Raw genomic sequence first — 274663 nt, 5'->3', positions numbered from 1 at the left:
CCGTTCCCTTGCTGTGATCTTTCCCAAGCCTCCTCTTGGAACGAAAGTTCCCCACATTTCGTTGCACGCTATGTGGTTGGGAGGCTGGCTGGCATTTTTGCAGGATTTGCATATATTAGCCCTCATCCTAGTTCCAAGCAACTGTGGCCACCAGCGCGCGCGCACGCACGCACACACACCCACCCATGCCACTGCAATATTTTGGAAGGGATTTTGGGGGGGGGCGGGAATGATGTTTGAAATATTTTGACACTGCAGTGATAGATCAGTTATTGGTTTGTTTTGCTTTCAATGAGCATCACACTGAAACCGCCTCTTCATTTGCAGTGGCCACAGAAGGAGCCAGTGTGGCACAGCTCTTAGGCCCCTTCCACACATGCAGAATAATGAAGAAGAAGAAGAAGAAGAAGAAGAAGAAGAAGAAGAAGAAGAAGAAGAAGAAGAAGAAGAAGAAGAAGAAGAAGAAGAAGAAGAAGAAGAGGAGGAGGAGGAGGAGGAGGAGGAGGAGGAGGAGGAGGAGTTTGGATTTATATCCCCCCTTTCTCTCCTGTAGGAGACTCAAAGGAGCTCCTTGTCCTTCCCCCCTCACAACAAACACCCTGTGAGTGTCAGAATCTCGAACGTGGAAATAACAGAGACTGCAGAAATGTTCCAAAGTAGTTTATTCCAGGTAATGTGAAGAGTAACAATGGAAAGCAGGATCTGAGTTGGAAACTCATATCCAGGACCTATATCTCCTAGCCCCCCTGTTTCAGCCCCGGCCAAATGGCCGCTACAGTTTCTACTACATCTATTCTACAAAACATCAAAGGACATGGGAACCTTTCGCACCTCTTTTGAAGGCGGGCTGGAGCCCGGGAGTTATCAAGGAAAGGGAAGAGGGGAACAGGGAAACACATTCCACACACAGCGAGACAGGAAGGCACTGGCAGGCATTCCTGACAGTGAGGTGGGTGGGCTGAGAGAGCTCTGTAAAGCTGTGACTAGCCCAAGGTCACCCAGCTAGCCTGTGTGGGAGTGCACAGGCTAATCTCAGTTCCCCAGATAAGCCTCCACAGCTCAAGTGGCAGAGCTGGGAATCAAACCTGGTTCCTCCAGGTTTGCAATAATGCACTTTCAATCCACTTTCACAATTGTTTGCAAGTGGATTTGGCTATTCCACACAGTAAAATCCAGCTGCGAAGTGCATTGAAAGTGGATTGATAGTGCATTATTCTGCATGTGCAGAAGCAGCGAGGCAGCTAGGATCCAGGAGCCTAAAAGATGCGAGAGCCAGAACTAGATGAGATAGCAACCATGTGACTCTCTGCTGGCCACTGACGCCATTTAAGAAGAAAATTAATCATCCAAGGAGCAGCAGTGGCGTAGTGGCTAAGAGCAGGTGCACTCTGATCTGGAGGAACAGGGCTTGATTCCCCGCTCTGCCACTTGAGTTGTGGAGGCTTATCTGGGGAATTCAGGTTAGCCTGGGCACTCCCACACAGGCCAGCTGGGTGACCTTGGGCTAGTCACAGCTTTTCAGAGCTCTCTCAGCCCCATCCACCTCACAGGGCGTTTGTTGTGAGGGGGGAAGGGCAAGGAGATTGTAAGCCCCTTTGAGTCTCCTACAGGAGAGAAAGGGGGGATATAAATCCAAACTCCTCCTCCTCCTCTTCTTCTTCTTCTTCTTCTTCTTCTTCTTCTTCTTCTTCTTCTTCTATACATTGTGGCACTGTGCAGCAGCAACAGGCAATCTTGTCACCCTCTCCCCATCACCATGTTCATAAGGAGTTGAAAGACACACCCCTGTTGGTTCCACGCTTCAAAAACCACGAGGGGCAAGATTGCCTATTGCTGCAATGCTGCAGGCCCTATGCGAATCAAAAGCTGTTTTGGGTTCCCATTAAGGAGAAAGGCTGAGTATGAATGAAGTAAAATGAATAAGTAGTTTCACCATGCATAGCTGCAACTCTTGCAAATGATTTGCTGCTGTCCTGTATACTGGAAACAGCTAAGAAGGAACTCCACATCTTCAACAGTGACTTCCACACCAAGCATTCAGGTATTATTTTTCATTGTATTTTATTGTAAGTGAAAAAATAATTTAAACTCAATTAATTGTACACATGGCATGGTTGATAAGTTAAAGGATGCTGTGCCTCGCCTACAGAGGCGTAATGAGGTAAACTGGAGCCCTGGGCAAAACCTGAGTTTGATGCCCCCCATGGGCGGCGGAAGGAGACGGAGCTCCCTGTCCTCCTTCCCTGGTGGCTTGTGGCTTCCCCGCTCCCTGCCGGCTGAACTTAGTGTCATCAGGACAGTCTCCTGAAGATACCCTGAAATTTTGGTGTCACTTGTTTTAAAAATGCTGTTCTTTGTGTTTCATTGCTCCTGCACATGAAGCCTGCTGCGTTCCACCAAAAACATCATTTTTAAAGCTAGTGACACCAACATTTCAGGGTATCATCAGGAGACTGTCCTGATGACACCCCCTAAGTTTTATGAAGTTTGGTCCAGGGGGACCAAAGTCATGGACTCCCAAAAGGGGCGCCCCATCCCCCATTGTTTCCAATGGGAGCTAATGGAAGATAGGGGATGCCCTTTTGAGGGTCCATAACTTTGCCCCCCCCAAACCAAACTTCACCAAACTTGGAGGGTGTCATCAGTACAGTCTCCTGAAGACTCCCTGTGCCTTCAGAAATGGGCACACCACAGGCTGCACCAGAAATTCCCCATTGACATCAATGGAAAAAAATTAATGTAGAAGTAAGATTCTTGGGCAAATTTCTGGGCGTGCCTGTCAGGGGTGCAATTGTTAATCAAGCGACACCAAAATTTCAGGGTATCATCAGGAGACTGTCCTTATGACACCCCCAAGTTTGGTGAAGTTTGGTTCAGAGAGGCCAAAGTTATGGACCCTCAAAGGTGCAGCCCCCATCTCCTCAGCTCCCATTGGAAACAATGGGGGATAGGGGTTACCCCTTTGGGGGTCCATAACTTTGGACCACATGAACCAAACTTCACCAATTTTGGGGTGGTGTCATCAGGACAGTATCCTGATGATCCCCTGAAATTGTGGTGCCGATACCTCTAAAAATGCGCCCCCTGCAGGCTGAAACGCAAAAACACCAAAAAATAAAAACGCAGGAGCATGCCCTGCAAAATTCCTGACTGAGCCCTGGACAGCTGCCCATCTTGCCCAATGGACATCACGCTGCTGCTCGCCTAGCTGCCAGTTAAGAGGTAAATCATGAATTGCACAGCAGTTTACAAAAAGCCACATCTACAAGCCTATAGAAGCTCCCCCATTCCTTTTAATACATCCCGCGCTGAAGAACAAAGATATGAGAACGGGCACAAGTGGATTGGGACCCCAGCGTCCTCAACAGAAATCACTACTGTTGTTCGCCCCTTCCCACCCACAGCTTAATTTGGGGGGAATCCTGGCAAAAATTCAAGTGATCTGGAGGGGTGTTTCCAGCATCTCCATGAGAATGGTGTCAATTGCGGTGTCCCCGATCAGTTTGAAGAAACACAAGTGCTCCCCACACTTCAGCCCAATGGATCGCAGAGCAGGCAGCCGCAGGAGAAGCTTCGCAAACCTGAAGCGAGAGAGGCAGAAAATGCTGCAGTTAAGGGCTATGAGAAATGCCCGGGGGTGTTTCACAAAGGAAGGGCTCCACCTCGTCACCAGATCTGGGTTATGGCTGCCAACAGGCTGGGGGGAAAATGTCCCATGTTTAAAAGGTACAATCAGTTAGAGGCGGATTCCGCACGGGCCAAAAACAGCGGTGTGAAAACGGTGTAAACTCTTTTACAACATTTTAAACCATTTCACACCATTTATACGCTGTTTTCACATCGCTGTTTTTGACCCACGTGGAATTCGCCAGAGGTTGAAGGTTCTCAATGATTTTTTAACAAAGAAGAAACAGCAATACATGCAATAATTCGACTATGAATGTTGGTGTGTTGCATTTTAAGAAGAAGAAGAAGAAGAAGAAGAAGAAGAAGAAGAAGAAGAAGAAGAAGAAGAAGAAGAAGAAGAAGAAGAAGAAGAAGAAGAAGAAGAAGAAGAAGAAGAAGAGTTTGGATTTATATCCCCCCTTTCTTTCCTGTAGGAGACTCAAAGGGGCTTACAATCTCCTTGCCCTTCCCCCCTCACAACAAACACCCTGTGAGGTGGGTGGGGCTGAGAGAGCTCCGAGAAGCTGTGACTAGCCCAAGGTCACCCAGCTGGCATGTGTGGGAGTGTACAGGCTAATCTGAATTCCCCAGATAAGCCTCCACAGCTCAGGCGGCAGAGCTGGGAATCAAACCCGGTTCCTCCAGATTAGATACACGAGATCTTAACCTCCTACGCCACTGCTGCTCCTGTGTTCTTTTTAAAATATATATATATTTCTTAAAATATAAACATGAAATTGACCCAAAATTCTAAGGCACAAACTGCAGAACCATTATAAGACATCAAATATATACACTTAAAATTAATTCCTCATGCTAGATAGGAAAGTATTCCATTTTCTGAATTTACCAGACATTTGGCCATGTAGTAGACCAGTTTATGTATTGTAGACAAATGCATTCCATCCATTTGTCAAATCAATCCTCCCTCTTTGGGGTTATGTTCTTCTTCCAATTCTGAGTAAAAATTAGCCTTCCAAATGTTATGGCTTTAAGCGCAAATTCACCAACATCTCTGTACATCATTTTAACTGCTCTGCACCATTTTCATGCTTTCCTTCTGACATATTTTTTTCCTATGAAACTTTTTGAGATTTCACTCAGAAAGTTTTGGGGTTGGTTTTTAGGGGGAGGGAAGGTAGCAGGTGTCCCGCTGCATTTTGCGGAGGCCCTTGGACTATGTCTTATTAGAAAATCAGTGTAGGATTAAACAGCTTTCCGTGAATGAACTAATCAATTTAGCGGGCAGTAAAGAAAGAGACTTTGGGAAATCAGATTAGACAAGTGTGATAAAGCTGTATTTTCAGGAGTTTGCCGTGTTAGAAACAGCCATGCTAGTGTGTTTTTTTTTAAAACCCACCCAAATCAGCCAAAATAGTGCTTCAAAGGAGGAGGTGGTTGAAGTAACACAGAAAACTCAACTTTGAAATGATTTCCTTAAGTTTCAGAAGAAGAAGAAGCAAGCCTTTATTGGCATAGACAACAGTACAACAGTAATTAAAAAAACAGATTAAAAAGCATATACAATACAGATCGAAGGAAATCTACTGGCGTTTAGTAATTTCCAGGAGAAAGTCTGCCACTATCATACAGAGAGAAGGATCAGGGTTGTCCAATAAGTAGTGTAATCTAATTAAATCGGGGAGATGGGGTAAATGTAAAGGAGTAAGATTCACATACTTGGATCTGATTTCCTTGAATCTGAGACAGTGTAGTAAGTGGTGGGCCAGAGATTCAACTGAGCCATCGTTACATGGGCACAATCTTTTAGCCTTTTCTCGCTTATTAAATCTGCCATGTAACAAGATTTCCTTAAGTTACAGAATGGCTCCCCCCCACCCCGCCCCACATGTTGCGTTTCTGCAAATTGGCCAATAGAGGGAAGCAGTGCATTGCAATAAGAAATTGCAAGGAAGCATTCTTTTCCCAAGCAGATTCTTCATTCTGAAAAATTCCCTCTGTGCAGCTGCTTCAGCACTTGAGCCCTGCCTTCCCACCTAGAACCCCACAGTGGTGTTCTTTCATCTATTTCCCCTCAAGGAAGATTACTAACTATGGGAGAGGCTCTAAACCTTGGAGTGGGATAGGAAAATGTTTAGCAGGATTAAAAACAACCTCCTCCCGCTAAGCCATTGTACAACCTCCTCCCGCTAAGCCATTGTAAAGTTGGTCCTATCCACTTATTCTTGGAATTGGGTTATGGCCCAGTTCCATCTCCTAATAAGAACATTCTTTTGTTACCCTTTAAAGTGTCACTTCCTGTTTAATTTCGATGCTACAAACTGACATGGATGTCTGTCCCTTCTCCCTGGAGTTCATTTCAGTTTACCTTCCAGGTTGCTCTGGATATTTCTGCTTGGTATATGCCTCCAGAGCTGCGTACACTTTCTCCTGTAGCAATTCTACTTCTGCTGGACTGGATAGGCCTTTGGCATCTGGGGACAGAACGATAAAATACAACTCCATGCAGACGCAATACAACTTGGCCTGCAGACGCAAGACAGAAAACCACCCTCAGAGAAAACTGTGCAATCTTATTTTTAAGCAGCAGGGGGCACTGTCATCCTAGACATTTCAAAAGGGTGGGTCTAGGTCATGACATACCTGCGGTAACCCTCAAGTTTCCACTCCAACTACACTCAGGCAAACCCCACTGAATTCAAGGCTCTGGCCTCCTGCAGTTCCCACTGTCACTTCTCCAGTAAGGAAATCTCCCTCCCTTTTCACCCCACCCTCCACTTTTCCTTTCCTTTCACTACCTCTTGCTGTCTCCAGGCTATCAGGATGTTTGATAGCAAAAGCAGTTGCAAAGCTCATGGAAGACAAGAATATCAGAAGTCAGTGGAAAGCAACTTCCACAGGAACGAGCTGCAAATAATCCTAGTTATTCTTTGCTTGGGTTATAGGCCCAGGGCTCAGAGCTGCTAACTGAAGAGGCTATTATTTTCCCAGGCCTCAGTTACCCGGATTGAACAGGACGATGGCTCGGAGGCATCCCAGCTCTGATTTGTCCATCTGCATCTCTTTCATTTTGGACACCAGCTCAGTGAGGATTCTGCACACACAGGAGAAAGCAAGGGAGAGAAATGGTTCAAAGCAGTTTACAAAAGCTAAAAAAATCCAAAATAAAACAGCAAACCACAACACCCCCCCAATCCCTCTTACTCAACCCTTCTCAGGTGTTAAGAGCAGGTGTCCTTCAATCCAGGTTGGATTCCCTGGTCTGCCACTTGAGCTGTGGAGGCTTATCTGGTGAACCAGATTAGCTTGTGCACTCCAGCACATGCCAGCTGTGTGACCTTGGGCTAGTCACAGTTCTTCAGAGCTCACTCAGTCCCACCCACCTCACAGGGTGTTTCTTTGGGGGGGGGAGGAGATTGTAAGCACCTTTGAGTCTCCTTACAGGAGTGAAAGGGGGGATATAAATCCAACTCTCCTCCTCCTCTTCCTCTTCCTCTTCTGATCACAGGCTAGCAGGGCCCCCTGAAGATCTCCAAGAATCTTGGTACAATTGTTTTATACTGAGTCTGTCGCTCATGTGGAGGAGTGGGGAATCAACCCCCTTCCCCAGATTAGAGTCCGCCACTCTTAACCATTATACCATGATGGCTCCTAGTGGAATCAGCTAACTGGGCAGGTGTTGAGCTCCCCCTTACTGTAGTCTTTAAGCACTTGTCAGGGGTGCTCTAGGCTGATCCTGCATTAAGCAGGGGGTTGGACTAGATGGCCTGTATGGCCCCTTCCAACTCTATGATTCTGCGATTCTAAGTGACACGCTGTGTGTGAACATATCCTGAGATCTGAAGCCATTTTTTAAGTGCCAAGCTTTACAAATGACACTTAAAGCAGAGAAGCCATTGCGGAGATCTTCAACTTTCCCCCCTGTCATTTCTACATTTTAGAACACATTCCTTCCAGTACCACCCCCCACCACCCCAAGGGTTCCAAAAACTTGTCTGCCCAACCTCAGGTTTTATTCCACCAAAATACAAATCAGAATGTACCTAGGGGGGAGAATTCATGAGGGTAGAGGCAAGGATATTTTTTAAAAAACACCTGCCTGTCAAAAATTGAGCCCACCCCAGCACTGTGGGCGCTGCTCCGGTACACATGTAAGCCGGTGGCTAACAGGATACCATCCTGCACAGAGACAGAGCGATGGGAGAAAGATGCAATCAGCAGTTCATTCCGACCTGAAAAACAGAAGGTGGCAGTGACTGGTGGTGCTGGGAACCTTGGACAAACATTCCCTCTGGGGAACCGGCACATTTGAAGAAACATGAAAATTCAGAAAGGAAGGAAGAAAGAGAGAGAGAGAGAGAGAAAGAGAGAGAGAGAGTGAGAGAGAAGGGGTGAAAGTCAGCCCTAGTGGCCTTAGCAGGATCTATTTTTCCTTTTAGCATGGCCGGCGAACACAAATAGAACTCGCCGTTATTTTTTAGGAACTGTGCCCCCCTGCAGAAATCCAGATTCTCCCCCTTTGCTCAACTGGTAAAACTAGCAGGTCCTCCCAAAGGCGTATCTAGGGAAACTGTAGCCTGGTGCAAAATCTGAGTTTTCCATCCCCGCCCCGCCCCCATGGGCAGCCATCCCCCCCCCCCCCCATGACCAAACAACATTTTTGCACCAAGTCTTGAAGTCAGTGTATGGACCTGAGGGGAATGAGGAGGGGCAGGGGCACCCCCCACGTGACTAAATGGCAGCAGCCAGGAGACATTTGATCCCATATGTCCTTCTGGGTGGTACGCCCCTGCCCGTGTTGCAAGAGATTCCTGATATAAGTCAAATCAAGCAAAGGGAGAATTATGGATTTCGAGAGATGCTTTTCACTGATGCTGGAGCCCAAGACTTTACCAAGTAGGACCTGCAGGGACCCCTCCTGCTATGGTCTTTCTCTCTCAAGAGAACAAAATGACTTCCCTCAAAAGATACCAGTCCTAAGTAATTTTATGCCCCTAGTGTCCCCCTCCCACTGGCCATGGAAGCATGGCTGGCAGGCCTCCCACTATGGTAAGTCTCCCTCTGGCAACCCTCTTTGCCAACCATTGCTCAGAGCAGTGACAGGAGGCAGGAAATGAGCAACAATGGTAGCATCCGTGCATCACTTGTGGAGAAAACCCAGAAGTGATAAAGAGTAAGTCATGGAATTGTCCTTTTCTCCCCTGGTATAGCTCCTGTACCCAAAAGAATGCATGACTGGTAGAAATTCAGCAAATGAAGACATTCTTGGCAAGGACGTGATGCACAGGGCAAACTTTCTCATGGACCCAGCAGGCACCTGGCGCCCCCTACGTGATGACATGGAATGCACCCCGAGGCATGGATTACCCCTTGTCCCCATTAGTGGCACACGACTGGCTTTTCTACACTTATTTTTAGTAGTACTCAGCAACTATTTCAGTGCAACGTAACAAAAAACATTATTTTTTCTTGAGTACGGGCTGGATCTAGATTAAATTTCTACACAAGTCCCCTTTCTCACTACAGATCCCCCTCATGACATCACTGAGGGTGCCCTATCACTGACAAACAGCATTTCATGGAGGTCAATGGCTTGTAGTGGGAAGGGGGAAGTAGGAGAGTTCCATTCTGCCCCTGGAAAATATACACTGGATCAAGTTCCAGCCAATCAGGGATCACAGGGTCAATCAGATGCCCTCTGGTCATCTGATAACATGACACAACGCAGTCACAGTGAGGTTGTGCCTCGTTTCAGCTCAGCCTTAATTTATACTCGTAGTCAAGACTTAAGAGGCAACACCTATAAGGAAATGGTTTGCTTCAGCACTCATTATGAACCCGACCCAAGTCCTCCAGTGAATTAGTACAGTTTCAAGGAATAAGGGGAAAAGATCTGTACCTGCACGGAGAAGAATAAATTGGTCTTCCAGTGTCAGGTTGGAGAAGTGGGGGATCCGTTTGGCCCATTCCACTAGGGTGAACAGTTGCTTGTCAGCCCCGCGGCATATGTTAGTAACGGGGTAATGGGTCTAAAAAAGGAATGGGATGTTTGTCTTAGTCCAACCAGTCTCCATTTAGACTTGTTTCCCAAGTATTAACACGCAGCATCCCCCTTAAAATCATTGGAGATCCTGGGCCATTATGCATGGAGTGCTTTCCTCGAGGTTCTTCGCTCTGCAGTGGAGTCACAATAGGATCTCCTAACTTTTCTCCATTTACATGTGAGGAAGTGCCCCACTGCCTGCTGCACAGCTTAGCTGCCTCCACTTCCAGGATGCTCCTGATAGATCACAAGATTAAATTTGTTATATCGCTATTTTTCATATCTCTGTTGTGAAGGGCCGTTGTTATTTTTCGGGTGTTTTTTTTAAAGCCAGCCATTGATCCCCCAGAAATGCCTGCAAGGAGTAGGGGCGGGGTGGGGGGGGGGGGAGACCAGAAGGAGCAGAAGTTCCAAGGTCATGGAAAACAAAGGGGTTTGCCCATTCTCAGAAACCAGGTCATAAGTCTGAGAATGTCTGCAATTAAAACTCTGCCTCAAAGAAGATGTGAAGAAGAAGAAGAAGAAGAAGATGTTGATGATGATGATGATGATGATGAAGACGAAAGAAGGAGGAGGACGACAACGAGCAACTGACTGATTTCCCCAAGGTAATGCTTAAATGAGCCCCCCATGAATTTTGCAGAGTGAGTAGAAGCCTTCTGAGGTACTGCCAGTGATTCACAGCTCTGCTCCTGACTTGAGTTAACTTCTAATTTTTCAATAATAACAAGTGGGCCCAGCCACGCATTGCTGTGGCTCAATCTGGTGAAGTGGAAAAGAAAGAAAAGGGGAAGTGAACGGTTCGAACATGTGTCATGCGTGCTACAGTGTCACTTTGCAAAGGGGAGGGAGGGGCAAGAGGGGCCCTCCCTCTCCCCTCCCTCTCTCCCAGTTCCACTTACATGGCTTACCCACGTCCAAATCCACTCCCCTAGCGTTCCTAGCTTCACTCTGCTTCCAGGGTGGGGTGGACCATGTCCAGGAGTGGGCGGGACCCTGTCTCTCTTCTCCCTTCCCTATGCGAGGTAGATTACCTGCACAAGCTTAAAGACACAGCATGGGAGGCATGAGCTACGTTGTGTTCAAATTTCAGAGCATTTGGTCCAGCAAACCCCCGGACGCTCCCTCATCTTCCCCTTCCTCCGCTAGGTTGGGTGGCCATGTGCAGATGGCCCACCCCATCCCTTTCACTCCAGATGGCAGCGGAGATCTCAAGGCAACTGCAAGCAACAAAAGCTGAATTTTGCTGCACAAGTTAAAACTACACACTGTTAAGTGACTTGTACCGCTAGCCTAAGTCAGTGAAACCAAGACAACTTCCACACCAACAATTTCCCACACTTTAGCCACTTATCAGCTGAGGTTTTTCCCCCATATTTCCACATGATATCATCCTATACTTGCGCACAGGCTATTAACAGCCTCTTCTTTACACACCCACAGCTTTATTTTAAACCTGTGAAAAGGCAGCATCTTCTGTCCAGGATGCTTTTGGCAAGAACAGTTTCTTGGGTCTGAAGGGCAAAAGGAACAGCACTATTACAATTCTTTGTTGAAGAGCTAGACAGTTGCTCAGAATTACCCCTTTTGTTTGTTAGTGACTGCAAGGGGCCAGACAATTTGCATAACAGGAGAGAATTGCCTTCATTTTAAACAGAGAAGAGGGGATTGTTGGAGGCGCTGCAAATGCGAAGAGCGGTTTTTTAAACATTGCTAAAGATATTGCATATTCCTATCCAGCGCTACTCATGGTTGTTGTTTTTTGAAAAACAGAAGCAGATAACTTACAGCTCTGCTTTTATTTTAGGAAGAGAGCGGGGATTCAGAATCACATAGTCAAAGACCAGCAAAATTAATGGGGGCCGGAAGGAGTGGACTGTCAGAGATGTCTGCAAATTTGTTTAAGGTTGTTGTTTTTTTAAAAGAAGATATTATGTTATTTTTATGCAGAGCTGAATTACCCTTGCTCTTAAATTTTTTTAAACCAAATCAGGGTGGGCAGAGAATCCTCAGTGGGGAAGCTTCAATGCTAAAAATGGACAAAAAGAGACCAAAGAATGACCCTTATTGTATCTGGAATCTCCACTTAAAAGAGTGATTTTGCAAGAATTGCATCAGGAAGAAATCATCTTAGGAAATGGCCAGAAGCAACCCTGGAGTCAAACCAGAGCTTCATTAATGATTGACGGCGAGAAACCTAGCCAGGCATCTTCCACTCAAGTGGCAGAAGCGAGCTCCAAGTAAAAACAGGAAGTCCCACCCCAAAGCATCCCACCTACTGGAGTTGAAATCCAGCACTTGTTAATGTCGCTGTGAGGTTTCCAGGTTCTGGGCTCCACGCCCATTTCAGCTACCAAAAATCCTCTCCACGGGCATGTCTTCGAAATTGCACAGTGGGTGCTGCTTGCTGGGAGTCGAAGCCTCGGCTTCGTTTTCACCCCTCTCCCTGCTCCTCTGCCTCTCCTCCTGAACCGCTGGAAGGAGATTCAAAAATGCACAGTGTTGTACCCCAAGACCCTGGCCATTTACAGCACACACCTCCTACTCGTCTCCTAGGAAAGAAAACTCCTCTTCATTTCTTCCCTCCCTCCCATCCTATCCCAGAGATCCCTTCCTCTAGGAATCCCCAAAATGGCGCCTGATGAGGAGTTTCTTGGCCCCCACCTGCTTATTCTCCACCACCTTTTCCTCACAGCAAAGAGTCAATTCTGGAGTCCTTCAGAAGAGCCTAGGAGGGACAGCCTTTTAGTAACAGGTGCATCTTTGGAAAACCCTTGAGTTAGAACCAACCGCTGACATTTTTCGGGAGCCTCACAATGTTTTGTGAATGGCTCAAGCCCCCGTGGCAGCCATTTTGATGGGGCTGTCATGCCCTCTTCTTTGAAATTCCAAATTTGTCCATAGATTTAACAAGGCGGGGGGAACAAACTTCTCCTTCACAGTCTTCAACTGGCTTTGGGTGTGTGTGCAAAAGTTCACCTGGCTTAAATCAGAGCATTAACTACCTTCATCACCCCCAAAATTATGTAACTTGAACAAATATGCGTTATTTGGCTTATTTTGCACGAAGTGTTTTCATGGGCTGTTTGTCGGAAGTGAAGGGCTTTGTGCTGTCTTCTGCCTCAAGACAGAGGGGGTCTGATCAGTGAGCTAGATGGCTAGAAGGGGTCAGGATTCTCAGCATCTCTTCTCTACCGCTCTGATCCTATCTCTCTGATGTGTAGATTGCTTATCTCAGGGAACGTCCTTCCTTCCTGCTTCTCCTCCACTCTAACATTCTTGCACATACTCTTCCATCTTGAACCATGCGTGCAGAGAGATGCAGACCGCATCCCTCACCATCCAGCTAAATAGATTAGAACAGAGAACCTAATTCTCTGGTTTTCCATCCAGAATGGAGTTCACTAATAAAGACTCCTCTTATTAGTTAGAAACTATGAATTGGCCCTGACCTTCTTTTGTCACCAGCACGCACACAATGGATAAGCTCCATTGCCTTTTGCCTCTGTGCACTCTGCCGTAATGAGAAGGTATCTCTTGCTGGAGAAAGAATTGTCAACATTGTGGAAAGTGATGGGGAACTTTCTATGCCTTTGAATCCCCACTCCAAAAACTGGTAATTCCTGAGCCTCCCATCCTGACCCTGAGGCTGAAACATCTACTGCCCTCCTGCTTTCAAGCATTTCTTCACAGCCATGAGGGCTAGAAAGTTGTTCTTTTTTGAACAGAAAGCTAACATTCACACTCTGCTTTTTTCCCCTTTGCTCCTGCAGAATAATAGCATATAGACAAGTCACTGTCCTGGGTTTCCTTTAATTTTGCCTTGGTGTTAATGTCATACATACATATAAAGGAAACATTTCACCTGAATGTTCTCTTACTAACCCAAGAACCCAAGGACTCTGCTTGGAAGGAGAGTTTTAGTTCTACTGCTTACATCCTGCTCTCTCCCGCCAACAAGGAAAACTCAATGATCATATTGCCAGTGTGGAAAGGAACAGGATTACTGGGCCTTTCCCCACTCAAAGTGATCCCCTATACCCCATACGCTGCTCTCGAGTGTGTGGCGGCATCCCTAAGCGTATTGCCTTGAGGAGTCATCAACAGGTGCCGTTTTCTCCAAGCTAGCCAGGAGATGTATCATGCGCTGAGGGAACGCCCTTGAACAAGGACGGCAGCTTGTCGAGAACGCTGGCACCGGCTGTAGCGCCCTGTCTGGTAAGGGGAGTGTCAAGGACCAGTGATGCTGCAGCCAGAGAGTAAGCCGCACAGGGGCTTAAAATGTTAAAGGTGGGGAAAGGCCCACTGTTTTGCCAGCATTCTCCAGTCCCAAGAACTATAGTTGAACTTGCTCCCAACCAGTCTGAGACCTGTTCATTCGCTGCAGTGCTAGATTGAAAAGGGCAGGGATTCTGGGTCAGAGTTGGTCCAAACAGTTCTGAAAGGTCCAGTTAAGGACAGGTGCATATTCCTCCCCAGCTTCTCTTTTCCTCCGTACCTTCTCTTTTCATGCCCATTGCTAAGCATTTCTGGTAGCGGCAATACTGGCAGCGATTCCGCTGACATTTCTCAATCAGGCAGTTTTTGTTATCACGGCAGTTGTAGATAAGGTCCTTACTGATGGCCCGCTTGAAAAAGTTTTTGCATCCTCCACAGCTGTACTTACCCCATGCAGGTGCTTTTTCCACAAGTTTGGAAAGAAACCAGCAACCACGTAACAATCAATGTCTGGTTTGGAAATAAAGCAAACAGGAATTGGGGCAGGGGGACCTTTTCGCACTGAGAAACCCTCAGTCCAGAGTTTGGAAATGCCAAATTTTGCAGGCTTGTAGGGAGATCAAGAGAATCAGCTAAGACATTAGCCTCACGAAAAAAGCTTCAAAGCTAATTCCAAAGATTTGGGGAGACAGTACAACTGGAGGTTTTATGCAAAGGGGATGGACTAGGAAGCCAAAATGGTCCAGGGAAGAAAGTGTCATCATCTGCCCATGCGCTCCCTAACAAGGATTTGGGCAGACTGATGCTTGAAGATGTTTGCAGACAACATGCCACACCAACATCCGGAACCATTCACAGAATGAGGGTAGAAGCGTGGATTTGAGAATTTTCACATGCAGTGCTAGTCATATTTCTATCCCACCTCTCCAAATGTTTGATACGGCTTTCAGAATCCATAGCTTGGCAAATAAAAGGAAAAATAGTGAGAAAGGTGGATTTTTTAGGAGTTATGTTCAGACTGACTCAGCCCTCGCTTGTAGCAGCTGGAACCCTCAAACTATTCAGGTACACTCCAACTCCTAAAGTTTATTTTATTTATTATTAAATTTATCATTGAAATTTTATATACCGCCCTCCCTATATGAGGGGCTCAAGGGATTCACAACAAAGTTTAAAACATACCGATTTAAAAACATAATTTTAAGTAACTAATTACATAAAGGCAAGACCCATTTAAAAATGTGGATGGCGTCTGGCTACCCCCCTCCCCCCCTTTTAGTTTGAACTAAAAACCATCTTACTCTATAATTAAGCAGAGTGTTCCCAACGACGAACCAGAAAAAGTGAGGGCTGCTGGGAAGTGTAGTCCTCAGCAATCTGGGAGGGCCCAGATTCCAGCTCCTCTAGGAGGGACAAGAACTACACTTCCCAGCAGCCATTTGTCTCTATAGAGTGTAGTCCTCCCATGGTGTGGCTTTCTCCCTGGCATCCAATGAGTCTCGACAAAGGAAGAAGTGCAGAATATACTCCCCCTCCTCCCAAAGTTTGCTTCTAGGCTTGATTTACACAGGAACTGTAGAGAATCTACAGGGACTGAGAAAGAGACAGAATTCAGTTAGGAAGACCATGCTTATATAATGGGAAGTAGGTTGAGAGTGAGTGTGGAAAAGAGTAAGCATTATAGATAAGGAAGAGTACTAGGATAGAAATATTAATTACACTTAAAAGCAGAGGCCATTTAAAATGTGGATGGTCTGGCTACCCCCTCCCCCCCCCCTTTTAGTTTGAACTAAACCATCCTTACTCTATAAGGTAAGCAGAGTGAACTTTAGCGTGGGCTTAAGAAAAGTGAGGGGCTGCTGGGAGGTGTGAGGTCATCCAGCAATCTGGGAGGGCCCAAGGTCAGCTCAGGAGAGGGACAAGAACTACACTTCCCAGCAGCCATTGCTGTAGGAAGTCATAGTCCACTCCCCCCCCCCATGGTGTGTTTCTCCCTGGCATCAGCGAGTCTCGACAAGGAAAAAGTGCAGGAGGAAGCCATACTCCCCCTCCTCTCCCCAGTTTGCTTCTAAACGATTTGGGAGCACAGCCATCTACAGGGGACTGGGAAAAAGACAGAATTCCAGTTGAGCCATGTACATATAATAGGGAGTGGTTGAGAGGTAGGTGTGGGAAAAAAGTAAAGTATGGATAAGAAGAAATGTGTGGGAGATAAGGCACAAGAGTGTGTCAAAGAGCTTCGTGGCTGTGCCCCTCCAGATGTTATGGACTACAGCTCCCATCATCCCCTGCCAGCATGATGCTGGCAGGGGATGATGGGCTGTTCTTTATCTGGAGAACGAGTTTGATTCCTATCAGAATAAGACATACCCCAAGCACTTGTAATAGAGACAGGAAAATGTTTGTGACGTTTCTCCCAAAGATAGCATTTGTCTTTTTTTAAAAGATTCTGTTTTGGAATTCCAACAGTGACGAAGTTGGGTTTGGAGTTACCCTGAAGTGTCCTGTCCCACAAATTGCTGCACAGAATGTGTGTTTTGGTCAGGGGATTCTGGCCTTCAATGCCCGAGTACACTCACTCCATGGCTCCCCATCCCACATGTCGTTTGGCCCAGAAGGGTTTCCATATCTTCAAGAGTTGCTGAGTGGCAATTCATGGTGCCAATTGAGCTAAAGAAATAACATGCTCATAGAGGAAAAGCATCTGACAATGGCGATTTTTTACGCCAGCACCCCCAACATTTAGCACCGAGCAAAAGACCCCCATCCATCTTTGTTCTGCAAAGGCGGATAATATTCATCATTTTCATTTACTCATTTGTTTATACCCACTTTTCTCCCCAGTGAGGACCCAAGGGACTTATAATAGAAAAACTACAGTGGAAAAGAACTGGAAGAAAGACTTCTGAATATGAAACAGGCCACCTTCACTGCTAGCTGATCTTTCACACATGATCTTGAAATCCACCTTAAAGGGCCCCTAGGATTGTCCCTTTAAGGTGGATTTAAAAGGAGAATCTGGGCTCCCTAGTTTAACGCCACCATTAGAAAAGTGATGCTGCTGGCACAGAACATGGATTCGGCGGCATCCCACAGCGGCTGCTTATAGGACTGGGAAGTTTTCAGAAACTTCAGATGTTGCACGAGCTCCATGTTTCCCACAAGCTATATGCCTCTGCCCACTGAAGCAGAGGCCCGGCAGACGGAGGCCTGCCGTCCCTGGCCTCAGAGGAGCTACTTTTATAAGCACCTCTTTCCAGAGGCTAAGATCTCCCTCAGCTGAAGCCTTGCCTGGGACTTCTCTACTTATACTCATGCTCACTGCCAGGGTTCTCCTTAGCCATGCTAAAAAATCAATGGATTTGGTCGCTGGTAGAATTTTAAATGCAACTGCTAGGCAAGGCACAGAAGTTTCTTGTGTTCACCCTAAGGTACTGGGATCACTCCCGAGGGAGCTCCTGTGGCTGGCCCATTTCTGAACCAACCCCAAAGCCGTGCGCGCAAACTTAGATCGTGACCTCTCAAGAGCAAGATGCGATTCACTCCATCAGACTTCACTTCAGAGAGTTTCGCTTCTCATCCCTCAGCATGCAAATCAGTAGCATTGTTTCTTTCCTACGCCTTTCCTACTTTGGTTATGAACACATCTTGCTCTTCCACCCAAAGTATAACAACTTTACGCCCGAGCTTCTCACCTGGTAACGCTTGGCGCAGGGTTTGCTCTGGATCTCATACCAATGCAAAGAGATGATTCACTACCTCCAGTGATCCCAGATGATGGCTGGAGAATATAAGCGGAAATAAATGTAGCTCAAAATTTTTTACTTTCACAGACAATGGAGCCAGCCTATGTTCACAATATTTTTCAATATTTTCCATTTGGGATTGACTTTTTCCCCCACTTTTTTCCTTCTGTCCCATTATGTTGTATATGCCCTAATAAAGGTCTCCTGAGATCCTCCATCCATTTAAAAAAGAAATGGGGACACTGTGTTCAGAAAGATCACCTAAAAGATAGCTTGTGAAATAGCAAAGTGGTTAGCCCATGATAGTATTAATAACAAATCGGGTTTGCTCTACTGACCCATCAAGAAGAGTGCTTGAACTGGTGTTGCCTACCTGAGGGGCTAGAATGGACTGCCTAAAAGGTATGCCTGGTGGTGTGATGATGACAGGGGGAGCAGATTGTGATGCAACTGGCTTCAGAGATGTGTGATGAAGCTCTGGTAGGGGAGAGTTCAAGGTATAGGTCAGACCCCTATTGAGGTTGTTATTGGGGAGGAGTGGGCCCTTGAATCATTGGGGGGGGGTCTCAAGGGAGGGGGGCTGACCATCTATGGAGTGCCCTGTGGGAGGGAGCTTCGGTGCCAGATTTGCAGAAGATGAATTGGTGTGAACTGGAAGAATCTAGGAAGGAAAAGAAGAGGAAAGAGTGATTAAGCACAGCAGAAAGCTCAAAGAAACAGAGTTTTGGATTTTGCTATGTACTTTAGCCCAGTTCTAAACTAATCCATACAAATCCAATTAAATATAAAACAAGATATATCTAGGGAATTATATTAGGGAATAATGTATTAAGAGGAGTATTACTTAATGTTTAAAGAGACTATTTACTTGTTTTATTATCATAGTTGGGTAGAGTTTTTTTCTTAACTCTCCAGATTCAGCTAACTCGATGGGGAAGTTCGATACTTGACTACTATATTATTTGGAAAGGGAAACCTTAGAAAGAATTAATTTTATTAATTATTATTAAACCAAATAGAATAATGTAGGTAAGTTAGTGAATTGGTTAAATGATATATTAAATGTTCATTTCACTGACTTTTGTGTATTGTTTCTTACTGTATGATATACAATAAATCAATTAAAAAAACAATAATACAAATCTCAGGGGTGGTGCTGAAAGATTTTGCTTTCTTAAGATGAGAAAGCCTATTAGATTTTTTTTAAAATAATAAATGTTTATTGAAGTTGCAAATTACAAAGAAAACATACATTATATATCAGTTAAAATTTGACTTACAGCGAAAAAAGATACAGATAATATAAACCCCTACTGGGGATTGTCATCTTCACAATATACAACTTATTCAATTAAACTTAGATTTTAGGGTGACTCCTATTTAGATTTTAGGATCCAACTCTATATGGATCAGGTGCTAACTCTTTAAACATCCTAAGACTTCCCAAGAAGCAAAGAGCCCTTATATTAGGCAGGCTAAATTCTTTCCCCTCGTCGGTAACCACTGGAAGATTCCAGCATGTCCCATTTCGAGACAGATTATGTACCTGTGATAATGTACCAGGCACAATAGGCCATATTCTCCTGAACTGTCCTCTACCCAGTGGGCCTCACCTTCAGTTGATTAGACCTTTAGCAGATACCATCACATCCAGAACCGAAAGAGAACTTACCCAGTGCCTTGTAGCAGATCAGGCTGCGAAAATCCCCACTTCAGTTGCTACCCTTTTAGCCACTGCACAGAACAAGAGAGCTTACAAGGAACACGCTGACTAGGATTTATCAATCGGCAGGCGGATATGCTATAATTACTAGCTTTTTTAGTATATTAATGTTAACACTGGGATAGTCCATTTTGATCGTCTTCCCGTTATAATTTTCTTGTACTTGTTTCATTGGTTGTGATTTTTTTAATTCTATTAAAGGTCATTGAAACTGACATTTTAGGGTGCCTTTGGTTTATTTGCAAACAATACAAAGCCAGAGCATCCTGGAGGCAAAATAGTATACACATAATGACCTGTACAGAGATGCAGGGAGCAATGGTCTACTGAGTTCCTTCCAATTCTGGCTAAAACTCTCAGCTTTCATCATCTCTGTGGGCAATGCGGTGCCATAAAATGCTCAGCTGTCCTTGTGGGATTGTCCCTGTTTTTTATACAGCGCAGCCACTGAGGCAGCAGTTTGAAGAAAGGTGGGAGCGTCAAGATAAGATGGTGTGGGTTTTCCAGGTTGCACGGCCATGTTCCAGTACCATTTTCTCCTGACGCTTCGCCTGCATCTGTGCCTGGCATCTTCAGAAGATCTGGTGGTAGTAAAACAAGTGGAATATATATACCTGTGAAATACCCAGGGTGGGAGAAAGAAACATTTGCAATTGTTAAAAGTGTTAAAGGTGCATGGTTTCTGGGCTGAATGTCTGTGTTCTAGTAGCATTTTCTCCTGATGTTTTGCCTGCATCTGTGGCTGGCATCTTCAGAGGATCTGATGGTACTAAAGCAAGTGGAGTATATATACCTGTGGGATGTCCAGGGTGGGAGAAAGAACCATTTGGCTGTTAAAAAGTGTAAAGGTTGCCATTAGCAAGCTTGATTTCCCACCCAACACATGCAAATCATGCTTGCTAATTTCCCACCCTTTACACTTGTTAACAGCCAAATGGTTCTTTCTCCCGCCCTGGACATTCCACAGGTATATACAGTGGAACCTTGGTTTTCATTGGTAATCCGTCTGAAAAGAATTGATGAAAACCGAAACCGATGAAAACCAAGGCAAACTTTTCCATAGGAATCAATGTCAATCCAATTACTCCATTCTAGATTCCGACAGTCCAAAAGAGCAATACCCAAAGTACATTTTTTGAGGTGGAAGAAACATGAGTGTTTAATGCTGAAAACAGTGAAAACAGGCAGACAGGAACTACTAGGACCGAAACTTGGAGCCAGTGTGGACCAGTGTAAACTCCCAGAGGCCTGCTCCAAAGGAGTCTGACTTACAGTCACCTGGCTTTAGGATTTGTCACAGTAGAATAGGGCAAGACATTTATCGATGGAAACAGGTTGCAGATTCACATTTATAACTCTTTTGTCTGGTGAGATTTTATCCACAAACCCCTGCATCTTACTGCAAATGTGATGAAAACTGAGGCAAATCAGTGAAACCCAGGACAAATTTTTTCTATAGAAAAGATGGTAGAAATAAAACTAATGATGAAAACTGAAGGCTGAAGTAGAGAGAGCCAAGGAGTTCCACTGTATACTACACTTGCTTTACTACCATCAGATCCTCTGAAGATGCCAGCCACACATTTAAGGCCAAAGATGTGGGGAAAGATATACCTACTAAGAACACTTCATGGCCATACAGCCCAGAAACCACACAACATTTGAGTGATTAGATACTTTAGAAGCCTTCAACAAATACACACATGAAAGGTGCAGGTTTGAGAGAAGTCACAGTTTACATGTATTTAGGTGGAATTTCCCCATTTTAGAATTTGTATGTGACACTGTGAGTGAATAGCTTGGTTTACCTGTGCATTTAGAATTTACATTTTACAATCCATTTTAGTTGCTTCCTGCAGAATGCATGCCTAATGTCTGGGTGGTGTATTTCATTAAACATGAGTCTCTCGATTCTAGGTATTTTTTAAGTGCTGATAAGCCCAAATTTTGTTGCATTTTCATAGTTTCTTCCTTCCTGTTGAAACTGTCCATGTATTTGTGGATTTCAATGGCTTCTCCGTGCAGTCTGGCGTGGTGGCTATCAGAGTGGACCAGAATTTGTGTTTTCAAATAACATTCCCTGGTGTATCCAGCTTGGTTGCTACTATAGTTCATGATCTACTACTGCTGGATTTTTCCGTGGCTAAGATGTAGTCTGAAATGTCTTTCATGTTCTTTGATTCGTGTCTGGATGCTGTATTTCGTGGTCCCTATGTAGATTTGTCCACAGCTGCAAGGTATGTGGTAATCTCCTGAAGAAGTTAAAGTATCCCTCTTGTCCTTTGCTGAATGTACCATTTGTTGAATTTCCTTGGTAGGTCTAAAGATTGTTTGGAGGTTATGTTTCTTCATCAGTTTCCCTATTCGATCAGTGATTCCCTTGATGTATGGTTAAAACACTTCCCCTTTGGGTGATGGTTTATCCTCATTCCTGTTGTTTGTTATTGGTCTTGAACAGAGGTGGGATACAGCAGGTTCTCACAGGTTCCTGAGAGTAGGTTACTAATTATTTGTGTGTGCCGAGAGGGGGTTACTAATTGGTGATTTTGCCACGTGATTTTTGTCTTGAATTCGCCCCCTCCCTCTCTGCTCCCTCCAGCCAGTAGCATAGCGCCAGGGCAGAAGCAGTCCTAGCTTAAGGAGGGAATTCAAGTAGCCTGAGCCTGCATGCATTAGTTTTGCCGCCCATGGGACCCAGGCGCTTGGCAGCTGTGTCCCTTGCCACGGCTCCAGCCCAGCAATACCCGCCCCCAGGAATGCCCAGCCCGCCCCGTGCGTGCCCCGCCCAGCCCGAGCCCAAATTGGCCCTACTTGCTTCTGTTTAGAATCCCACCACCATGCTGAACCCTGCCTACTAAAATTTGCATCTGGATCCCACCCACTGGTCTTGAAAGCTCTTCTGGACATCTGCCCAGTAGGAGTAAACCATTTGACCCAGTAGGAGCCCAGTTTAGGTGATTCAGTTCATCTTGAAGGAGGTGGGGTTTGCAGACTCTTTTTGCAATCCACTGACCACCACCAAAATGTTTTATTGTATGGTTTCCCTTTTTTTGTTTTATCCCTGAGCTGAAGTTTTTATGCAGATATCTCGTCCCAGTGGTGGTAATTGTGTGTTTTTCTTGTGGACTGTAGAGGCCCAATTGTTTGGTTAAGGTTTTGCTTCGACTAAGACATCTAGAAATGAGTGCAGCTTTCCCCTCATTTTCTTTTTTCCTCCAATCTCTACTATGGAAAAGAAAATGAGGGGATAACTAACATTTCTAGAGCCGTCTTGGGTCATTCTGAAACCTAACTCTGAACAATCTAGACTTTCACACTTTAAGTAAAGATTAAGGGGCCAAGAATCCTATAGAAAGGTGAAGAAGAGTTGGTTTTTTATACCCCACTTTTCTCTAATCTAAGGAGTCTCAAAGAGGTTTACAATCATCATCACCTTGTGAGACAGGTGGGGCTAAGAGAGTTCTGAGAAAACTGTGATGAGCCCAAGTTCACCCATCAGGCTGCAAGTGGAGGGGGGGAATCGAATCTAGTTCTCCAGATTAGAGCCCACCTGCTCTTAACCCCTACACCACACTAGTGATATTAACTATTACTGAAAACCAACCTCTTAAACATGACATATGAAACCTGTGAATTTGTGTTTTGTGCAACAGTGTGCTTGTGTCAATTTCATTGTCATTCTGCTACACACAGTGATCATATATAGTTTCAACATCTTGCACATGTACAGGATATGTCAAGACAAAAGATGTATTTATTTGTTTGGTTTTTACCTCGCTCTTCTCCACTACAGTGGGCTCAAAGCAACTCACAACAGTATTAGAAGTTACAAAGTAATATGGAAAAAATAACAAAGCAACTAAAGGATTGGCAAGGAAAGAATTTATCTATTTCTAGGAGAATTATGGCACTAAAAATGTGTATGATGCCAAAACTCTTCTATCTATTTCTTACTTTACCATTAGAGATCAAGAAGAAACAGTTTGAAGAATGGGATGAGAAAATTAAATTATGGGTTTTTAATCAAAAGAAGCCAAGGGTTGATAGAACAGAGATAGATTCATATGTCTAAAACCTAATGGGATTTGGGGACTCCCAAAATTACAGAAGGAATATTATAAGAGGCATTCCAAATAAAAAGATTTGATGGGAATCCAAATAGATGAATAAAGATAGAATTGGATTAAGATTTGAGAAATGAGATAAAATCTGATAATATTGGTAGCTTTTTTGGGGAATATACTCAAAGTTTGTTTCAAAAACAGAAAGACAAAAGAAGCTAATAGAGGCCACCTCAAAGAAGTGATATTCGAGATTTTGGGAGGAAATGGAAAGGGAGATGGATGCTCAGGGATTCTGGACACAGGTGCCATTAGGGAGCATGGTCGGTAATTACAAGTGGGGAGGGAGGCCCAAGTAATAAGATTCTCTACATAGAGCAAGGACTACAAAAAAAGTAGCACATTTGTATAATGAAAGAAGGGAGGGAGGTTTATAACGTGTTCCTCATCTTATGGAGAAAGAGGAGTTACAGAGCACTGGTTAGTTACCTTAAAGAGGAATTTGAGGAAAAGATAAAAGTCTCCAGGATAGAGGAGTGAGATTGTATAATGAAAAATTGTATAAAAACATATATGATAGAAGAAAGGAAAGGAAAAAATGTTAGGGAGCTCTTTATATAAATGCATGATAGAGAGATCAAGAATTTGCCATGGGTAAAAGATTTTCTATAATGGAAAAAATAGCTTAACAAGATGGGAGTAAAAGACAACAGATTTTATAAAAGACAAATAATAGGACAATTATAAATACAAAAGATAAAATAATAGAGCAAATATCTGAATTGGAGGAAGAAACCCCAATATTAAAATGGTATAGAACACCAGAAACAGTTGTGTGCATATATGAGTAAAGGGACTCAAGCCAGTCTAAATGTTGGCATTGTGGGGATAAAAATGCACAGTTTATACCCATATGTGGTTCCTAGAGATGATATCCAGGAAAGGTTGAAAACCACCTGCTATCAGGAAAATGTTATAATGTATATGGAAAAATTTGTGAATGTAAAAATAAAGATAAATATAGATCCATTATTTATAGGCATACTGGGTTATACAATAGAACAAAGAAAGAGAATGCTATTTAAACTTATGATCAGAGCGGCCCATGCAGTAATAGCTTTAGGGTGGAAAGACAAAAGAATCTGGACAATACAGAAATGGTTGGAATATATATGGGAACAAATACAATTAGAAATTTTTGACATAATGTCAAGAAACCAAATATGGCAAGAAAAACAAAAAGATATGATATGGATCTGGACTGAATTCAAAGACTGGTTAAACGAAATTGGAATCACAGAAGAAAACTGGAAAAGAAGGTTAGAAAGAATGGACCTGCTGCTGCACATTTAAAGAAGAAAAAAAGAAGGGGGAGGGGGATAGAGGGGGTAAAAGGATATGGAGGATGAAATATAAAGATGTATAATATACATCTGTAACAATCCAAAATATCAATTAAAAAAAAACAGTATTAGAAGAATAAAACTACAATACATACAATTATAACAACACACTAAAACCTTTAAAGAGTTCACACATGTATTCATTGGTTTTGGTTTATCAGGCACCCTTCCTCATATGGGCTCACACAGTTATCTTGACAATCCTGCCTCCTTTCACTCCTGCAAACCCTTCCTACCACGAGCACATCCTCCTTTCTAAGCTGATTCTTCCCTCAGTTTTCCAAACTCCTAAGCAACGTTCCATAAAGCCTCAGTAGTCATCCCAATGACATGCCCCATTTCAATTAGATTTTCTTCAGCATTTAAAAATAAAACAGACATTCAGCAAGGATTTCAGTATGAATTTCTGAGAGCTGCTGCTCAATTTCTTGTATCTGTATAACATCCAATTTTATGTCCATCTTTGGGGAGCAGTGGTCTCTGTTGATGTTTAGTTCAAACTGGAGCACTCAAAGAACTCTAGTAAGTTTGTAAGACAGGACTTGCCTCTGCAAAAGCCATGCTGACTCTTCCTCAACAGGTCTTGCTTTTCTACTTGTTTAATAATTTTATCTTTAATGATAGATTCTACTAATTTACCAGGAACAGATGTCAAACTGACTGGCCTGCAATTTCCTGGGTCCCCCCTAGACCCTTTCTTAAAGATAATCCTCACAGTCATCCTCACTGGCCACTTGGTCTGGTTAGGACTTTCCATACTGTTCATTTGAGCTCATCATGGCAGGTAAGAAAGTCCTCCAAGGAGAGGTTCATGGACTTCTCTGCCCTTCCTGCAGACAGTCCCTCTGCCAATTGGGGGTGGAAGCCAGAGACAGAGACACAAATCCAGCATTCCTCCTCGTGTGGGGTTATGCCTTTGCTTTTTTTACAGAATGCAAAGCGATTAAAGAGGCCCATGTTTGCCTGCTCTGTTGTTTTCCTCTGCTTCCAGGCCAACCCTTTTTATACTGGATGGAGTTTTCCTTGGCCTTCTTGAGTGAGTCCTTATTTCTCAAAACTGTTAGCTTTTTTGGCTTCCACAGTTGCCATGTCTGGTATTTTACATGCGTATAGGTGACACCATAAGAGAGTTTTATTTTAGGTGTCCATGTCACCCTTCGGGGGTGTCCGGATTAGTTTTTCTTTCTTCCTGAGACAGAGCGAATGTGCATCATTCCAGTGCTCTAAGCGCTGCATTTTTCTTAGGTTGCCCCTTTGGAATCTGAGCCTCCTTTTGGAAGCTGGTGCTATCTCAGATGCCTCCTCCCCTCTACGGTGGAACCTTGTTGTGGGCCGGTATTTCCCAGTGGCTTCTGGTCTTCTGTAAATTAGTTTGTCATACCACTATGTGCCCCTAGAGCAGTGATGGCGAACCTTTTCAAGACAGAGTGCTCAAATTGCAACCGAAAACCCACTTATTTATTGCAAAGTGCCAACACGGAAATTTAGCCTGAATACTGAGGTTTTAGTTTAGAAAAAATGGTTGGCTCAGAGGCGTGCGTGACTCGGGAGTAAGCTTGGTGGTAGTCGTTGACTTTGCTTTGAAGCAACTATGCAATTCTTCAAACGGGTGAATCATGAACCTAGGAGGGTTTACTCAGAAGCAAGCCCCATTGCCAGCAACCAAGCTTACTCCCAGGTAAAGGACCACGCTTTAGTTAAAAATCAGTGGGGTTTAACAGCACTTAACATGGTTGCCTACACTGCTTCCCCAAAATTAGGACTTAGGTTTAATGCTAATAATCGAGCCCAGCAGCCCAGGGCAGCCTGGGGGGGGGGCATTCCCCCCATGATGAACTCTGTTTGCGCGTGCCCACAGAGAGGGCTCTGAGTGCCACCTCTGGCACCCGTGCCATAGGTTCGCCACCACTGCCCTAGAGCATTAGATCTACCTGACTTCACTCTTCTAGTTTAGTGCAAAAAATTCCACATGCTTGTGGCAAATGGCATAGTTATGTTTTCTTCATAGTTTTTTAAATGTTTCTTTTGCTGTCAAATCACATTTGACTTATGCCAACCCTGGTCGAGTTTTCAAGGTAAGAGACGTTCGGAGGTGGTTTGCCATCGCCTGCCTCTCCAGCACGACACTGGTATTCCTTGAAGGCCTTTTATCCATGTACTAGCCAGGACTGGCCTTGCTTGGCTTCAGAGATGGCTGGGTGTGTGTGTGTGTGATCAGGCTAGCCTGAGGCTATCCAAGTCTAGGTGTTACCATAGTGAATGACAGTAAACAATCTTGCATCACAATACTTCTGTTGGGTCATCCTCACTGGCCATTTGGTCTGTTCTTACTGTTCATTTGAGCTCATCTTGAGAGGTAGGAAAGTCCTCAAATGGATATTAGCAGCAAGGGTTCCAGCCTCAGGCCCTCCTGCCACATCATAGGGGTGTGTGTGTGTAAACCACATTAGCCAAACCTGCTGTTGTGTGAAGTGTGGAGGTCAAGGGTGAGAGCACTCCCGCCTGCTAGGGATTCATGCAGCTTGGTCTTTTTCTGGCAGCTGAGTGTTGCTGAGGGTCCTTTGAAGGTTCACCACCTCAATGTCCCATCCATCCATTTTCTTTTCCCTTTATAGATGAAGCGCATCTTACAGACAGGACTTCCAAGACCACCCCAGGAAGAGGGCAAGCCAGTGGTTCTCAACCTGTGTGTTGGGACCCCTTTGGGGGTCGAATGACCCTTTCACAGGGGTCGCCTGAGACTCTCTGCATCAGTGTTCTCCATCTGTAAAATGGATAAATGTTAGGGTTGGGGGTCACCACAACATGAGGAACTGTATTAACGGGTCGCGGCATTAGGAAGGTTGAGAACCACTGCCTAAGACTCTCTGCATCAGTGTTCTCCATCTGTAAAATGGATAAATGTTAGGGTTGGGGGTCACCACAACATGAGGAGCTGTATTAAAGGGTCGCAGCATTAGGAAGGTTGAGAACCTCTGCCTAAGACTCTCTGCATCAGTCTCTCCATCTGTAAAATGGATAAATGTTAGGGTTGGGGGTCACCACAACATGAGGAACTGGATTAAAGGGTCACGGCATTAGGAAGGTTGAGAACCACTGGCCTAACCCCTCCTCCAAACAATCTAGGGTGGCACAAAAAACTGTCAGCTGGCTTGGGAGGCTTGTACCCATTCCCCCTCGCAACTTAATACCTTTAGCACACTTGACATTGTCCATCCAAGTACTAGCCAGGACTGGCTCTGCTTGGCTCCGGACATCAGAGGAGATCAGGCTAGCCCGGGGCTACTGAAGTCTGGGCGTTTCCATAGCAATGGCAATAAACAATCTTGCATCACAACACCTCTGTTGGGTTATCCTCACTGGCCATTTGGTCTGGTTAGGACTTTCCATACTGTTAAGCTCATCTTGGCAGGTAGGAAAGTCCTCCAAGGAAAGGTTCATGGACTTCTCTGCCCTTCCTGCAGAGAGTCCCTCTGCCATGGGGGTGGAAGCGAGAGACAGAAATTCAGTATTCCTCCTTGTATGGAATTATGCCTTGACTTTCTTGCAGAATGCAAAGCGATTAAAGAGGCCCATGTTTGCCTGCTCTGTTGTTTTCCTCTGCTTCGAGCTCATCATGGCAGGTAGGAAAGTCCTCCAAGGAAAGGTTCATGGACTTCTTTGACCAGTTGTCTAAGTGCTGCATTTTTCTTAAGGTGCCCCTTTGGAATCTGAGCCTCCTTTTGGAAGCTGGTGCAATCTCAGATGCCTCCTCCCCTCTATGGTGGGACCTTGTTGTGGGCTAATATCTCCCAGTGGCTTCTGGTCTTCTGTAAATTAGTTTGTGATACCACTATGTGCCCCTAGAGCATTAGATCTACCTTGCTTTTCTCTTTTATTTTAGTGCAAAAAATTCCACATGCTTGTGCCATATGGCATAGTTATGTTTTCTTCACAGCTTTTAAAATGTTTATTTTGCTGTCAATTACATTTGACTTATGGCAAACCCTGGTTGAGTTTTCAAGGTAAGAGACATTTGGAGGTGGTTTGCCATCGCCTGTCTCTCCGGCACTGCCCTGGTATTCTTTGAAAGCCTTTCATCCAAGTACTAGCCAGGACTGGCCCTGCTTGGCTTCAGAGATATGGGTATGGTTGGGGGGGTATCAGGCTAACCTGAGGCTATCCAAGTCTAGGCGTTACCATAACAATGACAGTAAACAATCTTGCATCACAATACTTCTGTTGGGTCATCCTCACTGGCCATTTGGTCTGGTTAGGACTGGTCTTACTGTTCATTTGAGCTCATCATGGCAGGTAGGAAAGTCCTCAAATGGATATTAGCAGCAAAGACTCCAGCCTCAAGCCCTCCTGCCACATCATGGGGGTGAACCACATTAGCCAAACCTGCTGTTGTGTGAAGTGTGGAGGTCAAGGGTGAGAGCCCTCCCAGCTGCAAGGGATTCAGGACGGTCTTTATTTGTCAGCTGAGTGTTGCTGAGGGTCCTTTGAAGGTTCACCCCCTCAATGTCCCACCCATCCATTTTCTTTTCCCTTTATAGATGAAGTGCATCTTACAGACAGGACATTCAAGAGCACCCCAATAAGAGGGCCTAACCCTTCCTCCAGCCTATCCAGGGTGGCGCAAAAAACTGTCAGCTGGCTTGGGAGGCTTGCACCCACTCCCCCTCGCAACTTTACACCTTTAGTACACTTGACATTGTCCATCCAAGTACTAGCCGGGACTGGCCCTGCTTTGCTCCAGACATCAGAGGAGATCAGGCTAGCCCAGGGCTACTGAAGTCTGGCCGTTTCCATAGCGATGGCAGTAAACAATCTTGCATCACAACACCTCTGTTGGGTCATCCTCACTGGCCATTTGGTCTGGTTAGGACTTTCCATACTGTTCATTTGAGCTCATCATGGCAGGTAGGAAAGTCCTCCAAGGAAAGGTTCATGGATTTCTCTGACCTTCCTGCAGAGAGTCCCTCTGCTGTTGGGGGTGCAAGAGACAGAGACACAAATCCAGTATTTGTCCTCATTTGTGATTATGCCTTGGGTTTTTTTAATAGAACACAAGGCAATTAGGGAAGCCCATGTTTGCCCGCTCAATCCCCCCTGCCCCCCGTTTTGTTTATAGCTGGTTGTTGATCCTTTCCTGGCCAATCCTTTTTATCAGTGGTGGGATCCAAAAATTTTAGTAACAGGTTCCCATGGTGGTGGGATTCAAACAGTGGCGTAGCCCCAATGGGGCTGGGCAGGGCATGACGGGGGGCGTGGCCGGGCATTCCGGGGCGGGGCATTCCTGGGCGGGGCTGTGGCAAGGACGCAGGGCACGTGCACCCCAGGTGCAGTTCGCTTTAAGGAGACTCCCAACAGCTAACAAACGCCCCCCCTTTTCTCTCCCCACAACAAACACCTTATGGGGCAGCAGGTGGGACAGAGAAAGTGGGGAATCAAACTCAGTTCTCCAGATTACAGCCCAGCCCCACAGCAAAAGTTAAGAAGCCAGGTGCTTCATGTCCCCCCCCCCCCGCCCCCAATCAAGGCCATTCACAATTGCAAACAAGATTTTAGGGATAGAAGTGCAGTTTGGATTTGCACGTGACCTTTAAGGAGTCTCCAAACAGCTAACAACCCCCCCTTTTCCTCTCCCCACAACAAACACCTTGCAGGTGGGGCAGAGATTGCCTCCCTAGCCGGCCTATGGACTTCTCCTGTGCTGGCCGGCGCCCGTCCGCTGGGGAGAAGGCTTGAGACTGAGAGCAATGGCAAGGACTTGATGGAAAATAAGGCACTGCACTCTGGGTGAGAGGGAGGGGAGGCGGAGCTCCGCAGTCCTCATCCTGGGAGCACAGTGGTATTTCTCCTTTGCCCTCTGGACACTCAGGGCCAATGTAGAGAGTGGGCGGGGCTAAGTCAGGCTTCCTTAATTCTTGCAGCAGCCGGCTTCCTCAATGCTTGCTGGGGCTTGCAAAATCAGTCTGTGTGGGGGGACATTTTGGCGCCCTCCCCTACGTGACTGCAATGGATGCGCCCGGGGACATGGGGCACCCCTTGTCCCTAGGCAAATATGCCACTGCCTCTGAGCGGACCCAATTAGTAGCCCCCTCTCGGCACACAGAAATAATTAGTAACCCACTCTCGGGAACCTGTGAGAACCGGCTGGATCCCACCTCTGGATAAATGTCCAAAGCAGGGCGGGGCTGCTGTGGAGGGCAGATTCTATGTGGTTTCTGTCCTATCTGGCTGGTGAGTCCCAGAGGTGGGGCTAGGGGACTTCTGCTGGACCCACCCCACAAGGTCCCCAAGGGCTCGCTGCTGTCCTCTGAGCTTTGGTCCTGAATGCTCTGGTGGACTTTGACCATCTTTGTCAAGCCTCGCATGGGAGGCTGTTGGGAAGCATCGCACAGGATTTCTTCCCAGTGTCCTTTGTGTCCTTCAGACTGGAGGCTGGCTCAAAGATTTACCCCAGAGCTGGAAGAAGAAGGAAGGCCGAACAGGAGCTGTTTTCTGAGTCCATCGCTTTCTTTTGGACCGTACTGTTCAAGAAGCTAGACCAAGATGTGTGGAAACAGAAAATGTTGTCATCCTTGATTTTTCTGCTAATACTTTTAATATCTAAATAGTTCTCATTTCCTAAGATTAATAGTAAACGCCTGCCATTGCCAATAAAACATTAGGCCCAGTTGGCATTTGGAAATTGTAATGGTTGGTTGGCATTTGGGGGCTTTACAGCAGCCACAGGAAACCGTGCCAAGACTTCCACACCTCAGTTCAAGTATTCCCTGCTCTTGTCTGAACAGCTAGAGCAGGGGTAGGGAACCTGCGGCTCTCCAGATGTTCAGGAACTACAATTCCCATCAGCCCCTACCAGAATGGCCAATTGGCCATGCTGACAGAGGCTGATGGGAATTGTAGTTCCTGAACATCTGGAGCATGTTCCCTACCCATGAAACTGAAACAAGGCTTAAGCCCTTTTCTTTTGGAGCCTGGGGGCCTCTTTTGGAGTTTGAATCTAGTGTGTGCTGCACTTGAGCCCAAGAATGGCTCCCTGCACCTGGAGGTGGCATCAGACAAAACTGCCAATAAAATAGGCTCTCTTGGGAGAGGCCCAGGAGCCAAGGAGACACAGGAAGAGGGAAGCCAGAAGGTGGGAAGGGAAAAGAGAGGAATTGTAGAAAAGAAAAGGATAGAGGGAGAGTGGGATTGAGAGAGAGAGAATAAAAACAAACATGGGTGGCAGCTGCCTCTGAAAAAGACATCTTTTGAAGTCACCTATAATGCAAAGCTGACCCGGATCTTCAGTGGCCAATCACTAACGCAATTGAGGGGCCTGCTGGCGATGACAGCACTACCAAAGCCCCACCCACCTTCTTCACAAAGGCACTTTGGTGTGCACTTTCCAACCAGAAAAAAAGGTGTTGCTGGAGCACTGATGCATTGCAGGGGACTCCGGCACAGAAATTCTTTTCTAAACATTCCAGTGAAGCGTTCGCTTGAGTGTTTACTGGGATAATTTTTAAGAACTTCTTATCTTCGTATTTTCTCGCTGAGATTACTTCTACTGGCTGACAAACTGCGTTCGAGGCATACAAACAGAAACGACCTTACCATCACCACTCGAGCCAACCATTAGACTTTCGACATCTGGATTCGAGAACAAGTTTGTCTTAGCCAGATGAGAGAGTTGAAAATCTGGAGTTATTTATATAACTTTTACCCCACCCTTTCCCCCCAAGTTGAGATCGGTGCAGAGAGCAATCGGAGGGCAGAGGCGGTGAAAGCACCACCCTGATGTAACGGACCAAAAGTGAGGGCACAGAATCTACATTTGAGCTATTTTCCCCAGGAGGGGGGCTATTTGAAAGGGGATGTGGCCGCCCTGCTTTACAACACACACTGGGTGCTGGCTGCAACAGAAAAAGTATTCACATCAGGCACAACTGTTTTTTTAAAAAAATGCTTTATTTGGTTAAAACAAGAGAAGACAAGACAAACAATAATACTGCGTACAAGCATACAAAAGACAAAAACAATAGTAGTAATAATAATTTTAAACACTCAACACATACACCCTATATATAATCGTCAAGAAGTACAAATTACATCTTTGCAATTAAAATTCCTTTTTTAAAGTCTTTATTAATTTCCAGTATATAAAAACATTCCACAGAAAGCATGATGAATTCCTCCCCAACCTCTTTACTCTAGCCTACCCCCTAATCTAGGAGGACAATGCAACGTGACACACACTTGGCTCTGGCAACTCAATATTTATAAACATGTGAATGAAATAGCCACTCCTATAAGAAATCTGAGTGCACAAGCACCATCAGGTGTAATAATGCCCGTATGGTAATGTGAGGAAATACATCAATCCAGATATACCAATCGGCTCAGCTTGAATGGCTTTAGTATGCCAAGCATAAAGGTGCGACTTCCAGATCCCTGGAGTGTAATGGCCAGAAGAAATAAATTGATTCACATAAGTTCATTCATAAATAAGTTCATTCATAAGTTCAATGATGATCCCAAAAAAGGCTCTTGCTCAAACAATCTTCCAAACGTTATCAGTTTCTATCCAATAACAGGAAATAATAATAAGCCTCCAGCATCCACAGAGAAACCAGGCCCTGCCAGAGGTGGGGGAGTTGTTTTGAGTCTCTTTCGGGGAGGGGGCTGAGGGAGGGAAGGCGAGGGAGCCTGGAGCTGGTCCTAGAAAGATGTCGAGTGCCCGGAACCCTTGGCTTTGGGCAGGGAACAGAACTAGCAGCAGGCAGGGAACAGGAGGGCAGAGGAGCAGGGAGAGGACACTGAGCCATGGCTGACTGGTTGATTTCAGGTGTTCCGGGACCACCTGAGCAAGGGATGCCAGCACAGCTCCTAAACTCCAAAGGAGATGCCCTGCAACATACCCTGTTTCTCCCAGGGAAGGAGTGGACCAGGAGGCAGGAGCCTTCTGCTCCTGCTTGTATGCCTCCCACCATCAAGCTGGTCGCGGCCATTTCTCCTGGCAGAGCAGGATGTGAAGTGGATCATCAGTGGAAGCACTCACTCTGGGGGGGGGAGGTGGTGGGGAAACATGGTGGAAACACCCCAGCCCTGGGCACACACCAACGGGAGGTTGTTTGGACTGTTTCCCCACTTCCCCAGGAGGGACCTCACCCTGGAAGGAGAGGATGTTGGCCGCCCTCTTAGCCTACAACCTTCAAGATGGGCAGGCAGAGGTGCAAAAAGAGATCCCGAGAGCTCCCTCGTCTAGGACCAAGTAAAGACCTCTTTACAAAACTCTTCTGCCCTGTTTTCCCTGGAGAGGTGGTTTGCCCCATAAAAGGGCCGCGCCAGCTAGGAGCAGGGACTTTGGAAATACCGAGCCTGACATGGCCCAGGGAGGAGGACAAGAGAGAGGGAGTCTTTGAGGAAAGAATCCCTTCCAGGGTCACCTGCCACTTCCTAAGGTGACACCAACCCAGGAACAGATCTGTGCCTCTCAGGTTAACCAGTCCAGTCCCTAGAGTCCGATCCAGAGAGCTGATGGGAGAGAATTATGCACTTTTCTTCTCTTCACCGTGCCATTAGGACACCCTTCTTAGAAGTCCCCTTTCTGCCCAGGGGCAAGAGGAAAGACAAAAGCAGTGGGGGGCTTTCCTTCACCTTATACAAGCCAGAGTAATATACTGGTGTGGCATTGCAGCTGAAGCTATGGATGGAATTGTATGGGTATGTAAGTGGAATTTATGGAAAAGAATAAGAAAAGACCAACTAGGAATGATAGGAGTAAAGCCCAGGATTTTAAGTGGAGTGTAATTGTCGTCACGCACTATATCTCTCTTTTACTTTTTTGTTTTGTTTTTAATGTCTTGCTTTTAATAGAGAAATAACCCTAAAAAGGAGGGAGAGGAGGGGGAAAAAACTTAGAGGATACACAGACCCCCTCCTTTTCCCGCTAAACATGCCAATGAAAAATTCGATAAGTAGGATAAGAACTCAGAAACGAATAGGTTAAGGAAATAGGTGAGTATGATAAGAAAGGGACTGATATACTTTCACCCAACTATGTGAAAATTTAATTCAACTAAAATGCAATTGAAAATAATGACATGGAATGTAAATGGAATGAACTCCCCCCAAAAATGTAAAAAAGTGTTTCATTTTCTACACTCACAACACCTAGATATAGCATGTTTACAAGAATCACACGTGACAAGAGGAGATGAGAAGTACATGCAGAGGGACTCTCCAGGAAAATTATTCCACACAGATATAAGACTAAAAGGAGACGGCTTGCTATATATATAAAGCCAAGGTTTAGTCCCACATTAATAATTACGCACACACAAGCGAGATATATAGGGATAGAGGCAGACATATCTGGAATCAAGACACTGATCGTAGGAATTTATGCGCCCAATAAGGGTAAAACAAAGTTCTATAGAGATCTAGGAAATGCTATACTGCCATTACAGTATGAAAACATTATCTGCCCCTAGGAGATTTTAATGGAGTAATTGAACCCAGTATAGACAAGTCAAAGGTGAAAAAGACCAACACAAAGGATAATCCAGGAGAAAAAGCTCAACTGCCTAAGACTTTCTTTGACTTAATGGAAAACCTGCAAGTGAAAGATCTGTGAAGAGAAAGGTGGAATAATAGTAGAGTTATACATTCTTTTCCAACAGACATAAAATAGCTTCACGAATTGATATGATATTGGCAACAAAACAATTTATACCTAAAACTAAGGATATATCAATTCTTCCAAGGTTAATTTCAGACCACAACCCAGTAAGTTGGACAGTAGTTATTAACACACAATTAATTTTTTGGAAATTAGAAGATTGGTTATTAGACAATCCCAATATAGTTAATGAATGTTAAAAAAATGGAAGAATATTTTTACTTCAATGATAATTTGGTACAAGACTTAAACATTATTTGGGATGCACACTACACATGTAGTGGGAATGCACAAATATAAAGAAATTCTGGCAAGAGGTACATAAGCTAACCAAGGAACTTTTGAAAATTCCATTGGTTGCAACTCCAGAAATATACCTGCTAGGATTAGGAATTTAAAAAATACCGAATATTAACACAAAACTTTTTCTATATATCTCAACCGCACCCAGAATACAAATAGCAAAGTTGTGGAAGAAGGAACTACCACCCACAGTTAAAGACCGGCTCTTACAACTCACAGACTCCTTTCAACTGGACAAGCTGTCCAATAAAATTAAGGACTCACCATGGCAAAGATTCCAGAAGACGTGGAAAGACTATATCCAGTGTCAAGAAAAGGGAAATAAGAATAAAAATATTAGAAAATACTGTACTATAATTAGGTTATTAATAGGTAAAGAAATAGAAACTAAAAGAGAAGAACCCATAGAAAAAGAAAAGCAATACTTCCCTTCGTTGTAGTTTTGAGTTGTGGAATATTGAGATGAGGTTGAAATTGGTTATTTGTTGAGGAAGTCAACTAATTTTGTTTTGAAGAAATGTTTGGAATATTAGAATTAAAATAGTAACTAATGTTATGTGTAACTGTTAAGTGTGGAGATTGTGTTAAAGCTAGATTCCGCGACTTCATGCGCATCGAATCTAAGGTTTGGAAGCTGCGTTCGACCCAAGTGCTTCTACTGCACAACTACTGGGATCAGCGTCGGTTTTGCGTATGCTCAAGCCACCGTGTAACGGTCAAATTTCCTCGGACTCCAGTTGGGAACTACTACTTTTTCAAGGGAACCATGCTCGAACTCAGCTCGATTCCAGTAGAGTCGCGGAATCTCTCTCTGGTGCCAGGAGTCCCCCCCATTCAGCCAATCACGAGCAGCTGAGTGTTTCGGGGCATGCGCACAACTGGCCAATCAAAAAATGCCACCTTCGTCCCTCCATTCCTCTGGCAGTTTTTTTAATAACGTGTGTGGGGATAGATGGAACATGGCCGTAGAACAGTAGCCAATTGGAACGGAGCGGCGAAGAAGCACAGGATGACTCCGCCCTCCAAAGGCACTGGGATCAAGCTGGTTGCAGAGGGGAGACAACAATGAAAGTTTCGACCCTAGAGTCCGAGAAATTTAACCCTTCTCAGGGAACTGGGTTGAACCTATTTTACTGATGTGCAGAATCGCCCAAGGTTAAATCACTATGAGGGTATAGAGAGGTTAAAGGGGAGCGGGAAAAGATGAGAGGGATATTTTAGCACAGCACTGTTAAGGGGGAATCATATGGGGTTAAGTCTAGGGTCAGGGGCGGGGGAGGGAATAGTGAGCGGACTAATGAGAAGGGTAGAGTAAAGGGGTTAGGGTTCTGTGAAGGGAGTGAAGAAACAATGTGAATAGACTAGGGGGTAATGCAACGTGACAACATTTGGCTCTGGCAACTCAATATTTATAAACATGTGAATGAAATAGCCACTCTATAAAATCTAGTGCACAAGCACTTATATGCAATGGTAATGTGAAATACACAATCAAAGATATACCAATAACAGCTTGAATAACTAGTATAACATAAAGTGACTCCGTCCCTGGAGTATAATGGCCAGAAGAAATAAATTGATTCACATAAGTTCATTCATAAATAAGTTCATTCATAAGTTCAATGATGATCCCAAAAAAAGGCTCTTGCTCAAACAGTCTTCCAAAAGTTATCAGTTTCTATCCAATAACAGGAAATAATAATAAGCCTCCAGCATCCGTGGAGTGAAGAGGACAAATGTAAACCCGACGGATCCCTTATCTGAGGCTCAGCGCTGAGTGGGTGAGTCCGTATGGGCATGTATCCAGCATGAAAGACTAACTCTGAATGCCTCGCACGTATTGACGTTTTCGAGAATGCTCTTCTTCAGAGAACTCCTCTTGCAATCTTTTTATAGCCAAATGAGCAGGTGTTCTGTAATCATAAGTACAACATAATATGCATCTACAAAGTGAAAGCAACGTATACAAACAAGAGACTCCTATTCATACATTACTCTGTGCATTGTAAAAATCAGTAGTAGACATCCCAGTTTTTAAACCAGTAATTAACTGCTGGCATATGTTTTATCATGCTTATACAACACAATACTGAAAAAGTAATTCAAGCAAATTCATAATATGATTACTTACAAATACTCTCCCTAGAACTGTTCACCCTGCACTTGGCTGAAATGCTGTAATCTCCTGGCTGAAGGACAAAGTTTTATCTGAATACTAATTACTCGCAGCTGTGTGCTGGTGGTAGGACATTAAAGGGCTATGCTGTGATCCTTTATGTTATCAGGTGAGATGGAAAAATATTTATAAATGGCAGGAAAAATCAATGTTGTGATTAAGTCCCCTTATGTAGAAGAAGAAGAAGAAGAGTTTGGATTTATATTCCCCCTTTCTCTCCTGTAAGAGACTCAAAGGGGCTTACAATCTCCTTGCCCTTCCCCCCCTCACAACAAACACCCTGTGAAGTAGGTGGGGCTGAGAGAGCTCCGAGAAGCTGTGACTAGCCCAAGGTCACCCAGCTGGCGTGTGTGGGAGTATACAGGCTAATCTGAATTCCCCAGATAAGCCTCCACAGCTCAGGCGGCAGAGCTGGGAATCAAACCTGGTTCCTCCAGATTAGATACACGAGCTCTTAACCTCCTAAGCCACTGCTGCTCCTTTGAAATGTCACTTTGAAATGCAAAAATGAAACGATTCTCGCAGATAAGGTGACGTATTACCCATAAAATCCAGCAGCCCAGTCTCCGAAGCAAGCGCTCCACCTTCAGAGAGACTTGCGGGGACACCTGAGCATCAGGAGTGTGGCCGTCCTCCGTGGTTCTGCCTCTTCCCCTGCCCCTCCCGGTTGGCCACCCCAGGTGAGCCTGGGGCAGCTCCTCACCTGCAGGCCGCTGCCTGGGCTCTTTCCCACAGGTGCAAAGGTCACTTTCCCTCTTCTTCGCCCAAAGAGGGCCCACAGGCGTTGAAGGCTAGAGGAGAGGAGAGCAGAGAGAAGCTGATGATTGGGACCCCACGTCCCCAATTCCCCACCTCACTAAAGGAGAATGGTCAAGGGGAGTTCGGGTCTGCCGGGAAAGCCGGATCCTCAGGCTGTGGGGGGAGGGAGGAGAGGGCAGAGCCAAATAGGGAGGGGAGCAATATGCAGGCTCTTCCCTGCTTACATGTTGCCCAGCTGGGCCGCCATCCCAAACAGATGTAGGTGTTAATAGTAGGCCTTTGGACAAGAAAACCTCCTGATCCGTTGGAAAAAACTCCCTCTCCTCCAACTGTCTCCAGCCCACAGAGCTTCCCCGGAGAGGAGGGGGCCACAGCACCACAACGCTGAGCCTGCCGTGGCAACGGCCCCCACCCGACATTCTGTTCCATTCGGTTCAACTGCCGCAGGCCACCACCACCACCACCCCCGCAGGGTGTTTGTTGTGGGGGGTGGGGAGGAAGGGAAAGGAGACAGTCAGCCCCTTTGAGCCTCTTTGCAGGAGAGAAAGGGGCAGTGGTCGGATTCAAATAATTTAACGGCTGGTTGGTTACAAGCACCATTTTAACAACCGGCTCTGCCGAAGTGGTGCGAACCGGCTGAATCCCACCACTGAAACTATCTCTTTGGAAGAGACAAGAAGAGCCCCAAAGATATGGGATTGTAGTTTAGATTGGATTGAGGCATTCCGCCTTGTACTGTCCTGTGCATTCCCATATCCAGAATTTATATCTTTAAAACATTTTAGCAAAATTATCAGGTACTGAGGAGAATAAAGGCTAAGTTGTAATCTGCAATATCGTACAAGCGTCTTCGCTCTTAAGGTTTTGGTCTTTCATTTGTATGTAAGGTGTAGCTTTAAATTGAACGTGCGTTGTTTTTTGCTGATTTCTTATTGCCTCAATTTGAATGGCCTGTGGCTACCCAGTAAAGACTGACTGATTGACACTGTCACCCTCCCCAGCTCCTTTTCACACCAGGCACGAGGGGGGGCGGACTTCTGCGGCTGCCCCCACCAAATTCCATGCAATCACGGGGATTTCATTTCGTTTCTACCCCGCTTTTCTCTCCAGGGGAGCCCCAAAGTGACTTTCCACCATCTCCCCTTCTGCAATGTTTCCTTGCAGCTATGGAGGGGTGGCCAACATCCAGGTGAGACCTGGAGATCTCGTGGAATGACTGCTGATCTCCAGAGATTAATGTCCAAAGCAGGGCAGGGCTGCTTTGGAGGGCAGATTCTGGGGATAATGTGCGTAGGGGATAATGTGCATAGGGTAAGCATACACGTGTGCCTATAAATCTGTAGGCTGTGCCTATAAATCTACACGCAGATATAATTTGTTCCTTAATTTCACACACACATTATTTGTTCTTTTCTATCTTATTGTGTTTTATGATACTATTATAATAATTAATGGGATATAATTAATGGGATATGTTATTGATTATATTAATAATAACAGCACTGTTACTACTGGGTAACGGTTTAAATAATAAAAGCTCAAAGAAGCTCAAGTCGAAATGAAATAAAGATCTGAAAGACTTTATTTAGCCAACTCCGGGCAGAGACAGGATCAGGGGAGCTCACACAAAATGGCAGTGTGTTCTCACTTTTATAGTATTAATGACAGGTTACATCAAAATGGCAGCAAAGAATACACCCCAAAATGCCCACATCATCAATCAATCATACAAAAGGTGGGGATTTTCCCTGTTCCCACAGTATTTTGGGGTTGTCCAAAGTCCCCATTGGAAGATGTCAGTATTCTACCCTTTGACGTAAAGTGAACTAGAAACCCTTGTTTCCTCTTATCATTAATGTTTCTTGTTGCCCTGTTGTTCCTCCAAAACCCAAGAGGAGTTTAGGAACATTCCCATAGGCCTTTCTATTGTTTTAGGAAGAGGGCAACTTTAAAGTATCTTCTGGGTACCACAGGATCTCAAAAACCGTATAGTTTACACTTTTTGTATAACTGTGAACAAAGAGGCATCTTTGGAGCTATTTGGCTGAGTTAGCATTATAGTGAAAGAATAGGTTTGAGGCCTGCATGATTTCTTTGGTCAGCAGCTTTTATGGTTGCCAGCTCTCCATTATAAGGAAAAATAATGGAGGGAAAGAATTTATCTTTCCTTTATGAATCCAAAATCTTTTTTCCCTTTCTCTTTCTTATATTTTCTTTATTGCTCTCACTTTCTATCACTTGCTGTTTCTTTCTTTCTTTCACTCTTTTCCTTCTGCGCTTACAGCACTATATGCTAGATTCTCCTTTAAAACAAGGCGTCTCTTGCAGAGGAAAACTGGCAACCCCAAAGTTTCAGGGTAACTTTCTCCCTCAGGGGTGGCCAACCTATGGCACTCCAGATGTGCATGGACTACAATTCCCATCAGCCCCTGCCAGCATGGCCAATTGCAGCCCATTGGCCATGCCTGCAGGGGCTGATGGGAATTGTAGTCTGTGAGCATCTGAAGCACCAGAGTTGGACACCCCTGCTCGATAAGGTGCAAACTGCAGGCTCCAGGCTGTGTAGGGAGACGGGGCTTGACTCTGTAACCTCCACCCGCTTGGCTATTCCACACTTGATCTTAGCCAAAAGGCGGAGAAGCCTATTAAAAACACATCTCTGTGCTTTGTTACGAGCATTTTAAAGGAGAAAATGGTTTTTTCCTTGTTTAAAATGCTAGTGACAAAGCAGGGAGCCGGGCTTCAAACCGGGATAGTGAATGGAAAGCAGGGAGCTGGGTTTCATACAAAGAAAGTGATGGATTAAGCTCTTTCCCCTCCCAGCACGGCTCCAAGGCAAATTGAGACTGAACTGTGAGCTTGTCTGTCTGAGCCCTCAGCTGGACTTAGCATCTTGGCTGAGTTTGATACGACAACCATTACACAAAACCGCCCCTCTGAACACGCACATGACTTTCCATCACATATTTATCTTACCTAGTGGCACGCAAGGATTGAGCTGTCCTACCTTGCAGACAGGAGCCTTGACAGCCTGCAGACTTGCCTCCTGGCTCTGAGTTCGAGTGAGGCAGAGGAGCTGCTTGGACAAACCGCTGTCTCCAGAAGGCTCGCTCATTTGGACACTTCCCAATTCTGCTTTCTGAGCCTTGTACAAAGAGGTTGTTCTAAACTGGTGGCACAAAAACTAGTTATCTGAGGGGCCGGTTCATCTAATCAGCATTACCTGGCCCAAGGGGTTTTAGGGCCTTAGGAGAACCAGGACTTTGGTGCAGTCCCAAAAAGTAAGACGTCATCCCACAGAATCTCTGTTAACAGGGTGAGGTATTTGTTCTCCAGGTTAATGCCAGACCTGGGCAATATAGGCCAACACATCATCAGGTGGTGCTCCTTCCACTCAGTATGGGCTGAGATGTATGTTCCCGATACCCTATAAATGGAACATACATCAGGAACACATGTCCTGGGTTTGTTTAGTGGTAGAGCTGGCCCCAAGTGCAGTCATGCCATTCAAAAGCAAAGTCAGACATCACACACTGAAGTCACGCCACTGACTGCTGATGGCAATGACAGAGGATACTTTTAGCACAGTAGCAAAGCTGTAGCATTAATCTCACTCTTTTCTTGCTCAGTCTGCAAGTTAACTGTGGCCCATTATGCATGGACCACTTACCTCGGGGCTCTTTGATGATCAGCGGGGTTGTAGTAGGGTCTCCTTGCCTTTCTCTGTTAACACGCGAGGGGGCACTCCACTGCTACTGCACAGGGCTCCCAGGGCTCTGTTTTTCCTGGTTCTCTTAACTCCACTCATCGACTCACGCTTAAACGCGCAGTGTCGCAAGTTAAAGCCCTATAAATTGCTGTTATATCAATACTGCTGTTATTGCGGCTACATCAATATTGTAGTCCCTTTCCAAGAATAATCCCCCCTCCCAAATGAAAGAGACAAGGCAATTATCTGGAGTACCCTCTGCTGAAGTAGGGGACCATGCCCTAGAGCTGATATTCTCTCCCCCCACCCACCTCCACACATTTACACATATCTCCTGCTGCTGCTGCTGCTGCTGCTGCTGCTGCTGCTGCTGCTGCTGCTGCTGCTGCTGCTGCTGCTGCTGCTGCTGCTGCTGCCACGGTAGGAGATAGAGGCTTGTTATTTCGACATTCCTTGTTATTTTGAAATTCCTGCATCAGATCTACCCCCACACCCACTCCCTGACACCCTGTTGTGTGTAGGCGAAGGGAATTCACACCATCTCTGGAAAAGAGGGGGCTGAGTGCACAAGAACATTGGGTATTTGGTGGGACCGAGCCCTCTCTGTTCTCATTATATCAAGATATTGACATAAGAATTAAGAGGTCGGTGTGCTTTGGCTGTTTGGCTGAGCTTTTCTTTGACTTCCACTTGCTGGCTATCCAAGGAAGCTGGCAGGACAAGCAGGAAGCAGGAAGGAGCCAGCAACATGGAAGAGGGGCGAGGGGGAAAACGCAGATGTAGTGCGAGGGAGTGCAAAGGATGAAGCTTGGTGGGTGGGACAGACAGCATTGTGTTTTTATGGTGAAAGAGAGTGGATCTCTTTGACAACAGCACCGTAACGGTTTTGAAGCCCAATCAATGTATTACAAAACAAGCTTTGAAGTTCAACAGAACTTTTAATCGGGACAGATATTCAGCAAAGAGAGAGAGAGAGAGAGAGAGAGAGAGAGAGAGAGAGAGAGAGAGAGAGAGACAGAGAGAGAGAGAGAGGCAGTGGGTCATGAGTGGAAAACTTTGCACATCATTTTCTCTCCAAGTCCTTCTTTTTGGGTACCGAATAGGGATGCCAGCCTCCAGCTGGGACCTGGGGGTCCCATGACATTGCAGCTCAACTCCAGACTACTGAGATCAGTTGCCAGGGAAAACATGAATGCTTTGGAGGGTGGGCTCTATGGCTTTGCACCCCACTGAGGTCCGTTTCCTTCCCAGGCTCCACCCCCCAAATCTCCAGTAGTTTCCTAGCCTAGATCTGACAATTATCCTGCCATCCCCCCCCCCCCCCAGTAATCCCCCAGAGGATCTGGCTTGGCAACCCTAGTACTGAATATTTACCCTGATAAAGAGTTCTGACCTCTTCGTCACCCTCGCTAATTTGTGAAGGGGCATGATGAATAACCTTGACCATTGTTTTCTCTATATCCATTTGTGGGTACTGAATAGCCACCCCGATGAAGAACTCTGTGGATTGTGAAAGCTTCCACTCGTTATTTGGTGATGGGGCATGATGGGAAAACCTTGTGCATTATTTTCTCTCTATATTCACCTTGATGAAGAATGTGGATCTCAAAAGCTTACACTCATGACGGGGCATGATGGAAAAACCTTGCACTGAATATTTACCCTGATGAAGAGTTCTGACCTCTTCATCACCCTCGCTAATTTGTGAAGGGGCATGATGAATAACCTTGACCATTATTTTCTCTATATTCATTTATGGGTACTGAACAGCCACCCCGATGAAGAACTCTGTGGATTGTGAAAGCTCACACTATTTGGTGGCAGGGCATGATGGGAAAACCTTGCACATTATTTTCTCTCTATGCTCATTTGTGGGTACGGAATATCCACCCTGATGAAGAACTCTGTGGATTGTGAAAGCTTCCACTCGTTATTTGGTGATGGGGCATGATGGGAAAACCTGGTGCATTATTTTCTCTCTATATTCACCTTGATGAAGAATGTGGATCTCAAAAGCTTACACTCATGATGGGGCATGATGGAAAAACCTTGCACTGAATATTTACCCTGATGAAGAGTTCTGACCTCTTCATCACCCTCGCTAATTTGTGAAGGGGCATGATGAATAACCTTGACCATTATTTTCTCTATATTCATTTATGGGTACTGAACAGCCACCCCGATGAAGTACTCTGTGGATCACAAAAGCTCACCCTATTTGGTGGCAGGGCATGATGGGAAAACCTTGCACATTATTTTCTCTCTATGCTCATTTGTGGGTACGGAATATCCACCCTGATGAAGAACTCTGTGGATCTCAAAAGCTTACACTCGCTATTTGGTGGTGGGGCATGATGGGAAAACCTGGTGCATTATTTTCTCTTTATATTCACCTTCTGTCTATATACACTCATGACGGGGCATGATGGAAAAACCTTGCACATTGTCTTCTATCCACTTTTGGGGGGTATTGAATATCCACTGTGACAAAGAGTCCAATGGCCCTCAGAACCTTGCAGTCACCATTTTTGTTAGGGAAACCAGGCCACCTTTGAGATGAGCAAAGGTTAACTGCAGCCTATTGCTGCAATGCTGCAGGCCCTATCAGAATCAAAAGCTGTTTTGGGTTCCCATTAAGGAGAAAGGCTGAGTATGAATGAAGTAAAATGAATAAGTAGTTTCACCATGCATAGCTGCAACTCTTGCCAAATGATTTGTTGCTGTCCTCATATACCAGAAACAAGGTAAGAAGGGAACTCCCACATCTTCAACAGTGACTTCCACACCAAGCGTTATCTTCAGGGTATTGTTTTTCATTGTCTTTTATTGCAAGTGAAAAAATAATTTAAACTCAATTAATTGTACACGTGGCATGGTTGATAAGCTAAAGGATGCCGTGCCTCGCCTAGCTGCCAGTTAGAGGTAAACCATGAATTGTACAGCAGTTTACAAAAAGCCACGTCTACGAGTCTGTAGAAGCTCCCCCATCCTTTTAATACATCCCGCGCTGAAGAACAAGGAGATGAGAACGGGCACAAGTGGATCGGGACCCCGGCCTCTTCCACAGAAATCACCACTGTTGTTTGCCCCTTCCCACCCATGGCTTAATTTTTGGGGAATCCTGGCAAAAATTCAAGTGATCTGGAGGGGTGTCTCCAGCATCTCCATGAGAAAGGTGTCGATAGGGGTGTCACCAATCAGTTTGAAGAAAAACAAGTGCTCCAGACACTTCAGCCCGATGGATCGCAGAGCTGGCAGCCGCAGGAGAAGCTTCGCAAACCTGAAGAAGTGAGAGAGGCAGAGAACGCTGCAGTTAAGGGCTACGGGGGAATGTCTCACAAAGGAAGGGTTCCGCCTCCTCATCAGAGGTCTGTGGACCGAGGGTTACGGCTGCCAAACAGGTCCGGGAGAAAAATGCCCCATAGCTCCAAAATTATAAAGTAAAGAGGATTTCCCCTCCAGTCGTTATCCGAATTCTTCTGGAGTGCCACTGCAAGCAGTGATTTCATAGGCAAAGCCACGTTTTTTTGGTGGGTAGTAGTTTGCCATTGCTTTCCCACGGCTATTCTTTACCCCTAAGCTATAGTATTGCCAGAAGTCCGTGAATTTTAGCGAACGCTTTGGCACTCCAGAATGTTATGGACTCATCAATTCCCATCAGCCCCTACCAGCATGGCCAATTGCAGGGGCTGATGGGAATTGTAGTCCATAACATCTGGAGTGCCAAAGGTTCGCCACCACGGTGCTAGGTACTCATTTACCGACCAAGAAATGGATGGATGGCTGAGTTGACCATGAGCCGGCTGCCAGGATATCTGACCCACACGGGGCTTGAACTCCCTGACCGGTGGTGAGTGGCGGTGCAAGCATCTCTATGCTTACTACCAACTTATCCCTCGAGCCCTTCCGGGGATAAGAAGGCGGCCCTATAAATTTAATAAATAAATAAATGAATAAAATGCACAAATGCACAAACCGTGGCCAGCAACAGCAGGAAGAATTTTTTTAGATCAATCAGTCAAAGGTTGAAGGTCTTCAATGATTTTTTTTAAAGAAGAAACAGCAGCACGTGTAATAATTCGACTGAGAATGTTGGTATGCTGCATTCTAACTGTTCTTTTTTTAAAAAAAAAAAGAATTCTTAAAATATATACATGAAACTGATACAAAATTCTAAGGCACAAACTGCAGAACCATTATAAGACATCAAGTATATACACTTAAAATTAATTCATCATGCTAGATAGGAAGGTATTCAATTTTCCGAATGTATCAGACATACATTTGGCACATGTAGTCCACGACCACACAGTTGGTTTATGTATGACCGAAGTGTTTCCCAAGCCTTTTCGGTAAGGTCAGTCCGGTGCCCACTTGACCTTGTCCCATATCACTGTAGCACCCCAGCTGCCACCCTCCACCTTCCCCTCCCATTGCCCCTGCTTGCCACACCCCCCACCTTCCCCTCCCAGAGTGAAGGGAAGCACTGGGGGTGGTCGTGGCTGCTGTCCTTGTGGCAAGCCCTGCCCCATGGGCCAGCTCCATGCTTCCTTGTCTGGCCGGTGGGGAGACACCATAAAAGAGAAATGAGGGCGAGAGTGGTGTTGCAGCAGTGCACCCCTCGGACATGCTCATTGGCATCCCAAGGTACTACCGGTACCCCTGATTGAGAATGGCTGATGTACAGAATAAAATGCATTCCATTCGAATTTGTCAAATCAATCCTCTCCCTCTTTAAGGAATTATGTCCCATTCTTCCAATTTTATGGTCAGAAATTAAGTGCTTCCAAATGTTGCATGGCTAGCTTTAAGCGCAAATTCGCCAACATCTCCGTACAGTGTTTTGACTGCTCTGCACCGTTTTCATGCTTCCTTCCTGACATTTTTTTCCTGTGAAACTCTTTGAGATTTCACTCGGAAAGTTTTGGGGTTGGTTTTTAGGGGGAGGGAAGGTAGCAGGTGTCCCGCTGCATTTTGCAGGGGCCTTTGGACTATGTCTTATTAGAAAATCAGGGGTAGGGATTAAACAGCTTTCTGGTGCATGAACTAATCAATGTTGAAGATTAATTTGCAGTAAAAAGGAAAAGAGACTTTGGGAAATCAAGATTTAGTCCCAGGTGTTGATAAAAGCTGTATTTTGCAGGGGTTTGCCGTGTAAGAAACAACCACGTGCTAGTTTTTTTTTAAAAAAAACCCACCCAAATCAGCCAAAATAGCGCTTCAAAGGGGGAGGTGGTTGAAGTAACACAGAAAACTCGACTTTGAAATGATTTCCAAAGGAGCAGCAGTGGCGTAGGAGGTTAAGAGCTCGTGTATCTAATCTGGAGGAACCGGGTTTGATTCCTCAGCTCTGCCGCCCTGAAGCTGTGGAGGCTTATCTAGAGAATTCAGATTAGCCTGTGCACTCCCACACACGGCCAGCTGGGTGACCTTAGGGCCCTGAATCACAGCTTGCCTGGAGACTCTTCTCAGCCCCACCCACCTCACAGGGTTGTTTGTTGTGAGGGGGGAAGGGGCAAGGAGATTGTCAGCCCCCTTGAGGCCTCCTGGAGAGAAAGGGGGGATATAAATCCAAACTCTTCATTGCTTCTTCTTCTTCTTAAGATTACAGAATGGCTCCCCCGCCCCACGTATGTTGCGTTTCTGCAAATTGGCCAATAGAGGGCAGCAGTATATTGCAATAAGAAATTGCAAGGAAGCATTCTTTTCCCAAGCAGATTCTTCATTCTGTAGAATTCCCTCTGCTCCAGTGCTTGAGCCCCATCTTTTCCCACCTAAATCCATAGAGTGGAGTTCTTCCATCTATTTCCCCTCAAGAAAGATTACTCACTATGGGAGAGGCTCTCAACCTGGGGAGGGGATAGGAAAATGTTTAGCTGGATTAAAACTAACCTCCTCTGGCTAAGCCATCGTGGACAACGTAAAGTTGGTCCTACCACCTTCACTTCTTTGGGAATTGGGTTATGGCCCAGTTCCATCTCCCAATAAGAAAAGGCCATTCTTTTGTTAGACTTTAAAAAGTGTCACTTCCTGTTTAATTTTGATGCTACAAACTGACATGGCTGTCTGTCCCTTCTCCCTGGAGCTCATTTCAGTTTACCTTCCAGGTTGCTCTGGATATTTCTGTTTGGTATATGCCTCCAAGAGCTCGCGTGCATCTTTCCCTCGCGTAGCAAATTCTACTCGGCATTTTCGGACTGGGACCGAGGTAGCTTTGGCGCATCTGGGGACAGAACAATAAAATAATACTCCATGCACTGGCGTAATGCCCATTGGGCAAGGTGGGCAGCTGCCCAGGGCATCACCTTGTGGGGGGCATCAAAATTCTGGGTTCGTTTGGAATTATTTTAGTGGTTTTCCATTTTTTGGCCTGCAGGGGGCGCAGTTTTTAGGCCTAGCGGCACCATAATTTTCCAGCGAATCATCAGGAGACTGAAAATCGCTTTGTACTGCTACCAAGTTTGAGAGTGAAGTTTGGTTCAGGGGGTCCAAAGTTATGGACCTCCCCAAAGGGGGTTGCCCCTATCCCCATTGTTTCCAATGGGAATAATCGGAGATGGAACACCAGATTTGAGGGTCCATAACTTTGGCGGCCCTGAATCAAACTGCGCAAACCTGGCGGGTATCACTGGACGATCTCCTGATGAATTCGAAAGGATTTTGAAGTGTACCTTCAGAAATGTGCTTGCCGGCACAACCCCATTGACAGCAATGCAGAAGATTCAATGCCAGAACAAATATTCTTGGAGCGGAATTTGGGATGGTTGCTTGCAGGGAAGGCGTTTTTGGACGTAATCAGCACCAAATTTTCAGGGAATTAATCAAATCTGGAGGACTGTCATGATGGCACATACGCACACACACACACACACACACACACACACACACGGGTTTGGTTGCGGTTTGGTTCAGGGTTCCCAATCGTTATGGACCATCAAAGGGGATTAACCCAATCATCTTTAGCCAAAGAGATGCGCAATAATACTTATAGCGTGCAAATTGCACGTAGAAATGCAGCAACCATAGGTACACCTGCCAATTGAGTAACAGTGCCTGTAATGCCACCATAATGCACCTGCATGAGTGCACCATAAATGCACCTAGCGCAGCTTGGTGCACCTTAATATACCTTAATGCGCTTGCCTTAGGTACGCAATAATGCTACTTATCAATGCACCTGCCTTAGTGCGCTTTAATGCACCTTTACTACCTGCTTGGGTACACCTGTAAGCACACCTTAATGCCGCCTGCGCTGGTACGCCTTAATGCGCAGCCTTAATGTCACCAGCCCTGGGTGCGCCTTACTTATACCTTATACACCTCCGCTTAGTATGCCTTAATATGCCGTGGTACACCTGCGCCGTGTTAGCCTTAATGCAATAGCCAATAAGTACGCATTAATGCACCGCATAATACGCCAGCCTCAGATTTTGCACCTTGAATTGCACCATAATACCAGCAGTGCCTTAAGTGCGCGTAATGCGCAGTGCGCATGGTACCTGTCTTAGTGCGCATTAAGGTACTGTAATCGTAAGCAGGTACGCGTAATGCGTAGATGCACCTGCTTGTAGATTAACGTAATGCATTTAATACGCATGCCTTAGTTGCGCCTTAAGGTACGCAACCTTAATGCACCTGCGCCGTGCCTTAAATGCACTTGTAATACCGCCATGCGTGCAGGTACGCACGTTAATGACGTGACAATACGCCTGCGCTTAGGAATTGCGCAGCCTTAATGCACATAACGTAGTGCGCAGCAATGCGCCTTAATGCACCTGCGTAGTGCGCAATAATGCCGCAATACGCAGCTTCATGCCTTAGTGCGCACGCCAATGCGCAGCAATACTATGCCAGGTACGCATATTACACCTGCAGCCGAAGTTCGCAATAGTACACCTGACTTGCTTAAGGTGCGCCTTAACACGCCTTAAATACGCCTGCCATGGTGCGCAGCAATGCACATTAATGCGCATAACAGGTGCGCATAGTACATATTCCTTAGTGCACCTTAATGCACCGTAATACCGCCTGCCTTAATTGCACCTTAATGCACCTGCCAAGCGTTCACCTGTAGTTCCGCATGTTTATGTCACCTGCCTTGAGTGCGCTGTAAATACGCCACGATTACCCATGTACACCTGCCTTAATGGACAGCTTAATACGCATAATACGCAGCAGGTACGCAATAATACGCAGCAATGCCTGCCTTGAGTGCACCTTAATGCACGATTAATGCACCTGCGTTCAGGTACGCAGCAATACGCATGCCTTAATACACCTTAATACACCTTAATACACCTGCCTTGGTGCACCTTAATGCAATAATGCCTGCCTTGGTGCGCAGCAATGCATTAATGCCTTATAGCGTAATGAATGTAATGCACGCTTAATGCACACCTGCCTTAGTACGCAATATTGTAATACGCACCTGCTTGTAGTACGCTAACCTGCCTTGAGTGCACGCTTAATGCATTGAAAATACGCACCTTGGTGCGCATTAATGCACAATACACCTTAATGCACCTGCCTTAAGTAAACCTTAATGCACTTGTAATACACCTGCCTTAGGTACGCAGCAATACGCAGCCTTAATACCGCATTGCATTGGTACGCATGTAATAAACTAGCGTTACACAGCAATGCACCTGTGAGTACGCAGCTTAATACGCCTGCTGTAGGTACGCAGCAATGCACCTTAATACGCAGCAGGTGCGCCTTAATGCACCTTAATGCACCTTCCTTAATGGTACCTTAATGGCACAGCTTAATACGCCTGCCTTAGGTACGCCTTAATACACCTGTAGCGGGTTACACCTTGTACACCTGACTTAGGTACATAACACCTTAATACACCATAGCAGCAGGTAGTGCGCACCTTAATACACCTTAGTACACCTGCCTTAGTACAACTTAGTACACCTGCCTTAGTACACCTTAGTACACCTGTCTTGGTACACCTGCATTAGCACAGCTTAGTACACCTCAGTACACCTGCGTTAGCAGATCTTAGTACAACTTAGTACACCTGCATTAGCACACCTTAGTACACCTTAGTACATCTGCCTTAGCACACCTTAGTACACCTGCCTTAGCACACCTTAGTAAACCTTAGTACACCTTATTACTAAGTACTTAGTACACCTGCCTTAGTACACCTTAGTTCAACTGCCTTAGTATACCTGCCTTAGTACACTTTAGTACACCTTAGTACAGCTTCATTAGCACAGTTCACCTTAGTACACCTGCCTTATTACACCTGCCTTAGTATACCTTGGTACACCTGCCTTTGCACACCTTAGTACACCTTAGTATACCTGCCTTAACACACCTTAGTACATCTTAGTACGCCTGCCTTAGCACACCTTAGCACACCTGCCTTAGTACACCTTAGTACACCTGCCTTGGCACACCTTAGTACACCTTAGTACACCTGCCTTGGCACACCTTAATACACCTTAGTACACCTGCCTTAGCACACCTTAGCACACCTTAGTACACCTTAGTACACCTGCCTTAGTATACCTTAGTACACCTGCCTTAGCACACCTTAGCACACTTGCCTTAGCACACCTTAGTACACCTTAGTACACCTGCCTTAGCACACCTTAGTACAGCTGCCTTAGTACAGCTGCCTTAGCACACCTTAGTACACCTGCCTTAGCACACCTTAGTGCACATTAGTACACCTTAGTACTAAGTACTTAGTACACCTGCCTTAGTACACCTCTGTACACCTGCCTTAGCACACCTTAGTACACCTTAGTACACATGCTTTAGCACATCTTAGTACACCTTAGTACACCTGCCTTAGCACACCTGCCTTAGCCCCCATCTCCCATTCTTTCCAATGTGAGCTAAGGAGATGGGGGCTATCTTTTGAGGGTCCATAACTTTGTCCGCCCTGAACCAAACTGCACCAAACTTGTGGATAGCATAAGGACAGTCTCCTGATAATACGCTGAAGTTTTGGTGCCGATATGTCTAAAAATGTACCCCCTGCAGGCACCGATGTCCTGGTGCAAAAAAATGTTTTGGTTGTGGTGGGGTGGCCGCCCATGGGGGCAGGGGGGGCATCCAACTCAGGTTTTGCCCAGGGCTCCAGTTTGCCTCGTTATACCCCTGACTCCATGCAGACGTAATACAACTTGGCCTGCAGACGCAAGACAGAAAACTACCCTCAGAGAAGACTGTGCAATCTTATTTTTAAGCAGCAGGGGGCACTGTCTTCCTAGACATTTCAAGAGGGTGGGTCTAGGCCATGTCATACCTGGGGTGGCCTCAAATTTCCACTCCAACCACCCTCAGGCAAACCCCACTGCATTCAAGGCTGTGGTCTCCAGCCGTAACCACTGTCTCTCCTCCAGTAAGGAAATCTTCCTCCACTCTTCCTTTCCTTTCACTATCTCTTGCTGTCTCCAAGCTATCAGGATGTTTGATAAGCAAAAGCAGCTGCAAAGCTCATGGAAGAATACCAGAAGTCAGTGGAAAGCAACTTCCACGGGAACAAGCTGCAAAGAGTCCTAGTCTATTCTTTGGTTGGGTTATAAGCCCAGAGCTCAGAGCTGCTAACTGAAGAGGCTATTATTTTCCCAGGCCTCAGTTACCTGGATTGAACAGGACGATGGCTCGGAGGCATCCCAGCTCTGATTTGTCCATCTGCATCTCTTTCATTTTGGACACCAGCTCAGTGAGGACTCTGCACACACAGGAGAAAGCAAGGGAGAGAAATGGGTTCAAAGCAGTTTACAAAAGCTAAAAAAGAAATCCAGAATAAAACAGCAAACCACAGCACCCCCCCCCCCTCATTCCTCCTATTCAACCCTTCTCAGGTGTTAAGAGCAGGTGAACTCTAATCTGGAGAACCGGGTTTGATTCCCCGCTCTGCCATTTGAGCTGTGAAGGCTTATCTGGTGAACCAGATTAGCTTGTGCACTCCAGCACATGCCAGTTAGGTGACCTTGGGCTAGTCATAGTTCTTTGGAGCTCTCTCAGCCCCACCTCACAGGGTGTTTATTGGGGTGGGGGGAGGAGATTGTAAGCCTCTTTGAATCTCTGTACAGGAGATAAAGGGGGATATAAATCCAACTTATCTTCTTCTTCTTCAGATCACTGGCTGACTGGATCTCCAAGTATCTTGGTATAATTGTTTTATACTGAGTCTGTCGCTCAGGTGGAGGAGTGGGGAATCAAACCCCGTTCTCTAGATTAGAGTCTGCCACTCTTAACCACTATACCATACTGGCACCTAGTGGAATCAGCTACCTGAGGAGATGTTGAGCTCCCCCTTACTGGAAGTCTTTAAGCAGCTGCTGGGCAAACACTTGTCAGGGATGCTCTGGGCCCGTGGTGGCAAACCTTTGGCACTACAATTATGGACTACAATGCCCATCAGCCCCTGCCAGCATGGCCAATTGGCCATGTTATGGACTACAATGCCCATCAGCCCCTGCCAGCATGGCCAGCTGGCAGTGACGGATGGGAATTGTAGTCCATAAAATCTGGAGTGCCAAAGGTTCACAACCACTGCTCTAGGCTGATCCTGCACTGAGCAGGGGGTTGGACTAGATGGCCTGTATGGCCCCTTCCAACTCTATGATTCTGTGATTCTAAGTGACACGCTATGTGTGAACATATACTGAGATCTAAAGCCATTTTTTTTTAGTGCCAAGCTTTACAAATGACACTTAAAGCAGAGAAGCCATAGCGGAGATCTTCAACTTTCCCCCCTGTCATTTCTCCATTTTGGATCACATTCCTTCCAGTACCACCACCACCACCCCCAAGGGTTCCAAAAACTTGTCTGCCCAACCTCAGTTTTTTATCCCACCAAAATACAAATCAGAATGTATGTAGGGGGAGAATTCATAAGGGCAGAGACAAGAATTTTTTTTAAAAAAAACCTGCCTGTCAAAAATTGAGCCCACCCCAGCACTGTGGGCGCTGCTCCGATGCACATGTAAGCCGGTGGCTAACAGGATACCATCCTGCACAGAGACGGAGCGATGGGAGAAAGATGCAATCAGCAGTTCATTCCAACCTGAAAAACAGAAGGTGGCAGTGACTGGCGGTGCTGGGAACCTTGGACAAACATTCCCTCTGGGGAACTGGCACATTTGAAGAAACATGAAAATTCAGAAAAGAAGGAAGGAAGAGAAAGAAGGGATGAAATTCAACCCTAGTGACCTCTTCTCTCTGTATACCAATGACTGCATCTCAAATGATCCATCTGTTGGGGGGGGGGGGGTGGGGGGGGGGGGGGGTGGGGGGGGGGGGGGGTGGGGGGGGGGGGGGGTGGGGGGGGGGGGGGGTGGGGGGGGGGGGGGGTGGGGGGGGGGGGGGGTGGGGGGGGGGGGGGGTGGGGGGGGGGGGGGGTGGGGGGGGGGGGGGGTGGGGGGGGGGGGGGGTGGGGGGGGGGGGGGGTGGGGGGGGGGGGGGGTGGGGGGGGGGGGGGGTGGGGGGGGGGGGGGGTGGGGGGGGGGGGGGGTGGGGGGGGGGGGGGGTGGGGGGGGGGGGGGGTGGGGGGGGGGGGGGGTGGGGGGGGGGGGGGGTGGGGGGGGGGGGGGGTGGGGGGGGGGGGGGGTGGGGGGGGGGGGGGGTGGGGGGGGGGGGGGGTGGGGGGGGGGGGGGGTGGGGGGGGGGGGGGGTGGGGGGGGGGGGGGGTGGGGGGGGGGGGGGGTGGGGGGGGGGGGGGGTGGGGGGGGGGGGGGGTGGGGGGGGGGGGGGGTGGGGGGGGGGGGGGGTGGGGGGGGGGGGGGGTGGGGGGGGGGGGGGGTGGGGGGGGGGGGGGGTGGGGGGGGGGGGGGGTGGGGGGGGGGGGGGGTGGGGGGGGGGGGGGGTGGGGGGGGGGGGGGGTGGGGGGGGGGGGGGGTGGGGGGGGGGGGGGGTGGGGGGGGGGGGGGGTGGGGGGGGGGGGGGGTGGGGGGGGGGGGGGGTGGGGGGGGGGGGGGGTGGGGGGGGGGGGGGGTGGGGGGGGGGGGGGGTGGGGGGGGGGGGGGGTGGGGGGGGGGGGGGGTGGGGGGGGGGGGGGGTGGGGGGGGGGGGGGGTGGGGGGGGGGGGGGGTGGGGGGGGGGGGGGGTGGGGGGGGGGGGGGGTGGGGGGGGGGGGGGGTGGGGGGGGGGGGGGGTGGGGGGGGGGGGGGGTGGGGGGGGGGGGGGGTGGGGGGGGGGGGGGGTGGGGGGGGGGGGGGGTGGGGGGGGGGGGGGGTGGGGGGGGGGGGGGGTGGGGGGGGGGGGGGGTGGGGGGGGGGGGGGGTGGGGGGGGGGGGGGGTGGGGGGGGGGGGGGGTGGGGGGGGGGGGGGGTGGGGGGGGGGGGGGGTGGGGGGGGGGGGGGGTGGGGGGGGGGGGGGGTGGGGGGGGGGGGGGGTGGGGGGGGGGGGGGGTGGGGGGGGGGGGGGGTGGGGGGGGGGGGGGGTGGGGGGGGGGGGGGGTGGGGGGGGGGGGGGGTGGGGGGGGGGGGGGGTGGGGGGGGGGGGGGGTGGGGGGGGGGGGGGGTGGGGGGGGGGGGGGGTGGGGGGGGGGGGGGGTGGGGGGGGGGGGGGGTGGGGGGGGGGGGGGGTGGGGGGGGGGGGGGGTGGGGGGGGGGGGGGGTGGGGGGGGGGGGGGGTGGGGGGGGGGGGGGGTGGGGGGGGGGGGGGGTGGGGGGGGGGGGGGGTGGGGGGGGGGGGGGGTGGGGGGGGGGGGGGGTGGGGGGGGGGGGGGGTGGGGGGGGGGGGGGGTGGGGGGGGGGGGGGGTGGGGGGGGGGGGGGGTGGGGGGGGGGGGGGGTGGGGGGGGGGGGGGGTGGGGGGGGGGGGGGGTGGGGGGGGGGGGGGGTGGGGGGGGGGGGGGGTGGGGGGGGGGGGGGGTGGGGGGGGGGGGGGGTGGGGGGGGGGGGGGGTGGGGGGGGGGGGGGGTGGGGGGGGGGGGGGGTGGGGGGGGGGGGGGGTGGGGGGGGGGGGGGGTGGGGGGGGGGGGGGGTGGGGGGGGGGGGGGGTGGGGGGGGGGGGGGGTGGGGGGGGGGGGGGGTGGGGGGGGGGGGGGGTGGGGGGGGGGGGGGGTGGGGGGGGGGGGGGGTGGGGGGGGGGGGGGGTGGGGGGGGGGGGGGGTGGGGGGGGGGGGGGGTGGGGGGGGGGGGGGGTGGGGGGGGGGGGGGGTGGGGGGGGGGGGGGGTGGGGGGGGGGGGGGGTGGGGGGGGGGGGGGGTGGGGGGGGGGGGGGGTGGGGGGGGGGGGGGGTGGGGGGGGGGGGGGGTGGGGGGGGGGGGGGGTGGGGGGGGGGGGGGGTGGGGGGGGGGGGGGGTGGGGGGGGGGGGGGGTGGGGGGGGGGGGGGGTGGGGGGGGGGGGGGGTGGGGGGGGGGGGGGGTGGGGGGGGGGGGGGGTGGGGGGGGGGGGGGGTGGGGGGGGGGGGGGGTGGGGGGGGGGGGGGGTGGGGGGGGGGGGGGGTGGGGGGGGGGGGGGGTGGGGGGGGGGGGGGGTGGGGGGGGGGGGGGGTGGGGGGGGGGGGGGGTGGGGGGGGGGGGGGGTGGGGGGGGGGGGGGGTGGGGGGGGGGGGGGGTGGGGGGGGGGGGGGGTGGGGGGGGGGGGGGGTGGGGGGGGGGGGGGGTGGGGGGGGGGGGGGGTGGGGGGGGGGGGGGGTGGGGGGGGGGGGGGGTGGGGGGGGGGGGGGGTGGGGGGGGGGGGGGGTGGGGGGGGGGGGGGGTGGGGGGGGGGGGGGGTGGGGGGGGGGGGGGGTGGGGGGGGGGGGGGGTGGGGGGGGGGGGGGGTGGGGGGGGGGGGGGGTGGGGGGGGGGGGGGGTGGGGGGGGGGGGGGGTGGGGGGGGGGGGGGGTGGGGGGGGGGGGGGGTGGGGGGGGGGGGGGGTGGGGGGGGGGGGGGGTGGGGGGGGGGGGGGGTGGGGGGGGGGGGGGGTGGGGGGGGGGGGGGGTGGGGGGGGGGGGGGGTGGGGGGGGGGGGGGGTGGGGGGGGGGGGGGGTGGGGGGGGGGGGGGGTGGGGGGGGGGGGGGGTGGGGGGGGGGGGGGGTGGGGGGGGGGGGGGGTGGGGGGGGGGGGGGGTGGGGGGGGGGGGGGGTGGGGGGGGGGGGGGGTGGGGGGGGGGGGGGGTGGGGGGGGGGGGGGGTGGGGGGGGGGGGGGGTGGGGGGGGGGGGGGGTGGGGGGGGGGGGGGGTGGGGGGGGGGGGGGGTGGGGGGGGGGGGGGGTGGGGGGGGGGGGGGGTGGGGGGGGGGGGGGGTGGGGGGGGGGGGGGGTGGGGGGGGGGGGGGGTGGGGGGGGGGGGGGGTGGGGGGGGGGGGGGGTGGGGGGGGGGGGGGGTGGGGGGGGGGGGGGGTGGGGGGGGGGGGGGGTGGGGGGGGGGGGGGGTGGGGGGGGGGGGGGGTGGGGGGGGGGGGGGGTGGGGGGGGGGGGGGGTGGGGGGGGGGGGGGGTGGGGGGGGGGGGGGGTGGGGGGGGGGGGGGGTGGGGGGGGGGGGGGGTGGGGGGGGGGGGGGGTGGGGGGGGGGGGGGGTGGGGGGGGGGGGGGGTGGGGGGGGGGGGGGGTGGGGGGGGGGGGGGGTGGGGGGGGGGGGGGGTGGGGGGGGGGGGGGGTGGGGGGGGGGGGGGGTGGGGGGGGGGGGGGGTGGGGGGGGGGGGGGGTGGGGGGGGGGGGGGGTGGGGGGGGGGGGGGGTGGGGGGGGGGGGGGGTGGGGGGGGGGGGGGGTGGGGGGGGGGGGGGGTGGGGGGGGGGGGGGGTGGGGGGGGGGGGGGGTGGGGGGGGGGGGGGGTGGGGGGGGGGGGGGGTGGGGGGGGGGGGGGGTGGGGGGGGGGGGGGGTGGGGGGGGGGGGGGGTGGGGGGGGGGGGGGGTGGGGGGGGGGGGGGGTGGGGGGGGGGGGGGGTGGGGGGGGGGGGGGGTGGGGGGGGGGGGGGGTGGGGGGGGGGGGGGGTGGGGGGGGGGGGGGGTGGGGGGGGGGGGGGGTGGGGGGGGGGGGGGGTGGGGGGGGGGGGGGGTGGGGGGGGGGGGGGGTGGGGGGGGGGGGGGGTGGGGGGGGGGGGGGGTGGGGGGGGGGGGGGGTGGGGGGGGGGGGGGGTGGGGGGGGGGGGGGGTGGGGGGGGGGGGGGGTGGGGGGGGGGGGGGGTGGGGGGGGGGGGGGGTGGGGGGGGGGGGGGGTGGGGGGGGGGGGGGGTGGGGGGGGGGGGGGGTGGGGGGGGGGGGGGGTGGGGGGGGGGGGGGGTGGGGGGGGGGGGGGGTGGGGGGGGGGGGGGGTGGGGGGGGGGGGGGGTGGGGGGGGGGGGGGGTGGGGGGGGGGGGGGGTGGGGGGGGGGGGGGGTGGGGGGGGGGGGGGGTGGGGGGGGGGGGGGGTGGGGGGGGGGGGGGGTGGGGGGGGGGGGGGGTGGGGGGGGGGGGGGGTGGGGGGGGGGGGGGGTGGGGGGGGGGGGGGGTGGGGGGGGGGGGGGGTGGGGGGGGGGGGGGGTGGGGGGGGGGGGGGGTGGGGGGGGGGGGGGGTGGGGGGGGGGGGGGGTGGGGGGGGGGGGGGGTGGGGGGGGGGGGGGGTGGGGGGGGGGGGGGGTGGGGGGGGGGGGGGGTGGGGGGGGGGGGGGGTGGGGGGGGGGGGGGGTGGGGGGGGGGGGGGGTGGGGGGGGGGGGGGGTGGGGGGGGGGGGGGGTGGGGGGGGGGGGGGGTGGGGGGGGGGGGGGGTGGGGGGGGGGGGGGGTGGGGGGGGGGGGGGGTGGGGGGGGGGGGGGGTGGGGGGGGGGGGGGGTGGGGGGGGGGGGGGGTGGGGGGGGGGGGGGGTGGGGGGGGGGGGGGGTGGGGGGGGGGGGGGGTGGGGGGGGGGGGGGGTGGGGGGGGGGGGGGGTGGGGGGGGGGGGGGGTGGGGGGGGGGGGGGGTGGGGGGGGGGGGGGGTGGGGGGGGGGGGGGGTGGGGGGGGGGGGGGGTGGGGGGGGGGGGGGGTGGGGGGGGGGGGGGGTGGGGGGGGGGGGGGGTGGGGGGGGGGGGGGGTGGGGGGGGGGGGGGGTGGGGGGGGGGGGGGGTGGGGGGGGGGGGGGGTGGGGGGGGGGGGGGGTGGGGGGGGGGGGGGGTGGGGGGGGGGGGGGGTGGGGGGGGGGGGGGGTGGGGGGGGGGGGGGGTGGGGGGGGGGGGGGGTGGGGGGGGGGGGGGGTGGGGGGGGGGGTGGGAGGGGTGGGGGGGGGGTGGGGGGGGGGGGGGGTGGGGGGGGGGTGGTGGTGGGGGGGGGGGGGGGGGGGGGAGGGGGGGGGGTGGGGGGGGGGGGGGGGGGGGGGGGGCCACATCCTCCAACTGACACTTTCAGAATGTTCCTGAACTCTTCACACCATCCCAAAGGCATATCTAGGGGAAATGTAGCCTGGTGCAAAATCTGAGTTTTCACCCCCCACCCCGGGTGGCTGTCCTCCCCCATCATAACCAAACAACGGTTTTTTGCACTAGGTCTTGAAGTCATTGTATGGACCAGAGGGGAAGGAGGAGGGGCATGGGGGCGCCCCTCCACATGACTAAATGGCAGCAGCCAGGGGACATTTGACCCCATATGTCCCTCTGGGCGGTACGCCACTGCCTGTGTTGCAAGAGATACTTGTTATGAGTCAAATCAAGCAAAGGGAGAATTATGGATTTCTAGAGATGCTTTTCACTGATGCTGGAGCCTGAGACTTATGCTACCAAGTAGGACCTGCAGGGACCCCTCCTGCTATGGCCTTTCTCTCTCAAGAGAACAAAATGACTTCCCTCAAAAGATACCAGTCCCAAGTAATTTTGTGCCCCTAGTGTCCCCCTCCCACTGGCCATGGAAGCATGGCTGGCAGGCCTCCCACTATGGTAAGTCTCCCTCTGGCAACCCTCTTTGCCCCCCATTGCTCAGAGCAGTGACAGGAAGCAGGAAATGAGCAACAATGGTAGTGCATCACTTGTGGAGAAAACCCAGAAGTGATAAAGAGTAAGTCATGGAATTGTCAGTTTTACTATAGAGGTCCCCATAATTCCTAGAGCTACTTGACACTACTTCTGGATTTTCCCTGGAAGTGACACAGCAATGGCACTGATGTTATGTTCCACTCGCTGCTGCAAGTCCCCCCTCCCACAAGTTGCATACACATTTCCCATGAGGCCCCCTAAAATACCTTCCTTTTTAAAAACATTACATTGGACAAATGTTTGCTTGTGTTGGAGTATGTCACCTTCTGAGTGACACAGAACTCTTCATCATGATGAAGTTTGCCCTGTGCATCATGTCCTTGCCAAGAATGTCTTCATTTGCTAAATTTCTAGCAGTAATGCATTATTTTGGGCACAGGAGCTGCACCAGGGGAGAAAAAGGCAACCCTGCAGTTAATGTTCTTAGAAGAGTGTGATGGCACACCGTCAGCATGGGCCTAGGTAGGATGACAGCTACTGAACCCATTGGAGCCACATTGTGACTGCTATGGGACTTGAAAAAGTAGTTATTTACTGTATTGACGAAGGCTTTCACAGCCGGAATGCGGAATATTTACTGTTCCACTTATGGCAAGAGGATCTCCTCCTCTTTGGGACAAAGAGATGCAGAAAAAAAATTCAACGTTGGGTGAATACGTGACAGGTCCACACTGCTGTATTGCCTCAGGAGCAACCATTTCAAAGTCACATGTCCCATCCGCCCCTCCCCAAGACCCAAATACAACTTTGTTTGACTTGTACGAATTAAGCAACATTTTTCTCTAAAGCAATTTTTTTCAACGGTCAACAGGTGGCGCCAGTTCCTTATTTTAGATACAGAGTTTGAAAACAGGTGGCTCTAGCGCAGTGGTTCTCAACCTATTTAATGCCGCGACCCTTTAATACAGTTCCTCATGTTGTGGTGACCTCCAACCCTAACATTTATCCATTTTACAGATGGAGAACACTGATGCAGAGAGTCTTAAGCGACCCCTGTGAAACGGTCGTTCGACCCCCAAAGGGGTCCCGACCCCCAGGGTGAGAACCACTGCGTCTAGCGGCTGCTGCTTATCTGTGACTTCCTCTCATGGCCAGCCACATTTAAAAGGTTTGGTGCCAGGGGGAGGAAGGCTTCTTTCCCATTCCTCTATTAACCAGAGGTGCATGCAAAAGAAGCAGTGCTATTAACTCTTCCCATGTGCTGCCAGATTTTCAAACACTCCATAAGCAGCATCACCTGAAGTCACAGAGAAATGGCCCCCATGCAGCTCTCCGCGTGCTGGGGCGCGAGTTGATTGCTGCAGGCACAGGCCGGCTTCCCCCCCCCCCCCCGGGGGGGCAAGAGCCGGCCTGCAGGGAAGGCAGGGGGTGGGGCTTTGCGGTGGGCACCGTGGCAGGTGTCACAGCGGGCGGGCTCCTGCCCTCCTTGGCCTGCTGCTGTAGCGACCAGCTCATGCCCCAAAACAGGGGGAGCCACCAGGCCCCCGCCGGGTCACCACGCTGCAGGAGAGCCTGGGTGAGGGGACCCGGGCAGGAAATTTCCATTTTGCCCGTGGAAAATATACACTGTTCAAGTTCCAGCCAATCAGGGATCACAGGGTCAATCAGTTCTGCTGATCTGATAACATGACAAGACACAGTCACAGTGAGGTTGTGCCTTGTTTCAGCTCAGTCTTAGTTTATACTTTTAGGGTGATTCTGCACACAAGTAAAATAAGTTCGACCCAGTTCCCTGAGAAGGGTACTAACCCAGGTCGAAGCCATTGTTGTTCCCCACTGCAACCAGCTTGATCTCAGCTCGGAGGGCGGAATCATCCTGTGCCTCTTCGCCGCTCCGTTCCGATTGGCTACTGTTCTACGGCCATATTCCGTCTATCCCCACACACGTTATAAAAAAAACTGCCACAGGAATGGAGGGACGAAGGTGGTGTTTTTTGATTGGCCAGCTGAACGCATGCCCGAAGCACTCAGCTGTGATTGGCTGAATGGGGGACTCCTGGCACCAGAGATTCCGCACTTTACTGGAATCGAGCTGAGTTTGAGCGTGGTTCCCTGAAAAGTAGTAGTTCCCAACTGGAGTCGGAAATTTGACCGCTACTATCGGGCTTAAGCTGGTACAAAACCCACGTCGATCCCAGTGGTTTGTCGCGGAGCACTTAGGCTCGAATGCAGCTTTCGAACTTAGGCTTCGATAATGCGCGCCAAGTCGCGGAATCGTAATCCTTTTAGTCACTTAAGAGGCAACACCTAAACAGGTAATGCTTTGCTTCCGCACTCAGTATGAACTGGTCCCAAGTCCTCCAGTGAATTAGTACAGTTTCAAGGAATAAGGGATAAAGATCTGTACCTGCACGGAGAAGGATAACTTGGTCTTCCAGTGTCAGATCGGAGAAGTGGGGGATCCGTTTGGCCCATTCCACTAAGGTGAACAGCTGCTTGTCAGCGGCGTGGCATATGTTAGTAACGGGGTCGTTGGTCTAAAAAAGGAATGGGATGTTTGTCTTAGTCCAACCCATCACCATTTAGACTTGTTTCCCAGGTATTAACATGCAGCATCCCCCTTAAAATCATTGGAGATCCTGGGCTATTATGCATGGAGTGCTTTCCTCGAGGCTCTTCGCTCTGCAGTGGAGTCACAATAGGATCTCCTAACTTTTCTCTATTTACATGTGAGGAAGTGCCCCACTGCCGGCTGCACACCTTACCTGCCTCCACTTCCAGGATGGTCTCTGGTTTTATTTTTAAAGTACATGTTCCTTGGCTCTTTCTGACAAACAGATATACATGCACATAGGCCGGATGTGCACGCATTCACCCTGGCATGTGTACTCTGTATAGTGAGAATGAGTCTGGAGTGCAACACACAGTGCCAATCGTCGGCTCCATTTTATGAGGAACATCTCCCTGGCCAGCGGAGATCTCAAGGCAACTGCAAGCAACGAAAGCTGAGTTTTGCTACACACTATTAAGTGACTTGCACCACTAGCCTCAGTCAGTGAAACCAAGACAACTTAAGAACATAAGAACATAAGAACTAGCCTGCTGGATCAGACCAGAGTCCATCTAGTCCAGCACTCTGCTACTCGCAGAGGCCCACCAGGTGCCTTTGGGGGCTCACATGCAGGATGTGAAAGCAATGGCCTTCTGCTGCTGCTGCTGCTCCCGAGCACCTGGTCTGCTAAGGCATTTGCAATCTCAGATCAAGGAGGATCAAGATTGGTAGCCATAGATCGACTTCTCCTCCATAAATCTGTCCAAGCCATTTTTAATGCTATCCAGGTTAGTGGCCATCACCACCTCCTGTGGCAGCATATTCCAAACACCAATCACACGTTGTTTCCTTTTATTAGTCCTAATTCTTCCCCCCAGCATTTTCAATGAATGCCCCCTGGTTCTAGTATTGTGAGACAGAGAGAAAAAATTCTCTCTGTCAACATTTTCTATCCCATGCATAATTTTATAGACTTCAATCATATCCCCCCTCAGACATCTCTCCAAACTTCTCCTCTCCAAACTTCCACACCAACAGTTTCCCACACTTTAGCCACTTATCGGCTGAGGGTTTTCCCCCCCATATTTCCACATGATATCATCCTGCACTTGCGCACAGGCTATTAACAGCCTCTTCTTTACACACCCACAGCTTTATTTTAAACCTGTGAAAAGGCAGCATTTTCTGTCCAGGATGTTATTGGTAGAAGCAGCTCCTTGGGTCTGAAGGGCAAAAGGAACAGCACTATTACACTTCTTCCTTGAAGAGCTAGACAGTTTCTCAGCATTACCCCTTTCGTTTGTTAGTGACTGCAAGGGGCCAGACAATTCGCATAACAGGACAGAATTGCCTGCATTTTAAATAGAGAAGAGGGAATTGTTGGAGGTGCTGCAAATATGAAGAGGGTTTTTTTTAAAAAAAACATTGCTAAAGATACTGCATATTCCTATCCAGTGTTGTTGTTGTTGTTTTTTGTTGTTTTTTGTTGTTGTTTTTTGAAAAACAGAAGCAAATAACTTACAGCTCAGTTTTTATTTCAGGAAGAGAGAGGGGATTCAAAATCAGCATAGTCAAAGACCAGCAAAATTAATGGGGGCCAGAGGACTGTCAGAGATGTCTGCAAATTTGTATAGGGTTGGTTTTTTTTTTTTAAAGCTATTATGTTATTTTTATGCAGAGCTGAATTACCCTTGCTCTTAAAAAATTAAAACTAGGGCCCCTTCCGCACACGCAAAATAATGCGTTTTCAAACCACTTCCACAACTTTTTGCAAGTGGATTTTGCTATTCCGCACAGCTTGAAGGAGCACTGAAAGCAGTTTGAAAGTGCATTATTCTGCATGTGCGGAATGAGCCTAAATCAGGGTGGGCAGAGAATCCTCAGTGTGTGCGGAGGCTTCAATGCTAAAAATGGACAAAAGACAGATGACCCTTGGCTATCTGGAATCTCCACTGCAAGGATGATTTTACCCAGAATTCCATCAGGAAAATCATCCCGGTGCAGAAGCAACCCTGGTCAAACCAGAGCTTCATGTGATTGACAGCCAGAAACCTTGAGCATCTTCCACTCAAGTGGCAGGCGAGCTCAGTAAAACAGGAAGTCCCACCCCAAACATCCACCTACTGAGTTGTCAGCACTTGTGTCGCTGTGAGGTTCCGTTCTGGGCTCCACGGCCATTTCAGCTTCCAAAATCCTCTCCACGGGCATGTCTTCATTGCTGATGGTGCTGCCGCTGGTCGACTCGGCTTCGTTTTCACCCCTCTCCCTGCTCCTCTGCCTCTCTTCCTGAACCGCTGGAAGAAGATTAAAAAATGCACAGTGTTTTACCTCAGACCTGACATTTACAGTACACCTCCACTGCGTCTCTGAAGAAAACTCCTCTTCATTCTTCCCTCCTCATCTATCTGAGATCCCTTCCTCTAGGAATCCCCAAAATGGCGCTTGATGAGGAGTTTCTTGGCCCCCACTTGCTTATTCTCCTTTTCCTCACAGCAAAGAGCCAATTCTGGAGTCCTTCAGAAGAGCCTAGGACAGTGATGGCGAACCTATGGCACGGGTGCCAGAGGTGGCACTCGGAGCCCTCTCTGTGGGCTCGCACACACAGAGTTTGTCATGTGGCGGTGGAAAATCACGCCCCCCCCCCCACACACACACACATCTAGGCTGGCCTGGGCCACTGAGCACGATGCGCGCACACCGAGGTGAGCAGGGAGGACTCGGCTGGCGGGCCTGGTGCCTGTGCTCCGGGTGGCTGCTGCCCGAGGGGGGTGGGGTGCAGAGGAAGCAGAGAGGCATCTAGAGATGCTAGAGAGGCACAGAGCGGTGCGCGCAGGATTTGCTGCAGGCTAGAGCAGGCTGGCGGAGGAAGAGGGAGCCAACCGGTTTTTTCCTAAACTAAAACCTCAGCATTCAGGTTAAATTATCATGTTGGAACTTTGCGATAAATAAGTGGGGTTTGGGTTGCAATTTGGGCACTCGGTCTCAAAAAGGTTCGCCATCATGGCCTAGGAGGAACAGCCTTTTAGTAACAGATGCATCTTTGGAGAATCCTTGAGTTAGAACCAACCTCCGACATTTTTCGGGAGCCTCACAATGTTCTGTGAATGGCTCAAGCCCCCGTGGCAGCCATTTTGATGGGGCTGTCATGCCCTCTCCTTGAAATTCCAAATGTGTCCACAGATTTAACAAGGCTGGGTGAGCCTGCCTTACTCCCCCCCCCCCCCAATCTTCCAAGTGTCAATATTGGAGTCTCTTGTGTTTGGAACAAACTCCTCCTTCACAGTCTTCAACTGGCTTTTTTTTTGTTTTTTTGCAAAGGTTGTCCTGGCTTACAACAATCAGAGCATGAACTAACCTTATCACCCCCAAAATGATGTTAACTTGAGCAAATATACATTTATTTGGCTTATTCTGAAAGAAGTATTTTTACGTGCTATTTGTCGGAAGTGAAGGGATTTGTGCTGTCTTCTGCCTCAAAGACAGAGGGGGTCTGATCAGTGAGCCAGATGGCTAGAGGGAGTCAAGACTCTGGGCACCTCTCCTCTACTGCTCTTATTCCATCTCTCTGATCTGTAGATTGCTATTCTCAGGGAACGTCCCTCCTTCCTGCTTCTCCTCCACTCTAACATTCTTGCACATACTCTTCGTATCTTCGAGACCGCATCACCCCATATGTCCCTGTACGGCCTCTTCGATCAGTTGAGGCCAACCTACTAGTGGTCCCTGGCCCCTCGGTGATGCGGCTGGCCTCCACACGGGCCAGGACCTTTACGGCTCTGGCCCCGGTCTGGTGGAACACTCTTCCTCCAACTGTCCGGGCCCTGCGGGACCTTGGTGAGTTCCGCAGGGCCTGTAAGACGGAGCTGTTCCGCCGGGCCTTTGGAGGAACTGGCCGCTGATGGTGCCCCCTTCCCCCCCTTTCATGGCCCTTTACATCTGGGCCATTTGTCACTCAATGGGACCTGCCATTCCTCCCTCTTGGGAAGAGGATTTTGAATATGGAGCTGCTGGACGCTCTTTATTTTTATGCTAGTATTTTTATATTGTATTTATGGGATCTAGCTTTTACTGTTTTATCACTGTTTTTAAAGATTTAGCCATTTTATGTTGTATTATGTTTATTGTTGTGCACTGCCTGGAGCCCCTCGGGGATAGGGCAGTATAAAAATCTAATTAATAATAATAATAATAATAATAATAATAATAATAATAATAATAATAATAATAATAATAATAATAATAATAATAATAATAATAATAATAATAATAATAATAATAATAATAATAATAATAATTGGAGTCAGTGAGAACATCAAGAAATTGGTCAAGAATGCAATGCACACTTGGAAAACAGAATTAATAGTCAATGGAGCAGGAATAGGGGAAGTCAACATCCGAAGGGGAATATTCCAAGGAGACTCCCTGTCCCCACTACTCTTCATCATTGCTATGATTCCGCTCTCTATAATTCTGAAGAAAACAGGTCAAGGATATCAGACAGCAAGAAACTCACCAAAAATTTCACACCTTCTATACATGGATGACCTAAAGCTCTATGGAAAATTAAAAGCAGAGATTGAGTCACTACTGAACACAGTGAGAGTCTTTAGCACTGACATTGCAATGGATTTTGGACTTGACAAGTGTGCAACTTTGGAACTCAGTAAAGGTAAACTTGCAACATGCGAAGGTGTGAATATGCCAAATGCCATAGAAATAAAGAGCTTACCAGTGAATGAAAGCTACAAATACTTGGGGATACTGCAAGCAGAGAATATCAAGCATGCAAAAGTCAAAGGCGCAATTAGGAAGGAATATCTTAGAAGGGTCAGAAAAATTTTGAAATCAAAGTTAAATGGAGGAAATACAATAAAGGCAATTAATACTTGAAGTAGGTGCCTGTAGTACGCTACACTGCTGGCATAATTAACTGGACACAAGCCGAATTGGACATCCTGGACAGAAAAACAAGGAAAATTATGACCATCAATCGAGCACTGCATCCAAGAAGTGATGTAGACAGACTCTACCTGGCAAGGTCAGAAGGAGGAAGAGGACTGCTCCAGGTCAAGCAATCAGTAGAGGAAGAGAAAAGAGGCCTGAAAGAATACATCCAAGAAAGTCAAGAGCCAGCATTGAAAGAAGTCCACAAGGCTGAGATGCTGAAAGCCAAAGAATAAAAAGAGTATAGAGTCCAACAGTTTAAAACACGAAAGGAGCAGTGGCTAAACAAGCCACTCCATGGGCAGTACTTTAAGAACACTGAAGGGAAGGTTGACAGCAAGCAAACATGGGAGTGGCTCAGAAGGGAAACTCTAAAGAAGGAAACTGAAGGCCTGATTTTTGCTGCCCAGGAGCAAGCATTACGGACAAATGCAATAAAGACACGAATCGAAAAGTCCTACAATGACCCAAAGTGCCGTCTCTGCAAAGAGTGTGATGAAACCGTGGAGCACATCATCTGCTGCTGTAAGAAAATAGCCCAAACTGACTATCTCGAACGTCACAATAGGCTAGCAGCAATGGTGCACTGGAACCTTTGCAAAAAGTACGGCCTGCCCTGTAGGAAGACCTGGTACGAGCACAAGCCAGAGAAGTCCACAGAAAATGAAGAAGCAAAAATACTCTGGGACTTTAGAATACAGACAGACAGACACCTGGCACACAACACCCCAGACATAACAGTGATAGAGAAGAAACATGTTTGGATCATCGATGTTGCTGTGCCAGTTGACAGCAGGGTAGAGGACAAAGAGCTGGAAAAGATCACAAAATACAAGGACCTACAAATTGAAGTTGAACGATTGTGGCAAAAAAGAACAACAGTAATCCCACTAGTAGTCGGTGCTCTAGGAGGAATCCCAAGAAATCTTGAAAAACATCTGGAAAGCCTAAACTTGGACAGAACATCAGTCCACATGCTGCAGAAAGCAGCACTTCTAGGAACTGCACATATTCTACGCAAATACCTCTAATATCCTAGGTCCTGGGGAAGGACTCGATATTCAGAGATGAATTCCAGACACTTGTGCTGTGTTGTTATGTGTATAATAAAATAATAATAATAATAATAATAATAATAATAATAATAATAATAATAATAATAATAATAATAATAATAATAATAATAATAATAATAATAATAATAATACTCTTCCACCTTGAACCATGCGTGCAGAGAGATGCAGACCGCATCCCTCACCATCCAGCTGGATAGATTAGAATAGAGAACCTATTTCTCTGGTTTTCCATCCAGAGTGGAGTTCACTAATAAAGACTCCTCTTATTAGTTAGAAACTATGAATTGGCCCTGACCTTCTTTTGTTGCCAGCACACACACAACGGATAAGCTCCATTGCCGCTGTGCTATAGAGTGTGTCTTAACCTACTGCATCTGTGTATGGTTCTCCAGTTGCACAGTGGCAGATAGGAAGGCGCTCCAAAGGGTGATCACTACTGCACAAAGGATTATCGGCTGCCCTCTCTCCTCCTTGGAAGAACTCTATAATTCCCAAAGCCTAAAAAAAGCCCAAAATATTCTGAGGGACCCGTCTCATCCAGCACACTCTCTTTTTGAACTGTTACCATCTGGCAGACGATACTGGTCTATCAAAACTAGGACAAAGAGGCTTAGAGACAGCTTCTACTCTAGAGCTGTGGCTATGCTAAACTCCACAGCTTTGTGTTGATGTGTTTGGGGCTGTGTAGGGATGGGTGGAGGAAGGGGAAAGTGAGGATGATGTAGGAGTCTGAAATTGTGTGCATCGAGGAATGCTGCTGTAAATTTCGTTGTGTGTGCACAATGACAATAAAATGCTTATGCTTATGCGTTTTGCCTCTATGCACTCTGCCGTAATGAAAAGGTATCTCTTGCCGGAGAAAGAATTGTCAACCTTATGGAAAGTGATGAGGAACTTTCTATGCCTTTGAATCCCAACTCCAAAACCTGGTAATTCCTGAGCCTCCCATCCTGCCCCTGAGGCTGAAACATCTACTGCCCTCCTGCTTTCAAGCATTTCTTCACAGCCATGAGGGCTAGAAAGTTGTTATTTTTTGAACAGAAAGCGAACATTCACCCTACTTTTTTTCCTTTGCTCTTGCAGAATAATAGCATATAGACAAGTCCAGAGGTGGGATCCAGCAGGTTCTCACAGGTTCCCGAGAGTAGGTTACTAATTATTTGTGTGTGCCGAGAGGGGGTTACTAATTGGTGATTTTGCCACGTGATTTTTGCCTTAGTTACGCCCCTCCTCTCAGCAGTAGCGCGCAGAACTTGAAGCAGTCTAGCAGGAGGTGCACCGGCGTGCGTGGCAGCCTGCGCCTGCGTGCATTCGTTTCCCGCCCAAGGACCGGCGCAGTGGCTGTGTCCTTGCCACAGCCCCACCCCCGGAATGCCCGGCCACGCCCCTTTCGTGCCCCGCCCAGCCCTATTGGCGCTACGCCACAGTTTGAATCCCACTACCATGGGAACCTGTTATTAAAATTTTTGGATCCCACCACTGGACAAGTCCAAATACTGTCCTGGGTTTCCTTTGATTTTGCCTTGGTGTTAATGTCATTTGAAGAGTCATACGTACATATAACCTGAATTTCACCTGAATTTTCTCTGACTAAGCTTGGAAGGAGAGTTTTAGTTCTACTACTTTCATCCTGCTCTCTCCTGCCAACAAGGAAAACTCAACGGTCATATTGCTAGTGTGGAAAGGATGACTGTTTTGCCAGCATTCTCCAGTCCCAATAACTATGGTTGAACTTGCTCCCAACTAGCATTTGCTGCAGTGCTAGATTGAAAAGGGCAGGGATTCTGGGTCAAAATTTTTCCAACAATTCCAACACAGATGTCACAGCACTGTTAAACAGATGCTAGATCATCAAAATCTACTTGACAGTTTAACATGTGACTGTAGCCTCATTCTGGCTTTAAGTGGAAAGAGACTGATTGGTTGATATACTAGATATAAGACTTTCCTGGTTGGTTGATATACTAGATATAAGGCTATAGGTACTGAAGTCTGTGGACGCATTTGTCATCGTACTGCTTGGCGAAGCACTTTGTCTGTGCAACCAATATTTGTGAACAATAAAAGTAGCCGAATATTTGTGAACAATAAAAGTAGCCGAATAGCTGTGAAGCCGAATAGCTGAGTTCCTGAGAATGGTGCTGCTCTGCTACTAGGGGTTTTACCCCATCCTTCACAACAGAGACGTACCTTCTCTTTTCATGCCCATTGCTAAGCATTTCTGGTAGCGGCAATACTGGCAGCGATTCCGCTGACATTTCTCAATCAGGCAGTTTTTGTTATCACGGCAGGTGTAGATAAGGTCCTTCCTGATGGCCCGCTTGAAAAAGTTTTTGCATCCTCCACAGCTGTACACCCCATAGTGCTTTCCTAGTAGAAAGACAGCAACACATAACAATCAATGTCTGGTTTGGAAATAAAGCAAACAGGAATTGGGGCAGGGGGGCCTTTTTGCACTGAGAAACCCTCAGTCATATTGCTAGATGGTTCTGGTGGGTTTTCTGGGCTGTGTGGCCGTGGTCTGGTGGATCTTGTTCCTAACATTTCGCCTGCATCTGTGGCTAGCATCTTCAGAGGTGTATCACAGAGGGAAGTCTGCTACACACTGTTAGGAACAAGAACCACCAGACCACGGCCACACAGCCCGGAAAACCCACCAAAACCAGTTGAATCCGGCCGTGAAAGCCTTCGACAATACCTCGGTCCAGAGTTTGGAAATGCCAAATTTTGCAGGCTTGTAGAATCAAGAAATCAGCTTTGGACATATATGAAAAACCAAACCAATTCAAAGATTGGAGGCTACTGGGTTTTAGCAAGGGTGGACTGGGAGGCCAAAATGGTCCAGGAAAAAGAGTCATCTCTCCCTGCCATGCCCCCACCCCCATGAAGGGTGGGCAGACTGGTGGCAGTGTTTGCAGGCAACATACCCAACTTCCGGAGCCAGTCTGAATGAGGTAAGGGAAGCGTAGTTGAATTTTCAAATGCTGTGCTAGTCATATTTCTATCCCATATTACTATCCCACCGTATCAAGCATTTGGAAATCTCCAAATGCTTGATACAGCTTTCAGAATCCATAGCAACCAAATAAAAATAGTAAAAAGGTGGATTTTTAGATATGTTCCGAACTCAGCCCTAAAACTGTAGCAACTGGAACCCTCAAACTATTGGTACTCAAACTCTAAGTTTATTTATTTATTATTAATTTATTATTAATTTTATATACCGCCCTCCCCTTGGGGGCTCAGGGCGGTTCACAACAAGGTTAAAACATACATTAAAACATAATTTAAATATTAATTACATAAAAACAGAACCCATTTAAAAATGTGGATGGCGTCTGGCTACCTCCCTCCCCCCCTTTTAGTTTGAACTAAAAACCATCTTACTCTATAATCAAGCAGAGTGTCCCCAACGACGAACCGGAAAAAGTGAGGGCTGCTGGGAAGTGTAGTCCTCATCCATCCGGGAGGGCCCAGATTCCAGCTCCTCTTAGAGGGGTAGGAACTACACTTCCCAGCAGCCATTGCTGTAGGAAGTCATAGTCCACTCCCCCCATGGTGTGCTTCTCCCTGGCAGCAGCGAGTCTTGACAAGTAAAAAGTGTTGGAGGAAGCCATATTCCCCCTCCTCTCCCCAGTTTGCTTCTCTCTACCAGGACTAGGTCCCTCCTGTGAACTCTGATGAACTTCTTGCCTAGGAACAAAGGGCAAACTCTATCAAGCCACAACTGAGCTGGAAGAACCCATTTGCAAAGGAAATGGATGTTGGGGGATGGGGGGTGAGAGGTGTAAAAGGAAATGGATTGAACAAGGTGGGGATAGCGAAGTGAGAAGAATGAAGGTGGACCTGGTCCAAAAGGAAAGGGCTAGGCCCCTTCCGCACCTGCAGAATAATGCACTTTCAATCCACTTTCGATGCACGTTGCAGCTGGATTTTACTGTGTGAAATAGCAGAATTCGATTGAAAGTGCATTATTCTGCATGTGTGGAAGGGGCCTTAGTAATGCTGCCAATATTGAGGTGGCCTCTATGCACTCTAAAACCACAGCAACACTTTTCTAGAGCCCGTTGTATTTTTTCCCACAACGGGCTTCATTGCAAGAGTTGATATAAATGATATAAATGATTTACAGAACTGTAGAGAATCTACAGAGGACTGGGAAAAGGTGGGAATTCAGTTGAGCCATGCATATAATAGGGGGAGTGGTTGAGAAGTGAGTGTGGAAAAAGAGTAACGTATAGATAAGGAAAGAAATGTGTAAGGAATACTCCAAGCGTGACAGAGACGGGAAAATGTTTGTGACGTTTCTCCCAAAGATAGCATTTGTCTTTTTTTAAAAGATTCTGTTTGGAGCCAACAGTGACAGTTGGGTTGGGTACCTGATGACCTGTCCCCACAAATTGCACAGATGTGCTTGGTCAGGGATTCTGGCCTTGTGGATGCATAACTCATGGCTCCCATCCCTTGTACGTTTGGCAGAGGTTTCACATCTTCAGAGTTGCTGATGGCATTCATGGCATTGAGCTAAATAAAGAAAAGAGAGAAGGAAAGGGGAAATACGACAGCATAGATTTTACGACGCCATCCCGAACATTCAGCACAGAGCAAAAGGCCCCCATCCATCTTTGTTCTGCAAAGGCAGATATTCAGCATTTTCATTTATTCATTCATTTATACCCACTTTTTTCCCCAGTGAGGACCCAAGGGAATTGCGATATAAAAACTACAGTGGAAAAGAACAGGAGACTGGAAGAAAGACTTTTGAATATGAAACAGGCCATCTTCACTGCTAGCTGATCTTTCACTCAGCTCTAAATTAGGAGCCTTTGGCTAAGAGCTAAAGATCAGCCTGAGCTCATATCTGTTGAAGAAGAGATACAAATTCAATCGAGTCTTACTCAAGTTAGGCTGGTCACTCAGCCCCAGTGTGGGTAGAGGATCCCCTGCCCCCTGCTTCTGTTGCCCACCACTGTTCAAGTGACAGTGGGGGAAAAACTTTAGAAAACCAGTAGCACTGCAAGTTACCATAGAGATTCTGGTGATTCCTAGAGCTACCCTATGCCACTTCCGGGTTTTTACCAGAAGTGATGTAATGCCACAATCAATAATGTGCTCCCCACCCCATTTCCCCACCCACAACCCTCCAGGCACTGCAGTAAGTGAATTCAATGGCATGCATAGAATCAGATTGGAGAGACATTCCCCCTCCACCCCACAATCCCTCTCTGAGCATACAAAGTTGACGATGGAGAGAACTGTTGTCTCCTTAAATATCTCTAAAGTTTGGCTCCTGCACTTCAAGCTCTGATGTACGCTATTTGGGACAGCTGCTCAAACCCAAATCCATTAGTGGACTGCCTGAAAATCCCCAGGGACCAGCTGCCTCATCCCATTAAGCAGGAAAGCCAGAGAAGCGTACACCTTTGAGCTGCACAACATGACAGCTTGGCACTGAAGGGCCATTTTGCAACGCATTCTCATGCTGGACAGCGACAATCCAGAGGTGCAGAGAATTTTATTTCTGGTATGCAGTAGATCTGCCGCAACCATGCAATGCCACAACTCACCAAAACATTATTTAGACCAAAAAAACTTGTTGCTTCGGGGGGGCTAAAACGTGGAAGGATCCACATCAGCCCCACCTACCTCACAGGGTGTTTGTTGTGAAGGAGGGGGGGAGCAGGAAAGGAGTTTGTAAGCCCCTTTGAGTCTCCTATAGGAGAGAAAGGAGGGATATAAATCCAGCTCTTCTTCTTCTTCTTCCCTTTAGCTCCTTGGAAGAGAAAGAGGATAACAAGCGGACAGACTGAATGAAATACACCTATATGTTTACTGAATAAATGGAAACAACTGAGATATGTGGGCCAGCTTTGATGGGATTTCACTGGGGTGAATGCTCCCGATATGTAGCTGGTAAATATGGGGGGGGGGGGACCTGCAATGAAATGTGGAAAAAAACTTTAGAGGGTGGAGTTATATCGTCCAAGTGCCTCCCCTGGGAAGAAGAAGAGCCAGGACACATTGGTGAGAATGTTTATATTTTTGTCTATCTAATTATTTAGAATGTTTCTATGCTGCTCCGTCAGAGTCCTCCTCAAGGTGACTTTCAATTAAAAAATCACAATATCAAAACACAAGCCATTGGACATAAGCAGCGTACAAACCATCCACAAAACAGAAGCCGGTTATTAAAAAGCCGGTAAGATAAAATCTCTAATGAAAAGTGAGAAGATGCATTTTATCCTGACACCTGAAAGAACAGGTGAGAAGGGTATCTCAGGCTCACTCCGCACATGCAGAATAATGCACTTTCAAACTGTTTTCAGTGCTCTTTGAAGCTGTGCAGAATGGCAAAATCCACTTGCAAACAGTTGTGAAAGTGGTTTGAAAATGCATTATTTTGCGTGTGCGGAAGGGGCCTCAGAGAGAAGGGTATCCCAAAGGCAAGGAACCCAGAAGAACACGCTATATGCCAGTCACCACCCACCACTTTTCTGAAGGTGGGATTCCCAGAGGAAGCATTGAGAGGCAGATCTTAATTTACGAGCCAGGTATTATGGGTAGTCTAAGGTGGTCAACTGTAGGACTCTGTGAGACCCTTGAGTGTTTAGGTGAATTGGGGCATCTGGACTAGAGTTCAGTAAGTTGCAAGATGTTGGTTTCCTTCGGTTTGGCGGGGAAAGAGGGTGAATGTGAAAAACAAAACCGCTTCCCAAGGAAGTAGGTAAGGTGGGGTTCCTGGGTTCAACCCCCACATTACATGTCCGAAGCTCCGCCCCGTTTGTTTTTTTTTTGTATTTTTTAGTGTTTTTTCAGTTTCTGGCCTGCAGGGGGAGCAGGTTTTAGGCTAGCAGCACCAAAATTTCAGGATTTTTTGGCGGGGCTTGAGGAGGTGTGGCCACGCCCCCAGGGGTGGGTGGAGTGTGGCCCCACCCCCTGAACCCACCCCATAAAAATCTATACCTACATCACTGCCGCTTCCTTTGAGGATGTCTGAGGAAGCAGTTGTAAATCTTTGGCCCCTTCTGCACATGCAAAATAATGCACTTTCAATGCACTTTGCAGCTGTGCGGAATAGCAAAGTCCACTTTCAAACCATTGCGAAAGTGGATTGAACATGCATTTTTCTGCATGTGTAAAAGCGGCTTTTTTGCTGCTTACTGCACCAGGAGAGGTCAAAGATGCCCAAGGAGGCTACTGAATGGTACTCTGCCCTTGCAGCGCCACCAGTCAATCATAAAGGAGTTAATGACACAGCAAGGTTGAACACCATGGAGGCTGGAATAGCAGCCAGATCTTTTGCAAGGGAGGCAGGGACAGGGGCAAAGGTCGAGAAACCAACTGTTGTGGATGCAAATCTAGGGGTGAATGATCAACTGAGAAAGGTGGGCTCTGCACGAAGTCATTAAATAAATAAATTCTGCTTCTATTTCTTTTCTTTCTCTCTCTCTCTTTCTGTAGACTGAAAAACCTGTAGAGGCTTTTTTGTGGAAAGGACAGGCTATTAGCGACTTGTGTGGGAATGGAAGGCAATATCATGTGAAAATAGAAAGAAAAGTGCATGCACTCGGTTGCGGTGAGGAAACCCATCCATGCGGAATCAGCTTTGATTTGACAATTTAAGCATTGTTGACTCAGCCTTCCGTTCTTCCGAGGTCGGTAAAATGAGTTTTCATTCAGCCTGCTATAAATGACTGGGGAAGGCAATGTGGCAAACCACCCTCTAAACGTAGTCTGCCTAGTAAACGCTGTGATTGGGGGGGGGGGGGTCAGTAACGACCCGGTCCTTGCAGAAGGGACTACCTTTCCCTTTAAAATAAACCATAGTTCCCCGTCTTTTCCACAGAGTGGCTTTTATTAACTAAGGCCCCTTCCGCACACGCAAAATAATGCGTTTTCAAACCACTTTCACAACTGTTTGCAAGTGGATTTTGCCATTCCGCACAGCTTCAAAGAGCACTGAAAGCAGTTTGAAAGTGCATGATTCTGCATGTGCTGAACAAGCCTAACTAGCAGCTAAGCCCATTGCAGGGGAGATGCAATGGGCCCTAGCAAAAGGTGAGGGAGGAAGCATTTTCTAAGCTGCTCCACTGACTTGGGCGCCCTGTTGGGGTGGAGAGAAAGGCCGAAGGGCTTCTACCAGGCTGCGGAGCACCTCCAGTTGGGATGGGCTGATGCGGCTTGCTGTTAGGTCAGGGGAAGGTGGGCAGGGGAGGGGAGGGATGGAATGTTGCCCATCAATGGGTGAGCAGGACTCACTTTGTGAATCCTGCTTGCCGATTGGTGGAGGATTTGTCATTGAGACATTCCATGGCTTAGCCCTTTACTGGTTGGGATCGCATCCAGTAGAGAGTAACAAGGCTTTTCCGTATCTGGAATGGAACCAGGAGATCAACAGCTGTACAAAACAAAATGCACAAAAATGCCATCCGTTTTCTGACTGGTGGTTTCTAATTGAGGCTAAGATCTCCTCATTGGGCCTTGCCTGGAACTCCCAGCTCATGCTCACTGCCAACAAGGTTCTTCGCCAACTAAAAAATAAATTATTTGATCCAGAATTTCAATACTTTCTGAGCAAGTCACAGAGTTCTTGTTCACCCTCGTGCTTTGGGATCACTCCCTGAAAGCTCTGTGTTGCCCACTATCTGAACCAACTCCCAAACCATAAACTTAGATGGGCACTCTCAAGAGCAAGATGCAATTACTTTCCATCAGCTTTACTTCAAGTTTTACTTCTCATCCCTCGGCATGATCGACATTGTTCTTTCTGCCTTTCCTATACTGATTCCCTTGAACACATCTTGCTCTTCCGCCCAAAGTATAACAGTTTTAGGCCCGACTTCTCTGCCTTAACCTCGGCTGGGTTCTCGGATCTCTCTACCAACACAAAGTTGAGTCTTCTGCTCAATAAACCTGAGGCTGAAATGACGGAAATCATAGCCAAATTTTTGCTGCGAACGATGAACTTGGCTTCTGTTCACAATATTTTTCACTGTTTCCCATTGGATTGACTTTTTTTCCTTCTGTCCCCATGTTGTATATGCCTAATAAAGGTCTCTGAATCTCATCCATTTAAAAAAGAAAATGGAGACCTTGTTCAGAAAGATGCCTAAGATAACTGTGAAAGCAAAGTTGGACATGAAATATTAATAACAAATCAGTTTGGTCTATTGACCCATCAAGAAGGGTGTGAACTGGTACCTACCTGAGGGCTAGAATGGGCTGTAAAAGGTATGCCTGGTGGCGATGACAAGGGGAGCAGATTGCGATCCAACTGAAGATGTGATGACTCTGTATGGAGAGTTCAAGGTATGGCCAGACCCTATTGAGTTCATTGGGGAGGAGTGGGTCCTTGAAGCATGGAGGGGGGTCTCCAGGGAGGTGGGCTGACCATCTATGGAGTGCCCTGTGGGAGGGGCTGGTGCCAGATTTGCAGAAGATGAATTGGTGTGAGCTGGAGAATCTGGAAGGAAAGAAGGAAAGTGATTAAGCACAGCAGAAACAAGGGCCCCTTCCGCACATGCAGAATAATGCACATTCAGTCCACTTTCGCAATGGTTTGAAAGTGGATTTTGCTATTCCACAAAGCTGCAAAGTGCATTGAAAGTGGCTTGGAAGTGCATTATTCTGCATGTGCGGAAGGGGCCAAGAATAACTATTACTGAAAACCAACCTCTTAAACATGATATATGGAACCTGTGAATTTGTGTTTTTGTGCAACAATTTGCTGGTGTCAATTACATTGTCATTCTGCTACACACAGTGATCGTATATAGTGTCAACATCTTCCACATGTACAGCATATTTCAAGACAAAAGATGTATTTATTTGTTTGATTTTCATCTCGCTCTTCTCCACTACAGTGGGCTCAAAGCAACTCACAACAGTATTAGAAGAATAAAACTATAATACATAAAACTATAACAATAACACACTAAAACCTTTAAAATTTCACACATGTATTCATTGATTTTGGTTTATCTGTTCAAGGTTCAAAGGAGCAGCAGTGGCGTAGGAAAAGGTTCAAAGGAGCAGCAGTGGCGTAGGAGGTTAAGAGCTCGTGTATCTAATCTGGAGGAACCGGGTTTGATTCTCCGCTCTGCTGCCTGAGCTGTGGAGGCTTATCTGGGGAATTCAGATTAGCCTGTACACTCCCACACACGCTAGCTGGGTGACCTTGGGCTAGTCACAGTTCTTTGGAGCTCTTTCAGCTCCACCCAGCTCACAGGGTGTTTGTTGTGAGGGGGGAAGGGCAAGGAGATTGTAAGCCTCTTTGAGTCTCCTACAGGAGAGAAAGGGGGGATATAAATCCAAACTCTTCTTCTTCTCTTCTTTATCAGGCACCCTTCCTCATATGGGGTCACACAGTTATCTTGACAAGCCTGCCTCCTTTCACTCCTGCAAACCCTTCCTACCACGAGCACATCCTCCTTTCTAAGCTCATTCTTCCCTCAGTTTTCCAAACTCCTAAGCAACGTTCCATAAAGCCTCAGCAGTCATGCCAATGACATGCCTCATTTCAAATATACATTTTCAGTCAGTAACCTGAGTTTCAGCAACTGCAGGCTAAATTTACCTCATGTTTTGTTTGTTAGTTCAACTGCGCTGATGCGAACAGACACTAGAGAAGTTTCTGCTGCTCCTTTGAACCTTTTCTGATCAGGCACCTATTCTTCAGTGGTTACTCCCAGCTTTAAATGAGAGCAGCAATAAGCAGAGATATTACAGGGTAGAGTCTTTTGGAGATGCTGTCAAAGACCTGCCCGGGCTTTGGGGTGGTAGCAATGCAAAGTCATGGGGTCTGAACCAGAACTCCAAACACAAGGTGTGTGTATATGTATACCTATGTTTTTAAACCTATGTTTTTTTTCTTTAATAAAATGTGTGTGTGTGTGTGTAGGGTGGTATACAAATTTACATATATACATATAATTTTATTTGAGAAAGAAAGAAAAGAATAGGTTTAAAAACATAACAGTGAACACAAAAATCAAGGTGCAATACAGATACACAAACAAAACAATAAAAGCTGAAGTCTACATACCAATCAAGGTGCAATGCAGATACACAAATAAAACAATAAAAGTTAACTGGTTCTGGTGGGTTTTCCGGGCTGTGTGGCCTTGGTCTGGTGGATCTTGTTCTTAACGTTTCGCCTGCATCTGTGGCTGGCATCTTCAAAGGTGTATCACAGAGGGAAGTGTGTTACACACTATGTCCAGTGCGAAGGGAATGTTTTAGTAAGGTATAAATTTTTTTTAGTGGGGTATAATTTTTTTTTAAATAAAACATTCCCTTCTCACTGGACACAGTGTGTAACAGACTTCCCTCTGTGATACACCTCTGAAGATGCCAGCCACAGATGCAGGCGAAACGTTAGGAACAAGATCCACCAGACCACGGCCACACAGCCCGGAAAACCCACCAGAACCAGTTGAATCCGGCCGTGAAAGCCTTCGACAATACAATAAAAGCTAAAGTCTACATACCAATCATGGTGCAATGCAGATACACAAATAAAACAATAAAAGCTAAAGTCTACATACTAGAAATACTCGCAGTCAAAACGTACTCGGTATCTTCATCAATACTTGCGCACGATACTTGTGCAAAATCCCAACAGTATTTCAGGCAGAGTAAACGGCAAAGCAGAATGAAGAAAAGTAAAGCAAATGCTAACTCTGATAGAACTAATGTATGGTTTAAGCTGGCCATGTCAAGTGATCATTGATCATCCAATCAGGGTCTACCTTGATCAGAACATTCTAAATGAAGACTAGATTCATCCCTCCCTCCTGAAATGAAACTTCCAATTACTCCCTTGGTTGTTCCAGTTGGTTGAAATTAATGAAGATGACCGCATACTTCTAACAAGCGATATGGTCTTGGAGACACAGTACTCATTCCCAATTAGCAAACACCTGCTTTCTGAAACTATTGAGCTCAGGAGAAGGAAAATGGATTTTTACTAGACCTTACAGCAACAACATGGATTCTCTCTTGACAGATGCCAATGTGTACTCTGAATTAATATGGGATAGCCTGCCCACGTGGAAACTGTTCAGCAGCTATTTTGGTGAGACGTAGGGCTCCCCCTCAAAGTGCTAGCCTATCTCAAAACTTTCCTATCTTTCACAGACCACCACCACATATAGCAGTGGTGGCGAACCTATGGCACGGGTGCCAGAGGTGGCACTCACAGCCTTCTCTGTGGGCACACACAAACAGAGTCACCCACTTCCCCCCCACACACATCTAAGCTGACCTGGGCTGCTGGGCTCAATTATTAGCATTAAACCTAAGACCTGGTTTTGGGGAAGCAATGTAGGCAACCCTGTTAAGCGCTGTTAAACCTCACTGATTTTCATGCAAAGAACTAAAGCGCTATCCTTTACCTGGGAGTAAGCTCGGTTGCTGGTAAACCCTCCTAGGGTCGTGATTCACCCGTTGGAAGAGTTACACAGTTGCTTCAAAGCAAAGCCACTGATTACCACCAAGCTTACTCCCGAGTAACGCACGCCTCAGAGCCAAACCGTTTTTTCTAAACTAAAACCTCAGTATTCAGGTTAAATTGCCGGGTTGGCACTTTGCGATAAATAAGTGGGTTTGGGGTTGCAATTTGGGCACTCGGTCTCGAAAAGGTTCGCCATCACTGACATATAGAAATAAAACCACACTGTGTACCCTTCAACCCAGAGGTGTAGCTCCAAGCAGGCGGGCGGGCGCGCGCAAAGAACTGAGTGCGTGCCCCTGTGGGGGTGTGGTGAGGGCATTCCAGAGGCATTCCAGGGGCATTCCAGGGCAGGAGGGGGGCATTCTGGGGTGGGACGGGGGTGGAGGAAGCACCAATGCATCAGACGCTTTCCCCCTTGCTACGCCTCTGCTTCAACCCAAGGATGAGCTGCCACACAGAAGCCACATCTATAAAAACCACGCCTTGTTTGACAGTGGCTCACTCAGAGGACTGGACAACATCTGGGATACAGCTTTTCTCACAGAATTCAGAAATGGGCATAAAAGATCGACAATCCTTCAAATGTTTCTAACCCACACTCTTAGTTGCATTGCAGTTGTCAAGATGGCTTGCAGGAAAACACCACAATCGGGGGGGGGGGGTTGCCGTCAAGTCACAGCTGATATGGCGAGCCCCTAGGGTTTTCAACTGATTAAAAACGCCACAGAAGTTTAAGCAGCGAATAAATGGAAGCAGGTGGCGGAACATAACTATTATAACAATATCTTACGGAAGATTGATAGTAATCAGGGTACAATTAAAACTAACTCGATGAAGAAGTGACGCACGCATAAGCTGTGTTGAATACAAGATAACTTCATTAACCAACACTGTGGGGAAATCCAGTTCAATTTATTAACCTAAGCTAAACCTTAGGAGGGGCAGGTGGCTAGGTGTGGGGAAACCATTCCACAACCAAAAGAACTGGTCTGTCAGTTTTTCTTGCCTTATCTCAGAAACAGGTTGGGAGATCCAAGGAACTGAGAAGATCCAAAATAATTTAAGTCAAACATTTCTTAGGCTGATTATATGCTGGTGTTCTGCCGAGCGGCAAGGAGACGTTTCCCTTGCAGCAGAGTTTTCATTGCGGACTTGCTCACGCTTACAGCGCTGCATATTCTGGACACCCTGGAGTTTCTGAGAGCGGGCAAACGCAAACCCCAATGTTTCCCCTTGCTTTGGGGGTTCTGCTCTTTCTGGTCTCCCCACTACCACCACCACCACTCTTCGCAGGTATTTACAAGGGGTCAATGGCCAGCTTTAAAAAAAAAACCCAAATTTAATAACAAGCCTGTGCAGTAGCAATATAAGGTATATGATATGAAATCAGAGGCATAGCCATTGCAGTCGCGTGTCAAGAAGATGCAGGGGCGGGGGCGGGGCGGGAGGGGGCGCACGGGCAGTTCATGCCCCGGGCACAGTTTTCCCCTCCCTTCATCACTGTATGGAATTTAAAGGGCTCAAAAGAGAAAAAGCCAGCAATCTTGCAATATTGTGAAGAATATCCCCTCGAGGATAGGGCGGTATATTAAATAAATTAATTAATTAATTAATAATAATAATAATAATAATAGTAATAGTAATAGTAATAGTAATAGTAATAGTAATAATAATAATAATAATAATAATAATAATAATAATAATAATAATAATAATAATAATAATAATAATATCGATGTAGCCCTGTTCATGCACTCCCACCTCTTCTTCCCTCCCCCTTTTCCCACCCTCCAAGTTCCCATTGCTTTTTGGGGGGGGGGACAGGGGCTTGCTAGGCCGTGTCATCTTCCTCCACAGCCAATGATCAATCATGCTTAGCCCACCGCACTCCTGAGCTCTCCAGCACTGCAGCAGAGGGTGGGATTGTGGAAGAAAATAGATATTTAAAGGTTGGGTTTTTTTAAGCCATTAACCTTCTGATCAACAGGGAGTGACCCGGAAGCAGAGGCGTATCTGGGGAAAATAAAGCCTGGGGCAAAATCTGAACTTTCCGCCCCCTTCCAGCTCCATATTTCCTAGAGTGACTGCTCAGACGGGCTCGGCCCTGGCTGAGAGATGCGACCCAAACACACCTAAATGATCAGCTCAGCATTTGCCCTTCCATTACTTTCATTGTTGTTGTTGATGTTGTTAAACTACACAGTAGAGATCTACCACTTGGTCCTTGGCTATCCGAGGAGGAGGCAGCCCTCTTAGCACTGCCATGTCCCACAGTCTGCCAGGGGTGTTTTGGTAGGGCACCTCTTCTCCCTCCCCCTTGGCGCACCTGCCCTTCTGGAGAGGCCACCTGGCTCCGGATCCCACTAGCTGAAAATCCAGCCCGGATCCTCCAGGAGACCAATTGGATCCCATGCTGAGGAAAGAGTCACCTGCCAGGCGGTGCTGGCTTCTCCCAGGCTCCAGCATGCCAGCCTGGCCCTTGCCCATTCAGAGCCAGTGGGGGCGGCCACCCTCTTGCCAAGTGATGGGACGGTGGGCCTATCGAGAGCCTGCAAACCTTGTGGGCCAGCTACGCAGCTGGGGGCCCGCCCTGCCTGTCCTGCAGGCCTCTCTGGAGGCCTGCCCTGGTGCAGCCTGCAGCTTGGAGGGGCAGGCTAGGTGAGGCCGGGGAGAAGGGGGCACTAAGGCTCTGGGGAGGGGGCGAGGCCAGGTCATTGTGCCCGGTCTTTCCTGTGGCACGGCACCTGGCAGCTCCCTCTATGCTTTGGGCCCATGGAGTACCATGCCACAGGAGAGGCTGGGCATGCCCCAATATGGAAGGAGCCACTGTGCACTGCACCGCAGGAGAGGCTAGGTGAAAGGACCCAGCCAGTGCCCGGTGCCCCCCCCACATGACTAGATGGCATGTGGCCAGGTTCATGTGACACCACTTGTCCCCATGGGCTGTATACCCCTGCCTGGAAGTGAGGGTACGCAAGCCAGGCAGTAGGCAATGGGGTGCCTCCTCACATGTAAACAAGGAAATGCAAGGAGACCTCACTGCAACCTCACTGCGGAGCGCAGAGCATCATGGAAAGCGCTCTGTGTATAATGGGCCATAGAGAGTACTCGTGGTAGTTCAAATATCCCTATCTCAGTATTTTCAGCCCCACTGAAAAACTGGATAGGGGCCCCCTTCTTCATTTTAAGCAATTGGTTTGTCAGAGGAACGTACCACTCCCCTTTTCACCAAACAGTATGTCTCCGCTTGGCCCACTGGTGGAGAGTGCTCCAGCCGTGCACCGCAGAGGTGAGGTTGCTTTGTAGAAAGGTCAGCACTCGCTATCCACAATCCCATTGTCCCTGCATTTGCAAGGGAGGCTGTTTTTCCTCTTTCCCCCTCACTATTTATTGAGCCCACCGTTTCCAGTGACAGTGTTTGTTATTGTACCTGAAGTCCCAGTCAAATCTGATCCAAGGGGAAGATGCACTGTAAAAGATAAGGAAAGGTCAGCAGTCTGAATAACATTAAAGGCATTTGTCAGAGTCAAAGAAGGCTGGGTTCTCTTGCGATCAAACCATTTCAGGTTTAATTCTGTGCAAGGACGGGGGAAAAGGTCCTTGTCTGGATCTGTTCTCCCTGCAGACCCATAAAGCAATGTGAGGCAGCTCTGGTCCCTAGACTGGTTTTAACAGTTCAGTCTGGCATACAAAGCATGATTGCCATTCTCATTGGTCCTTTGCGACAGCTGTCATTGTGTGCAATGAGGAATTGATGATCCCCCCCCAAAAAAATACTATAGTAGTGTCTCCCATCAAAGTCTCTCAAGAGGAGAGATTTTGACATCCTAGAACTTCAAATTTCATTATTTGCAGCGGACACTGGTTAATTCCTAAGATGGAGGTTTTGAGAGTTTGAATCAAACAATGATCTATTTATTGTGAACTTGCCTCTCCCATTAAGCCAACTTTAGTTGGAGAAATTCTTAGAGATTTGGGGGCAGTGCCTGGGGAGGGGAGGGTTTGGAAGGGGGAGGCCTCCACAGGATTTAATGCTGTACAGTCCATCCTCCAAGTCAGTCATTTTCTCAAGGGGAACATCTGTCTCGTCCGGTGATCAGTTATACTTCCTGGAGATCTCCAGACCACACCTGGGGGATGGCAACATCTCCAAGCTCTGTTTTTTTTTTTGAGAGGGGGCATCTTCTGATGCACCAGGCACAAGGCTTTGTTCTATACTGCCCCAGTTTTGCGGAATTACTTGGATGACACATCAGCCCTACATCCATTCCAATCCAGCTTCCGGCCATGGGACAGAGACCATGCTGGTTGCCACCATGGACAAGCTTCGTCAACAGTTGGACCAAGGTGGCTCAGTGTTGCTGGTGCTTTTAGATCTCACTGTACCATTTGACATGGTTGATTATGATCTTTTGACCCACCACCTTACCAGAGTGTGGGGGATAGCCTTGGATTGGCTGACCTCATTTGTGCAGGAGAAGGAACAGTGAGTAGCGCTTGAGAAAGAAGCATCCCAGCATTCCCTTGCACGTGGGGTGCAAATCCTTTTTCCAATGGTATTTAACATCTATATGTGACCCCTGGAACAGCAGCTTCAGAGCTTTGGACTGGGATGCCATCAATATGCTGATGACACTCACCTTTTTCTGCTGATGGAGGACCACCTGGACGCTGCCCCAGATACTTTGGTCCAGTGGCTGGACTCATAGGCTACATCAGAGCAGGCTGAAATTAAATTTGGATAGCGAGGTGTGGCAGAACGAACTTGTTTTGCCCAGCGAGCCCTATTCCACCCCAAGCCTTTACCAAGGGTTGCACTCTTTTCCTGGAAAGGGCTTGCTTTCTCTCTCTGGGTAAACTGCTGCCACTACCTGACCATTTGAGGAACTGCCCACTGGAGAGGATCAGGACTACCCCCCAGTCTCCTTTTCCAACTCTGAGGCCTAACCTTGTTTTCCCCTGGTTCCCCTCTCCTGGGCTCCACAGGGCAGATTGGAGGCCCTGGAGGACCTTCTATTCCAATCGCACATTCACAATGGTACAGAATGGTACCACAATGGCCTAGGAGGTACAGAAAACTGTTCCCCACATCTAAAAGTATTTATTAAAAATTAAATGGTTACAAGTATGTTTTAGCACCGCACAGTTAAAAAACCCTGCGGGATGGGGGACAAATTGGTTTAAGGCGGGACTGTCCCACCAAAAGCGGAACGTCTGGTCACCTTGGTTAAGAGCCCAGGTGTAATTCTGGAGTCCTCCTTGTCTATGGAGGCCCAGGTCACACATACTGCCTGGATGGCCTTTTCCCACCTTCATCAGGCCAGGTAGCTGGCCTCCTACCTGTCCCGTACAGACCTAGCCACAGTGATCCATGCGACGGTCAGCTCCAGACTTGATTACTGTAACTTGCTCTATGCTGGCCTACCCTTGAGACTGCTCCGGAAACTGCAGCTGGTCCAGAACGCGGCTGCAAGAGTGCTCACTGGGGCGCCAATGAGGTAGCACGTTAGACTTGTGCTTCATCGGCTGTACTGGTGCCAGTTGAATTCCAGATTGTTTTCATGGTTTTAGTTCTAACCGTTAAGGCCTGGAGTGGTCTGGGACCATCATATCTTCATCTCCTTATATCCCTATTTGGGATCTGGTTTAAAGGGGCAGCGCGAGCGATAACCATTAAGGGTTATATCAGTAGATGCCCATGTTTCCTGAAGTAGGATCAAGTCAAATTTTCTCAAATAGGAAATAAAGCCAGGGTGGATACTTCTCTTGCTCCAACCAGCAACATTCCAGGAGAGGAATTCAATACTTGGGGAATTTCTCAGTCAATTACCATCATTTAGGGAGACAGTATCAGTTACATTTTGTTGAATACAACCATTTTTTAAAATTAACCAAATTAGCTGATGGTGGAGATGGTTTAAAGGGGAAATTTCTGAGGAAACTCAGAAATATATGCAGAATTAGCAGCACGTTTTTTAGGTGTTCCCCTTAAAGATGGGGGCTTCCTTCTCTCTTCCTGCAGGGAAAAAATCCCAGAGAGCAAACAATCTGAGTTGTCTTATAAAAGACTGCATGACTGCCTCTAGCCATTTCGCATAAAGTGGTTTTTATTTAGTACATTTCCCCCTATGGGCTTGATGTTTTAACCTGTAAAAGGTTCCCCTTTACTTTCCTCTCCTATGGTACCTATCAGCACAGTGAGTTGAACCTCCTAACCCAGGGCTCCCTCTCAAAGGTGTTTTCTGCTAGCAAACAGAGCAGAACATATGACTGTGTTAATCAGCTCTTTCCGCGGGACAGATGTATGTATGTAGTTCTTTGCTTCTTCCACATTGTATAAACTGATGGTGGGTTTTTGAAAATCAAAGGATGTAGGAGAGTATTTGAGATTGTCAAGACAATGGCCATTTCCGCATGGCCACGCTGGGGGGTGCGTTGGCGTATACAACGCCGACGTACCCTGTTTCCCCTAATATAAGACATCCCCGAAAAATAAGACATAGTAGAGGTTTTGCTGAAATGCGAAATATAAGGCATCCCCCGGAAATAAGACATAGCAAAGTTTTTGTTTGGAAGCATGCCCGACGAACAGAACACAGGAAAAATAAGACATCCCCTGAAAATAAGACATAGCACATCTTTGGGAGCAAAAATTAATATAAGACACTGTCTTATATTCGGGGAAACACGGTACACACACCCCGGGACCGTTCGCATGAACGGTCCTGGTAGGGGCAGGGAAGACGGCGCAGCGCTGCACCGTTGCCTGAACGATGTACCTTCCCTGCGACCTTCTGGCACGTCGCCCAGGCCAGGGGACACGCCCCCCTGCCCTGCACGACCGCTCTGGAGTCGCAGAGCAGGGGGAGCGTGTCCCCAGACCTGGGCAACACACCGGAAGGTCGCAGGTAAGGTACATCGTTCGGGAAGGGGGGGGATGGCGCCTGCCAGCTGCTGCTGTTCGGGGAGCGAGGTTGTGAAACAGCGGCTTCGCGCCGCTGGGGGGGAGTGAGGGCGGCGCTGCTGCGATGCAGCTGCACCCCCCATGCGAACAGCTCCCTAAGGACGGCGTTTTTGCCATCCCTAGGGCGCTGTTATTGGTCCGTGCGGAAAGGGCCCATGTTACAGTTCTCGTTTTGTACCCTGACTTCTCTCTGTCTCTCTGGACTTTCCCGCACATGACATTTACAATGTTTTCAGGTTGGGAAGAAAACGCTTCCCTCCATGGAGTTCTGCATTGCTCCCCTCCACCTTTGGTTTTGAAAACATTTCCAAAATGCTTTTTCTCCATTGTATCTGAAAACACTTTTACAGTGTTTCTTTTTGTTAAAATGTTCAAGAGCTGGCTTCCCTCATAGTTGTGATCATACAGAAACGTGTGTTTTTTTCCACCCAAACCATAGGCTGTTTTCTGCGGTCACCAAACCTCAATTTCAGCACTTGCTCTGCCATTTTTTTGGTCCCTCGCCTCACAGTTTCGCCTCTCTCCTCTTAAAATTTATTGTTTCTGGTGTTCCCTCTCCTCTCCACTTTTGGTGTCAATGAATCAGTGATGCCATGAAGCTATGAAGCATCACTAGAGCACAAGTGTGGTGGACAAAACTGGCAGCCAGAAAACAACATTTTGAGAAAAGGAGTGCAAGCAAATTTTGTCACAAACATTGGGATCAGAAATGTCTTCCAAGTTCCAAATGGTGTAAATGGCATGTGCAGAAAAGGCATCTTCTCATCGTATATTCCAACCTTGGTCCACAAATGCATTCATGTACAGAGCAGGCAGGGATGACATTTTTCCCATATCCAACAACAACAATAATATCCCAAATTCCATTTGTTTTTCACTACATTTTTTATTGATTCATCTTCCTTTTATACTGGTTTCTCTGAGAAACACATTTCTGACCGTACTATATTTTGTCCTCCAGCCAACATCAATAGCGTTTTAAATTAAGCTGGATGAAATTCTCCAGTACTGTGCTTTTTACCAAAGGTACTCCGCCTACCCAATTTCAGACAGGAAACCCTCTCAGTTTTAAGGTCAATGTATGACCAGGAAAAAAATCTCAAAGAACAGAGGATATTTATGAGATAACCTTATACAGATTTTAGTTTCCAAGTGCTGCTAAATGGGGATGTGAAAGGCAGCAGAGTGGTAACCTTTTCATCCTTCCTGGCTTCAACTCAGCTGAGATTGCCAAGGAACATTTTTTCTATTGGACTTTGAATTAGGTTCTGATTCTTGAAAAGATTGAGAGCCAATTTTTGGCAAAAAAAAATAAGATCAGAGCATAGTAAATAAACCAAGCATTAATAATGGTGCTGGAGAGCAATTACCAGAGGCGTAGCTCCAAGGGGATAAGGGGGTGTGCAATGCACCAGGCACGTGCCCCTGTGTGGGTGTGGCAAGAGCATTCCGGGGGCGTTCCGGGGTAGAATAGGGGCGTAGGATGCACCAATGCACCTGCCACTTTTCCCTCTTGCTATGCCTCTGGCAATTACTTAAGCTATCTTATTACATCATATTTTACATCTTTAGCCCCATTTTTAGAAATGGGTACAGGATCACAAGGGTCAAGCCACTGAAAAGCTTTGTGAAATGTATATGTACAGCGAATTTGTGGTAGGAAACAACCACGAAGTGTAAGGTTGCTATTTTCCTCAACATTTAGTTGTCTGGTTTAATCCAATGAACATATAAAAACAACATTTTGGTACTAAACACATACCAAGCTATTGACCTTTTTAATTACAGAAGCAAGGATTGAGATAGCTAAAAAAATGGAAAGTTGGAGAATTACCTGTGCTAAAAGATTGGTATACAAGAATCTGGAATTATATGGATTTATCTTTGCAGAATGAAATCGACCATAAGCAAGAGAAAGCTTAGGAGCCGCTGAAAATCTTTTTTCGGGAAAAAGTTTGAACTAAATCTGTCATAGATGAAGGTACCATGTGAATATATGTACTATAGGGTTATACTACAGTTTCCAAACTTGATTTATTTGAAACTGTGATTATTTTGATAAACCTAGCTGTATTAATATAAATTATGAAATTGGAACTAAGATAACAATATTTAAGTTGATATGATTCTGTTATTCAAAGTGAATATTAAGTTTTTTTATTATTTTAAAAAACAGAGCATAGAGATATGCTAGAGCTAGATGGATGGGGAAGTCAACTGGGGAATAGAAGAAGAAGAAGAAGAAGAAGAAGAAGAAGAAGAAGAAGAAGAAGAAGAAGAAGAAGAAGAAGAAGAAGAAGAAGAAGAAGAAGAAGAAGAAGAAGAAGAAGAAGAAGAAGAGGAGGAGGAGGAGGAGGAGGAGGAGGAGGAGGAGGAGGAGGAGGAGGAGTTTGGATTTATATCCCCCCTTTCTCTCCTGCAGGAGACTCAAAGGGGCTTACAATCTCCTTGCCCTTCCCCCCTCACAACAAATACCCTGTGAGGTAGGTGGGGCTAAGAGAGCTCCGAAAAGCTGTGACTAGCCCAAGGTCACCCAGCTGGCGTGTGTGGGAGTGTACAGGCCAATCTGAACTCCCCAGATAAGCCTTCACAGCTCAGGCGGCAGAGCTGGGAATCAAACCCGGTTCCTCCAGATTAGATACACGAGCTCTTAACCTCGTACGCCACTGCTAAAGTTTAATAATGTAACTAAGTACTCCTCATTTGAGGAATAATGAACAAGTATATTATGTATGACTATCTTGTTGAAACATGTATACATTTTTTAATTTTGTGAGAAATACATTTGTTTCAAAACTTCAAAAAAACACAACATTTTGGTGTTTTAACAAGTATGGTTCTATTTAGGTTATATTGTAGAAGACTCTATATTGCTATGCCACCTCTGCTCTCTCTGACAACGGGTGGCCTATATCTTCATGGGTAGGAAGAAGTGGAGGAGAAAAGCAAGTCTATTGGCTAGAAATTGCTGAATCGTTGGTTCCAACAAATGGGGGTACCTCATCAAGGGGAAAACTGTTATATAAGTGACATTACAATATCTAAATGCCCCAGAGAGAGTGCATTTAACACTTTTATTGTGCCTCATGCTGAAATGGGGGGCAGAGCTGTAACTGGTGAAGGGCTATAACATATAGGGTTGGGATGTCAATCAATTTCCCAGTCAAATTGGTCAGTTAACAAAGCAACTATCTATGACTTGATCATGCAACATTCTAATCCACAGATGTCAAACTCACGGCCCTCCAGATGTTATGGACTACAGTTCCCATTATCCCCTGCCAGCATGATGCTGGCAGGGGATGATGGGAATTGTAGTCCATAACATCTGGAGGGCCACGAGTTCAACACCTATGTTCTAATCATTCACATCCTGTCCTGTCTGGATGGGGAAATACAGAAGATGAAAGATTATAATACCACAATGTCCAATAATATGTGGATCCAGAAAGAGTTAGGGTAACTAACCTCAGGATAGGGCCTACAGTTCTTCAGAAATTAACTGATCTCCAGACTAAAGAGATCAGTTCTCCTGGAGGAGGGACTCTGTGATATACCATAGAGTATAGAGAAAGAAAAAACAGATGTCCTGAAGCAACGTCACATCCCGCTGAGTTTTCTTCCCTCTTCAAATTCTGCCCTCCTCAGGCACCTCTCCTGTATCTATAGCAGGGGTAGGGAACCTGCGGCTCTCCAGATGTTCAGGAACTACAATTCCCATCAGCCCCTAGCAGCATGGCCTATTGGCCATGCTGACAGAGGCTGATGCGAATTGTAGTTCCTGAACATCTGGAGAGCCGCAGGTTCCCTACCCCTGATCTATAGGAATGTCCTTGGCAACCTTGGCCAGAAGATTAATCCTGGATTTATGTAAGTGGCAACATCAATGGCGTAACTAGGGAGTATGGGGGGAGCTGAAGCCCTGGATGCCACTTCCCAAGATCCTGGCCCCCCCCATGACATATCTTCTCACTGCATCATAGAATACTAACAAGTAGCTAGGGGTACTCAGTGATGGCTGATGCATTTGTGAAGGTTTAGATCTTGTGAACACAAATGAGCTCCTTAGCGCAGCTCCATTTTTAAAATATAAAACTATGGACATAGCTGCAACCTGTATAACGGCATCTTATAGGCTCTTGTAAGTAAGCCAAGAAGCCCAGAATAGTGCCCAGGCTTACTGCTGTCATTCAAATGATTGCTTGGTACATGCCCAAAGCAGTTCATGTGACTGCAATGTTTGTGTGGACACTTCCTCATGGGAGAGGTAATTTGCGAGATTGTACTCTCTCCTAGCAAGTGAGTAAATATTTCCTTCCCAAAAGGAAAAGTGTTTTACACATGCTTAGAGATATCCAACACTGGTTTCTGGAGTTTGTGTGAAACAAAATGTGGCAACCCAACACCAGTTACAAGTGGTCAAGAGCCTTACCAGCCTTACCAAGTTGCTCACCACAACAGACAACCTCACGCCATCCGTTGATTAAGCAGAGGGGGAAAACAGAGGAAATGTCACCCTGAACATCGTGACATTGTTTGACCACTCCTGGAAGTTATGCCATAGCATTCATGATGCTGAAGGAATTTCCCCTATCTCTATGGTAAATGGAGTCCTGTTGTGTCCCCCAAGTACACACACAGAGACAGTTTTCAATTGCCCAAATTCATTTCCAAGGGTCAAACACAAAAGTTCCAAATCTCGTAGCAGTCAGGGAAATCTGAAAACACAAGTCCAGAGATTTAAACTAAGGTCAAGACGGAGCAGACAATTCAGAACAGCAGCAAGGTCAATAGGAAACAGGTGTGCTGCCCACATAGTACACGCTTTCCAGATGCTTATAAACACAGCACTGCACTGTAAAGCCATGCACCTGCCAACCACCTCAGGTCTGCCTCTATATACATTCCTCCTGGCCATTGTGTTAAGCCAGGTGAGCACTTCACTTCCTGTCCTGGAGAACACTGCATATTCTCCTCCTATGCTGTTCTTGAGGCTCTGAGCGAACTGGCCCCTGGCTTTCCGCAGCCAGCTCAGAGCTGGGGGCTGAACTATCAGTGCATTGGTTCCTGGCTGAGCATTTCATTTGACATTCTAATCAATGTTCTGATGGCTGTTTTCATATTTTATATGTGTCTGAACTGTTTTTGAGTGTTTTGTGTTTTGGAGATGGGTTGATTGAGCAAGGAACACAAAAGAATGGTGCAAAATATGCAGTTTCCCCAACCCTTGGTCTAAACATGCCCTAGCTAATCTTATTCTAGGGCAGGCTCAGCTGTTCATCTTAGAAGTAATGGAGTTCAGAAAGCTTCTCAATACCTTGGAGCTTTATCTAGACCGCCCTGAGCCCTTTGGGGGAGGGCGGTATAAAAGTGGAATGAATGAATGAATGAATGAATGAATGAATGAATGAATGAATGAATGAATGAATGAATGAATGAATGAATGAATGAATGAATGGACAGCATTTTTAATCCACACAGTAATGACAACTACCAAGATGGAGCTCAGGCCTGACTGCTGGTTCCTCCAGATGCACCCAGATTGAACAGACATATCAAAATTGACCCCGCTCCATATGTGCTAGGCGTTTGCTCCATAGTTCAGTGGGCAGTGCCATCTTTTTATTGGGCTGGGTGGGAAGGGAGGAGAATTTTTATACTCTAGCTTTTTAAACTGTAATGTGAATGTACTAATAGGTGCCTTAGAGCTTCCACATTTAGGTTATTTTGGCAAAGCCTTAACTCCATCCTACAAAGTGTTCTCTTTGAATGTTTATAGTCTGCCTAGGCCATCTCCATGAAGACTATCTGGCTTCTTTTATTCAGTAGGCTCTCAAGGTTGGGTGTTAAATAAATGGTTTTGAAATGTGATTTTGCCATGTACGTTTTGAATTGTTAGCTGCCTAGGTCTTGTAAGGGCAGAAAGGCAGGACACGAATTTTGTAAAACAAACAAACCAATAAATAACCCTAGAGCACCTGCAGACACTGTGATGTCACTTATGGCTGTTCGACTGGAAATGTTGTCACAAAATTCATGATGCGCCCCTTCCCCAGGCTGCATCCCGGAATTCTCTCAAGGATCAACACAGTAGAGGACTGCCAACCCTAGGGACTACCATTGTGTCCATTACATTTACTGAAGACAGGAGGGTCTTCTGTATAAATCAGGATCACACTCTGCAAAGTCTCGGGGAGAGAATCTTCTACAGAAGTGACCTTCCACCAAAAATCACCTTTGCCCACCTCCCAGCAGCTGCGTAAGATCCACCAAACTACAAGTCATGTGATAAGAAGTACTGGGACATCACAGTCACACGACAGGAAGAGGTATGATCTTATATATCAGTGCGAAGTCTGAAGGCAGGGTCTATAGAAATATGCACACGGAATATAAAATGAGAGGGTGTCCGAAGCAGAGAGAGAGTACCAGTGGGTACACTAGTCATGGGGAAGTGGATGGAGAGAAAAAGGATAGTATTACTGTTGTGATAAGAAGAAGAAGAAGAGTTTGGATTTATATCCCCCCTTTCTCTCCTGCAGGAGACTCAAAGGGACTGACAATCTCGTTGCCCTTCCCCCCTCACAACAGACACCCTGTGAGGTAGGTGTGGCTGAGAGAGCTCTGAAGAACTGTGACTAGCCCAAGGTCACCCAGCTGGCGTGTGTGGGAGTGTACAGGCTAATCTGAATTCCCCAGATAAGCCTCCACAGCTCAGGCAGCAGAGCTGGGAATCAAACCCAGTTCCTCCAGATTAGATACACGAGCTCTTAACCTCCTACGCCACTGCTGCTCCTTTACATTCCTTTAGAGACATTATTTTATCTTTTCCAGTGTGAGAGGACTGAGTTGGTTCCGGACTTGCCCTACGGCCACACCAACTGTGTTAGTTCTAGAGGCTGCTATATAAGAGGTTTTTGTTGCTCTTCCTATTAAACCAAACCAAACCAACATTAATTACCATCAGAAGATCAGTCGACAGCAGTTTAATGACACAGTTGACAACTGTTCATATTAAAGTTGTTTCAAGCCACTCCTTGTTCTTGGTAGTCTTTGTCGGGGGTCTCAGAAACCTCACGACTCCAGTAGACTCCCTCTTCAAATAATGATGTTATTTTGGAAATGGACAGAAGCCCTGCTCAGCAGCAGCAACCCAGAGGGACCAAAATCTCAGTCATTCCAGAAGACTTCAGCCCACATGACATTTAAAAATGGGCCACAGTGGTCCCGGTACCTGTCAGGCAGGTAATGCAACCTGACAGGTGAATCTGTTTACCATGCTGCGTCGACAGAAGGGGAGAGAGCATGCCTATTCCCCAGCTAAATCAAGACTGGCTTCATTTTTTATCTTGCATTTCAACAGGGGGCAAAACTATAAGTCCCCACCTGGACCCACAGTGCATTTATAGACACATACACAAGAGAAACTTCACGTGTAAATCAAACTAGGCTATTGATCCAGAATCATCAGGAAAAGCATGCCCACACAACAAACTGTTGTGTTGCAAAGAAGAGTTGGAACAGAAAACAAGGCGAAAACTTAAGGGGAGCAGCTGCAAAGCTGGGCAGACATACTGGGAAGGGTTATCCTTGATGAAGTGGGAGAAGCTGGGATTCATTCTAGATTATGTTACAAGGGATGTCAGAAAATTGTGGTGAAAGTTGAACTGGGAAGTTTTAGAGGGTATGAAATCCAGTGGGAAATGCCAGAAATGTTTCTATCCTGTACCTGCTCTTTAAATATGCATGGGAAAGATCTTTTACCTGAAGAACGCAGTTGGCTGTGACGTCCGTTGGTAAGTGTCAACATTTCCTGACATTTTGCTCTGGGCTTGTTTATCTTAAGACTTACCAATACATTTACCATGGAATTCTGCCGGTGGAGGGGTGGGGGCCGTTCGCACGGAGCCTCTTCCCCATCCTCCCCCCACTCACCTCGTCACCTTTGTCGACCTGCTGGACTCCTAAGACCCGCCCATGCTGCCCTCCAACCTCCAGGGGTCAGAGGACAGCGAGGGAGGGTCTCAGCAGTCCAGTAGAGCGACGAAGGCGACGAGGTGAGTGGGAGAGGGATGGGGAAACAGCGTGTTCCCGGCGGTGCTGTTCGCACCGCACCAGGGGAAACGCGCTGTTTTCCAAAAACCTCCCTCCAGGAGGAGGGGAGCCAGGTCGGCGCTGCTGCTGTGCGAACGTCTCCCTGGGGATGGCGTTTTTGCCGTCCCCAGGGCGCCGTAAATGGCACGTGCAGAAAGGGCCCGTGTATGTGTGTGTTTCAGGTTTTTAATACCAGAAAGGAGAAATATGGGCATTAGAGAAAGAAAGAGTTCTTGAAAAGTAAATGTACTACCTCAGATGATCAAAGTATTGGGCCAGTTTTCAGATTCAAAAACAATTGCTGCATACAATGGAGAGGTGTAATGGCTAGCGTGTTGGATGAAGATTTGGGACGTACAAGTTCAAATCCCCATTCTGCCATGGGAGCTTGCTGGGTGACCCACATTTTCAGCCTAACCAACTTTACAGGGTTGTTGTCAGGATAAAAAGGAGGAGATGAGAACAATGTAAGCCACTTGGGAGGGGGAAGTGGGTTGCAAAAGTAGTAAATGAATAAATTCAAGATACCACTCTAGGAATTCTTCCGCACGGGCGGAATATGGTGCCCTGGGGATGGCAAAAACACTGTCCCCAGGGAGCTGTTCGCACAGGGGGCGCAGCTGCCCTCGCTCCGCCCGACCGATGCAAAGCCGCTGTTTTCCGACCTCACTTGGGAAGCGAGGTTTTTGGAAAACGGCGGCTTGGAGCCGCTGCCGTGCGAACCCTCCCTCCCCCCATGTCCCATCGACCTACCTGTCCTGCGGCCCTCCGGCGCGTCGCCGAGGCCTGGGGACACGCCCCCTCTGCCCTGCGACTCCGGAGCGGTCGCGCAGGGCAGGGGGGCGTGTCCCCTGGCCTCGGCGACGTGCTGGAGGGCCACAGGACAGGAAGGTCGCCCTGACGACGGTGCAGCTCTGCGCCATCGTCCTGGCCGGTTCTGGGACCTTTCGAATGAACGGTCCCAGAGGGGTCGGGTCGGCGTCATCTACGCCGACCCGACCCCTTCCACCTCCGTGCGGAAACGGCCTAGGTAAAATGCTTAGAAAAGAGGAGTCATCGTATCCTGATATTATATTGATAAAGAAATCCTTAACCTAATTTCTACAATTTATAACTTGGTCTGCTTTCTTTGAGCCAAACAACAATCTTTTTTTTTTAACCATACTCTTCTCAAGAGCAGGCTTAGAGAATCTTAATTCAAATTAATGAGCAGATATTCTGACCGAAATGGTAGGGCGAAAGTCACTTTGTTTCAACCTCCCCATTCTAACACGTATTGCAGCAAGCATCCCAAACTAGCATTCTGGAAATTCACTGCAAAACCATTTTAAGTCAATATGCTCCTTCTGCACATGCAGAATAATCCACTTTCAATCCACTTTCAATCCACTTTCAATGCACTTTGCAGCTGGATTTTACTGTGCAGAATAGCAAAATCCACTCGCAAACAATTGCGAAAGTGGATTGAAAGTGCACTATTCTGCATGTGTGGAAGGGAACTCAGTCTTACAGCAGAACAGTGATAGAGATCAGTATTGCTACCAGATATCTTTATTGTTATTCTCCAGAGGTCATCTTACTCAAACTCTTGCGCTGGAGTCAAACATGCACTGCAGCCAAACACACCATACCCAGTTACTACCAACAAATAAGTTGTCTGTGGAAGACAGGTTATAATCAAGATGTGATTGTGGTGCATTATAAACAGGGGTCACAGAAGATCCATACCCAGGACAGTGAGTTAATTAGCATTACACACGCCATACAACCCAACCAGAGTGACCAAACTGCCTCATCTGAAATTCCCTCATATGCCGTCCCTTGAACATTCAACAGGATTTGGGATTTTTCAAAAGAATCACTATTTTAGTGATTTTTTAAAAAGGATTGGGGAAAATAAATGGGAAAGACTTGTTTTAGGGGCGGGACCTGTGCCAAGTCCCGGTCAACAGGTTTTATATTGCCTCTCATACTCAGGGTAGGGGAGACCTGCGTAGTTCCTCGAGAGCCGCATAGGCTCTTTCTGCCCTTGCACTATGCGGCTCCATCGAAGCCGAGCCAGCCGACTCCCAATCCTTGCCCGCCCTGCAGGTCAGGCAGGGCGGAGCCTTTGCATCTCAACTGCTTGCGGTCAGATGGGCTGCGCCTCTCGTCCTGTTGGAGCGGGATGGGCGCTTTCCTGGCGGCCGGCGAGACCGAGCCACCGGCTTCATCCTTGCCCGCCCTGCAGGCAGAAGGGCGGGCGCATCCATGCGCTTCTCAGAATGAGTGGAGTAAAAGGTAAAAAAACCTCTCTCTATATATAGTATTATCTTTATTTTAAATGTCAAAAATTATTTGTGGCTCCAAGTGTTTTCTTTTCCCGTGGAAAACGGGTCCAAATGGCTCTTTGAGTGTTAAAGGTTCCCTACCCCTGCCCTATACCTATGTTTGTTTGCTTGTGCAAAATCAGCTCTTGTTAGCATGTATAATTGTTGTAAATTGGCATAGTTATGGAATTTTAAAGTATAAATGCCTTAGCTGTCTACAAGTAAATCAGCAAGTACATCCAATACAAAAATGGGAGAGAGATGCAAACTGCTACATACTATGCTACCCAAGCATATTTCACTCATTTCAAAAAGAAAAAAAGTAATTTTTTTCAGGCAATGCTCCTTCAAATTTTTCCAATTTTGAAACAAAAAAAAGTCCTCAGACTTTTTCATGCGATATATTTTGATAAAGCAATAAAGCAATCTCATAAAGCAATCCACGGATTTCAAAAGAAAAAAATCACAGACAAAATTATAGAGGACTTTTTCAGCCCCCCCCCCCCGCCCTATTTTTCCATCAGAAAAACTGGGGGAAAGTCTTGGGGGGGGGACTTTTTTTAAAAAAAATCTGAGTTTTTTGCTTTCTGAGCTTCACATCTGTAGCCACTACTGCTGCAAAGCATCTGTTGCAGAAAAGATGGCAGGAACAATTATCAGCGATGTCCCAATGAATAGCAAATTAGTTCTGCTAATTATCTGGGACCAGACAGAACCTCTTACACCAGTGATTCCCAACCTGGGGTATGCATACCTCTAGGATTATGCATCAGAGCATTTGGGAGTATGTGAAAAAAAATTACAGATTGTGTTTGCTAATATGGGGGTACAATTTTAGAGAAATGGGTTGCCAGGGGGTACTCAAGTGATGAAAGGTTGGGAATCATTGCCACACAAATGACTCCTAGACCTTCTAATAATGACAAAGAGACCATACAAGGAAAATCTCTAGGAAAGTCATCAGTGAAACAATGATATAGCAAAGCTAGTGTGGTGCAGTGGTTAAGAGCAGCAGATTCTAATTTGAAGAACAATGTTTGATTCTCCATTCCTCCGTATGAAGTCTGCTGGGTGACCTTGGGCCATTCACAGTCTCTCTGATCCCATGCGGAGGCAGGCAATGTGAAACTACCTCCAAACATTTCTTGCCTTGGAAACCCTACAGCAGAGGTGTCCAACTCTGGCCTTCCAGATGCCATGGTGGCAGGGGCTGATGGGAATCATAGTCCATGAACATCTGGAGGGCTAGAGTTGAACACCCTTGACTTATGTTGAACAACAAGTCAGCAGTAACTTGATGGCACTTTCAGTCAACATCACAGGATGCACACATATTGCAAAATATGCTGCATGAAGTCCCTCTGGCAGCCGGCAAAGGAACCCAAACAGACTCTTCCATGACACAGTCAAATAAAACTGTAGGCAAAGAAGCACAGCTGGTCCAGACAAGTGGTGCAGCCAGGTTTATGCAGTGGCAAAGACATGTTTGCATTAGAATGCACATGGCAAGGAGCCATCATCTATTCCAGCTATAGGACACATGTTCCAGCACATGGACTGTGTCAAAATGTGTGTTTGTTGCAGCTGTACTGATAGAAGATAATATTCAAGCAAGTTGCACCTGGATTTCAGTGGGATTTAGAAGGGCATAAATGTGTTTGGAAGAAGAAGAAGAAGAAGAAGAAGAAGAAGAAGAAGAAGAAGAAGAAGAAGAAGAAGAAGAAGAAGAAGAAGAAGAAGAAGAAGAAGAAGAAGAACAACAACAACAACAACAACAACAACAACAACAACAACAACAACAAGAAGAACAAGAACAACAACAAGAACAAGAACAAGAAGAACAAGAACAAGAAGAAGTACAAGAAGAACAAGAAGAAGAAGAACAAGAAGAAGTACAAGAAGAAGTACAAGAAGAACAACAAGAAGAAGAAGAACAAGAAGCAGCCACTTAGAACCCAAGTTGCCAACTTTGGGTTGGGAAATTCCGAGAGATTTTTGGGGTGGAACTTAGTGAAGGTGGGATTTGGAAAGAAAAAGGAGGAGGAGGAGGAGGAGTTTGGATTTATACCCCACTTTTCCTCTATCTTTAAGGAGTCTCAAAGCAGCTTACAATCACCTGCTCTTCCCCTTTCCACAACAGACACCTTGTAAAGTAGGTGGGGATGAGACCTGTGACTATCCCAAAGTCACTCAGCATGCTTCATGAATAGGAGTAGGGAATCAAACCCAGTTTTCCAGGTGAAGGTCTGCTGCTCTTAACCACTACACCACTGCACTGTTGGAGTACTGTTTTTAAAAGTGACACTATTAACACTCACTCACCACTTAGAAGTGAAAAGTACTACTGGGATGGATCTTGATCCCTTAGGTTCAATAAAACTACAGCAAACATTGAATGTGTACTTTGTCAGATCTGGATCACATCACGGATTCCCTTTGTATAACAAAATATGCGAGAAGCAAAGGTCAAAAAAGAACCCACTGGTTATGCACACAGTTTAACACTTTCTCATGACCTTCCACCAGAGTCGTAATGAGGGGGAACTGCACCCGGGGCATGTGTGCCCTGCACCCCTGCCACACCCTGGAACACCCCCACCATGCCCCTGCACCGGGGCACGCCTAGTGCAAGATGCCCCTCATCCCCTAGGCTCTACGCCACTGCCTTCCACATACAGTTAGCAGCATGTTCAAGCATGTAGCAAGAAGGTATTAAATCAGTGGTGACGAACCTATGGCATGGGTGCCAGAGGTGGCACTCAGAGCCCTCTCTGTGGGCACGCGCAGAGTCACCCCACACACACACACATCTAGGCTGGCCTGGGACACTAGGCTCGATTATTAGCATTAAAACTAAGACCTCGTTTTGGGGAGGCAGTGTAGGTAACCCTGTTAAGTGCTGTTAAACCCATGGGAAGAACTAAACTTTCATGGGAAGAACTAAAGCACGATCCTTTACCTGGGAGTAAGCTTGGTTGCTGGCAATGGGGCTTGCTTCTGAGTAAATCCTCCTAGGGTCATGATTCACCTGTTGGAAGAGTTGCATGGTTGCTTCAAAGCAAAGCCACCGACTACCACCAAGCTTACTCCTGAGTAACAAATGCCTCAGAGCCAACCGTTTTTCTAAACTAAAACTTCAGTATTCAGGTTAAATTGCTGTGTTGGCACTTTGCGATACATAAGTGGGTTTTGGGTTGCAATTTGGGCACTCGGTCTCGAAAAGGTTCGCCATCACTGTATTAAATGTAGGACACTAAAACACTTCCAGTAATAAGTACAATATTGCTTCAGTGTTAGCTGTTTTGTCTGTAATTGCCATATCAAGCAAAAAAAAAAGCAGTATTATTTAATTACCTGACCCAACCATCCACGACCCTGGAGGAAAATCAAGTCCACCTTCTGCCTAGAGGCAAAAGCAGCAGCCAAACAGAAGGAAATGAAACTCCACCACCTCAGATACTACACAGCTGCAAAGCAATTCAACAGCTGATTGAGTCAGATGGTGGCCAGGCTAGGAAATCCAGCACTCAGCTCATGAGGGATCGTAGTGGTTTAAACATGGTATGTTTGCCTGCTGAGTACATTCCCTGTGATGCTTCCAGCACCTCTAACAACTTGTGCCAAAACAGTACTCGCAATCTTATATCAAAGAAGACTTATCTTAAAAAATACAATTAAAAGGAGCTTGGCAGCGGGCGTCTTTTCCACTCGGTGACCGGAACCGGAAACCCAGTACTCGCAATCACAGCAAGCCATGTGTTGTGTTGACCAAGCAATAATATCCAGTGGTGGGATCCAAAAATTTTTGTAACAGGTTCCCATGGTGGTGGGATTCAAACTGTGGTGTAGCACCAATGGGGCTGGGCAGGGCATGACGGGGGCGTGGCCGGGCATTCCAGGGGCGGGGCATTCCTGGACAGGGCTGTGGCAAGGACACAGCCACTGCGCCGGTCCTTGGGCGGGAAACGAATGCACGCAGGCGCAGGCTGCCACGCACGCCGGTGCACCTCCTGCTAGACTGCTTCAAGTTCTGCGCGCTACTGCTGAGAGGAGGGGCGTAACTAAGGCAAAAATCACGTGGCAAAATCACCAACTTGTAACCTCCTCTCGGCACACACAAATAATTAGTAAACTACTCTCGGGAACCTGTGAGAACCTGCTGGATCCCACCTCTGATAATATCTAAGACTCAGCTTATGAGTTAAGGTGGTGGTGAAAAAAAATATATGTCCACCTACTGAACATATCCACCATGATGCTGAATTTATTCACCGCGATGCACCTCTAACAACTTGAGCCCCAAAGCTGCACACAAGCACAATAACACCATACCAGGTGTCGTGTCCATCTGGATGTTATGAGGATAAGGAAGCAACAAAACATTGTGGAGTGGCAATTTAGGGTTGCCAACTGCACTTTGGGAAATCTCTGGAGATATGGATGTAATGCTTGGGAAGGGAGCTGAGACGGGAAGTGATGTCACAGAGTCCATCCACTGAAGCTGTCATTTCCTCCTGGGAAACTGGTCTCTCAAGTCCGAAGATCAGCTGTAATTCTAAAAGAACTCCAAACCACATATGCAGGCAGATCCGGATCTGTCTAATGTGCGGACCTTAGGCTCAGCGCAAGCAGAAACCCAGATCTTCAATATCCTCATTCAATATTTAGCTAACACTCAGTTCATTCCCAGTGCAATCCTAAGTAAAGCTATTTCCTTCTAAGTAAAAGTCTCTTCGACAGGGGCGAATCTAGGCAAACTGGAGCCCGGGGACAAAATCTGAGTTTGGTGCCCCCCTCGCCCCCACCCCAGGTATGGACGACCACCCTCCCACACAACGACCAAACAATGATTTTTTGCACCAGCTCACAAAACACCTCCCACCACCAGCAAAACATACATGGCTTTCTCCCCACCAACTCTCTTTCCTAATTGTGTCCTCACACCAACCCTATGAGGTAGGTTGTTAGCCTCAGAAAGAGCTCCAAGCCAATGCAAGTGGGAATTAACTTTTAAGCATGTAAATCTCTCACAAGTCACCCCCATCTGAAGGTTTACCAAGCAAACATCAGCATCATCTCTCACAAATCACCTCCTACCCCAGCAAAACCTACATGGCTCCCTCCCCACCACTTTCCTAATTGTGTCCTCACACCAACCCTGTGAGGTAGGCTGCTAGCCTGAGAAACAGCTCCAAGCCAGTGCAAGTGGGAATTAACTTTTAAGCATGTAAATCTCTCACAAGTCACCCCCCATCTGAAGGTTTACCAAGCAAACATCAGCATCATCTTCAGTTCTGCTGCTTCTTCTGGGCTTCCTGCTCAGCTTGCCTTTTCCTGTGCCTGCCGGCGCCTGGCTGCCTGGGAGAAGGCTTCTGAGTAATGCCACACTTAATTTAAGGCGAATAAGACATGCTGGGTTAGAGGGAGGGGAGGGGGAGCTTCCCAGTCCTGCTCCTGGGAGCCCAGTGGGACGGGGCTACGACAGGCACTGGGAGCAGTCGGCTGCTTCAGTGCCTGTTTTCTAGGGCTTGCTCAATCCCTCCCTGTGTAGGAGGATGTTTTAACGCCCCCCACGTGACCTCAATCAGTGCGCCCGGGGACAAGAGGTACCCCATGTCCCTAGGCAGGAACGCCAGTGCTCTTCGATGGAAGGTTGTAATTTTCCCCCTTAGGATTGTAGAGTTACCCATTCATTACTCGCTCATAGTGGTAAATCATGCATTTCCCAAAGTGAACCCATTAAATGTAAATCTAGCACATTTACTTACTGTATTTACACCGAAAGGGCTTAGGCCGTTCTAACTTGCTTTGAGGTTAGTTTCAGGACTAGTTCTCACCTTGGCCTCCTCCGCACATGCAGAATATTTCACTTTCAATCCACTTTCACAATTCTTTGAAAGTGGATTTTGCTATTCTGCACAGCTGCAAAGTACATTGAAAGTGCATTATTCTGCGTTTTCAGAAAGGGACCTAGACCACCACTCAGTGTTTTGACACGGGCCGTTTCCACACAGATTCCAGAAAATTTTTGCAAAATGTTTGCAAAACATTTTCTATTCCCCACCCTCAATTTGTCCAGACTCACCCCCTCGAAACGATTCTTGGCTGCCATTTTGTGGTCGTTCCTTTTTTTTTTTACAGACCTGTAGATCCGATGCTACAAAGCTTCAAAGCGTTGTGCCGCAACTCACCATGGGTCACGTGTGTGAAGCTACGGAGAAACAATCCCCCCAAATTAAAAAAAAACCTGACCAAAATACAACTCAAGATGGCCGGCGCGAGCTCAGAAAATGGCGCTGACGCGGACTTCCAGGGACTGCAGAGCAGCATGGGAAATGTTTTAAAGAGATCTGCACAGCAAGCGAAAATGGCCCCACAAAAATCGCTGAAGTAAAACCGTTTTATTCAGGAAAAAAAAATCGTTCAAGAAGAGGATTCATTGAAAAAATTTTCAGGCTGAAAAGAAAACAATTGGGGGGTGGGGGTCATGCCGAACTCCACGGAGGAAAAAATTTATTTCCTGCCTCAAAATGTTTTATCTTGGCTGTGCGGAAAGGGCCTATTCCAGACTTCAAGTAGAAGACTTGCATCACTGAAAGTTCCAGCTCATACACCACACCCTTGCCCAGAGATCAGTCTTTTCTCTGACAAGTTTTTTATGTGCAGTTAATTCAGATTTGGAAAAGCATTCAACCTGAGGAACCCTCATACATATTTGACCTACACAAGTGGTTGATAATAGAGAGGTTGACCACTTGAGTATGTCAAATACAATCCTAAAAACACATTCCAACAGTAAGCCTTCTTGAATGTAACCTCTGAGCAGAACAGCCCAGGGTTCTATCCCAATGGGTAACTGCAAAGGATGTAGCCCAAGGGACGGAGTTCATAAAACATGATTTTAATGAGATAATCCAATGTATCCCTTTCATTCTGACGAAAATCTAGTCAGTAGAGGCACCACATGTTAGGATGAGGGCTAACAATTCTGTCACACAGACTACACTAAATCACAACATACACAACCTGCCAGTTAAAGCAACATCACTTCAAAGTTTAAACACAACTCAGAGCCCCGTTGAGTCACAGTGAAGATCACGGAGTTTCTTCCCAATTAGAAACCCATTTCTGCTTAGAAGATGCAGAAGCTACCTTTGCTTTTCCTAAACCAGAGTATCGCTTCTCCATTTGCATCTTTTTTTCCCCCTTCTGTGCTCAGACTGCCAAACCACTCTTTGTATCTAAAACTAGAAAGCCGAAACCGCCTGTGGAAATACTTACTGCCAAAGCCTGGGGAAAACTTAATGAAGTGTGGATAATTCCCATACATGTTTAATCTTCAGTGCATCTCTTCCTTTGGAATAGCAACGGCGCCTCCGACTCCAAGAACAGTGGGGAAAAAATATTCAGAGCTGGCTGGCAAACTCAGGGCAACGAAAGCCCTCTCCAGAAACTCAGCGGCAGCCGCCTGCCAAGGCAAAGCCGAAATCTTTGCCGGAGGAAGTCCTGGTTATCTTCAAGGCAGCCAGTGACCACCAATGGCTGGATTCAGGCAGGATTCAACAACTGCTCTCCCATTCAGTTCTGGGCAGGGCTTTTCCTCTCTCTCCCTCCCCCCCTGTACACTTGTTTTGTGCCTGAGTGGTAGCTTAATCCATCAGCCACAAGACCAATCGATGTTTCGCAGCCCTGGTATAGGTCACAAATCAAAAGCAGGGGGGAATAAATTGGGAGGAGAGGAAAAGGGGATTGTTGGAAGTACGTGCTAATCAAAAATCAATGCCTGATTGAAGTAATTAATTGAGAGGGTGACATATGGTCAAGCACAGGCAGCTGTTGTGGTGCCGATCTCGGAGAATAGTCATGTGTTATCAGGCCAAAGTTTTGCTGGGTGTGGGTTCTTAAGCGTGCCACCTTTTCTTTGGGCAGCGCTCCTGTGATTTTTAACAACGTGACAGGCACAAATTAAACTGTCTTTTCTTTCCCTACATCTCCAGGTTGTGAAAGGGGCATCTGTTGAATGTCAGCCTGCTGGGCAGGTGTTAAAGGCAGAGGAGCACCACCAAAATAAAAGGAGAGATCACGTTTCATCAGTTTTTCCACCTAGTGTTTCATCAATACAAAAATGCATGGAACTCATAGAACAAGTACAAAACAGGGCTTGGATCCAGACTAGATTTTTCCATGGGTTAAAGCATTTCCAGACACAGAGCAAAACTTTCCTGTTTCCCCTATTCCAGGGAAACTTTTTCCTGTTTCCCCTATTCAGGGAACTTTTCGAGACCGAGTGCCCAAACTGCAACCCAAAACCCACTTATTTAGCACAAAGTGCCAACACGGCAATTTAACCTGAATACTGAGGTTTTAGTTTGGAAAAAGCAGTTGGTTCCGAGGCGTGCATTACTCGGGAGTAAGCTTGGTGGTAGTCGGTGGCTTTGCTTTGAAGCAACCGTGCAACTCTTCCAACGGGTGAATCACGACTCAGAAGCAAGCCCCACTGCCAGCAACCGAGCTTACTCCCAGGTAAAGGATCGCGCTTTAGTTCTTCGCATGAAAATCAGTGGGGTTTAACAGCGCTTAACAGGGTTACCTACACTGCTTCCCCAAAACTAGGTCTTAGGTTTAATGCTAATAATCGAGCCCAGCGGCCCAGGCCAGCCTAGATGTGTGCATGGGGGGGGGGGGTGACTCTGTTTGCGCGTGCCCACAGAGAGGGCTCTGAGTGCCATCTCTGGCACCCGTGCCATAGGTTCGACACCACTGCCCTATTCCATGGCAGCCCCAAATGCCCCCTGAAATCCTGTTCCCAGAATTCCCCTCTCCCACAGGAGCAGATTTGGGGGCACGTTTGGTTTTGCTGAGAAAACTGGGAGATGAAAAGAACATTCTCCGTGGCCAGAAATCCACATACCTGCACAAACACTAGTCTAGATCCAATTCAGAGATTGGTTCTATGAAGCTTACTTATTTATAACCTATTGTTCTTTCCAGTGGGGACCCAAAGCAACTTGTAATATCATACTCCCCTCCTCCAGTTAATTCTCACAACAACTGAGTGAGGAAAGTTAGGCTGAGTGTGTGTGTGTGTTGTGTTGTGTGTGTGTGTGTGTGTGTGTGTGTGTGTGTGTGGCCCTAGCCTAGATCACTGAATTTCCATGGCAGAGTGGGTTCAAACTTGGATCTCCCAGATCCCTAACCACTACACCAGCTAGCTTTCTGCAAGCTTGCAAGCTTATTAAACTAATCCAATTATGAGAAATTATCTTCATTTCTGTGTTGTGCGAACTATGCCAAGTGCTTTCTAGACAAGACAGCCTCTACTCTACTGGGCATGTTTGAAAAGGCACGTCATCCTCCATTATATAATAGTTTTAAAATCCCATCAGAAGTATGCATAGTTCTACTACTGAATGAGACTATTCACGGGAGGGTGCGTGTGCTCCCAGACTGTATACCCTGCTATTGGAGGCTTACAGACAAACAAGAAGAAGAAGAGTTTGGATTTATATGCCACCTTTTTCTCCTGAAAGGAGTCTCAAAGAGGCTTGCAAACTCCTTTCCCTTCCTCTCCCCACAATAGACACCTTGTGAGGTAGGTGGGCTGAGAGAGTTCAGAGAAAACTGTGACTACCTCACCCAGCAGGCTTCATGTGTAGAAGCAGGGAAACAAATCCAGGTCATCATATTAGAATCCTCTGCTCATGTGGAAGGTGGGGAAATCAAACCCAGTTCTCAAGACTAGACTGCTCTTAGCCCAGTGGCATAGCGCCAAGGAGGATGGGCAATGCACCGTGCTCGCACCAGTGTGGGGATATTCAGAGGGCGTTCCAGGTGGGTGGGGGCATGGCAGGGGCATGGGGCACATGCATGCCCCACGCTCAGTTCCCCACTCACTCCGGCCTTGTCTTAGCCACTGTCCAATCCTGGCTCTTGAAAAGACAAATTGGGAAAGTCATTTGACTTCTTTTCCATGGCTTGCAAATGTGCAAGGCTGAAGTTGGTTCCCAGTTAATTCTTAGTTCCTTATTTGCATTTGCTAGCTGTTGAATCCTGAGGACAATTGGAAATCTCTGCACCCCAAAATAAGGTCTGAATGACCACACATCGTACACCCCAAGTTCAGGGAACTCTGTCCTCCAAGGGAACATATGCTGGTTCTTGGACACTGTTCCTTGCAAGAAGGCATACAGGGGTGCCCAGACTCTGGTTCTTGCACCACAAACTTCTAATTGGATCCCCACATAGAAGCCTGTATTGCAAAGAATATTTCAATATGGAACTAGAAGAGCTACATTTTATTTTTTTTTATTCATTATTTATATTTATATACCGCCCTCCCCAAAGGCTCAGGGCGGTGTCCATCAACACTAAAACAATTTAAAACATCAAATACATAATTTACAATAAAATAATATATAAAATACTAAAACTACAGATGGCTTCAACCCCTCCTTCCCCCTTTATGTACCCACAGGAGGCCAGATGTTCTTATGGCAGAGTTGACATCATCCCGGCTGGCCAAACGCCTGGTGGAACAGGTCCATTTTACAGGCCCTGCGGAAACTTTGTAAGTCCCGCAGGGCCCTGATCTCACCTGGAAGCCATGCCCTCTGTGCCCCAAAATAAGAGTTGGACCCCCATACATAATATTATACAACACAGATCACATTGTTTTGGGGTCCAGCTGGGACCCAGTGCTCATATATGCATTTGACTAGGAGGCACCTCACTTTGGAGTAGCCACCACAAGAACTGCACTTTGGACCTGGAACCAGCATGCACCCTCTAGTTGGGCACGACGACCCCTGAATTTGGGGGTGTACAATGTGTGGTGGTCCAAACCTTATTTTGGGGTGCAGAGCTTTTCAATTTTCCTCAATATTTGGCATTGGATTCATGAATAAGGAACTAGGAAGTACAAATAAGGAACCGGGAACCAACGCCAGCCTCCTTGCAAATGTTTCCTTTTTGAAGAACAGAATCAAGTGGCAGGTTCAACCGCCACGGGAGAAAAGAGGAAGATGTTCAAAATGCACAAAGAAACATCCTCTGGTTGTTTCACTATCACAGTAATTCATGGGAGAGTCAGAGGTTTCAGAGGCTAACATTCAAAAACTGCCAGTGGTAAATCCACAGCCTAATATTCCATGGGATGAACTCACATGGCAGCGTCGTGTAGTGATGAGAGTATCAAGTGACAGTCTGGGAGACCCAGGTTCCAACTCCCACTCTGCCACAAAAACTCACTAGGGGTGATTCTGCACACGAGTAAAATAGGTTCGACCCAGTTCCCTGAGAAGGGTACTAACCTAGGTCAAAGCCATTGTTGTTCCCCACTGCAACCAGCTTGATCCCAGCTCAGAGGGCGGAATCATCCTGTGCCTTTTTCGGCCGGCCTCCGCTCCGGTACTTGGCATTACTGTTCTACGGCCATGTTCCGTCTATCCCCACACACGTTATTAAAAAAACTGTCACAGGAATGGAGGGATGAAGGTGGCGTTTTTTGATTGGCCAGCTGTACGCATGTCTGAAACACTCAGCTGTGATTGGCTGAATGGGGGACTCCTGGCACCAGAGATTCCGCACTTTACTGGAATCGAGCTGAGTTCAAGCGTGGTTCCCTGAAAAAGTAGTAGTTCCCAACTGGAGTCAGAAATTTGACCATTACACGGGGCAAAGCTGGTACAAAACCATGTTGATCCCAGTGGTTGTGCGGAGCACTTGGGTCAAACGCAGCTCGAACTTAGGTCGATAACGACCTAGGGCTGATTCCACACAGCAAATGTACAATAGGTTGCAGTCGTGATAAATGAACCCTTTTCTCTGTTTACCCATTCACATGCGTTCAGTGCAGGCAGTGATTGGAGGCCACGGAAACAATCCAGTTTGCTTTCACGCCTTCACACAGAGACGCTTCTCTCTTAAAAAAAAATTCTGGCAAATATGAGTAGCTAAGCAGGCATGTAGAAGTGAACCTCCCCAGCCATACCAATCGTCCCATAATACAACCGGCTGCAACTGCATAGCTACCCAGATGCAACCCACAAAATTTTTAAAAAGGAAAAGGGACCTCCTTGCAACTTCCGGGTAAAGGCAGAAACATTCTCCCTGACTGTGGATGGCGAGGTAGAAAGGCAGGAAATAAAGTGCCTCCTTCCAGGCTATTCGCACGGGAGCAGCTCCAATTTGCGATTTTTCAAAAGGATCGCTAGTTTAGTGATTTTCGAAAAAACAGGTTGGGGGAAATAAAACGGGGCAGACTCATTCCGGGGGCGGGAGTTATGCAAAGTCCCTCCCTCAAAAACGGGTTATATACAGTGGTGGGATCCAAAAAATTTAGTAACAGGTTCCCATGGTGGTGGGATTCAAACAGTGGCGTGTGAAAAGCACCAATGGTATGGGCGCAACACCGACGGGCGCGTGGCCGGTCAAGTATCTGGGGGAAGGGCATTAATAATTTCCCCATTACTGTAAAACACTCTTACTGTAAAAAAAAAAGGTCCTAAATCTCCAGCTGGTATCTTTCTTGTCCATAATTTAAGAACTCATTGTAGCTAAGTCCTATCAAGTCTACTCGCCAACAGAAAACAACCACTTCTCCTCGAATTGACTGCCTGTCAAATACTTCATACTTTCAAATACTTAATTTTGTTTCTAGAAATCCAAAGAAGGACACTTTCCTTAAACAAGGAACTTTACCATATTACTAAAACATGTTTTTAAAACAGCCCAACAGGGAGAATTACCCCGTTTTCTACCTTCGCTAACCAGCCACATAGGAAACAACAGGACTTTATGATTTTTGGACCGAATGGAATTTCTAACGGAAAAGCAGACCCAATTAGTAACCCCCTCTCGGCACACACAAATAGTTAGTAACCCACTCTCGGGAACTGGTGAGAACCTGCTGGATCCCACCTCTGGTTATATAGAATCCTATGCCCATGTTTCTTTGCCCATGCAGAATCGGCCTAGGTGACCTTGGGACACTCATGCGCTTCCTGTGTAACTTTCCTCTCAGATTTGCAGGGACAAAAAGAACCGTGTCTGCCTTCGTGTGTTTCTTGGAGGAAGAGTGGAATAAAAACGTGCTACTCTGTGACCAAAATCACAGATAGTCTCCAGTGTGTTCCACCAATCACTGTCAATCACCCTGCAGGACGCTAAGCAGATGCTAACCTAGATGCTAACCTAGACCTAGATCTAATACAAATCGGCACAATGTAATCCACTTACTTCCTTGGTGCCTCAGCGTCTTTAAGGAGCTCAGACGCCCTTCCCCCCACAGGACGGCTTGGTCAGACGGATAGCTGTTTCACACATCCATCTTGCAATGACAAATAATTAAACCCCCACGATAATTATCGAAAAGAATTAAGGTGGCTGACATTAAAATACATAAACGAGGGTTTGCATTCTTTCATAGTTAGGTTTGTACACTCTTTTTAGCACACTATAGCCTGCTCTGGACGGGTGGGATAGAAATGCTTTTAAGAAACAATTTATATCATGCAAACAATTGTATACAACCGCAGAAAGGCAACAGGGAATTTAAAGTCAAGCAATACAGAAACCAGAATAAAACCACATCCCAAAAAACAGTGGGAATTATGTGCGAGCAAAGAATAAATCAGAAGATGGTCCTCTTGTTTTTTAAGGTCTGTGAAATGTTCTTCCTCTAGCACCTTTAAATAGTTAGATATTAGAATGAACTTATTCAACGAATGCATCAATTTTATGTAATTATTTAGATGTAAACTAGATTATGTAACTGATTATATGCTTTTGGTTGACACTGTTATTTACGTTTATTAACCAATAATAAAAATGAATGTGCTAATTTGAAAAAGTTCTTCCTCTGGCCACAAAAATCAACTAGGCTGGATTCCTGAGGAGCCAGAGGGGACTCAGAATTTCTTGTAGCTGGAAGGAAGCAGGGGTGTACTGAGAGGCAACCCACCCCCCAGAAAACAGCTCTGTCTCTGCTCCCCACAATGAAGTGAGGTGAGAAGTAGAAGCTCTTCCCAGCCCCCTCTCAGCTTGCACCCATGTGCACTGTGATGACCAAGGTTCATTGTCTCAAGGTGATCTTTCCTACCAGTGGTGGCTCATTGTTTTATGCATGGTGGTGGCCGCTGTCTCCTGGGAGGCAGGAGCAGTCCTGCACAGGCCTGCCTAGCAACAGACCACCTCTCCAGGCCATTGGCCCACCAGAACTTTCCCCAGCGGCTTTAATATCCAGTCCACACCTAGAAGGAAGGCTGCTCCAGGTAGCCAGGCTGTTTGAAGTGAATTCAAGAAAAAAAAGAAAAGCCTCGAAGGGTTCCCTAGACACTCTCTCCCTTCCCTACTCTCTTTATGCATAGCCAGCTAAACTGACCAAACCATGGTTTGCATTTTCCCTAACTATAATTTAATCCATTGTAGGGAAAGCACAAATCACACAGGAATCCAGCTAAGGAGACCAGCCCCTTCCGCACATGCAGAATAATGCACTTTCAATCCACTTTCAATGCACTTTGCAGCTGGATTTTACTGTGCGGAATAGCAAAATCTACTTGCAAAGAATTGTGAACGTGGACTGAAAGCAGAGGTGGGATCCAGCAGGTTCTCACAGGTTCCTGAGAGTAGGTTACTAATTATTTGTTTGTGCCGAGAGGGGGTTACTAATTGGTGATTTTGCCACGTGATTTTTGCCTTAGTTACGCCCCTCCTCTCAGCAGTAGCATGCAGAACTTGAAGCAGTCTAGCAGGAGGTGCACCAGCATGCATGGCAGCCTGCGCCTGCGTGCATTCGTTTCCCACCCAAGGACCGGTGCAGCGGCTGCGTCCTTGCCACAGCCCCACCCAAGAATGCCCCACCCCCAGAATGCCTGGCCACGCCCCCGTCATGCCCCGCCCAGCCCCATTGGCACTACGCCACAGTTTGAATCCCACCACCATGGGTACCTGTTACTAAAATTTTTGGATCCCACCACTGATTGAAAGTGCATTATTCTGCATGTGTGGAAGGGGCCCCAGAGCCAGAATGTAAATCAAGTTGGATAATGTGTTTATATTTGTATTTTTATGGTGTTTCATTTCAAGGCAACCTACTTCCTTCTGCTTAATGTGTTTAAGCCTTGGGTGTTAAAGAGATACCTGCTGACAACTCATTAATGAAATTAACTCCGGAGGCCCCAGGAACTAATTCCATTACCAAGTGCAGGCACTGAATCAATGAGATCCCGGGAACACCTGTAAACAGAGCCCTCGCTGTCTCCCAGAACACCCATCTGTTCAAATGCATCCTGCGTTCAGAGAAACTACTCCAATTTTGCTCTCCTCTGTGCAGAGCAAAAGACCCAGCTAAAAGCACATCAATTAAACAAGAACCTAAAGGGATGTTGGAGAATTCCTACCTGGCGCAAAATACTGAGCGATTCCCAGACACAGAGATCATTCAGAAGCTATTTACACCTTGGGAGACCTTTGGTGGCTGCACTAAATCGCTGATAAATCCTTGCTCGCTAATGAGTCATGTCATTGAATCGTCTTACACTCACCTAAGAAGCTCCTGCAGATTTGCCTGGTTGTGTGTGCAATTACCACTTTGTCGCAACAAATCACCTCTGTGATCGAAGGTAAGGGGGGTGGTAGAAGGGCCTTTCTGACAAATTCAATAGAGGGAGCGGGACAGAGAAAGTTTGACTTGCTTTTTTGGTACTACTGCTATGCAATATTCACAAAGCATTCGTACACAAGTGTTACTGAGATTTGCACGCCTTCATCCATCACAAGTGGTAGCAACTGTTAAGACCCACACCTTCTTTTTTCTGTCCCTGGTCCTGTGCTTTTAATAAATATCAGCAATCCCAAGTGAAACTTTTCTTGGCCTAGAAATCAAGTGACAAAGCAACTTCATTGCTGGTGGAATGCTCTACCTCCAGCTGTCCGGACCCTGCGGGACCTTAGTGAGTTCCGCAGGGTCTGCAAGACGGAGCTATTCCACCGGGCTTTTGGAGGGGCCGGCCGTGGTCCTACCGTCCCCCACTGAAATTGAGGCTGCCTGTTTCCATCTTTTATTACAGTTGGGCCTGATTAATGGATTCCATCGCGGGCCCTGCCTATTCCCTCCCTTTCTTTTAGCCTTAGATCGGGCGCCTGCTTTTAAACAACTTCTGCTTTATAAAAACCTTGGTTGTCTTAATTTATAGTTTTTTGCTGTCTGTAATTGCTGCATAGGTTTTAATGGGTTCAGTGTTTTTATGCTGTTGATTTTATGCTGTTGATTGCTGTTCGGTAGAACAGCCGTATTGTGAGCCGCCTCGAGCCCTTCGAGGATGAGGCGGCCTATAAGTTCAATCAATCAATCAATCAATCAATCAAACAATCAATCAATCAATCAATCAATCAATCAATAAATAAATAAATAAATGTTGGAAATAAAGGATTTTGAACTGTCTCTTAACCCTAGACTTCAGAGGAGGACTACTAGAGAGTTGGAGAGACAGACAGGTCAGGACACTGAACATCCTTTCCTTTCTACTGCTCTGTTTGATGTGTAGATTGCTGCTCTCAGGGAAATCTTCCTTCTGTTTTCACACCTTCTCTTCCCACGCCATTCTCTTCTCCACCTTGGCACTATGAAGGAAGGACATGGTTCCACATTTCCATCCATTCCAGTTAGTTAGACTAGATTAGGGACCAATCTCTATCCCATCCTTTTTAGGAAAGATTTCTTTACAATAGTTTTGCAAAGATAAAGAGGCTCTGTGTGAACCTTGACTTAATAAGCAGCATACAAACTGGGTGATGTTTTGTTGTGTGTTGTGTGCCTTTGAGAGCTCTGTTATTCCCTAAAGGGTAAAAATCCCAATAGTTCCAAGTACAAGAGCAGAGGCAGATGAAATTGGGGCAGCCCTGGCCAGTAGAAAATGGATTTGTGCAAACTCAGGCTTGCTTGTTCTGGTGGTTTTTCTGGGCTGTGTGGCCATGGTCTGGTGGATCTTGTTCCTAACCAGACCACGACCACACAGCCCGGAAAACCCACCAGAACCAGTGAATCCAGCTGTGAAAGCCTTCGACAATACATCAGGCTTGCTTGGTTGAATAGAAGGAGTGGTCAGACAACCACCAGTTTGGCCCACATTCTGTTCATCAGTGGCAAAGAGGGGGCCAGTTTTTCAACTGTTTGTTCATTGATACAGTCATGGTTTTTGGCAGATTGCTTCACCGTAGTCCTTCTCCAGCGCTGCTGGCATTTCACAGATGCTCATTCTCACACCACTTGATTCAGCTGTATTTCCCCCTTTGCACTTGCTGTGTCGCCACTTTGCTTGGCAAACAATTGTTTAGACCAGCGATGGCGAACCTTTTTGAGACCGGGTGCCCAAATTGCAACCCAAAACCCACTTATTTATCGCAAAGTGCCAACACAGCAATTTAACCTGAATGCTGAGGTTTTAGTTTAGAAAAATGGTTGGCTCCGAGGCGTGCGATACTCAGAAGTAAGCTTGGTGGTAGTCGATGGCTTTGCTTTGAAGCAACCATGCAACTATTCCAACAGATAAATTACGACCCTAGGAGGGTTTACTCAGAAGCAAGCCCCATTGCCAGCAACTGAGCTTACTCCCAGGTAAAGGATTGCGCTTTAGTTCTTCGCATGAAAATCAGTGGGGTTTAACAGCACTTAACAGGGTAACCTACACTGCTTCCCAAAACTAGATCTTAGGTTTAATGCTAATAATTGAGCCCAGCGGCTCAGGCCAGCCTAGATGTGGGGGGGGGGGCACCCTGCGCGTGCCCACAGAGAGGGCTCTGAGTGCCATCTCTGGCACCCGTGCCATAGGTTCGCCACCACTGGTTTAGACAGTCAAATCATTGGGAAAAGTGTGACCACCCCTATTCAATCAGGATGGGTAGCATCTCTTACTGAAAATCTTTATCCCAACGTAGCAGGCACAAACACAAAGCATAAAGCAATTCTTGCAAAGAAGCCATGCTTACGTAAAACCAGAAAAACTCTCCCAGAGACCAAGAGTTGGTGCTATGATTGGCAGAAAGCAGGCATGCTGGAAACAGAAATTCTAAACTGGGGTAAACCTGTTAGGTGAGAAGGCCGGTTAACAGTTCTGGTTCCGAATCATCTCTGTCAGGCATATATCTTGCTTTGCTTGCTCCTTCTGCTGGGGAAATGAAACCAGGTCGCAACGTGCTTGAATATAACTGTCTGATGAGAAGATTTCATTTTCTCAGCGCTTTTGTATCTGTGGAAAACAAGAGCCTGAGGATCTCTTCCACTACATACTCTCCTGTCCTTTATATTCTGATATAAGGAAAAGGTTTTTGGAGCCAATACTACCTAGGACAGCTTTTTTGTCTGATGTTGAGAAACTGATTTTCTTATTATCTGATATTGATTCCTATGTTTCTTATAAGATGGCTCTCTTTGCCCTGGCGGCTAGGAAACTACGAGCAAAGTATTTAAAGCGCTGTTTGAACTAATGTTGTAAAGTACTGGAGATTAACTTAGACTAGCTGAAGAAGCTGCAAAAACATCTGACGTATTTGATGGGGCATTTTAATTTAGAGATTGCGAACACTAATAATTTATATTTTAATGTAAAACTAAATTATTGTTTTAATTTAAATTATTGTTTTAATTTAAATTATTGTTTTAACTAAGTTACTGTTTTAACTGCATGTATTTTTGAATTGTTATAGCCAATGGCTCAAACAATAAATACTTGACTGACTAAATACTTGACTGACTGAGAAGATTTCAAACTGCTCCCAAACATTAGAAGTAATTCCAAGTTGCAGCATCATTATTTAATGGCCATGATGGCCTCATTATGCAAATCACAAAATCTGCACCATACGGCTACTCAGGGATAGAGGAAACACTTGGGGACTGGGCAGGAAAAAAATTAAATCTTAAAAATAAGATTAAGCTTCAGGATTACTTTCTTTCTTTCTTTCTTTCTTTCTTTCTTTCTTTCTTTCTTTCTTTGTTTGTTTTTGGTAGCAATTGAGATATTCTCTAACATGCTCCACTACATAACTACTGTAATTCACATGACGTTTCAAAACTACCTTTTCCCCAGAGCTTTTTACTCTAGCTAGCTGTTTTTGACAATCAGTACTGAGATCTTAGATTCTTTTAATTGAGAATGTTAACTGAAAACTTTTGTTTCCAAGTATGAGTGGTGTCAGTTTCAAGGCCGAGAAAGAGGGCCGAATTCAGTGACATGGCCATTATCGATTTTATTTTAAAATCCCTCAAATTGTCCTCAGGTGGAGCGGCAGGAAAAATTCAGAGGAAATCGGGGCTATGAGAAGCTAATGGGTGAATGCACAGAAAATTCGATGCGTGGAAGCTATGCTGCTAATCTACATGCCTATACATCTGCAGCAGCATTAAAAACAATGTACTAAATCTCTGTCAAGTGGGAGCAGCCCATGGAAATAGTCCCATAGTTCATGCCACTGGGCTGCAAAAGGTGTTGATCTAGGTTCGCTCTGCTGCATCTAAAGTGCTTTGTGCAATACTTGCTGGGCCCTCTCATTGTAAGCAGAGTGCTGTGGGATCAGACAAATAGTCCATCTAGTCCAGCATCCTGTTACACATAGGCCAATTCTGCACAGTCCAAATATACTGGGTTGAGCAAAAGAAATATCCCAGTCTGGCCTGGAGTTTCGCATGGTTCCCGGTCCTAAGGTGGGTTTGCCCTGCAATATTTCCCTCATCCTGGGATTTTCAAAAATTGCCAATTTGGTGATTCTTTCCAAAAATCCTGGGGTGAGCCCACTACCGGGCAAACACCAGGGAAGCAGAACCAGTTTATTTTTCCTGCCCAGCCAATCTCCCCACCCCACCCCACCCCACCCCACCCACCCCTGATCTCCCCACCTGATGTTCATTCAAGTTGCTGCTCAAAAACAACAGCCAATCAGAACACAGAACACTGGGCGTGCGCAGATATGCTTGCAATGTAAATACAAAAGACCTGGGCTCGTGCGAAAGAAATTGGAGTATTTCCTCCCGGTCTTCACTGGATTCCTTCACAAAACGGGCAGAAACCAGGATAAAACAGATTGTGAGATGCTGATTGTAACCCGCTGTGATTGTGCTGTGCAGAAACAGCCATAGTGACCAACCAGGTGCCCTGAAAGGCCAAACAAACAGGGCATAGAGATCAAGACTTTATTCTGATGCTTCCTGATAGCACTAGTATTCAAAGATTTGCTGCCTCGGCATATTGAGGTTCTCTTTACTTACCGTGGCTAGTAGCCTGTGATGGATCAGACCTATCTTCCACTTACTGGTTTTGCTTTGTGAAGAATGCTTGTTTAAGAAAGTCTCTGAGCTGTTCCAGAGACTTGTGGCAATATTCGGGTTCAGTCTCTGGCCCAACACTACTTTTTCCTTTACAGAATTTAAAAAAAAGAGGGGAGGGGCGAGGACCACTAGAATGCCGAAATATATCCCGAGGCAGAAAAATGCATTCAGGACCCAAGCAGGGAAAATTGAGTCAATTATATGCTTTCTGTGCCTCAGAGCTGTCAACAATCCCATCTTTTGTAAGAGTCAAAGAATCACCCCTTATGTGTTTCGCTGACTCTTCTTTGCCAGAGTGGAAAGGTCATGAAGAGGCATGTAATGGAAAGACATGCAGCAGACTTTTCCCTGGGAGGAGGAGGAATGGGGGGGGGGGGTCGCCTGATGAGGTCTCCACAATACAAGAAGAGGAGTAGCAGCAGTTTGTATGTATACCCCCCTTTCTCTCCTGTAGGAGACTCAAAGGGGCTGACAATCTCCTTTCCTCCTCCACCCCCCACAACGAACACTCTGTGAGGTAGGTGGGGCTGAGAGAGCTCTGAAGAACTGTGACTCGCCCAAGGTCACCCAGCTGGCAGGTGTTAGAGTGCACAGGCTAATCTAGTTCACCAGATAAGCCTCCACAGCTCAAGCGGCAGAGCGGGGAATCAAACCCGGTTCCCCAGATTAGAGTGCACCTGCTCTAATAGGGCCTCTGCTTCATGGCTTTGAGAACGGACTCTGTACTGGATGAGTCTCCTTTCAGTTGGGTTACCGCCCTCCAAGTTCATCCTGGAATTCTCCTGAAATTTCAGTTGAACCCCAGACTACAGAGATCAGCTCCCCCAGAGGAAATGGCAGCTTTTGATGGCAGAATCTTTAGCATCACATCCCCTCTATCTGTCAGTCAGTCATTATGGTCACAGACCAGCATACGGTAAATAAAGGAGAAAACATATTACAGGTTAAAACATAGATAGACCCTCCCCACACAAAGGTTTTGACGCAGGAAACAAAACGTTTCCTCCATGGAACTTGGTATGGTTTTTCCCCCCAGAAACGTTTTATTTTCAGCCTGAAAACGTTGAAGAAGAAGAAGAAGGAGGAGGAGGAGGAGGAGGAGGAGGAGGAGGAGGAGGAGGAGGAGGAGGAGGAGGAGGAGGAGGAGGAGGAGGAGGAGGAGAAGAAGAAGAAGAAGAAGAAGAAGAAGAAGAAGAAGAAGAAGAAGAAGAAGAAGAAGAAGAAGAAGAAGAAGAAGAAGAAGAAGAAGAAGGAGGAGGAGGAGGAGGAGGAGGAGGAGGAGGAGGAGGAGGAGGAGGAGGAGGAGGGGGGAGAGGAGGAGCAGGAGCAGGAGGAGTTTGGATTTATACCCTGCCTTTCTCTCCTGTAAGGAGACCAGAGGTGGGATCCAACCAGTTCTCACCACTTCTCTAGAAGTGTTTACTAATTTTTTCTGAGTGTCGGGAAGGGGTTACTAAAGCAACCTCCCTGCCCAATAGGGACTGGAGGTGCGGCGGCGGCACCACTGTGTGTGCGGCGGCGGCGCCACTGTTTGAATCCCACCACCATCGGAACCTGTTCTTAAAATTTTTGGATCCCACCACTGAAGGAGACTCAAGGTAATTTACAAACCCTTCCTCTCCCCAAGGTAATTTACAAACCCTTCCTCTCCCCAAAACAGACACCTGGTGAGGTAGGTGGGGCTGAGAGAGTTCCAAAGAACTGTGACTAGCCCAAGGTCACCCAGCAGGAATGTAGGAGTGCGGAAACACTTTTGGTTCACCAGATAAGCCTCTGCCAGACTGCGACTCAGGTGGAGGAGTGAGGAATCAAACCCGGTTCTCCAGATTAGAATCCACCTGCTCTTAACCGCTACACCACACTGGCTCTAATAAATGAATCCTCTTCTTTAGTGATTATTGATGCAGCTCCCCACCCCTAGCAGGATTAGTACACCTCTCTTGTTAATTGACGATTGATCTGTGACACTGGTGAAAAGATGATGGGGGAGCAACGACGACGGCAAGGAGAATATATGTGCATGTGCAGAACAATTTTTTGAATGTCTGAATGCTTTCCATGCTGAGAAATCCAGTGTGCAATCAGCAAAAAATCTCTGGTCACCCCCCTTCATCATTGAAAAAGAAGAAAAAGGATTGCTGGGCAGCAGGTGCTGTCAAATATGCTTCTGACTACTACATCCCTGCCCCCCTCCCCTCAGACTCTTTTCAACCTGAACAATTTCTTCTACCTGGAGCAAATCTATGGGGATGACGGAAGCTTGCCTCAAACAGAGCAACCCTCTACACATACCAGAGGCTACTTTAAGCTGCATGGTGAAACGGCTTTAATATTCAGTGTACGGATTCCATCAAAGGTCACTGCACATTTCCACAAGGTCAGCGCCCATTAGAGTAGATGGCTCTAGATCTTTTGCTATGTCAGTTCTTCTTATATTTCCACCTCTCATTCTGCAGTAGTCAGAGCGCCAGTGATAGCCATGTTTTAAAGATGTCCACTGAAACCCAGTATGGGACCAGAAACTAGCAGTTGTCACACTGCAAATTATTTGGCTGCCATCAGTGCGTAGGAGGGGAATTCGTAGGGTGCCCTCCCACCAGAACTTGTTTCCTATGCCAGAGTTCAACTCTGTAACATCCCAATAATAAAGGTGAGAGTGTTCCTGAGCATGTTCTGAGCGCTCCTTCCTTTGTTGTAATGACAGCCTCAAATGAGAGACAGAAACCAAGCTTAACATAAAAACATAAGAAAAACTCTACTAGAACAAACCGTCTAGTTGAGCATCCTGTTTCATGAGTGACCAAGAAGTTGCTCTGGAGGACCAACAAATGGAGCATATTTGAATTTTTAACTTTCAAAAATAAGGGATAGTGCACCAAAATGCAAAAAGCAGAGCCAATAACCTGTAGTCATTATTTAATAGAAAATCTTCATGCGTTGCATTATTCTTCATCAGAAGAAATTGTTCAACACCTAAACAGATATTTATTGCATTTTGTATGCCAATAAAGGCTTTTGTGTGTGTGTGTGTGTGTGTGTGTGTGTGTGTGTGTGTGTGTGTGTGTGTGTGTGTGTGTGTGTGTGTGTGTGTGTGTGTGTGTGTGTGTGTGTGTGTGTGTTTACTGCATTTCCTTCTGGTGGAACTAAATGAGCTGAATCTAAACATTGTTGCCCTACCCTTCATACCCTGCTTTACTGGAATATGGATTCTATATGATTTTTCATACAATATATATATATATATTTAATAAAAGCTAACAGCCATATATGTGTGGAGCAGAGGTCCAAGCTAAAAACAGGTCAAGCTCTGCAAAAGGAGATCTGCCAGCACACCAATGAAAGGGTTAATTCACTCAGCACCTCCAAAGGCCTCATGGACTGTATCTTGAATATCACACCTTGCCATGGCTGCACAATATATCGTCCTTCATCTGGGTTCCCATGCTGGCATAGGAATCCTTGCTTTCTTCAGGAACTTCTTCAGCTGAATTTGGGTAATGTATAAGTCCCCTGCTCCCCCTCCTACTCTATCATCCAAACCTATCTTGTCCTCCCTGCTTATATCCATTAGGAACTGTGTGTATGCTTCTCCATGTCTTACTGTATGATTGTTTGCAACTAAAATTTATATAAAAATATTTAAAACTATAATTTGGTCTCCTTCGCATTCTCTGTAGAACGTTTCAAAAGCCGTTCCTGGTATCGCTGTCTAAAAGATCCCACCTAGCCTGCCTCTCGCACTGCCAAGCTGAGTTATTTCCCCCATTGCTACTTTTAAAATATATTCTAACTGTTAAGCTAGGTAACAACATGGGGACTGGAGTGCTGAGTAAACAGGAAATTGTATCAGTAATAAGCCATGGTTTGCCAGTGCATAGGTTTCCCCTTGTCCCATTGATTATGAAAGTGCATTGAAAGAGCATTTATGTGCATGTGCGAAAATGCCCATAGTGTCAAAGACCTGTCCCAGCCTTTGGGGTGGTAGCATTCCCAAACACCATGGGTTCTGAACCAGAAACTCCAAGCCGCAAGAAATATTTAAAAATTATTGAAATAAAGATATTAAAATGCAAAATTAAAAATACAGTGACACACATAAAGTTACAAAAAATATAGTGACACGCGTACAGTTCCAAAAGAACCCCTACTTGGCCTTGTCCCAATAACAACAAAGGCTAGCTTCCATATACAGAAATGCACTCTTACTAGATGTCTCAAGTACACATGCAGAGTCCTAGTGGAGGGTACAAGGAAACGGAAATAAGAAAAGAATATTAGCCAATACTGTAGATACTAATTTATGGTTTTTGCTGACTGCAACAGGTGACCAATGTTTGACCAATGAGGGCACAGTTTAATCAGAACTTTCTAGACCTCATTAACTGATAACAAATTCCTCCAACCTATCATACATAACACAATTTTCTCCATTGTTCTCAGAGTAACTGGTTTCAACTGGATTCCAATAAACAAGGACGACACCACCAAACTCACAGAACACACCGTAAGCTTGAATGGATAAATGCTCCCATAATACACAACATCAGTACTGTCTGACTTCTGGTAACTATGAGAGGAGACTGCAGATTTTTCTAGGCGTTTAGCTTTCAAAATGGCCTCTCTCTTGACACATAGTTTTCCCCCATCCCATCTTTTCATAACCTTATCCAACCATCTATGATCTTTAGATCATAGATCTAGATCATAGATCTAGATCTCTAGATCATAGATCTAGAGATCTAGGAGCAGCAGTGGCGTAGGAGGTTAAGAGCTCGTGTATCTAATCTGGAGGAACCGGGTTTGATTCCCAGCTCTGCTGCCTGAGCTGTGGAGGCTTATCTGGGGAATTCAGATTAGCCTGTACACTCCCACAGATGCCAGCTGGGTGACCTTGGGCTAGTCACAGCTTCTCGGAGCTCTCTCAGCCCCACCTACCTCACAGGGTGTTTGTTGTGAGGGGGGAAGGGCAAGGAGATTGTAAGCCCCTTTGAGTCTCCTGCAGGAGAGAAAGGGGGGATATAAATCCAAACTCTTCTTCTTCTTCTTCTTCTTCTTCTTCTTCTCTATTGGAGATGTAGATAAGCCATATGGTATCCTGTCTTAAGACAGGGGATATGTTAGACTTTATCCTTCCATGCTTCAAGATTTCAAAGACTTATTTTATACTCTGAAGGAAGCGATTTCCTCTAAGTACCCGTTCTTCTGGCCTCTGCAAAGAGCTACAAGGAAAGAAAGATCAATCAATATGCAAGTAGCTGTGAGATGGGGCCATGTCTGAAAGAACACATGCAGGCCAGGAAGTGCTCGATGCTAGAGATGTCTGTGAAGGAAATGGTTATTGGCAGAGATGACACAGCCATTATGTAACCCTCCATTGTGCAGCAGAAGAAGTAGCTGGGCTCTTCTGTTCCAGAAACAGCACTGGGGTCCAGTGAAGCCGACTCATATGGCACTTGGAAACAGCAAAGAAAAGTGTATCGAACTCTAATGTATGGGATCTCACTATAGATATCTATAGTGATAGAGAGGTCCATAGAGAGCAGGTCAACCCAGGGCCTTTCCCCACTTACCTTAATCCCCCCTATGCCACGCGCTGCTCTGCGCAGGGTCATCACAAGGCGCCGATTAAAAGAGCTCCAGGGATGCCTCGTGCTGAGGGGGCGTGACAGCGGCAGCGTCAGGGCGGCTGCGCTGTTGCCACCCGTTGTGGGGAGTCCCGGGGGACCCCGCGCTACTTTCGGAGAGTAGCACGGGGCTTAAGCTAAGTGGGGAAAGGCCCCGAGTGCTTCTCAGTGGAGGTAGATGGGTCTTCTAAGCTACTAAGATTCTCATATTTGTGTCTGCGTAGCTACAGAGACAGTTCATCAAAAGAAAATTTGGAGGGAAAGTATATTTTGCCAGAATTGGCCAGATCAGAACCCCCCCCCCCAAAAAACCCACCCCCTTTTGCCTTAGCATTAACTTGTGTTTACTGTTTTTAATGCCATGGTTCATATTTTATCTTTAAACATTATGTGCAACATATAAACGATCTTAGAAGCCAGCTGGCTAAAATCTTGCAGGACCCAAGTTAAAACAGCTAAATAAAGTGATGTCTTAAATCTGATCCTTTCAAACTTGATCATTTCAAAACTGATCAGAATTATCTTGATCTCCTTGGAATCTTGCAAAATGACAATGGATAGTTTCTTCAGGAATTTGAAAGTGGTATAAATGTCACATTTGCCATGGCCTACAATAGTATTGTTAGTGTGAACACCCATTAGTGCCATGTGGACCCCTTTCTAAAGGAGCCATTTTCTCCAGGAGAAGTGGAATAAACATATTAAATACATAAGTAACTAGCGGGCCCAGCCACGCGTTGCTGTGGCAATTGTCCTTCTCATCACAGTCCGCAACCCAGGGGCGTAACGAGGCAGCCCTGGGCAAACTGTAGCCCTGGGCAAAACCTGAGTTGGATGCCCCCCCCCCCATGGGCGGCCACTCCACCACGACCAAATTTTTTTTTGCACCAGGACATTGGTGCCTGCAGGGGGTGCATTTTTAGACATATCAGCACAAAAATTTCAGCATATCATCAGGAGACTGTCCTTATGCTACTCCCCAAGTTTGGTGAGGTGTGGTTCAAGGAGTCCAAAGTTATGGACTCCCAAAGGGGGAGCCCCATCCCCCATTGTTTCCACTGGGAGCTAATAGGAGATGGGGGCTACAGTTTTGAGGGCCCATAACTTTGGCCCCCCTGAACCAAATTGCACCAAGCTTGGGGGGTGCCATCATCTCCAGATGATACCCTGAAATTTTGGTGCCGATACATCAAAAAATGCACCCCCTGCAGGAACATCCTAGAAATTTGCCCAAGAATCTTTGTTCTGCATTGAGTTTTCTGCATTGCTGTCAATAGGGGTTGCAGGCTGTGGCACAGTCTCTGAAGGCACAGTCTCAAAACATTCAGGGTCTCATCAGGAGACTGCCCTAATGATACCCCCCAAGTTTGGTGCAGTTTGGTTCAGGGGGGCCAAAGTTATGGACCCTCAAAACTGTAGCCCCCATCTCCTATTAGCTCCCATTGGAAACAATGGGGGATAGGGGCACCCCGTTTGGGAGTTCATAACTTTGGACTCCCTGAACCAAACCTCACTAAACTTGGGGGGTAGGATAAGGACAGTCCCCTGATGATACGCTGAAATTCTGGTGCAGCTAGCCCAAAAACTGCTCCCCCTGCAGGCCACAAATGGAAAACCACTAAAATACCCAAAAACGAACCCAGCATTTTGATGCCCCCCACAAGGTGATGCCCTGGGCAGCTGCCCACCTTGCCCAATGGGCATTACGCCAGTGCCGCAACCCACACAGATGTCCATGCAGGTCCAATGATCCCCAGCATAGCCTTTTGGGGTGGTCAAATGGAATCCCTCTTTCCCTTTTCAATGCACATTGTCCAGAGTGCGAATTCTGCTGTCCATGAGGCTAGTTGCCACGCACAGTCCTGGCTTGGGGAAGGCAGAACTGGGGCAAGGAGGCTATCCCAGTCAGGCAGCAGAGGCAGGGTGGTGAGGCGCTCAGATCGAGGCCAGCTCCCTTTCCATTCCACAGCGGAACTGTCCAGAGTGCGAATCCCGCTGTCCATGAGGCTGGTTGCCACGCACAGTCCTAGCTTGGGTAAGGCAGATGTTTTACCTGGCTCAGGTATGGACTTTCGGCTATTTGAAGGTCTGATTACCTCCCCACAACAGGGAGGGACATCCTGTGAAAATTTGGGGGCGATCCGTCCAGCAGCTTCCGAGGGAGACCATCAGGGACAAACACACTGTTAGATTTTTATATATATAGATAAGTGATTTACAAAGTTTGAAGATTAGATTTCATTCCAGGCAACGCTACAACTCTAGTTTCAGCCAGTGCAGCTACACTTTACTTACTCCGGTGAGTACCCTTCACTGAGGCTTCACGTTTGAGTTCTGACACATTGCTGAATTTACTGAGCACAGCTTAACTAACAAGACCCATAACAGAAGACAGAGCAAACATACAGCAATTACGGATAAATGAAGAAGGGATGGTTGGATAATACAGAAGCAGAACCTGGCAGTAGAGAGCTCAGTCAAGCAATGCATTAAATTGTCCTTCACAGAAAATGTCCTGTATTACGAACCAAAGAAGTATATGCCCCAAACAATGTACAGGATGTGAAGGGTGGTTTCAGTAAGCACTTAGCCATTCATGGAGAACCTTTGCAAATGTACAGACCTGCAAACTGTTTCCCCATGAAAGATTTGTTAGTTTCTTGTTCTGCTATGAGCCCGTTCTGGGTAACAAAGCTAGACACAGTAGAAGAAACTGTGCGTATAATTTACTTGCTTGTTTCCAGATTGCATATCAGCTAAAAATTGGTTCTGTGGCTGGCACACACACATGCAGACACCTCATGAGAGAAAAACAAAGAAAAAATGGCCATCAGCCCAACTGAATGATGTCACCTGCAAGAAAAGATAGCTGAGACATCAGTCCTCTCTAGGAATGACCAGAAACTCTGTGGTAAAACCATTATTGATTTCTCTGGACATATACATTTAGATTTAATTTTTTTACTGCTAGAGATATATGGTTTCCAACCCTGAAAAAACTTCAGATAATCTTGAGGAATGTTTAAACCAAAAGACAATGGGCCTTTCCCCACTTACGGTTTGCTGCGCGCTACTCTCAGTGCGAGCGATTTCCGCCGCGGGGTCGTGTTCCCCACTGTCCATGCTCTGTGCGGGGCAGTCAGAAGGTGCCGTTTCTTCAGCATCAGAAATGACGCGCGCTGAGGGGATGTGAGAGCGCAGAGTCGGGGCGGCTGCATTGTCGCCGCCCGGACTCGTGAGGAGCGCTGCAGGACCACGCGCTATTTGGGGACAGTAGCGCGCAGCAAACGGTAAGTGGGGAAAGGGCCAATATATAACAATAACTGATTCTGCACAGCCAAAATAAGACATCCTGGGGGGGACATCTTTAAAAAATCTGTCCCCTCATTTTTTGTTTGGACAGCATGGACAAAAAAAGTGTCAGAGGAGACAGAGCCCCCCCCCCCCCCCCAGCCTGTGGTTTCATGCTTCTGGAGACCTCCGTGTGGCCCGCCATTTTTTGAAGTTTCCCTGGGTGCTTTCCCTGCAGATATCACGGCTGCTCACCTTTTCAGACAATAAAGCACTTGATTCCATTCAGCTTGCCCTGCTGATTTCGGCAATGAATAGATATCCCTTTTTTTAAAAAAAAGAAATTCCCATTACCTGTCTTCGAAGCCACAAGGACTCGAAATGAAAATCCGAATCTCATTCTGAGTCATCGTGGCTTCGAAGACATGTCATCCAAAATGAAAAACAGGAAAACTATACATTGTCACAATGCCTGCAGAAGAAGCATCTCAGGAGAACTTCAGTAAATGGCTGGTGGCACGGAAGAGTCAAGGGGCAGCAGCTGACAAGTGGATGAAAGTAAAAGTAGACAGCTGATGAATCAGGCAGGAAAAATGAAACGGCTTCCTTGTTCTGCACAGGCAAGGGGAAACGAGGTGATGACATCATGGGGTCAAAAGACAGCTAGTTTACAGGATCCGAATGTGACAGCTTGAGGTGGAAATAAACCATCATCAGGACTGCTGGGGAAATCTGTGCTTAACTCTTGCTGCAAATGGTTCATTTACTTTCCTCCGGTTGTTTTATTTCGGTTATGTGGAATGGGCCAATATTGCAGTCCAGAATGGAGGCCCTTCTGTACCAGTGATGGCGAACCTTTTCGAGACCGAGTGCCCAAGTTGCAACTCAAAACCCACTTATTTATCGCAAAGTGCCAACACAGCAATTTAACCTGAATACTGAGGTTTTAGTTTATAAAAAACGGTTGGCTCCGAGGCGTGCGTTACTCGGGAGTAAGCTTGGTGGTAGTCGGAGGCTTTGCTTTGAAGCAACCGTGCAGCTCTTCCAACGGGTGAATCACAACCCTAGGAGGGTTTACTCAGAAGCAAGCCCCATTGCCAGCAACCGAGCTTACTCCCAGGCAAAGGATCGCGCTTTAGTTCTTCGCATGAAAATCAGTGGGGTTTAACAGCGCTTAACAGGGTTACCTACACTGCTTCCCCAAAACTAGGTCTTAGGTTCAATGCTAATAATCGAGCCCAGCGGCCCAGGCCAGCCTAGATGTGTGTGTGGGGGGGGGACTATGTTTCCACGTGCCCACAGAGAAGGCTCTGAGTGCCACCTCTGGCACCTGTGCCATAGGTTCGCCACCACTGTTCTGTACGACCCAGACTGCAGGTAAGAATTTTCTTCCCAAATGCTGTTCTATGTGCTCCTACCTGCAGAGATAAAGTAAGTAGCAAGCAGACACAAGGCTTTTCAATGTTGGCATCTCTTTTTTTTAATGCCCATCCACTGGAGGCTCACCTGGCATCTACCTGATTGTCCCTTAGGCATCAGGCAAAACCTTTCTTTTGAGCCAGGCTTTTCACTGAAGGGTTCCATCTTTCTCAGCTGTTCTAAAGTCTACTTCTAGCCAGAGGACCACTAAATGCTCCCTACATCTTGCCCACAAGAAACTGAAACTGCACAAAGCAGCTGGTTAAGCAAGAACATTTGTCTCACTTTGTCTGGTACAGTATTACAGGCACTGAGGGCAATGTGGTGGTAGTTATTATAGCTACTGGGCTCTGACTTGTTTTCTTATATTGTTTCCACAAGGATCAGGGGGGGTTTAAATCTTCGCCTCCTGTGACCCACCAAGGTTATCCTTCCACAGAGTTTTCGTATTACCAGCTGTTTTCACACAACTTGGTCATCAAAAAGGAATCAGCACCTGTAGCAATCATCTTTACTGCTTCAGTGAGAGAGATGATCTTAATCCACCATAAAGTTTCTCTATCGATACACTATATACTAGCCCTGCTCACATGTGCCAGTGAACGCATGTTCTTCCTTTTATGTTTGTAAGGATGACCCAATGCATGTTCATGTTACAAATGAAACCAGGGGCCAGTAGCTGAATAAAAGTGGACAGTGGCGGGATCTAAAAATTTTAGTAACAGGTTCCCATGGTGGTGGGATTCAAACTGTGGCGTAGCGCCAATGGGGATGGGCGGGGCACGATGGGGGCGTGGCTGGGCATTCCGGGGGCGGGGCATTCCTGGGCGGGGCTGTGGCAAGGACGCAGCCGCTGCGCCGGTCCTTGGGCGGGAAACGAATGCATGCAGGTGCAGGCTGCCACGCACGCCGGTGCACCTCCTGCTAGACTGCTTCAAGTTCTGCGCGCTACTGCTGAGAGGAGGGGTGTAACTAAGGCAAAAATCACGTGGCAAAATCACCAATTAGTAACCCCCTCTTGGCACACACAAATAATTAGTAACCTACTCTCAGGAACCTGTGAGAACCTGCTGGATCCCACCTCTGAATGTGGAGTTTGATTATACGTTGGTCTGTGCATATCTTAAATATAACCTGAGAATGACTCAACATAGATATCAGAATAATCAAGTGTACACTGTACATAAATTGTATACATAATCACTGTAACTTGTAAACAGACTGAGTTAGACCACTGGACTATCAAGGTCTAGGCTGTCTATTCTGACCAACAGAAGCTCTCCAGAGACTCATGCCTTTCATATCAGCTCCTACCTCATCCTTTTTAATGGAAATATGGAGGACTGAACCTGAGAACTTCTGTATGCAAAGTAGATGGTGTTAGATTACCAGGCTCCAGGTAGAACTGGAAATCTCTGGGAATTACCACCGATCTTCAGATGTCAGAGGTCAGTTCACCTGGAGAAAATGACAGCTTTGGAGGGTGGACTATATGGTTTTGTACCCTACTGAGAAAGCCAGAGTGGTGTAGTACTTAAAGTGTTAGACTATGATCTGGAAAATGCAGGTTCAAATCTACACTCTACTATGAAAGCTTGATGTGGGTCACACTTTCTCAGCCTCAACCGGTGGCGTATCTGCCCAGGGACAAGGGGCAACTCCTATCCCCGGGCGCAACTAATCTGGTCACATGGGGGCACAAAATTGGCCCCCACGTGACCAGATGCCTTCGCAAAGTTGACAAGCCAGCAGGAGGTCCTGTTGCTTTGTTGTGTTTGGATTCCCTCGGCCCCGCCCATGTCGCCCTGCCCCACTCCCGGCCGGCTTCTGCCCTTCCCAGGCCCTGGGGAGAGCAGGAACCAGCCTCCAGGGACCCGTGGGGGGTAGGGCGCCACTCCTCTCACCCCCTCCTGGCCCCCCACAGCCCGGCCTCTGCCCTCCCCAGAGCCTGAGGAGAGCAAAAGCCACTGCTCTATCACTGAGCCACAGCCCCACCTTTGGGCATGGAAATGAACCGATGCTTTACTATAACAGAGCAGAAATATAGATATGTGGGGTTTCCAAAAAGCCAGCATGGTGTAGTGGTTAAGAGCGGCGGACTCTAATCTGGAGAACTGGGTTTGATTCCCCACCCCTCCACATGAAGCGTCCTGGGTGACTTGAGCTGGTCACCATTCTCTCCGAACTCCCTCAGGCCCACCTATCTCACAAGGTGTATGTTGCAGGGACAGGAAGGGAAAGAATTTGTAAGCCTTATGGTTGAGAGAAGCAGAGTATAAATCCAAACTCCTCCTCCTCCTCCTCCTCCTCCTCTTCTTCTCCTTCTCCTTCACCTTCTTCTTCAACGTTTTCAGGCTGAAAATAAAGTATAAATCCAAACTACTACTCCTCTTCCTCCTCCTCCTCTTCTTCTACTCCTTCCCCTTTTCCTTCTCCTCCTTCTCCTCCTTCTCCTCCTCCTTCTTCTTCAAAGTTTTCAGGCTGAAAATAAAGTATAAATCCAAACTCCTTCTCTTCCTCCTCCTCCTCCTCCTCTTCTCCTTCTCCTTCTCCTTCTCCTTTTCCTTCTCCTCCTTCTCCTTCTCCTTCTCCTTCTCCTTCTTCTTCAAAGTTTTCAGGCTGAAAATAAAGTATAAATCCAAACTACTACTCCTCCCCCCTCCCCCTCCCCCTCCTCCTCCTCCTCCTCCTCCTCCTCCTCCTCTTCTTCTTCTTCTTCTTCTTCTTCTTCTTCTTCTTCTTCTTCTTCTTCTTCTTCTTCTTCTTCTTCTTCTTCTTCTTCTTCTTCTTCTTCTTCTTCTTCTTCTTCTTCTTCTTCTTCTTCCACCTCTGGACCCTAATTTACCCGAGCCCAATATTATTCAGCACTTATTGCAGAAATGAGTCCTGGAATAAAAAAAAAAAACCTTGAAGTGTCCACACATGTAAGAGTTTGTTGTCTAATGCTTTCATGCTTTTTCCACTGTTCCTGGGAGAGTGATTGCCAAGCTGACCCTTAAACCATTTGCTGATTTTCTCTCTCCCCTTAAAAGCCCCTTGCGGCTAAGGAGATGGGAACTTTCATGGAGTCTGTTTATAGTCTATAAATGATCAATAGCCTCAGTCTTTTTTGGAGAGCAGAAGCTAGCCCAGGTCAGGACCCCATTGCAAAAACAAAATTTTTTAACAAAGTTTATTCTGTTCTTCATAAAAGCTATTTCCTGGCCTTGCTTAGAGTGTTTTTGCTTGCTTCCTGCAGTATCTCCTACAGTATATGAAATGGTAATTGAAGCCGCGCTGTTAAAAGCATTCATATGTCAAGAAGCTCCGGTTTCAAAATGATGCTTTCACTGGAGATGAGGGAGTTTGAAAGCAGCACATTCCAAAAGGTCATTCCTGGGGGGGGGGCGGAGAGAGCAGGGCAGAAATTGGTTGCTATGGGAACCCAAGAATTTGAACATCTAGTTGCTTCTCGTCAAAGTGAAAATCCGGCTTTAAGGAATAGGCAAAGACCACACAGTTCCATTTCTCCACACAGATGTAATGGTAGACTGGTTTTGGACATAGGAGATCGCAGCTCTTCGGTCCACCGCTTGAATGGTGGGTTGGCCCATGACTCAACATTAAACATCTGCATTGCATCCAGAAGGTTCCCTGGCCACTCCAGGCAAACATGCCTGGTAGGAGGCGATGCGAAAGACCTCTATATGTGTAAGGATGGCAGTTTTGCCTGTTTCTCTCCCAGCCACCTGGCCTTGACGGAATGCCTCCACCCGGGCGGCAGGCCAGAATCGGCAGCAACAACCTTGGTGGATGGCTTATCTTGCTGTCCAGGATGAGCATTCCGTTCCCATGAGATGGGCCTGGATGGCCCAGGGAGGGGGAAGGGATTGAGTACGTTATAACCTGTAGTTTGGGCGGGAGGTCTCATTCCTGTCATGTCGTGTGTGTGTGCTTTCTAAGATGTCTGAATAAACGGTCTTACATCCAAAAGCCTTTTATTTCTGCTCTTTGGAATTCCTTACATTATGACAGGAATCACTTTTTAACCTTTACTGTTACATCGAAGTGGATCTCTGGTGTTTCGACATGCAGAGATTGAGTACGCTTGACCATGTGGAAGGCACGATAGCCCCCATAGAGGGCTTCGAGCCTTCCCTTCCAGATTCCGAGGATCTAGGAGATGGAGATGGCCCGATTTCTCTGGTGACTCTCTCCAGACCTAGAGACAGTACAAGTTTGCCCTTGTTTCATTGGGATGAACAAGGTGGGTTCGATCGCGTGGAGATGCATGAAACGTTTGGTGCATTATCCATGGATCGGGCGCTTCGTCGAATCGGTTCGCTTCCCTCCGACAACGAAAGTGGATTACAAACCCCAAATGCAACCAGTCCCTGAGGAACTGGGACTGACAACCATCCATGCTGACACCCAGGAATCCATGGAAAGATTCCTAGACAAGTACTTTGATGATATTCCCAAGGAGCAGCAGTGGCATAGTACCGGGCGGCCCCAAGACTACGGCTGAGGCTGGAACAATGACGCTGAAGTCGGATCGATGATCGGGTAGAGGGTTCCATACTAAAACTGCGGCTCCAGAGCCGGGAGCAAGTGAACGGATGGAAGAGCTCCGCGGGAGCGTTGGAGGAATCGAAAGAAGTCCGCGGTGAAGTGGGAACTTAATCCTCGACCCTGATGACCCGTTCCCAATGCCCCTCGAAGGAAAGTTGGGACGATGAAGTGGCCCTGCTGCGTGAAGCCAAACTTGCCTGGGAGCGCGAACGCCAACTCTGGGAAAGGAACGCGAAAATCTGCAACGGGACCGCGGAGAAGCAACGCCGCAGAAATCCAAATGGAGTTGGATCGCGAAGAGAAGCGTTGCGTCGACAGTTCCAGCAGAATCTGACAGTTCATGACAAAGTACTGGATCAATCAAAATGGATTTACAATGCCAGCGCCAGGGCATCAGGGCCATCCAAACACAGAATGAACTGACTACAGCCATACAATGAGATGAACGAAGCTAAATTGATCGTGAAAGGGCGGCCTTGCATGCGCATTCAGGACGCCTTAACACGCATGAAAGGGAGTTGGCCGCATCTGGAACAGGATTTATGGCAAGGCAGCGGGCTACACTGGCAAGGGCTCCAGACAGCGCCCACACCTTCTCCGCCAGTTTCCCTCCCCGCCGGAGGCACGGTACTTCGAGGCCCGGTTCCAGCGCCCCCCCAACCCAGAGCGCCACTCCCGGTTCCTCCAGCCCCGCCACTTTACCCCTTGCAGCCACTCAGGCCACTCCACAGCAACAACCTCAACATCGCACTCGAGCTGTTGAGAGAGGATTTTACAGACCCCCCATCCCAGCTCGCTTTTGACGGGACTGCATCGAAACTCCCCTACTTCATCTTACAACTCGATGCCCATATGCAAGAGTATGATGATCTATATCGTTCTGAACGTGAGAAAGTTCGAGACATTGGATCAGTACTGGATGGCATAGCGGCTGAATGGTTCGTTACTCCTCTACCTAATTACAGGCTGACGACACCTCACACAGTGGGTTCCTTCCAGGCTGCTATTTCGTTTCCAAGACCCTGATGCAGAAAACAACGCTTATACGCACAGTAAAACCATCCAGCAAGGTAACCGTTCTTTCGCTGAATATGCTCGGGAATTTGCAGCGGCCAGTAAACTCCTCTCCAGACTGGGCAGAACGCATGAAATGAGTACTTTTTCGAAGGCATGGACATCAAACTGCGCTAAACGGTTATCCTCATCCGAATCCCACGGACAGTAGCCGAATGGATCGAACTGGGATCACAAGTCGCTGCCCGTCTTGCGTGCGCCCGCGCAGATGGCCATCCGCGCCCAAAACCTGCCACAACACCAGCACCAAGTACTCGCAGAAATCAACTCCTGCCGCCGCAGCTGAAACCACTTCGGAACGCTTCATCGCCGCTTGGGATTGTGCCTTTACTGCAGGGGACCTGGCCACCTGGCTGCCAACCGTCCGAAGAAACAAAACCCCAAGTCCCGACTACACGCACTGCGGGCAGCCAAGCCTCCATCGTAAATCAGGTCTGCCGCCTCAGGGATCAGCCTAAAGCCGCTATCGAGGAAGTTTTCGAGGATCGGAGATGTAGCATTCTGCCTGTCAGCAGCACCTGAGGACATTAGCCCTACTCCAGATGCGGTGAGTGAAGGCAGTGCTCCCATTACCATTTTAACCGCTAGCCAACCAAATGGCAAACATACACGCATTCTGGCTTCCGTGACTTGTGGACTCGGCTGTTCCCACTGTCTCATGAGACCACAAGTGGCCGACGAACTTGGTTTAGGACCGAAGTCCCCTTGGTGAAACCCATTCCCTTCACCCAAATGGATGGTAGCCCTCTAGGCGTGAAGGTCCGGCACATTTTAAAACCCAGCCAGTATTTCTCCGTTGTCACCATTGGGAGAAAATAAGTTTCATCCTTGCTCCTGTTGCTAAACACTCTATTGTGTTAGGCATGCCTTGGTTGCTCTTACACGAACCAACCATCATATGGAAAGAGCGGATCCTCCAATTCTCGATCCCCTGTGGAGATCACATGAACGGGAGGAAAGCCCACCTCTCACTGAGAATCCAACTCATGGGTCCCAAAGCTTTAAATGTATTGTTCGCCCCTGTTCCTGCGGAAATCCCGCAGGCGTATCGAGACTTGTCCAGAGTGTTTCAAGAACAGGAGTGCTACCAATTACCCCCATAGGGATACTGACTGCAAAATCTTACTGTAACCCGGAGCTCAGCTACCTAAAGGTAGAATCTATCGCATGAGCCCCACCGAGGAGAAGGAACTCCGCGCCTTCTTAGATAAAACTTGGCTCGCGGATTCATAATGATGAGCCACAAAACATACCCATGCCGCCTCTGTTCTTTTTGTTAAAAAGAAGGATGGTTCTTTGAGACTTTGTACTGATTATCGTGGATTAAATGCAGTGTCTATCTCCAACAAATACCCTTTGCCTTTAATTAAAGACCTTTTGGATGCCCTGGGCAAGGGACGAATCTTTACAAAACTGGACCTAAGGGAAGCTTACTACAGAGTCTGGATTGCTGAAGGATACGAGCACTTAACAGCTTTTAATACAAAGTTTGGACAATATGAATATTTAATAATGCCATTCGGGTTAGCTGGGGCTCCAGGGAGCCTTCTTCATGGCCCTTATCAACGAAGTTCTACAAGATCTGTTATATAAAGGGGTGGTCGTATATTTAGATGATGTATTAATTTACTCACAAACCATTGAGGAGCATGAGAAACTAGTACGAGAAGTCTTACAACGCCTACTAGATAACTCCCTCTTTGTCAAGTTGTCAAAATGCTGTTTCCATCGCTCCTCCATAGACTATCTGGGGTATCGAATCTCTCATGAGGGTTTGGAAATGGACCCAGCTAAAATAGCCACAGTGATTGAATGGCTCAGTTCTCACCAACAGGAAGGAACTGGTAATCCTTCCTAGGCTTTGCCAATTTCTACTGTGACTTTATTCCCCGATTTGCTGAAATTGCCTTACCGCTCACCGATCTCTTACGCATTGCCAAAGGCAAAGACTCGCAGGCTTCTAAACCCGGAGCTCCCCTTCTCTGGTCTCAAGAATGCCAGTCAGCATTCCAGCAACTAAAAACAGCTTTTACTATGGAACCAATTTTAAGGCACCCAGACCCAGATCTTCCTTTCATCGTGCATGTGGATGCTTCGGATAAAGCGCTAGGCACTGCCCTCTTGCAGAAAAAAATAAAAAATAACAAATTGGTACCGTGTGCTTACTTTGTCCAAAAAGTTTTCTGGGGCTGAACTAGAATTGGACTGTGGGGATAAGGAGACCGCAGCTATCAAAGCTGCATTGAGTGTTTGGCGCCATTGGCTGGAAGGAGCCAAATACCCTTTCCAGGTCTGGTCAGATCACAAAAATCTGGCTGCCCTGTCCACTCCACTCAAAATGTCTGCAAAACAATTGCGTTGGGCCGATTTTTCTCCAGGTTCTCTTTCACAGTCCATTTCTTCCCGGTAAAAGCAACAAACTGGCTGATGCGCTGTCTCGCCTCCCCGAGGGGGAAACATCACTACGAGACATCCCGTGCACCGTTCTCTCTCCCTCCCAGCTGGGATTAGCGGTCACCCGATCACAAACTACGGGCTCCTCCCCCACCGACCATCCCTAACATCGTCTCCCCTTCCTCCAGGGATTCAGGGAGGCGGGGCTCCGCCGAACTGTCGGCGGAGGGAAGGAGATTCACAACTGCATTTAGAGGGTGGTGTTTGGAAACGGGGAGGGTGTTGGTACGTCCCTCCTCCTCTCCGGAAGCAGGTTCCCGAAAAGTGTCATGATGCCCGTCAGGCTGGAGCACATCGGGTTTTTTAAAACGATGCATCTGGCCCGCCGACAGTTCTGGTGGCGCTCCATGCGCAAAGACATTGAAACGTATATCAAAGGGTGTTCCGCCTGCGCGGAAGCCAAGTCGATACCGGGAAAGCCGCATGGGTTATTAAAACCCCTCCCAGTTGCATCTCGGCCCTGGCAGGTCATTTCCATGGATTTTTTATAACCGATTTGCCGGAAAGCCACGGGAACACTGTTTTATGGGTGGTGGTGGATCTTTTTTCTAAACAGGCGCATTTCATTCCTTGCACCACCATCCCGTCGGCACCTAAACTGGCCCGGTTGTTTATCCAACATATCTATCGCCTACACTCCTCTCCCGACAAGGTGGTATCCGACCACGGTCCCCAATTCATATCTAAGTTTTGGAAGGCTTTCCTGGAGCTGTTGGGAACCACCCCAGCGGTCGCCGCCCCCTACCACATTCAAAGTGACGGCCAATCAGAATGGACGAACAGAACGTTAGAACAGTATTTACGTTGTTATACTAACTATCATCAGGACAATTGGTGCGATTTACTTCCTTTTGCAGAGTATGCGTATAACAATGCCATTCATAGTAGCACGCAAAAGACCCCGTTCGAGATTGTTTCTGGTCGGTCTTTTCCACCATTGCCCCAGCTGCCTGCAGAGGTACTGCAGCCTCCAGAATTCAAACAATGGATCTCTTCGCTAGCCGAGGGTTGGAAAACAGTGCAGTCTACCTTACAGCAGGCCCAAGAATCACAAAAGGTTCAGGCGGACAAACGTCGCTCAGACTTCCCTTTGCGTGTTGGGGCATGGGTCTATTTGTCCACTAAAAACCTTAGAGACGTGCACAAATATTCAAAACTTGGCAAGAAATTTGTGGGCCCTTTTCGGATTACAAAGGTGATCAATGATGTTACTGCTCGTTTGGAACTGCCTAACTCATTAAGTAACATTCATCCTGTCTTTCATTCCAGCTTGCTCAAGGAGGCTCCCGTTTCAGATGCCTAGCACGACCCTCCGGAGCCACCCCCACCAGTTATAATTGATGGCCACAAGCACTATGAAATAGATGCTATTCTGAACTCCCGCTTCTCCCGCAATCGTCTACAGTATCTCGTTTCATGGGTTGGCTATCCCTCTGGCCATAATCAATGGGTATATACAGAAAATATTGATGCCCCCTCCCTCATTTCTGCTTTTCACAAAGCCTTTCCTGACAAGCCGGGGGGGGGGGGGGGGTTTTCTTGGGGGAAGCAGAGTGTAAGGATGGCAGTTTTGCCTGTTTCTCTCCCAGCCACCTGGCCTTGACGGAATGCCTCCACCCGGGCGGCGGGCCAGAATCGGCGGCAACAACCTTGGTGGACGGCTTATCTTGCTGTCCAGGATGAGCATTCCATTCCCATGAGATGGGCCTGGATGGCCCAGGGAGGGGGAAGGGATTGAGTATGTTATAACCTGTAGTTTGGGCGGGAGGTCTCATTCCTGTCATGTCGTGTGTGTGTGCTTTCTAAGATGTCTGAATAAACGGTCTTACATCCAAAAGCCTTTTATTTCTGCTCTTTGGAATTCCTTACAATATGGGACTCTGGGAAGCGGCTGCTAGTCCGAGTAGGCGATACTAACTTCAGTAGAGAAATGGTCTGACTCAGTATCAAGCAGCTACATGTGAGGTCATGTAAATAAGTTTGCAAGATCCTAGTTTAGAGGTGGCACAAGTATCAGATGAGGGTACAACTAGCTATCACTTTTCCCATTCCATTTCTCCATGGTTCCATGGACCCTCACCAGCTATGGTGACCAATAGACTTCTCAGGATTCCTCAACTTCCAAATACCCTGTTTCCCCGAATATAAGACATCCCCAGAAAATAAGACATAGTAGAGGTTTTGCTGAAGTGCGAAATATAAGGCATCCCCCAAAAGTAAGACGTAGCAAAGTTTTTGTTTGGAAGTTTGCCTGACGAACAGAACACAGAAAAATAAGACATCCCCTGAAAATAAGACATAGCACATCTTTGGGAGCAAAAATTAATATAAGACACTGTCTTATTTTCGGGGAAACACAGTACATGATTCAAGATGACAGTTTTTCAGAAGGGAACAGGGAAAAGTATGCAACATTGAGCTGTATTTGGGGTAACAGGATTTCCCTGGGATAGAATACAGCTCTTTCTTTCTTTCTTTCTTTCTTTCTTTCTTTCTTTCTTTCTTTCTTTCTTTCTTTCTTTCTTTCTTTCTTTCTTTCTTTCTTTCTTTCTTTCTTTCTTTCTTTCTTTCTTTCTTTCTTTCTTTCTTTCTTTCTTTCTTTCTTGCAAACCTCTCCTCTTTTAAGGTTTGGGGGTTTTCTGCAAACCTGGTTATCCCTCCAGGTTTGTAGAAAGATCACCCTTCTGTGTTCTTGGACCCACTGTGTGGATATAAGAATCTGCATTTGGATCATGTTGAAAATAAGAGATGGTAGTGTTCCTTTCATTGGTAGACTCCGCATGGGCAAAAAACAGCAGTGTGAAAACAGTGTAAACCCTTTCATAACATTTTAAACCATTTTACACCGTTTTCACATCGCTGTTTTTGGCCCATGCAGAATCCCCCATTGATATCCCATACTTGTGGACAATTCTGCTCCAGTGTCTGAAGAATCTACAAAAGTCCAATGCTTTTCAAATAAAGTTATTTAACTTTTTCTTATATGTGCATACAGGCAGGCAGATCTACCGCCCCCCACTGTGGCTGCCAGTTTTCCATCTTGGCAGGGTCTTGATTCCATCTTGGGTCCTGCCTCTCCCCTCCCAGCCTTTTTGATTGGGCACCTGTCTTTAATTTGCTTGCTCTTAACTTTGTTATTTAAATTTTAAGAAATTGCTGCTGTGGAAATTTGTTTTAATGTGGTTAGTTTTAGTTATGTATTTTATGTGCTGTTATTGGAACAGCTGTATTGTGAGCCGCCTCGCGCCCTTTGGGGGTGTGGCAGCCTATAAATCTAATAAATAATAATAATATTTTTTTTTTAAAAAAAAAAGAACATTGATGTGCTTCAGCCGGGTTGCTGTGTTAGTCTGTGGTAGTAAAACAAACCCTAAGTCCAATAGCATCTTGAAGATTCATTGATTTTCCAGGGTATAAGCTTTTGTGAATGAAAGTGTATTTCAACAGGTACACTTGTGTATCTATTTCATATTGGTCTTCCCCAGCTCTTTTCTGAGCTCCCCCCCGCCCCGCACTGAAAATGTATTTCTCTATAAAGAGATATTTTGTTAGCATACATCCACACGTCACAAACTCCACAATGACTTTCAAGATGTATTCTGGGAGTTCTGAGCTTCTCAGATAAGTATGGATCCAATTAGGATCAGAACAGCATGCTGGGAGATAGGGCTTAATCACCAAATCCAAAGTAGGGACTGAATCAGCTGCTGGGAGCCATGCAGGGGTGTGTCAGTGGAGGGGCAGATTCACCAGTGGCCAGTTACTGAAGCCCTCCATGGTGGCTGGGCGTTGAGCGTCCATCACCACTACCATAGAAGGGACGTTCTAGGGGCATGGGCCAAGGGAAGAGCTGATATTAGTTGGCTTCTACCCAGCTGTTGTCACATCTTTTTGGTGGCATAAGTCCACCAAGCCCAATGGGGGCTTTCTGGTGATGAGGAGGCTTTTTTGTGTGTTTTGCCTCCTCACACCAACAGAAAGCCCCCTTGGGAACAGAGGGATAGTGCATCTGGGTGACCAGCCTTTCCCCTGTACCATTTTTCCCAATGTGAAACTGCCCTGCGATGATGTTATTTGCCCACTAGAGAAATGCACATGTATCCTTTGCAAGTTTTTTCAACGTGGTAAGAGCAATTGCCTGAGGTTATGTCAAGATGAGGAAACGGTGAATGGGGAAAGCGTAAGTCCCCTCTCCACATTGGTGCCATAGTCCCAATCTGAATCAGTGGCCAAATATCCACTGAGAAATTAAAGCCGGATACAACCAGCTATCAAAAGAAACAGCACCTTTTCATCGCGGTTTCTCCCTCCCCACTGCAGCATGTGTCTAGTGAAGACCTCGATATCTATCGCGGATTCAAGCAATGTAACACTCCCCGCAAACATGCAATCTGCTCGGCGGGTCTGTTCTTCCTCATCCTAATTGGTTGTTGTGTTGTGTTGTGTTGTGTTGGGGCGGAAACTTTTTTAAACATTTTTTTTCACGTAGCTACGTCATTACGTAGATGCGCAGGCAGAATTTCCCAACCTTCTGATTGGCTATTGTGTTGGAGCGGGAACACTACTCCGTCCCTGATTGAAAATTCATGTTATTCTTCTTCTCCTTTTTATGTTCGAACGGAGCCACGCATAAACAATTTATCAAAATCATTATACCGTAGCTTCCTATTTACGTTCCTTTGTAGCCTTGCCCAGCGCGGCACAAAAAAGGCTGCACGTGCTCTGCGCACAGCCCACTGCGTTCTGATTGGCTGGAAGGTTCGAAGGGTGGGAAGAATAAGCCACATCTGTCCTCTATTTCTCTTCACCATTCCAGCTTTGCAGCGTGATTGGGAAAAAAGGTGCACTTCAATGCAGGTTCTGAAAAAACACGGGATAAGGGGGGGGAGCGCATGCCAGAACCAGGATGAATCCGTGATGGGCACTTAAGCAGTGGGGAGTTCTTGCTTAAACCGTGATTTTTCACGTGAGTATGACGCGATAAATAGACCGTGGGGAATCGACCAGTATGTACATAACTGGGAATTAAGTTCTGAATACAGAATTCCCAACATGCATCTGACTGAAAGTCCTCCTGCCCCAACCAAGTATGGTGGGAATTAACCCTTGGGAGGACGGATTAATTAGCAATTGCCCTGGGGACTCAGGCAGTGTAGGAGATCACAGGTGGGATCACTACACCGGTAACTTTCACCCAGGGCCTTTTATCCTGTTCCCTTGAGAAAGGGTGTCAGAAGACCCAGTTACATGGGTTTGCCTAGATTTGGAACCTACTCTGGAAGTAGGGTTTGCTAGGTGTAGGTAATTTTCACTATATTCAAGGAGACTCTTAAGTAGCAGAGATACGCAGTGTCAAAATAAAGATATGCAGGGATGATGAGTTGTTTTTGTATAAAATACTTTACTGACTTAAAAAGAAGGGAGGGTCACAAGGAAAATGTAAAGGCAGACTTCTCCCCCATTGTTTAGTAAGAAACAAGACCTGATCCCATGTTCCTTTGTTCCAGTTAATGAGAGAAGTCACAGCTTTCATTGATATACATGCTACCTCTCTCCCAACAAGCTTTAGTGTTGTCTGAAAAGCCAATGGAACCAAATCCTGGCCTCACCATATGGTTCGATAGAACCATACCCCACCACGATTTCCACAACTCTCATTAGTCGTCGCAAGGAGTAGACACAAAGCAACAGTTAGACGACACACCAACAAATGAGCTTGATTTGTATAATGTGAACAGCATTAGCACAATATGTACATTAAGCTATCTGGACTGGGGAAACTGGAATATGGAAGGTGCTCAGTGAAAACATTTGTGAAGGTGGCTACATAAAAGCCTAATAGTTACCTGATTGTTACCTGCAGTTGTTCTCTTTCTCTCACCTTGACTCATTCCTTCAATGTGTAACAGGCTTCCCTCTGTGATACACCTCTGAAGATGCCAGCCACACATGCAGGCGAAACGTTAGGAACAAGATCCACCAGACCACGGCCACACAGCCCGGAAAACCCACCACAACCAGTTGAATCTGGCCATGAAAGCCTTCGACAATACAGAAGAATTGCTTGTTTCTGCTATGGTTACCAAAAAAAAAATCCCCATGAGATTGGAAAACCAAGGTCTAAAATTGTATTTGATATTAAAGAATAAGGGATTTATAGAACCAAGGCCAGCTTATCAGCAGTTACATAGCAGTTATGCAAGTAAGAAAAGATTATATCACTAAGAAAGATCTTGTCACTAAGGGCTAAGACGTCACAAAAGAGCACATCTTATAGACCTGTTTGGCATAACTAGCTATATAAGATGGCCTACGTGAAATAAACATAGCAATGAAGAGATCAGAGGTTAGAATAGAAAGGAATCTAATCAGATAATTGGAAATGTGTTTTTCTATATTTTAATGAACACTGAAATAATAATGAGATATTTATCTAACACTATTCTACTAGAATCACATAGTATATTTATTAAAATAATTTTTAACCTTTTAAAGTGAATAAGTTGTATGTGAATAAGTTGTCCTTACACCTTAAAGATGTATTTCTTTATGGGAAAACCCACCCTTAGGAATGTATGTGAAATCTTTTTACCCTGGAGATCTCTCTCTCTCTCTCTCTCTCTCTCTCTCTCTCTCTCTCTCACTCACTCTGAGAACAAATATTAAGGAATGTTGGGAACTAGCTATCTTGATTGAAAACCAGAAAGACAGAATTCAGTTTATTGCAGCCCCTTTCATATGGGCAAAAGCAGAGGACATGCAGTTTTTCTGTAACAAGAAATAGTCAGACAAGCCAATTTGATTTTAACGCTAAAGAAGAAATCATATGTGGGAGAAATATGATTATATTGGGTTATGTATGCTGGTATGATTATGAATTATGACATACGTTTTCTTTGTACCTATAAAAGAGGAACTCTTTGGATGGTTGTGTGCGACTCTTATAGAGAGCTCACCTTGTCAGAAATCTATTTCTGCACAGTAAAAACCAATCTTTCTTTTTAAAGTCTGATTCTTTCTTTCCTAACTCAGTCTTTCTAACATAACCGCGCAGGGCCAGACACAGCGTCTCGCCTGACAGTGGGCTATGTGAGAAGGCCCAACAGACCCCCTCCCCATTCTTCAGTTTGCAGGTGACTGTGTGAAAGGACAAACTTGCCTCCTAGTTAATGTCACCTTCACAGCTTTGCTGAGGTCACTGCATCAAGCAGAGAATTGTTAGTTGAAATGTGTCTGGCAGAAAAGCAATTCTTCCCTAGACAATGCTGAGAAGAAGAAGAAGAAGAAGAAGAAGAAGAAGAAGAAGAAGAAGAAGAAGAAGAAGAAGAAGAAGAAGAAGAAGAAGAAGAAGAAGAAGAAGAAGAAGAAGAAGAAGAGGAGGAGGAGGAGGAGGAGGAGGAGGAGGAGGAGGAGGAGGATTTATGCCCCATTTTTCTCAATTGTAAAGAATCTCAAAGCGGCTTACGAATTCCTTCCCCTCCTCATATTGTTTAGATAGCCTCCAGTATGGCCAAGGACTTCGACACAATCATGCCAAGCTCTGGTTCTTCATCATTTCTTTCCATGAAGACAAGTGTGACATGAATCAGACCTATGCATAACTCAATGCTTCAGAGGAGGCTCTGGTTCAGAATGGAAGCTGTACATAGTTGAGGGGAGGAACATGTAAGGTTCTTCTGCTAACTATTTCAGCTTCAGCCTGGACAGAATGAATGAACCAGGGCAATGAGAAAGATAACTCTTCAATCATCCCAACCTGGTCACAGGTGACTGAAGAAGAAGAGTTTGGATTTATCAAACCCAGTTCTCCAGATTACAGTCCACCATCTCATAACCACTACACCACACTGTCTCTGCAGTCCCATGCAATAGGCAAAAGTAATTTGGGCCTCGAAGGACTTCTCCAGAGCAGGTGGAGATGATTGATTTTGTGCTTCCTAAGAATGCAAGAATTTGATGTAGATTCAAACAGTAGTACTGGGGAGAACTGCTTACATACACATGACGCTCCCAGTGGAAGAAATAGTCCCCCTTGGGTTATTTCAGGTTGGGAATGTGGCAGAGGTCTAAAACCCCTCTTTCCCTGTGCTGTGGTCCGAGTCTAGGGTTGTCAGTCTCCAGAAGGAGCCTTATCTCAGAAGTGCAGAATCAAGTTTGTTGTTTATTTCCTCCTCTTCCGAAGCGGCAGGAGGGTCTTGCAGGTGGCTGGCCACAGGTTGGCTCAGTTGTCACCAGGAGAAGGCATTTGTAGCCCCTGTGAGATGCATTCTAGATAACACCTGTGTGTCCTGCTGGACTGTTTAGTTTCTGCAGGATTTACAAGGTCGAATAGGTTAGGTTGGTCTTTGGAAGAGTTTGGATTTATATCCCCCCTTTCTCTCCTGCAGGAGACTCAAGGGGGCTAACAATCTCCTTGCCCTTCCCCCCCCTCACAACAAACACCCTGTGAGGGAGGTGGGGCTGAGAGAGCTCCGAGAAGCTGTGACTAGCCCAAGGTCATCCAGCTGGCGTGTGTGGAAGTGTACAGGCTAATCTGAATTCCCCAGATAAGCCTGCACAGCTCAGGCGGCAGAGCTGGGAATCAAACCCGGTTCCTCCAGATTAGATACACGAGCTCTTAACCTCCTACGCCACTGCTGCACAAGTTTGGGGTGTTTTATTAGCGGGATGGAGCATGCTGCATATTTTAATAATTTAATATGTTAATGCTAATATTTTAGATGTGTTAGCTGCTTTTATGTTGTCTTAACTCACTTGTACCGTTTTAAGGTTGTAAGTAGCCACAAGACCATTTGGATGAGCCACAACTAAAAAAACAAACAGCAATAGAATTAGAACTCCTGTGGAGTCCCACCCCCACCCCCCTTTTAATCTGGCAGCCTATGGAAGGTCTATCCAGCTGTCAAATCCATTGATTATTGAGACTGCAGCAAGATCTTAGGGATCTAGTCCATTATTTAATATACATAGTTAGCAATGAGGATTTTACATCTACTAGCCCTCCCCTGTTTGTTTTTTTCTTCAGAAAATCAGTTTCCCTGTTCAGATGAGCATGCAGCAAATTACATAACATTTTGCATTATAGGTCTATAAAATGACTTACCGGTATTAGTTCTGTTTTGTTTGGAAATATGAGGCATTGTTAACATAAATACACACACACATGTACCTGAAACAGAACTTGTTGCAAATGGATTGGAAACACAGCTCAGTTTTCTCACAAAAGGAATTGGACTGACTCTTCTCTATGATGTTATTTTCTACATATGATAAGCAGAGATTTGGAAATAAGAATAACACACACACCCTTCACTTTTATTACCAGAGTTCCTTCGTCCTGTGATCTTGAACCGTACAATAAAATTAAAATTAGTTACCCTGTGTTGTTGAACCATACTAGGAAATGTATAAAATATAAACATAATAATAAAAACACTAGCTTTATTTCTCAATTCTGATCACGAGAGTGCTTTAAAGATATTACAGCAGACAAAAACTTAGTTACTAATTTTGTAGTTTTCCTAATAGATATCAGCTAACAGAAAGGAGACTGCCAGGAGCAAAAGGATTCGAGAACGAGATTCAGGAACTAACAGAAAGGATCCAGGAGCCATTGATCCAGAAGCAAGATGATAGTTTCTCAAAATAGGGGTAATCTATCATTCTCTGAGCACATCGTCGACCGTCTCAATCTTATCAGCAGAATGGCTACATTGGCACTTGCTGAATGGAATTCCCCTGTAGTATCCATTCAGTTCTCCTGTAGGTAGAGCATTTAGTGTGCCCAACACGAATACACGGCAGCTGCTCGGGACAATAAGACAATTTAGATACGATGGGAGATGAACAGGAAGGGAGCCACCTCACCCAAAAAACAAGGTAGCGGTTAAGCTCATGAGGGGCTTTAGTCCTGAGAACAGCTTCGGTTGGGATTCTGCACAGGGCATGTGGGGCTAATCTACACAGTGCCTCAGGGAACCGGTGGGATTAACCCGCTACATCTGCTCGCCCTGTGAGGGCTCTGGCCTGTGCTGATGGAGAGGAAGGGTCAGCACATCACTGGCAACTCTTTAGTTGATAATCACGTTGCAATAAGCATTTTCTATCTAGAACTTTCCACAGGTTGTCAGTGCAGCAGTGGCATAGCTTCCATGGGGCGGGGTGGGGATAGGGGCCAAGGACGGCCGCCGTTGGAATCAGGTGGGGGGGGCGGAAAATCACCCCTTCACACCCCTCCTCTTTTCCCCTCACCCTGCCCCGCCAGGCCTCGTCGCCAGCTAAGGTAAGTGGGGCATGGGGGGGGGGTCCATGGGGGGCAGAAAACTCTGAGTCTGTCCCAGGATCCATTTTCCCTAGCTATGCCCCTGCAGTGCAGTTATGGTTGATGGTTCCATTCCATCAGCTGGGGCCATCTTTTGTCACTCAACATTTTTTTAAAAATTGGGGGGGGGGGGAAATCCCAAAATGATTTCCAAAGGGCTTTGGACCCACTCACTGGATGCCCAGCTTTGCATGTTTGGAAGACCCAATTGTATTTTGAGTACCTATATTCTGGCACCTATCCAATAATCCCCTTCACCTGTTCACATGTTACTCTGAATGCATATGTTACTGTGAACGCATGTACATCCCACCAGAAGAAGTGGAGGAGCAGGAGGAGTTTGGATTTATACCCCCCTTTCTCTCCTGTAAGGAGGCTCAAAGGGGCTTACAACCTCCTTTCCCTGCCTCTCCCCACAACAGACATCTTGTGAGGTAGGTGGGGCTGAGAGAGTTCTGAGAGGACTGTGACTGGCCCAAGTTCACCCAACAGGCATCACGTGTAGGAGCAGGAAAACAAATCCATTTCCCCAGATAAGAGTCAGCCCCTCATGTGGAAGAGTGGGGAACCAAACCTGGTTCTCCAGATTAGAATTCACTTAACCATTACACCATGTTGGCTCTCTTGCAGAGGCGTAGCAAAGAGGGAAAGTGCCCAGTGCACCGGAGTGTCCTCTGCCCCGCCCCGCTCCATCCCTGCCCCGCCCCATCCTGCTCTGGAACGCCCTCGGAATGCCCCCGGAATGCCCTCGCCACACCCCCACAGGGGCGTGCGCCCTGTGCGTCGCATCCCCCTGTCCCCTGAGCTACGCCTCTGCTCTCCTGTGTGAGATCCCACAGGAAGGGATGTATGTGCGTTTGTTAGAAAAAGCTGTGAGATCACTTTACAGATTAAACAAATGAACAGTACCTGGGTAAGTGTGGGGTTTGCATCATTTCTTCAGCCATACCTGTGCTGGTGGGATGTGAGAGAGGGTCTTTCTGCTGAGACCCTCGAGAGCCATTGCCAGTCTGATTAGACAAGAATGACAGATGGACCAAGGGTCCAATTCAGTACAAGGAAGTGTCATGTGTTCACATGACCATCGCATGAGACTTACTCAAAGCACATGCAATAGGGATGCCAACCTGTAGTTCTCCCAGAATTACAGCTGATCTTCAAACTATAGAAATTAGTTCCCTTGGAGAAAATAGCAGCGTCAGAAGGCAGACTCTATGGTATACTGTAGACTCTAGGGCCTCTTCCGCAGAATAATGCACTTTCAATACACTTTGAAGCTGGATTATATTGTGCAGAATAGCAAAATCAACTTACAAACAATTGTGAAAGTGGATTGAGTGTGCATTATTCTGTGTGTGTGGGAGGGGCCTAGGTAAAATCCATTGCCAAAGTCCCCCTTCACAGGCACTAGCCCCAAATATCCAGGAATTTTCCAGTACAGTGCTGGCAATCCGACATACAAATAGCATTAAAGTGTACATTATAGACCAGGGGTCTGCAACCCATGGCTCTGGAGCCGCATGCGGCTCTTTCAGCCTTATACTGCGGCTCTGCATAGCCTGGAGGTCAGAGGTTAGCGTGGGCATGTTCCTCCAGCCCTTCAGAGCAGCACTGGAAGGAAAGGTGAGTGGAGGGGCCAAACTGAAGGTGGCTCCGTGTGTGAGGGCGCCGCTTTTCGCGTCCCCTCCACTCATCTCTCCTTCCAGCGCTGCTCTGAAGGGCTGGAGGGACACGCCCATGCTGCCCTACGACCCCTGGAGGTTGGAGGGTAGCGTGGGCGTGTCCCTCCAGAGCAGCCGCCATCCCCCCTCTGCCATCCCTGCAGCTGCCATCCCCCCTTTGCCCCACGGAGCAGACGGCTGCCTGCTCCGTCGGACAGAGGGGGTTTCCCTGCCCAGCGCCACTGCCTCCCGCAGCGTGAGAGGCAGTGGCACCAGGCAGACCGTGGCTGCCATCCCTCCTCTGCCCCACAGAGTAGGCTGCTGCCTGCTCCGTAGGGCAGAGGGGGTTTCCCTGCCTGGCGCCTCCCAGCGTTGGAAGGAAAGGTGAGTGAAGGGGCCGAACCGGAGGCAGCTCCTCTCCAGCTCAGTAGATCTTTGGGGCTGTGGAAAACAGGTCCAAATGGCTCTTTGGGTGGTAAAGGTTGCTGACCCCTGTTATAGACAGATTGTATGTGCATTCACTGTAACCTGTGGGCAGCAGAGGCGTAGCAAGGGGGGAAAGCGCTCGCTGCACTGGTGCGTCCTCTGCCCCCCATCCTGCCCCTGGAACGCCCCCAGAACGCCCTCGCCACACCCCCACAGGGGCATACACCCTGTGCGTCGCGCACCCCCCAGCCCCCTTGGAGCTACGCCTCTGGTGGACAGGGCTTTTTGTCTTGATCACTTTATAAGGGCATCTTATTGGACTTCTCCGAGAATTTGGGAAATCAAACTACATCAGTTCTTCTTCGATGCATTCAAAACCAACCGCCTTAATTTGCTACATGTTTCTTTACAAACTGCACCACCTGCTGGCCACTGTTTGCTTTTAATGCTCAGACACCTTTCCACACAAACCTTTTTACAGCATTTCAAGGCAAGAAACAAAAAGTTTCCTCCATGGAGTTCTACATTGTTTTTACCTCTAAAATGGTTGATTTGCAGCCTCAAAACATTTTAAATGAATCCCCCTTTAAAACAATTCTCCGGTTGAAACATTTCAAAAACGTCTTCGGTTGCTGTATAACCTATAAACGATGTTACCCACTGTTCTCTGCTTCCCTGAATTCCACCCCACCCCCACCCCCCGTGCCATTTTCTGAGTTCACTCCATTCCTTCTCACCTGTTTATTTGCAGCATTTCTGTTTGGGTTTGGGGTGGGGGGGCAATCTTTGAAGTATTGAGTATTCCAGGAAGAGAATTCCCACACTGTGAAACATTGAAGCATCAGCCCTTTCCGCACTGCAAAAAGGGCGCTTCTCCACCGGCAGGAATTCTGCCAGTGGAGGGGTGGGGGCCGTTCGCATGGGAGCGTGCAAGCGGCCCCCGCAGAGGCCAGCGTGGGAGAGGCCCGTCCCTCTCCCACTCACCTCATCACCTTCGTCACCCTGCTGGACTCCTAAGACCCGCCCATGCTGCCCTCCGACCTCCAGGGGTTGGAGGACAGCGAGGGAGGGTCTCAGCAGTCCAGTAGAGCGACCAAGGCGACGAGGTGAGTGGGAGAGGGACGGGGAAAACAGCGTGTTCCCGACGGTGCCGTTCGCACCGCGCCGGCGGGAACACGCTGTTTTCCAAAAACCTCCCTCCAGGAGGGAGGTTTTTGGAGGCGGCCTGACGCCGCCCTGGGGGTGGAGGAGGGGAGCCAGGTCGGCGCTGCTGCGTTTTAGCGGTGCCATCTGTGCGAACAGCTCCCTGGGGACTGCGTTTTTGCCATCCCCAGGGCACCGTAAATGGCCCGTGCGGAAAGGGCCATCGATTCAACACAGAACTCAATTCTTTTAAAAGGAAAACTCATGTAATGGTGGCCCTGAATTGTCTCAGACGGGTGAGTGCGGACATACGTAATTGTAAAGGGAGGGTGGGATTGAAAACATTTTAGAAACGTTTGGAAACGTTTTAGGTGATTTGTGCAGAAAGGGCCATTGAGGGCACATTCTCTACCAACAGACTTATATAAAACCTATTCACATCAAAGGCAGCTGCACAGGGGAACATCTCATGGCTGATGAGCCAAACAAGAATTTAATCCAGGCAAACTCAATTTCCATCCCAGCCTACATGCCCCCAATGAAAACAATTCCAGACTAACAACACAACACTCCAAGATGAACTTAAATTATTTTTATTAATGATCAGTGCACAGCTGAAAACACAACACCTCTCAAACTGGCAATGGTTCAACATTCAGTTCATAATATTAAATAAAATAAATATATACCATAGTCCAAAGACAGTTGAAACTCATATAATACTAATCCACCCTTGCTTTCCTACAGTTCTTAAATATAAGAAAATCCTGGCCTGCTAGGGATTAAATACACTCCCTTGGAAGTAAAGTATACTGGATTGGATTAATTTTTCTCTTCCTTCCCTTAGAGCTGGGTGTAAGAGATTCCCAGTACAATCCTATCCAGAGTTTCTCCAGCATTAGACCATTGACATCAATGGATTTTGACTAGCGTAACTCTGCATAGGACTGCATTGTTGGAGATTTGGCACCTCGGTCTTAGCCATACTTACAAAAACAGATTTGACTGACATCAACAAAACTTATTTCAGGGTAAGCTTACCTAAGATTGCAGCTGATTAATCACAACAAGGCTAATGGAGGTCATCTATTCACATGCTTCTAAAGAAGTACCCCAGATGCCTAAATGTGTACCAAACATGAATGTTTTGGGCTGTTGTGGGTTTTTCAGGCTACGTGGCTGTGGTCTGGTAGTTTTTACACCTAACATTTCTCCTGCATCTATGGCTGGCATCGTCAGAGGCATGTTATGGTAAGATGTGTTTCTCTCTGTGGCACAGAGACACATCTTACACATCTGTGCCACAGAGAGAAACACACCATACCGTAAAATGCCTCTGAAGATGCCAGCCACAGATGCAGGAGAAATGTTAGGTGCAAAAACTACCAGACCACGGCCACGCAGCCTGAAAAACCCACAACGCCAGTTGATTCCAGGTGTGAATATCATCTACATAACTGATATTAATTAGCTGACTGTTCCAATAGTCAGATTCTTTTTTTGTAGGCCATGCAGTAACAATTACTTTATTCCAAAGTGTTCTAAATACAAAGGCTAGATTCTATCTTTTTTTTTTGCAAGAGCAGACATTCTTTTCTTTTCTTTTTTTGCAGTTTTTGGAGGATCAGACAAAATTGCACCGAGAGGACCATTGTAAATAAATAAATAAATATTTGCTGCACTGAATCCCATAGGGATGAAATATTTCTACAGCCTTGAATGGCTTGACGGAACATATCGTAACAAGAATACAATTACACGTGGTGGGGCAGGGAAAATTACAGAAGTAAATCATGGCATTATCGTAAAAACTGAAAAGAGATTTTTGTATATGTTCAATTTTTGGGCATTATTTTACAAGTTCAAAGAAAAATATTTGAAACGTGATTATGTCCTAAAACTAATTTCACTGCTATTCAGAGGGTACTGGGTTGTCTAGAAAATTGCACCCAAGTAATTAACAGTGATTTGCTACATCAGGGAGAGGTAGAGCTGTTACCCAAAAGTATTTAGGGGGGGGGGTATTGGTGGTTTAGGACTATAAAATTTAAACTTCAAAAATTATCATTGTGGACTGAAACAGTTTCTGTCCAAAGAACAAGCAACAACTGACATATAGCAATTGGTACTTTCCAGTTGGATTGTGTCCAAGACTTCACTCAATAAATATCTTGCAAGCTATGCATTCCACACTCTTTCTGCAATTAACGTTTGCCCATAGAGACCCTGCTGTGATGTAACAGGAACATTTATCTCAGCTAGCTGAAGTACCTTCTTGTTTGCTTCAATCCTAGAACAGTGAGGTCCCTTCTGAAGACTGCATATTTTGTGCAGAGCAGCCTTGCACCAAAAGAAGGTTGCTAGACATTGACAAAGAGATCTACATCTTCATATACCAAAGGTAAAGTGTATTCTTGATGATTACCGCAAATGACATTTGCTTGTAATTCATTCTCCTTTGTCCAGTGTACCAGGCATTGCTGAAGACAGCTACAAATCCTATGGAAAGAACGAGATTTGTAATTTAAAAGAGACACATTCAGGAAACAAGAATCTTATTCCAAACACTTCTGGCTGGACTATAATTTGTGATCTGCATTATACTTTGATGGATGGGAATTTGTCCCATAAAATGTCCACAACACCCAGGTCTATGGGTGTCCTCACTTCAAATAAAATATATTTATACAAGTAATTTAGTTGGCTACACACTTAGATATCCCATAAAGATGAATTTTGATATTTGTCATCTGCAGAAAGTACAATAATGGTTTCCCAGAAAACAAGGAAGGAAGGAAGGAAGGAAGGAAGGAAGGAAGGAAGGAAGGAAGGAAGGAAGGAAGGAAGGAAGGAAGGAAGGAAGGAAGGAAGGAAGGAAGGAAGGAAGGAAGGAAGGAAGGAAGGAAGGAAGGAAGGATTCTACAATAGCTGTTTTTCCAGTTGCAATTGTCAGCAATTCTGCTTCCTGAATGTCCTGCATGAAGCTGGTCAATATAGCCAACTACTGTCTATTTTTACTGTCAGAAGCTATACTAGGGACTAAAGTAAGAACATAAGAACATAAGAACTAGCCTGCTGGATCAGACCAGAGTCCATCTAGTCCATCTCTCTGCTACTCGCAGTGGCCCACCAGGTGCCTTTGGGAGTTCACATGCAGGATGTGAAAGCAATGGCCTTCTGCTGCTGCTGCTCCTGAGCACCTGGTCTGCTAAGGCATTTGCAATCTCAGATCAAGGAGGATCAAGATTGGTCGCCATAGATCGACTTCTCCTCCATAAATCTGTCCAAGCCCTTTTTAAAGCTATCCAGGTTAGCAGCCATCACCACCTCCTGTGGCAGCATATTCCAAACACCAATCACACGTTACGTGAAGAAATGTTTTCTTTTATTAGTCCTAATTCTTCCCCCCAGCATTTTCAATGAATGCCCCCCTGGTTCTAGTATTGTGAGAAAGAGAGAAAAATTTATCTCTGTCAACATTTTCTACCCCATGCATAATTTTATAGACTTCAATCATATCCCCCCTCAGACGTCTCCTCTCCAAACTAAAGAGTCCCAAACGCTGCAGCCTCTCCTCATAAGGAAGGTGCTCCAATCCCTCAATCATCCTCGTTGCCCTTCTCTGCACTTTTTCTATCTCTTCGATATCCTTTTTGAGATGTGGCGACCAGAACTGAACACAGTACTCCAAGTGCGGTCGCACCATTGCTTTATATAAGGGCATGACAATCTTTGCAATAGATGCCTTTTCCAGTATGGCCACTCAAGATTCTTCACTAATCCACAGACTCTTCCCTCTCTGCTTCTAGCTAGTATTCAACTCCCACTCCAGGCAATATCTTACCTCTTTGTCTAGGAATTAGATCAGATCAGCAGAACTTTGGAAAGTGCCTTCTGAGTCAAGGCTGTGGTAATTACTGTAAAACATAGAGGTTGCAAATGTTAGCAAATCAACGCTACCCAGGACAATTTTGTTTGCCAAAAATGAAAATTTCCAGTACGAGTTTTGAAGTACAACATACCTGGCTGGAATAAATTTCTTTACTGCAAAAGAAAAAAGAAGAGGCATTAGCCTTTGCGTATTTAAGGATATGATTCTCTGCACAGTTTTCCTGGGAATAAGCTCCTCTGAATCCAAGGGGACCTGCTTCCAAATAACTACACTATTAGACTAGGGCGACTCTTTATATCTCAGATGTTGGACTAATTCTATCAGCCTTCGCCAGCATGGCCAATTGGCCATGTTGGGAGGGGCTGATGGGAATTGTAGTCCATAACATCTGGAGTGCCAAAGGTTCGCCACCACGAGATATAACTTTGCTTACAGATGGCTTCTTACAACTAAACATCCACGGATAAATACCATCAGGCACAGTTAACTTCTGGAACTTTTCGCATCAGGATGCAGTGATGGCCACTAGTTTGGGATGGCTTTAAAATGGGATGAGGCAGACAGCCCTACGGCCCATTCCGCACAGCAAATGTGTAGCGCATAGGTGTCAAACTCGTGGCCCTCCAGTTGTTATGAACTACAGCTCCCATCATACCCTGCCAGCATCATGCTGGCAGGGCATGATGGGAACTGTAATCCATAACATCTGGAGGGCCACAAGTTTGACACCTGCAGTGCAGCGGGTTGCAGTCAGGATAAATTAACCCGCTTTTCTGTATTCCCATTCGCATGCATCCGTTCAGGCAGTGATTGGAGCCCATGGAAACAATGCGAGTTGCTGTCATGCCATCGCACGGATCTTTTAAAAAAAAATTGCCTCACCAATGTGTAGCTAGATGTGCAGGCATGCACAAATGAACCCCCACAGCCATGCTGATGTCTCACAATACCACGATACGACCGTTTGCACTTGCATGGCTACGCAGATGTAAGCTGGGAAATTTTTAAAAAGGAAAGCGCAGCCCAAAAAAACACCTCCTGGTTGGCCATTTGCTCGCAAGTGGCTGCAACCCAGGATTTTTAAAAAGACTCGCAAGTAGTGTGATTCTCAAAAAACCCAGGTTGGGGGAAATAACACGGGGCAGATTCGCTTTAGGGGTGGGATCCATGTGAAGTTCCCTCCCCCAAAAAACCTCATTTTTAAACCGACCTGAACCTGTGTTTATTGGCCCGTGCAGAACAGATCTATCTCTGGCTACTAGCCATGGTAGCTAAATAGAACAGCCATGGTCAAAGGCAGTATACCTCAGATTACAAGTTTCTGGGGGGAAGTGACATGCCCAAGTATTGGTCTCTGTGTTCCTGGGGTATGTGACTGCCCACTGATGGAAGCAAAATACTGGACTAGATGGATTACTGGTGTGATCCATTTTATGTCTTACATTCTTAATAGCAATATGGCAGCTGTGTAGGTGTAGGGGAGAATACTACCATCCTTTTTTAAAAAAAATGCCCCCATCTGCTCTGTCAATATTGTTACAGCATTCATAGTGTCACAGTATTTTCAGTTTTTGTAAAAATGTTGTTTAAAAATGTTGTTTAAAAATGTGTCACTGGGGATTAAAAATATAATTAGAAAAGTTGAATGAAAATGTTATTAGTGAAGACCATAAGTAGCTGTCAGTATTCATTAATATATAAGTTGGTGTTATCAGTACAGAAGAATGTTCGGTGGAATAAATAAATTTATATCAGGTTTATATCTGGTTGAAAAATCAGATCCATTCTGTTGTTTATAGAAATTTAGACTTTTGAATATTAGTTAATGTGTGTTTTAATTGGTTTGTTGTACTGTTTTTCCTTATGACAATATTTGCAGTTTTGAATCTAAATTATTTTAATGTTGAATTCACAGCCTTTTCCATACAGCTGCAAGTCAATCACTTTTTTAAAAAAAATCTTAGCCGTGGTATCATGTAAAGTAGCTATGTGTATGTCAACAGTATGCACTGAACTGGAGAAAAATTAGGTGAACCTTAATTGGGGGGTGGGGAATTACTCACCTTTCCTTCGAATACGCTTTATGAGCCAAGCAAGAAGCAATCCTACTGATAAGATGGAGGCTCCAGTAGCTGCTGTTGCAGTGAATAAGTAACTCGCAACATCCCACTGAGGTTGAGCAGCTAAAATATAAAAAGGAAGAGTTTGCATGAAGTTAGTAGGAAGGCATTTTTTCTTAACTCATTTCTACTTCCATTATATCCATTTTTCTAATTAGAAGCCCATGGCCTGCCTTTATTTTCTATGATTATTTAGATTGCAGAATGGCATCAAGACAATCCCCCTGGCATTCTACTATCGGGCTCTTAATCTCCTCCTAGATTTCCATAATTCGGGTTTATTGTTCTTTGATGTTTTAAAGCAATTGGGCCCTGGGGAAAGGCAGGATATAAATATTTCAACAAATAAACACCCTCAAAATAAACAGAACAGCTGCATTTTGCTTGCAAGAATTGTAGTCCACTTGTAGACAAATACTAACAACCTCCGGTCTGTGACTGGTTCTTTATTTCCAGGATTCATATAAGTTTCAGCCAATCCCAGCCAGTTGCTTAAAAACAAATGGCATTGGAGGAGGCCTTTTAGAAAAAAGAAATGGCACTAGAGGAGTTAAGGAGGAGGCCTTTTAGAAAAAAGAAATGGCACTGGAGGAGTTAAGGAAGACACCTTTTAGAAAAAAGAAATGGCATTGGAGGAGTTATGGTAAGGTAGGAAAATCACTGCCTTGTTCAATAGTTAGATTTATGGAGGATAAGTCTATGGTTAGCTATTAACTATGATAGCCAGATAGGACTTCCAGGTTCTAAGGGTAGCATTCCTCTGATTGTCAGATGCTAGGATGGGTGTTGCTTGTGTGCTGTTTCCTTGTGGCAGCTGATTGGCCATTATAGGAAACAGGATGCTGAGCTAAATGGACCATTGGTCTGATTCAAGATGGTCGCTTTTTTGTTCTTTATCCCTCTCTACTTTTTGATACAATCCAGTGGTCTCTTCTATACTGAAACCTCCCCAGACAAAATACTAATAAGGTGAGCCAAATACCTTCACAGGTTGGAAGTCCTGCTGTCCATTTTCCTGAAGCTAGACACTGGAGTGCATAGGAACCATTCAACATCCATCCATCCATACAGCTGACCTCACACAGTGTCCTGTAGGCAAAATCTGGATGTGTACAGTTCAAGAAGCCCTTCTCTGGAGCTGTCAGACTCTCACACTTGGCAACTGAAATGCAAAAGCGGAGGGCAGGTGATTAACTCGACACAGTGGATATTGGAACATTGCAAAATGTTTCTAGAGCAAAGTGAATTTTATGACAGCGGAATAATTAAATAGTAATCATAATATTGCATATTTTATTCCTTCCTTTTAGCAATTTGGAGTTACAACATTCCAAAGTCACTGCATAGGAATATTCCAGATGTCTGTATCGTCTGACTTGATTTTGCCTAAACAAGAACCCGATTTTCCTCAAGGGCAAGTGAAACAGAACATCTGATTTTGGACTGTGCCAAACACCAAAGGCAGGATCACACAGTTAAACCGTTCTCTGTTCATTGCATAGCAGCATGCAAGAAAACAGGGTTCTATCTCAGCCTTCTCCTTGAGATATGGGAAGGATGCTTTTTTGGATCAAAGTATTCACCTGTGTGACACCTCCAAGCACCTGATCTAAAGATTGAATGAACTAAGCCTGGAATATCAGTGGACTAAATATGATCAGGATAAAACCTCAATTCAGCTCTGAATGCTATAGAATGCTTCTCACAGAAACACCCAAAGCCCCATTTTCACACATGGGAAACAATTGTGATATTATAATTTTTCATTAAACAGAACTTTAAGATTTCTCTCATTAGAGTTCAGAGTAGAGCAGTGATGGGATTCAGCAGGTTCGCACCATTTCGGCAGAACTGGTTGTTAACACGGTGCTTGTAAACAACCAGCTGTTAAATTATGTGAATCCCACCACCAGAACCAGTTGTTAAATTATTTGAATCCCACCACTGGAGTACAGCCCTTTTCACATGGTCCTCCAAATAGTACCGTCATCCCCGCCACTACTACCATCACAGATAGTAACTCTAGTAAATTCAGGTGTGACACAAGGAAGGACCCACAGGGGAAAAGAGAAATATATATTTAATAAATGGGATCAAGCGTATTACTTTGAGATTGGGTTTTAGCATATAAATGTGTGGAATAGGAATTGTAGTTCTAGCTACTGTTTTTTCAACGGTATCAGATATTTTTACAGAAGTTTGAAATCTTACTTTCACAGTGAGGAATGGATGCTGACCAATGTCCCTTTGAAGAGCACTGGATTTGGGATGATCCTTGCAAGGTGTAGCCCTCCTCACAGCTGAACTGACACGTGGAGTTGAAGACTAGATTGGTATCAGTGTGGGAACAGTTCACAAACCCTCCCTCAGGTGGTTGTACTGCACCACATTTCACTTCTGGAAGAGACATGGATCGTAGTTGTATTAAATTCACATGTGGTACAAGGAGGTCAGTCAGAAAACAATATATGAAGTATGCACTAACTAAAGCAGTGATGGCGAACCTATGGCACGGGTGCCAGAGGTGGCACTTGGAGCCCTCTCTGTGGGCACATGCCCACAGAGTTCATCATGTGAGGGGCGGAAAATCAAACCCCCCCCCCACACACACACACACACATCTAGGCTGGCCTGGGCCACTGAGCACGATGTGCGTGCACCGCGGTGAGCAGGGAGGACTCGGCTGGCGGGCCTGGTGCCTGTGCTCCAGGTGGCTGCTGCCTGGAAGCTGACAGAGGAGACAGAGATACTAGAGAAGCACAGAGCAGTGCGCGCGGGATTTGCTGGAGGCTAGAGCAGGCTGGCCCCTGCTTGAACAGGTGGGGCGGAGCCGTGGAGGAAGAGGGAGCCAACCTTTTTTTCTAAACTAAAACCTCAGCATTCAGGTTAAATTGCCGGGTTGGCACTTTGCGATAAATAAGTGGTGTTTAGGTTGCAATTTGGGCACTCGGTTTCAAAAAGGTTCGCCATCACTGAACTAAAGGCATCAGACATAGCTTTGAGGGAGGGGTGAAGTAATGATAAACCAGTGATTGGGAGAACTGAAATCTTACCTTTACACTGGGGAATCGGTGCTGACCATTGCCCCTGAGAGGAACACTGGATTTGGGATGATCCTTGCAAGATGTAGCCCTCCTCACAACTGAACTGGCAGGTTGAGTTGACTGTTTCTCCGTCAGTATGGGAACAATTCACAAAACCTCTTTCTGGCTGAGGTATTGCCTCACATTTCACCACTGAAACAAAAACAGATCATAGCTCTAATAAAATTGGATGCGATACAAGGAGATCACACAGGGGAAAAAAAATATATTGAAATAAGGGCATCCGGCTTATGACACTGAGGTTGGTTTTTGACAGACAATCGTGTGGAACAGGAATCCTAATTCTCATTGCAGCTTTTGCAGAATCGTTTGGAATATTTTTATGGAAGGTTGAAATCTTACTTTCACAATGAGAAATTGGTGCTGACCAGTGTCCCTCGGAGGAGCACTGAATTTGGGACAGTCCTCGCAAGGTGTAGCCCTCCTCACAGCTGAACTGACAGGTTGAATTGAAGACCAGTTCTGTCTCAGGGCGGGAACAGTTCACAAACCCACTTTCAGGCTGAGATACCGCTTCACATTTCACTGCTGAAACAGACACACGTCATAACTTCGTAAATTTGGATGCGATACACGGAGGCCAGTCAGAAAAAAACATGATTAAAATGCCTCACACCAATGGCAACAGGCATATGACTTTGAGATTTGGTTTTGGTATATAAATGTGCGGAGTGGAAATTATAATTGTAGCTCCATTTTCTGTAGAATGCTGTTCCATAGAAGGTTGAAACCTTACCTTCACAATGGGGAATGGGTGCTGACCAGATTCCCTGTGAAGAGCACTGGATTTGGGATGATCCTCGCAAAGTGTAGCCCTCCTCACAACCGAACCGACAGGTTGAGTTGAAGGCTAGTTCTGAATCAGCGTGGGAACAATTCGCAAACCCATTTTCAGGCTGAGGTACCATTTCACATTTCACAGCTGAAATAGACACAAAACATAGCTCTTGTAAACTCAAATATGATATAGGGGAGACCACCCAGGAAAAAAAATGACTAAAAACCATATATAATAAATGTGAACACATCTTGAGATTAGGTTTTAGTATTGAAATGAGTGGAATAGAAATCTTTAATTAGGCGCTTTCCCCCCAGAATGTTTTCAAATATTTTCCTAGAACTCTGAAAGCTGAACTTTCACGTTCACTGTCCAATATGAAGGCTTCCCTTTCCTTTGTCAGTCCTTAAGTTGTCAATAATTGTGTCAGTACCTCAGTACATTACCTCCAGTACATGCACAGTCCTCACAAAGGGACAAATATGACTCCAGGGCCATTTGGGGTCAGGAAAACAGCATAGAAGGGAAAGTGAAAGACCTCCAGCCATCATTGCCCCAATCAAAATGGAGGCTCTGCACACTTGGGAATTGACCTCCCTCACACCTGACATCTGTGTGTTTTAGTTCGTCAGGTTGGGGAGAGCCAGACCAGATCCTGCATAGTATAACCCTTTAAAGCTTTGATTTCAACTGAGCTGCACTGATTTAGCAGTAGCAGTAGCAAGCCTTTATTGGCATAGACAACAGTACAACAATAATAAAAACAGATTAAAAAGCATATACAATACAGGAAATAAATATTAGGTCGAAGGAAATCTACCGGCGTTTAGTAATTTCCAGAAGAAAGTCTGCCACTATCATACAGAGAGAAGGATCAGGATTGTCCAACAAGTAGTGTAATCTAATTAAATCGGGGAGATTGGGTAAATGTAAAGGAGTAAGATTCACATACTTGGATCTGATTTCCTTGAATCTGAGGCAGTGTAGTAATTGGTGGGCCAGAGATTCAACTGAGCCATCATTACATGGGCACAATCTTTTAGCCTTTTCTTGCTTATTAAATCTGCCATGTAACAAGGCAGAAGGCATAACATTAAACCTGGCGAGCATCATGGCTCGCTGCACTGATTTGGGGAAATTTAGAACCTGCCCAGTCCACTCACCTTTACACATAGGGGTGGGTGTAGACCATATTCCAGAAGAAGTGCACCAAATTGGTTCATTCACAGTTGGTTTGTAACCCTCCACACATTGCACTCTGCAAGATGAGTTGTAGACGAAATCCTTCTCTGGCTTGTCACACTCCAAGATTCCATGATCTGGCTCTCTGGGAGGCTCACAAATCCTCACTGCAGATACACACAAGCAAAGATTTCAGGCTAGGCAGTTGTCTCAAGCTAGATATAATAAAACTATGCAACTTAAGACTCTCATAAATGAAACAGCTCGTGTACTCTGATTGGAAAGGAATTAAAGGGGCAGTCTTACCATATTCACAGTCACGCCCATAGAATCCAGGATCGCAATTGCAAGTGTAATTATTAATGGTCTCTACACACTCGCCACGGCCGCTGCAGGAATCCAGTTTACAGGAGGCTGTAAGTCAAATCAGGAAATTAAATGCATTCCTCCAAGTGGAACTATATTCCAGATAGTACATACAGCAAATAGGAGGAAAACCTGCAACTTAGAATTAAGAGACCCTCTCTTCTCCTATAGAGAGTTTTTCATTTTGCCCAGATCTAATAAGGAACCCATTTAGTTTTTTGCTATTACCTCTTTTGGTTATCTTTGGCCCCTTCCGCACATGCAAAATAATACACTTTCAATTCACTTTCAATGCACTTTGCAGCTGGATTTTAATGTGCAGAATAGCAAAATCCACTTGCAAACAATTGTGAAAGTGGATTGAAAGTGCATTATTCTGCATGTGCGGAAGGGGCTACAGAATGGGTTCAATCCAACCCAGCTTTCCTGCGAGTGAAAAAAGGCAGGAGGGATTCTCTTTGACTCCTCAAAAAGGCTGTGCTGGGGATCATGGGATTTGTATGTATGAAAGCCATGCGGGGTGGGGGCTGTAGTAAGAATGGGAATTGGATGAGATGGAGGGAAAAGACTGGGTGGTTCCAGCCCTATGTCTTGTATTCTATAACTATCTTTGAACTATTCTTTTGAGAACAGTATCATCCAGGATAGGAAAGGGAGTGATTCTAGGAATTTCTGGGCCACAGAGCACAGGAAATTGGCTTCCTACACCAGCCTCATGAAGTTTGCCGAATCTTCAGAATTGTCTTATTTTCTTAGGTGACATTTTCCAGCTGTTATGATTGCAAAGATGTTAATCAAGAGGATACCCCCCCCCCCCCCGCCACGATACCTGTGTAACACAAAGCTGCTTTCTTTTTACTACAGCGTTCGTCATTCCACTTTCCCGAATCTTTCACTCGTTTGATGTAGATTTCGACACAGTCCTCGTTGAGTTTTCGGCCATTCGGTTCGCCCTTAGCCCAGTTTTCAGCATCCTTGTCCAGTGGCTTGTTGGTTCCTACCCATCTCCACTCGGAGTTAATTTTCCTCAGCCCAATCCAGTAATGATTTGCATTTTCATCGAGCGTGGCGTTCAAGTAACTAATTTCTTCCTTGGTTTGAATAGCAACCAGGTTTGTAAAGTTGGCTTTACACCATTTTTCTGCCTCCGCATAGTTCATGTTGTAGTTTGAACTGTGGTAGGTCCAACAGGAGCATTCCTGAAGCAGCAGAAGCCCTGGGAAGAGAAGACACAACTATTTATTTGTTTACATTTTTTGCTTATTTCATTTATACCCTGCTTTTCTTTCCAGTGGGCTTGTATAATTCTTTCCTTCTCCATTTTATCCAATCTACAACCCTGTGAAGTAGTGTAAGCTGAAAATGTACGACTAGCCCAAGATTACTCAGAAAGTTGCTCCAGATGCTTGCTTGAAAGCCAACGTGATATAATGGTGAAGAGTGGTGTAATCAGAGGTGGGATCCAGCAGGTTCTCACCAGTTCCTGAGAGTGGGTTACTAATTATTTGTGTGTGCCGAGAGGGGGTTACTAATTGGATCTGCTTTTCTGTTAGAAATTCCATTAGGTCCAAAAATCATAAAGTCCTGTTGTTTCCTATGTGGCTGGTTAACGAAGGTAGAAAACGGGATAATTCTCCCTGTTGGGCTGTTTTAAAAACATATTTTAGAAATATGGTAAAGTTCCTTGTTTAAGGAAAGTATCCTTCTTTTGATTTCTAGAAACAAAATTAAGTATTTGAAAGTATTAAGTATTTGACAGGCAGTCAATTAGAGGAGAAGTAGTTGTTTCTGTTGGCAGTAGACGATAGGACTTGCTATAATGAGTTTAAATTATGGACAGAAAGATACCAGCTGGAAATTAGGAACTTTTTTTTTTACAGTAGGAGTTTTTTACAGTAACAGAGAAATTATTAATGCCACGCCCCTAGAATGCCCAGCCACGCCCCTGTCATGCCCCGCCCAGCCCCATTGGTGCTACGCCACTGTTTGAATCCCACCACCATGGGAACCTGTTACTAAAATTTTTGGATCCCACCACTGGGTGTAATGGTTAAGACTAATTTGGAGAAATCAGGTCTGATTCCCCACTCTTCCACATGAAGCCTACTGGATAACCTAGGGCCGTGGTGGCGAACCTTTGGCACTCCAGATGTATGGACTACAATTCCCATCAGCCCCTGCCAGCATGATCAATTGGCCATGCTGGCAGGGGCTGATGGGAATTGTAGTCCATAACATCTGGAGTGCCAAAGGTTCGCCACCACTGACCTAGGGCTAGTCTCTCAGCCTCAATTACCTCACAAGGAAGGAAGGTGACTGTAAGCCATTTTGAGACTCCTAATGGTAGAGAAATACAGGGTATAAAAACCTTCTGTTATTAAAATGTGGTCTCTCTCTCTCTCTCTCCCTCTCTCCCTCTCTCTCTCTATATCTATCTATCTATCTATCTATCTATCTATCTATCTATCTATCTATCTATCTATCTATCTATCTATCTATCTATCTATCTATCTATCTATCTATCTATCTATCTATCTATCTATCTATCTATCTATCTATCTATCTATCTATCTATCTATCTATCTATCTATCTATCTATCTATCTATCTATCTATCTATCTATCTATCATCCCTGCATAATAAGATTGCTATTTTATGTAGGAGGGCCTTCAGAAAGCAGTTAATTCTAGCAAGTTTCCAACTTAGATGCGCATTTGCTTACCATAGACTAGAATAGACAGGAGTCCAGAAATATTCATGATGTCACGAGCCATTTATAAAGCTTCTTTCTTCAGCTGGGCTGGCTTTGCAAAATTAGCTGCTCAGAAAGGAAGCAGGCAGTTTGAAAGATGCGGGTTTCTTTTGTCAAATGTCGAAATCTGGTTTTAAAAGAAATTTGAAACACTGGTCAGGGGGTGTCATTCTAGTGTTATTCTGTAAAGTGTCATGACCATTGGTGTAGAAAAGGAACAGCCTATCTCTAGCAGTGATGTACAATGATAATAAAAGTGTGCGCTGATGGGGAGGGGGAGTTCCATTTAAATAGGATATCAGAAAGAAAGCTGGAGGGAATAGTAAGTATTAAACAATAGTGTCCTAAGCACAGTTACACTCATCTAAGCCCACTGAAATTGGTGGGCTTGGAAGGGTGTGATTTGGATCAAAATGGCACTGTAACGTTTTGGATCCAGTTAACTTTTCCACTCCATCTCACCCAGTTTCCCTCTTTTCTCTAGAACCCCCAATCCCACATGGCTTTTGTATATGTAAATCCCATCAATCCCAGCATGCTTTGGGGGGGGGTCATAAGGAACCCCTCTTGCTTTTTCATCAATACAACTGATTAGATCCAACTCTATAACTATCCAGTAATGTATAGGATGACCCTCAACCGTTCCACCCTTCTAGGCTGATTGTCTTTTTGGTTTCTTTATTATTATTAGCATTTATTATTATTAGCAATTGGTTTTTCTTGAACAAAAGAAAATTCAAAGTGGCAAACAGTAACATCATAAAATAATTCAAATTCAGAAGGCAATAGCCCAGCCACAGATCTCTCCCAGGCTAGTAAGTAAAACAAAGAGCAGTCCACAACACATATTAGCAGCTTTCTATAAAAGGAAAGACTTGATTAGGCCACCAATTCCGCACATGCAGAATAATGCACTTTCACACTGCTTTCAATGCTCTTTGAAGCTGTGCAGAATAGCAAAATCCACTTGCAAACAGTTGTGAAAGTGATTTGAAAACGCATTATTTTGCGTGTGCGGAAGGGGCCTTAGTAAGACGAGGAAACAGTTTGTCTCTGGCAATTACAGCATGCATTTCCCCAGCAGTTTTCAAGAAACCTGACAAGGACACTTTAAATAGGAAGACAGGATATTAGACAGAACAAAAAAACTCCAATTCCCATCATAGGGTGCATTACAGTTTAGATGTATACTTACGCAAATACACAAGAAATTGACTCATGCCGTGTCTGACCCGTAGTCTGTCAACAGGCAGAGAAATCTTTCCCACCCGTCTGTCTCAAAGGCCTTTCCCACCCTCAAACCTGGGACCTTTTGGATAGAAAGCAAATGCTCTGCCATTGAGCCACAACACCTCTCTATAAGTTACATCTATGCATGTGTTTATGTCATGCACAGGTACTTGTCTTTTCTGCTGAGTATAAAGCAGCTCGGAAACTGCCTCTGTTTCTAGGATTTTTTAAAAATAAAGTCAAAAATCTAGAGCTTTCTGGTACCGTTTTCAGCAAATCCGTGTTTTAATGCAGAATAGATCCTGAAATTAAAAATATTCATTTAAATGGTGGAAAAGGTTCTGCTCAATTATCCTCCTGATATTGTTGAAAATGGATATGCCCCCCACCCCGAAAAGCCTTTTTAAACTTACCAATGATTGCTGTAAAACACCAGCCCAGTGCCGCTCACTGTGGTCTTGAGGAGTCTCTTTCCTTTAGGAAGTGAATAAAAGTTGTTTTGGCCCAAGGCCCAGCTCAGAGCTTGCGTTTAACTGGTTTAGCTCCAAGCTCATGGCCTTTATATTATGAGCAGCTGTCTCCCGCCTCCTTGGAATTCCCACGATGTGACTAATCTCTTCAAAAAAAGGGAGAGAACTTCCCTAGATAGGAAAAAGGAGATTTTGGAATCTCCGGAATGGTAAAACAGGCAGACGGCGATTTTTGCGTCTCCTGCCTCTTCCTTTTCAAAACATTGTGTCCTGATGAGTGTCTAGGGATGAAAATAAATGTAATCTCTCTCCTGAGTGATTTTGGAAGGTACTACTTTGGTGACTTTCTTATCAGGTTACTTCCATCAATATACTGGTGCTGAATTCTTGTTTCTGGGTACAAAAATTCATTAAAATTCACCAGCAATTCCCTTAATGGTACAGATGGGTATGTTTAAGCACTCTATTGCTGCTTGAAAATGAGGAAATCCAGATTGTGGAAACCCAAAACAATGATTACAGTGAGCTAGTTTTGCAAACAATTCCTCGTTCTGCATTTTTTTTGGTCCCAAATCTAGGTTTTCACTGTTTTAACAATGGTTACATACTAGAAAAAATACCATGCAGTTCTCCTGTACATAGGATGGGCTTGGAAACCTCAGTTACCAGTTTCTATAACCTTCTACTATCAAGACATTGATTTAACATTCTTTTTTGCACAACAAATTCATTACTGCAATTTTCATTAGACAGTTTAACAAGTCCCAGTGTGAACTTCAGAGTATTGCCCGGTATGCAGTCTCCCATATTACGGGTGGTTCCCCTATTAGAAAGAATATGGAAAGTCTAGGGACACAAGAATGTCTTCACCAAACTCCTAACACTCAGAAAAGTTGGCACCAGGCAAACAGATATAGGCAGAGAGTTCCACAGACCAAAGCCGAAACCCAAGTCGAAAAGGCCCTGTCTCCAGTAGTCAAGGACCTCTTTGGAAAAGGAATCTACCTCCTTTGCCACCACAAATGCTGTGTGTGTGTGTGTGTGTGTGTGTGTGTGTGTGTGTGTGTGTGTGTACGTATACACACACACACACACACACACATATCTACATATACATATATATGGCTTCCTTTTCCAAAGAGATCATTGACTACTGGAGACAGGGCCGTGTGTGTGTGTGTGTGTGTGTGTGTGTGTGTAGATATATATATATGTATATGTGTATATATATGTGTGTGTATCTATATATATTAATTTTTTCAAGTATAATTTGAAAACAGAAAATACAGAAAGAAAAAAAAGGAAATGCAATTACCCACAGACAGACAGACAGACAGACAGACAGACAGACAGACAGACAGACAGACAGACAGACAGACAGATAGATAGATAGATAGATAGATAGATAGATAGATAGATAGATAGATATTAACTCTAACACAATGGATCTTAAAATTACAACACTAATGTCATTCAGAAATAATATTACATAGTTTTAAAATTTATTACCTTCTCACCTTTAATTCCAAAATGGAAATAAATATCTAATAAACAGTTAATATTCTTATTATTATTCGTACATAATCAATTCTGCCTCATATAAGAAAAACAGTTCCCATTTTTCATCAAACTCTTGTTTTGACTGTCTGTTTACAAGATTTGTTGATTTGGCTATTGTAGCATAAAATGCTACATATGTTCACTTAGATGTTAGTCTTCCTATATTCAATTACATATGTCCCCAAGTAATCATTTCTTGTGTATCCCCCTGCATTACAGCACTTAGGTGTTCATTTCAGTCATTCTCTTTAGGACCCCAGACCAATCCCTGAAGGATTGGGATCCTTGAAAGACTGAATTTGTCCCTGAAGGACAAATTAAATGCAACCCCACCTCCCCAAAAAAATCACAATATCATTCTCCCCTCCTGTATTTCATTCCCACAACAACCATCTAGTGAAGAAGGTTTAGTCTGAACTGGCCAAGCTCATCCAGTGAGCTTCCATGGCAGACTCAGGCTTCACTAAGGTCACTCTCATCCTTATCCAATCCAACCAGAGGTGGGATCCAGCAGGTTCTCACAGGTTCCCGAGAGTAGGTTACTAATTATTTGAGTGTGCCGAGAGGGGGTTACTAATTGGTGATTTTGCCATGTGATTTTTGCCTTAGTTACGCCCCTCCTCTCAGCAGTAGCGCACAGAACTTGAAGCAGTCTAGCAGGAGGTGCACCGGCGTGCGTGGCAGCCTGCACCTGCGTGCATTCGTTTCCAGCCCAAGGACCGGCACAGCAGCTGCGTCCTTGCCACAGCTCTGCCGAGGAATGCCCCGCCCCCGGAATGCCCGACCACGCCCGTCATGCCCCGCCCAGCCCCATTGGTGCTACGCCACAGTTTGAATCCCACCACCATGGGAACCTGTTACTAAAATTTTTGGATCCCACCACTGAATCCAACCCTCAAACTATTGCACCATGCTGGTGTAATTTGCATTTTATGAATTTGTTTTTTGCTAGAATTAAATTTGTAAAACTGCACCTACTCAAAAAGTCTGAATATTACTTAACTGAGTTTTTCACTTCATTATTATTCGGTGTTTTCCCCTTAGTGGTTTTTATGAGCATCCCACTTGGCACCTTTAAGGCTAACCTATCCTCTTTGTCTTTGAGGTCTCCAAATGTCTGTTGGGAATTTCATTCAAAGCATGCCTCATTAGTGGAGTTCCGAGAAGGAAGGAAACTGCAGTGCATAATACAGTTTAGTTTACAAATACTTTTCCATCTCAGTGGCAAAAACACTTTCTTTGGAAAGCCAGGAAAAATGTCACAGGGCCATTCCGGAAACCCGCTTGCAAGTTATTTGTGTTGGCTGCATATCCAATAGTTTTGGCTAGCACAAGCAGGTCTTATTTCTAATAATAGCAATAATTCCCATCATGGGTTTTTTTGAACTGATTTCATGTGCCGGAGATTGAAAGACAGAAAGTCTAAATATAAATTTAGAATGGCAGGAAAAATGAAATCTGCCCTCTTTTGAAACACAAGACTCAGCAGCATTAACAATTATGGAATAACTGACCCTCCCATTTTGGAAACCCTCCTCTTTGATATCTCTGGCTGTCCATGAAAATTTACAGCCAGTTTATCGCACTTTATTTGTTGATTTGGTTTATAGGCTGCCCTTCTCCATCCAATGGGCTCAGGGTAGCTCACAACAGTTACATATTACCATAATAAAATCAGCCGTAATTATAAAACCAGCATCTCTGTACCCCAGAATTAGTAGGAGACCAATTCGGAAGAAAAACAAAGAAAATAAAACAATATGGACCACTGGGGGTTATCCAAGAGGTTAATAAATGCCTAGGGGTCAAAATGGGTTTGATAAACACTGAGGTCTATTATAAACTTTTGGGTCAAAAGCTAAAATTTGTATAAGAAATCAAAACACATAAAACGATACAATAAATTTAAATTACAACTTATTATTCACACAAGTATGTTCATTATAGGAACCGAAATAGAAATTGAAGAATGAAAAACAAAACGTGAAAGTGACATGAATCTTATCAAGAGACAGTGATGAAGGAAAGGAGTGAAAGAATTTATACCTTTAAAATAAAGACATTTATTATTGGTAATATTTATTTATTTATTTAAAAGGGCGATTTCCCACTGGCAATTAATCCTGGGATAGTCACACGAAATATCCAGGTTTCCTCGTGATCTCCCCACTGCCGAACCGCAGAACACAGATCAGTCCCGTTTCTGGTGCTCCCCCCCCCCTTATCACGGGATTTTTCTGGACCTGCTTCTATATGCACCTTTTTGAAAAAAACACTCCAATGGGAGCTAATAGAAGATGGGGGCTACACATTTGAGGGTCCATAACTTTGGCCCCCATGAACCAAACTTCACCAAACCTGGGTGGGATCATCAGGAGGATCTCCTAAATATACTCTGAAATTTTGGTGCTGCTAGCTTAACAATCGCACCCCTGACAGCAGGCACCCCCCCCCCTCCAAGGGGCAGGCCTAGATGTCTTCACTAGAAACATGCTGCAGTGAGGATGTTGGAACCTGGATGAAAAGGTACCGATTCTTTTGAAACTTGGTTGTATCTAGATTAAATTTTCAGTGTGAATTCGGCCAAGATTGCCTGGGGGTCAATGAGGGATCAAGGACTCCATGAAGGGATTGATGGTCTCAAAAGGGCCTTCAGGGCAAAATGGACAAACAAACACACTCCATCAGTTGCCAATATTCACCCTCAAACCAAAGGTCAAATCTAGTGTGTAGCCTGCTTGATTAGGACTCAATAAAAATGGTGAGAGTCTTAGTATCACCATGGAAGACACCAGGTCCATAACCCATATGGATGTAGGTACGTCAGTATGGACATTGAAACCTCCGGAATCATTAACCAGGGAACTCCAAGGCCAAACCTAACACCGCCTCCAATAGGTTCAGCAAGGTATTGGCTGGTGTGGAACATCACATACCTGACCAACACAATCAACATCTGGGATCTTTGGAACAGGGAGTTCCTTGGAAGAGAAAGACTCCAAATGATCTTCGCCCCCACCCCAACTGAGCAGGACGTGGAAGGAAGGGTCTAGTTCTTTCAAGGTGATTGTCTCACCTTCCCTCAGCAGGTCTCATTTACACATGCCAGGTCCACATTATGCATTGCAAAATCATTCTGCAGGGCAGTGGTCTAATTATTAATGAGCTTGGCATTGTACAATATTAGTGTCAGAGAAGGGGTTAAATTACTAGCCTTGCCATCTTTGTATCACAGGAAGAGCTTCAGGGTAGCGACCTGTTCCAGTGTGCTGAATAATGGCATATTTTCTGCACCATTCATTCTTGAGAGGGTTGCTAGACAAGGTTGCCCTCTTTCTTCCCTTATTTTTGGTCTCTGTTTGGAACCTCTGGAATGGACCATCAGACGAAGTAACAATGTTCATGACTTTGTACATAACTCTTAGGAATTTAAAATTATTCTTTATGCGGATGATATTTTATTGCTTATTTTAGAAGTTCAGTCTTCCATTCCTGCAATAATGAATATGATTAATACCTTGACTGAATATTCAATTAACTGGACAAAATCTAAGTTGATGCCACAGGGAGACCATATATCACATGGTGTATTTGCTTATGGATGTTTGGTGTATTTACTGGGTGTATTCACTTATGGGGCCCAAATGTCATTACTTATCTTGAAATATTGACTCCTTGAGGTATTATGCATATGACTGTGCTAAAGTTTAACAAGCTAATTATGCTGATATATCTTTGGATTTGGACAGATGGGCAACCTTAAACTTGTTTTCATGGGGCAAAGTAAATACACTAAAATGAATATTATACCTAGGATTATTTATATTCTATGTGTGATTCCTATTCATATACCTTTAGATGTATTTATAAAGTTAATACTTTATTTCAGACATTTATATGCCATTCTTTAAAGAACAAATTTGTTTTGAACCTACAACATATAGACAGCAACTGCACATGGACTTATTTTTAAATATTTGGAAACATTTCATAGAATCTTAAGTATAGATTGGCCATCACTTGCTGTATTTTTGCTTACACATCCATTTTTTTTCCTCCTGTTTTAATTCGTTGCTAGATTTTGGGTCAGGTTCCCAACCATTTTTTCAAAGAAATAATAATTTCTTTAAAATAGTCACCTGTTCTAGAATCAGCACAAAAAGAACAGCCCCAAAACCCTACTGTTCATGCTCCAGAATTCTCAGACGTGTGAACAAATAAGATCCCCTCCAATATTTTAAGATGAAAGGGATTCTCAATAAAAGAGCAACAAGGCACAGCCGCAGCTCATGTACAAAATATTTCCTGTTTTTTGCAAGATGTATAAGAGATTATCACATTAGCCTTTTTCAGCTTGATGTTTTTGCTCCTTTTTGGGGTAGCAGAGAAGAACTGAAAACAATGCCCGGCAATAGCTTCCCTTAGGAAAACCTTTTGTTGACATAAAGACAGTGTTGCCCATAATGACCTTTTTGTGTTCTTTCTCACTCCTCCTTCATGCTCCTCATATTTAATGTGGGTGGGGAAGGAAGTGACTTCTATCATCGCTAAGACATTTGTGATGTTTGTCTGTGTGAAATAGACTCCAATCTGTCTGGCACCAGGGGTATCTTGATATGTTTCATCTTTGTTGCCAGAGAATGGGATTTTCAGCTTGAGTCACATCATCTGATTCAGCCAGATAAATCATTCTTGGACAAGGTGAAGGGAAAGAAATAAAGGCTTCAAGCTGTCAGACAGAATGGACCAACTTGAGATGGTAACCAAGGAAAACTGGGGTTGTTTCTGGTACAGGGGCAACTCAAGAATAGTCGGATTTAGATTTCATCAAAATTTGTTCTTCCTGTTTCCTTTCAACTTAAGTAGATCTTCTGAGAGAGGAACAGCCAATCACTTAAACTGAATGAAAGCCAGAGGAAGGCTTCAAACTTTGGTGAGCAGAGATAGTAGGATTCAGGACCCAGATTTTCATCAGAAGAACTCCAAAACACCAGGCTTGCCCAAAACACCAGGCTTGCCCAAAACACCAGGCTTGCCCTCGGTGATGCGGCTGGCCTCCACACGGGCCAGGGCCTTTACGGCTCTGGCACCGGCCTGGTGGAACGCTCTTCCTCCAACTGTCCGGGCCCTGCGGGACCTTGGTGAGTTCCGCAGGGCCTGTAAGACGGAGCTGTTCCGCCGGGCCTTTGGAGGAACCGGCCGCTGATAGTGCCCCCCCCCCTTTCATGGCCCTCTACATCTGGGCCGTTTGTCATTCAACGGGACCTGCCATTCCTCCCTCTTGGGGAGAGGATTTTGAATATGGAGCTGCTGGACGCCATTTATATTTATGCTAGTATTTTTGTATTGTATTTATGAGATTTAGCTTTTACTGTTTTATCGCTGCTTTTAAAGATTTAGCCATTTTATGTTATATTATGTTTACTGTTGTACACCGCCCGGAGCCCCTCGGGGATAGGGCGGTATAAAAATCTAATAAATAAATAAATAAATAAATAAATAATACCATCCATCTCCCATCCTTGACCATACTATGTACAAGTCTTTTTTTTTTTCCTACACAGAAATAATCTCCATTTGGAGACAAAATGGCACATTAATTAAATCCAAATTAAAAATCATAATTTGATTTTGCTACGCAAGTACACGTGGTGAAAATGGTAGCACATTCCTTCCCCCCTGCCCCCCTCAAGTGCATCTTTAGACATGTGTGGACTCTCTAACTTGGGTTCGAGATACTCATCCAGAACTGTTACTATTTTGGGGAGATTTAAGTCAGGAGAAACAAGCCGCACACTTGTCAATTGTGGGGAGCAGAACCATTGCCTGGATAGTAGGAAAGCAAGTTCAAAGCACTTTTACAGAGCTACCAGTAACCTTGGATCTACTCTGGAAACATCAGCTAGTGCAAAATGCAGCAATGTGGTCTGTACCGGGTCTGTACATGCCAAGCTGACGCTCAACCAGTGCTTGCCAGCTGCACTGGCTCTGAGGGGAATATTGGGTTAGGTTCAAGGTGTTGGTACTTGCCTTTAAAGCCCTAAATGGTCTGGGGCCATCATACCTAAGGGACCATTTCTTCGGGTATGTCCCCTAAAGAGTGCTTCGATCTGCAAACGACAATTTACTGGTGGTCCCTGGCCCAAAAAAGGTTCCTTTGGGACTTTTTTGGCCCTGACTCCAGTCAGATGGAATGCCCTGTCCGAGGAGACCAGGGCTCTGCATCACAGAGCTATTCAAGCTACTGTAGAGCTTGACAGCTATGAGCTGGAATTCAGTCTTACCTTTGGTTTGGAGACAAAATTCTGTCTTGGAGTAGAGCTGAAATGTTACATGAACACTGAAAACTATATCAACAATTCTGCTCAAGCTGGAAAAGAAATTGTTGTGCATTTGAATATTTCTAAGTGAATCTGCAGTTATAGAAACCATTACCACATACGGTTTAGGGAAGAAGCTACGGAAAACATTACTACAAACAATCATAGACAGGTCTACTCTGAAGTAAGGCCCCTTTTATTCAAGAAAGGGGGTCTTACTTGGGGGACAGTATACTTGGGGTTGCAGCATCACACAAGACAGCACAGGAAGAAGAAACTCCAACCCAAAATTTTGCGTTCTCTCTGATCATTGGCATCTGTGGCTTAACAAGGACATTAAGGGTTAATCTATAGAAGCATCACAGTTTTGTAAACAGATTATAGAACAGAAAGTCGCCATCTGAGTTAACTCATGTTATTAGTCACGATGTTATATCTACTGTTATTTTCATTGTTTGATATTATTATGTTTATGATGTTATAATCTGTTATTATGCTGTTATGATGTTACTATGCTGCTATGTAATGCCAACAACAGCATCAATAACCATAATATCTCAAATATCAAAATATCAGTAATCATATTTTGTTGACTGTGTCATGATTTCTGATATTTTGATGTTTGAGAAATTATGTATACTGAAGTTGTTGATGTTATGCTTATTGTTGCTATTATGCTGATTAATGTTGCTATTATGTTGTTGTACACCGCCCTGAGCCTTTCGGGGGAGGGAGGTATCTAAATTAAATTTGCATTCCATTCCAAAGTGCTGTCAAGTCACAACTGATTTGTTTCATTCCATTTATTAGATTTCTATTGCAACTCTGTAGAGTTACAAAATGTAATGAATATGGGCAATGTGTATACCAGGAATATAAAATGAGACACTATGCCCACTGGCAACAATGCTATTACGAAGGAGATAAAGTGCAGTGCAATTTTATTAGTGATAGGTGCTCTAATATAAACATGGGTTACATGTCAAAAACATTACACAAACATTACAAGAACATGGTGGCCTTTTGCCTACCAGAAAGAGATATAATTTAGTCAACAAACGAGACGTCTCCTGACTTTTAGAGTTGGCAATTCCTAAAAAGGAGTATAAGCAGTGTACAGATGACAACCGTCTTTTAGTCTGCACAAAAATTGCAGCACTTAATTGGCTCACTATATGGGCGATTCTGCACACGAGTAAAATAGGTTCGACCCAGTTCCCTGAGAAGGGTACTAACCTAGGTCGAAGCCATTGTTGTTCCCCACTGCAATCAGCTTGATTCCAGCTCGGAGGGCGGAATCATCCTGTGCCTCTTCGCCGCCCCATTCTGATTGGGTACTGTTCTACGGCCATGTTCCGTCTATCCCCACACACGTTATTTAAAAAACTACCACAGGAGTGGAGGGACGAAGGTGGCGTTTTTTGATTGGCCAGCTATACACATGCCCGAAACACTCAGCTGTGATTGGCTGAATGGGGGATTCCTGGCACCAGAGATTCCGCACTTTACTGGAATCGAGCTGAGTTCGAGCGTGGTTCCCTGAAAAAGTAGTAGTTCCCAACTGGAGTCAGAAATTTGACCACTACACGGGGTGAAGCTGGTACAAAACCATTTCGATCCCAGTGGTTGTGCGGAGCACTTAGGTCAAAAGCAGCTCGAACTTAGGTTGATAACGCAAGTGCGGAATTGACCTATGAGTCATGAATAGTTTGTTATCAAGTTGTTTTCATGGCTTCAGCCACAAAGGTTGTTTTTCTGGCTCCGACCAAAACGCATTCCCTGGTCTCCTCAGGCAGAGCAGTTCGTAGAGTTTTCAAGACAAACAGAGGTGGTTTGCCATTGATGGCCTCAGTCTGCGTAGCAACCCTGGATTTCCCTGGCAGTCACCCATGCAAGTGCTAAGCAGGGTTGACTCTGCTTTGCTTCTGTGATCTGATGAGAAAAGGCTAGCCTCAGTCACCCACATCAAGGCTCACTGCATGATACACAACTGTACAGTGCTCAGAAGGCCACCTAATCTTCAGGTCAGTCTGCAAACCTAAAGCCTTTTTTTGGGATCAGGGTTGTAAATCATGTCACAGACAAACATATTTCCCTTCAGTGTTTGTGTTCACATGTCTAAAAAATGTGTTTTATGACTCCCCACAATAGACTAAATGCCCTGAATCCATTGTCTGCACTCCGATTCTTCATTTTTATGGTCAGTTAGGATGAGGACAAACTTTGAGAAAAGACAGAGGCTTTTGTTTTCTACGTAGAGCTAAATGCTGACCCAGCAGCCTTTCCATGAAACGTCTGGAACAAACTCCAGCAAAGCTCAATGACAGTTAACTACAGGAATCTCAGCAACTGATACTGGCAATCTCAGCCATTCAAACTCAGCACGGATGTTTGAGATAAGTTCTGTTGCTGCAGATGAAGGATGTTGATAACTTGCTTACCACATCTATACTTAAACCATGATCCATTTGAATGATTTTTTTCAGGCTTGATGGGAATGACTGGCTGGCTTTATCAAGGATTTAATGTATGTTTTGATGGCGGGACATGATTTTTTTCCAGCTACCTGGGTTGCGAAGCATCTCCTGAAGATCTCCTTCCTGGCCCCAAAAGGTGTCAGCTGCTATAGTCTGGTTGTTTATCATTGCACATAACTTCCCATTGCAGGCAAGGTGCTTGAGTAGGTAGTGATGGGAGCAGAGGTGGGATCCAGCGGGTTCTCACCAGTTCCCGAGAGTGGGTTACTAATTATTTGCGTGTGCCGAGAGGAGGTTACTAATTGGGCCCACTTTTCCATCTCCACGCCCTCGCCTCCCCGAGAGGCATACTGCCTTTGAACATGAAGGTTCCATATAGCAATTGTGACTAATAATGTAACTCTCTGAACTGGGTTAATCCCTTTCAGGTACTGCAGTTCGTTGATTCTCAGCCTGTCATACCTTTTATCTCACCAGTCTCTATCAAAGAACCTGTGTGTTTCACCATTGCTGTGTTCAGATTTGTGAGTTGGGGCATTTTCTATAATGTGATGATGATTTAGAAATGACCTGGTGCAAAAAAAAATGGGGGGGGTCATGGGGGGGTGGCTGCCCATGGGGGGCATCCAACTCAGGTTTTGCCCAGGGCTCAGGTTTGCCTAGGTACGCCTCTGCCCCCTTTGCTGAGGGTGGGGGGGACTGGCAAGGGAACCTGTTACTAAAATTTTTGGATCCCACCACTGGATGGGAGACATCTCAATTCAAATCCAAACAAGAATACACAGATAGTGTTTACGCATGCAGTACTTACCCTGCAGCTGTTTCTCTAACTTTGCTTCACAATTTTTTGCTTACACAGGTTACCCACCTGCAAAGGTCCCAAGCTGAGCAAATCTGTCTGCCAACCCATTTCCTTATTGATCTCATGCAACCTCCATTTAGGGAGGTAGCCTGCCACCTTTTGTTGTTGTCACCCTCTTTGGTCTAGCATTACTTTGTTAGACCAGCCTTGTCAATTTCATGGGGCTCACTGCTCCAGTGATAGTCCTTTACTGAGGAGGAGCCCAGTGGTGCGATCCAAAAATTTTAGTAACAGGTTCCCATGGTGGTGGGATTCAAACTGTGGCGTGGCGCCAGTGGTGATGGGCGGGGCATTCCGGGGGCGTGGTCGGGCATTCCGGGGGCGGGGCATTCCTGGGCGGGACTGTGGCAAGGATGCAGCCGCTGCGCCGGTCCTTGGGCGGGAAATGGATGCACGCAGGCGCAGGCTGTCACGCATGTTGGTGCACCTCCTGCTAGACTGCTTCAAGTTCTGCGCGCTACTGCTGAGAGGAGGGGCGTAACTAAGGCAAAAATCACTTGGCAAAATCACCCATTAGTAACCCCCTCTCGGCATACACAAATAATTAGTAACCTACTCTCAGGAACCTGTGAGAACCTGCTGGATCCCACCTCTGGAGGAGCCCATCGTGGAAGAAACTGCTGTGCTGTGGGTGGGGGAAGGCAGGGAGCAGCGAGAAAACACAAGGAAAGCTAAACACATAGCTATCGCCTACACTTTCCCCAAGACGGGAGAAAAAAAGTTGCACTTTAAGAGTTTCAGAAACTGGGGATTCTCTGATCTGAAGATGGGGTGACTGCCAATGAGGGGAAAATGTGTGCAAAACCAAGAATCAAACCCCAAGGGAAGGCATGCTTAAAGCAAAGGCGAGCACATGTGTGTAAATGACCAAATCTCTATTCCATAAAAAGTTTTATAGAACTGAGATTTTACTCCATGTATTCTTGTTTGGTCATTCAGCTCTAGACTTGAGTGAACAGAATTGTCTGTATCTCTAGGAGGTTTATGTTCTCCTTCAGAAAGGGAAACTGCCTTGGTATCTCAGTCTTCTCTGGGAGAGACATGGGCATGTAGAATCTGGTTGTTTCTCCTGGATCCCTTACCAGTTTTCTGTGTTATTAACTGCAATATTTTCCAAGAACCTCCTTTGGTGGTTCTGTTTCTGTCCAGCAGACTGGTATCAAAAGGAGGTGCTGTAGGGATATTGCTTTGACTCATTGGCCATTTCCACACAGTCCAAATATCCTTAGATGGGCAAGTGAAATATCCCGGTTTGTGCAAGTTTTCTGCATGGCTTCTGGTGCTAAAGAGGGCCTGCCCCAGTGTTGCCCAGCAATATTTCCCTTAGCCCAGGATTTTCAAAAATCGCCAAATTGGCAAGTCTTTTCAAATATCCTGGGGTGACCCCACTGCTGTGCAAACACCATGGGAGCAGAACCGGTTTATTTTTCCTGCCTCGCCGCTTTGGGTCAACCAATCAAAAGGGATGCACTTGAATATGTCTAAGTGGGGCAGGAAACAAATATCTGTATGGAGCCTGCATGCCCCCACTCCTTAAGAGCCAATCCTAAGTCTAATTCTGCCCCTTCCTGCTTTAAAAAATCTCCTAAGAAATCTGAAGTGCAATTATTTCCTGGGAGTAGTAAGCCCACTGAACAGACTTGAGTAGGATCTGCATAGGAGGTCTCTCTTAATTGCGGGTCCTGATGTATCTCATTTGATTTAACCATCAGACATTGCCGATAACAGAAGTCAGTGTGGTTTAGAAGCTGGAGTGCTTTGAATTCCCATCCCCCCAGTGCTAGGCATACCAAATAATGCTGTGTAAACACAGGTTCCACTCCAATTCAGCATCTGCCTCTACTAAGTGATGAAGGATTTGTGAGTTGGGCATCTCTCGGCTGCAAAAAGTTAATTGGCAGGTCAAGGTAGTTAGTCTCTGGGGCCATCTACTAAACTGCTGTTGGTGATACAAGCTATTAGCATTTCCTTCTTTTAGAGGACTTGGTGAGGAGTGAAGAAGTCACTTGGGCTTTAATTAACAAAGAGTGGTATCTGGAAGCAGTGGAAAACAGTGACTCAACCGGAACCATCTACTGATGGCTTGCTTGTGTAGACCACTTTCCAAAAGCCAGCTTGGAGCCAGGCTATGTGAGTTGTCTTCCTGTATCTCTGGGGCTAATTGGACAACTTGGCAGAGATATCAAATTGTCCCCAAGTGGACAATTCAGAATTGTCCAAACCAGGGACAATGCTCGTACTGACATAAAGCCAGTTCTTGTTTTAAATGCTTCCATTACTTTCTTCATCTATGGCACAGGTGTCAAACTCGCGGGCCTCCAGATGTTATGGACTACAGTTCCCATCATCCCCTGTCAGCATCATGCTGGCAGGGGATGGTGGGAACTGTAGTCCATAACATCTGGCGGGCCGCGAGTTTGACACCTATGATCTATGGCTAGGATTTCTCTAACACAGAAGGGGAACCTCAGCCTATACAGGGAACATGTATCTGCTTACATCCAAATGTGCACTAAGTTTTGAGCTATCCTACTTTAGCTGTCACTGGGAGACTCTGCCCTAGGAAGTGTCCGAGCATTGCTGAATGAGGTACAACATTTCATTTTTGTGCAGGGTGGTCTCAAGAATAATGACCCCTTACTGGAGCCACTCTGTCAGATGCTGCAAACCTAAGCCTAAGCTGGGCACTCGTTTTACCAACCTCAAGCAGGAGCAGCAGTGGCATAGTTGGTTAAGAGCAGGTACATTCTAATCTGGAGGAACCTGGTTCGATTCCCTGCTCTGCCGCCTGAGCTGTAAAGGCTTATCTGGGGAATTCAGATTAGACTGTGCACTCCCACACATGCCAGCTGGGTGACCTTGGGCTAGTCATAGTTTTCGGAGCTCTCTCAACCCCGCCCACTTCACAGGGTGTTTGTTGTGAGAGGGGAAGGGCAAGGAGATTGTAAACCCCTTTGAGTCTCCTACAGGAGAGAAAGGGGGGATATAAATCCAAACTCTTCTTCTCAAGAGGATAGAAGGCTGAGCCAACCTGAGCCAGCTAACTGAAACTGATTTCTGTTGGGATCAGGTGGTGAGCAGAGCTTTTACTTCAGCTTATTATTCCATGCCACAGATCTTTCACTTTTCAATCACAGGGAATTATTAATGTAAGGAAACTTTGACCAATTTCCCACAGTCATAAGTGGTTCAGTCCATTCTCCCTCTTCAGGACTCTATCACCTCATTGTACTGCATAAATAGACCAGACCTTTGGCATGGGTATATATTATCCAGTATATATAAATGAAATCTTACCCCTAAAGAATGGATAAAGATTGTAGGGAGATCACTGTGATGACTGTTCATTCTCACATATGCTTTTAATTTTTTCAAGTTTTCTGTTTCATTTCTATGCATGTGGCAGAAGTATGCCAAAACCTTCAGAATATCATTTTAATACAGAATTGGTGCCATGAAAAATTATGGGTAAGTTAATGTTAATTAATAACATTTCAGCGGAAACTATCCTATATTTATCCACCTTCTTCCTTCTTCCAGAAAATATTTTATGCTTCATGTGATTGGGGCACCATATTCAGAGTTAATGGGAAACAAAAACATGCTTCTTATTTGTGGTTGTATTGGTAGTCTTGGGTTGGGGAGACCTGGGTTCCGATCCATGTTATAAAGCTTGCTGGAAGAGCTATCACTCCCACCCTGCCTAATTTATGTCACAGCATGGTTGTGAGGATAACATGGGCAGGAGCACTTTGCAAGAAGGGAATAAATGAAAATACAACAAACAAAATACATTTACTTAAGAAACACCAGCTGTTTGACTCTTTCCTGGTTTCCTTTCCAGTGCCTTTTAGTTGAGGGAAAGCAAGCTGCTTGAGATACAAGAAATTTACAAATGGCTGTCCTCACCAGTCCTGAGTACCAACACCAGGAGTAAGGGGGAACGCTCTCCCTTATGCTGAACTGGTGGAAAACAGTACAGTTTCAAGATACAGTTTCCAATACAGGAGCAGCAGTGGCATAGTGGTTATGAGCAGGTGTACTCTAATCTGGAGGAACTGGGTTTGATTCCCAGCTCTGCTGCCTGAGCTGTGGAGGCTTATCTGAGGAATTCAGATTAGCCTGTACACTCCAACACATGCCAGCTGGGTGACCTTGGGCTAGTCACAGTTCTTCGGAGCGCTCTCAGCCCCACCCACCTCACAGGGTGTTTGTTGTGAGGGGGGAAGGGTAAGGAGTTTGTAAGCCCCTTTGAGTCTCCTCCAGGAGAGAAAGGGGATATAAATCCAACTTTTCTTATTGTCAAAGGCTTTCAGAGCCAGAATCACTGGAGTGTTGTGGGATTTCTGGGCTGTATGGCCGTGTTCCAGTAGCATTTTCTCCTGATGTTTCACCTGCATCTGTGGCTGGCATCTTCAGAGGATCTTCTGCCCGGAAACCCCACAACATTCCAATACAGTTTCAGTTTCATATACTAGCAATTTAACAACCAAAAAAAGCACTGGCAAAGGTCAACTTTGACATATGGGAGATAGCATGGCGTAGTGGTTAAGAACAGATAGGTTCTGCTCTGGAGAACTGAGTTTGATTCCCCATTCCTCCACCTGAGCAGCGGACTTTTACCCAGGGAACTGAATTTGTTTCCGTACTCCTTCACATGGAGTCTGCTGGGTGACCTTGAGCTAGTCCAGTGGTTCTCAACCTTCCTAATGCCGCAACCCTTTAATACAGTTCCTCATGTTGTGGTGACCCCCAACCCTAACATTTATCCATTTTACAGATGGAGAATACTGATGCAGAGAGGTGAAAGGGTCATTCAACCTGTGACCTGTGAAAGGGTCATTCAACCCCCAAAGGGGTCCCGACCCCCAGGTTGAGAACCACTGAGCTAGACACTGTGTTCTCTTCAAATATTCTCAGCCCCACCTGTCTCAACAGGTGTCTGTTGTGGGAAGGAAAAAGGGAGTTTGCAAGCCGCTTTGACGCCCCTTACAGAAGAGAAAAGCGGGGTATACATCCAAACTCCTCTTCTCTTCTTCATATTTTGAAATCATTGGGCTCCAAAATGCTTAACAGTGGCCGGATCATATCTTGAGGCTACACTATGTTTTGTTAGGGCTGCATTTTGAGCATGCGCAGAGTCTAATGGGGATTGCTGTGGACAGCGCCAGGGCGACCCGTTCCTGGCTCTAATGGACGGAGTACTGAAAGATATGAGGCCAGCCAAGCCTAAAAAACAAGGACTGTATATATAGGGATACAAGGCAATGAGGTATAAGCAGTTAGTTTGAGTGTAATTTGAACAGATACTTCATAAACCGTTCATAAAGATTGTTCATAAGGATATATTATGGTTATTTAACTGGATAGAAAGGTAATAAACACATATATAATGAGAGCATGTCATAAACATTGGACAAAGTATCTGTTCAAATTACACTCAAACTAACTGCTTATACCTCATTGCCTTGTATCCCTATATATACAGTCCTTGTTTTTTAGGCTTGGCTGGCCTCGTATCTTTCAGTATTGGGTTGACTGTATATATTTGCTGATCGTTCTAATGGACGGAGCCCAGGAATCTCTCCTCCCGCCCCCTTTCTCCCCCCGATCCAATCAGCGACTCTCTTCTGAGCCAGACGGACCAATGAGTGCGCAGAGGCTGCGTGTATTTGGGCTCGCGCTGGGCTCCCGTTCTGGAGGGTTGCTGTGGCCTCGCCGCCATTTTAGGGGCTCGGGGAGACCTTTCGCCCTGCGCGGGGACCCCCCTGGAGGAGGCCGGGCCATGGCGGGGCAGCTGAGCTCGGTGACCGAGGTGGAGATAGACCCGGAGGGCACCTTCAAGTACATTCTTGTGCGGGTGCAGCAGAAGGGCGACGAGCACCGCGATATCGTCCGGGGCACCGCTACCGCCGAGTTCCATAGTGAGGGCAGGGCGACGCTTCGGGGCTGGGGGTGGTGGGTTGTTTGTGTGTGTGCACACGTGCCCACAGGTGGTGAACGTGTCTTGTGTATATATGCACACGCAGTCTCTCTTCATTGGGAAAAGATCACGCGCATGCACACGCCACGCGCGCGCTCACAGTCGGTGTGCAAATTGTCCAAATAAATAACGCGTATGCACCCACACCGTGTGGGTATATCACAATATCACACAAATGCACGGCGGGCGTACAGATTTTGCAAATAAATAATGTATATGCAGCCTCACATTGTTACACACGTGCACATGCCACACACATACACTGGGCATTCAGATTCTTCTGATAATAATGTTCTGATAATAATGTGTTTGCACCCTCACAATATGTCACATGCATACACATTGGGCATTCAGATCCTCCAATTAAATAATGTGTATGCATCATGCATCCCCACAATGTCATGTCACATACACATGTCACATACATACATGGCAGGGATTCATATTCCCTCTTTGCTCCGTGATAAAACAAGTTCTCTGCTCATGGAAGTTGGAGGAGATGCAGTTTTGCCAGATTCTTCCTTCCTTCTCTAAGAGCCCAAAAAGAGAGAGCTTGCGAAGTTTGTATGTCCATTGAGAGAATGTGCAACATCTTCTGCAGGTGGTTTATAAACCTTTATATTTATTTAAGTCATTTTTTTCCTGACCTTTCTTCAGTGGGCTCAGGGTGGCGTAAATCATTCTCCTTCCCATTTTATTTTCTCAGCAGCCTAGTGAGATAGATCAGACTGAGAAATAATGACAGTCACCCATTGAAAGATACTTGAACCTGGGTTTTTCACACACCTGGTTCGACACTGGAGACTTTTGAACACTGTGCCTTGTCATGCAGAAATGTGTTTTTCTAATTCTGTTAATTGGCTCAGAAGGGTATAACTTGGGCTCCTTCTGCACATGCAGAATAATGCACTTTCAGTCCACTTTCACATTTGTTTGCCAAGTGGATTTTGCAATTCCGCACAGTAAAATCCAGCTGCAGAGTGCATTGAAAGTGCATTATTCTGCATGTGTGGAAGGGGCTTCTGTTTAGGAAATCACTGGTGGTTTGTTACCCTGCATTTGACTTTGCTGTGATATTCATATTACTATTGTTGCTATTGTGCACCGTTGTAGACTTCATCTTGTTTGATTTAGTTGTTGGAATATCTGTTTTTCTTGTTCTGTTTCACACCAGTAAAAGGTTTTTTGCACCTTTATGGATTCCTGTTCCCCACTATTTCTCTCAATTTGCAGGGGAAAAGGTGAGAATAACATGCCCACCCCATGAAATTATTCTCTCAGACTTAAACCCAGCTATATCCACTGGATTGCTGTTTCATAACAGTCAGCTAGCTGCAAAATGAAAAACATGAGTCTTGGTGTTTAATGGGCTCTGGCCTTAGCTCAGATCTAGTTCTGTCACCAGAAGTGTGCACAGCTTGTTTGTGTGATTAATATGGATGGCAATATCAAAGAATCCAAATGAATCGTGGTGTTAATCAGATATTCATATTGTTTTGTTTTGCAGATCACATATTTGAAAAAGTGAATCCTGAAATGGAGAAACTTGGTTTTGTATGCAAGTGTCTTGGAGGAGGAAAAATTGATCATAATAGTAAAGAGAAGAAAATCCGTGTATTTGGTCTTTCTACAGTACGTATTGACTATCCATAATGCCTGGTGTTGTTCAATGAGAAAGATAATATAGGTACTGATGATAATTTAGAAAAATGTCCTTGGTAGTATTTCATAAGAGAAGAAGCAAGATAGGAAACAGACTTTTATACATGTACTTTTATGCAATTTGTATAATTTTTACAAAATCAAAATACTTTTTAGTAGCTTCATTTATTGCATATTCTTCTAAGGAAAGCACTTCTGTTGGTAGCAAAGAGGCAAGACACTAGATATAAGCTATAACATTGTCTTAAAACATTCTCAGTTAAACAGTAACGGGGCAGTCCTTTGCAGAAATCAAACAGCGTAGACTGCAGTAACTCAATTCAAGCATGTTGTAAATCTTTTAAACTCAGGTGGATTCCGCATGGGCCAATTACAGCGGTGTGAAAATGGTGTGAAAACAGTGTAAAGGGTTTACACCATTTTCACAGTGTTTTCACACCGCTGTTTTTGGCCCATGCGGAATCTGCCTCAGTTATACATTACATTATAATTTTATGGTAAAATTGCTGTAACGACTCGTGTCAAAAAACTACATCTTAAACAAGTTATTAGAAGTTATTAGAAGGAATCTTGGAAGATGTGCCACAGGTTTTGACCATTGCTGTTTGACCATTGCTGTTTGAAGCATGGTTTACTGAAGAAAATAAGCCAAGTCTAGCATCTGCCAATTTATATAGAGCATTATAGGTGAATAATTAAGAGGCCAGTCCTTTTACACTAGGGATACCCCTGACATCACAGATGACTACAAATATTGTGTCCAGTTTTTTTTTAAAACTCAGCTTTGTTTTCTCTCTACCTTGTGTCCACAATTTAACTTCAGATTCATGAAAAGATGCCTGTGTTTGACGTCTGTAAGGGATATGCCATCTCCTTTCCCAAAAGCAGTAGATTGCCTCTTTTGGAGACTATCAGTGGTCTAATTTCTGACAGTTTAGATATATACAGGCATTACCAGTGTGGAGAGGGAGCAGTTGATGGTCTAGGTCAGGGGTAGGGAACCTGCGGCTCTCCAGATGTTCAGGAACTACAATTCCCATCAGCCCCTACCAGCATGGCCAATTGGCCATGCTGACAGAGGCTGATGGGAATTGTAGTTCCTGAACATCTGGAGAGCCGCAGGTTCCCTACCCCTGGTCTAGGTCTAGGAACACCAACAGTTTTGGGATCTGAGATCACTGCTTAATACCTGGAATTAAAGGTCCCTGTGTTGAATTAATGGCTCATTCCGCACATGCAGAATAATGCACTTTCAAACTGTTTTCAGTGCTCTTTGAAGCTGTGCGGAATGGCAAAATCCAGTTGTGAAAGTGGTTTGAAAATGCATCGTTTTGCGTGTGCGAAAAGGACCATAGACAGCTTAATACTACAGTTCTCCCTGTTCTTGTTCTCTTAAGATTTCCTGGCCATCCCAGATCTCATCCTGTGTATCATTTGTTGATCAGTATTTGTAGGAAGGGGCATGTTTCCTGTGTCAGATTTTGAATAGTAAAATATGTAAAGTTGCTTTTAAATAGAGCTGGAGTTCTCAGCTGATCCAAAATATATGGCTGATTCCGCATGGGCCAAAACAGTGGCGTGAAAACGGTGTGAAAACAGTATAAACCCTTTTACACTGCTTTAGACCCTTTTACATCATTTTCACACCATTTTCACACTGCCGTTTTTGGCCCATTTGGAATCAGCGGCCCCTTCCACACACGCAAAATAATGCATTTTCAAACCACTTTCACAACTGTTTGCAAGTGGATTTTGCTATTCCGCACAGCTTCAAAGAGCACTGAAAGCAGTTTGAAAGTGCATTATTCTGCATGTGCGGAATGAGCCAGCCTTTGATATTCTTAATTGAAAAGTGAAGTTAATTTGAGCATTGACACCAGTGGTCTACTTTGAATAGGCACCACCAGGAGCTGCATGTAATCCCTCTCTTCTTGGGAGTTACGGTTTATTATGGGCTGATCTTGCTTTTGTCTTTCAGGGATATGGAAAAGCTGATCATGCTGTGACAGTTGAACTTCTGAAGAAAACCTATAAGGACTATGACATTAGTTGGTCCGATGACAAGAAGTGAATTGCCACCGCTGTGTATTTTGACTATAAAGTCAGTCCTTTTTCTTTTCAGCATAGTGTGGACTTTGGTCAGAAAGTACCATCAAGTGTATTTTGGCTTTGTTGAATAAAAAAGATTGAATGTAATGCTGTTTGCAATTCAGAGAATGTACTTTTGCCATTTAAGTTTTCACTTCTAGAGCCTTTTGCTTTTCAAATCTAAAGCCCTTAACCTCTTTTGAGGATAGGGTTGCCAGATCATCTGGAAAAAAATGTCTTGTCTCTTTACTTGAGACTCAGTGTGTAGAAATGGGCAGCTGAAACTTTTCATGACCTGAAGATACATCTCACTGAGGAAGAACATTTTCTCCCCAGCCAATTGGCAACCCTGCCTAAGGGGTGGGCAGATGCCTATGTCTACTTGAGGCATTAGCATATCTTTTGCACACTTATATACACACTTGTGGTTTTTCAGGTTTCTTGTAAGCCACTTGAAGATCTTTGCTAGAAACTGATGCAAGTATTTTATGTTTAGGTAAAATAAACTTCAGACTTTGCACTGAAATATCAGTGGTCTAATTCTGTATCCTTAACTGTTGGCACAAATTAATAAAATGTTTTTGTAATGGCACTGCAAAGGCAGGGGATAGGACTGGGACCCTGGTTGGGACTCAAAAATAGATTCAGAGTGGTATTCCAAGTCAACCTGACTCAGTCTAGGCCTTATTAAATGTATCCACTAGTTGCAGCACAAGACAGTCACAAGATAGCATGTAACCTGTGCATTTTCTCCTGGAAATAACATTGCTGCGAGTACTGCATTTACCTTACAGACAAGGTTAAACATATAAGGTTTAAAGTTAAGTGTTAAGATGGTTAATGGGCAATTTCCTAGCCCTCTGTATCAAATAGACAGACAGCACACAGTTCCAGGTGTTGGGGTTGTGAATGATATACATGTGATGCAACCTGTTTTGGCCACCCCTAAATCAAGTCAGGGCTGCATTATAGCGGCTAAGCGGGGTTATTCGAGAATCGCCGAAAACGCAGTTCTTCTCAAAAAACCCAGCAGCGAAGCAGCGCCGTGCGAAGGCGCACACCCTGGTCAGTTTGCTCACTGACCACTGGACATGGCTGGACACCAGCCATGCAAATCGCCTAAGCTATGACAGATTCATTTATCCCGGCTGTGACCCGCTTTACATTTGCTGTGTGGAAGGGACCTAAGTTTGCTTGTTTAGAGAATTTCTATGCTGCCTCTGTCTAATGAAAACATTAAAAATTAAGAAGGAAACAGAAGATACCTTCAGAATTAAACAGCGGAAAACATCAGTCTCTGTTGCTACCCATCTCACCTCTGAAGGGAGGAACATGGACAGCAGGGCTTGTGAGGCAGATCTTAGTGTACTTATGCAGTTCCTGTGATCCACAGGACTTCAACACTTCTCTTAGCTGTATCACAGTTTTTCCTGTGGGACAGAAAAAGACAACTTTCCTTCCTGCCAGTAGCTGCCAAAAGAAGTGATGCCGCATTGTCGCCCAACTTAATTACTGGAAACAATCAGCTTACGGTGATTTTCTTTGAAGGCAGTTACATCCTTGAGCAAGATGTTTAGCGAAGATACTGGAAAAGCTGGCATAACAGTGTGGACTAAGGTAAAAAATAGAAGAATTGGCCAACATTCTATTTTTAGGGACCTGGGTAACTGGGCATTTGTAACTTTTCCAGCTCGTGCCTGGAACAGCTACTCATTAAAACAAGAATACTTCAGGCTTTACAGTTAGATGAAAGGTACCTGAATAAGACTTTTAAGACTCCTTTCAATCCTGTTTTCTATTGTTGTTTTTGAACTGAAAATGTTTTGGTTCCCCTGTTGGACAACCAATATTGGGAGATAAATCAGGGGAATGAGGCTGCTTATTATTTCTAAATTGATGTTCTGTCAACCATGGTGACTTGCAGAAGGGGGCTATTGTTCTGCCCCATGGCATTTATGTCCCTGCATAGCTCTTCTATGCCCCCCATTATATTTAATATCTCCCTGAAACCCGTGGGAGAAATCTCCAGAAATGTAGTGTAAGTATCCAGTCCAGAACCTTTAATGGGCAAACCTGGTTCTCCAGATTAGAATCCACCTGTTCTTAATCACTACACCATGCTGGTAAGAGAATAGCCATGGTTTGGATTCAGTGGAAAGGCATGTGAAAGGAAATGGCAAAGTGGCTCTTCTCCTCCCACCCACCCCCTGCCCCTTTACCTGGAAATCCTCAATAAGGGTCAGGAGAGGCACAGAAACAAATGAACCCTATTAAGGGATGCTGGGTGTTGGAGGCGTTAGGTAAGATTGCTGCCTTCTCACACTTCCTCTGATTCATTCTATGAACCTTCCTGGTGCATTATGCACTAATTTCAAATCAGGGACAGCCTACTGATTTGAAATCCACAAGAACTGACAAAATACCCAGAACTTGTATATATCTTGCATCAAAAAATAATGAATGGGACACTTCAACTGGATATTCTAAACAAAATATGATCTGGGTGACAGAGGGGGAAAAGCTCCGGCAATACAGAAGGGGAAGCAATTACGCCAGAGATTGAAGAACGACCATAGAAGACGACGACAAAGAGCCAAGAATGAACCACTAGAAAAGTGTGCCAAGAATCAAGTATCTCTTTATTAATGACATCTGTGATGCGATCACATTAGGAGGGATTCTTAAACACCAGTTCAATAATGAACCGTTTCAGCCCCTTGTCAACAATTTTAACAGTTCTAGAACTGAACACACCTTTCTTTTTGACAAATTCTGCAAAGAGCATGACCCCACCTCCACACCCAAAATAATGGGCTTTGCTAGCCAAGTATATGCAGCCATTCGCTTTTAGCAATTCTGAAAGTGTCTCGTGCAAAGCGTCATAGTAATCAGGATTGTAAATAGTTTCTGACGTGATTATGAGATCATATTTGGTCAAGGGTGAACCGCTATTTAGTAAAAGGTGCCTAAATCCTGACCATTCCCCAGAAAAGAACTTGCACTTAGAAATTAAGTCATGGTCAAAGTCTCTTTCCTGGCACTGCTCTAGAGACGAACCTGTAATTCCGCCAGAATCACCATTCCTGCAAATGCAGTTTACCAGTATATTAGGTAGAGTTGTTTCTTCAATCACTACACCGTTATAGTCCTGAAAGTGGACCATTTCCGCATTTCCTTTCAACGCAGTGATTCCCAGAAGCCCACTTCCACAGCCTAGGTCCAAAACTACTTTATTTGCAAATTGAACTTCCGCTTCTGAAAAATAGTCTATCAGATCAAATGTGCATTCCCATATTTTCAGACCTCCCTCATAGACACCAGTGATTAGATCTGAGTGAGAAGAAATGCTTTTAGTCAGGATGCTGTCTCCGTGGGAGTAATTTGTGAGTTCTGCTTTCACCACATAAATATTCATATGGCCCGGTAGTGTCTCTACAACTTTATTTTCTAAGACTTTGCAGACATCTTTAGGGACATCATGAGCCTTGGAAGGTGCAGGACAAGAAAACATCTCTGGCAAAGTTATGTCATGGTGTCTATTCAAAGAGCTGTGATCTGCCACCTGAACAGGCCTTTCAGATAAAAGTTCCTGGTTAAACGTATCTTCTCCTGATGATGGATCATTTCTGTTTCCTGCCAGGCCTTCTTGCTTGTCTGAGAGGGTTAAAGATTCCTGTTTCAATTCACGTTGGGGTCTTTCGTCTTCAAGTGCTCCTAGTCTGCTTTCGTCTGTGTTCTCTATAGAAAAGTTGAACTGAAATGCCATTCTCTTGTGAAATAGGTGCAAAATTAGAGAATATTTCCAAAGTACAAACACACAGAACACTGTCGGAAGAATGTGCTGTACTCTGCTGAAAGGCAGTTTGTAGATTCAGTCTTTACTTCAAATGCCTCTTCTCCATACCAACATGTTCTGTTCTCTTGGCTGAGATCGCCTTTTAAATGCAGTTATACTTTGCACTCCTCACAGAAAAAGAAATAATAAAAAAATATCAACAGTAATTGCAGCAAAACACTAACAGCTTGATTTAAATGCAGCCATATGTTTTGTGAACAGAACACTGGAGGACCGTAACAACCTAAATCAGTCCTACCTTCCCTTTAACAATGTGCATATAGTTTCTGGGATAGCAAAAAAACAATAACAAGAATGGGTAAGGAGCATCAACAAGATACCCTAATTCCGTGGTGGCGAACCTTTGGCACTCCAGATGTTGTGGACTACAATTCCCATCAGCCCCTTCCAACATGGCCAAGGGGCTGATGGGAATTGTAGTCCATAACAGCTGGAGTGCCAAAGGTTCGCCACCACTGCTTTAATTATATTGTGAAGTGGTTCTTCTTGCTTTGTTTCAGCGATGGAATAAAAACCGGCTGAGCTTTTGTCTGGCTAAGCATAGACTCCATGGAACAAATGCTTCCCAGAGAATGTGCTCCAACCTAACAACAGCAATAAATGCAAGCTCTTTGTCTGCATGCATCTCTCAGAGGATGCTTGCAAGATCAGATTGTAAGAAGAAGAGTAAGTTTTTATACCCTACTTTTATGCACCCTAAGAAGTCTCAAAGTTGCTTACAATTGCCACCCCCCACCCCCAAACAGGCACCTGGTGAGGTAGATGGGGCTGAGAGAGTTCTGAGAGAACAGTGATTGGCCCAAGGTCACCTAGCAGGCTTCATATTGAGGAGAGAGGAAACAACCCTACAGTCTGCCACTCTTATCCCCATGATCGCCTAAAAATCCACTTTCCATCTTTCTAAAATGTTGTAGCATCCTTACTGTTGAAAACTTCTGGTGAGCTCAGTAAACATTTTTTGCCAAATAATGAACCAACAATGTATAATGTATAATAACTGTTTAAATATATGGTGACAGCTGCCAGAGTTGTGTTTGTAGCAAGATGGAAAGGAGACCATGATCCGGATGTTACAGAATAGATGAACTCATGGAATATTCAACAAGTGCAAGACTGACAGCACAACCGATCATGCACAGAGAAAGGAAGAAAATTGAATTTTTCTGGACTATTTATGTCGAAGACTTGGCTAACTTGTATAGCAAGGGTTATAGGTATAAGAAGAAAATGCTGTATTTCAATTCTTAGATCTTATTGAACTTGAAAACACCAAATGTAATTTAAGGAAGTGTAAGTTTGGGCGTTAACAGATGTAAGCCTCACATATTAGTTTGGTTGGGCCTGATAAAATGCATTGCACTGATTTTGTTTTTGCAATTAATGACAGTCTTGAGTAACTCTGATTGCCATGAGAGTATAGGGCCAGAATTCTTAACATCTAACAGTTCTATACAGGGGAGGGAGGGGGGGCACAAATCTACCAATGGGAATGGCACATGGACAGGGCACAGATTTGCCCTTCCCGGGGCACTTGGCCTGGTAGGGGGCCAGATTTGTCAGTGGGTGGCTGCCACAGCCCTCCCCAAATATGGGATTCAGCATAGAACACCATGCCAGTGCCCCTGCACCACCGCCAGTGCAGCAGGGGCAGTCTGGGAGAGGAGCCGACATAAGTTAGACTGATGTAGTTTCCGCACAGCCCAAATATAACGGCTGAGGAAGCTATTTATCTCATTTGGGAAAGAATTTAACACAGGGCTCTTCCTCAAAATGGGTTCAGCCCACTATATTTCCCTTGATCCAGGTTTTATAAAAATTGCTAACCTAGCAATCTATTTTGAGAAACCAAGGAGCTACAGCAACCTGGGCTGTTTGCAATCGCTTCCTGGAGGGATGGAGTCTCCAGTGCGAAGGCAAACAGGGGAAATCAGGTTATCTAATAATGTGTTACACACGTTACCAGTGTGCTGTGCAGAAACCACCACAGTCAGACATTGCACCGGCCAGAGTTTCAGACTCATGCCACCAAAAGGGTAAGTCATGAGACAATAGTTCATGTCCCCACTCCTGACACACATCCTTTGTCCCCCAGCATCTGTTACTCAGAGGTATGCCTCAGTGGAATTTCTATCTAGCTAGCTCTATTCTCAGTTTTTAAGAAGAAGAAGAGTTTGGATTTATATCCCTTCTTTCTCTCCTGTAGGAGACTCAAAGGGGCTTACCATCTCCTTGCCCTTCTCCCCCCACAACAAACATCCTGTGAGATAGGTGGGGCTGAGAGAGCTCCGAAAAACTGTGACTCGCCCAAAGTCACACTGGCTGGCGTGTGTGGGAGTGTACAGGCTAATCTGAATTCCCCAGATAAGCCTCCACAACTCAAGCAGCAGAGAGGGGAATCAAACCCGGTTCCTCCAGATCAGAATACACCTGCTCTTAGCCACTGCTCTTAGCCACTACACCACTGCTGCTCTTAGCCACTATACCACTGCTTTACCTCCTTTTCAAAGACTCTCGGTGAAAATGTTTCTTGGCTACATCCATTGCCTGAACCAGGAGTCAGTAAACTTTCCCCCTTTCCTGCCAGACCCACCTTTTAGTGCCCAAGCTCTGCACCTAAGCCCAAATTCTCACATGGTGTTGAATGCCCTTCCCATCTCCTGCATTCAGTCTTCAAGCACTCAAAGCAATAAATTCAATTTTTGTAGCACTCGTATTGAATTTGTGAACCAACTGGTTACCACGTGGATCTGAACGTGCATCTTAAGCCTTGGTGCATTTTACAAATGCATGTGGCAAAGTAGTTAAGAACTGTGGACTCTGATCTGAAGAACTGGGTTTTATTCCCCATTCCTTCACATGAGTGGTAGACTCTTATCTGGTGAACTGGGTTTGTTTCCCCACTCCTTCACATGAAGCCTGCTAGCTGACCTTGGGCTAGTCACAGTTCCCTCAGAACTCTCTCAGCTCCACCTATCTCACAAGGTGTCTGCTGTGGGGAGAGGAAGGGAAAGGAGTTTGCAAGCCACCTTGAGACTCCTTACAGGAGAGAAAAGCAGGGTAGAAATCCAAACTCTTCTTCCCTTGGCAACCGGAGGCCACCATGAGGAATTCTCACATGGCCATGGGTGATGTTCTGTGTCTGTCTGCAAGCCTTCCTTCCTGTGTCTGTCTGCAAGCCAAATGCAACAGGCGTCGGGTTGCTCAAAGGGAAATCCTAAACTCACTGAAGTTAACGCAGGTATTTAGGATTGTAAAGAGGGCTGTAGTTCCAAGTGTTGCAAGAACTGCAGAGAAATTCGTAGCTACAAGGGTTGCACAGAGAGTCACAGCTACAAATGTTAGGTTTTCAATTTTCCTCCCCAGTAAGGTCGATGCAGTGAACACCCAGAAGGTGACGGAAATAGGTGGGCAAACAACATATTAGATAGACAGATGACATATAGATAAACATGGGGTCTGGCATGATAGATGATAGATAGATAAGCATTGAGTCTGGCAGATTAGATAGATAGGTAGATGGGTAGGTAGGTAGGTAGATCTGATGAGCCTTTTCCAGCGACTTAACTCTCCACGCTCAGTCCCGTCCACTCCCTGGTTTGCTCCCTAAGGACAACCAAACATTTGCAAGAAAAGCATTTACTCCTGGGAAGGTCTATGCCCTGAACCTTCCAGGTTTACTACCTCAGGAGCCACGAAACTCGAGTTCCCCCTTTATCACTCCGGAAAAGACCCGCGACTTATCAAAGAAAAAGACCACGCGGTGAACATCCCACTCACTGTAGCCTAACACCCGTCCTCCTGCCAGCGTCACAGCGCGCTTGGCGCATGCGCCGTCCCCCCTCACTACAGCCAACACCCTTCGCCGGCTTCACAGTGCACTCAGCGCATGCACTCTTCCCTCTAACTACAGTCCAACACCCTTCGTCCCGCCGGCTTCATAGCGCACATAGCGCATGCGCTAGCGCCGGCGTACTACCGGATGGCAGCCCGCGCGGACTTGGCGGGTCATTCGACGGTCGATTCAGATAGCGGCGTCGCCTCCACCATGGCACAAGCCGAGCCTGGTGCGGCGTCGCTGCTGAGGGAAGTGGAAGGCTGGGACCCCGAGGCGTGCCGCCGCCAGCTCCCCGCTGTCCTGCCTCGTCTCCTGATATCCTTCTCTTGCAGAGGCTGCCTTCGCTGACGGGGGTGTCTGTGCTGGGGGGGATGTGGGCAGAGGGGTGGGGGAGATGGGCAGTGAAGGGGAGAGGGGAAGGGGGCTGGAGGGTGCAGCCAGGGAGCCTGGTGCTGGCCGCCCCCCTTCCCATTCGTCTAAGATCGTGTCTTCTCGCTCATTCTACCTCCAAGGATTGTTATGTGCTCTAAAGGGACTGCAACTACTAGATCTATATGTGTGTGTGTGTAAATATGTAAACATTATGCAACTACTAATGACTGCAACTACTATGTATATATAAAATGTACGTGTGTGTACACACACACATGTACGCATACGCATGTACACACACATATGTACACATATGCATGTACACATACACACGCATATAGTGTCTTCTTGCTCATACTGCCTCGGGGAATTGTTATGTGCTCTAGATCAGTGATGGCGAACCTTTTTAAGACCGAGTGCCCAAATTGCAACCCAAACCCCAGTGATTTATCGCAAAGTGCCAACCTGGCGAATTTCCAACCTTCTGAATGCTGAGGTTTTGGATTTTAGAAAAAATGGTTTGAAACCACTTCAACCTCCACCCCACTCCCAGCGCTCGAGGCAGGGGCCAGCCTGCTCTGGCAGCCAGCAGAAGTCCCGATGCGCACCGGCTCTGTGCACCTCTCTAGCGTCTCTGCCTCCTCTGCTCCCCGGGACAAGAGGCCACCCGAGAGCACAGGCACCAGGCCCACGCCAGCTGAGTCCTCCCCTGCTCACCACGGTGCGCGCATGTCATGCTCAGTGGCCCAGGCCACTGTATGTGTGTGTGTGGGGGGGTGATTTTCCGCCCCCACATGACTAACTGTGTGTGTGTGCCCACAGAGAGGGCTCCGAGTGCCACCTCTGGCACCCGTGCCATAGAGTTAGACCATCCCACTGCTCCTAGATGGTGGAACTTGGCAAAGGTTCTGATTCCTCTGCACCCATGCCTACTGGGTATAAGGAGCAAATTACCTGGTGTTTTGGTTCCGTAGCTTTGTGGATATATCCCACAGTGCCACTTGTGGAGTGGAGGCTGCTTGGACCAGCATGCCTCCCCGGACCCGTCTCTCCCTGCTCTGCTCGCCCTGCTGAGGCCCACCTCCAGCTCCTCCTGGAGGCGGACCTCCCTGGTGATCCCCTGGCCCCAAAGAGTGATCCGGCTGTGGCCTCTACAAGGGGCCAGGGCTTTTTGGCAACCTGGCCCCTACCTGAGGGTGGAACAAGGCTCCCAGGTGAGATCAGGGGCCCTCGCGGGACATACGAGGAGTTTCGCCTTGGGGCCTGTAAAGTACAGAACCTGTTCCATGAACTGACATTTTTTAGGCCAGCCCGAGGGATAACATCTCACTTCCCTGTGGAAAAAAATCCTGGCCTCTTATTGTGGGGGGGGGGGGGGGGGGGGGCAGGGAAGGGGGAAGGGGAAATAATTTTTAATCGCATCATGGGACTTTGAATTTTTATAATTTTGTATATGGTTTTAGCACTGGGATTGGGGGGTGGGAATGGTTTTAACTGTTATTTGCAAATGATGGACACTGCCCTGAGCCCTGGGGGAAGGGCGGTATAGAAATTTAATAAAATAAATAAATAAATAAATATTTGTGGGTGCTTGTATGTGTGTTTTTCCTTAGCATTTGTACTCCATGTATCAGATTTCTGACAACTGGACTGAGCATACTTGTAAGTAAATGTTATATAAAGTTTAGCTAGACCAGGGGTAGGGAACCTGCGGCTCTCCAGATGTTCAGGAACTACGATTCCCATCAGCCCCTACCAGCATGGCCAATTGGCCATGCTGACAGAAAAACTGATAGGTGTGGACCCTAATTTATCTGGAAAACCCCATTCTGAATTCTAGTAACAGTCCCAGTTGCACACACTGTTTGCAGTTATTATGCAGGCTTTATTTTAGTACAAATGATTTTTACTAGCCACGCCTCAAATTGAACACCAAACATTAGCCTCGTGATATAAAACAAGGAAAAAATCAAAACTCACCACGATTCAGCTAAATGGATAATGCAGATAGTCTTGACTGATATGACATGTGAAATATGTGCCATCTATAAAGATCTGTACAGAGACATTGGTGTGTGTATTGTGTAATGGTGTTACTGTCTCTTTAAACTTAAAGATGCCAAACTCACACGATGTCTCAGCCTTAAAAAACTCTGATTACATTTTACTCAATTACACTACAGATTATCAATAAGTACAAGGTCAAGGTCATAAAGCAAGTGACACATATATATTGAAGAAAAACCTTGTACAACTCACTTAAAAACCAAGTGAAAAATCTCAACCATTGTTTTGAATACAATGGGAGTTACTTTTGAGTACACCCGCTTAAGATTACTTTCTAACTGTGCAATCCAAGGCCAGGGGGGCTGAAGCCACAAGGGGCAGAAGGGTTCTGTTGGACTGGAAAAATGTATCTCTTGGTTTGATTCCACTGGATCTCTCAGTTTTCATAGTATTAACCCAGCCATTCTCAACCAGGGTTCCGTGGTACCCTGGGGTGCCGTGATCATGTCCCAGGGGTACCGTGGCAACACTACCGCCCCCCCCCCCCTCATTTTTGTGGTGTCTCCCACCGGTGCCAGCAAGGACATGGAGCTGGCCCATGGGGCAGGGCCTGCCACAAGGTCAGCAGCCACCCCCCCCCCCTGCTTCCCTTCACCCTGGGAGGGGAAGGTGGGGAATGTGGCAAGCAGGGGCAATGGGAGGGGGAGGTGGGGGGTGGCGGCAGCGGTACCATGAGATATGAAGAGTGAGGTCAAGGGTACCCTGACCTCGAAAAGATTGAGAAACACTGTATTAACCATTGTGTCCTGCATTATTCAGACAGATTTGAACTGGGAGACGTACAATGGTAGTTATGGTCTTTTCTGGAGGGTAGATTCTAGCAGGTGATGTGGAAGGACTATTTATTTCTCTCTGACAAGGCATTTGACATAATGCCAGTTTTTAACCTTCTCAGCTGTGATGATTAATTTGGGGAACTTCTTCCAAGGGAAGTTTGGTATACTTTTTCCTGGTTGGTCTGTGGACACCACACAACAGGAATTTTTAAGGAAGGATTCATTGTCTCATCGGTACACTGGTATAGTTACTTGTTTGAGTTGTTGCTGATTTTGGTTAACTTATTTGTAGAGTTGAATTTTTCTTGTGTACGTTACTATTCCTACTGATTTTGATTCCAGTTTTTGGCTTTGGTCCATTTTAGAGTATTTTAACCTATTAACCTATTAATAAATTAACAAAATGAATGTGAATAATGAACCTCTGTTCTTTGGGCAATGGCTGCTTTACAGCACCATTTCCGTGTGTTCGACGTGATCTTGTTTACAAACTACCATACTGTATTTTGATTCTCAAGCCCCTTCCGCACACGCAAAATAATGCTTTTTCAAACCACTTTCACAACTGTTTGCAAGTGGATTTTGCCATTCCGCACAGCTTCAAAGAGCACTGAAAGCAGTTTGAAAGTGCATTATTTTGCATGTGCGGAATGAGCCTCAGTTTGTTTCAGATTGTTATTCTACTTGATGTTTATGATCTCTGCATAGGGCACAGTAGTGATCTATATCTTAATGTTCTGCTTAGATACATAATATAGGCATGTGTGATCACATTTAGGAGTAAAAACCCCATGTAAGTTGTAATGAGAGTGACTCATTAGCATTGAAGCCCCTTGGATTTATGAAAGAAGCAACTCTCCTTATCTTTTTCATTCACAGGTGTCTTTAGAATCCTGGCAGAACGGTTTCTCCCCCACATTGCTCTTTCTGAGTTAGAGGAAGCATTTTTCTCGAAAGTATTACCAAAGGTATGATGCAGTATTAAAAACTGTAACTTGTCTCACAGAAAGATAGAATCTCAATGTTGAATTAATCTGCAGCCACTTCCTGAACCTTCTTTGTATTGAAAGGAGGTTGTAGCTGGCAGGGGCTGATGGGAATTGTAGTCCAGGAACATCTGGAGAGCCGCAGGTTGCAGACCCCTGGTCTGGATGGAATTCAGCGAGAACTACCAGATCGCGGCCACGCAGCCCGGACAACCTGTACTGGATTCCTTATACTAATACTTTTTACATTAATGCGGTTTTTTTTTTTCTTTGTAATGGGCTTTATTCTAACAGGCAGTACAACTGTTCGATCAATTGATATGTGAGTTATCCAGTCAGGCAAAAGAATTAACAGACAAGAATGCAGAATTACCCATGGCACTGAGAAGTCATCTGGAGGTAAAACTTTGAACGTGACATCTTCTACACAATTGAATTTTTTTAAAAAAAATATTGCATTTGATTGCTAACATACTGAGCAACTTCTCTGTTTCTGTTCCTTTTTTGCTGCGGCTGATGGTCGGAGGCCAATTTAAATACATGAGTGATCTGAAATTGTCTGTGGTCCAATTTCTGAGGTTTTTTGGACAGTGCACAGAAAATATTCTGCATGTGATATGCAACAAGAAGGGAGAATTGGCGGAACTTGCCCTCCCTTGCACAAGCGATTGTTTCTTTCCCAGACCATCACTGGAAGTGATGTAGCTACACCCCTCCCCCCACGCCACCCTCATGCACATCCCATAGTTTTTCTGAGGGAACCTTGACTTTGTGAGGCAATTTTGGGGGGGGGGGGGGAGGTTGCAGAGGGAAGGGCAAGAGATCTTAAAGATGTTATTATTTTTTACTGAAATGTGTGAGTGCAGGAGAGAAAGGGGGGATATAAATCCAAACTCTTCTTCTTCTTTCCCAAAGATCCCGGAATTGCATATGTACACACCCATGCTACCAAAGGAGAAATTCCCAAGTGACTTTCATCTTTGTGAATATTGGGCAGGGAAAGGCTCATTCCGCACATGCAGAATAATGCACTTTCAAACTGCTTTCAGTGCTCTTTGAAGCTGTGCGGAATAGCAAAATCCACTTGCAAACAGTTGTGAAAGTGGTTTGAAAATTGGCCTAGCATGACTGCGTGTCTTGGAAGGGGCCAAAGTTTTTTAAGAAAGATACAAAACATTTTCAAACTGCAAAATATTTTCAATTACAGAATCCGTTCTGATGGGATTTCAGGGCCATGCCCAATTTTTTTTCCTCCACAGTTTAGTGTTAAACTTGAATTGAATTGCATCAGAAAAAACAGGGATGCAAAATCCCTAATGACATTACTCTGCTGCAGGTTTGGACCTTATGGCCGCCAGCGCTTTTTTAGAAGCATGCACAGCCTGAAGCTGAGCCATTTGCTATAAAGCTATCTCCACTGGTGCTTTTATTAATGTATTTTCCCTTGCAGACTGTAGTGCAGCTGATGGAAGTATTAAGAGGATGTGTTCAACATGTCTGTACAATGCAGGAAACAGTGCCTTTAGAATGTATCCGCAGTCTTCCCTCTTCTGTTCTTCATGTGATCAAGAACACATTTATACACTGCAGGGTTGGTGAGCTTTATAACTCCAAAGATACTTAATGTTTTCAATTTAACAGGCGAAAAAAATTCTACAGAGTTTTTTTTTAAAAGCCATTGCAATACCAGTGTGGTGTAGTGGTTAAGACAGGTGGATTCTAATCTGGAGAACTGGGTTTGATTCCCCACTCCTCCACCTGAGTCTTATCTGGTGAACCAGATGTGTTTCTGCACTTCTACATTTCTGCTGGGTGACCTTGGACTAGTCACAGTTCTCTCAGAACTCTCTCAGCTTCACCTACTTCACAAGGTGTTCTCTTGTGGGGAGAGGAAGGGAAAGGAGCTTGTAAACCACCTTGAGTCTCCTTACAGGAGAGAAAGATGGTGTATAAATCCAAACTCATCTTCCTCCTCCTCTTCTGGTTTCTAAAAATCAGTATTATAAAAAGTTGCAAGGTAGGTTTGAAATTCCCCAGAACTGTTTCTTTGCTTCATGTATAACATTTTGCCAAACTTCTTCTTTGCTGTTGGAAGCCTATTGAAACTTTAAATCTGTTTGTCCCCATTAGTAGATGTGTAATTATGATTAATTCTATTTTAATATTTTGAGATTGCTGGTGCTTTCGGTTGCCATTGAATTGCTCATTGTATGGTTTTAAAAAGAAATATTTTAACTGTGTATGTAATCTGCTCTGAGCCTGGCCTTTGACTGGGAAAAGCGGGGTAGTTCATTTACTGAAATAAAATAAATTTTAAAAAGCAAAAAGCAGGAGAGAGTGTGTTCCAGGGCATGATGGGAAAATTTTACGGTCAACAGTTGTTGACAGTCTGAAAAGTAGGAGCTATTTTGCTTCTCTTCCCAGCAGTCCTTGGGGCATTCAGAATTCTACTTTGTACCTCACGTGTGAATGTGTGTGTGAAGTGGTTAAGAGCAGGTGCATTCTAATCTGGAGGAACTGGGTTTGATTCCCCGCTCTGCCGCCTGAGCTGTGGAGGCTTATCTGGGGGGAATTCAGATTAGCCTGTGCACTCCACTGCGCCAGCTGGAGGTGACCTTGGAGGCTAGTCCACAGCTTTTCAGAAGCTCTCTCCAGCCCCACCGACCTCACAGGTGTTGTTTGTTATGAGGGGGGGGAAGGGCAAGGAGATTGCAAGCCCCTTTGAGTCTCCTACAGGAGAGAAAGGGGGGATATAAATCCAAACTCTTCTTATTCTTCTTATTCTTCTTCTGAAGTGCTACTAAATCACAGCTGACTTATAGCGACACCTTACAGGTTTTCAAGGCAAGAGACTAACAGTGATGATTTCCTTCCTCTGCGTAGCATCCCAGAACTTCCCTGGTGGTCTCCCATCCAAGTACTAACCAGGGCTTTTCCTGCTTAGCTTCTGAGATCTGAGTGAGATTATGGGCTGGCACGGCACCCAGCATGCGTTGAACCAGAGGGTGTGGATGGTTGATTCTGATGCTATTGCTTTTAGATATTCTGTCTTTCCTGAGCACTATCCGCTGTAGCTATGCATAATGCATGTGTTTATTTTCTGTTTTGCTACAGGACAGTGAAATGCTGTACAGTGACCACCTCCACTTGTTCGCTGACTTACTCCAGTCTTTGTTTAAGGGAGCCTACACTTTGCAAAAGCAGCTTATGGAGCTGCTTGAGATGATATCCGTGGATTCCTCTACTGCTGAAGACAGTACAGCAACTGTGGTTTCAGGTGGGTGTACAGCAGTGGTGGCGAACCTTTGGCACTCCAGATGTTATGGACTACAATTCCCATCAGCCCCTGCCAGCATGTGCCAGTGGGATATTGCGGTCATAACATCCTGGAGTGCACTGGGGTCGCCACCCGCTAAGTATCAATACAAGAATAATGCACATCTTAAGACTGGCCACTTTTCATTGGTGCGCAACAAGTCATCAAAACTAAGCAAGCACCTTCCCTTCCATGAGTGCTAACGTGGCGTATCCGTTGAAAGGTTCCTACGGTTATTATTCCATGATTCCTGGATGACCCCCCTTTTAAATTCAAGACTTCATGGCGAGGGAGTAGATGAAAGTGATAAAAAACACAAGCGTTTGTTCAATCCTGTTCTGCATTTATGGAAAATAGTCCTTAGCTGAGTGGATATTATAAGCGCTTTTGACTATGCTTGCTGATAAACATGTATTTTTTTCAAGTTAGGTTTGTGTTTGTTTGCTCTGCAGTGATTCACACGGTGTTGGAGATCTGCTCTGCCATTTCCAGCATAGACCATGCCCTTCATGCAAACACATGGAAGTTTTTAATCAGGTATGTTGTCATGATCTTAATGAGACGTGTGTGAACTAAGCAGATTTTCTCTCACCTTTTGTAAGCAGGCCGCCTGATTCCTTGATAAGTACAGTTGAAGTTATTAAACTGAAGGCAGCATTTTTGACTGTATTTTGGGCGGCTGATTGCAGTTTTTTGGAGCCACCTTCATCCAAGTGAATTCCATACTTTGCCTTTTTGTTGCACAGTTCCTTTTCATATTACCCTGTTTCCCCAAATATAAGACATTCCTGGAAAATAAGACGTAGTAGAGGTTTTGCTGAAGTGCGAAATATAAGGCATCCCCCAAAAGTAAGGCCATTAGCAAAGTTTTTTGTTTGGAAGCATGCCTGTGAGGAACAGAGCCTTGAAAAATAAGACACCCCCTGAAAATAAGACATAGCGCATCTTTGGGAGCAAAAATTAATATAAGACACTGTCTTATTTTCGGGGAAACACGGTAGATACCGTCTGTGGCTACGATGCTAATTTCTGGGAGTCTTAATCAGTGTACTGTTTTCATTTAGAATTGTTCAGTTGTCTATACCCTTTCTCATTGGAAGATGACAGGAGATTTGTGAATTAATCCATCATTTGTTCTAGAATGCTCTGCTCAGGTCCTAGTGCTTACCTAGTTCTGTCCCCAAGGCACTAGGACCCAAGTGAAGCATTCTAGAACAAATGATGGATAATCCTAATCTAATCATCAATGAACTCTAACCCTCAGGATTTATCTCCTATTTTATAATGACTTGTGGGAGCACCATGTAAGTAAATAGATCCAGAACGACAGTGCATAGTACTGAGTTGTCTTGGTTTTTGCCACTGCTTCACTTTTTCTAAGTGAATTTCGGAGTGGTGTAGAATTGAGGCACTTTTTTGTGCTTCTCTCTTTAAGGTCTTGGGCCCCTTCCACACATACAGAATAATGCACTTTCAATCCACTTTCACAACTATTTGGAAGTGGATTTTGCTATTCTGCATAGTAAAATCCAGCTGCAGAGTGGGTTGAAAGTGCATCATCATCATCATCATCATTATCATCACCATCATTATTATTATTATTATCATTATCATTATAATTATTATTTATTAGGCTTGATAGACCTCCCAACCCCCGAAGGGCTCTGGGCGGTGTACAATGAGACATAAAACAAATACAATATAAGGTCTCATAAATACAATATAGCGATAAAACATTCCGCCTGAATGAACTCATGGATTGACTAAAGTCAGAACAGGGTGGTTCTTGTGATGTGTTGAAATTTGAAAACTGTGAAATGTCTTTCCTCTCCAGGCAGAGCACGAAGCACAAGTCGCTGATAAAGAACAGCGTGAAGCATGCTGCTATCCTCAGTGGCCTTTGTGAGGGCATCCTGTTCTCCTTCCAGTCTTGTTTGCTGCTGGCTGAGCAGATGAAACGATCTGGGACGCAGGTGAATTGATCAGTATATGAAGGCATTTGGGGCTTGGGGAAAAGGTGGCATCTGAAAACGCTACAACTATATTTGCAAAGGGCTGTGCTGCTTTAAGACACCAAGGAACCGGACAAGGCCACAAAGAAAGTTAATATCGTCTCATAATTTTTGTATGATGAGCTGTATCCTGCTACTCTGCTTAGCTGAGGGCAGTGTGAGGAGTGTCCTACCGTCGGTGGAGCCTCTTGCGTTGGGGGGATGATCTTTGTACTGATGGAAGTGCCACCCTTAGCTGAACAAAATGGCAGGATGCATTGTTGATATATCTTTCTCTTGGTAGCATTATGCTTTTTTTAATGCAAACAAGAACTGGGTGAGCCAACCCCCCCCCCAAATTACTTGCTGCAATACAAGGGATCGTGACAACTAGATATATTGGATGTTACCTACTACGAATTCAAGAGGTAACATCCAGTGAAGGATTCGTAGCATAGATTGGCAACTAATAGCAATTATGCATGACTGATGGAAAATAGTATCATTGCGACTGTTTTGCACTGTTGAAGATCTGCGAAAACGCACTTTAGCGCATGGCGTTTTGACTGTCTTGCTGCCCTGCACGTCGCATTTAGAGACCTTCTTTGCCGCTCCGCGTCTTCTACCAGCTTTGCTGGTCTTTCCAGCAATCCATTCACTATCGGTAACGCGGTGAGTGGACTGAGGTCCCATCGTGTTTTTTTAAACTGTTCTCTCAATGGACTACGCATGAGTAGAAACGGACTAAGTGTTTGGAAATAATTCTTGGATATTTGGGTGCTGTGTGGTTTCCGGGCTGTATGGCCGTGTTCTAGCAGCATCTTCAGAGGAAGATCCTCTGAAGATGCCAGCCACAGATGCAGGCGAAACGTCAGGAGAGAATGCTGCTAGAACACGGCCATACAGCCCGGAAACCACACAGCACCCAAGTGATTCCGGCCGTGAAAGCCTTCGACAATAAATTCTTGGATATCTGTCATGATTTTTGTTTATTCTGTGCTGATTAGTATATGAGTAACATTGAATACAATATATCTAGTTGTCACGCTTCTTTGTATTGCGGCAAGTAATTTTGGGGGGGTTGGCTCACCCGGTTCTTGTTCCATTTCTGGTTTGTATTCTTGCCTGCTTTGCTTCCTTTTTTTAAATGCAAACCAGAACATGGTGATGTGTCCCAAATGAGGGAGAACCTGATTTGCTTCTACAGATTGTTTCTTCGATTGACCTTGCACTGCCTCAGGGAAATTGCCTGTAGAAAATTTCAGATGTTGATTACATTTTTTTGTTTTTTGTTGCCCTTTGGATAGGAGGATGTTGACTATAAGGTGTTTCAAAGGACAATCAAGCTGTGTAGGTTCTTCGCCGTTTCCCTGGTGCACTACATCAAGGTGAGAGCTGGCCAGCTGGGCTTAGTTAAAAGCATCACTAACTTTTATTTGCATACCTTGCGCTAAAATATTTCACCTGGTATGTAAAATCCCCATTATGAGAACGCTGTAGCATTTTGGCATACAACAATACTGGTATTGTTTGTCTGTATTTTATTATGTTGTACAATAAACCGCTCTGTGTTAGTTGGGAAACATCAGGGTTCTTTTGGCTTCAGGTATTGGAATTTTCTTTTCTTCATTGTCCTTCCTCGCCTCCATTTTTATATTAGTGAGTTTAAAATCAAAATCGCATCTAACATTATTGACTTTACAGGAGTTCGCTCCTTTCTTGGTGGATTCTTGCTCTCAACTGCACCAGACGTATCTTCAAATATACAGGTAATCGAAACGTAATTGCTAATTCAGTTGATTCATTGCAGAATTAATACATTATCAAATGGATGGGCTCAAATTTGAAAACAGATGTTGAAACCACCTTCCTGGCCTCATGCAGATGTAATGGGGTGATTTTCAAACCATGGGTTACAAAGATGCAGGCCAACCAATGGCTACGAGGAGTCTTGATTAGTTTTAACCATGCTGAGGTAATGCAAAACCATTACTGTTAAGCAACCCAGTGTTAATTATCGGAACCAATTTTTTGTTTAGTGAATTGTTAGGTCACTGGGACTGTGAAAAATTTCAGTGGTTTTTTTCTTTTCTGCGTACCTTCATATTTCTACGTTTGACATGCCAGATTATAGGAAAACAACCTCTTCCTTCAGTGTTTTGCATGCCTTTGTTTTAATACTCTTGTCTATTTTTCCATTCAGTTGTTATAAAAACCTCAACTAAGTTTGCAGCTAATGAGAGACTTTATTTTGGAACATGATAAGCAATGTATCATTAACATCTATTTAAGTGAAATAATTGAGAAACAGATATAATGTATTTTCTGAGGTTGTTTGAAGGCTGTATTCAAATTGCTTATGTCATTAAACACTCCATGGCCTGGATGACTCAGGCTAGCTGAGTCTTGCCAGATCTTGGAAGCTAAGCACCTCCCTTTCCCTTGCATGCCCTCCCCTCCCTCCCCTTCCCTTGCATGCCACCCCTCACCATCCCTCTGCTAGGGTGGGTGGGCCATGTCCAGATGCTGGGCCCCCTCCCCTTCCCTTGCATACCACCCTCACTCCCTATTCACCTGTTCTACCTTGTTAATTAGCACTGTGGTGTGAATAACACACAGTTATCCATGTGAACTTGGCAACTTTGAAAAAGAGAGCTGCTGCAGTATAAAAACATGGTATTTTACCATTAAAAACTTGCTCAGGGCTCAAACAAAATATTGTTTGGGTATCCAAAGGCTGCACGTAATAGCTCCCCCAAAGACCTCTGTTGCCAAGAAACATCAAGTTTAAAACAAAGAGAAACAAAGTTCTGGTTTGTATTTACCTTGATTTGGCGTTCTGAATGACCTTGACCCAGTCACAGTGGGGGGCAGACAGTGGAAAACCACCTCTGAACATTTCTTCTTTGAAAACCCTACAGCACAGGTGTCAAACTCGTGGCCCTCCAGATGTTATGGACTACAGTTCCCATCATCCCATCATACAGCATGATGCTGGCAGGGGATGATGGGAACTGTAGTCCATAACATCTGGAGGGCCGCGAGTTTGACACCTACAGGGTCACCATAAGTCAACTGTGACTTGAAGGCACGCACGCACGCACGCACACACACACAGAGCCAAAATGGCCAGAATGCATCCCTGATGAAACATTCTTGTTTATTTTCTTGCCAGCAAGTTTCCTCCAAGTTTGCATTCTGCAGTGATTTCTGAGGCACATCAGGATGAAATAGCAAAGGGATTCCTGGTGGCCCTGGATCCTCTCCTCCCCAGCCTGCTCTCCTTCAGGCCTTTTGTGGAAGCTGTGTTAAGTAAAGTCTTAGGTAAGCTTAAAGAACCTGACGTGTTATTCACATTGATTATCCACCCTGCATCCTATTAAAGGCCAGGAGTGGTACTTGCTGTTACGTACCCTCTGTATGTTTTCAGTGAGGATTTGTAGCAGCATCTTGGAATTTATACCTTAGATTTTCCGGGTGCTTAATGCTCAGGACTTCCTAGGCCAGCGGTGGCAAACCTTTGGCACTCCAGATGTTATGGACTACAATTCCCATCAGCCCCTTCCAGCATGGCCAATTGGCCATGCTGGCAGGGGCTGATGGGAATTGTGGTCCATAACATCTGGAGTGCCAAAGGTTCGCCACCACGGTCCTAGGCCCTTTTCTTTCAAATTTTCAGTTCGTTGCAGTGTGTTATTGTGAATTAATATTCTACAGTTAATTGACAAGTAAGATGTTTGTTAATAATGCCACTCAGTTCTTAGGGTACACAGAATGTGGATTAGAAGTATTACCCTTCTACATTCAGTAGTATTCTGATTTTACTGCAGGTGTTGGCCACAGACCATAAGCAGAGAACAGAAAGCATATACATTACACCATAATGCTTGGGCAAAGAAGAAAATAGGATGGATTTTTCCTCATATGTTGTTCAAATAATACTAATGTTGTGCAAATAATACTAATGCTGCCAGTGGAGTTTAAGGGCAAAACTAACTGGGATATTGGTCTCTGTTAAGCAACTCAGTGGTGGTTCGAATGGGTTGGTTGACTTATGGGCTAGTCTACTTTTCCTTTGACATAATCCACAGATCTCCATTGGCAGCAACAGCAGGCAAATCTCTGCATTCTAAATTCTCCAAACAGCTTGTGAACGTTGGTTTGCAGGAGTGGGAAGGAACAAGACCAGGAAAAGTCAATTTAGAATGTGGCGGAGTTTGAAAAGCTTTCTGGGTTGATTGGATGATGTAGTTTTTAGGTAAAAGCTACAAATTCTACAAATTAAAATTCAGATAAATGAATTGATGCAAATATCCTCATTTATCAAAGTGGAACTTTTGATCAGATATGTTTAGAACCTCCTCCCCCAGGGAATTTTTTGGAAGGCCAAGTCTACCTTGGTATTCCTTTATATTTTGAAGGGCCACAGCAGCATCGGTACCACAGCCCGCTTGGGTCATTCTCTGCCACCTTCCTCACTAGGCATTTATTCTTCGGCCTGTCCCAAACCTCAGTGCCCTTGACATTTTGAGAGATATCGTTACCCCAAGATTTTGGAAGCGTTTTGGGCCGTTTGTAGATAATCCTGAGCCAAACCAAAACAGGATTTGGGGAACAATTTTGGCTCATGCTTGTCTGAATGCAGTCCCCACCCCCAGGTGTCAGTTAAATCCGTTTGGGGCTTTCTACACCTGCTCTATCAGGCCAAGAGAGGCTCTGCACGAATGAAAGCTTGGGTTCAGTTATAACACCTGCTTCAAACACTTGCCGCCTGGCCAGGCGAGGTGATGCTGTGTTCCATCTGTTGCCTTGGCCTCTCGTGGGTGCAGTGGGTGAGGGTAGGTTGTTGCCATCTTTTTATTACTGTTTAAAATCTGTTTGCTGAGTCACTAAAGTGTTTTCTTCGATGTTGTGATTTTTAGTTATGGTATGTTGGTTGTAACATGTTGGTTGTAAGGCCCTGAGCCTTTCAGGGGAGGGCGGGCTATAAATGTGACGTAATAAATAAATAAATATCACCTTCAGCTCTCCCTCCTGAGCAGCACTTTGCACAGTGCCATCTCCTGCTTTCTGTAATGGACCTGTTGCCATCCCAGCCTCAAGAGGTACAGGCGCTTTGGAATACAGGAAATCATTTCCAAGAAGACACTCCCAGGTAATTATAACTGAGAAGTTGGGTCGGCAGGTAGTAGCTCTCTTGACATGTTGTGGAGGCACTCTGTAAAATAGATATGCATTGGCCTGCAGAGAAAAGGGCGATGTATGGGTTTAAGGAAGCAAAGAAAGGGCAGCCTGATTCAGGCTCCTTCCTCACATGCAAAGTAATGCACTTTCAATCCACTTTCAATGCACTTTGCCGCTGTGCGGGATAGCAAAATCCACTTGCAAACAATTGTGAAAGTGGATTGAAACTGCATTGTTCTTCATGTGTGGAAGAGGCCTCAGTTTTGCTCAAATTCCTATGTTGTCTATGTTTTTTAAATTATATTCTGCTACCAACGTACAGTTTATAAACTGTTAACATTTGTACATAATTCATATCCTATTTACTTGTCTAGGACACTACCACCACCATATCCAAATTTGTTATCCTTTTAACTGTTTTTTGTGTTGTGTTTTTAATGTAGAAAATATTTATTAAGAAATTAATACGAGGTCCCAGAATGTTGGTATCACAGTTGGTACCAAACAAAGGATCTACTACATACACTAATAGCAACATTCCTGTTCATACAAACATTATACGGTAAATGAAAAAGAGAAGCAATTTCTATGACCTGAAACATTTTTTCAGGCTTTATCTTCAATAAAACGGTTATAGGAGGGTACTAAGCAAAGGCCCTTTCTGCACGGGCCATTTATAGCGCCCTAGGGATGGCAAAAACACCGTCCCTAGGGAGCTGTTCGCATGGAGTGTCCAGCTTTGGAGTGTCCAGCTGCTGACATGGTGCCCCCTTACTGCCCTGCCCCTAGGGCAGTTACATCAGGGTCCCCTCATATTGAGGGGTCCTGCCATCCCCCCCCATGGGGGTAGGTTTTAAATTGGGGTCGGACGCCTTTTATTATGTATTATGGTTTTTTGCTGTTTTATGAGTTTTAAGCTATTTTATGGGATGGAGCCTATGTGTTTATATTTGTACGACCGCTCCTGTTGATGTTGTAGTGAATGTTGTTCACCGCCCGGAGCCCTTCGGGGCTCGGGCGGTATACAAATTAAATAAATAAATAATAATAATAATAATGGGGGGGGTGCAGCTGCATTGCAGCCGCGCCCACTGCTCTTAAGCGGTTAGCTGAAGCCGCTGTTTGCGTGACTCTCGCTCCCCAAGCGAGGTTTTCTGGAAACAACGGCTTCCAGCTGCTGCCGTGCGAACGCCACCCCCCACCCCACCCCCACCCCCGTTCCCGATCAACGTACCTTCCCTGCGACCTTCCGGTGCGTCGCCCAGGCCTGGGGACACGCCCCCCTGCCCTGCGACTCCAGAGCTGTCGCGCAGGGCAGGGGGGGGGGTGTACTCTGGCCTGGGCGATGCGCCGGAAGGTCGCAGGGAAGATATGTTGATCGGGTGACAGCGCAGTGCTGCGCCATCTTCCCTGCCCGTACCGGGACCGTTCGCGCGAACGGTCGAGATGGTGTGTAATGTCAGCGTTGGTAATGCGCCCGGCCTTGCCCCTAGCGTGGCCGTGCGGAAACGGCCATAGACTCATAAAATTCTAAAGACCTGTATACTTTGTCAATTGAAACAGTTAACCATGTAGATTGTTTGTTTTTTTTTCTGAAAACACTCCAGTTAACTTCTCCCCGATAGAAGATGCTAATTTCTACTTTGTGTGTTTCATTGCTTGCCAACGTTTTATATAAAAGATCAGGGTGTTTTGTGCTGCTAATTTCTACTATGTGTGTTTCATTGCTTGCCAACGTTTTATATAAAAGATCAGGGTGTTTTGTGCTGCTAATTTCTACTTTGTGTGTTTCATTGCTTGCCAACGTTTTATATAAAAGATCAGGGTGTTTTGCCTTTTACTTTGCGGAAGCCTGGTAGTTAATCGCATGACAGCCCCATCCAGTGGGGAGGGCAGAAGGGCTTTAGGAAGTGGCGTGACCTATTCACAGTGGATCACCAGCCCTAAATTAAGAAGAGCCTTAACACTGGCCAGATTCAATCTAATGCCTTCTATGCTGCTCTATGGCAGATATCAACAAATTGATAAACAGAGGAGGCTATGTCCATGCAATATGGGTCAGGTGGAGACACTCGACCATACCCTCTTTCATTGTGTAAGGTTTGCAAAAATCAGAATGTCACAATCTGCACTTATCCCATTTCTGTATAACAATCTAACTGATGCTCTTAAGATACCTATGCTTTTGAACAACATGGATCCCACAGTGTGTGAGAATGTAGCAAAATTTCTGCTAACAATAATAGACGTAAGTCTAGATGAATACCAACCAATGTCTATGTATTATGACCACATATAGCCAGCAGTAATTTTGCTAGCTTCTGTCAGTATCCGATGACGTTTAAGTGAGTTAACTTAGCTGAAGGAATGTCCTATAGTTACAGAAGGACCATGCATATATTTTAGTATTTAGTATTTTAGTACCAGTGTCTATAATTGTGAGCAATAATGGGCAAATTTTGTATGCTGATTTTGTATGTTTATTTTATGCCAATAAAGGCATCATTTAAAAGTGGCGTGACCTGGTGCCGGCGGCCACCAGTCCCTCAGCCCCACTCCACAAAACCCGGAAGTCTGGACTGTTAGCCAATGTTAGTCGTCTCCCTGCCGGGGTTTAGGGCCAGGAGTGCTGTGCCCTGGCCCTCAGACTTATCTCATCTTTGGGTGGTATAAGTGCTGTAAGCCCTATAGGGCTCTCTAGCAGCTGGGGATTTGGAGCTCGTTCCCAGTGCCGCGTCCTGCCGCATCCGGCTTTGGATGAGGCTGCCTGGCGTGATCCAGCAGGCTCAGGGGTCTGCAACCTGCGGCTCTCCAGATGTTCATGGACTACAATTCCCATCAGCCCCTGCCAGCATGGCCGATTTGTAGTCCATGAAAATCTGGAGAGCCGCAGGTTGCAGACCCCCTGCTCTACACAATGCTGCACTGGCTCTGTTTAGCGATGTATTATGAGGCTTGCTCAAGGATTTGGTCTTGTGGAAGTCACATCATTGTTCTCCATGTCTTTGCAGGTTCCCCTTGTTTACTGCTCTCTTCCTCAGCCTTCAGCAGTGCTCCGGAGAGCTTTCCCTTCCTGTCTTTTTGCCGGGAGTGATGTCGCCTGGAAAACCAGAAACCTCTGTCACCTTCTACCACTACGTCTGTGTCCACTTGTGTGCCTTTATCACCTCTCTCTCTGCGTCACATTTTCCTCTGCTGGTAAGGAGTGTTTTAAGCCAAGACCAATTGGTGTGATTTGATTGTGCTTTGTTTAGAGTCAGCCTTTCTCACTGAGACTCAAGGTGGTTTGTAAAATATAGCCAGCAATTCAATCAGAAGGTGTGAGACGACCAATAAACAATTTAACGAAAAAGGTAAGATAGATAGCAGAGAAGTAGAGCCTGGCTACTCTCTCTCCCCATCCAAGTTTACTCCCTGCTCTCCCCATCCAAGGCAGCAAACAAACTGAAGGGGAGGGGGTGGTGACTTTGAAGAAAACGAGTTGGATTTATGTCCCACCTTTCTCTCCTATAGGAGACTCAAAGGGGCCTCCAAACTCCTTTCTCTCCCCCCCCCCACAATAGACACCCTGTGAGGTGGGTGGGGCTGAGAGAGCTCAGAAGAACTGTGACTAGCCCAAGGTCACCCAGCTGGTGTGCGTGGGAGTGCACAGGCTAATCTGAATTCCCCAGATAAGCCGCCACAGCTCAAGTGGCAGAGCGGGGAATCAAACCCAGCTCCTCCAGATTAGAATGCACCTGCTCTTAACCACTACACCACTGCTGCTCCTCAAGAAAAAAAAATCTTCTGCCTCCCTATTGGACAGGTTAGGAACCACCCATCTTCAAGATGTCCTCCTGCCTCAGTGGAGAAGTAATCATTTTGTACCTTTCAATGGAATCCAGATAGAGAGATAATATGACTGATCTGAGGCCTTTTAGTGGGCTTAGCTGAAAGTGTGGTTGTTTTATACCTTAGATGGCGGAATGATAAAAAAAAGAGTAGCTATAAGTTCTTCCCAACAACTTTTTACTTGTGTGTACGTGTTTACTTTTCTTGCCCAGGAACGGTTGCTGCTGGAAACTGTGCTGGGTTCTAACATGATCACTGTTCTCCTAGCTGTGGATGCCTGGTGCTTCCTTGCCCGGTAAGATGAGCATCTGTTGAAGCCTGTAACAGAGGCCTAGCCAATTGGCCATGCTGGGAGGGGCTGATGGGAATTGTAGTCCATGAACATCTGGAGTGCCATAGGTTCGCCACCACGGGATCTGTTTTTGTATTGACATTACTATTTCATTCTTAGCCCTTCCTCAGAAGAAATCAAGGCAGCTTCCATAGTTCTCCCATCCTACATTTTATCCTCATAGCTCAGTGATGGCGAACCTTTTCGAGACCGAGTGCCCAAATTGCAACCCAAAACCCACTTATTTATCGCAAAGTGCCAACACGGCAATTTAACCCGAATACTGAGGTTTTAGTTTAGAAAAAACGGTTGGCTCGGAGGCGTACATTACTCAGGAGTAAGCTTGGTGGTAGTCAGTGGCTTGGCTTTGAAGCAACTGTGCAACTCTTCCAACGGGTAAATCATGACCCTAGGAGGGTTTACACAGAAGGAAGCCCCATTGCCAGCAACCAAGCTTACTCCCAGGTAAAGGATTGCGCTTTAGTTCTTCGCGTGAAAATCAGTGCGGTTTAACAGCGCTTAACAGGGTTACCTACACTGCTTCCCCAAAACTAGGTCTTAGGTTTAATGCTAATAATCGGGCCCAGGTGGGGGGGGGGGGTGACTCTGTGCGTGCCCACAGGTGGGGGGGTGACTCTGCTTGCACGTGCCCACAGAGAGGGCTCTGAGTGCCACCTCTGGCACCCGTGCCATAGGTTTGCCACCACTGCCATAGCTGTAAGACTTCAGTCCAGAAATAAAGAAACTGTAGTTTTCAAACTGTAGGCTTTATTCGGCAACCAAAGCATGACCAAGCGTAGACGATTCTGTGGGACAAACCGCAAAAGGCCTCAGTATAGCAACAAAGAGAAAGACACAAAAGACAGGAACCACTTCACACCTAGCAGGATGGGAGCCCAGGGAGGCCCGAGGTCAACTGGCCAGATGGGAAGGAGGAGACGGTCTGACGCCAGGGTGATAGCCAGTGTTAATGGCTCGATCTCCCTTCCCCAACTGATGGAAGGAAGCCATCCTGACAATAGCAGCCCCTTGAGGTTGGGGCTAGCTCAGTCATCCATCTAGTAAGCTTCATGGCAGAGTGGGGATTTTAACCTCGATGACCCTAGGTTAGAACTGTACCCACTAAGTAAATATTGCCTCTCAGTTTGTATTCCGCCCTCTCTCTTAGAAGGTAAGTTGGCATATGTAGTATTTCCATTTTCTTCGGTTAATAAGGTGCCATTAAATTAGACTGAAGGATGTATTGTCCACGGTTTTCACAGCTGGTATCAACTGACTGTTATGTATTTTCTGGGTATTACATGTCTTACTGTGACATGTATGGAGAAGAGAAGGTTAAGCGATGACATGGTAGCTATGTTCAAATATTCGAAGGGATATCATGTTGAAGAGGAAGCAAGTTTGTTTTCTGCTGCTCCAGAGGCTAGGACCAGCAGTAATGGGTTCAAGGTACAAGAAAAGAGATTCCACCTAAACATTAGGAAGAACTTCCTGGTCGACAGTAGAATACTCTGCCTCAGAGTGTTGGTGGAGTGTCCTTCTTTGGAGGTGTTTAAACAGAGACTGGATGGCCATTTCTGAGGAGTGTTTTGATTATGTATTCCTACATGGCAGAGGGTTGGACTGGATGGCTCTTGTGGTCGCTTCCAGTTCTATGATTCTGTGCCTCTGAAGATACCAGCCATAGATGCGGGTGAAACGTTAGGAGTTAAGACTACCAGACCATGGCCATACAGCCTGGAAAACCCACAACAGCCAGTTAGGCAGAGATCGATTGGCTTTTCAGTGCTGTGCTCAGTATGCTTAAAGGCTAAGCCAGCAACACTCTGACTTTAAGATCAGCAGAGACTAGTGAAGCACTGGAAGGTCTTGCTAATTTTTCAGTTCTTTTCATTTCTCAGGTACGGAACAGCAGATCTGTGTGCTCAACATGCACTGACAATAGCCAGTTTGGTAAGTAGAGTATGGTGTGTGTGAAGTAGAGTATGGTGTGTGTGTGTGCACGTTTATAAGTAGAGCATAATTAGACTCAAATTCTAACCCAGTTTTTTTGTTTGACTCCTCCTGTGAAGAAAAGTTGGCAATGCAGACTGGGAGGCTGTTCCTTTTCCCCTTAAAGACTTCCTCTTCCTCTTGAGTTCTTTAACAGTTCTATGAATGGTAATTTCACACGCGATGAAGAAGAAGAAGAAGAGTTGGATTTATATCCCCCCTTTCTCTCCTATTGGAGACTCGAAGGGGCTTACAAACTCCTTACCCTTCCCCCCTCACAACAAACACCCTGTGAGGTAGGTGGGGCTGAGAGAGTTCAGAAGAACTGTGACTTGCCCAAGGTCACCCAGCTGGCGTATGTGGGATTAGCACAGGCTAATCTGAATTCCCCAGATAAGCCTCCACAGCTCAGGCGGCAGAGTGGGGAATCAAACCTGGTTCCTTCAGATTAGAGTACACCTGCCCTTAACCACTATGCCACTGATGGTGATGTAATCATTATTCAAAATATATTCCAAGATCCTTAATTGGTGGTTTTCATTTCATACTCAATTCAAATATAATGGTTTGCTGATGTGTTTATTCCATTTATGTCCTATTTCATTTATTCGCTGGGACCCTAAATGGCGTATGCCATTCTCTTCATTTTATTCAGCTGTGATCAGCTACTTCTGCTAGAGATTTTCATTCTGCCTGCTCTGTAGTCTGGGGCTTGGCTTATTTGTTTGAGTCATCTGGATGAGATCACTGAAGTATCCCTTGCAGTATGCAGGCAGCTTTCATGAGAGACTGGTCATTTCCACTTGTGACACAGTTTGTAATGTATGCAGTGCGGTCCAATCTGGGACGTGGTTCAGTTGGGATAGATGCATATGTGGGGTTTGAGATCTGGCCTCAGTAATAAATCATTGTCTGGGGTGGTTCCTAAAATGCAGTCCATTGTTTGCAACTTTTGGTCCTTAAAGAGTTTTATCACAAATATTTTCTTTTTTAAAAATTGAATTTTAAAATGTTCCTTTGATTGTTTGATCACAGAAAGCTTATACATTTTTCTTACCCTGATCCAGATAAGAGCTTGTCCTGCTGAACATTATCGGCTCTCTCTGCTGGGTGTCCTGTTGAGACGCCTGCTCTTCCTAATGGCTCCCAATCACCAGGTGAGTATTGGTTCAGCCCCTCCTGGTCTGTTTCAACCTGTAATTTTGATTGGTGAGGCTAATGGCTAGATTGCAGAGGCGGAGCGCTCACAGGGACACGTGGAGTCACATGTCCCCAGGCGCACGCCAGCTGGTCACCTGGGGGCAGAGAATCCCCCCCACATCCTCTCCCCTTGGCCTGCCCCACCAGGCTGCTCCTTTGGCTGGTGGAGGCTCCACCAGCTGAAGGAGCAGCCGGGGGGGCCAAGGGGTGCCCGGCAGCAGCCTAGCCAGGTAAGTGGGGCGTGGGAGTGGGGGGTGGGTACCCGGAGCAGGTTTCCTCCCCCTACGTCTCTGTTAGATTATATGTCATTTTAGGCTGATTTTGGTTTCTGAGTGTAATTTTTTTGCTGTCAAATCACAGCTAACTTAAGGTATGTTGACTCCTGGTGGGGTTTCAAAACAAGAGACATTCAGAGGAGATTTACCATCGCCTGCCTCTGCAACATGATCCTGGTATTCCTTGGAGGTCTCCCATCCAAACACTGACCAGGACTGAACCTGCTTAGCTTCTGAGATCTGATGAGCTCAGGCTAACCTGGGGCTGTCCAGATCAGGTTTGTTAATATAATAGTTAATTAAAAATTGTAGCTTTAAAAGATATTTGTATGTTGTCTTTCAGTTTGATAATAGACCTGCAAGGCAGCTAACAATGAACCCTTAAAATTCAATGTAACATAATTTGAATCACAAAATAAACAAATTACTACCAAGCCTGTATAAAATGGTATAAAAATAACAGCACACTGGCAATCACGTTTAGCCAGCAGTACTACGCAAGCAGCAGTCCTCCCCAAAGATATTCCTAAAATGGGAACAAATGGGCACTGGACATAGGGTAGTGGAAAGTACCACCAAGTCCCAGCTGACTTACGGTGACTCCGTAGAATTTTTAAGGCAAGAGATGTTTGGAGGTGGTTTGCCACTGTCTGCCTCTGTGTGGACTGAGAGAGCTCTAAGAGAACTGCGACTGGTCCAAGGTCACCCAGCAGGCTTCACGTGGAGGAGCGGAAAATCGAACCTGGTTCCCCAGAAAGAGTTGGCTGCTCTTAACCACTACACACACTGTTTGTCTAGACCAGGGGTCTGCAACCTGTGGCTCTCCAGATGTTCATGGACTACAATTCCCATCAACCAGTTGGCCATGCTGGCAGTGGCTGATGGGATTTGTAGTCCATGAACATCTGGAGAGCCACAGGTTGCAGACCCCTGACATTTACATTTTCCTTAATCCCAGCTAGCGTGGTAGGTAGAGAGGCAGACTCCAGTTTGTCAGGTGTCTGCGTCCCAGTGTAAAAGCTAACATACAATTGACTGTAGGTTTCTCATCCTGGAAACCTAGTGCTCTGCCCAGCCAGGAAAGTGGGGTGTGGGGGGGGGGGAACACATGGTGTATGGTGTATGTGTGGGGTGGGGGAGGGAACACATAGGAACAAGTGGGGAGGGGGAACACATGAGAACAAGCTGCATTCAAGCCTGTCGTGGACTATCATCTGACTGTAGTTACTGTTCAGGTTTCAGGGGCAGTCTCTCTAAAATGGTCTCCCTTTCAGATGGAGTTTATCCAAAGATTTCCTCCCAAGGAAATGGAGAATCTGATCTTATGGCAGCATCTTTCTCTCAAGGCCCTGATGGCTCCACTTCGGAAGCAAGTTGCTCACGAACTTTTTGCGACAGGTCTTGCACGATTCGAAGAGTTGCTGAGTAGCAAACGGCCACTGCAGGAGCTTCTGTGGGAGGTGAGGCAAAGCTTGAGCAGACTATGGCTCATTCCGCACATGCAGAATAATGCACTTTCAAACTGCTTTCAGTGCTCTTTGAAGCTGTGCGGAATAGCAAAATCCACTTGCAAACAGTTGTGAAAGTGGTTTGAAAACGCACTATTTTGCATGTGCGGAAGGGGCCTATGACTTGTAAATGCTGAGGATTCCCCTTTTAGATCTTTTTGAATCTCTGTCTGTTGAATGTTACAGGGGATCCCCAAAGGGATTGTGCCGTTTCTTTGTCTTGACACAGCCTTCAAAGAAAGGCCAGGTTACTTCTATTCAGATGCATTCACCTATTGACCTTGCTATCTTCATTGTGACTCACATGCTACAGACTTCATTGTTACTCACATGCCAAGCTACTTCTATTCAGATGGCCTCACCTATTGACTTCACAGTATATATACTCCACTTGCTTTCCTTTCCTACATCAGATCCTCTGAAGATGCCAGCCACAGATGCAGGCGAAACGTCAGGAGAGAATGCTGCTAGAACACGGCTATACAGCCTGGAAACCACACAGCACTCCAGTGATTCCGGCTGTGAAAGCCTTCAACAATACAGTCTTCAAAGACTTGCATGATTTGTGAAGAGATTAGGCATTGCTTGTAACATATTGGGTAAACTGGTTCTGGTGGGTTCTCCGGGCTGTGTGGACCAGAAAACCCACCATAACCGGTTGAATCCGGCCGCGAAAGCCTTCGACAATATATTGGGCAAAGTTTATCAATCTCCCACCAGTTTTCATTGTGAAGAACCCAAAATGCTGGGAACAGAAAACTTTTTTAGTTCTAGTTGCTTAGAAAAAACTAAATAAGCAGAAGCGGTTTCTGCTAGGTTCTTATCGACCTCGATTAATCTGGTGTACTCATAGTTGCCGGAATAAAGTCCAGCTGATTTGCTTAAATTATTCTCTTAAAATGTGTGTAATCACTGTATATTTTGAAGTGCTGCTGTTACAAAGCTGATCTTCTAAATCTGCTCCTTGGGGTTCCATTAACATCTTGAGAACTTTTGAGCTGTAGAGTTCATCCCACAACATGTTCTTACTTTCTCGTATCTTTTCCCTTTTCTGTAAGAACGCTGCTCTTTCTGCCCTGCTGTCAGTGTGCCAAACTGCCGGAGAGACTCTGGAGGCGGGACAGCAGATGGCGCTTGTCAGAGCTGCTGGCCAGCTTTTGGCTGCTGTGAACATTGCACAGGTTAGAAAACACACTGATTTCCCCATGCTGCGGCATCATCCAGCATTACCCATGATGAATATGGTAGAATCATGTCATGATATATAAAAAAGAGAGTAAAAGTTCACAAAAAGGTCATTTTCTAAGTTAGCAGAAGTTTGCAAAACCCAGAGGACGGAGACAGTCAGTCTAGGGGCAAAAGTAGCCAAGATTGACCTTTAACATGATTGGTGAATTCAATAGTAATTCTAGACCAATGAGAGGCTGTGGCATGGGCGGGGAAAAGTATCCCTGATGTATGCATTGTATATGCTATGCCAGTGATGGCGAACCTATGGCACAGGTGCCAGAGGTGGCACTCGGAGCCCTCTCTGTGGGCACGCACACACAGAGTTTGTCATGTGGGGGGCGGAAAATCACCCCGCCACACACACACGCCTAGGCTGGTTTGGGCCACTGAGCACAACGTGTGTGCACCGTGGTGAGCAGGGAGGACTCGGCTGTTGGACCTGGTGCCTGTGCTCCGGGTGGTTGCTGCCCAAGGCGGGGGCCACAGAGGAGGCAGAGATGCTAGAGAGGCACAGAGTGGTGTGCATGGGATTTGCTGGAGACTGGAGCAGGCTGGCCCCTGCTCGAGCAGGTGTGGCGGAGGAAGAGAGAGCCAATCAGTTTTTTTCTAAACTAAAACCTCAGCATTCAGGTTAAATTGCCAGGTTGGCACTTTGCGATAAATATGTGGGGTTTGGGTTGCAATTTGGGCACTCGGTCTCGAAAAGGTTCGCCATCACTGTGCTATGCTAAGTTGAGATAGATTTAAGTTCTCTGTGTGTTGAACTTTATCATTGCTGAAGAGTTCTGTATAGTTTGATAGTCTTGTATAGAATAGACTTGAGTAACTTTGCAACTACTAAAGTAAAACCTTCCTATGGAAAGAACATCTTGCGTGGAGAGTATTATTTTCCAAGAGTGGTGGAGGCTGCAGTGAGTGCAAGAAGACTATAAACCTTCTCATCTTACCAGAGTGACTCCACTTTAAACTCTGCTGATAAATCTTAGGCTGATTCCGCATGGGCCAAAAACAGCGGTGTGAAAACGGTGTGAAAACAGTATGAACCCTTTTACACCGTTTTAAACCCTTTTACACCATTTTCATGCCATTTTCACGCTGCTGTTTTTGGCCCATGCAGAATCAGCCATAGAGTTGTAAGAGACCCCAAGGGCCATCAAGTCCAACCCACTGCAATGCAGGAACACAAAATCAAAGCACTCGTGACAGATGGCCATCCAGCCTCTGTTTAAAAACTGGGGAGACTCCAACTGAGGCTGGTCAATTGGCCATGCTGGCAGTGGCTGATAGGATTTGTAGTCCATGAACATCTGGAGAGCCGCAGGTTGCAGACCGCTGATCTACTCTGTCCCATCCCTCACATGTAAATAGATTAGGCCACCTGCGTAGGATTATTCTTGCCTATAGTTCTGATTTTGTTTTTATAACTATAATATATTTTTTCTCGTCCTGGGAAGGTCTCCAGTCAGCCCTGTCTGCAACAGGCTGTTTGCTTGACATTTCGACTTTTGAAGCACTTCATCCAACTTGTGGAGTCTCAAATGCTTGTTCAGGTAAGAGCCCGTGTGGTGGGCAAGGCAGGCCACAACACACATGTCCAGTGAGTCTTTTGTCAACCCAGTTCAATCCACTAATTGGTCACGGCGGCTGTGATTCTCTTTTTTTAAAACCTGCCTCGCTTGTTTTCTGAGAGTCTCTTGTCTGGACTTGCAGCCGAGCAGTCTTATTGCACATTTGAGAATCTCTGCAATGGGAGGAAGTTCAGAAGTTGCCGCTCCTTGTGTCCGAAGTTCAAAGCATGTGCATCAGGCTAGGTTCAGCTCTAATGCCATGGCTTGAATCCTTCCCCAACCCACACGCTTCTATCCCTGAATTACCTTAACAGTGATTTGGTGTTGCATTTATATCAAACGAAACTAAGATGTCCATCAATCAGGGTTTAAATCAAGCCAACAAACCTGATTTGGAAGGCTAACCAGAATGGGTGCTGCTTTCTTTCTTTGGGTGTCTCTAAAACAGTGGTTCTCAACTTTCCTAATACCGTGACCCTTTAATACAGTTCCTCATGTTGTGGTGACCCCCAACCATAATGAAAATAATATATAACAATAGCTTTAACAATACAAAAGATGTGTTTTCCAATGGTCTTAGGCGACCCCTGTGAAAGAGTCATGCAAACCCCATAAGAACATAAGAACAAGCCAGCTGGATCAGACCAGAGTCCATCTAGTCCAGCTCTATGCTACTCGCAGTGGCCCACCAGGTGCCATTGGGAGCTCACATGCAGGATGTGAAAGCAATGGCCTTCTGCGGCTGTTGCTCCCGATCACCTGGTCTGTTAAGGCCTTTGCAATCTCAGATCAAAGAGGATCAAGATTGGTAGCCATAAATCGACTTCTCCTCCATAAATCTGTCCAAGCCCCTTTTAAAGCTATCCAGGTGAGTGGCCATCACCACCTCCTGTGGCAGCATATTCCAAACACCAATCACACGTTGCGTGAAGAAGTATTTCCTTTTATTAGTCCTAATTCTTCCCCCCCAGCATTTTCAATGGATGCCCCCTGGTTCTAGTATTGTGAGAAAGAGAGAAAAAGGGGTCTGACCCACAGGTTGAGAACCGCTGCTCTAAAACAAACAAGGGACATAAAAGGGCATAACTTAGTGCTTCAAAAAAGTGGGGCTGTGCTTGTTGACGGTTGTGGGTGATACACTACTTGCATTGTGTCTTTTTAGTTGCATTTGAATGTTCTTTGAGCATTCTGTTCCCATTGGAGCAGAAATACCTTCCCGTAATCCTCCTTTAATATTGGTGGTTCTCAAACGTCTCTCTTCCTGTAGATATTGGCGTTGCAATATTCTCTCCTCCAAGTGAAGCCTCCAGACCATATTCAGCTTGCAATCTTAGATTTTCTCTCTTCAATGGGGAAATTATTTATTCCACCAGATTGCCAGGTAAATAAAGTGGACTGGTAGTCTCTGTTATTTTTCTACATGGATCGTTTATGGGTGAATAAAGTGATGCAGTAGCATCAGAACCTTGCAAATTCATTTAACAATAGTCTGATAATTCCATATTTTTAGGAAGCTGTGAGGGAAACTTGGCCATGCTGGCAGGGACTGATGAACACCTGGGGTGCCAGAGTTGGACACCCCTGCTGTAGAGTGAGACCCCCTTAGTCCTCCAGACAGAGTTTATCACTCTTAATTGGCCTCTAGGCATAGTGGAGTTTTTGCTGTTGAGTTTGTTTTCACCTGGAGGTCACAGATCCCTGACAGCTTCAGTTTCAAATTGATACTTTTTACTGTATTTCGTATTGGATTTATGTATTGGATTTGTCTGGACAAACTAATGACCAGACAGGTATTTTGTTTGTCACTTCATTTTGGAGGGTGGGAAATATGGTTTCTTTGCCAGCAAAGTTGGCTGTGGATTTCCTATTGTCGGTTTGCCATTTTAATCATATTCCAAGATGAGAAGTCAAGGAAATATATGGGCATATAATAAGCACAAGTAATAATTGCATTGTTTGCTTGTTAGGTACAGATTCTGCCTAAGGTGTCCTGTCTGTTTGCATCTTTGCTTGCCAGCAGTAACTGGTTGATCCATCAGCATGCCCTAGAGGCGTTTACTCAGTTTGCAGAGGTAAGAGCATTTCCACTGGGGCAGGGACAAATGGACAGTCACCTCTAAATTAAGCTCTTTGAAGTCCATGTTTTACACTCAACCTGTTGATATCAGTGGGGCTTAACAGAGGCCTTACTCAGTTAAAAATATTGGTAACAAACTAGTTCCATTATTTCTAATGCTTCTTAGCTATGGTCGGCTTGCTGGATCAGGATCAAAAAGGGCCATTCTCCATAAGACCATATTTTTCAACCTTAGGTCACATCATTTTCTGTTTGGGGGTTGGTTGTCAGCAGTACGTGGACAGTGTCCAGCTCTACCCTGTTTACCCAAAAATAAGACCTATCCCGAAAATAAGCCCTAGGCCGTTTCCACATGGCCACACTCGGGGGGTGCGTCGGCGTATATGATGCCGACGCACCCCCCCCCCCGGACCGTTCACATGAATGGTCCGGGTAGGGGCAGGGAAGACGGCGCAGCCTGCGCGGGGGCTGCACCGTCGCCCGAACATCTTACCGTCCCTCCGACCATCCGGCGTGTCGCCCAAGCCAGGGGACACGCCCCCTCAGTCTCAGGGCAGGGTGTGTGTGTCCCCTGGCCGGGGCGACGCGCCGGAAGGTCGGAGGGACGGTACGGCATTCGGGGAAGGGTGGGGGATGGCGCCTTCCAGCCGCTGCCATTCACACGGCAGCGATTGGAAGCTGCTGTTTCCGAAATACCTCACTCAGGGAGCGAGGTTCGGAAACAGTGGCTTCGCGCCGCTTGGGGGTTGCGAGGCCGCCACTGCTGCGAACCCCTCCCCAGGGACTGTTTTTAGCGTCCCTGGGTCGCTGTATTCCACCCGTGCGGAAACAGCCCTAGTTACAGATTCCCCAGCGCAGCTGATCTGGTCACGTGGGGGGTGCAAAAATAAGACATCCCCTGAAAATAAGCCCTAATGCATCTTTTGTAGCAAAAATTAATATAAGATCCTGTCTTATTTTCGGGAAACATGTATATATCCTTCTCCAAATCTTGTGATTTTGCAGAGGTTCTAAATAGCTGTGGTTAACTGGCTAAAAGTGAGCAAATCAAAACTAAACCCTGAAAGGACAGAGGTAATGCTGGCTGGAAAGGGGAAGGTCTTGAAGGACTGTGTTCTCCCCAGTTTTGATGGAGCTCAGTTGACCCTTGCAGACTTAGTTAAAAGCCTCGGGGGTCATGCTGGATCCAGCTTTATTACTGGAGAAACAAGTTAATGCAGCTGAAAAAAAAGGCTTTCTACCAACTCAGCCTAATCTTGGGACCCTCGTACCTACGAGACCGTCTGGCTCCATATGTCCCACGCCGGCCTCTGTGTTCTGCGGAGGCCAATCTGCTGGTGATCCCCGCCCCCTCTATGATGCGGCTGGCCTCCACCAGGGCCAGGGCTTTCACTGCCCTGACCCCTGCCTGGTGGAATGCTCTCCCTCCAGCTGTCCGGGCCCTGCGGGACCTCAATGAGTTCCGCAGGGCCTGTAAGACTGAGCTTTTCCACCGGGCCTTTGGGGAGACCAGCCGCTGATGTGGGTGCCCGAAACAAACATGCTGAGAAACACTCTAGACCAGTGGTGGCGAACCTATGGCACGGGTGCCAGAGGTGGCACTCAGAGCCCTCTCTGTGGGCACGTGTGCACAGAGTTCATCATGTGATAATAGTTTGATTATTTCAGGGAGATTATTAGCATTAAACCTAAGACCTAGTTTTGGGGAAGCAGTTAAGTGCTGTTAAACCCTACTGATTTTCATGGGAAGAACTAAAGCACCCTTACCTGGGAGTAAGCTCGCTTGCTGGCAATGGGGCTTGCTTCTGAGTAAAACCCTCCTAGGGTTGTGATTCACCCGTTCGAAGCGTTGCACAGTTGCTTCAACGTAAAGCCACTGACTACCACCAAGCTTACTCCTGAGTAACGTGCGCCTTGGAGCCAAATGTTTTTTCTATACTAAAACCTCAGTATTCAAGTTAAATTGCCATGTTGGCACTTTGTGATAAATAAATTAGTTTTGGGTTGCAATTTGGGCACTCGGCCTCGAAAAGGTTCGCCATCACTGCTCTAGACCCACTGTCCCTCTCTTAAGAGGAGGTTTTAATAGTTGGATGCCATCTATTTTTAAACTTAAATAAGGTTTGATATTTGAATGCTGCATTTTAAGTCTTAATTTATTTTTATCTTGTTTTATTGTCTGTTTGTTAGTGTTGTACACCGCCCTGAGCCCTCCGGGGGAGGGCGGTATAAAAATGCAATAATAAATAAATAAATAAATAATAAATAATCTAGTGGTGGCGAACCTATGGCACTCCAGATGTTCAAGAACTACAATTCCCATCACCCCCTGCCAATTGGCCATTCTGGCAGGGGCTTATGGGAATTGTAGTCCATGAACATCTGGAGTGCCATAGGTTCGCCACCATGGGCCTAATCCATAAAATGGCCCCTTACAGCTAATCTGTAATACAGCCAATCTGGCCACCTGAATTCTCTCCACGGTTATATCAAGACTAGGCTACTGTAACGGATGTACGTTGGTCTCCCCTCAAAACCAACCTGGAAACTGCAACTGGTGTATGGCTTAGCTATTCTTCTCTTTTCTTTCTTAAGGAAACAAGCCATGAAGACATAATTCCCCAGTGCCTCAGCTCTGAAGAAACGAAAAGCAAAGTTGTGTGCTTCCTGTCAAAGGTATTTTATTTACACAAACTACAAAGCTACTTCTTGATCGTATTTTTTAAACCCAAGATGGTGTAATTATTATAACAGCCACTGGGTATGCATTCGAGTCTAGGAAACATGAATTTCAAATCTTTTGAATCCAAAGACTCAGAACTTTTTCTTTTGTCCGTTGGTGGTTTAAGTCATTGCTTGAGGTGGCTTGCCTTCTTTCTTGCGCTATGTGCCACCCCCAGAGGCGTAGCTGGGCCAAACTGCGCCCGGTGCGCATTCTATATTTTCCGCCACCATGCCCCACCCCTAACCCTTTCCCCACTTACCTTAGTTCAAAACTTTTTCAGGCTGCAAAAGGCCTGTTCTCAGTAAAAACGGCCTGATGGGAACTATACTTCCCAGGAGACCTTGAACTAGGAAAGGAACTAAGGTAAGTGGGGGAAGGGGGTGCGCTTGGCGGGGCGCCGCAAGGGGAGTGGGGGGTGCCACGGGGGAAGGGGGAGGGGCCTGGGGGCGATTTTTTGTGCCCCCCAGGCGTGCGCCCGGTGCACGGTGCACCCCCCACCCCTTGTAGCTCCGCGACCGGCCACCCCTCCTCTGATGGTTGCATTCCAAATCCCTGCTATCTTGTTCAGCGGAAAAGCCACCGACGTGGGCCCTACACAGGGAGAGGTAACATCTTTCCTAGGCCCAGCTAGCAACAAGAGAGTAGAAGTACTGTTGGTACTTTTTGAGGCTGAAGGGGGCAATTCGTCCCTTTTTGCAACTTGACCTCTCTTGGCCAGGCCAAGGAGAAGTATGTGGCCTTCCTGGATCTTCACTCCAGAGCCAGAACAATGGCTAGGAAGACATCTAGCATCTTGTAATCTTGTCTGGCTTGCCTGAATAGGGAGATGTGGCACGCTTTTGTTCCCAGTCTTGAAGATGGTTTGTGTGGGTGTGAAGTGCTATTTAGAATTTATAATAACCCCTTTCAAGTTTCAAGGGGGTTTCAAGGCAAGAGAATAGCAGAGATATGTCTTGTCGAAGGCTTTCACGGCTGGAGTCACTGGGGTGCTGTGTGGTTTCTGGGCTGTATGGCCGTGTTCTAGCAGCATTCTCTCCTGACGTTTCGCCTGTCAGGCTCTCGAACGTGGAAATAACAGAGACCGTAGGAAAGTCCTGAAGCAGTTTATTTCTACAATGCGTAGAGTAACAAAAGAAAGCTGAATTTAAGCTCTCCAGGTTAGATCCAGAGATTATATCCTTCAACCCCCCCCCACTTTGTCCCACGCCAAATGTGCCTTACAAATTCTACAACATTTGCACTACAGAGCTTCAAAGAACCTGGGAACCGTTCGCACCTTCTAATCTTGCAGGAGAGCTGGCGCCAGGGAGTTGCCAGGAAGGGAAGAGGGAAATAGAAAAGCACTTGCAGGAAAACATTTGCAATTCTTACACAGCCAGACATCTGGGCACTGACAGGTCTGGGCCTGACATCACCTGCATCTGTGGCTGGCATCTTCAGAGGATCTTCTCTGAAGATGGTAGCCACAGATCCTCTGAAGATGCCAGCCACAGATGCAGGCAAAACATCAGGAGAGAATGCTGCTAGAACACGGCCATACAGCCCGGAAACCACACAGCACCCCAATAGCAGAGATAGTTTGCCAGTTCTCTCTTTGCTTGGCAACCCTGGTATTTCATATAGATAGTAGCCAGGACCAGCCCTGCTTAGTTTCTGAGATGAGATCCAGCTTGTCTGGGGCTATCCAGGTGAGGCCTTAAGATGGTTTACCTAGAGCAGTGATGGCGAACCTTTTTGAGACCGAGTGCCCAAATTGCAACCCAAACCCCACTTATTTATCACAAAGTGCCAACCCGGCAATTTAACCTGATTGCTGAGGTTTTAGTTTAGAAAAAACCGGTTGGCTCCCTCTTCCTCCGCCCCACCCGCTCGAGCAGGGGCCAGCCTGCTCGAGCCTTCAGCAAGTCCCGTGTGCAACGCTCTGTGCCTCTCTAACATCTCTGCCTCATCTGCGCCCCCCCCAGGCAGCAGCCACCTGGAGCCCAGGTACCAGGCCTGCTAGCCAAGTCCTCCCTGCTCATCGCGGTGTGCGCACATTGTGCTCAGTGGCCCAGGCCAGCCTAGATGTGTGTTTGTTGGGGGGGATTTTCCATCCCCCACATGAGGAACTCTGTGTGCGCGTGCCCACAGAGAGAGCTCCGAGTGCCACCTCTGGCACCCGTGCCATAGGTTTGCCATCACTGACCTAGAGCCTTTTGCTGACTTTTTGAAATTTAGTTTTTCTCTGTGTGTGTGTGTATAAAAACCAGGTCTCTCTTGCTAGCTTGTGACTTCACGTGTTTTCTTGTTGTTTTACAGTCATCTTTGCTACTGTATTGTACATCTTCACGTTAATAAAACTGCAAGCCTCTTAGAGCTGTATGAAAAGATGTGGATGGAAATGTTTTTAAATCAGCCTGCCATTGGGCGACTCACTCTCTGGTGGATAATGTTGCCGCCTCTCCTTAGTTACTCCTCCTGTGGCCTTTTCTCTTAGGGCTGCCGTGCCGAGGAGACGGCAGAAGCCAGAGCAGAACGGATGAAAGAGGAAAATGTTCTTTTCAGTCGCGTCTTGGTAGAGGACAGAGCAGAGAGACAAAGAACTGGGGTAGCAGAGGTGAGTTGTACTCCTGTGAGTGAGGAGCTTCATCAGATGGGAATGTGCCAAATGTTTGTAATGCCTCTGGCCCAGTCATTTGAAAAGATGGCCCTGAATGACCACAAAGAGGCATTTTTGGGTGGAGATTCCGTCTCGTTGGGCCAACTGTCCTGTGAAAGAAAACCAGGAAGTGGTCCTGCTCTAAGAGTGTGGGACTCTTGTGATGGGGCAATGGGGTGGACAGAAGACCTTTCAGAATTTTCTCTTCAGTAGTCGCTTTGTCTTTAGGGAGCCCCATGAAAGGAGGTTTGTGGCAGAGAGGTTGTGTGATGCATAAATGATATCTTTAAAGGGGGCTTGGACAGATTTAAGGAGGAGGAGTCGATCTCTGGCTACCAATCTTGATCCTCCTTGATCTGAGATTGCAAATGCGTTAGCAGACCAGGTGCTCGGGAGCAGCAGCAGCAGCAGCAGCAGAAGGCCATTGCTTTCACATCCTGCACGTGAGCTCCCAAAGGCACCTGGTGGGCCACTGCGAGCAGCAGAGTGCTGGACTAGATGGATTCTGCTCTGATCCAGCAGGCTCTTTCTTATGTTCTTATGTTCATTTTAAGACAACTGGGCTTCGCTTTCCCACCCTGAATTTCTATGAACGGAATCCAGCGGTTTCTGCAGTACCCATCATTAGGCAGCCCACAGTGGGAACGTCTTATGCAAGCATCCCGTGTACACATGCAAATCACCAGCAGTGGCGTAGGAGGTTAAGAGCTCATGTATCTAATCTGGAGGAACCGGGTTTGATTCCCAGCTCTGCCGCCTGAGCTGTGGAGGCTTATCTGGGGGATTCAGATTAGCCTGCACACTCTCACACATGCCAGCTGGGTGACCTTGGGCTAGTCACAGCTTCTCGGAGCTCTCTCAACCCCACCTACCTCACAGGGTGTTTGTTGTGAGGGGGGAAGGGCAAGGAGATTGTAAGCCCCTTTGAGTCTCCTGCAGGAGAGAAAGGGGGGATATAAATCCAAAACTCTTCTTCTTCTCTACCAGTGGAGAGGCAAATTTTAAAAATGTGAGCAGAGGTGGCTGTTTTCCAGAGCACTGGAACCTCTTTCTTTGCTAGTGCACACTGGAAGGCAGCTACTGGCAGACAAGCTTTCCACCCAGCTTTCAGGCATTTGCAAGAAATTTTACATAAGAAACTGTTTAAGGCCATGTATGCACATACTACTTACCACATGGTTGATGAGCAGTCGATCCTCTGCCTCACGGTGAGGTTTTTCTGTTTGCACAACCTGTATTTCCCCCATGTATTTCTATTTTGAGTTGTTGTTTCCCTCTTCCGAAGTGCTTCACCGTTTTGTCAATCCTTCCTTTTTGCCATGCGTTCTGTTGCCTGCCCACTTTTTTGGGGGGGAAGAGGGCATCTTGTTCATCGATAGTTTGCCAAGTGGGAGAGTAAAAAACTGTGTGATCACGGGGGGCAGGGTGTGTGTGGCTGGCTTCTGTGGCAGGGCAATCACAGTGAGATGGTCCTTGCATTCCACCTAAAATGTTCGCACATTCCTCCGCCCCCTTCAGCACTGTGAACCATTTTTGTAAAAAGGAATTCTCCTGGTTGTACTGGCTGTTGCGGATTCTCCCTCTGGTTCAGGAGGACATCTTGAGTCAGTGATTCCTACCCCTTGGTACAGGGAGGCAGAAACTTTTCTTCTACTTCCTGTATCTTGTCATGAAGGGGAAAGTTCTTCTCCTGCCTAGCACGGGGAAAGTAGGTTTCTGTTTGGCTCTTTCTTGAGACATGCTTTTTTCCCCTAATCTTTAATCTAATTTCTTAACTTTCTCTACCTCCCTTCAGGTCAGTTTCTAGGCTAGATCTAGTGCTTTGATAGGAACTGGAGTTTTCCCCACTCTTTTTAGCCGATGTCAGGAAATGGCAACGGCGATGGCTTTCTTTGTAAAGCCAAAATATAGGCACCCCTTATGGCTCCTGCTTCGAGGTTCAGCAAGGACCAACTCCTTGGTTGACCTGAAGGCAGCTAGCAACAGCTTGATCCCTCTGTAGTCAACATCACATTGTTGTAATTGTTGTGTGGTGGTTTATGAGTATTTTCTGTAATATCTCTTCTTCCTATCTGGGTGGTTGCGTATTACTATTTTACTTGTTTAAATTCTAATTGTAGAGATTTGATTAGCAAAAACTGCTGCAGGAAGTATTCAAACGGGAGAGAATGACTCTCACCACAGGATACAGGAAGTAGAAGAGTTCCATCCTCCCTGTACCAAGGGGTGGGAATCACTCACTCGGGATGTTCTCCTGATCCCAGAGGAGGACCCTTCATAGTGAATATCCAGTAGGACGTTTTCTGGGCTGTGTGGCCATGGTCTGGGAGATTTTGCTTCTAATCTTTCCCCACATCTATGGCTGCATTTTCAGAGGCATGTCACCATAAGATGGGTTTCTCTCAGTGGCACAGTGTGGCGTGATGGCACCACAGAGAGAAACACATCTTACTGTGACATGCCTCTGAAGATTCCAGCCACAGATGAGGGTGAAAGGATCTAAAACAGGGGGATCCAACTCTGACGCTTCAGATGTTCATGGATTACAATTCAGATGGTCATGGGCTACAATTCCCAATTGGCTATGCCAGCAGGGCCTGAAGGGAATTGTAGTCCATGAACATCTGAAGCGCCAGAGTTGGACACCTCTGATCGAAAACCACCAGACTGACGAAACACATGTTACCACGACATTCCTCTGAAGATGCCAGCTAGAGATGCAGGCAAAACATTAGGAGCAAAAAGTACCAGATCCTGGCAAAGCAGCCCCAAAAAAACCCACAACAGCCAGTTCATTCCAGCCATGAACCCTTCAACAAGACATCAGCCTGGGTGAATCTCTCCTGATCATCACAAAATGGAGAAGGAGGAACTGCTTTGGTGTGGGCAGGGTGGAGCAGGAAAAGAAGGCCCTGGGGAAATCTTCATGCATAATAATGGCCTTCCTTTTCAGTGCAAAGGGAAAGAAAAACCATGTTTGTAGAGGTTTCAGAAAATGTGGGGATTCTCAGATCTGAACATAGGGGTCAGTTCCAAAGCAGAGACCATATGTGCACAAATGAAAGTCTAACCAAAGGGAATAAGAACATAAGAACAAGCCAGCTGGATCAGACCAGAGTCTATCTAGTCCAGCTCTCTGCTACTCGCAGTGGCCCACCAGGTGCCATTGGGAGCTCACCTGCAGGATGTGAAAGCAATGGCCTTCTGCGGCTGCTGCTGCTCCTGAGCACCTGGACTGTTAAGGCATTTGCAATCTCAGATCAAAGAGGATCAAGATTGGTAGCCATAAATCGACTTCTCCTCTGTAAATCTGTCCAAGCCCCTTTTAAAGTTATCCAGGTTAGTGGCCATCACCACCTCCTGTGGCAGCATATTCCAAACACCAATCACACGTTGCGTGAAGAAGTGTTTCCTTTTATTAGTCCTAATTCTTCCCCCCAGCATTTTCAATGTATGCCCCCTGGTTCTAGTATTGTGAGAAATAAAGGAAAATTTCTCCCTGTCAACATTTTCTACCCCATGCATAATTTTATAGACTTCAATCATATCCCCCCCAGACGTCTCCTCCCCAATGTACACTGAAAGTGAAGGGAACCATGTGTGCATAAGTGTCCTAAGAATGTCCTAAATGTCCTAAGAATCTAGATCCGGAGAAGCAAGTCCTACTTCATTAAGCCTTCTGGGGCTTTGTGGGAGTGTGATAAGAGTGTTTATGTGTGCAGAGGATGGGAAGAATCTTCTTACACTGGTTAATGCTTTTACTATTGGAGATGCTGTGCTACAGAAGTATTCTTGTGTTTCAACTTGCAGTCCTCCCCGAAAAGAATGTGCTACTCCCCCAGTGAGAGGCAATACGAGTCTGCAATTGACAGTGCTGCAGGGGCACTGGAGACCATGGAGCTACTGCTGCAAAAAGGCCTGCCCCCAGCATGGCTTGCCAAGAAACTGGACGCATTGCAGACAACACTGGACCGCCTGAAAGACAGCGTGTGCTGACGGCTGTTACACACCCAGCTCGGGATTCCTTCAGTACTTACTGTTAACCTCCGCTGCCATTCTTGGCTTACACTTGTTTTGGTTTGTGTATTTCCCCAGAAGCCTATTGGCTGGAAGAGTAGAAATACTTCCCATGGGCTAAAGTGTTTCCAGCTTTCGCAGACAGCTGCCTGCCGTTTGAATGACTAGACTCTTTTTAAACAAAATAATGTCGTTAAGAACATAACCACTTGTTGCGTTCAGTGTGGCTTTCATTCAGAGGGTCCCTTCTGGAGACAAAAAACCATGGCGGATGGGTAGGAAGAGAATAGTCCTGCAAAAACAACATTTGTTGCCATTCTGTATTACAAACCCATCCTTGAGTCCATTCTCACAAGAGCTTTTGGAGAAAATTTACCACAGCGTCCCGCAAAATCTAAATAGAACTTTGAGGTTTAATTTTTTTTTAACTTAAAAGGATGATACAAACACAATGAGTGAATTATCCATTTATTTTTCCTAGTGTTCTCCACAAACAACTGTCCAGAAAGATAAAGCCATCTATCTTTAATGCATCCCTCCGTCCAAGAGCTGTTTTTCTAGCACCAAGGGCCATAAGCTTTCCTTGCGGGTCAGAAAAGTAAGTACTTGCTCCAACTGGGAAGCTTTTCCGAGTCCTTTCGCCGCTTGTGGAGTCAAAATTGTCCAGGGCACAGCAGAAGCAACAAAGATCTCGTATCACCAGTTGGTTTCATCTTCCCACTTTAGCTCCTCTTCTTCTTCCCAGCCAGCATCATCTACCTGGAATAATCATACGAGCATTAGAATCCCCTGTGATCTTGCTTGTTAAAATTGACTAACCGGTGCCCAGGGAAGCTAAACAAAGAACAGGTCAAAACAACTTTACCTGGGGAATGTTTTTTTCCCTTCAGTTTGTAGGAAAAAAAGCAGGAGTTCACTAGCACTTTAAGAAGTTACAACAAATTTTGGGTGGAATAAACTCTTAAATCAAAACTTATTTCATCAGATGCATGCAGTGTACATGGTCAACTAAGGCATATTATAAAGAGAGGCCAGTTCAAGCTCCATTCCATCAAAAACAATCCCCTGTCAATTTCCACCCTGGTTGGGGTGGGTTTTCTGGGCTGTGTGGCTGTGATCTGGTAGGTCTTGTTCCTAATGTTTCGCCTGCATCTGTGGCTGGCATCTTCAGAGGTGTATCACGGTCTAGACACAGTGTATAACAGACTTCTCTGTGATACACCTCTGAAGATGCCAGCCACAGATGCAGGTGAAACATTAGGAACAAGATCTACCACACCACGGCCACACAGCCCGGAAAACTCACCACAACCAGTTGAATCTGGCCATGCAAGCCTTCGACAACTTCCACCCTGTTTGCAATCTTTAATATATGCACAATTCTTCATACACCTGATAAAGTTAGCACGGCCTTACAAAAAACTACGAGGATACAAGTTCCTAGTCTCTCAAGTGTTACTAGATTTCTGTTTTATTTTGCTGCTACAGAACAGCTACCCATCTGGAATTAGTTGGTCCAGATGTAAGCAAACTTAAGGTGGGGGAACCTCAAACCTTTCACGTTATTAACAAAAAGGGTGGCCCACGGGACCACAGCAGCCGGACTTCTTTATCCACCTTATGCCCTCAGCAAAAACAACAAACTACAAAATTGATGCTGACATTAATTTGAGAACTGCTGTAGGCTTTCATGGCCCAGAATCACTGGAGTGTTGTGGGGTTTCCGGGCTGAATGGCCGTGTTCCAATAGCATTTTTTCCTTACATACATAAAACCTTTATTAGGCATAATACCAATATAACAACCAGCATTATCCAGACTAATGTTCCATACATAAAACCATCACAGATATTATTCCAAATTTCCTAAAAGGAACCTAGCTACAGAAGTGAAAATCACAGGAATTGTATAATAGGAATATAACCTTCCCAGCAACGGAGTATAAACTTAACAGGAAGAAGAGCCAAAAGCCTGTTCCTAGCTCCCTCATATTTGGGACAGTCGAGCATTATATGTTCCATGGATTGCACCACTGTGATACAGTGGGAACATTTCCGCTCTTGTGAATCAATTTTAAGAAACCTCCCTTGAAGTACGGAACAAGGGAAGGAATTACAACGAGCCCTAGTGTATATCCATCTATACTTGGGCTCTTGGAGTATACTCAGATAATCTGCCATCTGGTTGGTTTTAAATTTGATGTTGAAAAAAATGGGGGAGCAATTGCTTCGCGCTTGGTCCTGTAGAACTTGGAGCTCCTGGTCAAGGAGTCGCCTTTTTAGTTGAAAAGAAAAGTTCGGAAGGAGGTAGCATTTGCAAGGTATCCCAGGAAAATCCCAGGGAAAGTATTTTAATTTCAACTGCCCACTACCACTTAGATCCATGGAGCTGGGGGAGGATATGATAGGTAAGGCTATCCATGTCCGAATTAAAACACAATCGAACCCAAAACTTTAAGGTAGCCAGCCAAGCTTTCGTAACCAGGAGATGTTGTCCTGCTTCCAAACAGAGTACAGCATAAGGAATGCAATGCGGCACTTCAGAGGATCCTCTGAAGATGCCAGCCACAGATGCAGGCGAAACGTCTGGAGAAAATGCTATCGGAACATGGCCATACAGCCCGGAAACCCCACAACAGTCCCACTTGAGAACTACTTATGGCGGTGTCACTCTATCATAACACAGCAGCTAATAAAAGTATACCCTCTTCCTTCCTTATCTGCACACAAAAAAGACTGGCTACTCCTGAGCACGGACCGTTCAAACGTTATTTGTGCCGTGTAGGCTTCTTTTATGGCTCATGTTGCTTTAATTAAAAGTGCAAGAAACCAGCTCCTAGGACTGTTTTTGCTGAATAGAGGCCAGTCTATCTGAGAGGCCAGTCCTGTGGCCCTCTGCTTCAACTGGAGGCTAGAGAGGCAAGCAAAGAGTCCAGCTCTCCAGCCTTATGGGGATGCTGTTATGAGCTCACTCTGGGTAACGGGAACATTCAGCCTACTGGCTATTTGGCTTCCATTCACTGCCTCCTAGAGCAGTGATGGCGAACCTTTACGAGACCGAGTGCCCAAATTGCAACCCAAAACCCACTTATTTATTGCAAAGTGCCAACATGGCAATTTAACCTGATTACTGAGGTTTCAGTTTAGAAAAACAGTTGACTCCGAGGTGTGCGTTACTCGGGAGTAAGCTTGGTGGTAGTCAGTGGTAGTAAGCTTGGTGGTAGTCGGCTTTGAAGCAACCGTGCAACTCTTCCCACGGGTGTATCACGACCCTAGGAGGGTTTGCTCAAAAGCAAGTCCATTGCCAGCAACCGAGCTTACTCCCAGGTAAAGGATCGCGCTTTAGTTCTTCGGATGAAAATCAGTGGGGTTTAACAGCACTTAACAGGGTTACCTACACTGCTTCCCCAAAACTAGGTCTTGGGTTTAATGCTAATAATCGAGGCCAGCGGCCCAGGCCAGCCTAGATGTGGGGGGGGGGGATTTCCCCCCCCCCACGACAAACTCTGTGCGTGCCCACAGAGAGGGCTCTGAGTGCCACCTCTGGCACCCGTGCCATAGGTTCGCCATCACTGTCCTAGAGGTAGTCAGCTGGCAGCATGAGGCAGGAAGACACAGCCAATCAGGTTTCAACATTAGATTGCACACATTGACGGAAGCTGCTGAATTTAGAAAGGAGAGTTTCAAGGCAGTTTTTCGGGGAGGAGTCATTCTAAAATGACTGGAAAATGATTATACATGGTTCTCCAGACCCACAAATTGATATGCACAATCTATACATGAATGACAAAATCTTGTATCTTTCCACTACCTTGCTTAGTCAGTGTTATAAACTGAGCAGACAGCAACGTTATTGGCTGCCCAGTAACACAAAGCAATATGATCGCAGCAGCCAAGTTCAATGCCTCAAGAACACAGCCCTAAAGCCTCACCTCTGTCACAGCGGCAGCGGCAAATTTGGAAGAAAACGGCACGTTCTGAGCATCACCTGCACTGGCGGAAATTGCATCTAAGTCGCTCTGAGCAACAGGATAGGGTCCCAGCTCCGGCAAGATCAGGAGTGCTGACGCGGGTTTGATGTCCGGCACCATATCAGCAAACCAGTCCAGCTCGGGGTCGTGAAGGTCTTTCTTCTTCACCTGGATCGTGAATTCCTCTCCTAAGTCGCATTCCCGCTTCGAAGACCTCTCCAGGTGCGACGCTTGGGGCGGCCTGGGGACTCTGTCTGGCACGTCTTTGTGGGCACAAATCTGGTTGATGCTGCTGGGCCCTGAGGAGGAATTCAAAGGCAGAGTTCTAAATTCTCTTTGGAGCGCCGGCATGCAGGGAGGGAGCCGAGGCTGGGCGCTCTCATCGGGCCCTACAGCATCCGAGCCGTTTCCTGAGGTGCTTTGAAAGGGTGGGTTGTGAGCCACGTCAACCCACGTTTTCTGATCTGCGGGCCGGTCGGGAAGGCAGGGAGTGCTGCTGGCACAAAACTCTTGCCTGTCAGTATCGACAGGGGCGCTGTTCTTTGTCTCTGGCTCCTCGGATTCGCCCCAGTCCGGCCATTCCTCCGTGGCCTTCTCTATTCCCAGCTGGCAGCTCCCGTTGCTCCTCAATGAGTTGAATCCGGCAGGAACCCCATTTAAAGACAGCGAATAGTTGTGTTCCCCTGTGAAAGGCACACGACAGAATACCTGCTCAAGAAACTAGCGTGGCTGTCCCGCCACGAATCAGGACTGCGCACAAGAGTAAAGATTCTAGCAAGTAAAGATGACGATGAAGAAGAGTTTGGATTTATACCCCACCTTTCTCTCCTGTAAGAAGACTCAAGGTGGCTTACAAGCCCCTTTCCCTTCCTCTCCCCACAACAGACACCTTGTGAGGTAGGTGGGGCTGACAGAGTTCCGAAGTTCCGAAGAACTGTGACTAGCCCAAGGTCACCCAGCAGGAATGTAGGAGTGTGGAAACACATTTGGTTCACCAGATAAGCCTCTGCCACTCAGGTGGAGGAGTGGGGAATCAAACCCGGTTCTCCTGCTCTTAACTATTACACCACGCTGGCCAGTGGTGGGATCCAAACATTTTAGTAACAGGTTCCCATAGTGGTGGGATTCAAACTGTGGCGTAGCGCCAATGGGGCTGGGCGGGGTACGACGGGGGCGTGGCCGGGCATTCCGGGGGCAGGGCTGCGGCAAGGACGCAGCCGCTGCGCCGGTCCTTGGGCGGGAAACGAATGCACACAGGCGCAGGCTGCCATGCACGCCGGTGCACCTCCTGCTAGACTGCTTCAAGTTCTGCGCGCTACTGCTGAGAGGAGGGGCGTAACTAAGGCAAAAATCACATGGCAAAATCACCAATTAGTAACCCCCTCTCGGCACACACAAATAATTGGTAACCTACTCTCGGGAACCTGTGAGAACCTGCTGGATCCCACCTCTTGACGCTGGCTCTCATGATTCTCTGCCTTCCTTCTCCAGCTGCCCCCTTTTACCTGCTTCCGAGAGATGACTCCACCCAATTTCTTCTCTCTGCACCACCTTGAGCACCCCATGGATTGTCCACAAAGGCTCACCCAACCCACAACATAAGCTTTGCTAGCCCAATTTCACCAATTCACCTCACTGAGGAATTAAAAGATGCTCATGCCGCGAAGCTGGTAGTGGGCGTCTCCCAGTCTAAAGTGATTAAATGCAGCACAACATCGGTTTCGGGGACAGCTTAGGTAGCAAAACTTCTGGAAGGTCAGAAAGGCAGATTGAAACATTAAAAGGGTAAAGCGATTACCTTTCCTTAAGGCCACAGGAGAATCTTGCCTTGGCACATGGTTCTTGTTGAAGAACATATTTCCAGAGCTGGGGCACTTGAAGAGGGCACCTGAAGGGTTATTCTGCAGGAGTTTGTAGGTTTGCCTACTCTGGCAATTCATGATGTGAGTGGGAGATTCTGTAAGGATAGGAAAGCAAAACATAACAGTTACATGCCACCATCAAGCTCCCAGGGTGACAGGACATAAAGGACGGGACGGTGCCGTTTAGACAGAAACTGCTGTGAAATTAATATACCCTTTAAACAAGTGGTCAGTACAAACTATCTTATTCACTTAGAAAAACTGCATGCCACCTCTCCAGAGCCTGCTCAAGTAACTCAGAATGAAAACAGCAAGAACATAAAAACAATGTACTGTCGAAGTACGGCCAGAATCACTTGGGTGCTGTGTGGTTTCCGGGCTGTATGGTCGTGTTCTAGCAGCATTCTCTCCTGACATTTCACCTGCATCTGTGGCTGGCATCTTCAGATCCTCTGAAGATGCCAGCCACAGATGCAGGCGAAACATCAGGAGAGAATGCTGCTAGAACACGGCCATACAGCCCGGAAACCACACAGCACCCAACATAAAAACAAGTCACTAAAAGAACATAAAAACAGGCCACTAAAAACAGGTCAGTTAAAACATGCTAGGCACGCCAGTCTAGTCAGGGGTGGCGAACCTATGGCGCTCCAGATGTTCATGGGCTATGATTCCCATGAATACCTGCCAGCATGGTAGTAGTCCATGAACATCTGGAGGGCCACAGTTGGACACCCCATGGCCAATTGGCCATGCTGGCAGGGGCTGATGGGAGTTGTAGTCCATGAACATCTGGAGCGCCATAGGTTGGCCACCCCTGGAGATCCATGTCAGCTGAGGTTCTGGACAAAGACAGCCTTGGTTGCCCTGATGGATGACATTTTCAGGAGAGGGACAGAGGCAAGATGTCCCTGCTTGATCTTTCAGTGGCCTTTGGTCCCATCGACCGTCGTATCCTCCTGTAGTGGCTGTGGGGATTGGGACTGAGGTCCAATGTAACGCAGTGGTTCTTGTCCAACCTCAGTGGCAGGCTCCAGAACATGGACCGGGGGTGCGGGGAGTGCTCGGGTCCCTAGTAGTTATCGTGTGGAGTTCCCCAGGGCTTGGTCCAGTCTCCTGTGTCATTTGATATCCACATAAAGCCACTGGGGGAGGTCATCAGTGGATGTGGCATGTGATCAATATGCGGATGACACCCAGCTATTCCTCTCAGTTTCATCTGCATAGGTGAGATAGCCTGAGTGCTGGATCACGACCTGGTGGCTATCATGGTCGGGATGATGGTCAATAAATTGAAATTGACTCCTGATAAGATGGAGATACTCTGTGCACCAAGCTCCCGATTTTGGGGAATCGAGGGACACCTGGTGCTGGAAGGGGTGGTTTTATGCCAGAAGAACTGGGCGTGGGATCTGGGATTCTCCTGGGTGGGTCACTCTCTAGAAGTGCAGGTGGCAGCGACCCAGGAGGACCTATCAACACCTACAGTTAGTGCACCACCTTTACTTTTTCCTGGACTGGGATGACCTGGCCACAGTTATCTATGCTCTGATGACCACCAGACTGACCTTATGTCATGTGCTATACGTGGGGCTGCCTTTGAGGACATCCCAGAAGCGACTACAGCACCCCAATTCTGAGGAGTCTGCGCTGGCTTCCAATGCACTACTGGCCCCAATTCAAAGTGCTGGTTTTAACCCATAAAGCTCTAAACAGCTTCGGTCCTGGGTACTTGAGAGAGTGCGTCTGCCCATATATTCCTGCCCAGACTCTGAAATCAGAGGGAGAGGCCTTTTCCAGCCCCTTCAGAGATTAGGAGGTGGGGGACAGACTGAAGGGTCTTGCGAACATTGGCCTCTGCACTGTGGAGTTCCCTCCCACTAGAGCAGGGGTCTTCAAACTATGGCCCTCCAGATGTTCATAGACTACAATTCCCATGAGCCCTACCACTTGGCCATGCTGGCAGGGGTTGATGGGAATTGTAGTCCATGAACATCTGGAGGGCCATAGTTTGAAGACCCCTGGACTAGAGCCTGCTAGGTTGCCTACTCTTCTGGAATTTTGGTGTCTGGTGAAGACCAGCCTCTTCATCGGGATGTTTGGCTGATTCCCCCTACTGGGAAGGATGGAGGGCCCTGAAGTGCCTTGTACAATCCACCCACCTTTGCAGGAAGTTGGGGTAAGAGTTTTAGAACTTGGAATGTTTAGAATTATTTTGATACTGGTACTGAATGGGATTTCCCTGCTGCTCATATGAATCTGCTCCTCCGGGAATGCACACTGCCCTCAGACAGCTTGACTTCTCAGTCTTCAAGTGCTTTCTCATTCACTAGCAGTACTTCAAGTCCTGTGTAGACTGAACTTCAGCTTATTGGCCCTCATCCATCTCATTACCATCTCCAGGCACATTGTTCAGAGCTGGGCAGGGACTGCATTTTGGTGGAACCTCACTCCAAACCACTGGACAATCTCTCCCAGTGGTTTCATGCAGATGGCCCCTATGCTGTTAAACCAAGGACTCCACAGGGCTAAGCAACAGTTCCCTAGAACTCATTTCTGGAACCAGTCAGCCAAGTTCAGGACCTCCAGAACACCCTCTCCCCTATTCCAAACCCAGCCAGGTTCTCCAGAAGGTTCAAAGGCTGCCAAGAGATTCAGGAAACTAACAAGGAACACCTCTCCCTGCACTTTAATTCTCCTGATGAAGACTGGTGAGGTCAACAAGGGCATTTCCATCCCAAAACCAGGTATGAATCTAGATAATCCATCTCATCCAATAGTGCCCAAAAGCTGCATAGCTCACTCAAGCATCCTGCCCAAGAATGTAACGTTGGTTACCCCATGGTAGAAGAAGAAGAGTTTGGATTTATACCTCATCTTTCTCTCCTGTAAAGAGACTCAAGGTGGCTTACAGGATCCTTTCCCTTCCTCTCCCCACCACAGACACCTTGTGAGGTAGGTGGGGCTGAGAGAGTTCTGAGAGAACTGTGACTAGCCCAAGGTCACCCAGCAGGAATGTAGGAGTGCGGAAACACACCTGGTTCACCAGATAAGCCTCCGCCACTCAGGTGGAGGAGTGGGGTAGCTAGGGCTGCACAATTCCAAGCAGCTTGTCTTCGACATCACACCTGACTGCGAATATCCACACAATCAGGGCCAGACTGCATTCCAATGATACCCCGAGACTGAACCTCAAATATTAATACAACTGTGATTAGACGATGGATGGGGTGAATGAAAAGGTGTCCCTGATTGCTGCCTAATTAGATTTTTAAAGGTTAATACAAGTACTGTCAGAAACCAAAACTGTTAGACTTTGAGGACATAGTCTTCGATGAGAGGAAGGATACCTCAAGACAAAGACACAGCCTGCTGCAATGTGTTAGCGAGAGAGATTTAAAAAATGAAGAATGTTTTTTCCCCTCCCAGATCAACTTTATTTATAGGCATGCTGACTGCAGTTTTAACAAAGTAACTCATCTGACAAATGGACTTAAGAGTTCTTTTGAGGGACACCTTGACAAAGAGCTGTGACCGTAAGTGCTGGGATTTTGAAAGCTCTACTGTACTCAGACCTGAAAAAAAAGATTTCTTATTTCCCGGGCAACAGTAAAATGCGGACAGCCTCACTCAAAATAAGTGCTTCTGGACGGAGTCAATTGTTTTGTATTATGCTTTTAAAGTGGACCAAGCAAACTTTACTTTTCTCATTTTTTTTAGCTTGCAGAACCTGCCTGGCAAAGGCATTCCTTTTTTCTCTGTCTCCAATATCTGGAACACAGATGCTTGTTAAAGAAGAGACTTCCGACCTTGGGGTCAGACAGTAGTACCTTGGCTGAGACAGGAGGGTGGTCAGACTCAAGCGAACACCACGCCCAGTTACCTTCACATCTAAGGTGTTGTCATGCAGTCACAGATCACATCTTCTAACCAATAACCCAAAGTAGATGTTCCAAAACAATATTTGCTAATGCCTAGAATATACAGATCACATATGGCTGTGCCTATGCTTGCGAGTGCTGAGGCCATAGCTATTTCCCAACCTATGCTAGGAAGACTAGAGTGGTCAGTCAGGACTATGGGGAGAATGTATCCATTCGTGGCAAATTCTAAGGCTTTTGTGCTGCTGATGGTGGCTGTAAGGGTGACTATCCCGGAAAAAGACTCCTATCTTCCTCCTGATTATGATGTCCCGTGTAAGGACCACAGAGATCACAAAACAGAGATCTTCCTCTCCATCGCTGCAGTCAACAGCACTGTATCAGCTCTTCCCTGGTGATTAGAGTTGTCCTTGCTTGGCTGAAGTCTTTTCATCAGGAATGTTTCTCAGATTAGGTGTCCAACACAACAAATAACGTTTTCAACAGGGTAACCTTTCCAGTGGACATCCCCGGCGGTATGCTGGCGAACCACAGCTGCAAGTGGTGGTTAAGATGTCGCCACGTCTTGTCACAGCCACTGTAACCTCAGCCACATTTGAAGGGAGGTCTCCTTTTTGGTGAGTGTGTTGAGAAAGCTGCTATCACCGAGGAAGGGGAGTCCGAAGCTCAAGGTCCCACCATCTTGGCAGAAGCGGTTTCTTGCACCAGATAACTTCTGTTTGCATCACTCAATAATCCCAGTGCTGCAGGAAGTTCAATCCAAGACTCGCAGACCCTTCAAGACCTCTAAAAGTTCCAGATGTGGGGCGCAGGCTTCCAGCAAACGTGCCTCCGCCTCTTTAGCTTCCCCAGGAGTTGCTGCCCACACATTTTCACACTGTTAAGTACGAGGTTCCTTTTAAAAATCAAAACAAAAACCAGGGATATTTTGGGGATCAAAAGCAGAGCCGGTGGCAGGGCTGATTCTGCGCTGACTTGGCATGCGGACAGTTACACGGAACCTGACTTAAGATGGACACCTGCGTGTTTTATTAGACGTTGCCGCCCAGAGATTGTAACGACGAGGTTAGGGATGGGAGAAGTGACCTTGCTGGATCAGACCTAGCCCAGCTTCCTAGTCCAGTTTTGCACAGAGGCCAAACAACGGGGCACAAAGGCCGAGGACTTTATCTGATTTGCCGGCCTCTGAATATATAGAGGTTCCTTTTACTCACCGTGGCTACTAGCCACTGTTGGATCTATCGCCTCCCCTGAATCGGTCCAACCCCTTTTTAAAGCCATCTGTGCTGGCGGCCATCGCTATATCCACTGGCAGTGAACTCCACAATTTAATTATTTGTTGAGTAAAGAAGTACTTCCGTTTGCTCTGAACCGCCTGCCTTTCAACGCCATTAGGTGCCCCCGGGTTTTAGTACTATGGCAGATGGAGAACAAACTCCCTCTATCCGCTGTTTCTATCCTGTGCAAAATTCTATAATCACTATCACATATGCTAGTGTAACCCCCATGCTCAGAATGGGTTGACCCAGAAAGGGATGGAGACTCAGAGCAGCACTAGGCTACAGAGCTCTTTGGAGGAGACAAGGCTACCAGACTCGGACCTTGGTTGTATAAGCCCTTAACACCTTGTTAAGGTAAACTGCAATATTGTTGGGAACTACTGGGAAAGTAGTTGTTTATTTTTGCTATGTTGTAAATGTTGGAGTTTATTGTTTCAGGGTTTCTTTTTGTGGTTGTAATGGGTGAGAGTTCTCCTGGAAACCTTCATCATGTTGAATCCTGTTCATCAAGCCCTTGGAGTCTTCAGGAGCCAACCCACTTGCAAAGAAGAATTGGACTTGGCAGTTATCAGTAGACTGTAAATATAGGGACTTGAAAATGCAACCTGAACAGGACTTTGAAATGTGATGTTAAATGTTGATGTTATGTGTTAAGAAAGTAAACCATTTTGTTTTTAAAAATGTGTTGTTGCAAACTCATTCCACGTTCTGCCCCACAGAACCCACAAGCTGAGGTTACACTAGCACAGGGGTCTGCAACCTGTGGCTCTCCAGATGTTCATGGACTACAATTCCCATCAGCCCTTGCCACCATGGCCAATTGGAGAGCCGCAGGTTGCAGACCCCTGTCTTTTCCTGCACTAAAAAGTTCCAGTTTTCAGCCCTTACTCATAGGAAAGGCGTTCCAACCCCTTCAGCATTTTAGTTGCCCCCACACTGTACTTTGGATGCAGGGGATTCTTTGTTCTGACGGCACAACACACCCATCAGTTTTCCCGTGGTTGGAATAGATTGCCTACACAACTTCCCCACCCCGGGGGGAAACCCTGAGTCTAAAATCTGCAATGCCTATTCCCGTCAGACTCCTAACAGCGTATCGGTCCCCGGTGCTTTCCTCTGGACAGTAAAACTGCAGCTGTCTGTGGAAAGTGGCTCTCAAGAGTGTAGCTTGAGTTGCGCTCTCTTTATCGTGCTCCGAATGGGCAAGCTGCCCTACATCCGGCTTGTGAGATTGAAAGGCGAGTTCAGCACCTGAGTCGCTTACCTTCGGGGGAAAGGTCGGAGGTCTTGGTGAAACTTGGCGCTGAGGATTTGAAGATTTTCGATCTGTCGCCGCCTACGACGACGTCGGGCCCGAGCACGGAGACCAGCACTCCTAAGCTGTGAAGCGTTACAGCCACCAGAGCGTCACTCGTGTCGCGCAGCCCCAGTAAAACCTAGGAGGAGGAGGTACTGTCAAGCACAATCCAGATATCGTACCCACGGAACTGAGGAACTCCGTTTGCTACCAGTTCACACCATTCCCTTCTACAAAATCAAAGCAGTTTTGGGGAAGTACTTGCAATGTATCCTTCCATTTAATCTGGGGGACAGGCAGCCCAATCCAGAGCCCTGGGGCGGCCAGGGACTGTGCGACCCCGCTGTCTCCAGAGGGCTTTTTGGTGGTGCGGATTTTAATGATCAAAATAACCATATCTGCCATCTTGGAAAAATGGCAGCTTCAGGAAAAACATCCCCAAATTGGAACATCTAACCCAGAAGATTCTAAAGCAGGGCTCTGCAACCTGTGGCTCTCCAGATGTCCATGGACTACAATTGGCCATGCTGGGAGGGGATGATGGGAATTGTAGTTCATGAACATCTGGAGAGCCGCAGGTTGCAGACCCCTGTTTTAAAGGAACAGTATCCTGAAACACCCACAAACAGTGAAATTCTCTGTACATATTTTTGGTGAGGGTATACTGTGGATTCAGGACTATGCAACCTTATCAATATTTGAATGTAATGGCATGTAGATGACAGTTGTACATGGACATATTTTAAGATCTCTGGAAACCTTTTAGAGAGGGTTATCTGTAGACTTGCAGCCATTGTAGTTGCAGTTATATTTTTTATTTCTGTTTGGGCTAAAAGATATACAATTAAAAAAAACCCTAGTGAACTTTTACCAAATAGGTAAGAGAACAGAGTTCTCTCTGGCCCAGGAGTTGGCGTTTGAGAAGATTGCGTGCCATTTGCCATACTGACCTGTGGCAATACGATGTTTTTTAGTTCTTTCTGAGTGAACAGCTCGGCATAGGCATCCAGGTGAGACAGCAGGACGATCCGCACGTGCTCCTCGTGCACCTCAAAGAGCTTCAGCAGCACGGGGCTGACATGTGCCTGGAACACCGCTGGAGAAAGCAGGCGGCTGATCTGATTCTCGCCAACTTTTTCTAGGGGGAGAGAGTCGGAGAGTCACCACTGTGCCACAGACGCTTAGACTAAGCTTTGGGAAACTGCACAGATCTTATTTTTAGCTGGGCTGCAAAAGGCACAAGCTGAAAGCAACCACAGGTTCTGGGAGACAGGTGGATGACAGGTATCAGAGCAGGAAAACAGACAGGTGAGAAACAGAGGGCTCTCTTTTTTGCATAGTAAGAGACATGGCTGGTCAGATCTTTTAGGCTGAAGGACAATCTGGAACTCTGCAAGAGCATCAAAGTGTTAGATGAGAAAGAGGGGGGGAAGCGGCATTAGGTCACAATAACCACCTTTCCTCACGCTCTGCTGACAACTGAATAGCACAGCTTTTATGTTTCCACCAAGGAAACTGGTTCCTGTACCATTATTTAGTATTTGTCATCAGTCTTAACTGGCCTTCTCTAGTGTAGGAAAATAAATTGGGGCCGTTCTTCTAGGGAACGGTTTATTTATTCATTTATAATCCCACCTTCTCTCCAACACAGCTTACATTGTTCTCTTCTCCATTTTATCCTTCCTGCAAGGTAGGTTGGTCTCAGAGTGTATGTGACTAGCCCAAAGTCACCCAGCCGGTTTTCATAGGACAGTGGGGATTTGAACCTGGATCTCTCGGTCCCTAGTCCAACATTCCAACCATTACGCCAAGCTGGCTGTCATTCTAGTTTAGTTCTTTGTTCTTCCACCCATGCACAGAACCTCCCTGCTTGTTTCATACACAGGAGAGCCTATATGCTGGCTAGATTTAACATCATGCCATCTCCGCTACATAGAGGAAGACTTAAAGGTCTTCCAAGCGATAAGAGGTTCTGTACCTGTAGCATAGGACAGCTGGATTCCATCCCACACGTTCTCCTGAACTGCTTATTATACCAAGAACTCCGATCCAGCCTGTTATCCCAAGCTATAGACCCTATGATTGATTATACTGAATCAGATAAAGTAGTTATGCTTTTAAATTGTCAGGATTTTCATTGTTGCCTTATAGTGGCAAAGTTTTTGTCAGAAGTTTGTAAACTGAATGTATGACAAACGTGAAGTTTTTTACTATTCACTTTTTAACTGGAACTGTATTTTTATACTATCGTGTATATGCCAATAAAGGCTTATTGAATTGAACTGAGTTTCATCCTTTTTGTGAGCCCTGGGCCATCTTTTCCATCCTTTTCTGCTTCCATAAGAATGATAGTTACTGCATTATTTCAACTGCTGGGTTTTGCTCTCACACATCACACTCAACACCCTGCCAAGATTTTCCTTTCCTTGGTGGGGATATTCTCATAAAAAAGTTACATGCTGAGCAAAGTAATCAATAGCCTTGAATCTTTCTCCAGTGAAATTATTCTCCCAAATACAAAGGAAAGGTATGCCATCTTGTTCATGTTTGGAAACAGATGAGAGGCTCATAAGCAGAGGTAACAGTGTGCAACCCCATTCACCCCCTCTGAAATAAACGCCGTAATGCACTTCTGTTATATTCTGAAGTGAAAATATTCACCCATTCTTGGGCCCAGGAGGTGGGGGAGGAAGCTCTTGACAGCGACGGGTTCGGCAAACACAAGCTGGTTGAGCAATAGAGGCACCAGCCGCGAAGCGATCAATTTCTCTGACAAGCCAGCTACTCTGTCCAGCAGAAATCTGTAGGACAAGAGAAGATGGTCAGCCTTCTCCACGGCTGCCTAACAATTTCATCAGGACGTGCTGCCGCTGCGGAATGAGAACAGGAGCATATACAACGATAAAAATTAGAGCAATAGAGAACATAATTAGAAAACTTCCTCATTCGAAGCCAATTTGGCAAGCACTACTGGTGCAAACCAGTGGAAATATTGGTGGGATGGCGAGAAGAAGCTACAAGCAGCTTCGGCGTCCCCCTTCAGCGATTCGTTTCAGTACTTATCTTTGGATCCCGCTTGGATGTTTTTAATAGACTGCATAATCGTCTTTGAAACGCTTGATTCAAATTGTCCTGTTTAATGGTTATAGTGACATTATTATGCACTTAATTACTTATGGTAAACCTTTGACTTTATTAATTATTGGTTTGTTTATTGGATAACCATATGTTATGGTGTTCTTGGTAAAGTTGGGATTGTGAACAGAGGCATATGGGGGAAAATGGCGCCTGGAGACAAGTCCTTTGCCCCCCACCCCCCACCCCCTGCACTTGGAGGAATGGCTTGGGAGCACGGCCCCGCCTTAAAGCCCCCCTGCAGGCCAGCTTTCAAAAGCCGGCTTTCCTGCACAGAAACCGGGGAGTGCTTGGGGGCGGGGCCATGCCCCTGAGCCACACCCTTGAGTGCAGGGGGAGAGATTAAAGAAGATTCTCTGGTAGATTCTCTGATCTGACCTGGTTCCATTGTAGCCAATGGGGAATTTCTGGGGGTATAAGAAGGGTGCACATTTTTCAAGATAGAGCCACCACACTTTCAGGGTGGCTTCAGGAGACACTCCTGGCAAGAGCACCTAGGTCTGATGAACCCCAGCCTGCTTACACACACCCAGAAATTCCCCACTGGATGCAATGGAGCAACTCAGTTCAAAGGGAGAATTACTTGGGGTGCCTGTCAGGGGCACAATTTTTTAAAACTAGCGGCACCTGAATTTCAGGATATCTTCAGGAGACTCTCCTGATGATAGAACCCAGGTTTGGTGACGTTTGGTTCAGGAGTACAAAGGGGTAGCCCCCATCTCCTTTTAGCTCCCGTTGGAAACAATGGGGGCACCCAAAGGGGGTCCATAAAATTGGACCCCCTGAACCAAACCTCACCAAACCTGGGTGGTATCATCAGGAGAGTCTCTTGCAGATATCCTGAAATGTTGGTGCTGCTAGCTTAAAAATGCGCCCCCTACAGGCTAAAAAACACTAAAAAATACCCAAAAAAATCAAACCCGAATTTTTCGGTATATCTGAATATATTCGGGTATACCGAATCAGGAATTCAACCTATTCATCTATAATGATAATTTTACAGCTGAATCAAGCCGAATTCGAATTTCACCTAATCTTTTTAGTATCGCTCAAGTTTATTTCCAACTGTTTGGCACTGATAAAGTATTTGTCTCAATATCAGAGGTAATTCCCTCCTGGACTGAGAAAACCTTCCTTAAAACCCATTTCAAACATATTTTTTCCTCTCATGGTAGATCAACTTGCACACCCCAAAAATTTAGCAAATTCACATTTTCCACTTACTTGAAAAATGCAGTTTTTTCCTCTTCAGTTTTCAGCGTCAAAGTGTTCAGAAAGCTCACGACTTCCAGGAAATCATTCCTGGTAAGTTAATATACACACACATATATTAAACATCAAGGAATTAGTTCCGTTTACAACAGGAAGTCAACATCCAAAAAGCAAAAACGCCTGAATAAAGCAAACATGAAGCCTGCTAAGTGACCTTGGGCCAGCCACAGCTCTCAGAACTGTCAGCCCTCATGGAGGCAGGAAATGGCAAACTGTCTACCAATGCCTCTTGCTTTGAAAACCTTACGGGGCCACCATAAGTCAGCTGTGACTTGACAGCACTTTCCAACACCAAAGTGCACTGAAACCAGGACACGAGGATATGGCATCCTTGGGCTTTAACAGCAAGGACAATAATACTGCGCCAACATGCACTTAAGAGTCAAGTCTACTCTGAAGTAGCTGAAGATGGCTTTCTACAGAATTACGATGGATGGCTACAAGAAAAAACAACTGAACTGTAACGGATATTCTTCGAATGGTCATCTGAAAGAGAGCTCTCTACCCTAATCACCGCAGCCAAGAAAACGTGCTCCCCCCTGTATTTTTCTCTCCCATTTGAACGGGGCCACTTGGCAAACTACCTGTATTGCTTAATAAACCCTGCTCAAAGGAGAGCCATAATGCTCGCCAGGTTTAATGTTATGCCTTCTGCCTGGTTACATGGCAGATTTAATAAGCAAGAAAAGGCTAAACGATTGTGCCCATGTAATGATGGCTCAGTTGAATCTCTGGCCCACCAATTACTACACTGTCTCAGATTCAAGGAAATCAGATCCAAGTATGTGAATCTTACTCCTTTACATTTACCCGATCTCCCCGATTTAATTAGATTACACTGCTTGTTGGACAATCCTGATCCTTCCCTCTGTATGATAGTGGCAGACTTTCTCCTGGAAATTACTAAACCCCAGTAGATTTCCTTCGACCTAACATTTATTTCCTGTATTGTATATGCTTTTTAATCCGTTTTTTATTATTGTTGTACTGTTGTCTATGCCAATAAAGGCTTGCTAATTTGAATGGTCATCTGTGCAGTCAGTCTGCACAGAGAAGGATACTAAACTAGGATTTGCTCTGGGTTCCACTCAGAATCCAGTGTTCCTTCTTTGAAACAATAAGGTCCTACATGGGAGGCCCTGATCTCAGCTGACTACAGAGACAGAAGATACTTGATAGCAGCTTCTGCATTAGAAGCATGAACAACAGAAGAGCGTGAATAAACAGTGCACAGCTGTTGGCAATCTTTGAAGCATTACTCTTTTGGAAGTTCACCATAGCCCAAGAACGAGCATCCCAAACTCTGGAAATGTAAGATTTTTATTGCTCAGGAAGAGATTTGCTGGTCAGGTATGAAGCAGAGATGGTTTATCCCCTAAGCGTTTTATCTTTAAAACAGAACTGTATGTGAATCTACAGGAAAAGGATATTTAAAATACGCATGTACCATGATTCTCTTTAATGCGGCATCTTGCAAATTAGGGTTGGAAAGTATATTTAGCTCACTGTTGTCTGATGTGGAAATTCTGGCTAAATGGATATGAACCGTTAAGTGGATTCTAACTAAGTGGATATACGAACTGCTTTGATTATTTGTTCCTGCATTGCAAGGGGTTGGACTTGATGGCCCTTGGGGTCTAGTAGTCCAACTCTATGATTCTATGAACCTAAACCTCAGATTTTCTCAATGCCCCATTTCCTATTACCATAAAAACCAGAGCATTCACATTTTCAGTATAAATGTAAGTGCTCTCTATGTTTCAAGTGTGATTTTTTACTTTGGCCAATATCAAGCGTAATCAAAAAAGAGCTATGTAATGATTACATGCCCATAAGGAGTAACCTGTGTGACAGTTTCTGCAAATACCTGCCTCTTCCCATCTACACACACAGAAAGACTCCAGCCGACATCTGCATCCTTCAGCAACCTGCTCACCTGAAGAATTCATGGGGCAGCAAACTGGAAAGTGGGGGCCGGCATGCTGGATCTGGATTTAGCAGGACAGAACGCACCGTTTGCTGAAAGCTGAAGAGAACATCCTCGGAAACTGAAACATACAGAGTACGCAATCAAAGGTCTGTTTGAGAGTGAAAAAGGATGTCTATGTTGTTTCTTTTTCCTACAGGGGCTAAATCCTGGGGACCCAGCCAGTGGACAATCCAAGTACAAAGAGAGATCCTTGCAAAGGAAAGGAGAGGAGCACATACTAGAATTAAGATTCGCTCCCTCCAAGACTTACTTCCAACTTTAGGGAAGGGCATTTCAGATCAGTGCTGTTGACTGATCCATTCACTGTGTCAGGGCTACCACCTATCTTCAGTAGCAGCGCTTTGTGGGTCACTGATGTTCCAGGACTAAATATGAAGAAATGCCTGAGACATGTTTATTTCCCACAAAGAACAAGAAGATTTATATCCCCCATTTCTTTCCTGTAAGGAGACTCAAAGGGGATCACAATCTCCTTTCCCTTCCCCCCTCCCAACAAACACCCTGTGAGGTGGGTGGGACTGACAGCTCCAAAGAACTGTGACTAGCCCAAGGTCACCCACCTGGCATGTGGAGTGCACAAGCTAATCTGGTTCACCAGATAAGCCTCCACAGCTCAAGTGGCAGAGTGGGGAACCAGTTCTCCAGATTAGAGTGCACCTGCTTTTTAACTGCTACGTCACACTGGCTCTCAAAGGAGTCCACCAGTACATTAAAGCTTTTATTTTATTACAATTCTTTTAAAAGGACCTCAGTGCAAGTTAGTACACCAATGATATACATCCCTTACCTAGCTTATTCCTTTAGAAAATGTCTAGGCCACCTCTCCAGGGAACCTATTCAAGGCTGGAAAAAGATAACTGGAGAATGTGCAGGCCCTTCTGTACTGCACATGTGATTCCTGGATGCAGGGAAGATTATCATCTCCAACACCAAGCTACTATTTTAGTTATTGCTCAGTTATCATTCCAGGGGTCAAAATAAGCAAAAGGGCCCAAATTACTGATTTTACTGAACAAACTATCCCCCAAAAAACCTGAACAAATACTGACAAATTACTGCCCAATTTAATTGCAGCCTATCAATAAATTAATTTTTAAATGTAAAAACTGTGACTTCGTGAAAAACATCTTTTGTTATATCTGGCCATCCTTGTAGCCGACCACTGCACACTTTTTAATTGAACTTTTTGAATTTTTAAAAATAAAGATTATGAATTATTAAAAAATATGAAAAATATATGAAGACAGTTTTTATTGTATAAACAATTAAGGCAAAAAAGATTCCCCTTTAAAAATAATAGGGTACTGCAGGCAATAAAATAGCAAAACATATGAAAAACCATGCGTGAAATAGTCATTATGAGAACAAGGCATAATTTCTGTAAGGTAAGACTCGTCTTTCCTTTTATTATTATTATTTAGTTGTTAGTGAGCTCTTTCATTTCTCAACAGTTTTCAGAACTGCATCCATATGCATTTTTCCTTGTATTTTTCTTCCATTGCTTTCTCTATTCCTTCTAGCATGAGATGTGCCATTTTGAATCCAAACATGTTCTTTTTTCTCTGCAGCGTCTTTTATCTGTTTGGTTGCATCACTTAGCAACATTCAAGCAATCACCTCTTTTCATTCTGTTCTTTCTCAGCTTTGCTTCCCTCTCTTGAATACTATCCTTTTCGCTGTCTATCTTAAACCTTTCTAACTCCTCTGCCTTTTCCCTTTCCTTCTTTTCTTCTTTTTGCTCCTTTTCTTTAATGGCACATGTTCGTCACAATATTGTTTGTAATGAACATGGATTGCTCATGCCATCTGCAAAAACTTCTGTGCGATATTAACACGATATCCCATGGTTTCACGTACATGACAGAGAAAGACAGTTTGGATTTATATCCCACCTTTCTCTCCTATAAGGAGACTCGAGATGGCTTACAAGTTCTTCTCCCTTCCTCTCCCTACAATAGACACCTTGTGAGGTGGGTGAGGCTGAGAGAGCTCCAAAGAACTGTGACTAGCCCAGAGGTCTGCAACCTGCGGCTCTCCAGATGTTCATGGACTACAATTACCATCAGCCCCTGCCAGCATGGCCAATTGGGCATGCTGGCAGGGGCTAATGGGAATTGTAGTCCATGAACATCTAGAGAGCCGCAAGTTGCAAACCCCTGGACTAGCCCAAGGTCACCCAGCAGGAATGTAGGCATGGGGAAACACATCTGGTTCACCACATAGGAATCCACCACTCATATGGAGGAGTGGGGAATCAAACCTAGTTCTCCAGATTAGAGTCCACTTGCTGTTAACCACTACACCATGCTGCTTCCCATGTTTCTCTGACCAGCAGATTTGCATTCAAGATTCTCTCTGACATGTTGGCCTTTTCTCCAATCAAAATACATCCAGATTTTGACAAACCCTTTTCTATGTCCACACCTTAATCCAATAACAATAACACTGCCGTTACCACCTTGCTAACCAACGGGCATTTTGGATCTCCAGATGATTTCATCTTTTCAAAGAACTGATTCCAGTATGTATCTATGCGGCAAGTTTTACTGAAACTAGAATGTGATGAATTGAAAAAACATTCTGAAAACAATGACTTTTTAAAATGAGCCAAAAAAATTCACCAGTGAGGGCTTCAAGAGACAATGGTGCTGAACTCTTACAAACATGATTCACTGTGACTCTCGTGAGTGTTTCTGGTTCACTCTGCATCACGTGCACCAAAGGCTCTTCTTTCTGGAACACACCAGTGAACTCTGTAAATAAACAGGAGCTTGTGCTTCATTGTCTCATGTTTTCAGAGCGTAATTATGTTTCTACCAGCAATAAAGCCCATTGTGCGAAAAAATACAATGGGCTCCAGAAAACTGTTGCTGGTTGTTTCTGTCATTGTTCAGGAAGCATTAAAATACAACACGTAGAAGCGTTTGCAGGAAGCTAATCCTCTCACGACATAAGAATATTCTTTCAATACCATCTCCAGGAAATACCAGGAATAAAATAATAGAGACTGCTCTGGAATGAATATTTCTGCTATGGTCTCCAAGTATGATTTTCCCTCCTAATGAAAGTACCCTGTTTCCTTGAATATAAGACATCCCCTGAAAATAAGTAGAGGTTTTGCTGAAGTGCGAAATATAAGGCATCCCCCAAAAGTAAGACTTAGCAAAGTTTTTGTTTGGAAGCATGCCCGATGAACAGAACACAGAAAAATAAGACATCCCCTGAAAATAAGACATAGCGCATCTTTGGGAGCAAAAATTAATATAAGACACTGTCTTATTTTCGAGGAAACACGGTATTTGCTCTTTAAAGAAAGGATTCTGCAACAAAGGAAATTTGGCACTAGTTATTTGAAGATGATGTCATTTCTTCTCTACAAGGACTCTTACCCTCTTCGTTTAAAAATGTCAACAAGTTTTCGACCATGGCCCCGAATGAATAGGCATCCCGGCAATGGCCCTGGCCCTCCGGAAGACGTTGGAAGTCTGCCCGCTGAAATAATAGAAAGTATTAATCCTGTTTTCAGGAATTCCCTATCTCTACTCTACACAGGCTTTAAACATGTTATCTCATGTTGCATCTTGAAAGTGGACTAAAAAGTGAATTAAAAAGTCACAATACAGTTGCTTAGTAGCATCCCACGTCGTCTAGCACCCTGATTCTAAAAATGCACTCCTTGGCACTCAATCCCACTTTATTATACAGCTGCTCCTACAGCCCATGTAGTTGAAATTCATTCATTTTTCGATGTTCTCCCATTATAATACCTGTGAACTAAATTCACTATAAATTTGTCCCGTCAGTCTCAACTCTGGCCCAGACAGACACAAAATATCCCTAGAAAGCACTTGTGTGCCCTGTCCGATTCCCCTCCCCCATCCCCACCACATTTTGGGGACCTTGGTGGGAGGAAATTGGTTGTAATTCTGATTCTAGGAGAGGGTCCATAAAGATACAAGATAGGAAAATTTAGTAGCTAGCAAGCCTCATGATGCAGAGTGGCAAACTGCAAGAACTGCAGTCAAGATACACTCACTTTGTAGAAGGAGACAGCCCTGCACCAACAGAATTCTGCCGGTGGAGGGTGGGAGACTGCTGGTGGGAGGAAATTGGTTGTAATTCTGATTCTAGGAGAGGGTCCATAAAGATACAAGATAGGAAAATTTAGTAGCTAGCAAGCCTCATGATGCAGAGTGGCAAACTGCAAGAACTGCAGTCAAAGGCCCTTTCCGCACAGCAGAAAGGGCAACCCTGCACCAGCAGGAATTCTGCCGGTGGAGGGGTGGGGGGACCTTGGTGGGGAGGAAATTGGTTGTAATTCTGATTCTAGGAGAGGGTCCATAAAGATACAAGATAGGAAAATTTAGTAGCTAGCAAGCCTCATGATGCAGAGTGGCAAACTGCAAGAACTGCAGTCAAAGGCCCTTTCCGCTGGCAGAAGGAGACAGCCCACCACCAGCAGGAATTCTGCCCGGTGGAGGGGTGGGGGCCGGATTACCGCGACGTGGAGGATGCGAAAGCAGCTCCCCTTACAGAGGTTGCAGCATCGGGAGAGGCGGACTCCACCGCCGGAGGCCGCCCTCTTCCCTGTCCCTCTCCCACTCACCTCGTCGCCTTCGTCGCCCTGCTGGCCTCCTAAGACCGGCCCACGCTGCTCCTCCGGACCTCCAGGGGTCGGAGGACCCAGTGAGGAGAGGTCTCCAGCAGTCCAGTAGAAGCGGCGAATTGGCTTAATGAGGTGAGTGGGAGAGGTGGACGGGGAAAATAGGCGATGTTCCCTGGCCGGTAAAAGCCATTCGCGACCGGCGTCGCCGGAATCGCAGCTAGTTTTCCAAAAACCTCCCTCCAGGGAGGGAGGTTTTTGGAGGTGGCCTGACGCCGCCCTGGGAGTGGTAGAGGGGAGCCAGGTCAGCACTGCTGCGTTTTAGCAGCGCCGCCTGTGCGAACGGCTCCCTGGGGACGGCGTTTTTGCCGTCCCCAGGGCACCGTATATGGCCCGTGCGGAACGGGCCAAAGTTTTCTGGAAGCTGGTTTCAAGTAGCTGGCTCAATGCTGATTCAGCCTTCTATCCTTCTGAGGTTGGTAAAAGGAATAACCAGCTTGCTGGGGGTAAAGTGTTAGGAAACTGGGGAAGGGAAACCACGCTGTAAAGGTAGTTTTCCTAGCGTTGCAATGTGATGTCATCCCATGCTTGCACAGGGGACTACCTTTAATCCAGTAGCTATGATATACTTGGTCCCTTATTCATTAAAAGTTCTTAAGAAAGCTCAGCAGTCACAAGACAAGAAAAAGCCCTCTTATGGATTTGTGCGGTTAAACACCAGGAAGCAGAGGAGAGGAAATAACAGAGCTTTCACAATGTAAGAAAGAAGGTAACAGGGTCTCCCGAATTTTTTAATAACTTCTTTATTTGTAAATGATTTGAAGTCAATCAGCCAAGTTTGTGGATGACATCAAATTCTTTGACACTGTGAAGTACAAAGCAGATGAAGAAGGTCCCACCAAAATCACTCTGAAATTAAGAGCATAAGGACATAAGAAAGAGCCTGCTGGATCAGACCAGAGTCCATCTGGTCCAGAACTCTGCTACTCGCAGTGGCCCACCAGGTGCCTTTGGGAGCTCACATGCAGGACGTGAAAGCAATGGCCTGCTGCTGCTGCTGCTCCCGAGCACCTGGTCTGCTCAGGCATTTGCAACCTCAGATCAAGGAGGATTCTGTATATAGTTCTGCTCCCTTCCCCACCCCTGATCAAAAATAATGTTATAGGTTTGGAAGAATCACAGAAAAGAGAAACAGAAATGATCTTGGGGTTGGAACACCTATTCTACTAGGAAAAGCTAGAGTATTTGCGGCCTTTCAGGAAAAACCAGCTCTGTGGCCTTAATTAACCACGCCCCAGATCAGATTGCTGCAATAAACTCAATGTGGCGCTTATGAAGACTACCTAGATACTTTACGAGATTTAGAATGCAACAGTGCAGCAGCTAATCAGGCTAAGTAGGAGCATGCATATCTTCTTCAAGAATCTTGTTCATTCCTTGTTTATTTCCAGGCGTCATTCAAAGTGGGTGGGTATATGTGTGTGTGTGTGTGTGTGAAAATCCTAAATCTCCCAGAGATCAGGAATCTGAGAGACCACCAGCTCCCACAGGAACTTGTTTATTAAGAACTTAATTCGTGGTCCTATCCCCCCATCCTTCTAAGGCCCTTTCCGCATGGGCCATTTACAGCGCCCTAGGGACGGCAAAAACGCCGTCCCTAGGGAGCTGTTCGCATGGGGGGCGCAGCTGCATCACAGCCGCGCCACCCTCACTCCCACCCAGCAGCGCGAAGCCACCATTTTCCCACCTCGCTTCCCGAGCAAGGTTTTTGGAAAACAGCCGTTCACATGGCAGCGGCTGGAAGGCGCCATCCCCCACCCCCTTCCCGACGTACCTTCTCTGCGACCTTCCGGCGCGTCGCCTGGGCCTGGGGACACGCCCCCCTGCCCTTCAACACCAGAGCGGTCGCACAGGGCAGGGGGGTATGTCCCCTGGCCTGGGCGACGCACTGGAAGGTCACAGGGAAGATACGTCGATCAGGCAACGGCGCAGCGCTGCGCCGTCTTCCCTGCCTTTACCGGGACCGTTCATGCAAACAGTCCCGGGGTGTGTGTGTGTCGGCGTCATATACGCCGACGCATCCCCCAGTGTGGCTGTGCAGAAGCGGCTTAAGATTAGATTTGAAGCTACCAGAGACAGAGCCATTTCTCTGATGTTCGAACTCATGACATTTAAGTTGTCAGGCACAAGTAGATCAATTTTGGTCAGGCATTTAATGGTAGGTGATAACGGTTTGCCTTGGCTATTGATGCTGCCACTGAAATGTTGTTGCTTTTTGAGGGTTTTATGTAGTTTTGATATCTTGTTTTAACCAGTGGTAATGGTAAAGAATCTCAAGGATTTGGATCAAAAAGCAGGGATCTCAAATTTTACCCCACAGCAAATCCAGATAGAATATTGTTGAGGGTGTAACGCTCCCTCAGTTATCTCTGGGTTTCTTATGGGCAGCCTCAACCTAGAAACAGCAGAGTAACTTTACTGGCATACCTTCTCAACTGCATGCCCACACAAAACAGTGTTTCTGACATGCTTTCCAGACAAAAGCACAGAAAACTGGGGAGTACTTTCTATACACAGATGTCAAGTCCGCCTCAGTCAAGTTTTCCAGCATAAGCAACCAATAAAACCTACCAGTTCTTCAGGTGGGATGCCTGTCTTCTCTCGCACTGACTCGATGCTACGTAGAAACTATAGGTAGAAAAGGAAACAAAACGCATTTTGGTCAAAGAAAAATTTCTCCTCTCTCCCACTCTGACAACTTCTCTGAAGTAAAGCACTAGCTGTTCTTTAGCAATCTGGAGTGCAAAGGCTAGAAGAGAACTCTTCAGGTGATCTTCTGTAGAACTTCGCAACAAGGTAGGTAGGCAGCGGTAGAAAACAAATTACCCTTCTGGCCTCTCTTGCAGTCTTGACAGCTTTCAGGATTCAACCCAGAGCCTCACTTCTAATTGTAATACCAAGTCGCTGAGTGGATTCAGTGAAACATTTCCACCAATAGGGGGCTGTTCCTGAGTTTCCCACTTCCACCTCCTCCCCGATGCTGTTCCGGGGGGAGGCAGGTCCTTGTCCCCTAGGGACAGCATTGGGGATATTTTGAGTGGCAGCAGTGAAGGAAGTCCTATGGAACTCAATACTTCACTGGCTTGGCACTACAGGAACGATCGCTATGCTCACGTGCTTCCTTTCCTCCCTCTTTGGAGCTGACAAGCAACTTTTGATTCAGTACAAACCAAAGTTTCCCTCAATGTTCAAATGGGCAAACTACATTCAGACATCTCTATAAACCACAGTGTGACGAAGCTATAGCACAGGCGATGTCCAAAGGCCACAGTGCCAAACTATAATTTGGTATTATGTATGAGTTGACCCAGAGGAAAGTCATTCCACATGGCTGCTTAGCACTGTATGCGCAACAGACTGTTTAATGCTTATATGTGTCTCTGTCTTTGGGATGGATTGGGGATGTTTAATGAAGATACTTCTGGCCCAGTCTGCTACTTCCTTCGGAGACTTTAAACCCACACAAAGGGGAGGAAAGATGTGTCAGAGATTGGAGACATCAGCTTGCCACTATGTGGGCTGGGGGCCCATATGGACCAGCACAAAGGAGTTGCTCTTCTCAACATAACCTTTCCCAACACCTGACACGCCACTGCATTTGCTCCCTGCATCTTTCTCTCTTACCCACGTCATCTTTAGCTCCTGCTCAAAAACACAATGCCAATTGCTGTCTTATTGCGAAACACTTTCTGCCACTCACAGACACATTTGCATTTGCCCATCAACACTTTTTGGCAAACGCAATCTCACCAGTCCCATCTCTATGTGAGTGGTACAATGCTAACTTCAGACAAGGTAATGGGCATGACCTTCTAGCAGCCTTAAATGGGCATGGCTGAATTCCACAGTTCCTCAACTGGGCAGCAGGAGTTGAAAGCCAAGCCGGCTCATGTCCACACAGGGGCAATTCCCATCGTGGCAAGATACAGTGAGAGTCCTGCTCTTTCACCATTCTTCAGAGTAGTATCTTCAACAAAAGGCAGATGCCAGCAAAGAAGAGAACAAAATGGAAGGCTAAAATTCATAACTCTCCACAGCATTCTCTAGCGCATAGGTGTCAAACTCACGGCCCTCCAGATGTTATGGACTACAGTTCTCTTCATCCTCTGCCAGCATGATGATGGGAACTGTAGTCCATAACATCTGGAGGGCTGCGAGTTTGACACCTGTGCTCTAGTGGTTGGCCTCTGCTGCCTACAAAAACCAGTAGCCTCATTGACTGTGGAAGATTCAGCTCCAAAACTAGACAAATTTAATTATCCACAGAATCTATGCAGCTGGATATTCAACTCACACACTCCCCAGCATAATGAATGCCAAACTCCTCAGCTAGGACTGAACGGCTCACCAGAGACCACCCAGCAAACGCTCTCTCTTGGGCAACGCAAGGCGATCGGGCGTTTTACCTCTGCCGTGGCTTCGTTCTGGTTGCAGACGGTTTCCATGCCGCCAAGCTTCCAATGCCCGTCCTCACTCACAAACACCGATGACAGGCAGACATTGTTGTGTGTCAGGTTTCCCTAAAACATAGTTTTAAAAAAGGAAAAACAGAGAACACACACATACATAATGAGGCTGGGAATAGATGCAGGAGGGACTCGCTAGCGCTAATGAGGCATCATGAGATTCGAGAAGAGCGCTGCCAAAGCCACGGAGGAACTTTATAACCCTCCAGAGACCTCTTGTGAGGAGGGGAGCTTTATGCCACACTAAATTTAACTAGAACAAGTCAGTTTATTCCTAGTATATCGTAACTTAGCCAGGAAAACAGGTTATACTCGACTCCCTTCATTCCTAATTGAGACTCCCACATCTGACCTCCCAAACCACAGAGCTGAAGCCATTTTAAAAGATCTCAGGAAGTGTGCTCTGAGATCCAAACCCCAGGTGCATGAAGAAGATGTTGATCAGAAAGCACCAAGTTTAGACTGGTGAAGAGAAAGTTAAGGGGCGACATGACAGCCATGTTTAATTGGGTGGGATGTCATGTTGAAGAGGGAACAAACTTGTTTTCTGTTGCTCTAGAGCATAGGTGTCAAACTCGCGGCCCTCCAGATGTTGTGGACTACAGTTCCCATCACCCCCTGCCAGCATGATGCTGGCAGGGGATGATGGGAACTGTAGTCCACAACATCTGGAGGGCTGCGAGTTTGACACCTGTGCTCTAGAGACTAGGACAAGTAGAAATGGATTCAAACCACAAGAAAACATTCCATTTAAACATTAGGAAGAACTTCCTGATGGTGAGGGCTGTTGGACAGTGGAATACGTTGCCTCAGGGGGTGGTGGAGTCTCCTTCTTCGGAGGTTTTTAACCAGAGACTGGATACCCATCTGTCAGGAATGTTTTGATTGTCTGTTCCTGCATGGCAGGGGCTAGGACCTGATGGCCCCATGGTCTTTTCCAACTTTATGATTCTAAGTTCATATATTCTGATGGCCATCTCAGTTGTGTTTCTTCCTTCATCCAGCTGAGCCATGTAACACTGGCTATCCGCCACGACTATTCATCTCAGCAGAACCCTTAAAAAGGGATCTGCTTTAGAGAGGGAACCAATTCCCCAAATTCAGGATTACATGAATTTCACAATTAACTCCACCATGAAAGGCCACTTTCCCCATTCAACAGATCTTGAGCGGTGGAGGCTTATCTGGGGAACTAGATTAGCCTGTGCACTCCAACACACACCAGGTGGGTGACCTTGGGCTAGTCACAGCTTTTCAGAGCTTTCGGAGCTCTCTCAGCCCCACCCACCTCACAGGGTGTTTGTTGTTGGGGGGGGGAGGAAGGGAAAGGAGATCGTAAGCCCCTTTAAGTCTCCTTACAGGAGAGAAAGGGGGGTATACACTCTTCTTCTCTTATGCTTCCCTATGAGTATAATCCAGCCTCACTTACTCAAACCTTCCCCTGCTGACATACTGGATCCTCCCCACCCCAACCTAAAATTCAAAGTTCTTTAAACAGTAACATCAGAATACAGATTGCAAATGTAACTGCAAAAGCGTCAGATCTACATACTATTTTTAGCCAAAACAATTTCCTCCACGGGCTCAAAAAAGTGCTTTCGGATAGAACATTTGTTTTACCTTTGAACAGGTTACTATAAGCCTGCACAAGGGATTCTCCTACGCAAAACTGCGATAAGCCAAACTCGGCCACTTCGTGAGCAGCAAAAGCAAGATATAAGGACATCTGGGGAGACTGAGGGACGCCTCTGTCGGCTGGATCTGCTCCCAGCCCTTCTTGCCAACTGAAAGCAGCTTACTTAGTCAACTGGTCTCAAGTTGTATCATTTCCACTTGAGCATAAGACAGGTGCACGTTAAGGGGCAATCAGAGTAGGGAAAGAGCAAAAGGCAACATCTGAAATTTGATTTCATTAGGTCCGCATCTTAGAACCGAAGAAAGGTAATGACAAAGTACAGCCCCCTTCCCTCCCCAGCCAATGGTTCCACTGGCACAAACCCTACTAAAAATGAACTTCTCGGATAGGCAGAGAGGCACTCACTCTATCGTGGAGGAAGATAAGAGCTTGCAAAACGTCATAGATTCCAGCACATATCTCTGAAGAAGAGAGGTTCTCCAGGACTTTCTCCAACGGCTGCACGCGCTCCGTGACCAAGTGGATTCCATCGATTTCCACAGTGCAAGAAAGGAAGCGCAAGAGGCAAGGGTGGCGTAGAGTTTTCAGGTGCTTTAAAAGTGCGAGATAAAAAGGAACGGCAGCACTTATTTGTGAGGTTCGTATCTCATCGCGCGCATCCAACAGTGAAAAAGACCAGGTTTTCGGCAAACCTTGGTGACATGACCTGGTTGCTACCTAACTTCAGCGTTCCTTCATCTGTATAGTGTGACTCGAGGGTGATTTTTTTTTCTTTTCAAATATGTGCTATTTTTATTTGTATGTATGTATTCCTTTCGAATACTTTAATAAAGACTTTACATGCAGTAAAGAAAAGAAAAAGAAACTAACTATAGTCCTCCTGTGACAGCCCCACTCAGCTGAACAAGATTCGCTAAGCATCTCATCTTGCAAGGTGCTGAAAAGAGCTACTGCGCATTCCGGATTATTTTCGGTGGTGGCCCCACCATGCCTGCATGTGGAAAGCCCCTGATGTATCAAGGGGATATGTGTTAAAAGACGATTGGTCAGATTGTGAACCTCGTGTCCACTTGACGGGGTGGGCAAGAGGGCAGAGCAGGGGCCTTAAAATTGAGCTGTGCTGCGCCACAGACTTTAGAGAGCCGCACCCACCAAGGTGCCCTCTCTCCGCGACTGCAGCCGTGACTTCAATACACTGCTTACTGCTGACCGCCTTGTTCGTGAGTATTTTTGGGCAGACAATATTCTATAACATGGAGAATCAGCCAGCCAGCTAAAATTCAGGAGACGACCCATCTACCAGATTTAGAAAGCACAGATATCTGCGCAAGAATTCTTACAAATACCTGAGTTTCTACTACTGTAGTTCTGGCACGATAACAAATACTACACCTTGACGTACATAAACTCAATATTTGGGTCATAAACAAATTATTTACAACTGTGACAACTGACTTATAATTGTGACAGTCCCAATCGTATCCTTTGTCTCTCTGAGTACAACCTGCTGACACAAGAGAACAGCTTGAGGTCTTTAAGAAGAGCCTGCATTTGAAAAATCATTTTCTTTAAGGCTATTGACATGATCTAATTGGCTTGACAAAGAATACGAAATAAAACTTTATCCGGAGGTTTTATAGCCTCTAAAAAGCCTCTTGTTACTTTACCTGTTGGATGTACATATCCCTGAATTTATCATTAGAAGAAGTGAAGATTGGGACTGTAACAATTATAAATCAATTGTCACAATTGTAAAACATTTGTTTACGACTCAAGTATTGAGTTTATGTATGCCAAGGTGTAGTATTTGTTATAGTGTCTTCTATACACCTACCCTGTTAAAATACTGTCATTCTGGCAGCAGGAATTTGTGTTCTGTTACTACTTTTCACTGTATTCATTGATGATTTTTTTTATCATGGGTTTTAACTGATTGTGTAACCTACCCCTTAGTCTCTCTGGGAGAAGGCAGTAAAGAAATATTGTATAATAAATAAAAGATCAATTGAGATAGTCCCTCCCACACCCTCAATCAAGCTTCTCGTCAACACGCCCAAACCGGAGTTTAACCTCTTGCTTTAAACAACCCATGAACAGAAGCAGGAAATGTTAGCAATCAATAGTTTTAACTTCCATCACAGATGGATGGAAGGAGACTAACTGCCCCACGGAAAGGCTGAACGGTCAGAGGGAGCGGGATGGCCTTGCGCTGGCGCATTTGCCTTCCCCGGGGCACTTCCCTGGCAGAGGGGGCAGATGCGCCCGCAACCACGCATCCCGCAGCCCTGCTGCAGCAAAACCTGGAAGCAAGGGGAGCGGGCTGGGATGTTCCTGGGGGCGGAGCCAACATTAGTCAGCTCCCAACAACAACAACAACCTTTATTTGGCATTTAAAAATAGGTTCTAGAGCATTGCCAGACATTTTTGAAATACAAATCCAGAGTACATTCAAAGCGCAGACAGGAAGACTGTATATAGCAGTATACATTACTTAGAAAGTTATGTCACTTGTAAAAGAAATTTTGCTACTTTTTCCCAGAGCATGACATCTGTGTTGTTTAACAGAAGCTCCGCAACAGAGCAGTCAGAGTCACTTTCAGATTTGTCTAGGGCCAGCCTGGGAGAGAAATTCCTGATGCCCACATATCTTGGACAGTCAAGAATAATGTGAGCAAGAGTCTCCACTTGATTTTTACAGTGTGGACAAACCCGATCCTGGAGAGGGATGGATAAGTAACGACCCTTTGTAATGGCCGATGTAGTCAGCTCCCTTCCAAGGTTTGGGGGAGGTTGTGTGGTGCACTGGCCTCAGACTTATGCCTGCCTTTCTGCATATGTCTATTCAGCCCTATGGGGCTTTTGGCAGTGGGGAAGATTCCAGAGCAGTGGTGGCGGTCTCCATGGCACTCCAGCTCATGGGACTGGTTCTCCTCCATTCAGCTCCCCGCCAGCCAATTGGCCAGGCCATTGGCAGGCCAATTGGCATGCTGGCAGGGGCTGATGGGAATTGTAGTCCATGAACATCTGGAGTGCCATAGGTTCGCCACCATGGATCTAGGGCTTTTCCCCACTCCCCATGCCACTGAGAAGCCCTTTTGGAGGTGGCAGGGTGGTGCCGCACCAGCACCACGGTACATCACCTGTGGATTTGGATAGGGCTCTTAGGCCAAAGGTGGACCACCCTTTAATATTCTCCAATTTTCGAGTGCTTGCAAAATCACCTCTCTGCCACCTCCATGAATATCATTTCTCTCTCCAGTTGCAAATGGCCTGTTTTCCCAGGGCTTGTACACAACACTTACGGACGTCACAGCATGACTGAGGACTTGGAGAACAGAATCTCCACATTTGCCAAAACACAGCAACTTTGCCAAATTAAGTTCCTGCAAATTTTCATATGCTTCTTCCAACCACCCTGTAAACACAGTCTGCCCAGTAAACGTGATGTCACCATGTTACCTTTTCTGCCAACAATTTCATTTTGACTGTTATTCCCACTCCTTTGCCTTCAGCACTAGAGCTGAAGAACTCCGATTTTTTTTACTCCATTATGTGTTTCCTACTAATATACCAAAAGTGATAATGTATGAGTCATCTGCTATGAGCATACCACACTCTCCAAACAGTATTCAGCAGTTAAAGGGCCACGAATAAAAAAACAAATGACATGGGGAACTCAAAATTCATCTTTGAGTTCCTTCCTGAAGTAGATTTACTGCGCCAGAATTTGGAAGCAATTACCACTGACTATCAGATTTAGACAGTGTGAGAAAGCTTCACAACCTGGCATCTTTCCATTTACTAGTTCCATGCAGTCCACTCAACAAGGAATGCACAGTCCACTGCATTTTTTGAGCACGGCTCACATTTGATGTGCAGGACGATTGGACCGGCACTAATGCTGGACATCTGTAGCTTTTGTTTTGGCTTTCATTATTGGAAGGGGGAAGGGGAGAACCCGGCAAAGGAGAATGAGTTGGCTATTACAATTCCAGAAGGCAATGCGACAGTAATACTAAAACACAATACCTTGGCAGCTTTGTTAACGTTGTCCTCGTTCTCGCTCTTGTACACAAAGACGGAGGCGAGTTTGCCACGTTGAAGCACTGCTGGGTAAATATTGACTCCGGAGGGCAGCGTAAAGGGCGTTTCCGTCCAGTGCATCACGCTTCAAAGCGCTGTTCTCCGAGCCCATTACCTTGTATGCTCGAGCCGTTTTGTGGGAGCTTTTTTTCCCCTTCTAGTGTCAAAAACTTAAAAGAGAAGTTATTTAAAAACTGTATTTAACGCATTTATAAGGTCACCTTGCTCCCAAATAGCTGGGGATACAAGATGACGAACAACAATAAAAATCAACATAACATATTTAATGCCCAAGTTCAAGCAACTAGCACAAAACTAATTAATAATGCCCAACGCAGATCACTGTCCTTGTAAGACTCACTCACAAAAACATTCATCCCAAAGAACCAAAGCCTTTTCAATAAAGCACTGCTTTACCACCACTCCAGAACTGCAAGAGAGAGACAGAGACCTTCTAATTTCTCCTGGGAACCCATTCCACAATGTCCAGATAACCACAGGAAAAAAAAACCTTTGATCAGGAAGGAAGTGAATGCAGGATGTGAAGAAGAAAAGTTGGATTTATATCCCCCCTTTCTCTCCTATAGGAGACTCAAAGGGGCTTACAAACTCCTTTCCCTTCCCCGCCACAACAAACACCCTGTGAGGTGGAAGGTGGGGCTGAAGAATCAGAAGAACTTTGACCAGCACAGTTCAGGGACGCTTCTCTCCAGATGTTCATGGGATCATTACTTTCCCAGCAGCCCCTGCCAGCATGGCCAATTGGCCATGCTGGCAGGGGCTGATGGGATTTGTAGTCCATGAACATCTGGAGAGCCACAGGATGCAGACCCCTGGACTAGCCCAAGATCATCCAGCTGGCATGTGTTGGAGTGCACAGGCTAATATAATTCCCCAGATAGGCCTCCACAGCTCAGGCAAGCAGAGTGGGAAATCAAACCCGGTTCCTCCAGATTAGAGTACACCTGCTCTAAACCACTATGCCACAGACCAGGTGCCTGGGAGCAGAAGCAGCTGAAGGCCATTGCTTCTGCATATTCTGCATGTGAGCTCCCAAAAGCATCTGGTGGGCCACTGCGAGTAGCAGAGTGCTGGAATAGATGGACTCTGGTCTGATCCAGCACGCTCTTTCTTATGTTCTTATTGTGAATGCTCCCTTTTTTGAAGGCCACGAAATCCAAATGGCACTGCTGTGCTGAGCAAAGCTGTAGCAAATTAGTTCAACAGGTATTCACTTGGAATTCCTTACAAAATTTTCCCTACAGATACGGAAGAGACCATAGTCATATATCCCTCCTTTTGGTTTCTGTGCCAACAGACGTGAGCTCAAGATCCTCGGAACAAAACATTCAAATTCCAGTTGGCGTCTTTAGCATATACTTTCCAAAGTTCAAAATGCAATGCATACTTCGAGAGTTATGGGCGCTAAAGGTAATTCTGCACCACTGCTATCAGTTAATACTTATATAACGCTATCCTGAAAGCACTACAAGTATGCAGGGATGACCCTGTGATACAGAGTCCGCTTTTTCACAGCCTCAGGAAGCTATCTGTACCTACAGAATGGACTGTGTTGATATAGTTCAGGACATTGGCGAGCCATGAGAAACGCTGTAAGAAACACTGTCCTAAGATATTATTACAAGACCAGCACAGAATGGCTGGAACTCTGCCTACATGAAGCTTTTTCACTATTATACTTCGGGCCAAAAAATAAGCAAGGCTCAGCCAAACCAGGACTGGCTCACCCAAATAATGCTTGAAGCATTTCTAAAAAGAGCTATCTACTCTACTGCACGTTATACAAGCATGGGAATCTGCTGTTTATTCTTTTCTCTGTGAGAGTGCCAGGTAAGTTTCCACGCCAAAGTTTTTCTGACTGAAAAGAATAAGAGTTTGGATTTATATCCCCCCTTTCTCTCCTGTAAAGAGACTCAAAGTGGCTTACAACCTCCTTTCCCTTACTTTCCTCCCAACAGACACCTTGTGAGGTAGGTGGGGCTGAGAGAGGTCTGAGAGAACTGTGACTAGCCCAACTGTGACTTCTACTTCACCCAGCAGGAATGTAGGAGTGCTGTGGATCTTTGTGCTATGGCACAAAGGATCTTTGTGCTATTGTGGCAGCTGCTGGCAAAGCAATATTTTTTTTAAAAAAAATCTGCATAGCCAATCAGAAACCTTGCTGAGCAAAAGAAGAGTTTGTATTTATACCCCACGTTTCTCTCCTGTAAGGAGACTCAAGGTGGCTTACAAGCTCCTTTCCTTTCCTCTCCCCACAACAGACACCTTGTGAGGTACGTGGAGCTGAGAGAGTTCTGAAGAACTGTGACTAGCCCAAGGTCACTCAGCAGGAATGTAGGAGTGCGGAAACATCATCATTCACTGTGATGAAGCCTCCCGCCACTCAGAGTGGAGGAGGGAGAGACATCAAACCCGGTTCTCAGATTAGAGAATCCAAATTCTGCTCTTAAGACCAATCAAGACCATGGCTGTGACTATGAATAACTACGGCTATTTTGGTTTTGATTTCTGAACTTTCTCTAGCATAAGCATGTAACAATAACATAAGAGGCATTTTGTTGGCAACTGTACACATTGTTTACTGTACATTCTGTAGATACAATCTTTTGGTTAATGAAGGTGATCAGTAAATATTTTTTACAGTAGTCGTGACTTGGAAAACGTGGGTAAAGCTCATTTCTTTATTGATTACTGTGTTGAGACATGGAAGCCCACCGTTCAGAAGAAGCCCTGGTTGTGAACAGGGAAGGGGACATGGTGTAGGTTAAGTTTCTCAATGTAGGTTCCAGCTGTAAGGTCTGAAGCAAACTGGAATGCTTATAAAAACCACTGTCCAGATGAAAGAAGACACGGAAACTGGGTCAGTTAAGAACACCTTTAGTCAAACCATTCTGCAGACTATATTACGGTTAAAGAACTCGCTGTTTATTTGTTTTTCAACAAACCGGTGTCATCCCCTTGTGGATTTGTCTCTTGAGCCTGAAGCTCAGATTTCCATCTGTCCCTATAGACTGCACAAGTTCATCCTTTCTTCTTGGTTCAGAAGACAACAGAAGCAGCTCTTTTGCACGTCTGAGACATTTATTTGACCATCTCTTGTCAGCACAACTCTGGTGTGTTTTAGGCATTTAACACATCACCCTTCCTCTTCCTTTAGACCATCTGAAGGTAAAGGTACAGTTTCCCCTTCAGTCGCGTTCAACCCTGGGGTACCACTGCGAGCAGTGATTTCATAAGCAAGCCGTTTTTGTGGGGTAGTTTGCCATTGCTTTCCACAGCTATTCTTTACCCCCCCAGCTTTGTGCTAGGTACTCATTTACCGACCAAGGAATGGATGGATGGCTGAGTTGACCATGAGCCAGCTGCCAGGATATCTGACCCAGAGGGGGCTCAAACTCCTGACCATGTGAATGGCAGTGCAAGCACTTAACCACTACACCTCGCGGCTCCTGACCAAAGTCCTGACCAAAGCGGGAAATGGTTCTGGATAAAGTCCTGGTATCTACCTATTTCAATATTCAGAAATCAGCTGACATTTTAGATTCTACCTCTATAGTCATGAAAGCACCTAACCTCAACATAACTGAGAATGATGCTGACAAATCCTTTTTGCCCAAAGAAAGCCGTGCACAGAAACAAGTGGGCAATAAGATTTTTGAATGACTGAACTGCTGTCTAGAGATCTTGCTTGTAGGTGACATTTAAAAAAATTATAAAATAAATTATGCTTAAGAATAAATATGACTTCTCTCCCCTCCCCCCCCCCCCCTTTATTTAACCAGATTCTTCTCCATTTTATCCTGCCAACAAGCTTATGAGACAGGTCAGGCTAAGAGAGCAGCCATACTCTCTCAAGCTAGACACAGCCCAAAGTCTCCTTCCATGGCATGACTTCCAAGGCATGACATGATGGCATTCGAACCAGGGACTCCTTCATGCTAGTCCCACACTCTTGCCCACTTCGTACAGGCATTGAGAAAGACAGCCTCCCCTCCCCTGCAAGGGTCACAAGAACGGGCAGCTTTGGGTTCGCAAGACCCCGTTGAGTTTTGCATAGCCACGCCCTCCAAAAAGCTACGATTTGCATACTCACAGGCATGGAGGGGGGAAGCGCGCACCTTTTGGTTTAACCCCTTGTCTCCCTCGGCAGAGCTTCTTCAGTATCTCTCAGCGCTAAGAGAGAAGCGGCCGAGGAGAAGAGACAGCGGCCATTTACCCCTCACGGCCGGGCTGAGGCGACCAGCTGCGCACGGCAGGGGCAGGGGACAGGCCCTGCGCGATACACCCCGGTTTGGCTCACCTGCTGCCCCGCTGAGGGGGACGCGGAAAGGGCTCCCAGCTGCCCTCCGTTCGCCGCTTCCACAACAAGCGGGGGGAGGAGTCCAGCTTCCGGCTTCGACGCGCCATATGTGTCACCGACAGGCGCTTCCGCTCCGCTGTGTGGTCGCCGCCGCCATATTGGATGAGGGCATCGGATACTGGCAAGGCGGTTTTGATGCCAGAGGGGTGGCAGATGCGTTGGTCTGTTTGGGGATGGGGCCGTGGATCAGTGTTGTACAGGATGGAAAGATCCCAGGTTCAATCTCCTGCATCTCCCTGTAAAAGGATCAGGTAATAGGTAGTGGAAAAGACCCTTTGGCTGATAGGCAACTTCCAGAGTTGGGAGCAAACCACTATCTGGGCCAGGAGGGGCCACCCCTGGCCCTCCAGATGTTCATGGTCTATGATTCCCATCAGCCCCTGCCAGCATGGTCCATGAACATCTGGAGGGCCATGGTTGGATACTTTATGGCCAATTGGCCATGCTGGCAGGAAGCTGATGGGAATTGTAGTCCTTGAACATCTGGAGGGCCAGAGTTGGGCACCCCAACTGATCAAACATTTACCTGAATGTTCTATTTCTCCTTTAGGTTTTGACGGCATTTATGTTGAGGAATCATTGATTTTGAGGACTGGATTTTGCACATTGTTTGATTCTCTTGCACGTTGTACATGGTAATATTCAGGTGTCCTGAGAGGTGGTATATCATGACTTTGCATTTTTTTAAAAAAAATTTAAAATGTTTCTAGCCCATTTTATCTCCTGGGATTTAAGACACCACATATTGGAGCAACCAAGTTGCAATGGCATAAACAGTAGTCCAGTTGCAATGCACAAATAACCTACTTGAAAACATTCACATTTTAAAACACAGATGGCGTTTTGATGGCGTCTCATGTCATTTTCTTGCAAGTTGTACGTGGCAGTATCTAGGTGTTTTGAGGGATATAATGGCTTGGAATTGTATTTAAAATATTTCTATCCCACTTTATCTCCTTGGGTATATGACAGCAAACAATGCAGCAACCAAGCTGCAATGGCATAAATAAGAGTCCAATTACAATACATGAACAACCGATTTTAAAACATTCACATTTAAAATAAACAATTAAAACAGACGGGTTCAGCAAACTCACAGCAAAAGCTACAGGAATAAAATAAAATGAAAAAATGTGCCCCCATCCAACATATTCAGAGTGCACATGGGCAAGAAATTGGAGTCTAGCGGGTTCATAAAGAGTAAATATTTTATTTCGATATGTGCTTCCGTGGACACAGGAGCCCAATTCTTGAGACAGTACAAATGCAGTCCCATTAGGTGGTCATTTTATTTCGGTCTTTTCATGCTTGACTGTCTTATATCTGCTGTGCCTAAGTTTTCAAGAATAACTTTGTTTAAATGAATATGCCAATAAAGGTTCCATGTTGATAGAACAATGGATAAGTAACCCAGGGGGAAATGACTGCTTTGGAGCCAGGAAACTACAGCATTATACACTGTTGAGGTCACGCACCCCTCCCCAAATCCTTTCCTCACCAAGTTCCACCCAAATTCTCCAGGAAATTCTCAACCTGGAGTTGGCCACCCTGGCTGTGACTCCTCCCACTTTAGTATGTGTGATGATTCAAAGCGCCGGCATCGTGTAGTGGTTAAGAGCAGGTGGATTCTAATCTGGAGAACCAGGCTTGATTCCCCACTCCTCCACCTGAGTGGCAGAGGCTTATCTAGTGAATCAGATGTGTTTCTGCACTCCTACATTGCTGCTGAGTGACCCTGGGCTAGTCACAGTTCTTCAGAACTCTCTCAGCCCCATCTGCTTCACAAGGTATCTGTTGTGGGGGTGATCCCGACTGAGCAGTGCTGGATATAAATCCAAATTTTTCTTCAAGGTGGGTGGGTGGGGGGAAAACCATTTTGAGCCTTCAAGTAAAGCTCTATAATCAAGGCTGTGTGCAGATACAAGAGGTCATGAAAAAAATCCAAACCGTTTCACTGAATGTCCATCGCTGGCTCAGTCTGAAGCTTTCTTGGAGTTTTTAGAGAACTATGGTGGGGAGCTAGTTTGCCTCTGTAGCATTTGTGTGTCCAATCACAAGCTCACACTTTGAGAAGCCTGTAAAGAACAGTTCAAATGGTCTAAAGCATAAGCTTAGAGGGGTACAAACTGAATGGACAAGGCAGGTGGTCCACGTATATGTAAGCCCCCCCAGCTCAAATAAATTTGGCACTTGCGCCAGAGTTTTAACAGAAAGCACCATAAACAGACAGGCTTAAAACCATTAAAACAAATCGCTCTCCATGCAGTGCAGTAAAATGTCTCAGGGGAGACATTTCCTGTGAGTATTTTGGACAGCAAAATGAACATGGAAAAGAATTATTGGACCATCGTGGGAGGTCTGGGGTTTCCATGCCAAGTTTTTGTATTGCCAAATGTTATCCCTGTTCCGTGTAACACTTGAGACATCAGGAGGTGGTTGGCCAAGTCATTTTTAAAGCTCGAGCACAGATCGAGTCAATATGGTTGGCGTGGCTTGCAGAATGCGAACTGGGATTAATATAATTTTGCTGTATTAATTAAATTCCAAGGGTGGCGCAGCCGAAACGAGGCCGGCTGGGATTGAAAACTGCCCGTCAGAAGAAAAGCCAGCGCTGCAGAAACGAAAGTTTCAGTTAACCTTTTCGTTGGGTAGCCATGCTGGTTTGCCACGGCCAGAAAATGTTTTAAAAGGCTTGTGGCGCCTTAATATTAATTAATTAATTAAATTTATATACCGCCCTCCCCCGGAGGGCTCAGACTTAATTAAATCACTATGGGATTATTAAGGAGGACAGTCACGCCAATCCAAAGTCCGACAGGAGGAGGACGGGAAAGCTGCACTTAGAAAGCCTGTGGTTGACTGAGTTAAAGGCAAGTGGCGACTGAAACTACAATCCACTTACGATAGTCACACACTGTGAAATAGGTCACAGGGAAATAACTATAGAGGCAGTTTCACATCTCTGGGCTGGAAAGGCGAAAAGTACTCCCCGCTTGTTGCGGTCTGAAATAATTTCCTTTGGAAAGCAGTTTTACAGCAGAATCCTATGCATACCATCCAGAAGGAAGTCTCACAGAAGTATGTACACAACTGCAGCCTTAGTTGATCTTGAGGAACAAGGATCTGCCCAGAACGTGTCAGGCATCAGCACACCTTTGAGATCCCTCTTTGGGCGACTCTTATGAGATTGCCAGATAACAAAGG

The 274663-nt window shown here is 46.3% G+C and overlaps 7 protein-coding genes across 10 annotated transcripts; 2 read left to right on the top strand and 5 right to left on the bottom strand.

Annotated features, from left to right (window-relative positions):
• Positions 1 to 3433: 3433 nt before the first annotated feature.
• On the bottom strand, positions 3434 to 41831 carry LOC125433292 (retinoic acid receptor RXR-alpha-B-like). The gene is given in 11 exon segments (XM_048497795.1): positions 3434 to 3581; positions 5996 to 6101; positions 6630 to 6721; positions 7727 to 7859; positions 9527 to 9656; positions 11950 to 12027; positions 12029 to 12144; positions 14169 to 14348; positions 18220 to 18295; positions 38500 to 38748; positions 41724 to 41831. Coding segments are annotated over 11 exon segments (1416 nt in total).
• A 3410-nt stretch (positions 41832 to 45241) lies between these two features.
• LOC125433658 (retinoic acid receptor RXR-gamma-like) lies at positions 45242 to 106364 on the bottom strand. The gene is given in 11 exon segments (XM_048498364.1): positions 45242 to 45705; positions 48526 to 48589; positions 52982 to 53121; positions 54330 to 54462; positions 62651 to 62780; positions 64919 to 65088; positions 71005 to 71184; positions 73194 to 73338; positions 78020 to 78065; positions 78067 to 78277; positions 105917 to 106364. Coding segments are annotated over 11 exon segments (1416 nt in total). The 5' UTR covers positions 105966 to 106364; the 3' UTR covers positions 45242 to 45557.
• Positions 106365 to 152343: 45979 nt separating this feature from the next.
• Positions 152344 to 166868, bottom strand: SELE (selectin E). 2 transcript variants are annotated; one of them, XM_048497547.1, is made up of 14 exons: positions 166760 to 166868; positions 165087 to 165243; positions 163194 to 163580; positions 162305 to 162412; positions 161980 to 162165; positions 160775 to 160960; positions 160381 to 160566; positions 159988 to 160170; positions 159146 to 159331; positions 157917 to 158096; positions 156878 to 156997; positions 154945 to 154966; positions 154767 to 154839; positions 152344 to 153421 (listed from the first exon to the last, which is right to left on the bottom strand). In XM_048497547.1, exons 2-13 carry the CDS (start codon positions 165136 to 165138, stop codon positions 154782 to 154784), a joined length of 1854 nt encoding a protein of 617 aa, XP_048353504.1. In that variant the 5' UTR covers positions 165139 to 165243; positions 166760 to 166868; the 3' UTR covers positions 152344 to 153421; positions 154767 to 154781. The 2 variants fall into 2 exon arrangements, with proteins under 2 accessions (XP_048353504.1, XP_048353505.1); XM_048497548.1 differs by having other exon boundaries at positions 160381 to 160563.
• A 16816-nt stretch (positions 166869 to 183684) lies between these two features.
• Positions 183685 to 187876, top strand: LOC125433150 (14 kDa phosphohistidine phosphatase-like). The gene is made up of 3 exons (XM_048497555.1): positions 183685 to 183959; positions 185526 to 185650; positions 187659 to 187876. The coding sequence occupies exons 1-3, from the start codon at positions 183821 to 183823 to the stop codon at positions 187749 to 187751; spliced, it is 357 nt and encodes a 118-aa protein (XP_048353512.1). The 5' UTR covers positions 183685 to 183820; the 3' UTR covers positions 187752 to 187876.
• A 2510-nt stretch (positions 187877 to 190386) lies between these two features.
• On the bottom strand, positions 190387 to 195436 carry METTL18 (methyltransferase like 18). Of its 3 annotated transcripts, none has more exons than XM_048497550.1 (2): positions 195402 to 195436; positions 190387 to 191731 (listed from the first exon to the last, which is right to left on the bottom strand). In XM_048497550.1, exon 2 carries the CDS (start codon positions 191532 to 191534, stop codon positions 190437 to 190439), a length of 1098 nt encoding a protein of 365 aa, XP_048353507.1. In that variant the 5' UTR covers positions 191535 to 191731; positions 195402 to 195436; the 3' UTR covers positions 190387 to 190436. The 3 variants fall into 3 exon arrangements, with proteins under 3 accessions (XP_048353507.1, XP_048353506.1, XP_048353508.1); XM_048497549.1 differs by having other exon boundaries at positions 195306 to 195429; XM_048497551.1 differs by having other exon boundaries at positions 190387 to 191728; positions 195306 to 195429.
• A 180-nt stretch (positions 195437 to 195616) lies between these two features.
• LG05H1orf112 (linkage group 05 C1orf112 homolog) lies at positions 195617 to 233748 on the top strand. Its single transcript, XM_048497543.1, has 24 exons — positions 195617 to 195774; positions 197454 to 197493; positions 199554 to 199642; positions 199955 to 200059; positions 201111 to 201251; positions 202775 to 202937; positions 203429 to 203513; positions 204811 to 204949; positions 206275 to 206355; positions 206672 to 206736; positions 208143 to 208291; positions 209993 to 210122; positions 213163 to 213349; positions 214195 to 214277; positions 216215 to 216266; positions 217373 to 217462; positions 219055 to 219240; positions 220347 to 220469; positions 221973 to 222068; positions 223354 to 223467; positions 224054 to 224158; positions 226759 to 226839; positions 229365 to 229484; positions 233337 to 233748. The coding sequence occupies exons 1-24, from the start codon at positions 195670 to 195672 to the stop codon at positions 233520 to 233522; spliced, it is 2715 nt and encodes a 904-aa protein (XP_048353500.1). The 5' UTR covers positions 195617 to 195669; the 3' UTR covers positions 233523 to 233748.
• Positions 233749 to 233995: 247 nt separating this feature from the next.
• SCYL3 (SCY1 like pseudokinase 3) lies at positions 233996 to 267228 on the bottom strand. The gene is given in 14 exon segments (XM_048497546.1): positions 233996 to 234302; positions 237475 to 238196; positions 239312 to 239470; positions 245801 to 245972; positions 246784 to 246971; positions 248495 to 248634; positions 250193 to 250270; positions 252177 to 252288; positions 255620 to 255722; positions 259465 to 259521; positions 261300 to 261413; positions 263401 to 263586; positions 267025 to 267147; positions 267149 to 267228. Coding segments are annotated over 14 exon segments (2259 nt in total). The 5' UTR covers positions 267191 to 267228; the 3' UTR covers positions 233996 to 234239.
• Between the last annotated feature and the right edge of the window lie 7435 nt (positions 267229 to 274663).

Source organism: Sphaerodactylus townsendi, linkage group LG05 (assembly GCF_021028975.2).
Source record: "Sphaerodactylus townsendi isolate TG3544 linkage group LG05, MPM_Stown_v2.3, whole genome shotgun sequence".
In the NCBI taxonomy this organism is placed as follows: domain Eukaryota; kingdom Metazoa; phylum Chordata; class Lepidosauria; order Squamata; family Sphaerodactylidae; genus Sphaerodactylus; species Sphaerodactylus townsendi.
The sequence above is the reverse complement of the archived record's forward strand: the minus strand, read 5'-3'. Positions and strand labels throughout refer to the sequence as shown.

Excerpts from the sequence above, each read along its gene's own strand:
- SELE (XM_048497547.1), bottom strand. The coding sequence starts at position 165,138 with ATGGCTCGTGACATCATGAATATTTCTGGACTCCTGTCTATTCTAGTC. Across the intron at positions 163,581-165,086 it reads CCTGTCTATTCTAGTCTATG|GGCTTCTGCTGCTTCAGGAA; the intron begins GTAAGCAAATGC and ends TTCTCTTCCCAG. Across the intron at positions 156,998-157,916 it reads AGGACTTCCAACCTGTGAAG|CTGCTCAACCTCAGTGGGAT; the intron begins GTATTTGGCTCA and ends TTTATATTTTAG.
- LOC125433150 (XM_048497555.1), top strand. The coding sequence starts at position 183,821 with ATGGCGGGGCAGCTGAGCTCGGTGACCGAGGTGGAGATAGACCCGGAG. Across the intron at positions 183,960-185,525 it reads CGCTACCGCCGAGTTCCATA|ATCACATATTTGAAAAAGTG; the intron begins GTGAGGGCAGGG and ends TTTGTTTTGCAG. Across the intron at positions 185,651-187,658 it reads GTGTATTTGGTCTTTCTACA|GGATATGGAAAAGCTGATCA; the intron begins GTACGTATTGAC and ends TTTGTCTTTCAG.
- METTL18 (XM_048497550.1), bottom strand. The coding sequence starts at position 191,534 with ATGGCATTTCAGTTCAACTTTTCTATAGAGAACACAGACGAAAGCAGA.
- LG05H1orf112 (XM_048497543.1), top strand. The coding sequence starts at position 195,670 with ATGGCACAAGCCGAGCCTGGTGCGGCGTCGCTGCTGAGGGAAGTGGAA. Across the intron at positions 213,350-214,194 it reads CGTCACATTTTCCTCTGCTG|GAACGGTTGCTGCTGGAAAC; the intron begins GTAAGGAGTGTT and ends TTTCTTGCCCAG. Across the intron at positions 224,159-226,758 it reads CGTTTACTCAGTTTGCAGAG|GAAACAAGCCATGAAGACAT; the intron begins GTAAGAGCATTT and ends TTCTTTCTTAAG.